This window comes from Meles meles, chromosome 1 (assembly GCF_922984935.1).
Source record: "Meles meles chromosome 1, mMelMel3.1 paternal haplotype, whole genome shotgun sequence".
NCBI lineage: Eukaryota > Metazoa > Chordata > Mammalia > Carnivora > Mustelidae > Meles > Meles meles.
The window spans coordinates 172728171-173002142 of NC_060066.1; the positions used below are offsets into that span (position 1 = coordinate 172728171).

Consider the following 273972-nt stretch of genomic DNA (forward strand, 5'->3'; position numbering starts at 1 on the left):
TAACTTGCGCTGGTCAGTCTAGTGAGGTGTAGGGTCCCACGGCAGATATGGGACTCATCACTGGGCTTGGGAGCTCCCCGGCTGCCAGATGTTCCACCCACCCAGGCTGAGGACCAGCTGTTATGTCAGCGGAGTCAGGTCAAGATTCTCGGGGTTCAGGCCTCCATGATGGTGCTGTCGTCGCTGCCTTCAGTCTTCATCCCCTCCGTCTCTAGCCCACGCTCTGTACATTTCAGCCATATGGGTGCCCTGAGTCACCTCTTGCTCCGCAAACCTCTGGCCTTTCCCTGTCCCTGCTTGCCTCTGAAATTCACCTGCAACCTACACTTGCCATCCAGCTCCTACTCACCTTCTCAGAGGCAGATCGGAAGTCCAACCCATCCTGAGGAGGGCCATTACAAAACACAACACGAAACAGAAAATAACAGGTGTTGTCAAAGATGCAGAGACTTGCGACCTTTGTGCACTATTTGGCGGGAGTGTCAAATGATGTAGCTCTTATGGAAAACAGTAACAGTTTGCCAAAAAAAAAAAAAAAAAAAAGGTAAGCATAGGATTGATCTGAGCAAGCAATTCCACTTCTGGGTGTATCTTCAAAAAGAACTGAAAGCAGGGACACAAAGAGATACATGTATCCCCTTTGTCCGTGCCAGCATTGTTCCCTAGAGCCAAGGTGCAAACAACCTGAATGTCTCCTGAATGCATACACATACATACAATGAACTATTACTCCCCCTTAAAAACGAAGGACGTTCTGACACAGGCTACAACATGATGAACCTTGAGGACATTCGGCTAAGTGAAGTAAGCCAGGCACAAACGGACAAATACTATATTATTCTATTTATGTGAGGTCATCAAAGTATTCAAATTCAGAGAGAAATTCAAATTCAGAAAGTGGAACGGTGGTTGCCAGTGGCTTGGGGAAGGAAGGAATGGGAGGTTACTGTTTAAGGGGTACAGAGTTTCACTTTGGGTTCTGGAGATGGATGGTGGTGATGGCTGCACCACATGGAAATATTCTTTTTTTTTTTTTAAGATTTTATTAATTTGAGACAGAGAAAGCACGCAAGCAGGAAGGAGGGGCAGAGGGAGAGAGAGAAGTAGGTTCCCTGTTGAGCGGGGAGCCTGATATGGGGCTCGATCCCAGAACCCCAGGATCATGACCTGAGCCAAAGGCAGAGGCTTAACCAAATGAGCCACCCAGGGGCCCCAACAATGGGAATATTCTTAATGCAACTGACTGTACACTTAAATATGGTTCAAATGGTCAGTTTTGTGTTAAGTATATGTTGTCGCAATAAAAAGAAGGGGGGAAAGGCCAAGCACTCTGGGAATCTGTCCCTGATGCCCCCAAGAAGGTCAGAGCCCAAGCATCACCTCACAATCACCAGGAATTTATAACAATAATTTTTTATTAAAAAGTATTAAATTTTGTATTGTAAAATTACATGTAACACCAGAGTGATAGTTTTAATTTACCTTTTTATTGCTCGAGTCCTTTTTTTCCTCAGGTTTACTAATTGGCTCTATTTCCACTTTTGAAAACGCTGGCCTATTTGTCAGGAAGATGGAGGGACAGGGTGTCTGGAGCCCTGCCCAGGTGGAATGAAGGGTGGGAGGGTCTCAGAAGCTCCGACTTGCTGCACAGCCCAAGCCCTGGAGAAAGAGCAGCCTTGCAGCAGGGAGCACAGCCTGGACTTCTAGAGGGAGGGAACCAGTGTCGGTCCTCAGAGACAGGCAGGACCACAGGTACATATACAGGATGGAGTGGGAACCAAGGCGGAGGAGCGGGAGCTGATAGTTACACAGAGTGACATTTACCAGGTTTACCCCCAATAACTACCCTATCCCTAGGGGAGAGAATGTGACCCTCATGTCACGGATGAGGAAAGCATGAAGTGTGAAATTATGAAGTGATGCACAATTATGAACGTCACAGGTTATTAGGGATGAAGAACAAGGATTAGAACAAGCACATGGAGCCCCAGAGTCTTTTCCCACAGTGGCCAGCTGCAGAGCAAAGAGGAGTCAGGGCAATCCTAAGTGGGGCAGCCTGATAAATCATGGCCTAAGGAGCCTAAGGAGAAGTGGCAGGCTCCCTTCGGAGGAAGGAGAGCCCAGGAACTTCGGAGAGGACGGGAGAAGCAGCAAGAGTGAGGGGGTTTCCTCAGGCAGTTGGAAGGGCCAGTCCCCACCCTCCTAGTCACTAGCGAGCACACGCAGAGATCGTGGAGAAGCGCCCACGGATGAAAGGCCCGGCCTGGGGTTCAGCCAGCTGGGTTCCGGGCTGCTTGGGCACAGCCCGCGTTCTGTGACCTGAGCAAGTCCTTTCCTCCTAAGCCTGATTCCGCATCAGCGGAGCAGAGAGAGTAAAAACAGGCCTTTCGCCATGCACCGCGGTTTGAGCGCCCTGCACTTGACAACGCACCTGTATTTCGGGCACACCTGGTTGTGCAATGCAGGTGTCTAAGAGCCGCTGAGCAGCGAAAGCCCGACACGCCCACAGGGCGCTCCCAGGGCCGGACGCTCAAACCCTCCCACCAGAGGGAGGCGCCCCGGGACCTGGAGGCGGCAGGACCCTGGGCCTTCGCGCGCTCGCGCTGCCCCTCGCCTTCCGCTCGGGGCTCCCCCGGGGGAGCCTCAGCCACTGCACCCCCGCAGCCTCCCGGGCAGGGGCGAAGCCCGGAGAGCGGTGGGACTGCCATGGCGGAGCCGGAGGCCACGGCCGAGGACCTGGACGCCCTCATCAACGACCTGGACTACCTGCCCGGCCACTTCCACCTGGAGATGCAGCTGAACTTCGAGCCGCGCTCGCCGGCCTCGCTCCGCGCCCGGGACCTGAAGCTGCAGCGCGACGGCTTGCAGCAAGAGCTGGAGCTGGCGGCAGCCCCGCAGCGCCCCGCCGTGCGCCACCTCCTAGGCGCCATCGCCTTCTACCTCGACGAACTGGGCGAGGCCCGCGAGCGCTTCCTCGAGGTGGCCCGCGAGGACCCGGGCAACCTCAACGCCTGGGCCAACCTGGCGCACGTGTACGGGCGGCTGGGCCAGGAGGAAGAGGAGGAGGCGTGCGCTGGGCGTCTGGCTGGCCTCATGGGCCTGGCGGCTGAGCGCGAGGCGGCGAGGGACCCCCAGCTCCGTGCTGCGCGCTGCCTGGCAGAGCAGGGCTATGCGCATGGCTTCGACGTGGGATGCACCAGCCCGGAGGAGCGAGCGCAGGTGCTGGCAGCCGGCATCGCGCTGTACGACAAGGCGCTGGGCTACGCGCAGCAGGTGGGTGACCCGTCCCCAGGTCGGGAGGGCTGGCGTCATGGCCCCCAGTGTCTGCAGGGACGTGCCCGCACCCCAGACTGTCCCCAAACCCTGGCCCTTTGGCTTCCGGGATACCCTGCCAGGGCGCCTCTTCCAGACGGGCCTGTAGCTTTTCTCTGCCAGGGCGGAGACCTGCTTCCTAGTGGGACAGCCTGCCTAAGTTTCTTTTCTGGCAACGCTGCAAAATCTGAGTTGGCCAACTCATCCTTCTCGTCTTGATTCTCCCAGCAAGCACATGCCCATGCGCCTGCGCACATCGCCCAAGCAAATGACACACCCAACCCCACAACACAACTTGGGTAGCATTCTTAGCTCCTCTCTCTTCCCCTTACCCCACATTCCCCCATCTGCTTGGGGAAATCCCTGCTTGTCAAATCCCTGTCCATTGGGCCTGCTCATATCTCTAAGATCTAGCCACTCCTCCCCAGCCTCCCTCTGCCAGCCCAGCCTCATTGTTTCCTGCCTGACTGGTGTAGTTGCCATCATCCTGCCTGGGTCCTTGCCCTCCTGCCTGACCCTTCTGCCTTGTCCTCACCTTGCTCAGTCTTATCGGCCATGCTAGCTGCTTACATCCCTGGTAACTCCCCACTGCCTGGCAGATAAGTCCGAGGTTCTCCAGTGGGCACCTGAGACCCTCCATGCTCTTCTGCTCTGCTTTCTCTCTCCATGTACTCCTTTCCAGCCATGCTTCGCCACAGCCTGCTTCCCTGTGTCCCCCCAGTGGGCAAGTCTCCTTACAGCTCACCTTGCCACTCCCTTGGCCTCTTTCTATGATGCCCTTCTGCTCTATCTTTGACCGGAAGGTTCTCCCCAGTCTTGGGTTTGTCTCAGGCATCCCCTCCTCCAGGATCCCCTAACTTCTGCAGGGTGGGTCAGGTGCCTGCCCTGGACTCCCACAGCACCGCTCACCCTGCCCGTTCACAAATCTGTCTCCTTAGTTCAGCCTTGAGGTCTTTGAGAGCGGGGATAACATCTGTCTGGTTTATCACTACAAACCCTATACCAGGCACAGTGCCTGGCACACAGTGGTGCTCAATAAATGTATCTTGAATATTTGTATGGGCAGAATAGGGCCTGGCACTGAGTAGAAAAACTCCAGGTGTATTGGTTACCTATAGCTGCATAACAGATACCCTCCGAAACTTACTGGCTTAAAACAGGAAACATTTATTGCCTTGTCGTTTTTGTGGACCAAGAATCCAAGCATGGCTGAGCTGGGTGCCTCTGGGCTGTGTTCTCATCTGAAGGCTTGCTCAGTTGGTGGGGAGCACCTGCTTCCAACTTCCCTCATGTGGCTGTTGGCAGGATTTCAGTTCCTCACTGGCTGTTGGCCAGAAGCCCCCCTGAGGTCCTTGCCCCGTGGACATCCTGTCCCTTTGACTATGGTCTGTTCCCTAGAAGGGAGTCAGTCACTAGTTCTAGCTCACACTCAAAGAGATGCACTGCACAAGGACACGAACACGAGATGGGGATCCCTGGGAGCCATCCCAAAGGTTAACTGCATTGGATGACAGAGGGGGTTTTCCTCCTGTTACAGAAAAGGAAACCACAGTTCAGAGAAATACCATGACTTGTCCGTGAAGGCAGGGTTTAGCTGATAACCATGATGTTTTATAATGGCTTAGATTGGTGATAATTAGATAACAACAAGCCTTCACACAGGACTCCATTCACAGACCTGCTGCACACTCTCTTGGAGACTTTTCCACCCAAAACCCCTCCCAGCTTCAGAGAGGAAGTGTGGAGTGCAGGCCTCAGGGAATGCCGTCTGGAGGGCACAGACTTGAGTTCAAGAGAGTAGCACAGGGTAGAGGTTAAAACGGGAGACTCCGGGTCAGACGCTCCAGATCAAATCCCAACTCCCCCAAGCTCTCTGCCCTCCAGCCCATCCTCAGCACCATGGAGCTTCTATTTCCCTCCCTGTAAAATTGGGATAATAATGGTCCCCATGTCCTGGGCTCCCTCCGCCATCAGAGGAGGGCATTCTTAGTTGGTAGGTTTCATAATAGAGAGCTGACATCTGGAAAGCACTAGGAAAAGAGTGTGCACAGAGCCAGCAAATAGGACACGACGCCTGCCTCTCCTGGGCAGGCCCAGGGAGTCTTCTCTGCCTCGGGGGGGGGGGGGGCAGTGTAGCTATGACCATCCCGTGGAGCCCATAGGGACACAGGTTTTTGTTTACAAGCCTGAGCCTGAGGCCCTGAATGCCTGCCGCCATCAGCAGGAGGCATGGACAGTGTAGTGTGTACTGACTGTGGTCCCAGCAGCAGAGCAGGGCATAAAGGGCCCTAAGCTAAGAGCCAGGAGGCCTCCTGGGCCTTCCCTTCTGGGCTGTGGTTTACCCCTATGTGAAATGGAGGCAGAGAGAGGGGGAACTGGATGGTCCACAAAGCCCCTTCCTGCTCTCAGGAAGGAGTTCACTGGGGGAAGGCTTCCTGGAGGAGGTGAGCATGGAGGCAGAGGTTTAGGCTTAGGGATCAGACAGGGTCCAGCATCTCTCTCCCTGACACTGGTCAGCCTAGCCATGGTGGGGGCCACCCCCCACCCCGACCTCCGCACCCGCTTACCCTCACCATGACAACCCCCAGAGGATGGAATGTCAAGCAGAGTGCTGCTCAGGGCTTCAGGGAGGGAACTGACTGCTTCAGGTGGGCAGTGGCCCGGCACCGAACTCCATGCTCTGTCTCTGGTCAACACGACCTTGGTCAGTGCCTGCGTCACAGGAGAAAGTTGGGGATTTGGAGCTCCCATTTTTCATCTGAGACTTGGAAGAGATCATGGCTGCAAAGCACCTGGCACAGAGTAGATGCTCAAGAAATGGCCACATTGGGGTAACGATGATTCCATTGTCGTTAGAGCAGGAGGCTTGGGCTCAATCACCCAGCTCTCTTATGCTTTTGCGGTGTGGCTTTGGACAAGTCACTTTTCATCTCTGGTCTTGGCATCTTCTTCATGAACGTTAACCATAGTGATCTCTGCCTCCGATCAAATCACGGGATGAAAGTGCCCATAAGCTGGCAAATCCTGGGCATGTCTGAGAGGCAGGTGCCTGGCACCTTAACATTTATGGGACACCTACTGTATGCCAGGCCCTGTCATTAAGAAGCTCATGGACAAAGGGAGGAGCAAACATTTGTTCTTTCATTTACCCTTGCCTGAGCTCTCTAGATATTGGAGTTTGCAGTCCAAGTTCTGGAGGTAGAATGGCAATAACTGAGTTTCAGAGAAGGAACACTTCCTTTCAGCATAACTGAGTGACAGAGGCTTCCGGAAGAAGCCAGAGTGTACTGGCAGGAACCAAGTGAGGGCACTCCCAGCAGGGGCGTGGTGTGTGTAAAGGTCCTGGGGTGAGGACCTGCAGAGCCTGCCGGTGTTAGTAATGGCTGAATGGCTTAGAAAGAGGGCAGCCAGAAGCTTCCCACGGAAGAGCCCAAGCTGGCCCAGGAACTGCTGACTCAGTCTCTGAAATCTGCTTCCCGCCCTCCTCTTCAGCTGCTTCTGACCTCCCAGCAACCAGAAACCACCTCTACTCCTCCCAACATGCTGTGCTCTCTCATACCTCCCTGCCTGGAAAGTAGACTCCATCCCTCAAAACCCCGCTCAGATGTCACCTCCGCCTTGAAGCCTTCCTTCATGCAACACGCACCTTCACACACCATAATACCTGTGAAAGTCTTCTGTGCATGTCTTCCAGACTCAATCTCAGTCCCCACAAGAACCTTCTGATCCCGTGTCACAGAAGCGGGAACTGAGGCATAGTCGGGCTCAATAACTAGCCCAGGGTCACAGAGCTAGTAAGTGGCAGTGGAATCCACCACACCCTGTCTGACAACCAAGCCTTTGCTGTTTCTGTGGCGGTCAGAGAACCGGGGGGGTGGGGGGAGGGCACTAAGTGCAGACAGATGGTGGATGGTGAGGGATTTTGTGCACGGACTAGACCGTGTCCTGGAGATTTAGGGCAGAGGAAGCTTCCGTCAACAGGAGGTGGGTTGCTATGTGTGGGAGGGAGAAGTTGGGAAGGAAGGGAGCAGAGACCAGGTCAGAGTCAGGGCCAGGGAAGGAGGTGGTAGGACTCCTGCTGAAAGGGTCTGACCCATGGGGGGACAGCCAGGGGTGGGCAGCTCGTGGTCTGGCCCCACCCTGCGCTGTCGCTAGGAGAGATTTTTCCATCTGCCCGGGGCTGGGACTGTCTCAGGCAGGGAGGAGCCCAGGTGGTCAAAGGCTGAAGAGGGACTAGAGAACCAGGCTCGTCTGCTAACTGAGATGACCAGAGAAAACCTTATACAGTTGATTATTCCGCCCGTAACCCAAAAATAAGCTCAGTGTGTATGCACGCACGCGTGAGTGTGTAAGGGGGTGTTTGTTACTCCTGTTCTCAGCTCTTCTCTCCCTCCTGTTTTTCTTCAAGTCACAACAATGTGAGGAGGCAGGTTGCTCTTACCTGTCATTTCTGTCGTCCTGCCATCACCCCTTTCACGCAGGTGCAGGCTTGCACACGCAAAGAGTCATGGGATTTCCCGGTGACAAATCTCAAAGTGGTGGGGGGGGGGTGTTAGGAGTTTTGGAGGTAGACAGACTGGGTTAAAATTCTTTCTCCATCACGGTAGTACAGGTAAGTCATTTTACTTCCCAGAGCCTCAGTTTCCTCATCTGCAAAATGGGATTCTAACGCCCATCTCACTGGGTGGCCACGAGGACTGAGAGAACATGGAAGGCTATGTCAAGGCCCAGCCTTCTCCCTGTGCCCTGGGCCTCTCTCTAGCCCCCCACCATCCAGTGTCCAGCATAGGGTGGGACACCCAAGAGGTCTTTGTAACTGTTACTAAATTTCATTTCACTGAGTCACTGGACTTTGAGTCTTCAAATCCCCATTTTTTTTTTTAATAAGGTAATTTGAATCTCTGTTTCTCTAAAAAAGACCCCTGTCCCAAGCTAGCTCTGGTATGTTTGATTGTCTCTCCTTTGCCCCGATACTGGTGACTTGACACACACATGCCCACGCACGCGTGCAGTCCCGCAGGCCTTTCCCCCTGCTCACGGTGCAGGGGGATAGCACGAGGGATGCCAGGCCCGGAGTTCAGAATTTTATATTCATCAGTGCATTTGATCATTGTTCAGACTCACGGACACACTGCCCGTTGAGAAGTGTGATTTGCCATCACACCAAGGACATGACAGGCTCAGAGAGGGCAGTGAGGGTACCATTGGTCGGAAGCCCCAGGGGCCCCTGCGCACACGTGGGCATGCATGCACACGCACGCGCATACACACACACACACACACACACACAAACACACACCCTATACCGCTGCAGTCACGGGTAAGGCCAGCTCCAGAGCCGGGAATAAAGAACTACCCTCTTTACAGAGTTTCGGCCTCCCACGTGGCCCCCTCTCCCTCAGCCTTCCTTCCCTGCCTCTCCTCGTCTCCTCCAGCACCACAGCTGCCGTGAGACCCCCAGGGCCCTGGGTGGGGGTTGCGGTGTGCACGGTGCAGGGCAGATGCACTGGTGTGAGTGTGGTCAGGGGGTCCGCGTGGGAGTCCACAACCTGGAGAGGATCCCTGCTCTGCTGACGATGTCCAGGGTGCCCTGGGCCAGCTGCCTAGCCTCTCTGCGTGAAATGTCTGTGTCTGTGAAATGGGGACAGTGGTGCCTGCCTGACAGGCTTGGGGGAGGTGTAACTGTGCTCACAGACAGAAGGCACAGCCCCAGGAATATTGATGGTCACGGGCCTCCCATCCTCATCCCCCGATGGGGCTGCCAGGAGCCAGGATGCAAGGGAGCCCCAGGTCTCTCCTTCCCAGAAAGACCCCACCCTCCTCTCTGTTTCCTCCAGCCCTTCCTGCGGTCTCCCTCGCCTAGCCCCCAGCCAGTCTTGGGAAGGGAACAATGGCATTGGGGAGGACCCCACTCCCAAGTCAGGGGCCAGGATGGGGTTCCTGCCTCAGCCCTGCCCCAACTCACTGTGGGTTAGTGGGCAAGTCCCCTCCCCTCCCTGGGTCTCTGTTTCCTCCCTCTCAAGTGAGAGCAATGGACTAAGGTGGTGGCCAGAGTGACTCAGGGACAGGAAGGACTTTAAGAAGCAGAGAAGTGGGGGAAGAAATGAACCTCCTGGGAAACCACAGCTTGGGGAACATGGGGGACAGTATCTTGAGGACTGAAGGGTTGGAGATCGTGGCAGGGTTTCACCTCCCATAGTGCTTGCAAAGAGCCATACGCACGGGGATCCACAAATCTGAATGATTTTATTGTTCAGTGAGAAAAAAGAGATGGATAACCCTGGACAGTGAGCTAGGTACTGTGCACTCATGTACTTTTCATAGATGATCTCATTGGGTCCTCTCAGAAATGCTGGGAAACCAGAACCGGTATTAGCCCATTCTACCGATGAGCAAACTGAGGCTAGAGAGGAGTAGTGACTTGCCCAAGGGCACACAGCCAGGAGTGACTGGCGGGAACTGAACTCAGGTCTCTTGGACTTAAAGCCCAGGCTGGGGGACAGTTTTCCTGGGCTCTGGCTCCAGCCTTCTGAGCACTTGGAACCACTCACATTTCTGAGTTTGAGGCTGGCTTCTCTCCCTGTGTACCTAGCAACTTTGAGAACTGGGTTTCCCCTCCTCATTGATGTAGGATCCCAGAGTCCAGCCTGCCTTTAGCCTCACCTGGCCCAGCCACCTCTTTCATAGGAGGAAAGAATGTTAAGGGTACACACAGCACAGCCGCATGGGAGGAACTGAGAACATTTGGGCATCGCCGTTATTACTGCAAAAGGCAAGAGACTTCTTCAGACCCACCCATCTCTACTGGTTCCAGGGCTGGGTTTGGACCCAGGACTAGAAAGGGTCCCTCTTCCCTAAGGACAGTGGGATAAAGAAGTGGCTCCATATAGTCCTGCAAGTCTAGGCAACCAGAGCAAGGGAAAGATGACTCGCCTCGGTGACATGACAGACCCAGGACAAGAAGGGCAGTGAGAATGGGAAGCTGTGGGCAGTCTGCTCAAATCTTAAATTCCATGAAGACCATCCAGAGAAGCCAGGACAGGGAGGCATAGTGGCTTACTACCATGGCACAGCGCCGCCCCTTCAAACCCCTCCCACCGGTCACCTTGACTGCCCCCATCAACCTGCCTGTGACACAGGAGGGCCAAGTGGCATCATCCCATTTGTGGATGCAGAAACTGAGGCCCAGACTGGGCTGGGGGCCTTTCCAGGAGCCCCGGGGGAGGCAGAGGCAGGAATGGGCAATCCCATCCCTGTTTATCTCTGCAACCCCTGTGACAGGAACTGGGTGAGGGGAGGGAAAACCCTGCCCTTTCTGGTGCACGGCCCACAGGTGGGGTGAGGGCGGTGTGCAGAGCAGGGAGGCTGCTGCGTGTCATCACAGAGGACATTCCAGTTGTGCAGGAAGAACGTACTCCCGAGGCCTGCCACCTCGTGACTTTGATTTCTGCAGCATCAGCCCTCACAGGGTCAGCGTGATGAGGTGGAAAGAACAGGAGCGTTGGAGGGAAGCAGATGTGAACTTGAATCCTGGCACTCCCACCCAGGGCTATGAGGTGGGGTGGTGGCTTTTTTTTTTTTTTTTTTTTTTTTTTTATTGGGCTGTTTCCTCACCCAGGAAAGGAGGCAGGTACATTTCACCTTCTCAGGCCGCTGGGAGGATCCATTCCCCGGAGGTGCTGAAACGCCCAATGAAGAGTTCATGTTCTTTGCTCCTTCAAATCCTCCCTCTCCCGAAGGAGAACTGTTCCGCTCTCAGGAATCAGAAATGGAGGGTACAACATCATCAGGAGCAACATTCAAATTGCAAGGCAATTATTTTCCAGCAAGGTCTCTCTATAGCCTGTACAGATGCATAAAAATTCATCGCTCATTGGTATACTAAAAGATCTTCTCCTGAAATTCTTGAAAAGAGCCAAGCCCTACAGCATTTCCTTCTTCAGGGGACACCTTTTGAAGTAAGTGGATGAGTCAAGATCCACCCCTGTACCCACCAGGTTAACACAAGCCTACCCTGTAAGGGCTCATCCTGACCCTCGTCTTTGCCTGTTCTGCCAGACCACCTACGTTTGTCGCTTACCCACACATCTGTAGGAACCTGGGTCTTCAGGCTTTTCTGAGGATCACAGTTCTGATCCTTTGGCTCATGTGAAAAGGAAATCCACCCACCGGCTCCCCACAGTGTCCTACACTGAGGATCTGGTGCTGGTGGCCAGGGGCCACACGTGGAGAACCACTAGTCAAGTCATTAGGGCCAGGGGCTCTGGGGTGGGGCTGTTGGGGTCCCCGCTCTGCTGCCTTCCAGCTATGCCACTCTGGGACACACTCGTCTCTTCTGTAAAACCAGGAAAATCAGAGTCATGACCTCATAGCTAACCTGGGGGGTTGAATGGGTTCACACATGTAAACTATGAGCCTGATGCATAGTACGTGCTCAGTAAAATTTGCTACTATCAGTATAGCGACAAAAGCACCATTTCCAGGTTTCAGTCTGGGCTTACACTGGCCCGGACATGGTCTCATCTCCGTTTTCCCATCTGTGCTAAGAGAGTAACTTTACATTCTACACAGGATGGTCTGGGGACCAAATGGCATCTGTGTGCATCCACTCTGTAAAGGGTAAACGCTGTGCAAATCCTTGCAGCTGGATGTTGTGGGAAGAACACAAACTTGAAGTCAGAGAAACCTGGCCTGAAATGTCAGATTAAGTGGGCAAGCCTCTGCCTCTTCAAGCCTTCCCGCTCTCTCAAATGAGAGAGATAACAGCGCGGGCCCCGGGGAGCAGAGAAATGTCCTGAGAACCCCTTGCCTGAGGGCTGTGCCTTACTTAGTGAGTCCCAGGGTCTGAGGACTTCACTTGAAGGTCAGCGCTGGTGCCTGGGCCTTGCCCAGCTCCCTCCCCCTGATCTGCCATGGAGTGGTGACCTAATGTGAGACCCCTTCCAGCCTGCAGCCTGGGCAGGCTCCCTCTCCAGACCCCGGAATCCCCAGTTCGAAGGGTTATGAAGGACCCAACAAGAGAAAGGGTGGTGTGCTGCCGAGAGCCCACACCCAGCAGCCCCTTGGGAAACACTCCTTCACTGTTAGAAGCCCTCTCCAGGCCTCCCAGGCTGCCTCCACCACCTTGCCTCTGGAAGCTATCAACTCTGAAAGTGAGAGCCTTGCAGCTCTAAGAGGTTTCAGGGCAATTTTATTCTCTAGGAGAGAGGTGGAACAGCCCCTCCCTTCTCTAGGAGGGAAGAAGGGAACCAGAGGCCTGTTTAATTTAATTTAACGCACTGTAGCTTGCCAGGTTGCCCCTGGTAACAGCCTCAGCTGCTTATTTAGTTACAACCGGAAGGATTTTTAAAGAGACAGCCCATTTTCCAGCCAGGAGCGTATGGCAGAGGGCATGGCGCCCACCAGCTTCATCATGGGGTTAGAGATTAAAGCTCATGGCAGGAGAGGCCTCAGGCTAGAGTGTTTGGGCCACTCACTCCAGTCCGAATCTGCAACCCTATAAGCCCTCCTGCAAATGTCACTCTTTGGCAGAATCTGAGGAGGGACTACGTTTGGGATTTGTCACAGAGAGGTCACTCAGCTAGCTACTTTTCTGAAAATCTGTCTTAGCTTTCAAGTTGAAGGGAACCAGGAGACTGGAGTTACCCCTGCAATTCAGGCATATCGCCACCAGGTGGTAGTATTGCCTTCGTAGTGCAAACCACAACCAGGCTCTTGAATTACTGAAGGATACCAATGGGTTCTTAGCCCTGATACTAACTAGCATGTTACTGGGTAAGTTGCTTCACCTCTGTGGTCTTGGTGTCCTCAGAGGGAGAATGAGAGTGATCAAGGAAACAGTGCTGAGGACAAGGCTTGGGGCTAGGATGATGAAAGCATGATTGGGGTGTCAGCATTGTCTGGTACTAGCTGTGATTTGGGCACATAACTTACTTTCTTGTGGCTTAAATGCCAAATGAGAGGAACAGGGAGAGCCCTGAGGATACCACGTGACTCTCCAACACTGGGGTCTGTGAAGGGGAGAAAGGTGCATGGGACCCCCACAGGGAATCCGAGGCCCTAGTAGCACAGTGGACGGGTGGTGGGTGCAGTGGTGAGTAGGGTGAGCCAGGACCCCTCTGGGATCCTGAGAGATCATTGCCCCAGAGGGATCTGAAATGAGCCCAATGGACAGCGCAGCCTCCTGGACTCCCCCAAGCCTGCTCAGCTCTAACCCAAGCCAGGAGAAAGGGGTCCAACACTTAAGGAGCATGTACTCTGGGCTGGACACTGCCCTCACAATGCCTGCGAGCTCCATATTATTATACCCCTTTGCAGACAAGGACACAGCCTCCTAGAGGTAACTCATCTGTCCGGGGTCACCCGCCTCACATGGCCAGGACTGTTGGCCGCCTGAGTCTCTGCTCGCACTCATGGCCATACCTCCTTATCAGAAGGCTGAACAAGGCAGCAGGTTCCGTTTCTCCCCACCAGGACTCAGTTTGGCCAACCTCAAATTGGGCATGTGGCCAGAGGTCACGAGATCATCCCTCTAGACAGCCAGGAAGCCTGAGGCACTTGGGCTTCAGTCTTTCACAGGATCACACACTGACATTACGTCCCGGCCTTTGGCCAGTGTGGCCCACGGTAGTGGCCTCATGACTCTGAGTCCCCCTTCCTATGTCCCAGGTGCCGTGTAGGTAGAACAGGCACCGTTATCCAGCAGCCCCTCCTCGGCTTTTGCTTTAGCAAATGTTCCCCACTGAACCCTTGAGGATGCCATTGGCAACTGCCGCCCTCCACTCGGGACAGCCCTGTCCCCAGCCAAAGCCCCATGCGCATCTTCCCACCTATGTGACAGGAGGACTGTCCAAGGTGGTGTGAATGTAAAACACACTGGATCTGGGAACTGCCCTTTCTATGGCTTCCCAGTGCCTGCACAAGAATCCCCAGGCCTGAGCCAGGCACTCAGGGGCCCCTCCTGATGTCCCCCGCTGGCTCATTCTCCCACCCCTTACAACACCCATGCTCCCTCACCTCCAAATGAGCTTAGGCACACGATGTTCCTCCATCTGCTCTCTTCTCTCATGGTGTCCACCTGGATGGTTCCTCCTTGTCCCGGAGAAGCCTGCTCCAGCAAGCCCTCCTCTAGAAGCTCTGTGGGCACTCCTGTATCGTGCAGGGTACTTCCTCCCATAACCCCTGGCTTTCCTTCTGCTCACACTGTGATATGATCAGGCTTTCACCCCAGACTGGGAGCTCCTAAAGGTGGGACCGGCCTTTCCTTTCCTGTCCCCATTGGTGCCCAGGCCAAATAGAGATGGTACTGGGTGAATAGTGGCTAAGAAATGTGATTAGTGGGGACTCCTTTGGGGGCTCTGGCCTGAGACCTGGGTCAAGACCCTGCCTCGATGGCCAGTCACACCTCTCAGTAGGACTGGACTCACAGGACCCCCTTTCTCTCTTCTCCCTCCAAGCTCATCCACAGTCTCCCCAGACTACCTGCAGTATAACTTGCGGACATTTGCTCCCCGCCACGCCCCACTCACACATTCCATGCTCAATGCTCACCAGGTGCGCCCCATGTCTCCACACTAAGCCCTCCATCTGGAATGCCCTTGGCCCCCACCCCACCCTCTGAAATACCACTGCTCTTCAAGACTCACCTGACAGCAGGACCTTCCTCTGCAAGACCTTCTTAGAGTCTTTTGGCTGCGAGTGGCCTCCCCATCCTAGTGCATCTTTCCACATCTCTCTCATGGCCTTATTCAGACTTGGCCTCTTACTAGTATTACAGGAAACCTGGTGTAGTAAGCAGAGCATTGGGCTTTGGACCCTTACAAAGGGAGTTCAAGTTCCAGCTCTGACACTTATGTGCTGTATGACCTTGGGCAAGTCCCTTAACCTCTCTGAGCTTCAATATGTTCATCTGTAAAAGGCAGATGATACCTACCCAATAAGTTGTTGAGAGATTGAGAGGGTGGGTGTCGGAATCCTCGCACATGATGGTCACCCAGTCAAGCTCTATTATTTATGCCTGGACCTGTTTTTATATTGCGATCCCATTTGGACCAGGGTGCAGGTCCAATTCAGTGCCGCGTCCCTACAGCACTCAGCACAGGGCCTCACACCACAGATGCCCAGGAATGCTGGCTGGAATGCATTCACCCAGGTGCTGGGAGTAGGGGTGGAGGAATGATGAGGTCCTGAGCTAAGGAGGCTGTGGTGGGCGGGGGGCGATGAGTGCAGAATCCAGCCTGGAGATCCATGCCAGGAGATGAATGTGGAGGGAGGGACCAGAGCCCGAAACAGAGCTGCCGATATGCACTAGGGGTTTTATTGGTTTTCATTAAAATTCCTTCCTGAGGCAGCAGCAGCTACTCCCATAAATAACAGCATAAATATTTTATCTGGTGCCCAAGTCAGTCTAAATGCCTGGCGAGGTTGGCAAGAATAACAGTGGGAAAACCGTTCAGGGGGGTCCTGGGCTGCGGCTGAACTCCATCAATTAGCCCAAAAGGGCTTTCTCGGGAAGGAAGGAAGCTGAGGGGTGGCGCCAAAGGGGGGAGAAGTCAGTGGACAGTGAGGGAGAGAGAAGGTGACCAGTGACAGGCGGGCACTAGAATGGGGGGGGATCCCAGGGCACAGGATGGGGACCCAGGGAGAGGGGAGCTTAGCTTGGAAAACAAGATGGAGGGCAGAAGTGTATTCCCCTCCTGCCCCGTGATGGACACTTTACGGAGGGCATTCACACGGTTTATCTCGTTGAACCCTGTGCAGTCAGAGAAGTGAGGTGATTGGCCCCAGGTTACCCGGCCATCAGTGGCAGATCCGGGACCACAACAGAGGTGTACTTGCTGCTTCTTGGGGTTCGGGGCAAGTGTGGGAATCTGTGGACAATGGCCTGCGGGCCTCAGTAACAGCACCACGGGCCATCCTCTGCTTTCCTAGATCCCCACGGAGGAGAAAAGGGGCTGGTACTTCACCATGACAACGCTCTTCATCAGGTCAGGCTGGGGAGCCTGGGACTGGACAGCGGGAGGGTGAGGTGTGGCCTGGGATCCGGGGAAGAGGTGGCTGAGTCCATTTCCATGGCAAGGGCTCCCCAAGTTCCCCTCCATGCCACTGGCCTGGGGAATGCTCACAGCACCCTAGGGACAGCTGGGATGGGTGCCAGCCACCCACATCCCCTTCTTGGCCACAGGCTAGATGGCATTTTCCTGGAACTGGGCAGCGAGGAGCAGAAGAGGCTGCCCTCCTTCAACCGCACCCTGACCCTGCTCCGGCAAGTGCTCAAGTCCTCGGACCCCCACCACCAAGGTAGGGCTTCCTGGCTCCCCCTTTACCTGTCATCTGCCTTGCCTGTCACTGTCATTGTCCCCATCTCTAGCATCGTCTTCCTTTTTGGGACATCCTGTCTCTCTCTCTCTCACCCTCTGTCCCATATACTCATTCATCTCACAGAATGCAGGCACCTTCCCACTGAACTCAGGCACCTTGCACCTTGCTCAGTGATTTCATGCCACGGACCCTTCCTCTTCGTAGGCCCCCTCCCTTTCTCCACCCCGCTGCTTCCTAGACACCCTCTCCCACACTTCACCCCCAGCTCTAGCCTGGTGCTACCTCGGGATGCTGCTGGAGAGGAAGGACACCTTCTCCACCACCCCCATGGGTGTCCACGACTGCGGGTACTCGGGAACGGACCCCCTGGACTGCTTTGGCAAGGTATGTCCCCTGGCCACACCCACTCTCCAAACTCTCCAAACTGGGATGGAGCGTGATTCCCCAGCCTCTGCTCCTGGAACCCGCTGCTTCTCTGGGTGGTGTCCCACCTCCATGCCCCAAGTGTGTGACCTGGCTCTCCCTCCTCTCTTCATTTAAAACAACAGTGATATTTGTCATCGTTCCTCTTTGCTAAAGAATCAGACACTCTCCACACCCAGTCCCCAAGCCTGCTTCTCCAGCCGTCTTCTAAACTCTTCACCATGTCTCATATACCCAGACTTCTCCCTTTCAGGCCATGGTTCTCACTGTCCCTCCCCACCCCCAGTGACATAGTGGAAAGTAGATGGGCTTAGCTGGGCTCTCATGCCAGCACTGCCCATGTGCCATGGGACCCTATGCAAGTCACTTCCATCTCTGAACCACATTATGTGTTAATGATGTCGTCTACCTTCTAGGTCACTGAGAGACTCAGAGGAAGTAGTGCTTGAAAGAGTTCACTGTAAACTGTAAAGTGCTGTTCAAGCCTTGTTCTTGGGCACCTTGCTTATGTGGTAGTTCCCACACTTAGCTCAGTTTTGAAGTCTTTTCTGAAGGCCAGGCACCCTGTCATATCCACTGACCTGTGCACTCAGCACAGTGCCCTGTGTGGGGCCCATCCCTCATGTTTGCTGGTGGGTAGATTAATGAGCAGGTCCTTGATGAGAGATTTTTTTTTTTAAAGATTTTATTTATTTATTTGACAGACAGAGATCACAAGTAGGCAGAGAGGCAGGCAGAGAGAGAGAGGAGGAAGCAGGCTCCCTGCAGAGCAGAGAGCCGGATGTGGGACTCGATCCCAGGACCCTGAGATCATGACCTGAGCGGAAGGCAGAGGCTTAACCCACTGAGCCACCCAGGCGCCCCTTGATGAGAGATCTTAAAACAGAATAGAAGCGCTGGTTCATGAGGATTCTGAGAGTTGTGTCTAATTTAACAAACACGATGCCTTCACCCTTCCTTGAGATCCTATCCCATGCTCTGGCACAGAGATGAGTCCCTGCAGGAGTTCACTATCCCAGAGGCAGAAACACACAGGACAGGCAGCGGTCAGTAACAGTAGAGAGAGGAGGTGCTACGGCCCTGATAGAAACACTGCTATAGAAGTAAGGGGGAGGTAAAAGGCTGATTCTGACCCTCCTTCCAACAGCCCTGGGAAACTGGGGGAGCATACACTGGATGTGTCTGAGGAAGAGACGTTTACCTGGGATATGGAGGGATTCACTGGACAGGACACATGAACATGACAGAGCATGGAAGTTGGGCTCCTGGGAGTTGAGTGCCAGTGAGTTGTACCCTGAAGTGTTGGGTTCCATGGTATGTCCAACCTTACTGGCAGGTGGATTTAGGGAATCAGAACACTGCAGTGACATGGCCCTATCCAGAGATGGAGACCTACAGGTCAGGCAAATAACCCAAATAGTTTGCTCTTACCCTTTCTCCCTTCCCTAGGCCATTGAGATAGCCAAGGACCACCCCACCATCCTGAATCGCCTGGCCAAAATCTTCCACTTCCTAGGAAAGCAGGATATGGCCATTGGAACCTGCAACATGGCTCTGGATAGCCTACGAGATCCGGAGCTCAACTGGCAGGCATACTGCACTAGGGCCAAGGTGAGTCAGCCTGCAGGCTCCGCCTTGCCCTGCCACCAGGAATCAGAGAACAAGGGCCAGGGGTTAAGACTGTGTTGCCAGAGCCCAAATGTCACAGAGCGAGCCTTCCCGGCGGAAGGGAGCTTAGGAGTCAAGACACAAGGTTTGTGTTCTGTAAGGTTGTTGAGTGAAAGAATGAAGGAGACTCCCACCTGCCACAGGAACCCCACTACAACCACCTAGTCAATGACCTCCAGCCTCTACTCGGTCAGCACTCTGTACAGGCTGACTGACCTTGGTTGAGATCTGGCCCCTCAAGCTATAACTCTGGGACTGGGGACAAGTCACTTCTCTAAAACTCCATTCCCTGAACTGTAAGGTATGGGTCATGACTTCTGGCTGGAATGCTCTTCTCCCTGATGGGCTTCCTTCCTCGATTCCTGGAGGTCTTGAAGAAAGGAAGCTTCTAGCACCATCTTACCAAAAATGTCAACCTCTCACCAACATTTTATGTCCTCTTTTCTTGGTTTACTTTTTCTTCTTAGTGCTTATTACTCCCCAACATACTATTCATTTACCATGCATATTGTCTTTCTCTCTCCCACACTAAAATATATACTCCATGGGGGCAGGGGATGTTGTCAATTTGCTCTCTATTGCATCCTGGGTGCCTGGAACAGTGCTAGCACATAACGGGCTCTCGATCAGTATTTGTGGAATGAACGAGTGCATGAACTGAGCACCTACCATAGGCTAGACCTTGGCTAGAGTATGTTCTCTCAATCATCATGGGCACTCTCCAAGGAAGAGAGCAGCGTACTAATTTTTCAAATGTGGAAAATAAGGCTCACAGAGGTTGAACAGCATCCTCCCAGATCACATGCTATTAAGGGGAGCAGAGAGGGGCTGAATTCCCCCAAGTCCAACTGGCTCCAAAGCCAGAGCTCCCTCCTCCCCCACCTTATGATGCTCTCTTGGAACCAGAGCCCACCCAGTTGGCTATAGAGCATTAAGACCTTCGGCAACAATGACCCCTTTTACCTATTTCCTCCTTCTCATGCCTCCCCTTCTGAACCTCTGATTTTTTTTAATGCTCCAAGTATGGGGAGAAAGGAGGGGTGGGGATGAAGTTAAGAGTCTGGAATCATTTGTAATTTGATGCTTGTATGTTAGGGCCACCTTCCATTCCTTCCAAATTGCTTATGTGGACTCTCACAAAATCGGTGCTGCCATCCTATCTAGAATAGCCCCCTCCCTCAGTCCCCTCTAGCCCACCACCCTGTTTATTTTTTTCATAGCCACTTGTCACCACTACATGCCCAGTATCTAGCACCGGGCCTGGCATGTGTCAGGCACTCAATACATATTTGCTAAATGAATGAGGGGCTCTTAACTTCATCCAACCCCCTCATTATACAGACAGGAAAACTAAGGCCCAGAAAAGGTGTCATTAGCACAGCTGGTACAGATCTAGGACCTAGGACTCTGAGGTCCCAGGCTCAGGGGCCTTCTGCACCACAGAACTTCCCTGAGTTGCTGCGGAGAAAAAGACCGGCGTCATTTAGGGTAGAAGGGAGGGCAGAAGGCCTTGCTTGGAGCATCAACCCTGAACTAACTCTCTACGGCAGATCCACCTCAGAGCCTACCTTCACGACCTGGAGCGAGCCAAGATGGGGCTTGGGGGCATGCCTGACAGGCACCACCTGTCCTGTGCCAAGGCCGACCTGGAGGAAGTGGTCAAGGTGTGCCCAAGCCTCAACACCTACCTGGACATCGGCCAGGTAAGGCAGCCTCTTGGCTTGAGTACCCAATGGCTTACTAAAAACCCATTTACTCTCTACCAAGGCAGGCGTGGGCACTGAGGACACAGAGAGAAATACAGCTGTCCGCCCCCCACCACCTGATACCCTGCCCACCCCCTATAGCCATGGCGAGGATTATAGGAGAAAATGCACATACAGCATTTAAAACAGGGCCAGGCTCTTTCTAAAGCACTCAGGAAGTGAGGGCTATTAGTCTTTGTTCAAAAGGGCCTTCTGAGCACAAGGAATGATTACCAGGAGGTGACAATATCATAATTTTACCTGCGATAAGACTGAGGCCCAGAGAGTACCTAGCTCAAGATTATATGGCCAAGATTGTTAAGGCTGGCACTGGAACCGCTATGTCTTCTCCTTTTCCCATGGCAGGACCAACATTTGCCGAGAACTGTCGGAGGGAGGGTGGGAATTGTTTTGGAAAGTACAAGTGGAATTTTTTTTTGAAATTAAGTATGAAAGGCTCACGGCTCCCCGCCCAACTCCCCGCCCAGGTCTACTACTACATGGGTGTGGACGCCATGCAGGAGCTGCTGGCGGTGGACGAGGCGGCGCTGAACCAGGCGCTGGTCTTCCTGGCCAAGGCCGGCGAGTCAGAGCTGGGCGCCACGCTGCCCGAGCTGCAGCTGCTGCGCGGCAAGTGCCTGCGCATCAAAGGCGAGGAGGCCAACGCGGCGGCCTGCTTCAAGCGCGCCGTGGAGCTGGACGACGCGGGCTCCTGCCACACCGAGGGCTTCGGCTGCCTGCTCGAGGCGCTGCTGGCGCAGTGGACGCAGGCGCAGCTGAGCGACGCCGAGCTGGGCCGCGACGTGGATGCGTGGCTGCGCCGCGCCCAGGGCAAGTACCCCGCGGCGCGCTTGCGCCTGGAGCTGCAGCGCGTGTGGCGCGGCCACACGGAAGAGGTGCTGGGGCTGGCCCGGGCCTTGGTGGCCCAGGGACGGCCGGCGCTGGTGCGGCTGCTCTTCGAGACCATGGAGCAGGACGGCGACGTCGGGAGTGGACCCCGGGGCCGCCGCGCCTTCTCCCTCTAAAGGGCGGCGAAGCCCCGCCCCACCTACAGCTGACTGGGCGCTCAAAACGGACCTGCCCTGCTATAGGCTGGGTGTTGCGCAGAGCCAATTAGATCCTCTTCCGGGAATTGGGATGTTGGGATCGGGCGAGGGCCGGCTGGCAGGCCCACGGAGCTACAAAGGCATGATTAAGGCGACCAGGGAAGGTTGGGGCAGACGCGAGAGGCCACTGGGAAGCTGCCATATGAAGCACTGAATTGTACAAATACACAGAAAAAGTAAGATGGATGCAAGATACAGAAGGTAACTGTCTCCGTTTTGGCGGCTTTTTAGTCCAGGTGCGCAATCCTTGAGGCCTGAGATCCTGTCTTGGGATTGCCATGAGCCACATTCTACGCTTATAAAAAGCCGCCTTTACATGAATTGATTGGAGTGGGTCTCCAGGTCCCACAGCTAGAAAAGCCATTCCAGAGCAGAGGGGAAAAGCTGAACGGTGAGCAGGTAGGGCAAGACAGCCTACACGTGGCTGCGCACGCCTTTTGCCTACCTGCCTAGCGGTCTTCCAGCAGCCCTCATCTTTGGCTGGCTTGGTCTGAAAGGCCCCCAAAGTCCCTGACCTAAAGCCCATCCAGTAGAATTTTTGCTTCATTTCTCCGTTCTTAGGAGAACCCAGGGTCCCACTCCCCACCCATCAGCAAGTGCTACCTGCACCCGGTCGTGAACCGTCCACAAAAGAGTGAAGAAAGTCTTGGAATTTTATACTCGTGAAGTCGTAGTCATAGAGTCTTAGATGTGGAACTTTATTGTCAAAGACTTAGGCTCTAATCGCCAATAAATCTTAGAAACACCAAGCTGGATTCTTGCAGCCGTACCTACAAGAGCCAATTTAACCTAAGATTCCAGATGAAGATCTTGCCAGACTCTGGGAATGCTGGTTTTTCATACCTGTGATGGCAGGACCCCCATAATGGTTTATGACTTTTCATTTTTTTTCCCTTTGGAGAGTTAATACCCATTGCTTTCCTCCTATCCCTGACCCTCAAACTTTACCAGGGAAAGGCCAGCACCCCTGCATTGCTTCTCATGTCTCCAGTGACAGATGGAGAACAGACTGAGAAGTGCAGTCCTTAGAGATCATGCACTCCAGTCCTGTTAGATGAGAACCATGAGACTTCCTAGAAGGGGATGGCTTGTCCAAAGTCCCACCACCCAGCCTCCCACCCCTATACTTCAGACTTACTGTCAGCATTTCGCAGGTTTGGAAAAATATTAATAAACTGATTAATGCTAAAGCATTAAGGTTTATATGTTAAGGGTTTTTGTGTCACCCAACATGTGGGACACACTGATATCCATCAGGATAATGCTCTAACAAAAAAAGTGAAATCTGTGAAGTCTGGGCAGTGAGACCACCCCAAAGCCCCCAAATTCCATCTCATGGCTCACCATGGCTCACTGCTGTGGGTGGTGACCTCTCCCTCCTTCCTTCCTCTTACCCCCACTGCAGCAGAGTGCAGCAGCTGACTTCACAGCCCTATCCGCTCCTCCCCCACATCCTTCAGACCCCACAACTGTGACCTGTACCCTTTCCTAGGCCAGAAAAGCAACTCTTTCTCCTCCTGCTTCCCCACACAAACTGGATTCAAGGCAGTTTGCTGGCAAAATTGGGAAGCTGGTGAAGTTTGTCTATGTCCCCAGGCTCCCCAGTGTGCTGCTTTGCCTTACTTTACCTGTCCGCCAGTTTGTGTATTTCTCCTTCCATTGCCTCCTACTCCTGTTGAACCTTTCCGGTAAACTCTTTCTGACAATCTCATCCATAACTAATTGTATAATTAACCAACATACACACACTAGAGTTTCTTTCAGGGGTCTCTGCATACCCGGTCATGCCAAAAGACAAAGAGAGAAAGAAAACCCCATTTTCAGGACATCTCCTATGTGCAAGCCAGTTCATACATGTAAGCTCACTAAATTCTTCACGAGCCCTGAAGACTAGGCACTATAATCCTCACTTTCCGGATGAGGACACTGAGCCACTGAACAAGGTCACAGATAAATATGGGAAGGGCCAGGATTTGGACCAGACTTGCAGTTGTTGTGTTCTGTCTCCTGGGACAAAGCCCTTCCTCGAAGATCTGTCATCTGTGGTCTAGAGGTAGGCCTGTGATCAAATCATCCCATCACTTTACCCCTGCTCCCTCCCCGCCGGGTACTGGTCTCCCTGTCCAAAGGGCCTTACCTCTGTGCTTTTGTATGTGTTATTCCTCTGCTGGCTCTTTTTCCTGTAATTTCTGTTCCAAGTGCTTGCCTCAAAAGTGTCTCCGCTAGGGAATCTTGTCAAATCCTTCCAACTGTCATTATTCACTCTCTTCTATGCATGGAGTGCTCTCAGGGCACTGCGACCCACTGTGTTACATTTATTCCCCTCTCCCTGGGTCATAAGTCAGCTCTGGAATTTTTACAGCAGGAACCACATCTGACTCAGCCCTGTGGCCCTGCTCTGAGCTTGGCAGACAAGATATGCTCAGGTTTGTTGTTGAGCTGAGTAAACTCACAGCAGTGATATGACTACCTCAGTCCCAAATGGGTGACTCCATCACCACCAGGGGCACAAGGGCTGAGGTTGGGGCCAGGTCTGCAGCTCAAAGACCTGGGAGGCTTAGAGCTCAACCAGAAAGCTTCTGCTCTCCATCTCCTCTCCACCTCCTCCCAATCCCCAGTTCTGCGACTGGGAAACCGAGGCAAGAGAGCAGGACTTGGGCATGGTCGAGCAACAAACTGATGACAGATACACACTTGAACCCCACCCCCAGACTCGTCGGCCAGTGCTCTCTTTCCTTTCAGCGCTGTATCCTCTGCCAAGTTTACTTGCAGTAAATCCAGGAAGACTACAGGCTTTCTGCTCATTCACTCAGCAAATACTTACCAGGCACTGGCCAAATGCCAAAAATAGTGCCAAGCTCTGGGGCCACAGTGGAGACCAAAATAGGCCCTTGCTTTCAGGGAGCTCGGCTCAGGCCAAGACTTCAGCCAGGCAGAGCAGGTGGTCTTGTGGGCCACACTGGGGACGTTGGAAGACAAATGGAAAGCTATCAAAGGTTTTAGCTGGCAGTGCTGGCTGCCCATCCCCCACCACCCCAGTGATACCCATCCTGTGTTAGTGGTCTTTCCCCACCTCCCTGGCTGTTGGATTCCCTGGCCCTTGGCTCCACCTGTTCAGCAAGTCACTACCAGGTGTGGAAGCCCCAAGGAGGAAGCTAACGGGAGGCTGATCTTGATTTAATTACAGCTTTGAGCCCTGCAGAACACCTCCATCCACTAGGTGGCCATGAGGACAACTGTCTGTCATATCGCTGAAGCGGTGGGAGCTCCTTAGCAGGGATTGTTGGAGACTAAGAGCCTTAATGATCCCATCATCGGAGTAATGAAGATGAATCCCACTGGTGCTGCTTGCCTACTCCTTCCTCTGGGTCCAGCAGCCAACATCAGGCAGCTGGAAACTCCCGCTTAGCCTGTGTGAGGAAAGCACATTAAAGATCGTGAAAACAGATAACATTTTTCAATGACGGGTTTCTAGAATCTCAGTGTTGGAAAGAACATTAGGTATCACTTCTTCCAGCCTCTCCTTCTAGATCAGAACTCCTCTCATCAGTGAGCATTCTGGAAAGAGTGTTTGAACCGTGTGCATGCCCCTGGAAGACAGGCAACTCACTGCCTATTGAGGGAATCATTCCATTTTTCAGCAGATCTTTAGTCTGCGGAATATGTCCTGCTATTGAGTTGAGATGTTCTTTTCTGGGGCACCTGGGCGGCTCAGCCAGTTAAGCATCTGCCTTCAGCTCAGGTCATGATCCCGGGGTCCAGGGATCGAGTCCCATATCAGGCTCCCTGCTCAGCCGGAGTCTGCTTCTCCCTCTGCCTCTCTCTACCTTGCCCCCTGACCAATCGTGCTCTCTCTTGCTGTCTCTTGTCTGTCTCTCTCAGATAAACAAAATCTTTAGAAAGAAAAAGGAAGGAAGGAAGGAAGGAAAAAAACTTTTATTACTACTGCCACTATCAAGTTCATCTTCAGGGCCACAAGGAACATACCCTAATAAGGAAGGTGAACTTGAACAACTCACTTTGGTCTGGCTACTCTGCCAGTGGGCGGGCTGAGCTGTGACCCAGCCCTCAGCTGCTGGCCCCCATCTGAGAGCCTGCACAGAGTAGGTGCTGGCAGCTGAAAGCTGAGCAGAACTGGGCTCCTCCTCATCCCTAATCAGGCCCCAAGGGAGCACCCTGTGCGGATGGTGGTGGCTAGATGCCAAATGAAGTGAAATATCTCCTTTTCTCAGGCTGTTAACTTTTTTTTCTTGTTTAAGGAAGGGGAGGATAATGACATTTAGCACTTTACAACTCAGCAGTAAAATGAGCAGATGGAAACAGATCCCCAGCATTGCGGGCGTGCTTCCAGGGAGAAACCCTCCCCACTCTAGCTGGGGTTGGGCTCCGTGGGGCCAGTTCAGCGGCAAGGCTTGCTGATGGACCAAGCGTGTACTCTAACAGCCAGTCCTTCCTGCCCCAGCTTCTCCCTACTCCAGGCTGCACATGGGTGAGCCATGGCAGGCTCACTCTGTTCTCCCATCTCTCCAGTGTTGCGAGGAGGAGGAGGGGGGGGGACAGAGGTGAGCAAAAACTCCTCTGGAGAGGTGGAAGTGCTCCACCTGGCCTCTAGGTGGCCACAGAAGAACAATTTGACCGAGCAGGGGAAGTTCCACCTGCCAGGTCAAAGAAAGTCATTGTCATCATCGCCATCGAAACGACTTAATGAGAACTTGTCATGGGCCATTCTGGCACACATCTCACACATCTCGCCCCATTTAATCCTCACAAGACCATTAGCTGTGTATCAGCACTGTCTCCATTTTAGAGATGAGGAAACTGAGGCTCCGGGAGGCGAGATGACTTTCCGGAGGTCCCTCCACACTCCTTGGAATGTAGGAAGGGTGAAGAGTACTAACAAATGTCTCTTTAACTATTTGGGGTCTAGATTACTCTCTCCTCTATCACATATGTTGTTCTATAAACTGAACACTTAAAAAATCTGAACGTGTTTTTCATGTTTGTGTTTCCAAAAATAGTCAATAGCATTGTGATGGGGCTTGTTCTATTTTGGTGTGTAAATTGTGTCATTAAACTGCAGCTCCTCTGTGAGTTTTATTTGTCATCCAGGAAGTAAAAGAAACAAACAGAACCACCCCTACTGTGGTGGAGATCTATTGTTTCGTCTGCCCAGTGCCCTGCCCTGCTGGGGACCTCTCTCCTCCCCTTCCTGGGCTCCTAAGGGGTCCTCCCCCACACAGAGAGGTGCAGAGGGCTGCCAATCATCATATCCCGCCCTCCCCCCAAGTTGGGCCGATCAGAGTCCTTCCCACGGAGTTTTCCATCTGGGTGCAATGGGACAGAAGACACTCTCTGTCTGCTGGAACAGCTATTAGCAAGTGTCCCCGTTAGGATTAGGCTTAGCCATGGTCATCAAAGACGTGAAAGTGGTATCCTTTTACCAGCTGGCGTGGATTTATTTTGCAAGGCCAGCTCGAGCAACACGGCAGTGCCTGCCCATGTTCCCTGCTCCCCTCACCCACTAGGTACCCACCCACTAAGACCATCCGACAGCATGCACCCGCCACTCTCCACCCGGCTAGAAGCTCGGGGCTAAAAGCCTCAGGGAGAAAGCTTGACTTTCTGTTGGGGTGGGAGGACAGGATAAATCTGAAGCATATTCCGCAGTCTCCCTGTGGTCCTGTTGGGACTGATGCCCCACTGCCCACAGCAGGAAACTGCTAGTCTGTTGCCATACCCTGGATTCACATCCGGTGCCCTCTGCTCTCACTCCCTGCCTCCCACCAGTGCTTCCTGGGATCACCTCCCAAATAATCTATTTGACCTAGCATCCTTGCCTCGAGTCATCTTCCGGGGGAGTCCGGCTTTAGACACCTTCAAAGTCCTCCCTCGTGCCAAGAGGAAGACTTTACCACCGCAATATTCCCAGGGCACTTTCTTCACACCTCTGCTGCAGCACATCATGGCCCATCTTGTTGTATTTATTGAGTATGAAATAGAAAGGAATGTGCACTTATTGAGTACCAGATGTGTACCAGGCACTGCACCAGATGTTTTGTGCTCCTCCATTCATTCATTTATTCACTAATTAATTCATTCGACAAATATTTCTTAAGCATTTGCAATATGTCAGGCAATTATCTAGGCCAAAGGCTTGCAAACTATGGCCCACAGGCCAGATTCAGTCAACGGCCTGTTTTTATAAATAAAGTTTTATTGGAACACTGCCATGCTCATTGTTCCCAAGTCTCTATGGCTGCTTTCATGTTATAACAACAGAGCTGAGTAGTTGTGACAGAGACCATAGGGCCTTCAAAGCATAAAATATTTACTGCCTGGGCCTTTACAGAAAATGTTTGGTGCCCATTGGTCTAGGCAAATAAAAAAACTAGGTAAGGCATTTACTGTGTAAAATGGTGATCAATGCTGTGAAAGAAAAGCAGGGAGAAAGAGAGGGGGCAGGGGTGGGGATTGCGATGTAAATGAGGGTGTCAGAACACCCTGGCTGTGAGGCTGTGAGGGTGACATTGGACCAAAGACCTGGAGGAGGGGGAGGAGGGAGCTGCATGGACGTGGAGGGAAAGCGCTGCTAGCTGGAGGAGCTCACAGCAGCTTCGAGGGCCACACTGAGCTATTAACAATAGCTAATCCCACACTGAGTGCTGTGTAGGATACACAGCACTTGCAGCACTTCACATACATAATCTCATTTAATTACGTAAAAGTCATCATCTCATTACACATTTAATCTTGCAAAAGAATGATCTGAATATATTTCTTTTTTTAAGATTTTATTTATTTGAGAGAGAGGGAGAGTGTGAGTGTCAGTAGGGAGTGGAGGCGGTGTTTCGGGGGGAGGCAGAGGGAGAAGCAGGCTCCCAGCTGAGCAGGGAGCCCAACGTGGGGTTCAGGGCTCAATTCCAGGACCCTGGGGCCATGACCTGAGCCGAAGGCAGATACTCAACGGACTGAGCCACCCCAGCGCCCCTGAATATATTTTTGTTACTAGTGTTCATATGGGACTTTCAGCTTACAAAGTTGTTTTGTAATGTTGTTAGCTTGCTTTTCACAACATTTCAAAGTGTTTACTGACCCCATTGTATTATACTCAAAGACCAGAAAGGTCAAGTCCTTTGATCCAGATCACACAGCCAGTAAGTTCCAGAACTGGAAAACAAACGTGCGTCTTTAGATCCAGACGCCGTCTCCCTCGCTCTGAGCCAGCGGCTTCAGAAGGCACAAATTCCAACTCATCCCACTCACCCCTAACCCAAACAGTGCACCAAAGAGAAGGGGGGGGGTGCTGTTGGAAGGAACTCAGTTCCCTCACCCTCCCAGATGACAGTGACCAGAGAGCCTGCTAGAATCACAGCCACACTCACAGACATGTGATGGTTCACGCTGTCCCAGGACAACTACACTGTGCCACAGTCTTGAGGCCGTGTGCCCGTGCTCTGCGGAGCTCACTGCAAGCAGGTACTCGAGAGGGACTTACTGGGTGACAGATTAACAATTGCTGGGATTTTGTTTTGTTGCATGTTTAACAAGGCATTTCTATGAATTGAGGGAATTATTTAGAAAGACATTAATTTGGCAAATAGGTATCGAGAGTTACTGTGTGCAGGAAAGAGCAAAACCTTTCAACATAGTAAGCAGGTTTACTGCAGCAGGGCTAGAAATGGACATGACATGTCCCTCCACCCCTTGGAAGCTCACGGGCTAGTTGCGGGTGTGTGGAGGGAAGAGATGCATTTTTTGTATGTGCTACTGACCTAGTGTGTGTCTGGCACTGTGCCAGCGAGGGCACCTTCCTCGTCAATAATAAGAAAAATAATAGCAAGCCCTCCTAAACCCTGACTCTGCACCGGACACTGGGCTGAGTCCTTAACATCTTCATCAGACTTCCAGGGAAAGCTGTCACTGCTCTTTGAAGACTGTGGCATGTGAGCCTCAGGAAGGTTGAGTATCCTCCACAGGTACATGTTAAAAAGGCAGCAAAGTGAGGATTGGAACTCAGGTCTGTTTGCCCCACTGCGTGTGCACACTCAGCAGTAACCCCAGAGAGGGAACAGACACAATTTTGAGGGGTCTCAAGAGAGGGAGAGTCCCGGCCAGTGGGGCCTTCAAGGAAACGTCCCTAATGTTAGGTTACGTCCCTAACATCACATCCCTTGAGCCAGGCCCTGAAGAGCAGGTGTGCAGACAGAGGGGCCCCAGCCGAACAGAAACAGTCTGTTTGGGTGATCGCTCCTACAAATCTGGGTAGGAGTCGAGGCATGTCTGATACAAGTAAGTTGACAAGGAGGCTGTGAGTGTGGAAATCAGGGTTTACGCCAAACAGACCTGGAAATGATCCTTTCTCCCCCTTTTACTAGTTGTGTTGAACGTGGACAAGCTAACCAATCTTTCCAAGCCTTGGTTGCCTCATCTGTGACATGGACATAACAGTGGTACTTACACGTCTGGGTCTGTCATGAGATTTAATCCGACGGTGTAAAGCATTTAATATTGCCCCTGGCTCAGAGCAAATGGTGCATAAATGTGAACAATGATGATTGGTAGTCACACTCTTCAATTCTGAGGATTCTGGATAAAAAAGGGGTCCACTAGAGCACCTGGGTGGTTCAGTGGGTTAAGCATCCAACTCCTGATTTCAGCTCAGGTCATGATCTCAGGGTTGTGAGATCAAGCCTCACATCAGGCTTCACACTCAGTGAGGAGTCTGCTTGAGATTTTCTCTCTCCCTCTCCCTCTGCCCCCCCCCCCACTTGCCTGCACACTCTCTCTCTTTTAAAATAAATAAAATCTTTTTTTAAAAGGGGGGGGCTACCTTCCCAGCCTCCTTCTGGTCTCCTCTAATGACCCTAGACTTGGGCACGAAACAAGTGAAGGAGTGATACACTCTGGGCCCAAGAAGAAGAGGCCGCTGGAAAAAAAAGGGATCAGTGTGGTACGCGGTGGCAGGAGTAGGGAGTCTGAAGGAAATGGGCAGCAGCAGAATGGTGGTTCTCTCTTTATAATAGGTGAGGGGAGCTGCAGGGTCTTCTGAATTGGAATGGATTGAAGGATGAGCCAGACGCTTTCCATGACATCTCCCATTGAACCTTCACAATGGCCCTATGTGTGCCTCATGATTCCTGTGTTACTAATGAAGAACCAAGGAAGCAGGAGACCCCAAGTCACATCCCTAGAAGTGGCTGGCAGGATTCCTAGTCAAGGCTGCCCTTCCCCCTACCATCCAGTCTGTCTGGGCTAACACACTGGGCTAACACGCTGGGGGTGGGCTCAGGAGTCCACCCGGTTGTGTGTCCCAGGGCCCTGGAGTCTGTCCCCTCTTCTCCCACCTCTGCCCGGGTCTGGGCCATTGTAGGAGTCACCCATCCCGCCTCTCTCACCATCCTCTTCGTCCCATCGGAGTTCACACCTCACTCAGGCAAAGAAACATGGCGGCCCATGTCCTTCCCTGGTGTAAAACCCTTCCATTTCAGCCTTCTTCCTTGCAGCTAGTAGTCGCCTGCTTTCCCTCTGACTACATTGTCTTTCTATCTCCCCTGTCATCCCGGGAAGCTCCTAGTTATCTTTTAAGGTCCATTTTTATGTCCCCTCCTCCAAGAAGCCCTCCCTGATTCCATTCTCTCTCTCCCCCATGTAGTACAGCTCTTGTTCTCCTCTCTTCACAACTTCTTACCACGGGATTCTGGGACCATCACTTTGAGAGGCAAACTCTCCAGGAGATTATAAGCAACTTGAGGTCAGGAAGTTCACCATGAACTCTGACTTCACTTGTTCATTCAACATGTACTTAGAGGCACTCTGTGCCAGGCCATGGGCTCTGGATGAGGGAATGATTTAGTGTGTCCTTGGAGGGGGTTTGCCTGAGGAAGAAACTATCTATCTATCTATCTATCTATCTATCTATCTATCTATCTATCTATCATCTATTCATTCATTCATTCATACATTAAAACAACAATCAAAAAACAAAATGCTTTGCTAAACCCCAATCAGGCCAGGCCCTCTGGTCAAGATTAAGGATACAGAAAAGAGCAAAACCTGTACCTACCGCCAGGGAGCTCCCAGTCTGACCAAGAACCGGTGGAAGCAAACTACTAAGTGTGCGGTGTGTCCCCAGGGCTGTGGGGCACCAAGGCCAGGTGTGGCACGTGGCGTCCTTTTGCTTTGTTTTTGTTTTTAATGACACTGAATGAATGAATGGATTTTTTCTGTGTTTTTTTTTTCTCTGTTTTACAGGTTGTGGGGTTCTAATCACGAATGAACTCTATGAATCAAATACCTAATAGATAACTGATCAAGTAATTGATTGAAATGTCACATCAGAAGTTGCTGTGGCAAAAGGGCTAGATTCTGGGTCTCCACCACCCCTGGACTTTCTCAGTGGGGAGCAAATCTACTCTGACCACGGCTGGCTCCAGGCTACAAAACCTCCTGCAAAGGCACGGTAAAATGCAGCAGTTCTCGGCCTGCCTCCCAAGGGGGTCGTAAGCATTAATTAGTTACCATTGGTAAAGTGCTCTGAAGATGTGGGGGTGTATAAACACCGCAAGTCATTAGGCCTCTCCACACCACTATGCTCTACAGCCTGGGAACTGCTAATTGAGAAATAATTAACACCTCAGGGTGCAGAGGATGGATGCCTGGCACTTCCAGGATTGGGAGGGATGTAATAACGTGCATGGGAGCAGGGAGAAACAAGGTTGCCCTGTGGGTCCTGATACTGAAGATTATACACCTCCTGCCCCCGGAGAGGAGGCATGGGGAGTCTTGTCTCAGTAAAACCTTTAGGATTGCACTCTTTAGGGAAAATCTGGACCGCAATGCTGAGCTGCAGAGGCCAAGTGACATTCTTAGAGTAAAAAAGCTCAAGTCCAGCCCAGCTGTGCCTGGCCTCCTAGCTGGGGGGAGGCAAATGCCTGTCGTGGGGTCTACCCAAGCTGTATTTTCTTCCACTCTAGGACCAGGGTGATGACACCTGTCAACACTGCCCCCTACAACCCAGTGCCCCACCAGGCCATCCAGTGCCTTTCGTGTAGACCCACTGAACTAGCCCAGATTGCACTTTAGATCATCTGGGGGACCGCTGACACTAAGGCCCGCCCCAGACTGATATCCAGCATCTCAGAGCAAGGGGACTGAGGCACAGGGTGGGTCAGTGCAGCTCAGGTTGAGAAGCACTACTTTGGCTTGTCAAGCACTTTGTGAGGAGCAGTGGGAGATAAAGATGTAAACCCTCTGACACCCCATGATTCCCTCATACCAGCTCATTTCCCGATTCCCTGTCCAAGTGTCCTGGTCCCTCAGCCTGGCCATTCCACTCCATTCCCACCACCATTCTTGTCCGGGGAAACTCGACTCATCCTTCAGGCTCAGCTTAAAGATCACCTCCTCAGTGAAGTCCTCCTTCCCTACCCTCCCACAGACCCTATTACACTGATCATATGATGTTGCTCCTGGCAGATCTCGGGGTCTGAGAGCTTTTTGGGGCCGGGGTCTTGTATTGGGTCTGTTACATTTTAGGCAGTCAATAGACTACAGCAGTTCTTAGTTAACTGAAGTTACATGATATAGGCTCCCTCTTCAGGACATGTGTGCTTGTTCCCTGTGTCTAGAACATTCTTCCCCCAGATAGCTGCAAGGCTCTCTCTCACCTAAAGGTCTTTGCCAAAACGTCACTTTTTAGATGAGGCTTTCCCTGATTATCCTTAATTGCAACCACTCTACCTCCAACCCATTCCTTTTTCATAGTTAATTTTTTTCTCTATGGATGCATACTGATGGATTCTGTCTTTTTTCAAAACTTTGGTATTTTGTTTACCATGGATTATTTTCTTTTTTTAAAGATTTTATTTATTTATTTGACAGACAGAAATAACAAGCAGGCAGAGAGGCAGGCAGAGAGAGAGGAGGAAGCAGGCTCCCTGCAGAGCAGAGAGCCCAATGTGGGGCTCGATTCCAGGACCCTGAGACCGAAGGCAGAGGCCTCAACCCACTGAGCCACCCAGGCGCCCCTACCACAGATTATTTTCTTACAGTAAACTTAATTAATTGCATAAAAATACTACTTATTTTGGTTACCGAGTTCCTGTTCCCCTCCTAAATTTCACTATATTGATTTATTGACTCTTTTCCCTAGAATAAAAGTCACCTTGAATGCAGGGAATGATTTATTGACTCTTTTCCCTAGAATAAAAGCCACCTTGAATGCAGGGAATTTTGTTTGTTTTGTTCACTATTCCCAATTTCTCCAAGTGGTTGGTACATGGTAGCTGCTCGAAAAAAAATTTTTTTTTTAATTTTTAATTTATTTCTTATTTTTTTAGAAAAAAATATTTTTTGAATGAAAGTTTGATTTAATGTCTTGAAAACTGTCTTGGGCTTTGTAATGAAGGTACTTTTATCTGCTTAAAAATTTTTAATGTATTTAAATTGAAAACCTGTAAAATCCTAGGGCAGATTCCGAACGGAAAGGCCCTACTGTTGCCTTGGTTACACCGCCGCCAGCCTTTCCATTCCGAGAGTGGAGAGGCCCCCCGCCGCGGGAGGCAACGCCAGGCTTTTATCATAGAGTTACACCTCCCTAAATCCTAGAGGGCACTTCCGGAACAATAATTTGCTCTTCGCTGTCCAAGCCAATCTATGGTCGTGAAGGAGAGCGGAGTTCTTTCTCCTTAGCTAAACTTCCGGAAAACCTCTCACAGGCTTCCGGAGTCGGGTGGGGCTAGTCTCCGTGAGAACGGCTTTGTGATTGGCAAGAAAGGCAGGAGGCGGGGCTTGGGGGCGATCAATGCCCCTTAGCGCAGGCGCGTTGGGCCGGCGTGGCAGGCGCGCGGACGGCGTTGACTGGCACTTTGGTTGGTGAGCGTGGGTGACAGCGAGGGTTGGGCGGAGGTGGCGGGGGAAAGAGAGGACTTGGGCTTGGTGTCCGTTTTAGCCGCGGAGACCTAGGACCTTTGTAGCTGTGCTTGCACGTGCGTCCCTCCTTGTTTTGGGGCGGGGTCGCAGACTCCTGAACTCTGGGATAGTGTGTTTCGTCTGTTGTAACATGAGCGCAGACCTTTCTCCCCTAGGGACCTCGGGTCTCCTGAGCGTCACGGTGTTCCCGGAAGTGCCAGCCCTGGAGAGACCCTCTGGGACCGCCTGGTGGCCCGGCCAACCTTCCCATTTTATGTATGGGGAAACTGAGGCCTGGAGACTGAAGTCACTTTACCAGGGTCACGTAGCCAGTGAAGGCTGAGCCTGTTCGTAGAACCAGGTCTGGAGTCCCATTGCTTTGATGCAACATGGTCCCAGACGGAAACGGTGAAACTTGGAGGCGAGGACCTAGCCTTACAGGTGTGCCCCTGTGCTCACCTGCAGTGTCGCTGGTCAGGTGACCTCACATCCTTGAGCTTACCTCGTCTGTGAGTTGGGCGTGATAGCAAACACTGTAGCGCTCACTATATACCGGGCACTGTTGGAAGTGCTTTACGCACAGCTTTCCTGATTGGGTTGCAGGGCCATTGTGAGTTAACCTTAAAAGAGGCCTGTGCCCCAAGGACCTGAGTAGCTGCTCTGTTAAAATATGTTGAATGAATGAATTACTCAGACGCTCTTTGCCAGAGTTTGAGGTGCAGGACAAGTTAATTCCTATACTGCTTTCGAGGTATTGTTTGTAGATAACCTTGAAAATTTTGAAATCATAGTACTTATTCTCCCGCCTATGTAAGCTGAGGGATCTGAGGATGGGGACAGATTGTGGGTGAGGGCAGAGGGCTATGGCTCTTATTTAAACTATCCAGATAATTGTTGCACTGCACCCCTTTGCTTTGCTTTTCGTTCACTAATACATTTGATCTGCAAACGATAAGCCTAAATATTAGGCATTGTGCTAGGCCCTGAAATCTGACAATGTAGAGAACATCACGAACTCTTCGTTTAATGGAGGAATAGGACATGAAGCATTGCTCACTCCCAGTACCTGGCACACAGAAGTTTCTCAGAGATATTTTTGAAAATTATTCCAGAACAGTAAACAAAGAAGAAGTGTGTGCAATGGGGGCCCAGAGAAGGAAGTGATTCTCTCCTTTTGGAGGGGTTGGAGACACTTCTTGCAATAAGGAGCTTGAATGTTGCTGTTGCTGGGGTGAAGCTGGCCTCTTCCAGGAATGATGAGCAGTTTGGGACATGTTAGGGGAGTGATGGGATAAAAAGCTGGAAGAGGTGTGTTAGGATCAAAATATGAAGAGGCTTTCTATAGAAGTACCATCTCGGGAAAATTATGATGGGGAGCCATTGATGGGTTATAAGCAGGGGAGTGATTGGATCAACTGTCTTTTTAGCTGTAATCTGGAGACAGGACAGACAGGGTTCAAGAGTCATTCAGTCCAGTCATTGATGGACATTTATTGAGTATCCCCTGTGGGCAGGCACCATGTGTAATGCTACAGATGCAACTTGGAATAATACAGACACAGTTACTGCTCATGTGGAGTTTATAATGCTTTTCCCAGTGTGGTCCCTAGACCAACAGTATCAGCATCACCTGGAAACTTGTTAGAACTACAGTTTCCCTGCCCATTCCCCAGGCCTACTGAATCAGAAACTCTGGGCCTGAAGCCCCCAAATCAGTGTTTTAATAAGACATCCAGGTGATTCTGATGCTCACTTAAGTTTCACAACCACTGGGCTACTGCATTGGACCAAGCATTTTTGAGGAGCTAACCCAGAATAGAGGCAGTAAACCAGAAAGGAGAGGGTAGACTTGAGAGGAAGGTCAAACGGAGACAGACCTGTCTGCTTTAGGAGGAGTCAAGGGGGAAAGAGTTTGTGGTGTGGGCCACTGGCCTGAGGTGGGACCTGAAATAAGTGAGGAGGTCAGATGTGAACCAAGTGTACTTACCTCCGGGGCCCACACTTTTTCAGTCAGTCACATTAGGGCTCTGTGGTAGTGCATCCCAACCTGTCTCAGGCCACAGGCCATGTAGGAGATGGTAATATTTGTACCACGCATGGGGGAAACGGATGAGGCTGCCTGAGGTGGCAGGGGACCAGCTGGAAGACTTGAGGCCCCTGGGAGCTGGAGGGGGCCGCGCAAGGGTTTCAGGCTCCAGAGCTGAGAGGATAACCAGTTGTCCGCATACGGCAGGGCAGCTCTTTGTAATGGGAGATGCTGAAAGGTAGAGGCTCTCACTGAACTTGGCAGTGTAAATCAGGAACCTTAAAAGAGTTCATATGTGTTGACCAGTAATTCCACTCCTGAGAATCTCTCTCAAATGTACCACAAACAAAAGCCTTCTGTTCACTGTAGATTGAATGTAACAGAGAAAATGACAACTCTCTATAGTAGAATCATTTCTGATATGCTTAACGAAATGCTGTATTGCCATCAGGAATGTGTTTTGTGAAATCCTAGAGAAACACATGTGCTCATTCAGCAGACAGTGTCTAGTAAAACCCTGCTCCGTGCCGAGTGGCAAGCACACTATATAGGATCCTTGGCTGCACAGAGCTGCATGCCCAGGAGAGCACAGGCCGCGTGCTACCTGAGCAGTCAGTCTGAGAGCGATGGGTGACCAGTAGGGGCTGCTGTGGCAGAAGCTGGCCTTCTGGGCAGGGGTGTGCGACAAGGAAGGCATCCTAGAGGACAGGATGGGGATCTCGAGGCCGGGAGGATAAGCGGTATTGGTATGCAAGGGGCACAGGGTGTTTAAGAGTGAGCGTGGCACAGCTGGAACAGGGAAAGGGCTATTGATAAAGCCAGCAGTAAGCTCGCATGTGCGCTGGAAGGGTCAGAAGCTGAGACCTGATTCTGAGGGCAGCAGGAAGTCGTTGTACTAGACTTTAGGAAAGCACTGTTACCGTCCATGAGGGATGCGTCCCTTGTGGCTGCAGCATGGAGAATGCATTGGAGGAAGGCGGGATGGAAGCCAGGGGGAGGCTGTTGCAGTGGCTCACGGGGGAAGATGGCAGTGGCCTGGATGGAGGCTGTGGAGGTGGGGAGGAGGGACAGATTGAACAGCAAGTGAAGAGGCAGGAATGATGGGGCCAAGAGGGCTGCTGCGTGTGGGCCATGAGGAGCCAGAGTGGATGGACCCAGGCTTCTGGTTTGGGCAAAGGGTGGCTTTTGGTGCCATGGAGAGTGATAGGCTGCACTGGTGGGAGTGGGTTTGGGGGGAAGATGCTGAGCTCCTTCCTGGTGCTGCATTTAGAATATCTGTGCAGTGTATTCTCTCGGGAGACAGTTGGCTAGGTAGGTCTGAAGCTTGAGAGACACGTAGGGAGTGCAGATGTTGACTCCGAGTCATGAGCGTGAGGCCTGACGGGGAATGCTAGGAGGAGGGAAGGAGGCACAAGACACTTAAGGAGGAAACGGGCTGGGGGTGTGGGCAGAAGAGACAAGGACTCGTCAGCAGCAGTTATGACCAGGCTGAGGGACTGGAGTTGATTTCCTTTTCTTTTTTATTTGTTTCTGGTTTTTTCCCCAGTTTTCTATAGTAACAATAGCATGGATTGTACTCATAGAATGTGCCAGATACTATTCTATTAACTTTGTGTAACTCTTCTAAGTCCCCACAATAAGTCCCCACCTGCAAGGTGGGTCTTGTTGTATTACCATTCAACAGATGAGGAAACTGAGCACAGAGGGGTTAGGTCACACGTCCTGAGCTACACAGGGTGCAGTCAGCAAGAAGCACGCCAGGAACCCAGGCTGCCTGATTCCAGAGCCCGTGTGATCCCCTGCTGTGGTGTCCCTCCACAGTATGCTGTTAAATTTTTATAAATGTGAGAATATTGATTTTTTTTTTTTAAACAAGAAGTAGGACCTGAATCTGCTAGAAAATTAGAAATGAAAGGGTTTGCATCTGCAAAGTCGGTGGCTGTCTCAGAAGTGTGTTGGAGACCAGAACCAGCTGGCTGCGTCTCGTCTGGGTGTCAGGACATGGTTAACACTTGTCTCTGCATGGCTCATTTCTCTCCAGGCACAAGTACTTCTCTGGGCCGGGTGTCATGAAAGGGCTGCTGTCAAGATGCAGAGCACTGCCCGTCCTGGCCACCTGCAGCCACCAGCTCTCTGAGTGTGGTCCTCACAGGTTTTACCACCCTGACCCCGAGAGAGGGAAGCGCTTGGTGCTGTCTCGCATGTTCCAGCCCCAGAACCTTCGGGAAGACCAGGTGTTGTCTCTTGAGGGCAGGTCTGGCGACCTGACGTGTAAGAGCCAGCGGCTGATGCTGCAGGTGGGCCTGATCCACCCAGCAGGCCCTGGCAGTTACCACCTCCTGCCGTATACCGTGCGCGCCCTGGAGAAGCTCGAGCGGCTGATAGACCAGGAGATGCAGGCCATCGGGGGGCAGAAGGTCAACATGCCGAGCCTCAGCCCAGCGGAGCTCTGGCGAGCCACCAGCCGCTGGGACCTCATGGGCAAGGAGCTGCTAAGACTCAGAGACAGACACGGCAAGGAATACTGCTTAGGACCCACTCATGAGGAAGCCGTCACCGCCCTGGTCGCCTCCCAGAAGACAGTGTCCTACAAGCAGCTCCCGTTCCTACTGTACCAGGTGACAAGGAAGTTTCGGGACGAGCCCAGGCCCCGCTTCGGTCTTCTCCGCGGCCGGGAGTTTTACATGAAGGACATGTACAGCTTCGACTCCTCCCCAGAGGCCGCCCGGCACACCTATGGCCTAGTGGGCGAGGCCTATGGCAGCCTGTTCCGTAGGCTGGGGCTGCAGTGCGTCAGGGTGCAGGCGGACGTGGGCAGCATCGGGGGCACTGCGTCTCACGAGTTCCAGCTGCCGGCCGACATCGGGGAGGACCGGTTTGCCGTCTGTCCCGGCTGCGGTTTCGCGGCCAACATGGAGACGCTGCGCATGTCGCAGACTGACTGCCCGGCCTGCCGGGGCCCGCTGACTGAGGCCAGAGGCATCGAGGTGGGGCACACGTTTCACCTGGGCACCAGGTACTCCTCCATTTTCAACGCCCAGTTCACCGACGCCCAGGGCAAGCCGTGCCTGGCCGAGATGGGCTGCTACGGCCTGGGCGTGACGCGGATCCTGGCCGCCGCCATCGAAGTGCTGTCCACAGAGGACTGCGTTCGCTGGCCGGAGCTCCTGGCACCCTACCAGGTGTGCCTCATTCCCCCAAAGAAGGGCAGTAAGGAGGAGGCGGCCGCCGAGCTCACGGGTCACCTGTACGACCGTATCATGGAGACGCTGCCGCAGCTCCGCGGAGAAGTCCTGCTTGACGATAGGACCCATCGGACCATTGGAAACAGACTGAAAGATGCCAACAAGTTTGGCTACCCCTTTGTGATCATCGCAGGCAAGAGGGCCCTGGAGAACCCAGCACATTTTGAAGTTTGGAGCCAGAACACCGGTGAGGTGGTCTTCCTCACCAGAGAGGGTGTCACAGAATTTCTGAGCCAAGTGCGGGTTGTCTGAAAGCCCCAGCCACCCCCACCCCTTCCTGCAGCCTCCGTGTTCACTCTCTTCACTCTCGGGCTGCCTTTTCCTACACTCCCTGCCAGGGCGGGTCGCTCCAGAAATGAGACAGCTCATGGAAGGAGGGAGCGTGCTAGGGAAGCTGTGAATCACTTCCCTTCCCTTCTCTTGGCCAAGTTTCCCATGCAGAGGGTGAGGGTGGCCAGCGGCCAAGCCCCTCCCAGCTCCGGCAGTCTGACCTCTGGCCTCTTGATGCATTTTGGTCTGAAGAGCAGGCCCATCAGCCCTCCTCCACTGGGACATGTCTCTTCCCCTGCCGGGGCCTCAGATTCCCCATCTGTGACATGAGAAAATGGAACTAGATCTGTAAAGTCCTTACAGCTGTCACCAGCGGGTTCACAAGAGGTTCACCAGGTCTCTGATCTTCCATATCTCAGCTACATGGAAAGTTGATAGAATTAGTTACTGGCCCAAAAAACCACCTCCAGAGACCTGCCCTATTGAGGCGGCATAGCACAGAGATCAGGTTCTGTTGATTGAATAAAATTAGACCACTGGGATGAGCCTTGCCTGTCAATGAATGGTGGTAATGCCTGCCATTTTAACTGTGCAGTGGCTTCCTTCCTGAGACTCTTCTGTCCTTTGTTCTACTCTTTCTACACGCTGCTCAAAAACAAAAAGAAGCCTACCTTTGGTGGCTGGGAATATGTTTGAAGCCATTTCTTCTCCCATGTGTGAGGGATAGCAGGCTTCAGGTGTCACAGTGAGCTTGTCCTAGGAGCAGAGCTTGGTCCTCAAGCCACACCAGGGGGCATATATCAAGGTCTCTGCCTGAATTCTCTGGGAAACTAGGATCAGACTTGAGCCATCCCAGCTTACTGCACTTCTTGTCTTAGCCAGTTATCCCACCTGCCGGACAGCTTCCCAGCAGTGTATTACTGGTACTGCTGTTACTGCTCGACTAATCCACGCCCAAGCACACACCCTCAGGTTTCCTTGTTAATGTACATGCCAAGTGCTGACGGCCCCCAGGCCTACCAGTGGTGTTCTGGGCTGGCATTTGGGCCAGGAGATGTGCATTCTGCGAGCAAACCTAGAAAGGCTGAATTATAAATCAGGGACCTTCCCCTCGGCTGCACTTCAGTCCCACCCAGTTCGGGTTAGGGTCTGGGTGTGGCGTGGGCGTTGTGCATCTTAAAGCTCCGTAGATGATTCTGAAGCGCATGCGCGCAGATTCCCGGTTCCCAGCGTCCTTCCAGGCCCGGGCCGGCCCTGAGCGGCTTTGTAGCTGAGTGTTTTGAGTCATTTGCTCTGTACATTATCGGACTGATGGGAGCTCTCTGCTTTTAATGGTCTGCTCATTTATTTGTTCAGGACCTGCCTCATACCACTGTGCTGTGAGGCACTGTCGTGTATCATTTTAATACTCTAAACTGTGCAAGGTGGGTGCTGTTCTTTTACGGAAGAGGAACCTGAAGCTCCGTTCAGCACCTTACTAGGGGGTGCACAGCTCCGAAGTATCAGAGCCAACATCCAAAGACTGAGCAATACTGATGCCATTCCCATTACAACTATATGGCCTCCACCGAGACAAAAGTGCTTTCAGTAAATAAAACTGAATTATTTATGTCTATCTAATCAAGTTAGCCTCAAATAGACGAGCACTTAGATTGTGCAAATTGGCGTTTTAATATTTTTAAAAAATATTTAATTCTTACTGATGTTTGGTTGATACACGGAGTTACATTCATTTAGGTATATAACATAGTGATTCAGTAACTCTGTACTTTAAGCGATGCTCACAGTATAGCTCCCATCTGTCACCATACACTATTATAATACCATTGACTATATTCCCTGTGCTGTACCTTTTATCCCTGTGTCCTGTTCCTTCCATAACAGGAAGCCTCTACCTCCCACTCCCCCTTTTTTAATTGTAGATTTGTGCTCCATCAGCTGATTTATGGAAGCTGGAAGGCTAGCCTAATGTAAGCACTTTTAAAAATCAGATCTCAGGAATAGAGAACCAATTAACTTTAAACTCTTCATAAATGTGCAAGTTACAGAATAATTTGAAGACGATACAGAATCATGGAAGTTTAGAACAGGAGGACTTGGAGCCCCGCCTGTCCACAGATGGGAAGCAGGCCTGGAGTGGGAATTAACCTACCACACACCATCTGACTGGCAGAACACCTGATTACAGGCCAAGAGCTGTGTCCCTAAATCAGGCTACCTCTGGTTGATCTTGTTGCAAGAGACGTCTGACTAGATCGGCCTCTGAACTGCAAAAGCCTTGGACATGTGTAATAGGTACCATCCTTTATTTTCCAAGGGAGAAAAATACAGGGAGTACAGTGACTGGCCAAAGGGCAAGCTGAACAGAAATCCACGTGTCCTGATGACTAAGCCAGCGTGTATTTTAAGAAGCCGGGGCAATACGCTATGGTGGGAAGATCAGAACCTGGAAGAGACATAATCCTAGATCCACCGCCACTTGCCAGGGATATGACCTTAGACAAATTACTTGCCCTTTACGCGTCTCAGCTTCATCTGTAAGATGCGTTCATGGCAGTGCACTTCCCGGGGGGTTTCCTGCATTCACTTAAGTGAAATGCTTAACCCTGTGCACTCAGGAAACACATCCTTCACAAACCAGATGACTTAGGAAAGGCCACCATGGGGAGCTCGGGATCTGCTGGTAACGGATCTCAAGACCTGCATCTAGTTTTCTTGATGTGATGCTTTATAACCTTCCTGGGGAGGGCCACGGGCAAGAACTAAGTGACGCCTATGGAATGGCTCCATCTCCTTAGAGGAAAGACATATTCAGACCGTGTACCTTACTTGCTCTCTCCTATTTGCCAATGTTACCTCTTGCCATAAATTGATGAAATGGGAATGCTGGCAAAATAACAGGCATAGGATGTATTATCATTGCTCATTCCTTAGGGAGATCTAGAAGCAACTGGCCGGGAAATATTTAGCAGAATTAACACTTGGGGACAAAAGCTGGTGCATAACAAAACCACTGCGTAAATCAAGCCTAGAATGTAAATCAAGGACTCCATTAATATTCTGTGTTTTAATGGAAGAAACACCTGCTGGGCTATCAATAAAGGCATTTTGCAGAAATCTGTTGAAATTGTCGTTTAACTACTTGAGTGCCAGGGAACTTCACAGAGTTCCCACCATCATTTCTACACCAAGATGCCAGAATCCTTTTTAGACTGGATTACTATGCATCCAAGGGCATGTAAGCTTTTGTTTTAGAGTTAGGAAAAGTTTTATACTGTGGAAAATGGGAAATTTTTTTAGGTTGTTATTGCAAACTCAGGATATACTTGAAAAAAATCAAGATGCTGCACTTAATGACTTACATCGTAATGACCCACCTTAGACGCTGGAGTCAGACTGCCTAGGCCACTTCATAGCCACATGACCTTGTGTGAGATGCTTCCTCAGTAAAACAGGGACAATGGTGTCAGGCTCACAGCAGAGTAAGTGGCAGCTGCCCCTATACTAGGCCAATTAGCCCTTTGTATGTAGTCGGGAGGTGTGCATGGGCCAGCAGAATGGGGTGGTTATCTTTAGGGTCCCCGTTCAAGTACCACTTTGGTGCAGGGATGCTGTCCACTCCTATTAAGTCAACCCCTGAGGCTGCTAATGAGCTTCCAGGGTTAAAGCCTGGTTGCTCTTGGTGAAATAAAACTGTAGGCCAGGAGAGTGAGGATGAAGGAAAGTGAGGATGAAGGTGGCCTTTCCTTGCCATTTGCAAGGGAAGAACTTGTCACCCAGCCTCAGCCAGAAAGCTCGTGGGCTGACCAGAGCCCTACTGGCAAGGTGTCAAGTGCTGTGGGGAGTCATCTGTGGGCTCTGGCAGACTGGACTCTCTGCCCAGGCTAAGTTTGGGGATATTGCAGGACACTGAATGTCAAGACTGTACCACAGCACTGGAGTGCACAGGCAAGGGCCACTGGGTCTCACCCCAACTCTTCAAAGACAGAGACCCAGTCGTTACAGAGATCTCCTGAAGGGCTGAGGGGAGTCATGAATTCAAATCCTGGCTCTACTTTTCACTAGCTAGCTAACTTTGGACAAGTTACTTACCCTCTGTACCACTTTCCTTGTCAGTAAAATGGTACTGTAAACTACTTTCCTGCTCCCAGGCAGGGTAAGCCAGTCCACATAAAGCACCCTAGAATGCTGGCACGCCCTCAGTGCCCAGTAGATGGCCAGTGTTGTTAGTGAGCCAGGCCGCTATGCTTGCCCCCTGGAATGTGCTCCTTGCCTTTGCTTGGGGGTCCTTCCAGCCCATACTCACCACCCTTTCCCCGTCCCTCTCCCAACTTCTTGGCCCATCTCCATCATGTGTGGTGGCTTCCACCCTTAATCCACTTAGAACTCACACTCCTTCCTTTGGGCCTTCAGTAATTACTTGTGTGTACCTGCTACGTGCTGGCAGTATAGAAGTGCACAGTTCAGGGTCCCTGACTCAGTTTACAAAGAAGGGGGAGGAACCATCCAGTGAGCAATTAAAATGCAGTGTGGCAAGTATGGTAATGGTTGTCATGGGACATGTGGGACGGGGCCAGGAAGGCTTCCTGGAGAAGGCATCAGGCCTGGTTAAGGACTGGATGTTAAACAGGAAAGGGAGGAAGACCTGGGGGTGGAGGCAAGGGTACAAGTGAAAGTAAGAATGCTCCAGGCAGAGGGAGCAGTGTCCACAGCCAAGAGCATGGCAGGATTGGAGAATAAAAAATGTGTCCTATATTGAGAGCTTAGTTTGAGGCAAGCTATTCCATGGATGTCACATGGATTAATTCATACAATTCTCACAGCACCTGCATGAGGGAGGTGCTATTATGCTGTTTGTGTTGCACATAAGGAAACTGAGGCACGGGGCCTGAGGCCATCAGCTAATGTGTTACAGGGCTGGAATCGGACAGCAGATATCTTGGTTCTAGAGGTGTGCTTAGGCCTCTGCACCCTCCTGCCCCACAGCTGAATGGAATGTGTCTGGGATGGCTGGGATAAGGTTGGAGAGAGGATGCCATAGGGGCAGTTAGGGGGCAGGCCCTGAGTGCCACACCAAGAATGTTGAAGGAAGGGAGAGCCACCAAGGGCTCCAAGCAGGGGTGAGGACTTGCTTGTTGTGGCCCTATTTCTCTTTTTTGGAGCAGTTTCCAGTTCAGGGTGAGATTTCTGACATCTACTCAACAGTGACCTTGAGGGCAGAGGCCTTGGAGGCCCTGCTGTTGGTTGGTGCCAGTTGCGTTAAATATTTGTAAAGTAAATGGAATAAAAACACAGAAGAGGCAGATGCCCTCTGGAGGGAGCTACTTTGGTTCAAATTCTGGCTCTGACACTCACTAGTGGTGAGACCACGTGGCCCCATCTCCTTTATAAAATTGGGATCGTAGACCTGAGCCGCATGGCCATTGTGATGAAGTGAAAGAACCAGGGTACATGGTTTGTCCAGCACCCTAACTCTGTGGTGAGAGCCACTGTAATTTCTCTCCATTCCCTGCCTGCCCTTGTATACCTACCAGCAGTATTTCAGGGGTAGCTTAAAGGGACCTTGCCCCCCACCCACCCTAGGTCTCCAGCTGCCACCCCAAATCCACAGAGGTAACCACACAGAAGTTTGATGGTCCCACCTGTGTTCCTGACCCCTGGCCCCCAGAAAGCTACATGCCAGCCCGGTGAGGAGAATGTATCCCCAGTTCATTGGAAAGACTCTGCCTCAAATCCAGGATGTGGAGAATGCTAATGCCCAGGTCTTGCCCCTCCTTCCCTCTGGTCCTGTTTCCTCATCTATAAAATGAGGTGGCAGACGGCTGAGTCTTTGTGAGAGCTCTGACTCAGTTCTGCTCGTGTCCCAGGTAGGGGCAGGCAGTTGGAGAGGCAGCGGGCAAGGGCCAGGCCACCTGCCGCTGCTTGGGATCCCCCTGCCTGCAGGGGGGAGAGGGAGCAGTTATTAACTGGGCCAGCCGGACACTTGCTCCTAACCTCAACCAGGCTCTAGTCCTAGCCTCCGTGGCCAGCTCCTTAGTTTGTGCTCTCCCACTCCCTTAGAGACCAGAGAGGATGTCACAGGTCAGAAAAGGCAGGGCCCATGGGCCAGGGAGGCCAGAAGCCACCTTGGGGAGGGTGCAAGGCAGGCACATGGCTTTGAGCCCAGGAATATTGTTGCTGATGCTTGTGTGTGTGCAGATGCGTCCTTGGAACAGAACTCTGGTTTGTTTTTTTCATTCATTCATCCATCCACTCATCAGCACACACACAGCTCCCTCTGTGTCACACTGACTGTGTGTCAGGACTAGACACTAAGACAAATCCCCATCTGGCCTCTGCCAACTGAGAGCTTGCCTTCTGGAAGTTTTTGTGCAATGTTTCTCAAACAGCATTATTGGCGGTTTGGCAGATGATGCTTCATTGTGGGGGCTGTCCTGTGCACTCTAGACTACTTAGCAACATCCCTGGCCTCTACCCATACATGCCACTAGCATTCCACCAAGTTGTGACGACTAAAAATGTCTCCAGATACTGGCAGGTGTGCCCTGGGGTGCAAGTCTGAGAATTGCTGGTCTGACGCTGCTGATCTGCACAGAGGTGCCGTGGACAAGCCTGTCAGGTGGGTGCCGTGACTCCTTTAGAGGGAGGCTCCGAGCAGTCTGTCCTCACGGACATAGAAGGCCAGCAGCCGCCAGGGTCTGCCATGGTAATTCGCTCCTCCCCTTTCTGCTTCTGCCCACCCTAGCCAGACAGAGGGGCAGGGCTTGAAGCTTATTGGTAACTGGGCCAGCCAGAAGGCTAAAGAAAGGACTGGGTGGTGGGGATGAAGTCCCAGAACTTGGTTTCTCAGGGGTGTCCAGGAAAGAGCTGAGTAAGCTGTCTGCTTCCCAGATGAGTGAGGTGGCACACTGGGACCCACTGCCCCAGGTCAGTGAGGGTGTTGCTCCATGGAACCCTGCAATGGCCGCCAGGGTTGCTGGTAGCAAACTGGCTTCGTACAGAGGGCCAGGTTCTTACAAAGACAACCAAGCAGCAAGTCTCTAGCTGGGAGAGCGAATGGCCTTGATACGGCCTAAGCCAGGCGAGGGTGGGGGCGGGACTTCAGCTTCCCGGGCCACAAGCCACATACAGACACCGCACCTGGAAGGAAAGCTGCGTGGCTCTTTAGTCAATATACCACAGCAAGCTGCCCTCCAAAGACAGTGAAGCACATGCACAAAACCTCAAATTAGTCCATCTGAAGGACAGCAGCTGGTTTCGGTTTAATGATGTATTACTTAGATTTGCCACAGTTAATAACCCCCAAATCTCATTTATTTCTCATTCTTGTTACAATCAACGGCTGCAGGTCAGCTCCTTCAGACCTGCTCAACGTGTCTTACCATTCTGGCATCCAGGTTGATGGGACAGCTGCCAGCTGGGAAATGTGTTCTCATGGCAAAAGGAAAAGCATAAACTCACCACGCAATGCTCCCCAAACTCCCGTCTAGATGTGTCCACTCACGTCCCTTTGCCTCCCCGGTGGGATGGGGTGGATACTGCAAGCAGGCCAGTGGCTACAGGTAAGGATACAAACTATCCTCTAGGAAGGAGTGAACAGCTGCACACAAAAATACAAACTGTGACAATGACTCAACTGCCAAAAATCCTAAAATGTGAAAACTAGAGAGGAACTCAAGAGTCTACCATCCAAGTCTGTCAATTTTCCCTATTACACAGGATCAAGAGAACTGGTAAACTTGTTAGGGGTTTTGCAAGATCCCGGTTTATAGGTCTTTACGGTTGCAGGAACAGAAGCCAGCTTTCCTGACCTCATCTCACTCCAAGGATCTCTAGTATCCCCATAGAGCAAGCCTCTCTGTTCATAAGACACCTGGAGGTTTGAGTCCCTCAGTCTGAATATCTTAAAATTATTTGTATGGTTTGTGTATACATGTGGTTTGAGGGGTAGCTTTTCTGAAGCCTCTAATACCACAAAGGTCCAGCCAGAACCGTGGACCTAGATTCCCGAGTCCGTGGCCAAAGGCCAGGACTTCCTCAGGTCAGGTGCTGTAACAGGTGTTAACTGTACGATGGTCCCTTCAGAGATAGAGGCTGGTGGTAACACAGCTCACAATGAGTCCAGGCATGTCATGACAGAGGTACAGAGTCTTGTATCAACAGAAGAGAGTGGAGACCAGCTGGAGCTTGGCACTTTGGAGAGAATGCAGTTCAGGGAAGTCAGCAGCTCTCTCCCCACCACTGTCCCCACGGTGGCAGACAAAAAGGCCTGAGCTGATTCCAGAATGCTGGATTCCAGGCAGAGGCGAATGAGGGAGGAGATCCAGGGGGCCTGGCTCTGCCTGGCTTGGTTACTTTACCTGGTGCACCTTTTTCCCCTGGACGTAATTCCTACAAAAATCAGAGGTTCCTACACAGACCAGAAATGCTGGTGTCAGGGCTTTTACAAAGTACCTGCAGTGAACACAACAGAAGAAGGGGTTAACTGAACTGCGGTCTTCATCATCCATGCACCCTCCCAGCCACATTCAAGGCGAACCTTTGGATGTAAGTCAACATTAAAATGTCAGTTTAGCACATTTATTTGTTCGGTTGTTTACATATCTGGCAAACGCATTTGGACCTGTCCTGTAGCATCATGTCTGTGGCTAAACATGACATCAAACTTTAAGAACATCCATTCATTCATTCATCCCTCCCTTTATCCTTTCATTCATTCAACAGTGCGTGCCAAGGGTAACTTGGGCCCCATGCTAAAAAACAAAAAAAACCTTCATCCCTGCTTTCAAGTCCTGCGGGAAGGGCGATAAATAATCAATTAGTGATAGCAAAAACAATTGTAGAAGCATTTGTGAGGTACAGCCTTAGGGCAGGATTCCCTCTACGGGAAAGGGGAATCAAGAAAAGCTTCCTGGCAGATGCCTTATCCATCTTGACTTTCATTTAGAACAGGAGTAGTGATGAGGCACGGGGGAGCAAAAGCAAGGAGGTATGGGGCACCAGAGCATATGCTGTAGTTGGGGCATAAAGCAGGTGTAGTGGGGCAGGTTGGAGAGGTGGCCAAGGCCTTGGCTTCCCAGACTGAGGAGTGTTAGCATGACCTAATGTGCCTGGACTAGGGCAGGGAGGGGGCTGTCTATATCTTAGCTCCACTCAGTTAAGTCTGAAGTTGCCAGAATCCTGTCCTGAGCAGCCTCTTACCTATGTCAGTTATTTAAAAAGTAAACATTTCCGACAGTGTTTACATTTTCTGAGAAGCATGAAACTGGCTTTCCTCCACAGATCTACTTTTTTAGATTTCTCCCCCATTTTCTGGAGATGGGGAGAGTGGACCTCAGGTCTTTAAAGAACTGTGGTAATAATCTGCTAATAATGGAAAAAAATGAATAGCTAAAAATTTGTCTGGAGACAAAGAGATTTAGTGCCCAAAAAAAACACTAAGAAAAGTCATCAATCATATCTGAAGAAACCTACCCCTCCTGCCTGATAAGCCAAAGCAGAAGCATCATGACCAGCTGGACCACCTACCAAGTCAGTTCCCACATCACCAATTCCTATCCAATCTGCCTCTGAAATCTCTCGCCATTCTGCCCCTTACCTCATGCCTCATCATCAACTCGTACATGTAAAATCTGTATACTACTCTGTAAATTTTACCTACACATCCTCTGGGGCTCCACATACCACTATCAGGATGAAGTATGCTCCTGAGCAGGGCGTTCAAGTTTTCATAAATGGCCCTAGCCCAGCTCTCCAACCTCTTTCCCACCATGCCCAACCACCCTCATGCCCAACAAATCGGACTCCTTTAACCTAAATGCAAGAGCATTTGCTTTGCTCAAAGCTCAGGGAAAAAGAGTCGAAGAGTCAACTTATAAATCTACTGAGGAGATTCCTTTATGGTCCAGGAATACCCCAAAGCTGAACAAAGAGACAAAAGCCAAATCCAGCTGGGCTGCCACAGCTACTAACAAAGATGCACTCTTATAACAAGACTGGCCTTTACAGTTTACAAAAGCACTTTGACTCCTACTCTCTCCTGGCTCTCAAACACCTGAGAAAAATGCAGGCAAGAATTCGTATTCCTATCCGAAAGATGAGGAAACCTCCCCAGGGAGGCAGTATGTGCTTACAGTCACACAGCCAGTAAATGATGGCATCTGACCTCACAAACCAATGTTCTTTCCATATAACAGTATCAGAGGACACGCGCACAATGAGGAACAGGAGTGCCAGTTTTTAGGTCCAACAGCCAGAGAGCCTGTCCCGTCTCAGACCAGCCCCATTCACGTCTCCCAATCTGAGGGTGTCCTGGCTGCATCGCAACATGCTGAGTCATACTGAAGGCTGTTTGGCCAATGACCTGGGCCAGACTCCATGGTTGCCATCTCACAGTTTTGTGTCCAGGGCGAAAGGGAGGGGCATACAAGGCAACCCATCAGCAGTGGAATGAGACCCTGGCTATACCCCTGGGATGGAGCCTGAGCATCTTCCCTGGTCTGCTCAGCCTCGTGAAGGTGGCTCACCTGGGGTGCTGCAGCACGTGCAGCAGCGTGCTCTTGGGAGGCACCCGGTAGAGTTCTGTCCCCACTTTATCCTCAAAGTAGATCTGCAAGAGTAACAGAGGAACAGGAATCGGACACAAATACAGGGCCTCAGCAGCACTAGGCATGTTGAGGCCAAGTCTAGGGAAAAGCTAAAGAGATGGCAATGAGTCCTTTATAGAGTTGTGGAATACAAAGCACTCAGTCCTCACCCCCCATACTAAGAAAGGTATTATGGGCTCCATTTCCAAAGATAGAATGAAGGCTCAGAGAAGGGGAATAACTCACCAGTAACACCCAGCTAGCAAACAGAGGAGCCAAGATTCAAGTCCAGGCCTGTGAGCCTTCCCTTCCCTAGCGATTCAGTCCTAGACCCCTTATATGTAGAGGAACCAAGCTACGGTGGTCCAAAGCAGGGGAAGAGCCTGAGGATGAGAAGGATGATGGCCCTGTGCAGGTGTCAAAGCCCATGCAGGGTGAGGAAGATGTCCATACAGAAGGGCTGGCAGGGAGTGATGGTTTCAGAGCCTGGTCACTGGAGGGCAGCCTTGCTGGGAGCTGGCCAGCATAAGCCAGGTGATAAGGGTTACCTGGTAGAACGGCTGTCCATGATGAGATGTCAGAGCCCATGTGGTTGAGACAAGTGTCCTTGTGAGGGGACAGCTGATACAGGGTCTGAGAATTAGACGGTACTAGTGTATCAAAGCGAATTTCCTAATTTTGATAGTTGGGACTATGAAGGAAAATATCCTTGTTTGTAGGAAACTGACACTGAAGTATTCAGGGGCAATTGGCATCAGCTGGCATCTTACTCTCAAATGGTTAGTAAAAGAGAAAGTCTTTGTACTGTAAGCTGTGATTTAAAAAAAAAAAAAAAAAAAGTCCCAACAATGAATAATGGAATACTATTCAGTCTTAAAAAGGAAATTCTGACACAGGCTACAATACGAATGAACTTTTAGACATCAAGCGAAGTGAAATAAGCCAGATAAAAAAAGACACAGTATATGGTTCCACTTAAATGAGGTTCCTAGAGTAGTCTCATTCATGGAGACAGCAAGTAGAATGGTGGCTGCCAAGGGCTGCAGGGAGGACAGAATGGAGTTACTGTTTCATGGGTGCAGAGTTTCAGTTTGGGATGATGAAGTGGAGATGAAGAGTGGGAATGGTTGTACAACCACATGAGTGTACTTAATCCTACAGATGCAATGGTTCAAGTAGTAAATTTTATGTTCTGTATCATTTGACACTATTTTTTTTTAAAGATTTTATTTATTTATTTGAGAGAGAGGGAGAGTATGTGCAAGCATAAGCAAGGGGAGAGGGAGGTGGAGAAGCAGGCTTCCTACCAAGCAGAGAAACCAACATGGGGCTCGATCCCAGAACACTGGGATCATGACCTGAGCGAAAGGCAGATGCTTAACCCACTAAGCCACCCAGACACAATTTTTTTTTAAAGTAGTAAAAACTTGCCCCCCCCACACCCCACCCCTGCAAAAAATATCCCATCTAGGAAAAAGGTAAAACATCTCTTACCTCTAAATTATCAGGGCAGTATTTCCGCTCTAAATCCCAAGAGGGTATTTCACCAAACATCACCATTAGATGATCAATAAACCTAAGGATATAACATGTACTTTCTGAGTATCAATAATTCATGATCTGTTTTCCAACATCACAGTCCCTGGACACCCATTCATATTGCTATCAAAAATGTACAAAACATGAAATGCAGGCCTAAGCCATTTCGAGCCAAAACCATCTGGTTTAAGCCAAAATGTAATGTGTATTACTTGTCCTATTATGACAATAATTTTCTTTAAACTGACTCAGGCTTAATATTGCTTACATTGAGTCACATTCTAAGCATTAACCCTATGGAATCATACATTAAAATTGCTAGTTATATTTTTTTCTAATAAATAGACACTTCAGTTACTATGCATATACTACCTAGAATGACTTTGTATCTCACTAGAGATATGTGTCAGTGCTTGACAAACAGGACTGTGGTGTCTACTTACTATCCCAGTCAGGATGATGGTGAGACTTGTGTCTGTCATTTTAAAGGTAGTTATAGTTAGTAAAAGGAGAAATCAGCTCCAGGATAGAGAGATTATGCCAAAACAGACTGTTAACCCTCTATTCTCTTCCCTCCTCAACCAAAAATCCACTTGTCCCTCTCCCGAGGGACAGCAAGGAAAGAGCATGCCAGCAAGAACAGAGGGCTCTTGGGCAAATAAGTACCTGGAGTCCTCGTGAAAAGCAGCGATGAAGTCCGACTGGGCATGCTCCGGGTACAGAAAGAGCACGGGCCAGCTTAACCTGCCCTGCTCATCCACATTCAGCCTGGCTCCGTAAAGGTTCACCGAGCTGAGGCCATACAGGAAAACCTCATCTAGACCTTCTGAGTCTGAATCTTCATCCTGACCAGCAACTTCAGAGATTAGACTGATGTTCCTAGCCTGGATTAAAAACAGAAATATACAAACCTTATTGTGTGGAAGGATGCAAGCCCATTTCAACAGCAGGGAAACCACTATACTGTGAGCTCCCCGAAGCCAGCTCTAGACAACTCGTCTTCATTACCCCAGAGGCCCAGCACAGCAGGGATAACACACCATCGCCAGGATTCCACCACATACTGGACCTTGTGTTACAGTAAAAAGCTAGACATAGTTCTTGCCCTTAAGGCCCCACTCATGGTCTAGTGGGCAAACAGCTATGGAAATAAATAGAATATAAGGTAAGAGGAAGTGGAGTGCAGAAGTGCAGACCATCAATAATTAATTCTGCCTGGGGGCTGGAGAAGACTGGAGAATGCTGGGCCTTGAGCAATAACTATGAAAGGCAGAGAAGTTGGAGGGGTGGGGAGAGGATGGAAAGGCATACCATCTCCAAGGAATAGCATATGCAAAGGCAAAGAAAAGATCAAGAGTGTAGCGTATACAAAAATGGCAAGCATGTTGGTTTAGCTAGGACATGGAATACTAAAAATAATACATATTGACCTAATGTTGACTGTCTCATGGAAATAAAGATAAACGTGTGAAGAGAAGAGTTGTCTCTTTATGTATGTGTGTGAAGGCCAGCACAAGAGGGGAAAGTTACATGCAATCTAAAATTATTTTTGATGGGGTTTCATCAAACCCCCAAAATCTCTCACTGTGAATGAGGATTAGCAGGAGAATCTGTGGAGTATTCCATCCTGCTTAATCTTAACAGGAGTTAACAGATTAACTCCTTAAGCTTAACTCCTTAAGCTTAACAGGAGTTAACAGATTGTTAAGGAGAGGCAATAGTGGAGTCCATCTTGGTAGTGTGAAGTTTTCAAAGTACACAAGTAACTTAAATGGTGCATAATTTGACACAACAAAGAATGAAACCAAGAACCAACTCTCCAAACTCATGGCAGGTGTCATCTCCTTTGTGAAGACCAAGCCAGCCAGACCTCCACAAGTGACTTGCTGGGTATCCAGTATCCAGGTAAAAACAAGATCTGGCTCAAACTACATCCATTTAAAATGCAGAGAAGAAATGAGTGGGTCGAATTTTTATTGTTGTTAAAGGAGCAACATCCTAAAAATTCAGATTTTTTCAGGATGCAGTAGCTAAGAGGAAGGACCTGGCTCTGATACACATTAGCTGTGTGAGGTTTCTTCACCTCCCTGAGACCACATCACCACCTAGCAAATCAGGAGCCAGAAGATCTACCTCAGAAGGCCACTGTGAAGATTAAATAATGCTTAGCCCATAGCAACTATCCAGTAAGTACAGCTTACCTGAGATCAACATATGTACACAAGCAGGAAGGCTGACTGAACTCAGGGGATCTGATTCCAGAGCCCCTTCAACACACTGCTTCACCAAACCAAAGAGAAAAATGAACGGACTCATTCAGGTAAAGCATCCCAAGACAGGTTCCTAACAAGTTTGAGGATCAGCAAAACCATATGGGCCTGAGGTTTGAGAACTCACCTTGATGGCCTGAAGTAAAGCCTCACTCCGATTCTGCTCCTTCTTTTCTTTCAGCTTTGCTTTCCTGATATCCCTCTGCTCAGTTCTCTAAAAATGAAATTCAGACCCATCAGTGCCAGGAGCTTGTTACCCCTTCTGTCACCCCAGCCTGCTTCTTAGTCTCCAATCTGTCCAACCCAGGTTCCCATGTCAAGCAATACCAACAGCCTGAGTCAGTTCAATTAACATTCTAAGAGCATACACCTGGTGCCAGGACTCATGGCAGCAGAAATTTAAAAATGTATAGTTCCCATACACACGTTGCTCAGTCTACTGAGGGGACAAATAATGAAATATCTGTTATGTATTACCCTGCTGATGTGAATCCAGTACTATAAAATAAGAGTGGAGTGATGGATTCTGCCCCACTGAGGAGGTGGGTTTAGATGGACACAGAACATTCCACCAGATGGAGAAAGGTCATTCTCGGTAGAGGGACTGACATCAGGGTCTATGGGGTATTTCAACTTCTCTGGAATGGCTGGAGTATAGGAAATACTGGGAAAACCCAGGCTAAGAACTTATCAGAGGCTCTGCCCTTTGCCAATTACAACCATGAGAGAAAAACATTATCACTCTACTTAATCTGGCAGAAATATAACTTAGATTTCCTTTTCCTGCAAATCTGCCCCAAACCAGCTGATTCTGCTCTTACCCTCAGGATTGTAGATTAACAGAGGTCAGCAAACTTTTTCTAGAGAATTTTTTTTTCAGAGACTTTTTCTAGAGATTATTTTTAGGCTTTCCAGACCATGTATGCTCTCTGTTGCATATTATCTACCTTCTTTAGTTGTTTATAACTCTTTAACAATGTGAAAAACATCTTTAGTTCACAGAATGTATAAAAACAAGCCAGAGGCTGGATTTGGCCTTGGTCAGTTTGCTGACGCCTGATCTAAACTACAGTACCAACCATCCCTCATCCTTCCCACAAAAGTCTCACAAAGGCTAACACAGATCTCCTATTTCTCGTGAACAAAGTCTACCTTTTTAGGGAGACAATGGCTGATAACTCTTGTCCATTCCTCCTCCAATCCAGTCTGCCAACAGAGCTACAAAACTCCCTTCTGCTGTTGGGAAGTCCGATTACGCTATCCAGAGTACTCCACCCCATGGATACCACTAAAAACCATGTCCAATTCTACCTTCACAGTTGAGCTACATCCAACCGCAGTGTCTGGTCCACATTAGAGAATGATTAAGAATGATACAGACTCTGTCCCTGTTGTTTTACTCTGATTTACACTATACATGTGAGTGATGTGGCTTACGAAGTCTCATATGAAGTCTGGAGTCTTGGCAGCCACATAAAGTAGAATGACCACCAGGTCAGAGGAGCCCTGAACTGCAGAGTCTGTTGCCCTTTAAAAAAAAAAATCAACTTTGTTGAGGTATAATTTACAGATTTTAAGTGTATAGTTCAAAGAGTTTAGACAAGGGTACACCTTGAGTACCCAACATTTCAATAAAGATGGAGATTTCTGGGCGCCTGGGTGGCTCAGTGGTTTAAGCCGCTGCCTTCGGCTCAGGTCATGATCTCAGAGTCCTGGGATCGAGTCCCACATCGGGCTCTCTGCTCGGCAGGCAGCCTGCTTCCCTCTCACTCTCTCTGCCTGCCTCTCTGCCTACTTGTGATCTCTGTCAAATAAATAAATAAAAATCTAAACAAAAAAAAAAAGATGGAGATTTCTATCCCCTAGAAAGTTCCCTCATGCTCCCTCCTATCCCATCACTGGTAGGTCTTTTTATTACCAACTAATGTACCACTGTATGAATATCACACTTTGCTTATCTCCTTCCTGTTGTTGGATGGACACAAGAGCTGTTTCTGGATCACTCTGAATAAAACAGGTTGTGACTGTTCTTATACAAGTCTTTTTATGAGCATCCATTTCTCTTAGCTAAACACCTCCGCACTTCCTGCCGTCCCCAACCCCTGGCAACCACTAACCTGCTCTCTATCACTACAGATTTGCCTATTTTGGATATTTGATACACATAGTCATACAATATGTGATCTTTTATATCTGGCTTCTTTCACTTAACGTAAGTGTTTTTGAGGTTCATCTACACTGCTGTGTGTATCATACTTCTTTCTCCTTTATGGCTGAATAATATTCCACTGTATGAACATACCACAATTTATTTATCATCAATTGATGGACATTTAGATCATTTCTACTTTTCAGCCACTATGAACAGTGCTGCTATGAAAACTCGTGTAGGGGTCTGCTTCTCCCTCTGACTTCTCCCCTATCATGCTCTCTCTCATTCTCTCTCAAATAAACAAGTAAAATCTTAAAAAAAAAAAAAAAAAAAAGAAAGAAAGAAAGAAAACTCCTGTGCAAGTATTATTTTAATACTTTGTTCCAATTTCTTTGGGTATAAACCTAAGAGTAGAAGTGCTGGTTCATATGTTAATTTTGTGGTTAATTTTTTGAGGAACTGTCAAAAGAAATTTTTTTTTTAAGATTAATTTATTGAGAGAGAGGAAGAGAAAGTATGAGCAGGAGGAGGGGCAGAGGTAGAAGCAGACTCCCCACTGAGCAGGGAGCCTGACATGGGGTTCAATCCCAGGCCCCTGGGATCATGTCCTGAGCAGAAAGCAGACGCTTAACTGACTGAGACACTCAGGTGCCCGTCAAAACTGTTCTTTATAATGGCTGTCATTTTACATTCTCACCAGCAACATGTGAAGGTTTCCATTTCTCCACATCCTTTTCAATGTTTGTTTTCCTTTGAAAAAAATTTATAACCATCTTAGTGTGAGATAGTATCTCACTGTAGTTTTGGTTTACATGTCCCTAATAACTAAGAATGTTAAGTATCTTTCATGTGCCTTTTGGCCATTTATGTATCCTCTGGAGAAACATTTGTTCACATCCTTTGACCATCTAAAAAATGGCATTGTCTTGGGGCACCTGGGTGGCTCAGTGGGTTAAGCCTCTGCCTTCAGCTCAGTTCATGATCTCAGGATCCTGGGATCGAGCCCCGCATCACGCTCTCTGCTCAGCAGGGAGCCTGCTTCCCCCTCTCTCTGCCTGCCTCTCTGCCTACTTGTGATTTCTCTGTCAAATAAATAAAAATAAAATCTTTAAAAAAAAAATAAAAAACGGTGTTGTCTTTTAATTATTGAGATGTTAAGAGTTCTTTATGCATTCTAGATAAAGCTCCCTGAACAGATTTATGATGTATAAATACTCTCTCACCCTGTGGGCTGTCTTTCATTTACTCAATGATAGCCTTTGAAGCAGAAGTTTTTACTTTTGATGAAGTCCAGTTTACCTTTTTTGTTTCTTGTGCTTTTTGTGTCATATCGAAGAAACCATGCCTAATCCAAGGCCATGAAGATTAATGCCAACATTTTCTTTGAAGAGTTTTATCATAGCTTTGCTCTTCCATTTAGGTCTTTGATCTATTTTGTAAATAGTATGGGGTAGGGGTCCAAATGCATGCTTTTGGTGCTGATATGGAAGACTATTCCTTCCCCACTGGTGTAGGTACCCTTGCTGAAAATCAACTGTCTATAAATATGAGGGTTTATTTCTGAGCTCTCAATTCTATTGCACTGATCTCTAAGTCTATCCCCTTCTGCCAGTACCACAATGTCTTGATTACTATAGCTCTACAGTAAGATTTGAAATTAGGAAGTGTGAGTCCTCTATTTTTTTTTTTTAGGATTGTTTTGGCTATCCTGGGTCCCTTGAATTTACATATGAATATTACAATCAGTTGGTCAATATTCTGCAAAGCAGCCAATTGGAAATTTGATGCAGATTGAGTTGAATCTGTATACCAATTTGGGGAGCATTTTCATCTTAACCATTATTAGGATCTGATCCATGATGTCTTCCCATATTTTTAGATTTAATTTCTTTCAGCAATGTTTTGTACTTTCAGATTATAAGTTTTATGCTACTTCTGTTAAATTTATGCCTAAATATGTTATTCTTTTAGATGCTATTATAAATGGAATTATTTTCATATTTGAAATGTTCACCAAAAGTCTATAGAATACAACTGGGTCTTGTATATTAATCTATCATACCAGTTTACTAATCTATTAATTCTGATAGGTGTTTTTAGTGGATTTCTTAGGATTTTCTATATATATAAGATCATATCATTTGCACCTAAAGTTTTACTTTTCCTGTACATTTTTGGAGGATAGGTTTGCTGAATATAGACTCCCTAGTTGACAGTCTTTTCTTCAGCACTCCTAATGTCAACCCATGGCCCTTTGGCTCCCATGGCTTCTGATGAGAAATCAGCTACTACTTTTGGGGAGCAGAGGGAGAAGGTCAGAGAGAATCTTAAACGGGCTCCACGCCCAATACAGTGCCCTACACAGGGCTTGATCTCACAACCTTGAGATCACATCCTGAGCCAAAATCAAGAGTTGGGTGCTCAACCTACTAAGCCACCCAGGCATCCCTCAGATGTTACTTTTATTGAGGCTCTCTTGTATGTGAAGAGTCTCTTCTCTCTTGATGCTTTTAACTTCTTCATGTTTGACTTTCAACAGTTTATAATGCATCTGAATGTAGATTTCTTCAAGTATCTCCTACTTAGAGTTTGTTAAGTTTCTTTGAAGGGTAGGTAATTATTTTTTTTAAATCAAATCTGGGAAGTTTTCAGCTATTATCTCTTCATATATTCTCTTGTCCCTTTTTCTTTCCCTCTCCTGGGACTCCCATATCTATGCTGATACTTGATGGCATCCCACAGGTTCCTCAGTCTCTCTTCATGTTTTTCTTTTTTAAAAAGATTGATTTATTTATTTACTTTTAAAGAAAGAGAGAGGGAGAGAACATGGGTATGTGGGGAGGGTCAGACAGAGAGAAAGAGGAAGAGAATCTCAAGTAGACTCCCCTCCCAGTGTAGAATCTGATACAGGGCTCAATCCCACAACCCTAAGATCATAACCTGAGCTGAAATCAAGTCAGATGCCCAACTGACTGAGCCACCCAGAGACCCCTCTCCTAATGTTTCTTTATTCTTCTTTCTCTCTTCCTCACACTGGGTAATCACAATTGATCTATCTTCACAGTTCTGCTCTTGAACCCTTACATGAACTTTTCAGTTACTACACTTTTCAACTACAAAACTTCTATTTGATTCTTTTTCAGTTTACTGACAGTCTCTATTCAGTAAGTCACTGTTCTCATATTTTTTTAGTCCTTTATACATTGCTTTCTTTCTTCCTAGAACATATTTCAAAGTGTGGTTCAAAGTCTTTGTTTTGTAAGTCTCATGTCTGGGCTTCCTCAGGGACATTTTCTATTGATTTTTTTTTTTTTCCTGGGTATGGGTCATACTTTCTTACTTCTTTGCATGTCTTGTAACTTTGTATTGAAAACCAGACATTTAAAATAATACAATGTGGCAACTCTAGAAACTGGATTCTTCCTCTTTCTTCTCCAGTGTTAGATATTGCTGTTGTCACTGTTTAGTTACTTTCCTAAACTAATTCTGTTAAGCCTGTATTTGGTTTTATGTGACCAATAAAGTCCTTAAACACTTAGCTTAGTGGTCAGCTAATGATTGTACAGATTTCCCTAAATGCCTGAAGCCAAAGTCTCCCACTCTTAGCTGAGGGGCTCTCTTGTACATCTTGTGACACACCTTCAACACTCACCTTTACAGTTCAGCCTCAGCCTTCACTTACTGCTTCCACAGAGCCTCTAAGTCAGCCAAAGGTCAGAGCTTAGGGCCTTCTTAGATCCTTCCTGAGCACATGCATAGCCCTGGATGCACATGTGACGTTACTCCAGGAATATACTGGAGCTTTTCAAAGTCCCTGAAGAATCTCATTCCCCTCAGCTTTTCCTTTTAAATATTCTGCTAAGCCTACTGTTTGCCCAGGCATCCACTATCTCAGGCAGCTGCAATCTTTTTTTTTTTTTTTTTTTTTAAGATTTTATTTATTTATTTGACAGAGATCACAAGTAGGCAGAGAGGCAAGCAGAGAGAGTGAGAGGGAAGCAGGCTCCCTGCCGAGCAGAGAGCCCGATGCGGGACTCGATCCCAGGATCGACCCATGACCCTGAGATCATGACCTGAGCCGAAGGCAGTGGCCTAAACCACTGAGTCACCCAGGCGCCCCAAGCAGCTGCAATCTTAAATAACTGCTTCTGTTTTTGACACATCCCTCCTTCCCAGCAAACCCCCCCCCCCCCAAAAAAAGCTTTTCATACTGGGATAGCTCCAGGATGAGTTAACTAAAATCTGCCTTGTGAGTGAGGTCTTCTAGGAGACCACTCAGATGGTCCAATAATGGCAATTCTCTGGGACTGGGGCTTTGGACAAGCTCTAATCCAGTCTGCCTCTTCTGGTGGCTGCTGGCTACTCATTCTCACCATGATTCTTTCAAGGCTACTGTGGTACCAGGGAGGGAGGAGAAGGGGACAGGGCAAGTTAAAATGTCACAAAACTTGCTGTACTTATAAAGGTTCAACTATTTTTCTAGGATAAACACTCCCCAGATTGCTGTAAGCCTTTGGCTCATTTCAGAGCTCTGAAAAAAGTTACTGACTCTGAACATTTTTGTCAGTTTTCCATAGACTTTATGAAATAAAGAATTTTAGATTCTTATTTGGCCATTTTTGCTGATGTCACTTCTCTTTGCCGATTTATCTACTTGTTCTATCAATTACTGAAAGAAAGGGATGTTGACATCCACACCTATTTGTAGATTTGTCTCCCTCAATTTTTTTGCTTATTACATTTTGAAGTTCCGTTATTAGGTAATACATATTTAGAACTGTTAAGTCTTCTTGATAGGCTAACCCTTTTATCATTTAATAAAGCCAGGCTTTGTTTCTGGTAATGTTCACTGCCTTCATGGCTGTTTTGTCAGATTTTAATATAGCCACATGAGATCCATTGCTCACACAAGCCAAGCATATAGGAATCCAGCGTCAATTTATACTCAGATATAGAATAAAACAACACTCAGCCAGCAATGTCACCCATGCCCAGCATCAGGCTTCTGGGCCCTGACATCTTTCTTTAACTGTGTGCCTGTATCATGGAATATAGATCAAAACCACAATGAGATATCACCTCAAACCAGTTAGAATGGCTAAAATTAACGAGTCATGAAACAACAGATGTTGGCAAGGATGCAGAGAAAGGGGAATCCTCTTACACTGTTGGTGGGAATGCAAGCTGGTGCAGCCACTCTGAAAAACAGTACAGAGGTTCTTCAGAAAGTTGAAAATAGAGCTACCCTATGACCCAGCAGTTGCACTACTGGGTATTTACCCCAAAGATAGAAATGTCATGATCCAAAGGGGCACCTATACCCCAATATTTATAGCAGCAATGTCCACAATAGCCAAACTATAGAATAAGCCCAGATGCTCAGTTGGTGAAGTGTCTGCCTTTGGCTCAGGTCATGATCCCAGGGTTCTGAGACTGAGTCCTGGGGAGCCTACTTCTCCCTGTGCCTGCTACTCCCCCTGCTTATGCTCTCATGTGCACACACGCTTGCCTGCTCACTCTCTTTGACAAATCAATAAATCTTTAAAAAAAGAGGGGGTGCTCCTCGGTGGCTCTGTTATTGGGCATCTGCCTTTGGCTCAGGTCATGATCCTGGGGTCCTGGGACTGAGCCCCACAACAGGCTCCCTGCTTGGCAGGAAGCCTGCTTCTCCCTCTCCCACTCCCCCTGCTTGTGTTCCCCTCTCTCGCTATGTCTCTTTCTGTCAAATAAATGAAATCTTAAAAAAAAAAAAAAGAAGAAGAAGATGCAGTATATATGCAATGGAATACTACTCAGCCATCAAAAAAAAGAAATTGTGCTGTTTGCAATGATGTGGATGGGACTAGGGGGTATAATGCTAAGCGAAGTAAGTCAATCAGAGAAAGATAATTATCATGAGTTCATTCATATGTGGAATTTAAGAAACAAAACAGAGGATCATAAGGAAAGAGAGGAAAAAAGTAAAACAAGACAAAATCAGAGAGGGAAACAAACCATAAGAGACTGTTCATCGCAGTAAACAACTGAGTGAGGGTTGCTGGTGGAATGGGGTAACTGGGTGATGGGACATTAAGGAGGGCTTGTGATGTAATGAGCACTGGGTATCATATAAGACCGCTGAATCACTGACATCTACCTCTGAAATCAATAATACATTATATGTTATTAACTGAATTTAAGTTTTAAAAAAGATCTATAGAAACAACAACAAAAAAACTACACCTGTGCTACAGGACCTGCAAGCTTTCGTTTAGGTCCACTAAGGGTTCTTCTGTGGATTAACTTGGCTTTGTCCTTCTTCAGTAGCCCTCTAGACATTCTCTCCTATATACACCACTTTTAGAAATTCTGGCCCACCAGTTATCTAGGCTCAGAATTCTGTTACCGAGCCACATGAGTCAACAAATTACCTACTCTTTCTACTATTTTATATGACCAGAGTGACTTCTGACTAAAACCTACCCCTTTGCAGGGAGAGCTGCAGGCTCCCACAGCACTGAAAATTCCCCTTCCATAGTATAAGCAATGAAGACAGACCTAGACCAGGAATCAGATCTGAAGTCTAGTTCTGGCTTTCTGAATAGACACGTAAGACAGCATTGCATAGGGACTAAACACACGGATTCCAGAGCCAGATTGCCTGTTCTGACACCCAGCTTAACCACAGCTATGTGACTCAGGCAGCTGCCTGATCTCTCTGTGTTTAGCTTCCTCACTTCTACAAGATGAATTAGAATAGTTCCTACCTTACAGGGTTGTTGTATGGTTTAAATGAATTCATAAAAGTGAAGATTTTTTTTTTTTTTACTATTTTATTTATTTATTTGAGAGAGAGACAGTGAGAGAGAGCATGAGAGGGGAGAAGGTCAGAGGGAGCAGACTCCCCATGGAGCAGGGAGCCTGATGTGGGACTAGATCCCAGGACTCTGGGATCACAACCTGAGCTGAAGGCAGTGGCTTAACTAACTGAGCCACCCAGGTGCCCACAAGTGTAGATTTTTAAATAGCACCTTGAAGATACACATAGTGAATGCTATCTAAATGCTGGATGTTAGTTTTGGTACTGCTGGTATTCTCTTATTATTGTATTATCATCACTGTTGCTACTATGTGCATTTCATCACAAGTTATGCAAGTCTTAAAGCTGGGAATTACACAATACTGTAGAAGCTTCGGGGTTTAATTTTTTTTCTTTTTAAAGATTTATTTATTTGAGAGAGAGAGAGTGTGTGTGTGTGTGTGTGTGTGCGTGTGTGCGTGCACATATGAGCAGGGGCAGAGGGAGGAGACTAGCAGACTCCCCACTGAGTGGGAAGCCCGACACAGGGCTCAATCCCAGTACCCTGAGATCACTGCCCAAGCCAAAATCAAGAGTCAGACCCTTAACTGACTGAGCCACCTGGGTGCCCCTGTTAAAATGTTTCTGTCAATTCCTCTCCCCTCTTTCGAGAGATTTACACAGTGTGCAGACTGTATTATTGCAGCCTTATGCTCTTTCTCATTTATTCAAATCACAATAGCAACAAATTTATCAACTTCTTACTGTAAGTCAAGAAATGTGCTAACATACACACACACATTCTCATTTAATCTTCCTAAAAACCTTTGAGGCATATATTACATTCACTATTTTTGAAGAGGGGTTTGAGTTTCAGAAATATCAAGGACTTGCTGATGGTTATGCTTTCTCCTGTCTGGAATGTTCTCCAATCCTTACTTCACCCTCCAGTGGAGTATACTCTTGCTCAGTCTTCAAGAGATTAGACACAGACATCACCTCTTTCAGCAAACCTTCTCTGCTATCAGGATCTCTGCCCTGCCCTTGTCCAGGACAAAGTTAGATACTATTACTATATATATTATATATTCTTGCTTGCTTCTGTCACATTTTAACTATTTATTTATGTCTTTGTCTGTGTCCTCCAGAGTTCTAAAGGTAGGGAATAGTTTTGGGTTTTGTTTTTAACAAAGAAAAAACTGACAATGACCCACAAGACACAATCTGGGAAATACTAATAAATTAATGCTAAATAACAAATGCCAACTGGCTAATGATTTTACCACCAACCTTCAGCTTGTCTGCTTTAGCCCTCATTTCCAGAAGCTTCTTCTCTCTGGCATCTATCTGCAGCCCTTCATCACACCAGTTAACAGCCTCAGCAAAGTTTTTCAGTTCCAGATGGCATAAAGCACCTGTAGAACCCAGAATCTTTAGAATATGTGGACAATATGCATGGAAAGAACTCCCCTTGAGCAGGAACCAGCCCCCATCCCCAAACTCCACCAGCTACCAGCCAGCATTCTGAAGAGAAACAGATGTTTAAAGCCCCTTCTACTGCATTCCCCAGACAAGAATATTTTACTTATCTTAGATCAGAAAGATCTCTAGGGCCCATTCAGCTTAAAACTCCTGTAAGCCTCCCTGACATTAAGGACTTTTAAAGTAGGGAAGGCTACAACTTAATGACAAAGTGCACAGGGTTTAGAGTCAGATTTGAGCTGGAAATCTAGCTCTACTCTTCACCAACTAGACATTACATAAAATACTGAGCAACTCTGAGCTTCAGGTTCCTCATCTGCAAATGAGAACAAAGTTCATCTCAGATGATATTTAAATAGAGACAGAAGGGGGGCGCCTGAGTGGCTCAGTGGGTTAAAGTCTCTGCCTTCGGCTCAGATCATGATCTCAGGGTCCTGGGATCAAGCCCCACATCGGGCTCTCTGCTCAGCAGGGAACTTGCTTCCTCCTCTCTCTCTGCCTGCCTCTCTGCCTACTTGTAATCTCTGTCAAATAAATAAATAAAATCTTTAAAAATAAATAAATAAATAAATAAATAAATAGAGACAGAAAGCAGAATTGACCTCAGCCATTCATCGAAGCAATGGCAAGACCAAAGACATTAGGTTTCTCCTAAAATTGTTCCTAATGGCTTCCAGGTTAACCTGCCTCTCCTCTCACCACTTCTGTTGTTCTCCAGTAAGCCTCTTTAGACTTCCCACAGAATTTCCAAATATCAGAACTGAAAGGGCTTAGATGTCAATAGAATCCAACCTCATCTTCCAGACACCCTCTGACACTCTGAGTGGGTGTCTTGCCAAGGTCACATGCTGAGGTAAAACTAACAATTCAAGATTTATAGACTCCAGCGTGTCCCAATTCCACAGAACTACACTGACTTTAGTTGCCAATCTTTGAAGATCTTATTTATTTGACAGAGAGATAGCACAAATAGGCAGAGAGGCAGGCAGAGGGAAAAGGAAAAGCAGGCTCTCCGCTGAGCAGGAAGCCGGATGTGGGGCTCGATCCCAGGGCCCTGGGATCATGACCTGAGCCAAAGGCAGAGGCTTAACCCACTGAGCCACCCAGACGCCCCAGCTGCCAATCTTTGAACAGTACCTTCTTTCCCTATAGCTGAGGGACATGGATCTACCTATACCAACCCCTAACTATACATACCTAAAAATGCATTAACTTTGGTAAAGCATTTGGCTTATGATGAAACAGTCGATCATGGAAGTATAAGGAAGATTAATATGTGATAAATAAAGTTTACAAAGCACCTCTGAGCTTCTCAAAGAAAAGGTAAAGTATAAAAGTAATATAAGCACTATTATTACATAGAAAGGTCAGACCACAAAAGAAAATAAAATCTGGGAACAGCTCAGCATCAGAGTTATCAGCAAAGGTCCCATAACTTATCTTTTAATTAACATGGCATCTGAAGATCTCACCTTTCAAAGAGCTAATTTGGAAAAAAAAAAATAAGAATGTGGCTTTTGGAATTACTCTATTTTAATTAATTTCATTACTAGTTTAAAATGAGGAGTTTCAATTTCTCCACAAATTCTTAAAATATAAAGGGTTTTATTATTCCCTGGGAAATTCTTTTTAAAACAGTATGTTATCATTGATAAGGACCAAGAACTTAACATCAAGACTGCAAAAATGTGACTTCATTAGTATCTTAGCACCTTAATATCAAAGCTTAAAATGCCTCAACTTTCGGTGCAGTGAGTGGAAACTTTTCCGTAAAGACAATCATACTGTGGTTCTACAATACTTACCTCTTACTATTGCTTTGAGGTGGCAGGGTTTTAGCTTTCTGGCAGCTGTCACATCATTGAGAGCAGAACGAAAATTGCCTAACAGGCACCATTTAGTAAAAGAGAAAACAAGACTGCGATCAGAATATTTGCAAAGTTTTATGTGTAGAGACACAGACATTTTTGTATAGTCTTAGAGAAATATAAATCAGAGCGCAACAGTTTTTAAAAAAAAATATAGTTGTGCTCATCAAGTCTTAGAAATACTTCTAACACTGGAAGTCCATGGAACTGTAAATGGCTAGCAAGACCACGAAAAGATGGTCAACATCACCAGTGACTGAAGAAATTAAAATTAACATGGAACTGGTAAAAATTAAAAACAGATAATATCCAGGATGGGTGAAAACATGGGAAAGGACACTCTTACGGGTAAATAAAAGAGCAAATTAGCATGCATTTGTGCGTATACTCCAACCCAAATATATTCTTCTAACAATTTATCCTTAAAAATACTTGGATAAATATGCAAGAATAAATGTAAAAGCATGTCAACTGCAGCATTAGTTTTATTTGTGAATTATGAAACACTGGTCATACCCTAAATATCCTCAATGTAGTAACAATTAAAGAACTCTGGTAAATCCACACTACTAAGTACTATGCAACCATTAAAAAGGGTGAGATATACGTGCACATAAAAGGCATGATAGGATGCCTGTGCAATACTGTTTTAACTGGTTGCTCTACTGTAAAATATCAGTATTTTTTGTAAAACAAACCCATCTAAATATACCAACATATGTACATACACATATATATTTGTAAATGCATTAAAAAAAAAAAAAAGATGTGTAGGGTCACCTGGGTGGCTCAGTCAGTTAAGTGTCTGCCTTCTGCTCAGGGTCCTGGGATGGAACCCCAAGTCAGGCTCCCTGCTTAATGGGGAGTCTGATTCTCCTTCTCCCTCTGCCCCTCCCCCACTTTGTACTCACTCTCTCTTAAATAAATAAAATCTTTAAAAAAAAAAAAAGTGTGCTATCATACATACTGTTATCCAAACTGGAAGGGCATAAAGGAGATTTTCACTTTCAAATATTTGGTATTTTCCTATTATTTTCACTTCTATAAATCTAGTGCAGAGGTCAGCAAAATTTTTCTGTAAAGGACCATACAGTAGATATTTTAGGCTTTACAGGCCACATACCATCTGTTACACATTCTTCTTTGTTTTATAATCCTTTAAAAATATAAGACATTTTTAGTTCACAGGAGGCCAAGGATCCAGATGTGGCCTGGGAGCCACAGTTTGCCAAATCTGGCTTCAGCCTTAAGAATAATCAGGATTCATGGGAAAACTTAATCACCAACTGTGTTCATTACTGCATTATTTTAAAAAACCTAAAAGCAGCTATATACTCAATACCACCTGTGTAAACACTGGTATGTCCAAATGATGCAACTTTATGTAGCTTTTAAAACAGTATTCACAAATATTCTTTTTTTTTTTTTAAAGATTTTATTTATTTGACAGAGATCACAAGTAGGCAGAAAGGCAGGCAGAGAGAGAGGGGGAAGCAGGGGCTCGATCCGAGGACCCTGAGATCATGACCTGAGCCGAAGGCAGAGGGTTTAACCCAATGAGCCACCCAGGCGCCCCACTATTCACAAATATTCTTAGTTATACAGGTGAAACTGTTCACATTATAAAATTAAAAGAACTGAACACAAAATTGGAAGGACAGCATGATATTAACTATGGAAAAAAATGTATATAAAAGAGATCCACAGACCTCTGGTTGAGGGTGGTAGATCAAACATAAAGATTTAACTAAACCTCCACTATTCTCCCCCTTTCCCTCAAAATGCCATAAACCCACTGAGACAAGAGTAAGAACACAGAACACATTTTATTTTATTTTAAAGATTTTATTTATTTGACAGACAGAGATCACAAGTAGGCAGAGAGGCAGGCAGAGAGAGAGAGAGGAGGAAGCAGGCTCCCTGCTGAGCAGAGAGCCCGATGCGGGGCTCCATCCCAGGACCCTGAGATCATGACTGGAGCCGAAGTCAGAGGCTTAACACACTGAGCCACCCAGGCGCCCCCCACCTTTTTTTTCACAGAACACATTTTAAAGCTCAAGAACAAAAGGACAATGATTAAATGACAAATCAGGCCCAGAAAAACTGAATTCTAAGCCAGCAGAGGGAAAGCCCCAAAGCTGACAAGCTGTACAGCAGAAACTCAAAGGACTAAGGAACTGACAGCACTGGGTACTTCTTGAAGTGTGGGTAAAGGTGACTTCCATAGTGCACTTCAAATCAGACCTGATTCTACACTAATCCTAGCACTGTGCAGCCTTACACAGTTCATTTTACTAAACTGACTGTAGTACTCTGCTACAGTTGCATGTTCTACTACCTGGGGATAAAGCTGTTAACCTCACCTACCTTACATAGTTGCTATGAGGTCAAGAGGAATAACAAACGTGAAAGTGCTCTATAAGCTGTACCAGTGAGATCACATTTAAAGATGACTGTGATGATTATGCCTCTGCTCCTCTGACATCACCCATACATGGTTTTCTTCTTGCCAGGTGCTTCTTCTGGTCTGATTAGCCCTACACATGACAGTCTTTAAGTTCCCCAAAGAAAGGAACTATGCAGCTGTTGCTCACAGTGCAATGCCTAGCACATAGTAAATGTTTTATATATATTTACTGACTGAATAAGGAAATGAATGAAACTTCTTCCGGAAAAGGCCAGATCTTACTCCTCTCTTCGACACCACTGCCTAGCACAGAACAAGAACTCAAGTTCATCTGCTGAAGAAAATGTATTCCTCCAGAAGTTAGAAGAACGGTTTTTTAGTCCATGTTCTCGTACTCATCAGAGGGTCCCTCTCTGGGCATATGTAAAATGAGGGGGCTGGTTGGCCCGAATAATATCTAAAGTTCTATACCACTCTTAGTATTTGGAATTTTATAATGAAACACGCTAAAGGAGACAACAGTTGGAGCAGACTATGGTTGTGGAGAAACACTGCTCAAAAGGTGATGAGGCCCAGCAGACTCATCCCAGCTAGACTGCAAGGCTTATTCTCTACCAGCCCCTCCCATCTGCAGAAGAATCCTGCATGTTAGTGTTACTTGAAAAGAGGGCTTACAAAACTTAAGAATGAAAGGGTAAAGTTCTTTGCTGCAGGTCATCTCGCATCTTTAACACATTGTGCACTGCAATCTCCAACAAAGCAGCAGCACTGTCCAAAGAATATTTTTCACTTCAGGTCCCACAGAATACTCTTTGAAAATTCTCCCTTTAATGGGGTGCCGGAGTGGCTCAGTGGGTTAAAGCCTCTGCCTACGGCTCAGGTCATGATCCCAAGGTCCTGGGATCGAGCCCCATGTCGGGCTCTCTGCTCTGCCAGGAGCCTGCTTCTTCCTCTCTCTCTCTGCCTGCCTCTCTGCCTACTTGTGGTCTCTGTCAAATAAATAAATAAATAATCTTAAAAAAAAAAAAAAGAAAAAGAAAAAGAAAATTCTCCCTTTAAGATAGTTTCTCTCACACAAAAACCTCTTTGCTTGAATCCTTCTAGCATCCTTCAGAAGAGGGTAAATGGCCGAAAACAAAAACACATTTTTTTAGAGAGAAGCATTTGGGCTAAAAAAAATCTCAGATCATACCAATTCATATATTAAGTACGTCACTCTTTTGGTTCAGATAGCAAGAATTACACAATCTCTCTAGTTTCCCTTTTCACCCAGTCTACCTGGAAGATCAGTGTTCAATTAGAGTAATCTAGCTTACCTTTCTGGATTAAGCAGCTCTTCCTCTGACATTCTCAAACTCTGCACTGGCCATCATAATGGCTTTTACCATACGTTAATTCTTTAGAAAGCACCAAATAATAGAATAAATTACCTAGATAGTACTGTGCTGCTGCCCGGTTGGTATAAAGGACAGCATTCAAATCAGGGTCTGTGCATTTCTTCTTTAATCCTTCAGTATACGAAATCACAGCTTTTTTATAGTCTTTTTCTTTAAAGTACTCATTGCCCTCATCCTTATAAGTCTTGGCCTGTTCTGCAAAGAAGAGAATAAATAATCATTTTCCTATTTTTTTAAAGTCTCATTAAAAATATATCCTAAATCATACAATAATGTTACATATGATAAACCAAATTTTAAAAAAATAAAGAAAACTCAAAAATTAATCCTATAAAACTCGGTACCAACATGGAGAAGCAAAGTCATGTGTATTTAATGCTACAATCAATTCCAAGTATCTTACAAGGTAGATTATTAGATACTTACCAAAAATATAAATAAATAAAAAGATGCATAAAGAAAAAAAGTGTATTTATCCTACCGTTTGAAGGACTTTTTTTTAATAACTGAAGAAATGGAGGAAAATTACACTTTTGTTTTTGCTTATATTTTATTCCCTGGAATGCAAATTCCCCTCTCCTCACCTTAGTAAGAGCCTATAAAATTGTTAAGGATCAGTTCAAATTTCTAATCCATTGTTAGCCCACTGGTACCTCCCCCTCCTCAGTGTTCCCTGGGCCCCTAGTCCATAGCCACACTTGGGCACTTATCACATAAACACAGAACAATATGGCTATCCACTGCAGCATGAGACCTTTGAGGGCAATCTTATCCTTTTATCCCCAAAGCTTAGCATTTAGTTGGGGGGGGGGGGGGGAGTGTATGTGGAATAATGCCAAGTTAGCCCAGGCTAACTACGACTTGTTAGCAGAAACTTTCTGACTCGCTCTTTATCTCAATTTAGTGGACACACAAAAAAAATATTAGACTCATGTAAGATACCTTCTGGAGATCGCTCTTCGTCAAAAATAATGGACTGGAGGCAAGCCAAGTCAGGGTTTTCTTTGGGATCAATTTCAGGTGGCGCCTTCTTCATAAACAGGGGGACCTTCTCAAATTCCTGGAGTTGAAGAGAAGAAAGAACTAACTATAGGAATAAGATTTTGCACAGGGCAGATCCAATTCCATATCTATCAGTTTTCTGACTCATCATGCTTTGCTAGTCATCATCAGCTCGCTCGCTCCCTCTCCAGGCCTCAGTTTCCCACGTGTAAGGGGCGAGCGCAGGTAAGGATCTCTAATCATTCTTCTGAGGCTCACAATGTTATGAGGGCGGTGGGAGTCACCACTAACTGAGCGCTCTTTAGGTTCCCGGCTCTTCACCCGCCATATCCCTTCATCCGCCATATCCCTTCACTCCCGCCGCGATCCGACGTGACATTTTCCAGTTAGGGAAATGTTACAAATGAGGACACGGGCTCAGAGAAGTTAAGTAACTGGGCCAGCAAGTGCTGGAGGCACAAGTCTGACTCCAAAACCCGCACTCCTAAAGGTACTGGCCGCTAAGGCGGCCCCCCAAACCCCGGGTTCTAGTTTCCAACACTCCCAGGTGGAAACCACCTATCCCGGCGCAGGCCCGCGGTGGGGGTCGCGGGCGCGGGAGGCGCCTGCCAGCCACCCCCGGGGGTCGGGATGACGCCGCCACACACGTGCGGGGCCCCGGGCCGCCCACCTCCTCCCACTGGTCCTCGTGGAAGCCGCCATGGTAAGGCTGGCTCTGGAACTTTTCCAGGAACGAGTCCATGGCATCGTCGCCGGCAGCGTCCGGCTTGGGCACCTCCATGACGACCCCTCCTCAGCCCTTCCGCCACGATTCCGGCGGCGAGAACTGCGCGTCCACTTCCGGCTGCGCGGGTGCCGTTCCCTCAATCCTCCCGGCCGCGCCAGCCCGCGCGCCTCGGGTTCCGCCCCTTCTGGGGCCCGGCCGAGCGGCTCCGCCCCGCCCCGCCCAGCACCTCCCCGGCCCCCGCCCTCCCCTCAGACGGAGGCCGCCCCGCCCCCGAGGTTTTGGGGTGGTGGGTTAACCCAGCGTCCCACAATACCCCACTATCACTTCGTTCACTCATTTGTTCAGCCAGTCAATACATGTTTCCCAAGCTCCCTGTGTGTTCAGGCCTATGGTGGTCGCCAAAGCAGATCAAACTTCACTCTCCAGGAGTTGATAAGATAGTGGAAGAGACAGTAAACACAGAAGATATAAGAGGCTGTCAGGTGCTAGCAAAAGCTTTCGGGGAAAAGTTTTTATTTTTTAAGATTTATTTTGAGATGGAGGGAAAGAGCATGCGCGCACCGGTATGCAGCGGGGAGGGGCAGAAGGAGAGGGAGAGTCCCAAGCCCACTCCAGGCTAAGCAGGGAGCCAGGTGAGGGGCTCAACTCGGGATCCTGAGGTCATGACCTGAACTGAAATCAAGAGTTAGAGACCCGGGCGCCTGGGTGGCTCAGTTGGTTGAGTGACTGCCTTCTGCTCGGGTCATGATCCTGGAGTCCTGGGATTGAGTCCCTCATCAGGCTCCCAGCTCCATGGGGAGTCTGCTTCTCCCTCTTGACCTCCCCTCTCATACTCTCTCTGTCTCTCTCAAATAAATAAATAAATAATCTTAAAAAAAAAAAAGAGTTAGAGACCCAACTGACTGAACCAGGTTTAAACGGGGTGTACATGCTCTCGAGCAAAGGAGGAGTCCCAGAGTGGCCAGGGCCTATCTGGGGAAAAGCCTTCTCTAGGGAGGGGACTGGCAGTGCGCAGCCCCAGGGAGGGGAACTGAGGGTGGGGGGTGGGAGATGGGGGGTGGCTGGAGCAGAATGAGAAAGAGGGTGAGTAGGTTGGGTGGGAGGAATGGTGGGTAGTGATTCTGAGGACTCGAGTCTTCCTGAGATTGCAGCGGTGCCTTTTGAAGAATTTCAAGGAAAGGGACTATGAGATCAGACATGGCTGTTTCTGAGGTTAACCACCTTCCTATCCACCCCAGCCAAGATGGAAACAAGAGAGATGGAAACAAGAGCTCCCCGCCAGGTGCGTCCTCCTGCGGCCATGAACGCTATAGCCTCAGGAAGCCCACAGCCTGGTCTGGAAGGCAGACAAGCAGCAGACCAATCCAAAGCAGGGCCTTTCACAAGTCTGCACAGTGGAGGCACAGAAGGGTGGGTGTTACCTCCCGGAGTCAGTGAGATTTCACAGACCCGCGTTCTCTGCGGAGCTGAGAGCAGAGATGAGGAAGGTCTTCCCGGATGGATGGGACCTGGAGGAGAGTTCAGCTTTTTAGGCAGCTGTGGGAGCCCCTATCAGAGAGGTATGGTGGTGTGCAAGAGCCTGGCATGCTGGGTACCACAAGCGTCAAGAGGAAAGGCCAGCAAGATCAATGGCAGCCAGAGGGCAGTCAAGCCTTTATCTTGTAGCCTTATCTTGCAGAGGATGGTGAGCCAGTGATGGACCTAGGAGCACATTTGTTTTAGGAAGGCCTGGGTTGCCCATGAAGGATTGATGGGAAGAGGCCAGATTAAGAGATTGACCAGGCTGCTGGTGAGAGACCAGGGGAGAGGAGACATGGGAGGCCCAGTAGTGGAGCCGGCAGGCTTGATCATGATCGGATCCCAGGGTGAGACAGACAGCAGGGCTAAGTCCGGATGATTCCCAGACAGCCGTAGGCCTTCCAGGGCACCTGTGTCCTGCCCCTTCTAGCCCACCCATGCCCAGCAGAACACCTGGTCCAAGGGTCTCCTCTCATCCAGATCTGAGCCTCCTTTTCCACACTTCGTCCTCCAGTCTGCTCCCTAATGGTTCCCATTCTCATTCTCCTCTTCACTCTCTTTTCCCTTCTTGGGTACAGAGCCTACAAATCCTTTGGCTTCCATGTTTTGATTCCATAAAACCCTGAGAGGCAAGAATTCATTTTACAGGTGGTGTTGGGGGAGGCTTAGGAAGTGAGGAAGTGACTTGCTGAGTGCTCTTGGAGCCTTCCCACTCAACACTACTTGGGGGCCTTGGCCAGTTACTGACACTGTCAGCCTCTGTTGTGCTTGGAAGCCACCCAGACCCAGAATATGGCAGCTGTCGATTGTCAAAGCCAGCCCAGACCTAGGTTCTGGCCAATGAAAGCAGCAGTGTCTTTGGGTGGAAAGAGCTCCGACATGGGAGCTGGGAGAACTTTGGGACCCACACTTCTATTCTCTTGTATGAACTTGGACAAGGCCCACTCATCTTCAAGCTCTGTCCTCACCTATAGAATGTGGCACTAAAGCCAGCCTGCCTTCTCCATAACTCCGTATGGCTACTGTGAGATTCCAAGCAGGCCGTGCTTATGAACATTCTTGGCAATGGAAAAGGTGATGCACAAGCACCACCCCCATTTCCTGCTCTCTCTTAGGCCCAGAATCCCGATGGTCTCGGCCTACGATTTATTGGCAGATGATTGTGTGGTCAACTTCATGGGTTCCTCATCCGAGCAAGAGCTTAAATGTACTCTACGCCCTCGCCCAGGGAATCTCACCTCAGCCTTGTCTGCGAGGAATCCCAAACCTGTTTGCACCCTGATTCCCTCTACCCAGCCTCCCACTGTGCCGCCAGAGACACCCAGAGACACTGGGTGTCTCTACTACCATGAGATGCCAAGCCTCTCATACTGACCACATCCAGCCTTAACTCCTCTCTCCCTGAACCTGTTTCTGGTCCAGAGGGACCACCCAGTGGGGGGGGGGGGGACACCCTTGACCCAGTCATCCACCCAGAAATGCAGATAGCACCCCCAGCACCTCACTGTCCCTCCCCCTTCCGCCATCCTATCAACCACCAGGTTCTGAAAATTGCTCTTCTCCATCTCCCAAAGGTCTGGTCCCCCTTTCCATCCAACCCTGCAGTCCAGACTTCCATTCCTCCCGAAAGCCTCCAACCAAGTTATCCTGTCTGTGCTCTTGTTCACTGCCCCACCTACTTTCCTTCTACCACAGAGTAAGCTTTCTTCCCCTCCCTTTTATCATTTATTCCCTTTCAGAGCCCTCCTCCTGACTCCTTCCCACCACTCTGGTTTTTTTAAAATATTTTATTTATTTATTTGACAGAGAGCACAAGTAGGCAGAGAGGCAGGCAGAGAGAGAGAGAGGGAAGCAGGCCCCCTGCTGAGCAGAGAGCCCGATGTGGGACTCGATCCCAGGATCCTGAGATCATGACCTGAGCCGAAGGCAGCGGCTTAACCCACTGAGCCACCCAGGTGCCCCCCACCACTCTGTGTTTTAATGTGTATTTTCAGTTTGTAAGTGTTCTCGCAAAATGTTGACTTCTTTCATGCACGCATTTTTTATGTACTTTTCTCCTCAGCACTAGGTTTTAGGTCCTGTCCGTGGTGCAACACGTCCCCCTCGGCCTCGAACTGCTGCACGGGCTCCACAGTGCCCTTCGCTCCCTGACCATGGATACCCAGGCCACCTCCTCTCCCAGGCACCGCAAATAACACTGCGGGAGACTTCCTCATATGTCTCTTTGTATGAGACATAGGTATGGACCCGTGGGAAGAGCACACATCCAAGATGTGTACTCATAAGTGGAATCGCCAGGTCGTGGCGTGCCTAAACTTGGTATGACTGAATAATGACAGGATTTGTCCAGAGGGCTGCACCCCTCCACATTCCCACCAGCTGTGTCTGCGGGATTCCTGATCCTCTAGAGGAAGGAGCTTTCTAAAGCTGGTGTTTGCCCACCTCTCTCCCCAGCTTCACACCACACCATGCCTTCCCGCTGCTCCCTGAGGTCTCCCTCCTTCACACAGCCTCCAAGGCCTTAGGGACTTAGTCCTGGTCCCGATCTCCTCCCCCCAAAAACACACATTCTAGGATCCTCCGAACCTACGTATCAGCAGTTGGTCCTTGGTCCCGTGCACCTTCCTGTCCTCCATATACCCCCACTACGCGGTCATCTTTCCAAGCCCCCTAGTGTGGGGGGGTGTCTTATCTCTGGGAAGCCTTCCCTGACAACCCCACTCCCTGCTAGCCTATGTACCTCTTTGGACTTCACAGCTCCCAGGAGTCCCTTCGTCACAGCACTGGGCTATTGGTGTCTTTCCTGTCTCTGATACTTCCATTAGACCAAAGTGTCTCAATCTGAGCATTTTTGACAACTCGGGATGGATAATTCTTCACTGTGGGTGCTGACCCGTGCCCTGTGGGATGTTTAGCAGCGTCTCTGAGCTCCAGCCAACAGCCAAAACTGTCTCCAGATATTGCCAAATATTCTCTGAAGGTCAAAATCACCTCTTTTGTGAAACACTGCCTCAAGAGTATGAACTACCAGGACCTGGGACTCGTCTTGTTCTCCTCCAGCACCCAGAGCAGGCCTGGTTCAGGTTAGGTGATCAGTGAATGTGACCCATATAAGGAACATTAAATCTCTGAGCAGAGCCCCAAGAGTGGGACTCAGAGGTCAGGGGTCCAGGATGTGCCGATGTCATGGGGTGGAAGAGTCCCTCTTTTCCTTCCCCTAAAGCCATCCCAATCATGTGGGGGAGGGGGGCAGTGAGGCAGGCAGGAGACTTGCTCTGTGGCCTTGAGGAAGCCCCTTCACCTCTTGGAGCCTTGGCTTCCCCACCTATAAAATGTAGACAAAACAGCCTGCGCGAGTCTGTAGATGTTGACCAAGTTAACAGTGAAGGCCACACTCACCTTGCAGAAGCGTCGCACAGACATGGCGTCTCCTATGAGGGAACACTCACGGGGAGAGGTAAGCCACGTGGCATTTATAGGGGGAATGACTGTGGCCGTGGCCACCCCTGAGGAGGGTTGGAGGCTCGGGGACATCACTGCTTCAAGGACAACTTCCAGGAGCCCAGGGTCTGCATGATCCAGGAGCGCCGCTGGTGGGAAGTAGGCAGGTTCTCACAGCTGGGGCTCCAGCGGTGTGTGGCGGCCGGGTCGCACACCCATGAATCCCCGTGTGGCAGCGGCCAGGAGTTTCGCCAGCAGCTGGCCAAGATGTGGTCCTGGGCCTGCGCCGCATAGATGCACACTGATGCTTCCGGGTCGTGTCTCAGGTTTTCCAGAGCTGGGGTATGGGGAGGGGAAAGGCTGCTTGTTAAGACCGCGTCCCCACATCGGTCTCACAGCTCATCCTTCCTTCTCCCTTCCGTGCCTTGGCTCAGGCACTCTGCTCAGCGTCCCCTCATCTCACCTTCCTCCCAGCTCTTCAAACTGTTCCTGCCTTTTGAAGCCTGAATCAAAACCTGCCTCCTCCAGGAAGCCTTCTGGGACTGCCCCACCCTCAGGCTCCCATTAGTTTTCCCAGTTACAAAATTAATCTGCCTCAGTAAGAGTCTGAACTACTTGCCCTGCACTTAATGGTTTGGGGCTTATTTCCTATTCTAGTTTCCTAGATTGTAAACTCTCCTAGGGTGGAGCTGTGTATTCTGTGTCTTGGTGACCCCTTAGCATTGCTCGCCATGGACAAAGATGAGCACAGCTGGGCTGAGTTGAAGCCACTTGCTTTGAGACCTATCCCTTCTGTTTCCTGTCACCCACTGTGAGCCCACTCATTCTCTCACTGCCCCCCCCCGAGCTCTCAAAGACTCAGGGTATGACTTACCCGCTTTAACTTCATTCAGACGGTCTTCTGTCATTATGCTCTCCATGCAGGGGACCAGGGACCCTTCAGTGTAATCCAAGACATGAGTGCCTCCACCTCCTGACTCTGACCCCCCCCCCAGACCAGACCTCCCAAGAGAAACTCTCCCACCCTTCTCAGGTCCCACGAATGAGGACATAAAAGGAGAACTTCATTTTGACCCTGGCACAGAGTCTCTAAGAGGGGTCCTGGGAGAGGTGGCAGGTCCAGAGGGCAGGGGTGGCACCAGGACAGGGACAGGGTCTGGGCTGCTGCTGACTCTGACAGTGTGGCCCAAGGTGGTCCCTTACCCAGGCTGGCCCTCAGTGTCCTCATCTGAGACTCGGGGAGGTGCTGCCTCAGCTGCCTCCTTCTACAGTGAGTTTGGGCAGTATCTGTGTGAGAGACACTGAGTACCTCATGTTCCTTTCAGGCAGGTGCTTGGTGGGGCCCTGGAGGGCCTGAGACTCTGCTCTTCGGCCACATTGTCCTGCCCTCGCTTGATCCCTGCCCACATGCCTTTCCCAAAGGTCCTTGAATGGGACCAGGCCAGACCTCTGCCTGCTGTGAGGCCCTTCCCACATTTCTCTGCCTGGCTCATTGCTATTTATTCCTTGATCATTCAGCTTAACATAATTACTTCTGCAGGAAAGCCTTCCTGACCCTGAGCCCAAACTAAGTTAGGTAGCTCTCTGGGTTCTCAGAACATCGTAGTTTCCCTCACCTGTATATACTGTGAGGCATTTTGTGACTTATGAACCTCTCCCACCAGACCTGGGGTCTCAAGCCTAGATACACTTGAGGTAGGGGAGTGGGCAGGGCAGTCCCTGAGGATCTTAAATCACACACACAATTATATGCATGTACGCATTCTTCTAGGGAAAGTGTTCATAACTTTCTTCAGGGTTTCACCAACTCCCAGGAGGTTAGGAATCACAGCACTGGGCAGGGGGTTGGGGGGTGAGGAGATGTGTGTGGGAGGACACAGCCTCTCCCCTACTTGGTTTTCCCCAGCACAGGCCTCTGACTCAGAGAACACACTGAAGTGTTAAACACTAACGCTTTTACATATGATTAATGTGGAGCAAGATTTAGAGAAGTCAGCATCTAGGAAATAATGTCACTCCGTGTGAGAAGCTGCCTCTGAGCAGGCCCCACATTCTGAGGGATGCCCCCAGTCCTGGGCATTGCTCCTCTGTCTCTGCTTGGATCATGTTAACACCACAGTCCCCCTCACCGCCCACCCCTGCCATCCACATCACCTCTGGAAATGTTCTCTGTTTCTCTAGACAAGGCATGGTGCCTGACACAGAGGGGAGTATCAAGCAATGTTTGCTTGCTGAACCAGGGAATGGTTGCATCGGTGAGTGGACCCATGAAAATCACAAGTGAACTGGAGAAAGGAACCAAAAGAAGCATGGCTTTTCAAAGTGGGGGTGGGAAGGTCATCCTCTCTCCAAGCTCCTGGGCAGCAGGGTCTCTTGGTCCTGGGGAAGAGTGTGTGGTTCTCTGGGGGAGGGGAGGGGAGTCGCTCGGAGGATATATGCCTGCAAGCCATCAGAAGGGTCTGGGCTGGAGTGGGGGGTTCTGAGTGAGGGGAATCTAGTTGTTTTCTCCCCAGAAAGACAGAGGTTGGGATTATGGGAAATGTGGAGTGAGCTGATGCGGAGGGAGCACCTTGACTAGCCAGGCTTCACATTTTTAAAAAATCATCTCATCTAATCTGTGAAACTGGAGTCAATCCCCATTTTACAGGGGAGGAAACTGAGGCTCAGTGGCAGTAAATGACTCAGTTAGGGTCACACAGAAAGGGGACCATGGAGCTGAGATTCTACTTCACTCTACCGCACAGCTTGGCCCCTCCTGACACAGTCAATGGTAGGCTCCTGTTGGGCCTGGACCCATGCTGTACTGGCGGGAAGGGCAGGAAGCAGCAGTTCCCTTGTGTACAGTTGCCAAAGTTGTGACCTGCACAAGGACTCCAGGCAGGATCCACCCTGTGGTCCACTTCCTAAGCAGGGATTTTGGAGGAGGGAAGACCTTTCCAATTTGCACCATGACTGTCTGCTGGCCAAACCTTGAACCCAAGGGAGGCATTTCCCAGGTGCCAGGAGGACTGGCAGCTTCCTTCCAAGTGGAGGAAGCAAAATGGAGGGCAGGCAGAGTCCTAGCAGCAAAACTAGCTCTACCAGGTTACCTATGAACATGACTGAGTACTTCCGGAGGGAGGCCCGGGAATTCTTGGCATACTCCAGGCTCTGGCTGAGGAATGTGAAGGCGCTGTCTTGGTGGGTAGTCACCTGGGACAAAGAGAAAGCCCAAGAGTGCTGGGTCCTCAGAGGGACCGATTGCCCATCCACTCTTCCCAAACCTAGGAATGGTGACCCTGTCAGGCAGCCAAGCCTCAGCTCCTTGCCTCCTAAACTTCTCTGCCACCTATCCTGGCCTCTGCCTGAGGCCCCCAGAGGCCAGGCCTCCTTTTCTCTCAGTGGATTGCAACAATCCTTTCTATGGTCTTCCTGCCTTGGGTGTATCCTCTTCCAGTTCACCCCCCGCTGCAGCTCAGAGGAAAGTTCTAAAATAAAAAGTCCAGCCAAGCAGGAATGGACATGGCACTCAAGGGACATGATAGATAAGGAGACAGCTCTGATCAGGGTAAAGAATTCAAGTTACAGAGCAGTGAAGAATAAACTAGAGAGGTCTTAAAAGTCCTTAAAAGCCAGATAGGAATAAGACTTACTTAGGCATTAGAAAATAGGAAGCCAGCATCCATTCTCGATAGAGCAATGACAAAGCAATGTTTTGGGGCAAAACATTCAGGATGAGTTTGATCAAGGAGAAATTCGGGGGCAGGCATCCTGCTAAGAGGTCATTGAGGGAGATGAGGAAGAATCTGGTTCAATTACTCTCCTATTGACAATCTGCATGTCAGGGAATAAACTATGGGCCTGGCATCAAACCCTTCATGATCGTGCTTCTCAGCCTGTTTCCACCAATGCCTCTACCTGCTATGCACACTCTGCTCCAATACCAGGATGATGTGGCCCCAGCTCTCCCCAGCTCCATGCCCGGTATGAATGATTGCTCCTGATTGGAGTACCCTTCCCTCTCTTCTTCATCTTTGATAGATCTCTCTCATCCCCTGAGGTTCATCTCAGAAGCCACCTCCTCCCTGAAGCCTTTCACAATTTTCAGAGCAGATCTCACCACTCTTCATGTTTCTACACCACCTTGCACAGACCTTGTCATGTCACCTATGGCATTGTGCTGCGATTATTTATACCTATCTCCCCTACCAGATCCAGAGCTCCCATGCGAGAAGGGGCCAGCTCACTCAGCTCCGAGTTCTCAGCATCCTAGACGAAGCCTTGTGTGGCAAAGATTCCCAGAAAGCATTGGATGGATGGGTGAATGGATGGATGGTGGATGGATGAATGAATGGGTTACTGCTCCCTCCTTAAAGCTAAGGCTAGTAGTTGACCCTCTCACGAGCAAACCTGTTGATGCTGAAAAGCCAAAACAGAGGCTCTAGAAGGGCCTAGCACAGAGGTCATAAGCCGGCAGCCCACAAACCACGAGGAGTTGGCAGAGCCATGACCAGCACAGTGTTTTCAACAAGCTAAATTGATTGCTAATTAATGTCTTATAAAAATCTGGGTCTCTGGCTTTTCCTGTGAAAGCAGAGGAGCTGGCAAGAGTGGCCTACACCATGAGCAGGAGCACGCACTCTTGCTTTCAACGGGGCCTGGCCCTCCAGGCTGACACAGGCCCCACCACTTCTGTGTCACCCACAATCACTCTCCACCCGCTCCCTGGTCACTGGGGGTATCTGAATTAGCGCCCTGGCCGAACACCTCCTCTAGGCCTCTTTTTCCCTTGTGAAAGGATGGTAATTACAACAGACCCTAATTGCACGGGTTTTGAGCATTACTGACAGTGGTGGTTTCCAGCCCTTTTCTTAATCCTAGGAACCATCTGTTACTCTGCATATTTTCATTAGACTGCTGTGAGGGGTGCTGGCATGCCCCACCCAGATCTCCCTTTGGGGTGAAGTGTTTCTCCCCCAACACTGGGGACTGCCTCCGCGGAAGAGAACTGCTGGCCCAAGGTCACGTCCCTTCCCAGGGTGGCTGGCATCCAGTAACGGACACGAGTGTGTAAAGACCTGACCCCAGCCCCAAATGTGGGGAATCTCACTGCAGGGGTGCCTGAGACTTCTCTCCCTGCCCCCGCCCTCCCATCCATAGGTATCAATCCCAAGGCCATGCTCAAATAACCCTCCTGCATGCTAATCTCTGTCTGCGAGTCTGCGTCCTGGGGTGCCTTGACAGCAGGGGACGTAGATAGGACATATAGCAAAACTTCCCAAATGGTGCGCAGAGGGACCGGGCTGCCTCCTGCAGCGTGCATTCCATGGCGTATGGGTGGCCTGACCACAGATTCAACAACCACGGAACATCTTAGCACAGACCACCTCAGAGCCTTCAATGAGCTGAAGGCATTGCAAACCCCCGAGAGGAAGATGACAAGGCAGTGTTTCCCAAACTTATTCATCTTAGAACCTCTTTTCTCCCCTGTGGAGCATTTCCTGTGGGGTGTGTGTCACAGAGAATATACCCTGGGAATTGCAGATGCAGAAAAGGGAACTTTTTGAAGGGAACTCTTGAAATAGAGACAGAACACAGACAGACTCGTGTTTGAAGCAGATTGCTGTGGTGGCCCAAGGGGGGATGGAATTGGAAGAGGTGATGTTCAAGGTGGAGAGAGCTAGGGATCGACGGCCCTGCTGGGAGACATCCATGCCCTAAACTAAGGGCAAGGAGCGTGGGGACAGGGAGTGAAGAAATAGATGAAGAGACGTTGAGGATATTTAAGATTGATTGAATGTGGAGAGTGAGGGAGACGGAGTCTGGGATAATTCTAGGCTTCTGCTTTGGGGATCTAGAGGGACAGAGCAGAATTGAAATGGGGGGGGGAGGGAATCAGCTCAGAAGAGGCATGCTGAGCTTCAAGTGCGTGTGGGTCAGTGGGGAGGTGTCCGGTAAGCCACTGGAGAGGGACACCAGAAGTGACAAGCCAGAAATGCAGGTGAACATCCGGGAGCCAATTACGTGTGGGTAAGAGTGGAACTGCCAGTCAGGATGCTCATGCAAAAGGAAGGAAGAGAGAAGGGGAAAGCTTTGCCCACTTCTAGCACACTCATTGGGAACAACTGTAGTCTGGAAAGCACTCACAAGGTACTTGCATATTTTGGCCACCGTCTGCTGCTGGTTGTCCCAGGACTTCCGGCTATAGGCTCTTTTTGGCAATTCCCATGCCATGAGGCAAGAACAGCGGAACAGGGTCTTTATACATTTCTGGGGACCAACAGGAAGACAATACCAGAGCTGGGGAATTCCAGGACAGCCAGAACATCTTCCAGAAGAAAAAAAAAGTGTCGTGAAACTGCATTCTGGAGAAACCTATTCCAATTTGAAATGCACAAGTGAAGTCCATCTTGAGAAGGAAACACAGGCTTGTCCGTAACAGAGTGTTAGTGACTCTGGCTTGGTTTCCATAGAGGGAGGCTTGGCCACAGGGCCCAGTGCCTATGCACACTCACCTGGCTCACCTTGGTGTTGCCCTCTTGCATGAGCAGCAGCAGGGGCACCAAGGTCCTGATGAGCTGCTGCTCCACAGCTGGGGTGCGGGGCGACCGCAGCTTCTGGACCACCTTGCCATACAGGTTGATGCAGGAAGAGCGCACGTCCTCTCGAGACTGGGGCAGACCCCGAGGCTCAGGCAGGCTCCCTCCTCCAAGAGGCTGCCTGGGCCTCTGAGCCTCACATGGAGACAGGCGGCTGTCCTCCCACTCATTCCGGGGGGGTCCTCCGGGCACAAGATGCACAGAGATGGGACAGGGCGGAGGCTGCCGGGTGGGGCTGATCCGGGGCCAGTGCCCCCCTCACTGGAGCCTAGGTCTGGAGTTCTGCACGCTCTCCTTGACCAGGACCCCCTAAGAGGTGCCTTATTGCCAAGTGGGAAAATGCCCCCCTCTGCTGGAAAACACGTGCCGCCTTGAGGTGGGCCAACTGCAATGAGGCAAGGGTCTGGGGACACTTGACTTCAAGAGTCCCCTCGGTGAGAACTGATTGGAGAAGGATCTTTCTCAATGCAATCTACTTACAAAAAGACATGGGCCCACTGGATCGAGGTACCCCCCACCCCCGCCACCCTGGGCTGATACCGCTGTGCCCTGCCTCAGTGGGCCACGGGAGCTATTGCAGTCCCCAGCACAGTAAAGGCCACACCCTCCAGAGGCTGCCCCCCAGCCCCCTCAACCCCCCCCCCATGGGTTCCCTTACATCGCTGAAGTGGCGCAGCAGGATCTGCAGCATCTCCACATAGACCGAGCTGTCCGTCAGCTTCCGGTCCTGCCCCTTGAGGATGGTCTTGAGGTTGTGGGCCGCCTCCACCACCAACAGCCCATCCATCTTCTTCAGGCCCTTCACCATGGAGGGCAGGAGGGCCTGCACCTTGGCAGCCTGAGGGGCAGGACCGTTTGGGATGCGGGCTCCTACCGGGCAGCAGGGGCCGCCAGGTGGGAGACCCAGCCTCTGATTCACTGAGATGAACTAGGTAGGACAGGTGCTCCACCTCCAGCGTTTTGATTATGCCATCCCAGCTGCCTGGAATGCCCTCCCTCAGCCTCTTGCTGTCTCCAAAGTCCTCTTTGGCTTCACTGACTCCTTCCGGGTCTGGGCAGCTGAGGGTCTCTGTTGCCACCCCCTTGCTGGCACCAGGAAGAGGACCTGCATTGTTAGTTAGCTTTCTGAGCCTACATCCTGTCCCTGCGTCCCTCTATGCCATGAGCTGCCACAGTGCCTGGGAGAGGAAAACAAAGCACTTTTTTTTTTTTTTACAATGTTAAGATGCACCAACAATCTGGGCCTCGGTTTCCTAATCTGTAAAATAGGAAAAACTACTACGATCCCCAACCCCTCCTAGACGTACAGTCTTCAGGGTTATGGTGAGAACAACTGGATTAGAAACTACTTCAATGAGAGTAAAGTGTATGGGGAATTATTAAAGGCTATCTTCTTTATAGGCAGGGACAGAAATGGAGTCAGCATCTGAGAGTCAGTGATGGCCAGGCTCCCTCCTTCTTCCGGCTCAGGGCCTGGCTGGGCCGGGCTCTCCCCTACCCTCTGCTCACCTTCTCAGTCCTGCGGGCTAAGATAACCAGGCCTCGGATGGACAGCACCTTCATGATGGGGTCCTGGTGGTTCAGGCCTTCTGCCATCCGCCCCAGCGAGTACTCCTCGGGGATCCGCCGCACCTGTTCCATCTGTAGGAGCTGCGGGAGTAACGGGAAGGACTCCCTGAGCCAAGGGGCAGGGTAGTCCCCCACCCCGCTTCCCCAGGGGAGTTGCACTGGATGCCCAGAGTCTGAGCGTAGGGCGTGGATGATGGCTAGCTGGCTAGTGCTGTCCAAGACAAGCCATGTGCGTCAGTTTAAATTTCCTAGTAGCCACATTTAAAGAGCAAGAAAGAAATAGTTGAAGTTAATGGTAGCAATGCTGGACCCAATATATCCAAGTCCATTTCGACTTGTAATCAGTATAAACATTATTGATATATTTTATGCTCTAAAAAAAAATTTTTTTGAACCAAGTCTGAAATGTGGTGGGAATATTAAACTTACAACAAATTTCAATTCAGACACGTTTCGGGGGCTGATAGGCCCCATTGTGGCTAGCACCTATCATATTGGACGGCCCTGGTCTGGCTAGGACAGTCACTCGTTCCTGCCCCTACCCAGCCGTCTGTGTTGGTGACACTGAGCTCTGTCCTCTCTGCCTGGCTTCCCTCTGCCCACTGTCCTCCATGAGCTCCTCTGCTCAGGATTTTAACTGGTGTCCCTGGGCACATAATGCCCAAGTCACCGTCTCTAGTCTGTGCTGTGGTCCAGAGCTTCCAACTTGGAAAACCAACGGTTTGCCAGACACCTCCACCCGATGTCCATCAGCACCTCACGGCGAGGCGGCACATGTCACTCTCCAGCTCCAAGGCCCCGTGCCCCCCGCTGCCTTTCACCATTGGGCCCTGCCTGCCCTGGGGCCTCATCCACTCCATGCCACTCTACAGCCCACACTCTTATCACCAACCAGCTTCTAACCAGGCTGTGCATTTTTGTGGAACGATCCAGGCTGTTCTGTCCTCTCTGTGCTGGCAGGATGCCCTTCTGCGAGGGCGGCACCTCCACCAGAGCCCCAGCTCACCTTGCATGGCTCCATCCAAACCCGGGCCCCCCTGAAGCCTTGTTTGACGATGCCCCCAGACCTCACCACACAGGGCTGGACTGCCCCTTCTCTGGGCCCCTGGGAGCCCTGAACGTGGAAACCTGAGGGCCCCTGTCTGCCTATGCATCTGCTCCTGCATCGCCCTGGGGCTTCCTTGGGTTCCTTGAGCGTTACTCCCTGGGTTCCTGTTACCCAACACAAGCTCTGGGGAAAGCATGTGCTTTGGGGAACACTTTGGTGCAAGAGTTCAGGTCCAACATAAAACTTGGTTCCTTTCCTCTTTAGAATTGCCTTTCCTCCTGTGTTCCCATTGCTGGGTCTAGCACCACCACTCCCCCTGCTGTCCTAGCCTAAATCCGGGGTCACCTGCATCTCCTTCCTCTCCCCGCCACCCTCCCACCCACAACAGCCAAGTCTTCAGTTCCTGCCTGGTCATCCTCATAAACACTTCTCCCATCTGTTCCCTGGCCTTAGCTCTACTGTGACTACTGAGACCCTGAGTCGCTATGATGAGAAGAGAGAGCTGAGGAGAGGGGCAGGGCCAGGGCCCAGAGGGACAGGAACTGTACAGGCTCCACCCACTGCCCTCCCTCTGCCCATCCACACAACTCAAAGTTAGGCCTGCTCTGCACCAGGTTCTGGGCTGCACACTAGAGATGCAGAGAATGGTACTGATGACAATAAATAATAATAATAATAATAGCAAAATAGCCAACTCACAGACAATACTTCCTAGATGCAGGTACTACCCTAAGAGCTTTACGTGAACTCATTGAAGCCTCATCAAAACCCAGGTGGCTCAGTCAGTTAAGCATCCAGCCTCTGATTTCAGCTCTGGTCATGATCTCAGGGTTGTGGGATCGAGCCCTGAGTCGGGCTCCAAACTCAGCTGGGAGTCTGCTGAAGGTTCTCTCCCTCTCTCCCCCCCTCTGCCCCTCCCCCTCTCACTTGAGCTCTCTAGCACTCTCTCTCTCTACAATAAATAAAATCTTTTTTTAAAAAAACTCTATGAGGTGGGCGATTCACCGTCCCCATATTGCAAATGAGGAAACTGAGGCACGGGCAGGTTCCGGGACTTGCCAAGCTCACACAGCTCCCTTGAGTTGCCCAGCTGCTGGGAGCAGCAAGCACACACATAGAGGATCGCAGCATAAGTGGTTGGGGGGGCCGGGGCGGGAGATGTGAGCTGCATCAAGGTGCCACAGTGAATGTGGTAGGCCCAGCTCTGGCCGACCGCAGCCCACCTCTCTGGGGAGCCGGAGAAGGACTGAACCTGGCTGAGGATACCTGCTCCAGGGTGGAGGGCCACTACTCAGGGTTCCAGGGGAGTGTTAGGGAAAGGTTAAGCCTAGTGCCCCTGACCTTGTGCGACATGGGAGCATCCTCTGAGGTTCGCAAAGTGCCACCACCACCATCTCCCCCAAGAACCACAAGTGGTAGCCACTCACAGACTTAGAGAGAAGTGGCCGACTAGTTGGGCAGAACTAGTCAGAATCTCTCTTGATTCCTTGAGCTGTGTGACCTTGAAGCATGCCCTCATCTGTCCTCCTGGAGGTGTCACATTCTCCTGGTGCCTGCGCTCATCTGGGCACTCACTCACCCACGTGATCCCCACTTCTTGAGGAACTTTCGGGGTTGGGGATGCAATGCCAGCATGACATAGTCCCTCCTCCCCAGACTCTCACTCCAGTTGGAGAAGCAGAAGAGATGCAGGAGATGCCTGGAAGAAAATGCTGCCTCCTGTCCATCTGGCAGCTCAGAGGGCACCTCCTCCAGGAAGCCTTCCTTAGCCTTCTACTCTCCGAGCAGAAAGTGAGCCTCCTACTCTGACCCAACTGCAGACCCTGATGACAGCACAGACTCCAGCATGACCTTGCCCAGAAGGTCACAGGAGACAGCAAGAGTGGCAGTTAGGAGAGTGGGCTTTACAAATGTCTACCGACAGATGAGTGGATAAACAAAATGTGGTAGATACATACAAGGGACTATTATTCAGCTTGAAAAGAAAGAATGAAATTCTGAGCCTTGTTAACAACATGCATGAACTTCAAAGACTAATTATGTTGAGTGAAATAAGCCAGACACAAAGGGACATATTGTATGATTCTGTTTCCTTGAAACCTACAACAGCAAGCTCAGAGCCACAAAGTGGGATGCTGGTTGCCAGGGGCTGGGGAGGCTGAATGGGGAGGCAGTATTTCATGGATACAGTTTCAGTTTGAGACAGAGGCTGCACTTGGGAAGGAAGATGAACAGTTCTGTGGATGGTGCTGATGGCGGCACGGTGGTGAAAACATGGTGAAAATGATCACTTTTATGTTATGCGTATTTTACCACAATTTTTTTCTAAATTAAAGAGAGAGGTGCCTGGGTAGCTCAGTGGTTAAGTGTTTGCCTTTGGCTCAGGTCATGATCTCAGGATCCTGGGATTCAGCCTCGCATCAGGCTTCCTACTTGGTGGAAAGCCTGCTTCTCCTTCTCCCACTCCCCCTGCTTCTGTTTCCTTTCTTGCTGTCTTGCTGCCAATTAAATAAATAAATAAAATCTTTTAAAAAATAAAATAAAATAGAGAGACAGGGGAGGAAAGAGTGGGTTTGAGAACCCAAGAGTCTGGGTTTGAATCCTGAGTCTGCCACTTACAAGCTGTGTGGTCTTGCAAAATTGACTTAAATCGGTCCCTCAGTTTCCTCCTCTAAAATGGGGGTTGAAATGGCATCTGCATCATAGGATTATCATGAGGATTAAGTGAATCAATATGGGTAAAACTCTAAGAACGTGCCTGGAAGAGAGTAAATGCTCAATAAATGTTAGCTATTATTGCTGGTGGGTCTCCTCTTCTGGATCTGACCCTAACTAACCTGCTGATTCATCCCTCCCAGAACCCCCAGTACCCTCCGCACACTCAACTCAGTTTAGATGTCACTTCCTGGATCCAGGAAGCCCTCCCTGATGCTCCCACGACCACCATTACCACCTCAAGTCTCCTATTCTCCCACCACAGCCTGGACTGCCCCCATCAGAGCACAAGTCACTTCATGGCACCCCATTTTATAACTGGGGCATCCTCTGGCTTCTCTGCAACACTGAGAATTCCCTGAGGCCTGGGAAGAGTCAATTTCATATTAGTACCTCCAACCTTGCACCTCTAGTCTGGTGCTCAGCACATGGCAGTGCCCACCAAAGATTTGGGGTTGCCTGGGCACGGGGAATCTGGAAAGAGTAGAATGGGGTGAAGGAGTGGAGAGAGGAGGAGCAAAGGGAGATCCTGCAAGGTCTTTATATCCTAGAGCAATCGTGCTTGTGAAATTCTCCATTGCTAAGTACTGTTTGCGCAGCAGAAACGACTGATAATGTGAACTGAGGCCTGGGCTCCAGGCAGCAGGGGAGGAGCCTTTGCCCAGTGCTCGCCGCCCACTTGGTACCTCCACGTAGAAGGCGGTGGCGGTGATCTTGTGCTTTTCGTCGCCTCGCTCCAAGAGCGGGATGAGCAGGTAGAGGATACGGCACAGCTCCTGGCAGGAGTAGTACACCATGGCCCTGGGGGTGAGGCAGGGTGAGCAGTCCTCAGGCTCTCCAGCCCCAGGGAACCTGCTGGGGGGCTGGGAGGGTCTGGCCTGACACTCTAAACTCTGAGCAAGTCAGGAGCACCTGGGTTCCTGGGTTCCCAGGATTTCCCACCTGCACAGAATATCGGAGGCTGACTAGTTTAACTGCTTTGTTTTACAGATGGAGAACCTAAGGCTCAGAGTGGGAAAGCTTGCCCAAGCGCACAGAGCACCCAGCTCTTTGCATGATGCCTAGAGCATAGTAGGTGCTCAATAAATGCAATTGTATCCTGAGACCCCTGGGGGCGGCAGCATCCTGGGCACTTGGGGTGCAAGGTTAAGGAACAGACTGTTCCTGCAAGAGTCACATTGTCAGAATCAAGGTGCCTCTTCCCAGCCCCAGGGGAGGCTGTGTATGGGGGCCAGGGAAGACCCCAGTCTGGGTCAGCCGATCATCTCCTAGCATTGCCACTTCCTGGCTGTGTGACCTTTGCTACATAACTGTCCCTCTCTGGGACCTTGGCATCCTGCTGTGCAAAATGTAGGCTGATGATTCCTGTCCCACCAGTCAGCATAATGACCGTGAAAGCTAACCTGTGCTGCTCTTCCCATATACCAGGGGCTGCACAGATTACTTTAACCTTCATCCTAAGCTCTGGCGATAGGTCCTATAATTATTTCCACATGACTGAGGGTAAAGCTTAGAGAGAGGCGAGAACTTGCCCTGGGACACACAGTTGAGAGGTGGTGGGCTGGGATCTGGACACAGGCAGACCAGCCCCAAGGCCACACTCTGAAGCCCTTGGCTATACCGCCATGCCTGTATGAGCGTAGGAACTAAGGTCCCCATACAGTGAGAAAAGGGGCTTCGTAAGTAAGCAAAGGGCTGTGCGGTTGCCAGGCACTCTCCCGGCCACAGTCAGTGTCCACGGAGGGTGTGGCCGCCCACTGAGGTCGACCATACCCTGCCACTTAGAGGTGCGGGACTGAGGGAAGGGTCTTGCCCAGAGAAAGATGCAAACCCAAATCTCTCCCTCCCCCAGCCCCTGTGCCGGGCCATCCTAGCCTCACCTGGCCAGCAGGGACACTCCCCGGTGGTGGTTCTCTGCCTGCTCCATGAGCTCCCAGCCGCCCTGGTCCTCCAGAAAGGTGGCCTCATATGAGCAGCCCATCCTCAGCAGCAAGGTTTTCACCACTTTGACCACCCAGCTGCCGAGACAAGGGGGCTGGGACCTCATGCCCCCCGCTCCCTTCCCCCCCCCCACACACAGGGGCCAGACCTCCCTCCAGCCAGCCTCCTCCCACACCCCCGCCTGTCAGCTCCCATCTGGCCAGACAAGCTTCTCTTAGCCCTGCTGATGCTGAGGTAGCAGTCATCGGTGTACCCACCAAAAGCGGCTTTTAAAAAATTATTAGCTTTGAGAGAGAGAGTCAACAGAAGCAAAATTCCCCCCAAATGGTGTTTTATCCTCCCTTTTCTCCTGAGCTTCTTCCTCTGGAGGGGAAGGTTGGAATCAGGCCTCCCCAGCCCTCTGGGGTCTGCCTCTTTCTCCCCGCTCCTCTCCCCCTCATGCCCACGCCTGGGCAGCTCTCTGGGGGAGCCGTCGTCCCTGCTCACTTGTGCACAGTCTCCTGTTGGCCTGAGGCCTTCACCCTCTCTGGGCGGTATGGGTGGGAGGCTGGGGGAGTTTTATAACCTGTGGATGGAGGAGGCTGGAACCCAGGCATCTGTGCTTTTTTTTTTTTTTTTTAAGATTTTATTTATTCATTTGACAGACAGAGATTACAAGTAGGCAGAGAGGCAGGCAGGGAGAGAGAGGAGGAAGCAGACTCCCTGCTGAGCAGAGAGCCCCATGTGGAGCTTGATCCCAGGACCCTGGGAGCATGACCTGAGCTGAAGGCAGAGGCTTTAACCCACTGAGTCACCCAGGTGCCCCAGGCATCTGTGCTTTTGAAGCCCCAGGATGGTGCTGGGAAGGAGCAGGAGGGGGTGCAGCCCCGTGCGGACGCCCCACTATGTCCTGGGCACTGGGTGTCCGCAGATGCGTATGTGTACCTATAGATAAACCTTTAATAAAATGGAAACAGACAGTGTGTGGAATGAAGTTTACATTTAGACAAAGTTTTCTAGAAATGTCAGCCCTCGTGTTTAAAGAGTTTATCACATATGGACATACGTCAGGAGATACTGAGAGTGGGTGGTCCTCATGATTCAAGACAAAGTAGCAAAGCATTCTGGAAACCGCGTAATGTTCAGGAATTTGCTTTTAGTTTTCATGTTTTGGGTTTTGTAATGACTATTGATCCAGTGTGAAAAGTCAAGCTTCTACGGAGACCCGGGCTTTCAGAACCATGCAAGCTTTCTGCTGATTCTTTGAGACACGTGCTGTCAGTTACAGTCCTGGACCAGCAAAGTCACACACACACACACACACACACACACACACACACACACACACACACACGGAGAGAGAAGGAGGCAGGCTCCAGGTGCTGCCCACCCTGAGAGCCTGGGGCTTGCCCTCCCAATTCTCCCTTCCCCCACCTATTCCCTTGCCCCCAGAACACTGGCTGAATAGCTAAGCTGAGATTTGCACGTTTTCATTAGAAGGAAGGTTCTACCTTTCATGCCAAGCAACAGCACCTTGAACTAAGACCGAGTGAGCCAGCTGTGTAATGTTCTGCTCCGTGACTTGACCACTCAGTGTCCCCATCTCCAGGAGCAGCGGTCACTTTCTACCTGGCTTCAGACAGTCACAGCTCTTACCCAGACCCCACCTACCCAGTGTCGGTGTGTGCAGCCGAGGAACTCGGAATTCGGCTAAAGCTTTTGGACACAGTGCCAAAGGATTCCTAGGTAGGTGACTCCACTCTTCCACCACGCCCTTGATCAGGCTCCAAGTTTTACCAAAAATGACCCTACCCATCGTCCTTCCTCCCCACCCCACTCCCAAAGATGCACCTCCGGGAGCCCCAGCTGAGGTCTGTGCTGCTTTGCAAAAAGGCAGAGGTGACCGCGTGGGGAGGAAGGCTATGGGTAGTGGTGCAGGTACTTTGGCTCCCTGAAACGCCCACTCTATAAGCTTCAGCTTCCCAGAAGGTTCTCAGATTTTCCCAGTGAAGTGGAGCCAGCATTGCCCTGTCCCTGCAGTGGGATGGGGAGGGGGGAGGCAAGGACCCAACAGGGAGCTGTGTTGAAGTCCGAGGCTGCCACAGGGCACAGCAGCTGGACCTTATGGAGGGGGACACTGGGGCTCTCTCTCTAGCTCCCCTGCCTAGGCCTTGCTCAGGGAGGCCCTCCAAGTGGAGAGATCACAGCCTTTATCACCTGATGGTCGAGAACTTTCCACCGTGTGTTTCTTTCTTCCTCCTCCTCCAGCGCCTCCTCTGCTTTCCCCTGGTTTGGTTTTCCCCGGAGCTCATCAACTTTCTGAGTCAGGGCTGCCACCCTCACGAGCACCAGATGGCCCTGGCACGGGGTGTCCCGCTGGGACACGGGGTCCTATTTGGTCCTTACAACACACCTGCGGGGCAGGAATCTCTTACTCCATTTCATGGGCAAGCACACCAGGCTGCCAAGAGGTTAAAGTGGTTTACCCAAGGGACAAAACCTAAATGATGGAACCAGCACTCAAATCCGAGATGTCTGGACTTCAAGCCCAGCCTCTCAATGGCTTGCCCTCAGCCCCTCAAAGTGTGCCTCTCTAAGCATCCCACACAATAGAAGCCGAAGAAGAAAAGACTGAGAAACTCGACTGCATACAAACTTAAACCCTCTGTATGGCAAAGACCATAAATAGTTACCAGTTAAGTGGAATACATGTGACAAAGAGTTACCATCCTTAATATACAAAAAGCTCTTACAAATTAACAACAACAACAAAATTCTCAACAGTCCTATATAAAATTGGGCAAACGTTGCTCAAAGAAAAGGAAACACAAGGGCACTGGGTGGCTCAGATGGTTAAGCATCCGACTCTTGGTTTTGGCTCAGGTCGTGACCTCAGAGTTGTGAGACAGAGTCCCATTGAGATCCTCTCTCTCCCTCCCCTTCTGCTCCTCCCCCGCTCACACGCGCACTCACTCTCTCCCTCTCAAATAAATAAAATCTTTAAAAAAACACAAATGACACTTCAACCTCAGCCTCAAGCATAATAAAAGAAAATGACAGCATTTTGTTTTCAACTTTCAGATCAGCAAAGACATAAATATCTTCTGTTCCACTGTGCTGGCCGAGGTTTGGGAGACGGCCATTCTCACGCCCTTCTGGATGCAGCAACCCCTGGCAGAGGCCATGTGGCAAACTGGGTGCTTGAGAGGGCACTCCATCTTCCCTTTCATCACTCACTGGTCAAGAACATTCTCCACCCCATATCCCTGTCCAAGCTCACGATTAAAATGTAGAAGCCCTTCAACGTGCCCAGTCTCCTTTCAGGAATTTGTCCTACATTGTACGATCACATTGTGCATAAAGACATATAAACGAACTAATTGCAGCTTTGTCTGTTTAAGTGCAAAGTACCTAAACCAAGAGGATCCTGGTTAAGTAAATTATGGTACATTCTGCTCAGAGGTATATTATGCAGCTGTTTAAAAAAAATGACACAGATCTCTATGTCTGTTCTCCTAGGACAGAGTATATGCTAAAAGCAAAACTGTAACTGTAAAGGACGTTACTGTTGGTATAAAAACAGAACAGACACGTGTGCTTATCTCCGCATCAACCACCTGTGGAAGGGTATGAAAGAACCTGGTTCTTCTGGGGAGGTTCACTGGGTAAGGAGAGGAAAGGAAACTCACTTTTAATGCCTTTTGAGATCTTTACCCATATGCATATATTACCTATATCGGTTAATAATGAAAAATAAGATGGTGAGGGGAGCCTGGGTGGCTCAGTAGCTAAGCATTCAGCTCTTGATCTCAGCTCAGATCATGATCTCAGGGTCGTGTGTTCAAGGCCTGCATGGAGTCCACGTAAAAAATAAAATAAAATAAAAAGGTGGAACTTGGATACAAATCTAATACAAATGATATATCTAGGGAGGGAGGACGAAACATGAAATTGTGAGCTCCTTGGGGGAAGGCTGATTCTTTACTGTCATCCAGCACCGGGCAGGTCTGAAACACAGCACCGGGCAGGTGCTCCCAAACAGTTATCATGCAAATGACTGGCACTCCTAAAAATATGCTTCTGTTTTCTCTTTTAGTCCCAAAGCTAATTCTACCAACTGGCTGCCCTCAAGATTTTAGGAAGGGCCCTTGCTAGTGGCCTCCCCTAGCCAGGGAGAGCAAGACATACATACCGCACGGGTACGAAGATGGAAGGTGGAGTGTCCTTCCTGGCATCCTTGCAGAAAGCCATGTGGCTGGGAAAGTGGAGCCCGATGTGGTAATGGACCTGAATGAGCAGGGCCAGGAGCAGCTGGGGGTAGATACGCCTCACACGGCCCACGCAGCTGTTGACCGACAGGAGCTCACACAGGCCGCTGGCTGCCTGGGGGCAGAGGAGAAGCTAGCTGGAGACTCCTGGCAGGGGCCTGGACTGCTTCTCTAGCAGCTTGGACCTGGATCTTTGCTATTCTCTCACTCCAATGGTAGAGCGCAGATCTCTCCACCCACCCCGCCTCGCCACACCCTCCAACTCCTGGCTCTCTGGGTGAGCCCTAGACCATGCCTGCCTCTTTGGTGGTGACACAACCGTGGAAGAACTGGGTGGACGGCTCCTCTCTCACCAGGGGTGAGGTGCAGTCTTGATCCCGTTGTGCGGGCGAGGAGACACCTCCGAGGGGTGAAGGCACTTACCCGTGGTCGCCCGGCCCTTGGGACAGAGCTGGGACTGGAGCCCAGGCTTTCAGACACCAGCTGCACATGCCCTTCCTCTTCCTCATTCATAACATGGGCACAGGGACCATGATGGGGCTCCCGTTGTCCCTTCACTTCGGGCCATTAAACCTGGCTGCCCTCACTGCCTCCCCTGCTGCCCAGCAAACCGGAAGAAACAAATCCCAGCTTGAGTGGGAGCCAGGGAGGCTCAGTCCTCAATTCTGTTACTCCATGCCGACTGGTCACACCCTGCCTTTTCTATCCACGACTGCCCACACCAGCCCCCAGAAGTCCTGGAAACTTGGCGTTATTAGCATTTGGTCCATGACATTCTCTGGGACCAGAATGGTGCTCACCGCCCAACCTCTCCACCTGCCATTCATCTCTGGTCTTGGCCTGGGCCCGCCTCCTGCTCTGCCCACCAAGGCCTCTCTCACTGGCAGGAAGACAATGCAAGGGCAGGGGTGGTGGTGCTGGGGTCACAGATTGGATGGCTCCTTCCCGCCCCACAGTTCCCTGGCCCTCTCTGAGCTTCAGATCCATTCATCCTCTGTCAAGGGGTGGGGATCACCAGTCCTCTTCCCCCCAGCCCCACAGGTGTGGTGGACAGTGAATGAGGGGAAAGGTCAGAGTGCTTTACGAAGAAGTGACCAAGATCATGCTAGCTGGCCCAAGGGAAGAGAATTTGTCAAGTGCCAGAGCCCGCGGCATGTTCCCAGGGAGATAAGAGACACAATGCAGGCTGGATGAGAACCACGAGTGGCACTTATTTGTACTTTACAGCCTAGGAAGCCCTTTCTTTTTTTTTTTTTTTTTAAGATTTTATTTATTTATTTGACAGACAGAGATCACAAGTAGGCAGAGAGGCAGGCAGAGAGAGGGGTGGGGGAAGCAGACTCCCTGCTGAGCAGAGCTCGATCCCAGGACCCTGAGATCATGACCCGAGCTGAAAGCAGAGGCTTAACCCACTGAGCCACCCAGGCGCCCCTAGGAAGCTCTTTCACACACAGTATTTCACTCTTCTGAAAAGGGAAGCTAGACAGGGCGGGAATTATTACCGCCCATTTTACAGATCAATATACCAAGGCTAGAGCGGGGGAAGTGACTGACCGAGATTATATAGTGAAGCTGCAGCAGAGCTAAGATAAGCTTCTTGGACTCAAAGCCTTTATGTTTTTCAGCAGACCAAAGATAATGATTGTATCCAAAGAACATGGTCATGCTGTAGAGAAAAGTCTCCAGTGATGGGCCATAGGGCTCTGCTCTTAGCTCAATCTTGGTCACTGTTTATCAGTACTATGAGATAAAAATCTGTCCAGGCTGTATCTGTGCTCAAACTATGCTTGAGCAAAATGCACAGATGAGTGACTCACGAATACAGCAAGACACATTCCTTGAGGGAGGAGAGGATAAAAGACCAAATCAGGGAAGGAATGGAGGCTAATGCCTTATTCGTAGACCTCAGCGCTGGGGGAGAGAGGCAGAGACCCCCAGCGGTGAAACACAGGATTCAGAGGTAGGAGATCTGGGCTTGACTGCTGGCCCTACCAAGCTCTGTGACCTTAGCTAAGCCCTGGGATGTGACTGACCCACAGTGTCCCCCTCCATAAAGGGGTTACCATCCATGCCTCCACCGGCCGTGTCTTTATTTGCTTCCCTCCACTAGAATGTCTTGCTCTCTGCTGAATCCCCAGAATTCCTGAGTGTGCCTGGCACATAGTAGGTGCTCAATTAATGTTGTTGAATAAATAAATCAGTCCAACGAAACTTTTTTTGAGCATCTACTATGCGCCAGGTATATGTCAGACATTGGGGATTTTACGGTGAGCAAAAGAGGCTCAGGCACTGAATTCATGCATCTCACAGATTACTCAAAGGACCCCACACATTAGTGTCAAATCAAATCACAACTGGGGTAAACTCCTCCAAGATAAAGCACATGAAGCAAAGTGTAATATGCACAGATTTGATCAGGTCAGGGAGATAAGGGAGGGCTTCCCTGAGGAGGTGATGCTGGAATTGAGAGCTGAGGGATGAGTAGAAGTTAGGTTAGCAGAGAGCAGTTCAGGAGAGGCAGCAGCATGTGCAAAGGCCCTGTGACAGAGATAGCATGGTGTGTAAGAATTTCTGACAAAGGGGCGCCTGGGTGGCTCAGTGGTTTAAGCCACTGCCTTCGGCTCAGTTCATGATCTCAGGGTCCTGGGATCGAGTCCCGCATCAGGCTCTCTGCTCGGCGGGGAGCCTGCTTCCCTCTCACTCTCTCTGCCTGCCTCTCTGCCTACTTGTGATCTCTCTCTGTCAAATAAATAAATAAAATCTTTAAAAAAAGAATTTCTGACAAAGAACAAGGCTGGAGCCATGCAAGTAAGAGGGACCATGGAGTGTGGTAAGGCCCAAGAGGGGTGCGGGGCCTTGCAACATCAGTAGAAATACTGTGTTATTCTCAAGGACAATGGGAAGCCACTGACAGGATTGAGAAGAGCAGAGGTGCATTCTCAAAGATTTTTTGGCTGCGGTACAGATTGGAGGGGCTGAAGTGGAAGCAGCAAGATGAGCAGGGGTGCTGTCCAGAGGGCTAGGGCCAGGGTGACAGTGACAGAGGCAGAGAGAAATCTGTCTCTCTACCCAGTCACCTCCCTGCAGTCAGAGCTGCCTTTCCCTCTGTGTTCTCAGGGATGAGCTCGGAGCCCCGCAGCAAGCATGTAAACATGTTACGTCACTAAATCAATAAATGAGTTACCTCATTTTATCTTCACCACCACCACATGAGGCAGATTCCCTCATCAGCATCCCATTTACAGACGCAGGGGCTGAGCCTCAAGGGGAGAAGTGACTTGCTTGGGTCACAGAGTAGTACGGGAATCCAAGCTAGCTCTTAGACCTGGGTCTGCAAGTCCCCCTTCCCCGGCTGCTGCCCTCCCTGTAAGCAGCAGCAAGACGTCCAGGAGGTCACAAATAGCAGGCTGGAGACAGACCTACCTGAGCCATACAACTAGCTCCTGGCAGAACAGGGTGTGCTGAGCTCGGCAGGAGGGTAGGAGCAGGGAGCGCAGCATGGGGGCACTCATGGGGTAGGCAAGGCAGGGGCTCACCGCAAGGGGCACGATGGAGGTCCGGCCCTTCTTGGTGAAGGGCTTCTCCTTCAGGCTGGTCAGGAGCAGGTCCAGGAGGTCTCGGACGTCACAGCTGGGCTTGCGCAGTATCAACTGCCTCCACATCTCTGCACCATTGCTGGGGAGTCGGTGGGTAGGGATGGTTAGTGAGGACCAGGGCACTGGGCCCACCCTGCCTCCCAGTGGTTTGGGGATGGAGAAGGGGAGATGCCATCAAAGTGGTATCCATGGGTGTCCCAGTGAGGAATGGTTCAGAAGACACTGTCTAAGAGGCAGGGGGCTCACAATTCTTCAAAACCCTATTTCCACGTATTATACCAAGTGCTTTATACTCAATTTATCCGGCAAACATGGAGCATCTGCTGGACCCCAGGCACTAGGCAAATCCCTGGGCGTATAGATGTGAAGAAGGTATTCAAGACACTCAAATTCACTGAATTCTCAAAGGACGCTCAAGCTGGGCTGTTATTCCCATTTTACAGATGCGGAGTTGAGGCTCAGAGAGGTGACATCATTAGTCTGAGATATCACAGCTAATGAGCTGCAGCGTCAGGAAATGACCAGGTCTGGCGCCTTCAAAGCCAGTAGTCAGTCATTCCTCTATGCCAGGGGGCCCCCTTAGGGCCTGGACCTTGCATTTGTCACATAATATCAAGGAGTGCCTGCACCAGTCTCCTTACAAGGCAGAACTCCAGGCAGAGGAAAGCCTCTGGACCTGCCAACAGCAGACTGCGGGCATTCCTATCAATTGTGGGGAGCCGAAAGCATGGACAGGCCAGTGGTGCACGAAAGGGTTAACAGAACCCCTTTCCCCTCTGCATGAGCATTTGAACATTCCATTAACTTTCCAGCTCTATTCCCCTGGAAACCTGATAAAGATAGTATGTCAACCACGTTGCTAGGCAACATTGCTTATGGTGAAAATGACCCAGTTGGTAAATTGCATCTGGGCTGGGAGGGACTATAAATGAACTATAAGAACCGAAGAGGACGCTGTTGCATTGAACCTCCCAGGGAGCAGTGACTCTTGGGGCTACGCTTGTCCCCATGGGGATCCCAAAAGCGAAGTCTCCAGATCTTTGATAAAAGAGCAATTCTAGGGGCACCTGGGTCGATCAGTGGGTTAAAGCCTCTGCCTTCAACTCAGGTCATGCATAATCTCAGGGTCCTGGGATCAAGCCCCACATAGGGCTCTCTGCTCAGCGGGGAGCCTGCTCCCCCCCGCCACCGCCTGCTTCTCTGCCTACTTGTGATCAACCTCTCTGTCAAATAAATAAATAAAATCTTAAAAAAAAAAAAAGGAGAGAGAGCAATTCTTAGGAGCCATTTCAGCCAGGGCAGCTCCTACAACTTTCACTGGGAGGCCCAAGAGTCCAGCTCTCAAGCCCAGAGGGAAGACTAGGGTGAGGCACGTGAGGCATGGAAGATGGAAGGAGGCCATCTCTCGGGCTCTCACAAGCGCCAGCGTGGCACCTGAGAGCCCAGCCTCCTTCCATCTTGTACTGGCTCTGTCTGGCTGGCCCACTGCACGGGCTGCCACAAGGACTTCTGGGAGCAGAAGCCCTTGCCGCTGCTCTGTCCTACATCCTGAGTGACTCTGATGTCAGGTGTGGACCTGCCAGTCTTGAGTTTGAAGGGTTGGTGATTCCAAGAAAACCTCTGGGGGCTAGTGTGGGCAGAAAGGGTGAAATTCTTCCAGGTGGGAGCACGGGGACCTGACACCCTGGCTCTCACCTTCCCAGCCAGTCTCCCTGGCCTCTATGAATGACATGAGCTGTCCCCACTAGAAGCACAGCTCATCACACACCTTGGCGCAATTCTGCGTGAGCGTCCGTACAACTATCTTAAGGTGTGGGCCACACTCTGGCTGCCCTGTTCTATTCATTCAAAGGTGTGGGAGTGTTTCCTGGGCTGGGAGGCTGCAGCAGTCAGTCTGGTCTCTCAGGCCACAGTCCCCTCTGCCCATCAGACCACAAGATCCTGAAGGCTGAGAGCAGGAAGCTGGGTCTTGCAGAGTCCAGCCCTGGGCAGGCCCTCAGCTCAGCTGGCTACGTTGCTTGTCACAACCAGCCATCTGGAGTGGGAATCATGCAGGGAGTATTTCTCTCTGTTGTCTCTGGGGGGAAATGAAGCCTAGAGAGGACAAGTGAAACATCCAAGACTACAGAGTAGCCAGAGGCAGAGTCAGGGCCAACACTCAGACCTCCTTTCTGGGCCTCCTTAGAGATCTGGCTCAGAGCTGGTCAAATCTGAGTTTAGGTCCTCATCCTGTTGCTTGCTCCCTGGGTGCCAAGGACAAGGAACTTCACCTCAGTCTCCCCATCTGCAGAGTGGGGTTGTTATACTCAGGACAGAAGGGATTAATGCTCCACATGGACACCTGGCAGGGCTTCGGAAGTGCTTAATGGCTGTCATAAGTATCCCAGATCATACGGAAAAGGGGCCGGTTGGGAGGGCCAGGTCCTGCTCTGGGTGAGGACAGGTTCCCAGCCCAGGGTGGGGGCTGCTCCAACCCTCGGAGGTGTGATGGCGGAAGCCCCTCTGTGGGTACCTGTCCAGCGGGAGGGGGCACGTGAGCAGGGCCACAACCACCTCGGTCATGAAGGAGCTGGCCAGGAGGGAGACGGGGAGCAGGGCCACCTCGCGAGCCCGTGGTTCCTGGATGTAGTTTAGCTGTGCGTAGATGCCTTGCATGATTTCTGGGATCTGGGGCACAGCCAGAGCAGACGTGAGCAGCCAGGAGGCCAGTTGGAGAAGCCAAGGCAGGCGTGGGGAGAGTAGGGAGAGGGGAGGAGGAAAGAAGTAGGGGTGACAGGATAGAGGGGCAGGGGAGAGGAGAGAGAGAGAGGGCAACAGGAGAGAGATGGGGAATGGAGTGGGGGGGAACAGTGCACCTGCTCCTTCCCTAGGAGACAGCCAGCTGTCCTCAGTGCCTTCCCCACTGTCCCCAGATCACTGAGTGAGTTCTTTCTTACCCACAAGTAGGAGGCGCCTAGAACTCAGCCACTACCACCCCTACCCTGCTCCGGGGCTTAGGGGTTTCCACACTCCCCACCCTGCCACTTCCAGACGGCGGGTCCCAAGGGATGAGCAGCCCTACAGGGTTTCCCAGCTCAGCCCCTGCCCTCAGGGAGCCTTACCACCTCCAGCACCCTGTGGCGGTACCATTCCAGCACCGAGCTGAGCGTGACCTCCGAGGCCAGCTGCATCATCTCCCCAGAGTCCTTCCCCCGGGCCTCTGAGCTGCCTTTCAAGCCTTCTAGGGCTGCTAGCAACAGGTCCTTCACCTGCTGGGGTCCCAGGAAGTCTCCAAACTCCTGAAACAGAGGCACAGAGATACAGACCCCACGGACGGTTGGCCAACCCTTTGGGGAGGAGCTACAAGAGAGGGGAGACATGGCCCCTGCCCCCAGAATGAACTAACATCCCTCCGGCAGGGCCCTGAACTGAGGAGGAGGGGGCACTCAGGGCCCGTGTGGTTGGGGAAGGCTTCCTTAAAGGGACTCGAGCCTGGAGAGGTGGAAACGTGGGAAGAAGACACTGGAGTAGGCTGGCACTGCCCCTCCGCCACTCCCAGGAAGGCCCAGAGCTGGTGGGCAGCGGGCGGTCACCGCAATCACACGCAGAATATTCTGGCATGGGCTGACAGGGTTGTAGGGCCCCAGGAATCGCTTGTTGCTCTCATATAGCTCCTCCTTATTGGTTTCTTCCTTATCTCTGGATCCTGCAAGAAGAAAGCCTCAGTGAGGCCCAACCATCCTATTCTTTTTTCTTAAACTTTCTGCCAAACGCAGATGTAGGAAGTACACGAATCAGATAAGCAGCGAGGTACGTTTTTCCGGAACCAGCACCGGGTTCCAGAACCCAGGTAACCAGCACTCGGGTTGAGCCAGCACTCAGGTTGAGAAACACTACATCATCAGCACCCCAGAGGCCCCCTCTTGGTGCTCCTTCCAGTCCCCTGCCCCCTCTCCCACCCAGGGGACCCCACTATTCTGACTCCTAAAGCCACAGGTTAGATTTCTTGCTATTGGACCTGTGTGCTGGCTTTCCCCCAACATCATGGAGGTGACAGTCATCCCTGCGGTCCCAAGTAGCACGAGCTCATTGGTCATGAAGTTGCATCATTTCCCGTGGTGTGAGTACACTGCGGTCTATGTCTCTCTTCTGCCTCTGAGGGACATTGGGGTCACGTCCAGCTATTGGTGCTGCTTGGAACATTCTGGTAAGCCTAGCCCATGCCTTTCAGTGAATGGAGGGACACGTTTGTTGGTATGGAGACGGAAGTGTGTTTGCTGGGTGCCAGGGTAGGCATGGGTTCAGCCTCAGGGGATGCTGCCAAATGGTCTTCCAGTCGGGCCGACTATGCACCCCCCGCCCCCAGCAACGCACGAGCGCTGGGCCCACAGTCCCACCAGTGAGCTGTCATGTGGATTTCTGCTGGTCTGGTAGGTGTGTGGTGATCCCTCTTTAAATTGTGGTCCCTCTCCCCTGGCCTTCCCAAACCCCCTTTTCTGACATGTTTTCTTTAGTGTTCGTTATCTGACTTCACTATACGTATCACTTGTTTGTTTTGTTTATCGTCTCCTGACAACGAGAAGGGCAGCTGAACAGGAAGGATTATTTAACTTCATGGTTGTTTTCAGTGCCTAGACTAGACCTGGCACAAGGCGGCTTCATATTTTCTGTGGAAGGAAACACATTTCAGGCTTATTTCCTCAGGCCTTTCTGCAGCCTGGCCCTGGTCCCACCTGAATGCCCCAGGGTGTGCAAGCCATAAACATAAGGAAGGGCCATCGAGGCAGAAGGACCCTATGGACCAACTGTGTGAGTTATTTGTAAAGAAAAGAAGCATGAAGGGCGCCTGGGTGGCTCAGGGGGTTAAGCCTCTGCCTTCGGCTCAGGTCATGATCTTAAGGTCCTGGGATTGAGCCCTGCATCGGGCTCTCTGCTTGACAGGGAGCCTGCTTCCTTCCCTCTCTCTCTCTGCCTGCCCCTGTGCCTACTTGTGATCTCTCTCTGTCAAATAAATAAATAAATAAAATCTTAAAAAAAAAAAAAAAGAAAAGAAGCGTGAGACCTGGAATCAGAGACACCCAAGTTCAAAGCCAAGCTTTACTGCTCCCTACACTCAGGGGGCCCAGACAAAGCACTTCACCCTTGAAAGTCTGACAGTGTATGTCTGGGGGTTCCCAGTCAAAATACAGGATAGCCAGTTAACTGCGATTTCAGATGGCCAGGTCACTCGGCCTCTGGAGCCAGAGAAGTTTAAATAACATGCCAAAGGCCTGTGGGCGGGGTTGGGACCATGGAGAAAGGATGGAGGCAGTTAGCCGCTGAGACTGCACACCTCTAGGCACAGTGCCAGCCCGGAACCTGGGTCAGCCCATTTCACGTCCCCAGCTCCCTAATGCGAGGTCTATAGGCTGCAGCCACTCCAGACCCTAACGTGGGACTTGGTCTTTGTTCGTTCACTCAGTAAACATTCACTGAACACCCACCATGTGCCCAAGCCCAGGGCTAGACCGTGGGAATGGAGTGGAGATGAAGACACAGCCTTCCCTGCTCTTGGCACATCATAGGAATGTGACAACGAGAGTCACAGATTATACTTGAGAGGAGGAGGAGGGGCTCCGATGGAAGGATGGCTTAAATCAAAATATATTTGTTTGTAGCCCCTGTCCTCTGGGTCTGTGGGGGCTGAGGCATCGCGCCAGCCCATCGGACCCCGTGCTGGGTTCCTCCATCTTCCACCTGTGCCCTTACTGCCAGGGCTCCCGTCCATTCCCAGGCTGAGCCCCTGCTCAGAAGCTTGCTGCAGACGTGCTGCAAAGGACTTACGTTTTTGGAGCTCCAGGATGGTGTAGAGGATGATAATGCCGTCCAGGGCCTCCCGGCCGATCTCCTCATCAGGATCCCCGATGCGAAGGACAAGTCTCCCCAGCAGAAGCCCCAGCGCCGGGAACCCCGAGGACATCTGTTTGCGTCATAATTTCAAGGACTGAGTCTTATAGGTTCAATAGCACTATACAGTGATTAGTGAACAGAGCCGGATGGTCTGGCCCTGATAGGAGAGCCCTCTGAAGATGACAAGGGCCACCTGGGAACCTTGGGACAGAGGCACCAGATCCCTTAGAGCCAAGAAGTTTCTCCCTAAGAGTGTCCTCCCCTCCCAGGGGCCACTCACAAAGAAAGGCAGGGTCAGAAGCGTGTGGTTCAACACAGAGACATTGCTGTTCACAGCCCGTGCTCGCTCATGGGCCTTCCCAGAGTTCATCCAGGGCCCCAGGGGCTGTGAGGACAAGGACAAGACTCAGAGCTGCAGGCTGGACACCAGCCTTCTGCTGCCTGGGTGGGCAGGTCGGCCTTCACCAGTCAGCAGGAAGCTTCCAGGAGGGCATAAATGCAACTGTCCACAGCCCCCATCCTCCTCCAGGAGCATAGGGAGACATGGGGTCCAGAAGTTGAGGCTAGGTCTAGAAAACCAGAGGGAGAAGGAAGGTCAGAAAGGAGAGAGATGGTAGGTGGAGAGTCATGAGGATAGAAGAGAAGGTTGGATGAGAATAGAAAAGGCACGCTAAGCGGGCAGCTAGAGCAAGAGCATGGAGGATAGGGAGAGCGTGAAGGGGCAGGAGTTTGGAATAGGGCCTGTAAGAGGGAACAGTGGGGCAGAACACTAGCACAAGGTGACATCCAGAAGTCCAACCACTCCTGGGCATAGCCTCCCCAGGCTCTGGAGCCCATTCTCCTTTCCCCTCTGCCCTTGTGCTGCTCCCTGTCCCCACACCTCCAAGATGCTCTTCAGCCCGGCAGGAGTGGGGTCCTCCACAAAGAGGGCGTTGAGCAGTGTCTGCAGAGCATCCAGGGTCTGACGGTAAAGTGTCTGTGGACAGAAGGAGGACCAAGTCACTAGGAGGCTCCTGGAGCAAACCCAACCTGTAACCCCTGCTATGGGTCAGGGGAGGAGGGGCATCCAGACCCATGAGAGCTGCTTTCTGGTCCCATCTCAGACACTAACTTGAGGTGTGATATTGCACAAATTACTATCCCCGCCATGGGTTACAGTTTCCTTATCAACAAATCAGTGGGGTGCCTGGGTGGGGGAGTCAGTTAAGTGTCGGATCTAGGTTTTGGCTCAGGTCGTGATCTCAGGATCCTGGGATTGACCTCTGTTATCAGGTTCTGTGCTCCGCATGGAGTCTGCTTGGGATTCTCTCCCTTCCTTTGCCCCTCCCAGGCTCCTTCTCTCTCTCGAATAAATAAAATCTTAAAAAATAACAACAAATTGGTGATTATTATCCCTGCACTCCTGCCTCAAAGGAGGAGGAAGAGGAGCCCCAGCATTGACTGAGAATCTATCATGGGCCAGGTCACTGTGGAGATTCACACAACCATATCACTGTGCCCTCGAAGTGTTTTTCTCGTTTTGCAAATGAGGATGCACTTCTCCAAGCTCACGTGACAAACAGGTTTCCAGTGGTGAGGAATTAATGAGAGGATGGGTGGGGAAATAGCACTAGAGCCGTACGACCAGGGTACACGGGAGGGTCAGCCTTTTATTCTTGTTCTCGAGTGTTTTTACTTGCTAATCCTAGACCCAAATAGACTTTCTAAGTTGCCCCTGCAGGGAATCATGTCTCCCCTGCCCCCAGTTCCCTTTCCCTCAGCCACACCCCAGTCCCAGGATTGTCTTAGGAAGGTGCGGGCATTACTCATACACAAGGCTACAGAGTGGGTCTGGGCCACTCTCAGAAGACCCTCTGTGCCCTGCATCCTTTCCTTCTGCCAGCTCATCACGTCTGTTTGTCTCCCAGGGTGTCCTCGTCCAGGCTTCCCCAGTCTGTGCACACCAGGGGTGCCCCACAACCACCAAGCCAGGCCCTGCTTGTCCGCTACCTCCTCCTTCCCTCCCATCCACCGACCCATTACTGTGCAGCACTGACCTCTGGTGTCTAGGCCTGGTACTGCAAGAGGGCTTCCTGCTCTCCTGCCAGGCAGCGAGGATTCCCCCACTTTGTCTCAGTGCACCACCTACCTCCCAGGACGCAGCATCCTCATGCTGCCAGTGTGGTCTGGCCCCTACTGCTCTCTAGACTTGCTTCCCAGCCCTCCTGCCTCAACCTCTGGCCCCAGCCACATTGCCCCCTTGTCATCTTTGCAGTCACCCTGTTCTCACAGTCTTCAGGCCACTGTACAGGCGGTTCCCTCTGCCTGGCATGCCCTTCCTTCTGCCCACCCCTCCGCCCCAGCTAACCAGCTCTTCTGTAACCTCTTGGCTGCAGCACCATGACCCTTGACCCCACCTAGGCCAGGATACCCATCCTAAGCTTGCTTGCAACATTTACCATGAATAAATGTGCATTTATTTGTATGATTCTTTGACAGTGTCCATCTCCCCCCCTCCCCTCCCTCTTCTGTAACCCCAGCCCCTGGTAGTTTGGAGTGGGCACTGTTTATATTTGCTGAATGAAAGGATGAATGAATGTAACTCCCTCTGGACTGAAACTCTTCTCCCTAAACCTCTCCCCTGGACCCTACATCCTACACTAAGGGTCACCTCTACCCACTTCTGGGACCACCCTTCCCAGACTGGAAGACACTCACAGGAGCCCCTTGACGTTCTACCCTCATCCCAGCTAGGCATCACCCCAGCTCAGCCTGTCCTCAGCCCTCCTCCTCCCACTCCCAGCCACCTCCACTGGCCACGCCAACACAGGCTCACATCCCTCCCTTAGGGCAGGACCCACAAGTGGACAGAGCATCCCAAACGAGCAATTCCTTATTCTGAAGATTCACTCATTCACCGAATATTTATTAAGAGTCTGCTCAGGCCAGGAGAGGTGAGGTCGTGCAGCTTGAGTAGGGGTGTGAAGATTCACATCTACCTTCTGGAATGCTCCTTCTCTCCCTGCTGGGAGGTCAGAAATGCACCTTTGTCTAAGGACACGGACAGCCCTGAGGACTCGCCTGTATGGCCTCAGCCTTGGCCTCGTCTTTCTCCTGCATGGCCTGCACGGAGGGGAGGGAGAACACACTCTTCACGCACGTGCTCACCAGCTCTGCTCTTTCTTGCCAGCCCAGGACTGGCTGCGAGTGACTGGCGGAGACAGAAAGCAAGGGTGGGGGGCAGTGAGGGAGGGGCTCTGTGTCCGGAAGCAGGAAGCTAAGGATGCGGGGCAGGGAGGAGGGCACCTAGCTGGAGGCTTGAGCATGGCTTGAGCAAGATAAAGTGGGGAGGAGGGAAGTGGGTGTGCAGGACGGGGCCTGAGGAGAGGAAAAGGCCAGGAGTGGGTGGGGCACTGAGGACAGGCCCCAGAGGAGACAGGTGGAGCCCAGGGAAGAAGGGAAAGGGCTGGGGGTCGGGGAGGGGGCTGTGGACACCTCAGCTGGGTCAGGGTCTCCATGGCCTGCCAGCGGACAGTGCTTGAGAGGGAATCCAGTGGCTCCTCCTGGATCTGCCTCTGGACAGGGGACAACAGAGGGGCCAATGAGGGGGCAAGTCCACTGCAGACCACCAGGACCGAGGCCACTGTTCCGCACAGGGCGCGGGGCTGTGCCAGCGCCTCAGCCTGGACAGAGCTCCCCACCTCCACACCATGCGGGGCCTCCTGTGGGGAGAGCTGGATCATGGCTCCGACCCGGTCCTGGGCTCAGTTCAAGGCCACCAAACACACACCACACCTTAACCAGCTGCACCCCACACACAGGGCCCAGCAAGAACTGCTTCAGCAGCCCCGTGGTAAGGAGGTATATTTAAGCCATGGGCTGGCCCAAAGCAAAAAAAAACGCCATGAATGGGTCTGGAAGGGGGTCCACTTGAATTCCTTTAAAACTGTCCTGAGGGCACCTGAATGGATCAGTCAACTAACCGTCTGCCTTCAGCTCAGGTCATGATCTCAGGGTGCTGGGATCAAGCCCCCTGTCAGGTTCTCTGCTTGGTGCTGAGTCTGCTTGCCTCTCCCTCTGCCCCTCCCTCAGCTTGTGCGTGCACTCTCTCTTTCTCTCAAATAAACAAATAAAATCTTTAAAAATAAAATAAAGGGCACCTGGGTGGCTCAGTGGGTTGAACCTCTGCCTTCGGCTCAGGCCCTGATCCCAGAGTCCTGGGATTGAGCCCTCACATTGGGCTCCTTGCTCAGGGGGGAGCCTGCTTCTCCCTCTGCCTCTGCCTGCTGCTCCCCCGACCCGGCCCCGCTCATGCTTGCGCACTCTCTCTCTCAAATAAATAAAATCTTAAAAATAAATAAAGGGGTGCTTGGGAGGCTGAATGGGTTGGGCCTCTGCCTTCAGCTCAGGTCATGATCTCAGGGTCCTGGGATACAGTTCCACATTGGGGTCTCTGCTCAGCGGGGAGCCTGATCCCCACCCCCCACCCTACCGCTGCCTGACTCTATGCCTACTTGTGATCTCTGTCAAGTAAATAAATAAAATCTTTTAAATAAATAAATAATAAAATAAAAAGGTCCTAATAATTACTTCTCACTTTTGATCTCCCATCTACACACAATAGGGGCTCAATTAATTTGGCTGAATGAAGTTCTCAAAGGCAAGGATTTGCTCTCTTTAACGGACATAAAGCTGAATATAATTTTGGGGACTTCACTGGCCCAAACCATTCCAGTGGATAACTAGGAAGTGAATGTATTTTGCCAAATAATAAGGAAACTCTTGGAAGTTTCCCACCAGGAGGAGTTTCTGGAACAAGAATGTATTAAGCAGTGACAACTGTTCACAGGGGCTTGGGCTCTACAGTGATCTAACCACTGGGTTACATCCTCCCAAGAATAGAGCCCGCGCACAGGAATTATTACCATGGGAGGAGATGAGATGAGAAGAGCCAGGCCCACAGAAGGAAAAGGGCTTGAGCTCCCTCAGTGGGGTGGAGGGCAGTTAGAGGTGGACCGTGGTTCACATCCAAGTGTCCTGCCCCCATCTCTGTCCTTCTCTCACCTCAAGTCTTGTCTTGTCTGTTGGGAAGACCAGGACTCCCACCTCCTCCCCACCCAATGCCACAGGCCCGCACAGGGTTCCCACACCATCATCTTCTTCATCATGGTCTTCTTCTCGCCTTCCCCTTCCTGGCACTTCTGGAGGGCAATGACATTCTCCACCTGGGAGGCAGCAGAGGGCAAAACCACAGGGTGAGAGTCACAAGGACCCCTGCCCTCAGGGCTGGCCCACACATCCCCAGCCGGTCCCCAGCTGCCAGCCCCCAGCATGGGCTCCAGAGAAATGAGAAACCACTGTGACACTTGGGGTGGGGTACAGATTCGGGAAGGCTGTAGTGGCAGTGAGGGAGGGGTTGGATAATCCCTGAAGGGTGGCATTTGGAGGAGGACCAGATTTCAGGCCCTGCAAAGCACTCCCCCTCTCCAGTCTCCCTCTCTTGGGGGAGAGAAGGCAGGAGCTGAGGGGACAGAGGAGGTACTGCCGCCTCCCACCGAAATCCCACCATGAGTGATGCTTTTCAAGGGCTTTCTGGTACCTACTCTTAAGGGCACATCCTAGTCAGGTCAAGGTGTCCTGCCACTTGAGAGAGGGAATACCTTCACTAATGTCCAGTTAATCTACACATTCTCATCATCTTAGGGCAGAAGAACAAAACTCATGAAACAGATAAACTAACTTCATGCAGGGAAGAAAGCAAAGCCAGTGAACCTGATGGGCAGTGTGGTGGGTGTGAGAGGCCACACGTTCTTGGCCATCACAATCAAGAGGACAGAGAGCCCCTGAATCGGGGCTCATCTTAGCCCTTGCTTAGATCAACAGAAGGCCATGAAGTGATGATGTGCCAATTCCTGGCCTATCCCTTCAGGGAACTGGCCGCCTTTTCCTTCTGGAACCCAGCCACCATGCCACAAGGAAGCCAGGCTAGATATGGGATGATGACGTCATGTTGAAGGCAAGGGTCATCTTGGGACTTTCCAGCCCCTGCTCCCGGCTAACCTCAGGCTACAGCACAGAGAGCAGAAGAGCCACCTCACTGAGCCCAGACGTTTCAGAATTGTCACACAATCCAGCAAGTCCATTTAGCTGAAGAAAACAAAAGCGCTCATTCTAAAAGGTGTGGGCTCTACCGTTGACTGCAGCATTATTCACACCAGTCAAGATACAGAAGCAACCTGAGTATCCACCGATAGATGAGAGGATAGAGAAGGTGTGTGAGACCTGCATACACACACACACACACACACACACACACAATGGACTGTAACTCGGCCATGAAAAAGAATGAGATCTTGCCACTTGCAACCACATGGATAGGCCTAGAGGATATAACGCTAAGTGAAATCAGTCAGACAGAGAAAGACCAACACCATACAATTTCACTTATATGTGGGACGTGAAAACGAACAAACAAAACAGATTCATAGATACAGAAAACATTCTCGTGGTTGCCAGAGAGAACGGGAGGTGGGGCAGGGCTGGGCAAAACAGGAGAAGGGGATTAAAAGGTACAAACGTCCCATTATAAAACAATTAGGACACAGGGATGCAATGTACAGCCTAGGGAATAGAGTTAATAATATTTTAACAGCTTTGTATGGTGACAGATGGTAGCTAGATTTATGCTGGTGATCTCTCGGTCTTCTATTTAAATGTTGAATCACTATGTGGTACACTTTAAACGAACATAATACTGTATTCACTTATAATATTGTATACGCTTCAGTTAAAAATAAATAAAAATTAAAACTTTTCAAAAATTTCAGGATCAGGAGAAACTGGGCCCCTCAGTCCTTATTCTCCCAGCGGAGTGAACTTTTAGACCACTAAGTTTTGGGGTAGTTTGCTAAATAACAACTGATAACTTAAACTGCCAAAGTGATGATAGAGGGATAGCAAATAGACTGAATGGTCATAGGAGAACTCTCAGAAGAGCCGATGTTTGGGTTGAGTCCTGAATGACAAGAAAGAGGTAAGCATTAAAAAAAAAAAAAAAAAGGGAGGTAACCATGTAAAGAACTAGAGGAAATTCTGCCTATTTCCCTGATCGAGAATGTTACTTCACTGTTATATCTCTAGTATCTGAAACAATGCCTTGCACATAGTAGAGACTCAACAAAATGTGTTGAATAACCATAGTAATAAACCCTTTTTGTTGCAGGCACTGTGCTCCGTGTTGCCCATACGTTAACACAGGCCTCCACTTCAACTTTATTATGCCTGTTTTGTAGCTGCGAAGAAACTTCCTGGCAGAAAAGACAAGTGCAAAGGCCCTAGGGCAGGAATGAGTAAGGCAAGTGTGAGAAACCGAGAAAGGCCAGTGTGGCAAGAACAAGGTAGACAACCAAAGGAAAGCCATGGGATGAGGATGGATATTCCTAAAATGCCAGACCTCTTATATTAGTCCTGGTGCCCTCTTCCCATGCCCCACCCCGGGGTGCTCCAGGGACTGGAGTTTGCCTCTGAAGCAGCCTGAGGGCAGAGCCTCCCTCCTGCATGGCCTGGCCTGGGTGGATCCCACCTCTGGGCTCCATCCACCAGCCAGTCTCCCTGACTATGGGTGTGTTCACACTCACACCCACCAGCCTGTCCAGTCTGCCCCCACTGGCCTTCATCAAGTCCTATGGGTGCTGGCTTTCTCTGGCCTCCTGACCCAAGACCTGGACTGGGACTGTGTCCTGAAAAGGGGCATTTCTAACCTTTCTTCCCCTTTGAGAGACCCTCTCAAATTGATTCAGTTGCTTAAAAAACCTTTGTTGAGCACCTATGATGTTCCAGGCACCATTCTAGATGCTGGGAGTAAGACAGACCAAAATTCCTGATTCAGGGGGCACCTGGGTGGCTCAGTTGGTTAAGTGTCTGCCTTTGGCTCAGGTTAGGATCTCGGCATCCTGGGATCGAGGCCACCTCAGGCTCCCTGCTCAGAGGGGAGTCTTCTTCTCCCTCTCCTCCTGTCTGCTCCTCTCCACCCACATGTGTGTGTTCCCCTCTCTCTAAAAAAACCCTTGATTTATGGAGGATACATTCCAGTGTGAGAGGCTAACAAAAACCAAGGTGAACTAGTAAAGCACAGTGTATACCAGATGGTGACGAATTCCATGGAGAAAAGAAGAGCGGGGCAGAGAAACAGGAAGCACTGGGGCTGCAGGGTGGAGGAGGAGGAGGGGGAAGGGGTTCCCCAGGGAAGTCCACTGGCATTTGGACAGGAAGCCTACCAGAGCCATCTTGCTGTCATCATCTCTCTTCCCTGGCACCTTCACCAGGCATGAGGTCACTTCATCGAAGATTCCTGAATGTCACAGTTTCAATGAGGAGACAAGAGGGAAGGTAAAGATCTGGCGCCACAGCCCTGTCTCCCCTCCCCCACCAGCCCCCTCCAATCCTTATGCCCCTAGCTGCCAGACAGAGCTGCCTTCCTCAAAAGCCTTCAGTGGTACCTCATTCCACTGAGCATAAAGCTACCGTCCTTGTCAGCGCCCTCAAGCCCCTGCCTGATCTGGGTCCTCTGCCCACCTCCCCAGCCTGTCTCCTGCTGCTCTCCTCTCGCTCGCCATGCTCTGGCCTTAGCCCTCCTTCCAGGCCAGGACAACCTTCTCCCTCAGGGCCTTTGCACAGGTGGTCTCCTCTACCTGGGCGCTTCCACTACCACACGCTGTTGCCCAGCTAGGGCTCCCCACCTTCAAATTTCTGCCTGTCTGCCTCTGCTTGGTAAGGCCTCCCTGACCTTCAGGGTGAAAGAGCTGTTACCACAACATATAACTAAACTCTGATTTGTAATAGTAGATATCTGTTTTGTCAGCCCTGAATTTCCTCATCTTTCTTTCTGGTGAAAGAGGCCCTTCTTCTCTGTGGGCTACCCTTTCCCTAGATCTAGAGAAGCTGGATTGTGCAAGCACACCCATCACCCCCTCTTCAGGTAGGGGTGGACCTGGAACCCAAGCTTCACCAATAAAAGCATCCCGTGCCCTCTGCCACACTGAACAGGGCTGATAGAGCCCCTTATTAAAGAGACTGAGGGGAACCCAAAGGAAAATAGGTCCCTTTCCTTCTGAGGGCCTATGAGTGCCTAGACTTGTTTCAGGGCCATGTCGGCCACCGGGGGGCTTCATGGAGCCAATAGGGAGAAGCAGAGACACCAATAGTCATGAGCATGGCTTGATTCAAGATCTCCTCTCCTAGGTTCCCTTTTCCACTAAAAGGTACAGGCCTCCTCGGAGAAATGCCTGAGTCTGGGATTTGGGCAAGATCGTACAGAATGAGCCCGAAACGTCTGGTAGCAGAAAACAAGAGAGCTGTAAGAATGATGGAGACATGTCAACGGGACGTGAAAGCTCGCTTAAAGGGGATCCCACTGGCCAAACTGGGGACAATTTGAGGATCACGATAAACAGCAGTAGCGACATTCCTTGAATGACCTAAGGAATCATGAGTCTCTACTAATATGAACAAGTACACGAATAGCTGAAAGTTTGATGGGAAATGGGATGTTTACATAGTTTCCACGTACCTTTCCACACAAATCTACTACAAACAGAGGATAGTGCGACTGGCATCCACTGCAGACAGTCCGGCATCCATCCTACGAAGCACAGACCAGCCCCTCCACACCCACATCCGTACAGCCAAGAATTATCTGACACAAAACATCAGGAGCACCAAGGTTGAGAAAGCCTAGCCCCAGGAGACCGGGTATTGAACGGGAAAGGTCACAGGGGACGCTTCTGGGCTGCTGGGAAAGATCTCTGTCTTGTTCTCCGCTGTGGTTACCAGCTTGCATACGTATGTAAATACTCATGGAGCTGTATTTGAGATTCTTAGTACACTTTACATATTCTACTGATACAGGGTCTGTTTCCTGAAACTATTGTCTTTACAAATGCAAATGGACAAGGGATGCCTGGGTGGCTCAGCTGGTTGGGCGTTGACTCTTGGTTTCTCCTCTCCTCCCATAATGACCTCAGGGTTGTGGGATGACCTTCCACTCGGGCTCCACGCTTAGGGGTGGAGTCTGCTTGTCCCTCTCGTTCTGCTACTTCCCCTGCTTACTCTCTCTCTCTCTCAAATAAATAAAATCCTTAAAAAATGCCAGTGGACAGGATGTTCCTATTAAAAAGTAAAGATTGGGGGCACCTGGCTGCAATCAGAAGAGCAGATGACTCTTGATCTCAGGGTCAAATCGAGCCCCACATGGAGTGTAGAGATTACTTAACTAAATAAAACAATTTTTAAAAAGCTTTTATTTACTTATTTGACACACAGAGAGTGAGAGAGAAAGCAGAAGTGGGGGGAGGGTCAGAAAGAGAAACAGACTCCCTGCTGAGCAGGAATCCTGATGTGGGACTTGAACCTGGGACTCTGAGATCATGGCCTGAGCGAGAGGCAGATGCTTAACTGACTGAGCCACCCAGGCACCCAGCAAATAAAGATTAAAAAAAAAAATTGACCCTAAATAGCCAAAATAATCTTTTTTTTTAAAAGATTTTATTGATTTATTTGACAGACAGAGATCACAAGTAGGCAGAGAGGCAGGCAGAAAGAGAGCAGGAAGCAGGCTCCCCGTGGAGCAGAGAGCCTGATGTGGGGCTCGATCCCAGGACGCTGGGATCATGACCTGAGCCAAAGGCAGAGGCTTTAACCCACTGAGCCACCCAGGCACCCCCAAAATAATCTTTTTTAAAAGGTTTTTATTTATTTCTTTGTCAGAAATCACAAGTAGTCAGAGAGGCAGGCAGAGAGAGAGGGGAAAGCAGGCTCCCCGCTGAGCAGAGAGCCGGATGTGGGGCTCAATCCCAGGACCCTGAGACCATGACCTAAGCCGAAGGCAGAGGCTTAACCCACTGAGCCACCCAGACACTCCTAGCCAAAATAATCTTGAAAAAACAAATAAACAAAGTTAGGGGACTCACATCATACTTCCTGATTTCAAAACTTACTGCAAAGCTATGGTAATCAAGACAGTGTGGTCTTGGCATAAGGGCAGACATATAGACCAATGGAATAAGATAGAAAGCCCAGAAATGAATGTAGTCAATTGATTTTGCCACGGGTGCCAAGATCATTCAGTGGGGAAAGGATGGCCTTTTCAACAAATGGTTCTGGGAAGACTGGATTTCCACATGTAAAAGAATGAAGTTGGATCCCTACCTTACACTATATATGAAAACTGCCTCAAAGACAAAGATTAAAGGCTAAAACTGTAAAACCTTTCAAAGCAAGCATAGAAGGAAACCTTCATGACTTTGGATATGACAATAATTTCATGAATATAACACCAAAAGACAGACAATAAAGGAAAAAATAAAGCAAACTTCATCAAAATTGCAAATTTTTGTGCATCAAACAACACTACCAGGGTACCTGGGTGGCTCAGTCAGTTAAGCATCAGACTCTTGATTTCAGCTTGGGTCATGATTACAGGGTTATGAGTGGCTCAGAACTCAGGGCAGGGTCTGCTTATCCCTCTCCCTCCTCTTCTGCCCCTGTATCCTGCTCATGGACACATGCATGCACTCACTCGCAAATAAATAAATAAATAGATCTTTAAAAAAAAAAAGAACACTATCCAAGGGAGTGAAAAGACAACTCACAGAATAGGAAAGAATATTTGCAAATCTATACCTGATAAAAAATTAGTAGCCAGAATATATAAAGAACTTCTAAAACTCAACAACAACCAACCAACCAAATTTGAAAAGGGGTAAAAGACTTAAACACCCATTTCTCCAAAGATATACAAGCAGTCAATAAGCATATGAAAAGATGCTCAACATCAGTCAACATTAGGGAAATGCAAATCAAAGCCTCGATTTGATACCACTTTACAGTCTTTAGAATGTCTATTATAAAAGTATTTTCAAAAAAAGGAGAATAACAAGTGCTGACAAGGAGAGATTAATAGTGTAGACACTGGAACCCTTGTACATTGCTAGTGGAAATGCAAAATAGTACAGCTGCTCTGGGAAGTGGCTTAGCAATTCCTCAAAAAGCTAAAGATAGAATGACCAGATGATCCAGCAAATCCACTCCTAGGTGTCTATCTAAAGGACTTGAAAAGGATTCAAACAGGTACTTGCACACTGATGTTTATAATTGCAGCATTAGTCACAATAGCCAACAAGTGGAAACAACCCAAGCGTCCATCCAAGGGGAAATGGACAAATAAAATGTGGTACAGATCTTGGAATTTTATTCAACCATAAAAAGAAAGTAGTGATACACGGTACAGGATAGATGAACGTAGGGCAAGTGAAATAAACCAGACGCAAAAGGTCAAATAGTATATGATTTTACTTCCATGATATCTCTAGAGTAGGCAAATTCACAGAGAAAGAAAGAATATTAGAGTTTAGCAGAGCCTGGAGAGGGAGGGCTGGGGGTTGTTGCTTTATGATATGAGCTTCCATTTTGGGGTTGTGAGTCCAAGCTCTACGTGGGGTGGAGAGATTACTTAAAAATAAAATCTCTAAAAATTTTTTTGTTTTTAAATAAAATGTTTATGGAAAAATGAGGGTCTACTAATAGCCTCCAGGGCAGAGTGCGGATGCTATTGTCCTCAGAATAATTCTGAGAAGAACTTCAAAGAGGAATTCTCACCCTACAGATACCTATTGTACCTTTGCAAATACAGATTTACAAAGCCATAGTATATTTTTTAAAATCACAATATGGTATTGATGCATGAACAAACAAAAATATTTGGAGATATAAATAACTGAGAAAAGATCTTTACAACATCAAAAGTCGGTAAGGGATTAATTTACAGAACTCCTGTGTATCCCAGCTGAGTGAGGGGCAGGCTCCAGACAGGACTTAAGGCTTCGCTTAAGTGAGGACAGGAGACACTCAACAGAGGTGAGCCTGCCTGCTCCGTTGGTTAAACTTGAACCTGAGAAGCCAGGTCTGAAATTTAACTGGAAAGAAAGAGGCATACATTTTGAAAGAAATGTGTAGTTAGTTATGTGCCTCATATTTTGAACATAATAAATTTATTATGATATGGAGATATTTCAGTTAGGGAAATTGAAGCTCGGAGAGATTAAGTAGCTTGTCCCAAGTCACACAGCAAGCAGGGACTGAGCGCTGGATTTCTTGTGTTTAATTAATGCATCGCATGCTGTTCACTGCATGCTGTTCCTTCCCCCACTGTATGCTGTTCCTTCCCCACTATATGCTGTTCCTTCCTCTTCCCACTCCTCTTCTCTAGCCTCCTTGCCCCATAAGCCTGAATACAAAATTCTTCCCAGGTAGTGCCCTCTCTGGGGCTGTCACCCCTGCTGTACTCACCCTCGGGGATGCTTTGGAAGGCTTTGGTGTCCTCATCTGTGGTGGTACAGGTGGGGAATCCCAGCGGGAACTGACCTGTCTCAGTGGAGACCATCTCGTCCCAGCTCCCCAGATTCTCATCCAAGGGTATGGTGTGGATGCTGTTGCCCTCAGAGTAATCCTGCTGGCTGCTCAGTGTCAGGGTAGAGGTGTCACTGAAGATGAGGCTGGAGCCTAGGCTGACAGTCTCATTGGAGCCCAGGAGCAGGGTCATGCACGAGGGTGGAGAAAGGGTGGGGTTGGGTCCATGGGTGCTGGAGTGCAGGCTGATACCGTCACTGGGGCCAGGAATCAGGGTCAAGCATGAGGCCTGAGTGATGGTCATATTCAAGTCAGACCTGGGATTGCCATTGGAAGCCACGTTGATGGTTCCCTTGGAGCTCGTGTTCCAGGCTGCACCAAAGGTTCCCTTTGCCACAGACCCGGAGATCTTATGTGACACCACAGTGATGGTCTCATTGACATCTGGGATCAGGGTTCCACCGGAACCTCGAGTTGCATGCAGGTCTGGATTGGAGGTGTTTCTTGAGCCTACACCAAGTATCGGGTTGGTGTCTGGGTCCAGAGGAGAGTTTGAGGCTGGAAGAAGGAGTGCTTTCGAGCCTGGCCTGGAGACGCACTGGCCCACAACCAGGGATTCTCTTGAATAGGGCCTTATAAATGGGTCTGCTTCAGGCCTGGAAGGGTTGGAGTTACTCTGACCCAAATCAAAAATCTGGCTTGGGTGGTAGTTGAAGGCCTCCTTAGAACTGGGCCCTGTGTGGCTCTCTGAGCTCAGACCCTGGGTCTCAGTAGAGCTGGGGCTGAGAACGAGGTTTGAAGCTAGACTTGGGGCCCTCTGGGAGTTAGGCCTAGAGACATGTTTTGAACTCGGGCCCAGGACTTCACCTGAGTGGGAAGTGGTGATCTGGAGGGAGGCAGGGCCCACAGCCCAGCTATCAACAGGCCTGGGGGTGTTACCAGTCACCAGGCCAGGGGTCTCCTCTGACACGGGACTCAGACTTGGATTAAGGTCTGGAACAAGGGCTGAGCCAGGGTTCGGAGGTAGGCTCATAACAGGAACGAGGCCCGTGTCTGAATGGGGCCCAGAGATGGGTCCAGAGCCTACATCCGTGACCTCGGTGACGCTGAGACTAGGTGTCATCTCTGGGCTTTCACGGAGGACCGCACTAGCCCCTGGGCTCAGGGCCATGCCCGGTCTGGCAGTCTCTCAATGCAGCTGTTCCCTTCTCTCCAATAGTCAAATGTTGAGCCCCCTGCAATGTTCCTGGGAGGGAAAAAGGCAAATTCAGTGTGCTTCACCTTCTAAGTCATGCTTAAAACCTTTCCATGGCTCCCCACTATCCTTAGGATGAAAGCCCTTGCAGGACTTCCCAGGTCTGTCGTGACCACACCCAGCCCACCTTACCAGCTCCATCACCCACACTGAGCCCACTCCTCCCAGCAAAATATTCATCCTACTTTATTCCAGTGACCCATTCCATGATCTAGCCTCTGATAGAGGTAGCAAGAACCAAGCTCATCTTAGGTCCCTGGGACATCCCCAGCCTCTAGCACCCAGTGGGAAGTCCATAAATACTAAACCAAGGTAGAAAAGGGCAGGGAGGAGCCTCCTTAGGGGTTACCCAACTTCCAGCCTAAATTTCTAGAATTACTCTGCAGACAGCTGTGGCACTATATTTTCAAAGCAGCCCCTGGCAGAGCTACCCACTGGCCTTGACAGTTTGCTTGTTCTGGGGGAGGCAGGCTACCTGGAGGAGAACCGGGGGGCAGGCCACAAGACCAGAGCCCATCTCACACCAGAAATCCAGCTGCTGGGTGAACTCCCCAACCCTCCCCACACCCTACCCCACTTCCACACTTAGGCTCCTCTCCCCACTGGAACCACTGGGACAGCTCACCTGCATTCATGGTGTTCTTAAGCAGGACTGGGCCCCTGGGAGGAGACAGAAGAAGACCAAGATAGCTGAAGTGTGTTTTCTCAGTGATTGCTGAGCAAAGTGTACAGGCCAGGCATGCACATCTGCTAAGCAAATCTGCCCTACACACACACACACACACACACACACACACACACACACACACACACACAAAGTCCTCAAGTTAGATATTAATGCCCCATTACATACTTAAGGAAGTAGAGGTCAAGGAAAGGAATGTCACCCACCCCACCAGCACTCAGGGAAGCCAATACCCTCTCTTTATGCCTCATATCCACCTAACTCCTCCCCGGCTTTTTCCACTGTCTTTAGGACAGTGTCCCTAACTCTCAGCAGGACCTAAAATGGCCTTCTGTGTCTGGCCTTATTGCCCCTTTCACTTCTCTTACCCCTTCATACTCCCTTCCCCGCTCCATGCCACCACCGCCCAACGCTTTTGTGTTTCTCCAAAGAGCCAGGCTCCCGGGTTTGGTCTAGGTCTTCCAGAAGTTGGACATACCCTTCTCCTGACTCCGTCCCTGGTTAGCACCTATGGCTTCTCCCTTCAAATTTTGACTTAAGAGCCTTCCAGTTCCCCTGGAAAGGTGAGGTCCACTTGTAAGTTCCTAGGGTATCTTGTCCACTTCTCCCTTGTTGGCGCATAATAATAGCTGGTCTCTCCACTAGGCAGCAAGATCTCCAAGAGTCTAGCACAGCACCTGGCACACAGGAACTGTTCGGTAAATAAGCTGCTTGCTTCTTCTTTTTATGTCTTCTTCATTCACTCATTTATTCATTCGCTAGCTCGTTGCATCACTCATTCATTTATTATTCATTCACACACTAACTCATTCACTAACTCATTTACTCATTCTGTAAATTTTGCTCTGCGTCCTTATGGCTTGGCTTTGGAAAGACCATAGATTTGGAGTCATATGGCTCTGGATTCCATCCCAGTTCAACTTCTTACTAGTCTGAGTGAGCCTGGGCAGGAGACTTTCCCCATCTGGCCCTCATCCTGCTCATCTCTAACACAGGAAGAATCAAGCCTGCCACCCATGGTGGTGGAGGTTTCAGTGCCCAACAGAAAACACGCGGACTACCGAGGGTCCTCTCTAAATGGAAGCTACCTTTCCATTACTCTTTGCTGGGCACTGTGGGCAGAGAGGACTAAGGTGCTCAGAGCCCATTGAGAGCTGCCTTCATTCCAAGCAAGCAGATCATGAATAGTTTCATATCCTGCCTCAGCCCCAGAGCTGATTGAACCCTGAAGCTAATGGAATTTAAGAATTCTGGATTCCTGGCCTACACACCTCCTTTCCAAGTGCACTATACTTAATTTGTGTTCACAGTTTTGTCTTCTTTGACTTAAAGAAGAGCTAAAAAAAATCTTCCATCTCCAAAAAACCCTGGATCTTCCCTTCATCACCCCTCCCACCTGTGGGTATGCGTGTGCATGCACGTGCATACACACACACACACACACACACACACACACGCACACACCATAGTTATCAAAGAGAGGCGTTTTCAACCGGGAAAAATATGCACCAGGTGCAGCCTCTGAGGCCATGTGTCGGATTTCCGAAGACCTCCATGGTTTGGGCTGTGGAAGAGAACAATCCCCATCCTTCTAACACTCCATCCCTCTAACAGAGCAGGTGTGTAGTACAGGCTCCCTGGGCAGAAAGCTACAGCTCTCAACCCTGGCTGACCCTCCCTCTTCCATGAGAAATGAACAGATTTTCCCCCACTTTTCCCCTCTTCTTTCCCTCATCCTCTTCTTTCATCTTGCAACAGACAGGCAAGGCTTCAGGGCTGCCTGCCAGTGACTAGGGCAGCCCAAGTCTCACCCTCCACCAAAGGGACATCGTGCATCGGGAAGAGTGGTGGTTGTTGCCGGGCTTCGGTGGGACACTGCAGAGCCAAAGGAGCTCAGTGCTGACTCGGCAGCCACAAGCTACCTACTGGCCTTGGCTTCCCAAGCCCTGGGGTCCTAAAGAGGGAGGGCAGAGGAAAGGTATAAAACAACTATCCAATCCTATCTAAGACTGAGAGAATCACTGATGGATTCCCATCTTCTCTCCTCCGTGAACGCTTCCAGGCCTTGAGAAAGGGTTGCTGGCGCTCTCCAGGGGTGTAACTATCAGTGGATCTTCTAGCTCCTCACGGAGAACACATTTATCAGCTATATGGGCCTGGAACGTGTTAAGTACTTGTAAGTATGCACCCACACACCTGTGTGTGCCCACACACATCTGACATCGGGGCACCTGACACCTGGAGAATCCAAAACAGAACTTGCCATCTTTCCCCCATATCAGACCTTCCTATTCTCTTCCATTTCTAGAAAATGGCACTACTATACAAGCCATGAATGATACCATCCTTGACTACTCTCTTTCTCACCAGCTGCATCCAATTTTGGCCAAGTTCGGCCAACTCTGGTTTCAGAAAAGCTCCCAAATATCTCCCCCTGTCTCCATCACCCTTTCCAGACCCTAGAGCAGATCCCATTGCCTAAGTAGGAACTGTATGTAGGGACTGCTCCCAACACACCATTTTCCAAACTGAGCTGCACATAGCCTCCTTTAAAATTGCATTCAGCCGTGTGGTGCTGATGTAAGGCTAGACATACAGATGAATGGAATAGAACCAAGAGTCCAGAAATAAACCTATGCATCCACAGTCAATTAATTTTTGACAAGGATGCCAATTCCATTCATTGAAAGTAGAATAGTCTCTTCAACAAATGGTGGTAGGACTACCAGGTTTCAATAGGCAAAAAAATGACATTGTACCCCTACCTCACACTATATACAAAAATTAACTTGAAAAGGAATGAAGACCTAAATGTCAAAGCTAAAATTATAAAACTCTCAGAAGAAAACATATGGGTAAATCTTCACAACCTTAGATCTGGTTTCCTAGATGTGACACCAAAATCACAAGCAACAAAAGAAAAAAAGTAAATTAGGCATCATCAAAATTAAAAAAACTTGTGCATCAAAAGATACCATCAAGAGGTAAAAAGACAGCCTACAGAATGAGAGAAAATATTTATAAGTCATATATCTGATGAGCCCAGTATCCAGAATATATAAAGAACTTTTTTTTTTTTTTTAATTTTAAAGAGGCTCCATGCCCAGCGTGGAGCCCAGCATGGGGCTTGAAATCACAACCCTGAGATCAAGATCTGAGCTGAGATCAAGAGTCTGCCACTTAACCAAGTGAGCCACCCAGACTCCCCCAGAATATATAAAGAACTCTTAAAACTTGACAACCAAAAGGCAAGCAATTCATTTTTTAAAATGGGTAAATGAGACTTGAGTAGAACACTTTTCCAAAGAAGATATACAAATATTTATCAAGCACACAATAATATACTGAACATCATTAGTCCTTAGGAAGATGCAAATCAAATCCATGACGGGATATTATTTTACAGCCACTATAATTTTTAAAATGGATAATAACAAGGGGCACCTGCTGGCTCAGTCAGCAGAGCATACGACTCTTGATCTCGGCATCATGAGTTTGAGCCCATTGGTCACAGAGATTACTTTTAAAACAAACAAAAAGTTAAAAACTTTTTAAAAGTTTAAAAATTAAAAATTTTTAATTTAAAATTGAATTTTTTTAAATTAAAAATTAAGTTTAAAAATTTTTAAAAAGAAAATAACAAGTGTTGACAAGGATACAGAAAATTGAAACCCTCAAACAGTGCTGATAGGAAGGTAAAATGGTGTAGCCTCTGTAAAAACCAGCCTGGTGCTTCCTCAAGAAGTTAAGATCCAGCAATTCCACCCCCATCTACGCACTCAAAAGAACTGGAAATGGATGTTCCAACAAAAACGTGTACCAAAATGTCCACAGTAGCACATTCCCAAGAGCCAAAGCGGGGAAACAACCCAAGTGTCCGTGAGCTGGCAAATGGATAAACAAGATGCTTATCCATGCAATGTAATATTATTTAGCCATAAGAAAGAATCACATGCTGATACTTGCCAAGTAAGGACAAACTGAAAATACCGTGTGAAGTGAAAGAAGTCAGACACAAAGGCTACATATTGTATGATTCCATTTGTGTGAAATATCCAGAATAATCAAATCTAGAGAGACTAAAAGCAGATTCAGGCAGACAGAAAGAGGTTGCCAGGGACGGAGAAAAGAGAATGGGAAGTGACTGTTTGCTGGGTACAGGCTTACTTTTTGGAGTGACAAAAATGTTTGGGTACTAGATAATGACGGTGGTTGCACACACTACGAAGGAACTAAATGTCACTAATGGTGAATTTTATGCTACATACACTGTGCCACAATTTTTTTAATGCATGTACCAGGCAACAGGGTACAGACTCACTTCTCCCTGCTCCTCTTTTCCAAATACAACTAGATATCCTGGAAATGATTCAACTGACAACCATAAAAGGACTCTGAAAGCTAGGAAGAAGGCAGTGGACTAGCTAGGAACCTCAGGACTGGACAGGTGACACTGGGTGCATTCCTTGGAGGTTTCTTTTCATCTCCCATATATCCCAGACTGAGCACCGGGGAGGCCCACAGACACAGATCTGCCAAGAGTATGTGTGTGCATGCACACATACAAAGGGGAAAAAAGCCTGTTCCCTGTGGCCAAAGGACCAGGGTAGGGGAAGCCCAACAGAGACAGGCCCCCAATGGGGAGCTCTAATCCCCATTCTATATCCGGGGCAGCAGCAGACCAATCTACCTGCAGGACCAGTGTCAGCAGAGCCCAGCCTCTCGGGGCTCTCCACCCAGTGGCAAAGAATTTACCAGGTCCCATAGCTCCTGGCCTCCCAGTGACAACAGGTGGCCAAGGGAAGCACCATCTTGCCCCTGCAGGCAGTACCACTGGGAATGAACAAGGACCCCATCAGAGCCAGAAGAACAAAGCATACTAAGCCTCTTAAAACAACCGTTGGAACTATAGTCCATAAAGGCAGGCCAGGACCTACACTCTAAACTTTAACAGGTTGATTTCCAGCTAAAATAGATTTAAGTAGGATCAAAAGTCTCTTAACATAATGTCCAAGATATCAAGGATACAATCAAAAATTACCCACCATACCAAAAACTAGGAAAAAGATCTCATTTCGAGAAAAAATACCTAATGCCAACACTGAGATGAATCAGATGTTGGAGTCTGCAAGAACGATTTAAAAGCTGTCATTATAAAAATGCTTCACCAGGCAACTACCAATCCTCCTGAAACAAATGAAAGACTAGAAAATCTCAGCAAAGAAATAGAAGTTAGGAAAAATGCAATAATTGAAATTAAAATAGAAGTTATTTTAAAGACACAAAAATTTTAAATTACTAGGCGAGCTCAGTAACAGAGTGGAGGGGGCAGAGGACAGAATCAGTGAAATTGAAGAGGGAGCAATAGGATTTACTTAATCTGAACGATAGAGAGAATGGACTAAAAAATACGAACAGAGCCTCAGGGACCTGTGGTACAAAACCAAATATGTAACACTTTTAGGGCTCCAGGGGAAGAGAGAGTACTGAAAACATTCAAAGAAGTCATAGCAGAGGGGCGCCTGGGTGGCTCAGTCAGTTAAGCACCTGCCTTTGGCTCAGGTCATGATCCCAGGGTCCCAGAATCGAACCCCACATTGGGACCCCTGGTCAGTGGGGAGTCTGCTTCTCTCTCTCTCTGCCTTTCTCTCCCTCTGCTTGTGCGCTCTCTCTCTCTCTCTCAAATAAATAAAATCTTTTAAAAAAATTAATAGCTGAAAATGTCCCAAATTTAGTGAAATACATAAACATACAGATCTAGGGAGCTGAGGAAACCGCAAACAGGTTAAACCCAAAGAAGTCCATGCCAAAATGCATCAGGATTAAACTCCCCAAAACTAAAAACAATGAAAAAAATCTTAAAAGCAACCAGAGAGCATTACATATCAGAGAACACCAACTGGAATGAGAGAGGATTTCTCATCTGAAAACAGGAAGGCCAGAGAGAGGATGCACACATGCTTCCAGTGCTGAAACAAAAAAAACCTGTCGACCACAAATTCTAGATCAGGCAAAACCATCCCTCAGGAATGAAGGGGAAATAAAGATATTCCAGGACAAAAGAAAAATGCATGCCAACCCAACCATGCCATTCCCCTGCAGAACCCCTCTGTGACAACTCATGGGTTTTCAGATGATGGGGTGTAGGTAAGCTTTTATTTTTTATAAGACAGATTTCTGGGCCTCCATTTGGCACCTCTGAAGGGGCTGAGGAATCAGACTTTTATCAAGCTCTCCCCCTTATGCCCTTCCCCAAAGTGATTGGCACATTGCTGGTGGGTAGGTCGTTGGTGGAGATATCCCTGTCTACAGTGTGATTACTGTGTTTCTCTTACCAGGATCCTCAGCCCACAGGCCTGCCCCGCCCCCTCCTGCTCCCACCATTCCCTTCCCCAACCCCATATTTGAATCCCTCTCAACTTCTCCTAGTGCCCTCAAATGTGTTGGTCTCCTTCTTGACTTGGGGCCTTTGTAAAATGCTTTTCTCTTCCTGTAAAATTCCCCAAGATTAGCCATCTAAACCTCCATCACTTCCCCTGGCTAACATCTAACACTTTAGATGCCACTTTAGGAGTCCCTTCCTCCAGGAAGTCTTCCTGAGACCCTCAAATGTAGGTGGGATCACTCTGTTCTAGAGGATCACTCTGTTTACTTGTATGTCTTCACTCTAAAAAAATGAGCTTGTCTATGTCTGGCTATCTTTTTACCCTTGTTTTCCCAGCACATGGCACAGAGCCTAACACACAGGGGAGGTTCAGAAACATTCATGGAGTAAGGGAATGGATGGATGGATGGATGGATGGATGGATGGATGGATGGGAGGATGGGGGATGGATGGGTGGATGGATGGGTGGGTAGGGGATGGATGGGTGGATGGATGGGTGGGTAGGGGATGGATGGGTGGGGGGGTGGCTGTCTGACAACTCTTTAAGATAGGTATCATTATCCTCACTTACTGGCATGTTAATTCAGACTATTCAGGAATCTAATGTTTGCAAAGTCCCAGAAAATGGCAGTCAGAATTCAAAACCAGGTCCTCTCAACTGACAGCTTTTCTACAACACCCCAGAGATTTCTGAGCCATGAATCACTCAGTGAAGCCACATCTCCCTGTTTCTCACTCCCCATTCCCGTTGCCACTTAGGCCCTACCCTAGCGGAAAAGTCCAATGAAAACAATGCAACTCTCCTGATGCCCAGTTAAAATGCACCAGTGCAGGGCTTTGGGGTCAGCTAGACTGGAATTTGTAACCTACTCAGTCTCTCACCAGTGGTGTGAGTGTGGGCAGGTGGCCTCACCATGCTGAGCATCAGTCTTAATACTCAATCCGTAAGATTAGCATAGGGAATAAAATGGGTAATGTACATAGTGAGGATCACAACACCTGACCCCCAGTAGTCCCCCAGTAAATGCTCCTCCCCATCATCCCTCCCTTCCCACCCCCACCCTGCCCCCACCCCGCCCCCCCATCGGTGAGGATAGGGTGGAGGAACTTGAGATAAAGATCAAGTGTGGCTTCCAGGGTCTCTGCCTTCTTGCCCCCCGCCACCACCACACCCAGTCTACAGCGTTCCTTCCTGGGTCTTCTCACCTCCCCCAACTCTTACCCACCATACTCTCAAAACAAGCCTAAACTTTCTCCACAGCCTTGAGTTGCTGCTGTAAAGTTCAGTGTGTTACCTCCACCTGGGGCATCCACATGGTTACAGAAAATTCAGCTTTAAGCCAAAGGTATGAAGTTCTAACTGTGGAATTACAGCCAGGGGAAGACTTTTACCCAGGAGGGGTGGGGTCAAGGTGGTAAATGCCTTGTGGAGGCTGTGGAGGCTGCCCCCACCCCTGGGGCTTTCCCAGAGCCACCCCTCAGCTTACCTAGTCTCCCCCTAGCCCAGGCTGGTGTTACGGTCTTTGTGAGGTCACCATAGCTCAGGAGTTCCCAGCCAATGAGGTCCCTCCTTTTGCCTATACCGTAGCTAGAAGCTGGGAGGTTTCCTTTCAAAGAAGAACCCTTCACCACTACTGAGAAATAACCTTACTCAAACAAAGACCAGATTCCTTGCCCAGCATTCAAGTCTCCCCATCAAAGCCCCTCACCATATGACCTTACGTATCTGTTTATCCTGGGGTGACTGGTTCTGAGAAACATTGCAGGTTTGGGGTACAGCATATCTGAGAGGGAGGCGTGGGTAGCAGGCTGTGTGCAAAGGGCTTTGGAATCATGCAGTCCCTGGGGAGGAAACAGGAGACCCACAGAGGGAAAACCCTGGCCCAAGGTCAGGACAGTCCCTTATCTCTTCCCTACTCCACCCTGCCTCCTCGCCCCAGGCACAGATACAGTGAGGAGCTGGGCGGGAATGAGGGCCGGGCCGGAAGACCCAGACCCCGAAACCTCGATTCCAGGAGAAGGCAATAAAGACACTACTACTAGGCTGAGTAAGATTACCAACGATTATACTGACAAATGTCGCTGGGCACCGTTTAAAAAGCTGTAGTGAAACTAACCACTAAACTGTATTCCGGGTTACCCAGGTCGGTCTGGAAATCTGCCACACACACACACACACACACACACACACACACACACACACACCCTGAATTCCCTCCTGCCAAGTCAGATCTCCCTTCTCTGCCCCCCCTTCTGCCTTCTGTGCCCCTGCCCTGCCTGCTCCTGGCTCTGCCCCTCCCCCCACCCCTCCACCTGCTGCCTCAGGGGCCCAGGCCATCTAGAGCTCCCACCCCCTTGCTGCTTCCACGTGGCCTACCAAGTAGTATGAGCAAATTTTCTTTCTCCACAAAATCCTCCTGGGGCAGGAACTCTTGTCTTGTCCCAGTAGCCCCTCCTCGTCCATCCCCTGCAGTGACACGCCTCTCCCAAAAACCCCCTCTGACTCCCCCCTCCTCTCCCCTGACTTCATGCACTCAATTAACCAAAAGTCCTTCCAATTTTGTCCTGTCCCTCCAACCCCACACCCTCCACTCTGGCTCAGGTCCTCATCCCTGGAAGCCCAGATTTTGGTCAGTCTTCTAAATACTGTCCACAGGGCCAGCTCTCCCCGGGCTAGCCGCCACCGTGGCGCAGCAGGGGAGCTTCCCTGACAACTCATTCCCACACCTTCCATGTCTCCCATTGCCCACAGGGCACGTCCAAGCTCTTTGGTCTGGTGTCGAGTCCCCTCACAGTCTGTTCCTGCCTGCCCAATTCTGCTCCCTTTGGATTTTGTTAATTCATACTGGAACACCATATGCATACAGGAAACTGAACGTATCACGCCAATTCTGGTGAATTCTTACCGAGCGCACCATATAACCAGCACCCAGACCTAGAAATGGGACATCACCCGGACCCCAGAGAGCTCTCACTATCCCCCCACCAAGGGTATCCACTATTCTGACTTCTAATACCATCGTTTAGATTTGCCTGTTTCTGTACTTCGTTAAGTGGAATTATACAGCCCACCCTCTTGTTTCTGGCTTCCTTGGTTAATACTGTTTGTGAGATTTCATATATTTTTTCATGTGGTAGCTGCTCCTTCCAAATGTTAGCCCCCCTCTGATCTCTTTCGCTTTTTATCTCTTTCCAGAACCTTCAAGTAGTTGTTTTTCAGTTTTCTTTTCAAGTTTTTTCTTTTTCTTTCTTTCTTTTTTTTTTTTTGTTAAGTAAACTCTACGCCCAATACGGGGCTTAAACCCACGACTCCAAGAGTCATGTGCTCCACCAAGTGAGCCAGCCAGGTGTCCCCAGGAGGGTGTTTTTTATATTCCGTCCAGAATTTACAGCTGTTATCTCTAGGAGGGTTGTTTGAAAGGACCTGCTTTGCCATTACTAGAAGTAGAATCTCGCCTTTTAACTTTTTTTTCTTACTTTTCTTTCCCTTACTCACTTTAGGATTTCTGAATTGGTCCGCCTTCTCTTACTCTGCTTTTCTCTCTTCTGCTTGGTGAAAGTTACATATTTCATGTCTATTACCCTAGCCATTTGAACGTACACACTTACTGGCAAAGTCTGAAATTAAGTAATAGTGTCATCCACCTCCGGAAAGCCAACCAATAAAAACCGAAAGGACCTTGCAAGAGTTGTAGTCAGCCACCTGCCAACTCTGATGTTATCACCCTTTATTTTAGCCCAGTTCTGCTTTCTAAACCCTGCCAATGAGACCCTATCATTTTATGTGATCCATGGTTGCTTAGGTTTAACCAATACCTTGGTTAATATCTAACATTTTTTAAACTGAATCTTGGACCCACCACCTGAAGAACAGCCTTCATTGGGACATCTGGGTGGCTCAGTCATTAAGTGTCTGACTCCTGATGGTGGCTCAGGTTGTGATCTCAGGGTTGTGTGGTCAAGCGCCACGTGGGGCTCTGTGCTCAGCAAAGAGTTGGCTTGAGAGTCTCTCCCTCTGTCCCTCCCCCCACGCACCAGCTTGCTCTCTCTAAAACAAATAAATTTAAAAAAAAAAATAGCCTTGGGGCACCTGGGTGGTTCAGTCGGTTCCAACCTGCCTTCAGCTCAGGTCATCATCCCAGGGTCCTGGGATCAGCCCCACATCAGGCTCCCTGCGCAGTGGGGGATCTGCTTCTCCCTCTGCCTGCTGCCCCCGCCTTGTGGGTGTGTTCTCTCTCTCTCTCTCTCTCTCTCTCTCTCAATCACTCGCTCTCTGACAAATAAATAAATAAAATCTTTTAAAAAAAGAATAGCCTTGGGGCATCTGGGTGGCTCAGTGGATTAAAGCCTCTGCCTTTGGTTCAGGTCATGATCCCAGTGTCCTGGGATCTAGACCCACATCGGGCTCTCTGTTCAGTGGGGAGCCTGCTTTCCCCTCTCTCTCCCTCTGCCTGCTTTTCTGCCTACTTGTGATCTCTGTCTGTCAAATAAAATCTTAAAAAAAAAAAAAAAAAAAAAAAAAGAATAGCCTTGGGGTGCCTGGGTAGCTCAGTTGCTGGGCATCTGGCTTCAGCTCGGGTCATGATCCCAGGTTCCTGGTATCCAGCCCTGCACTGGGTTCCCTGCTTTACAGAAAGCCTGCTTCTCCCTCTCCCGCTCCCTGTGCTTGTGGGAGACCTCTCTAGTGGTCTCGCTCTCTCTCTCTCTCTCTCTCTCGCTTTCTCTCTGTCGAATGGATAAAATCTTAAAAAAAAAAAAAAAGAATAGCCTTTATCATTTCTTTAGTAAGAGTTTGTTAGTGGTGAGTTTTTCTAGTTTTTGTTGGAAAAAAACACTTCATTTTATCCTCTTTCTTGTTTTTGCTGTATGCAGAATTCTAGGGTGTCTTATTTTATTCGAGTGCAGCAATGGTAATATCAATATTCTATGGCCGCCTGGCTCCATCAATGCTTTGAGAAGTCACATTGCCAGCTTCGGGGTGATCAACCTATTATTTCCAGCTGCTTCTGAGATCTTTGACTTGAGTTCTGCAGTCTTTCTGTGACATACGTAGTTATACATTACTTTTATTTTATTTTTTCCTAGGTGGGATCCGTGGTGATTGGGATCCGTGGTGATTCCTCAAGCTGGAGGTTGGTGCTCAGTCATTTGGAAGTTTTTCCACAAATATAAGAAAATAATTGCCTTTCCCTCTTTCTCTCTCGGTTCCTCTCCTGCTCTGACTACCCGCATGCCAGCCCTTCTCCCTGTCTTCACCGCTCCCACTTCCCATCTCTTGGCTTTCTGGAGAGATCTTACGTAATTCGCTAATCGGCTGTGTCTATGCTATGTTAAATCTTCCCATTAACTTTTTTATTTTAGGGGTGCCTGGGTGGCTCAGTGGGTTAAGCCTCTGCCTTCGGCTCAGGTCGTGATCTCAGGGTCCTGGAATCAAGGCCCACGTTGGGCTCCCTGCTCAGCAGGGAGCCTGCCCCCCCCCCCCCCCCGCCTGCCTACTTGTGATCTCTCGCTCTCTGTCATATAAATAAATAAAAAGATTTAAAAATAAATAAATTTTTTATTTTAATTGTATTTTTCATTTCTGGAAGTTCTCTTTTGTTCCCTCTCAAATTCACTTGGTCATTCTGCATAATCTACTGCTGTTTGTTCGTATTTTCAAGGTAGTTTTTATTTCTTTAAACATATTGCTTTATTCCGTGTCTGGTTGTTTTGACTTCTAAATACCTCCAAGGTCTGAGTCTGCTGTTTGCCTTTCTGTCGGTTTTCACTCTTGGAGCCTTGTTTTCTTACGAGTTTTGGGGCTGCAGACTATGAGCTGTTCATTTTCCTTGACCCTTTGCCTGGGAATTCCGTGAAGTCCTGGCTGAAGATACGTTCCTCTTGAAACGATTTGGTTTTGCTCCTGGTGGTCACCTTGGGGCACCCCCGACTACCTTAAACTAAATTCTACCATTTAGAGTTTTTGGACCACTTAGGGGGCATGAATTTGGACCAAGGACCAGTGTGAGGGACAACCTGTGGTTAATCATTTTCAGCGGAATTTATTTTTTTTAAGTAGATTCCGCACCTAATGTGGGACTTGAACTCATGACCCCAAGACCAAGACTAACGTGCTCTACCAACTGAGTCAGCCAGGCACCCCCAAGGGAATCTTTTTTTAAACTCATCAAGTGCCAATATCAAAACCAGCAAGTGGGTTTATTTCTCTTTAACCCTTACAAAGGGTACAGCCTTTGGATTCCATTTTCATGAAGGTATATCCTACGAGAATCCCCACTTTGGAGGGGAGTCCTAGGCTTTGTCCCTTGTCACCTCAATCTGTACAAGCACCAGAGTGGAAGTTCAGGGTCACCAGGGCTTGATAAAATTCCTCAGGACCAAAGTCAGCCTTGACAGTTGCTTACCCCTCAGACAGCTACATGTCATCTTGCAGAATTTCCTAACCCATCAGCTGAGAGATGCCCTTTCAAAGATTATTATATTTTATCCAGCATTTACACTTGTTTTCCCTGGGAGGCTTATTCAGTGTGTGTAGCTCATTACACCGCTGGAACTGTGCCCCCATCTCCTCTCCTCCCATCCCCTCTTACACAACTTCTGCTGCAGCAACACAACTCCAGACTCACGGGAATGGTCCTGGCCCCTCTGCCTTTTTCTCATGATGGGCCCTCTACCTAGAATCTTCTTTCCCTCCCATTCTGTTGCCCCAAACTGGGTTCATCTCTTGGTGGTGAGCCAAAAGACACAGCCAAGCCCAAGGATAGGAAAAGGAAGGGTTTTACCAGCAACAAGAAAAGGAGCATCCCAGGGGGCTTTTAAGCCAAGGCTGCACGCGTAGTCACCAAGGCGTGTGTGCAGTGGGGAATGAGCATGGACTTGGGGCCAAAGTCATGTGATGGTGACTGAGCCGAGAGCAGAACCTCGAGGCCTGTACGGGTCAGCATCACCAAGTCTCTGGCTCTCCAGTGGGTCTGCTATCTCAGTGTTCAGAGGGGCTGAGATCCTGTGGAGATAAGTCAGAATGTGGGTCAGCTCCATCTTCACTTCTGAATATGCTGGGGCTGTGTCCTGACCTTATGGTGGCTGTTTGTTCTTCTGTTCTTTCACAAGACGGCTGAGGGCCTACCATGACTCTTCTTAATGTCAAGAAAGCTGTGTTTGTCTTTCTTTTCCTAGGGATCCCCTAACTCTTTCTGCTTACAGTTCCCCTCCCACTTCACCTGTCTAACTCCCACCCATCTGTCAAAAGCCAATAGGTGTCATCTCCAGGAAGTCCTCCGTGATGCCCTCCCCACAGCTGGGTTGGGATGTTTCTCCTCTGCTCTTGCAGCAGAGCTCAGAATACTTCTGACAGCATGCTGTAAATTTCTGCTCGTTGGTTTATTTCCCTCATCATCTGAGAATGTTTTAAGGACAGAGACGATGTCTTTTCGTCTTTGCTTGCCTGGTACCCAAAGCCTGCCCCAGAGATGGTACCTAACATCAAGACGTATTTGGGGAAGAAATGAGTCTTATTCTTACTCTGTGCCTCTCCTCCCCAGGCCTCATTCCCGGCCCCACGCTGTTACAGCAGCAACAGCAAACTGGCACACTCACTGAAAAGGCAAAACAAAGCAAAAATACTGATAATAAATGTGCACTGAAATGACTGAAAAGATCTTCAATAAAATGAAAACAAATTATAACTGGTTAGTGGAGCTCATTGTTCATTGTAAGATAATGATAATTTCCTTTCTCCACGTTTCTGAATTGCCAGTATCTTTCTTATACCACTTTTCTAAGGGGAAAAATAATCAGCTTTTATCTTCTCCCTAAGAGATCCTACCCATCCTTCAAGGTCCAGATCAAACACTGCCTCCCCCAGGAAGATTCCCATCGATGAATCCCACCCCATCCAGGTTGGGGCCAAGCTTTTCACCAGGGTGACCCAGGCCTCTCGGCTCCCTAGACCCATCTCCCCAAGCTCCCCTATGCCTCCTGGTGATCCAGTCACATGGCACGGCCTATGTCCCCCAGCAAGCCCTCTCCCACACGCCTTTGCTCGCTCCCACAAGCGTCACTCCCTTGAGCTGGAAGATCTTTCCCTACTCCCCGCCCCCATGGTTCTCCAAGTGAACTCAGGCCATGCCTCTTCTGAAGAACTTCTAGTCCCCCTAGGAGCTTGGGGCTCCTCCCCTGTGCTCCTAATCCCCTTGTGTCTCCCCGATCCACTGTGCTCCCCTCGGGGGTCCTGCTGTGGGTGCCAGGTCTGACATCCTTACGGGCTTGGACTCTCCTCCTTCAATACCGGCTCTAGAATGGAGGCTCAACGTAGGAGACGCTAAAGCGTCTGACAGCCCTGGCTGCTTCTCTCCTATAGTATGTCATGGGGGGCGGGGCTCCCCAGAGCCTAGCACAGGGCTGCATGCCAAGTGGGGCTCAGCAACAATTAGTTATCTGTCTCGTGAGAAGTGTCACAGGCAGTGGAGTCTTTAGAGGCCTGGTGCCCATTTCACAGCCGCTCCACCTGACAAAAGCCAGAGCTGGATAAGGTCCCTCTTCTCCAAGATGTAGCCTCTAGAACCCTCAGAACCAAGAGAGGCAGGCAAGCTCAGACCTCACGGGCATCTTTCCCAAGGATAATGAGACCCTTCTTCTCTTTGCCTTTGGGCAGGAGATGATGCTCTCACCCTTGTCTTTGGTTCCACGCCCCAGATCTCTATATCCTGAGTCCTTCTGGGTAGCTCTGTAGGGATGACTCCCAACCCCGACTCCACGAGACCCGAACCAAATTTCCTCCTGACCTGCTCCCCATCCCCCAGATTCCCTCCCTCTGCCCATGTGGGCATCATTCATCATTCTACATATTCTTACAACACACACACACACACACACACACACACACACACACACACTTGAATCAGTCCACCAGTCACCCTGATAGATTTCTCTGTGAACATCAATAAACCAAAGTCCCTGTGTACAGTACAGGTGATTCTTGGACTCATTTAAACTCCAGGGTCCCCCACCTGGGTGGCTCATTTGGTTAAGCATCTGCCTTCAGCTCAGGGCATGATGTCAGGGTCCTGGGATCAAGCCCCACATCAGGCTCCCTGCTCAGTGGGGAGTCTGCTTCTCCCTCTGGCTGCCGCTCCCCCTACTTATGCTCTCTCTCCCCTCTCTCTCTGACAAATAAGTAAATAAAATCTTGTAAAAAAAATAAGATAAAATTAACTCCAGGGTCCCTGAAGTAGAGATAATCTCTAACTTACTTCCCACACCAGAGCACCCAGGACACCCTCAGCACAAACCAGTGACTCAGCCCCTTCCTTGTGGACTTGCTGTCCCAGGAGTGGCCTGTGTACCCTAGGCCAGCATGCCAAGCCTATCAGCTCCAATCTCAGGTAGATAATCTATCAACCACAATCTGGGATGGAAGGAAAATTCATAGCCTCTGGCACATCTACTGTGTCCTTGTCACTAACACTTGCCTGACCTTGGTGACTTCCTGGGACAAGGCAACACAGGGAAAGAATGATCCAGCAGCCACCAGGCTCAGGGAGGAGAAGACTCCTCGTCCAGGTCTCAGGAAGACAAGGTCAAGCTGGGTCTAGGTCCCTGGTCTTGGAACTCCCAGGCAGGAGCAGAGACAGGCAGCAGATAGACGCTTGGTCCAACATTTTCTGGCCTCTCGGTGTGCTCAAAGGTCATTTTGGAGGTGGTAGAACTTCTTGCCTGATTTGTTAAGATCAGGTGGTGGATCTTAAGATCAGAGGGTGTGGAAGGAGGAGGAGGAGCCTCAGAAGCTATCTCCACCGGAGACATTTCTGACCCGAGGGAGCTGGCGGGCCTTGGTGGAGAAGTAGATGCTGCACAGGGTTCCCACGTCCCAGTGGGTCCCAGCTACAGGGAGCCTTGGGGACCTCTGGGCCACGGGGACTTGGGAGGCGCTCTGCAGAGAGACTCATCATGGCCTGCAAGAAGATGTGCTCGAACAGTCGGACCAAGTGGGCCCTTCTGGGCAGTGCCAGCGTGGCTCTGGTGATCACCATTGGATTGGTCCTGAGCTTTGTCCTGCAGCGGCATAGCCAGCCAGGTAGGGGTCCCTGTCGTGCCACCTGGCTGGCTTCCCCATCCACTGCTCTGACTCCTCCTCTCCCACCCCACATACCCGCTAAGACTCTCCCCATCAACTTTCCCCTCCCCCTCCACCAAGCTTGTTGCCTTCAGCCCAAACCTCCCTCCTGTGCCCCCGAATGGACCTTCCTTTGGCAGGGGGGGGGGGGTCCTAGAATCTCAGCTCAATTTATCTTTCCCCCACACCCAGTTCTCCATGGACCCTCTCTGGGTGAAGGGCCTCTCCCTTCCCACAGAAACCTGGGGGCAGACTTCATTCCCTCTCCTGCCTCATGTCTGTACCCTCAGGCCTGATATCTTGAGGTTTCTGCCTCCCCACCCTCTGCCCTCCCTGCCCCCCCCGCCCCCCAAGTTCCCAGGCCTCAGGTGTCCTTAACTCCTGCTACAGCTTTCCTGCCCACAGTCTTAGTCTGCAACCTGCACTCCCAGCCACACTAGCTCTGCAGCCCATGAGATCTTGCTAAATACAAACCCCCTTGCTGCCCTCAGCACACAGCTAACCCCTTTGCCGGCATTCATGGGCATTTTCAGCCTGATCACAAGGCCCCTTTCCAGGCCTGCCCTCTCCTTGTCTCCACTCCCATCTGTACCCGGCCAGTAGCTGTTCGTCCAGGTGACCACACTCTGTCCTTCCTCCCAGCCTTCGCTGATACCGTTCGCTCTGTCCCCCTTTCCTTTCAGCATTACACCCTTCCTCAAAGCCCCCTTAAATGTTCCCTCCTCTTACTGTAAACTACAGACCACCCAGGCTGGTTTGGGGTTTCCTTGGGCCCAGGAGCCCACATGTTTCTCTCTCTCATAGCACTGGTATCTCTGGGTCCCCCATCCCTCTGCTAGATGGAGAGCTGGACATGCTCTGGGACCCCGGGGGGGGGGGGTCAGTGGGATGAACAGAGAGGAGTTTTGGGCAGAGGCAAGAACTGAGGCCAACATCTCCCTTGGCTTCCATTCCAGACTGTGAGCCTGAGGCGGTCTGCCGCCCCGACGCGGACATGCTGGACTACCTGCATAGCCTGGGCCAGATCAGTGAGCGGGACGGCCTGCTGGTCACCTGGTACCATGCTGCCAACAGCCGGGAGGCGATGGAAGCTGCCCTGAGAGGTAAGTCTGGCTGCCAGGGCTGGGACAGGCCAGGATAGGGGTGGAGACAGGAGAGAGCAGAGGTGGGGATGAGACAGATTCCAAAGTCATGGTGTCCTGCTTTCTGTCTCAGCTACCCCTCTCATGACCTGCCAGCTGCCAGCTGTCCCGGCTCGGAGGTCCCTTGCCCTCAAAGCCAGTGGAAGCCAGAAGATGTGAATTTGAGGCTCAGTGCTATCAAAAATGAGCTGCGAAAAGCTGAGCAAATTGTAAAATGCCTCCGAGCCTCTGATTCAGAGCGATTATGGTGGCCCCTGGGGTGGCAGACCAGTGACCTGGCCCCACATCGGCAGGACCTTGGCGAAGAAGGTGACCGAGGGCCCCAACCAGGCAGTGCCCAAGAGCAGGGAGCATGGACAGGCACCCCTTAGCCTAGCTCAGGGACCCAGAAGCCCAGTTTGCTCCCTGAGGGTTCTACCAGGTCCGTGCAGTATAAGGCTGGGGATAAGGCTGGCCCACAGTGGGTGTGGGGACCCTGGGTGAGACTCAGGGTTGGGGCCAGGCTGGTGAAGGCGTCTTGGATGTGAATGAGCCTCCATGAGGAGAGGAGGGGCCAGAGCCCAGATCTGGGAGGCAGACAGAACTGGGTTCAAATCTTACCTTGGTCCTTTACTGGCACAGTGATTTGGGACAGGTGACTTTTCCCCTGTCCGCAGTTCGGTTTTTCCCTCTGCACGATGTGGATTGGTAGAATTCCTGTATCACTTATCATCCAAACCAGATCACGCTGAGCCTGCAGAAATATACCAGACTCTCCCAAGCAAAGGGGGTATAAGGCCGCTTTAGTTAAGTGAGCCTACTTCCTGTGAATAATGATTAACACTTAGTGAATGCCTAACCAGGGCTATCCTATTATTTTAATTCTTGTAAGTGAGAAAGAGGAGACACAGAGAAGACAAGTATCCTGCCAGCGTGACACAGATCACCTGTTTGTCGCAGGGGTCATGCCTGCAGTCTGGGTTCCCAGAGGAGGGGTTGGGGGAGGGTGGGAGGAGAGCTCTGTAACTTCCTGTCTGTTGGCGGGATTGGGCTGCCCTCCTCCTCCCCTTATGGGGCCACAGGAAATGGATCCTTCCCTCCTCACTTGTTCTTTCCTCACACCCCACCCCAAACCCATCAACCTCCAGATTCAGCATCTGGAAGGCGAGTAACAACGTTTCATAGTAAGAGAAGACTCTTCCTGAAAGAAGCTGGGCCTAGGTGGCAAGCGCAGGGAGGCAGGTTAGGGCCAAAAGGTACTTTCCGCTGGTCTGCAGTTCGATTCACTGAGCATTCCCTGGGTCCCTGCTCCAGGTCGATCTCAGGAGAAGGGTTTAAAAATGAGTGAGCTGTGACCTTGGCTCCAAGGGGTTCACGGTGTCTCCTGGGAGGCGGTTAGTGCAAGTTCAGCAAGGCAGCAGCGTTGGGGTCACCAGGACTCAACAGGGCTCTCCATGCACCCCTGTCCCCTGAGACTGGAACTGCCCCCCCCCCCCCTTGTATGGGAACCATTCTCAGGAGCTACCATCTGCACCTGCAACCCGGTTCCAGCCCGGCTTCACTGGGTCCCCGAGCCTTTTGGACCCCTCTCTCTGCATTCTGAAGTAACCATAAGTTAAGATGAGAAAAAGCTTTGCGCTCAAGTCAGAAAATGAAGATTGCCTTCATAAAGCCCTTCATGGTTTAACAACGTGTGTTTGTGTTTCCATCCTATTTCCATGGCCCCGGGGGGCTCATCATCACCTTGCCAGTAAGGAAACCTGGGAGTCCCCTGTTGGAGAAGCAGGATCCATAACATTTGGAGGAAATGGGATGATGTGAAATGCTTGGCTCACTGCCAGGGACATCCCGGCCCTCCGCTTCCTTCCCCTCCTGGAAATCCGGGCACCTAGATTTTAGGGAAATCTGCAGAAATTCTCTGTGACTTCGGCTGAGCTCGCCCTTACCTTTCCAGACTGAGGCTTTACGGAGCTTGACTTTTCCTGTCATTCAGTCAATCAAGTGTTCATCATTCAACAAACATTTTTGAAGCTCCTTTTTTAGGCCTGACAGCGTCTGGGTCCGGAAATTCAAGTGATGGTCACTTCAGACCCAGACACCGCACCCTGATGCCTACACTCAGGAGCAGTTCCATGGGGCCAGGCCCTCAGAAGGGTAGCCCCGAAGCGGATGACTACATCAGACTGGACATGGGGTTCAGGCGTGGCCTCCCTGAGGAAGTGGTATTTTAAGCCCACACTAACAGATGAGCGGGACGTAGCCTAGTAAAGCCGCAGAGGGAAGAGTGTTGCCAAGGCAACAACCAGGAGTAAGAGCCCAGAGATGGGGGGACAGAAAATATTCAAGCCTCACTACTCAAAGTGCAGTCCAAGGCCTGGCAGCTTGGGCCAGGCTGGGGAGCTGGGAGATTAATGTAGAACCTTGGGCCCGCCCCTGACCCGCTGATGAGAGCTTGAATTTTTAACAGTTCCTGGGTGATGGGTAGTAATGTTGCAGAAGCTGGAAGGGCTGGAACCTAGAGACTGAGGGAGAGGGGACTCCAGGTGAGATTAGAAATTTTGTCAGGGCCTGGTCATGTGGGACCGCAAAGGCTGTGGTAAGGAATTGGGGTTTAAGTCCAAAGGCAATGGGTGGGACCATTTTGTTTTGTTTTTCAGCAGAAAGTAACATGAGCAAATGCATGTTTAGAACAGTCCTGTAGTTGCTATGTAGAGAATGGACTTCGGGGGGCAGGGCTAGAGGTGAGAGGTCAGGAGGTGGTGAGTGTGAACCAGGACAAGAGGCCCCTTCTGATGTCAGTGTTGCAGAGCTGAAATTTAAAAAATTAAAATAACAAGGCTCAGTGCTACAAAGGTGCAGGGAGATAGGCAAGCTTGTGTACTTCAGGCGGAACATGAATCAGAGCAATTTTTCTAGACAGTAATTTGATAATGTGGGCCTTAAAACTGTGACCCCCACATGGCCCTAACTCTGATTCCACAAGTAGGCCCTAGAAATAATTCAAAAACCAGAAAAGACTGTGCATCATTAGTAGCAAAGAATTGGAAACTGCCAAACTGCCTCAAGAATAAGAGGTGGCTCACAAAATCGTGGGAGCACTCTAACCAGAGCTTTTGTAGCCTTTACAAAAAAGAGACACAGATGGTGAAAATGCCGTAACATTGGAAGATTAAAAATTATAAATGCAGTGTGGTCTCCGCTGCGTAAAAAGCGTGCATAGGCAAAAATGGAAGAAAATACATCAAAATGTGAACTGTGGTGGAAATGTGGGTTGAGTATTTTTTTCCTGCTTTTCTGTATTTTCCAAATGTTCTTCAATAAATGGGTAAGACTTGGATGATGAGAAAAAAAGAAAAAAATCTCTTTCAAAGGAACTGATCCAGTTCTGCCTCTTGCCCAGGCAATACCATGGTCCTGGAGGCAGATGTCACGGTAGAAGGACTCGACACAGTCAACGAGACAGGGGTCCCCATCATGGCGCACCCCCCAGCCATCTACAGCGACAACACCCTGCAGCAGTGGCTGGAGGATGTGTTGGCTTCTTCCCAGAAAGGTAAGGACTCTGTCAGCCCCTCCCCAGCCCTCCAGGCCAGCCCCAGACTCACTGCTCATTGCCTGGGCCCCACCCCCCCACACACCCACTGCCCCCACCCCCTGCCCCTGAATTCTAGGTGAGGTGGGGGATGGGAAAGGGCAGGGTGCACCACGAAGTGCAAACATGTTCAGATTGTTGCCTCCGGAACCCCCTGGAACTAGGTACAAACTGTTCAAAGCCCAACTCCACCCTTCCCTCCCAGGTCCCTTTGCCAATTTTGGTCAGAATCCAGGCCTCACCCTTCCACCTCCCATTTGTCATTCACTATGTCCCGCCCCCGGACTTGGCTGCTCTGTCTTCCCTCCATCACCACCACCACATACATCTGAGTGAGCTTTCCCAACGCCAATTTTGTCACTCCCCTCTTTAGCTCTGCTTGGCTCCCCATTGCCCTGGGACGTGTCCTCTCTTTGGTCTGGCTTTCAGCAGCCTTTTCTAACCTCACAGCCTCATCCCTCTGTGGTTCCCCTCATCTTCATTCATCCCCAGCCCCTCACTGCCTGAGTAGGACAGGCCTTTGTTCACAGGGGCCTTGCCCTCCTCTACTCACACGCTCCTTCCTGCAGGTTGAGTGACCTCCACACAGGCTAAGTTGGCTAAAGACACTCTAAGCCTGCCCTGTCCAAGAACCATGGTCTTCTCTCCTCTGATGCTTGACAACCCCTGTGTCTGCCCAAATCTGAGCCCTGGGCTGGCCTTTGCTTTCTCCCTACAGGGACAGGGCAGGTCCCTCCTCTGTGGGTAGCTCGGCCTGTTTGAAAGCCCTCTTTACACCCAGCTGGAATCTGGGCCCTGTCTGCCCACCTCATCACCCACCCCCACCCCAAACACTGCTCTCTGCTCCAGGAAGTCATGTCTGCTGGTTCCTTCTGCCCTGAGCATGAGGGGCCATTTCCCCAAGCCCTTCGGCCCCTCCCCACAGGCATCAAACTGGACTTCAAGAGCATCAAGGCTGTGGGCCTCTCACTGGACCTCCTGCGGCGGCTGACAGAGGACGGGAGAGTCCGGAGGCCCGTGTGGATCAATGCTGACATCCTGAGGGGCCCCAATGTGCCCATCTCAGTGGAGGTTAATGCCTCACGGTGAGTGTCCCCTTCTCTCCCCCAGCTGTGGCCAGCGCTCTTCCTTCACCGTCCGGCACAGCAAGTGCTCAGGGCCCCTTCACAGAGTTACCTCCAGCCACACCATGGAACCAGACCTCAGAGCCTTTTCACGTGCTGTTCCCTTCACTTCCAATGCCTTTCCCCTGTTCCCTGGTGAATCTTTGCCCAGTGGTTACCTCCTGCCACATCTACCCTGACATCCCAGGCTGCTGAGAGCCTTCGTCCAATCCAATCCGCACGTCCTCCTAACACAGCCCTGAATTCGGGGGGCTGTCACAGCCAGATGACTGGTTTATAACCCCTACTCCACAGTGGACCCCTAGAGGGCAGACAGGGCCCAGTCCTTATCCCCAGGGACCAAGGCAGGGCTTGGCTTGCTGGAGAAAAGCTTAAAAGTGCTAAATCCTTCCCCAGCCCCACTGAAATCCTAGCACTGCCACCAACACCCTCCCCCCCCCCATACACCAGCTCATGGTACTCCACAGTTTATAATGAAGGGCCACACAGAAGGAGGAAATGTGTCCAATTTGACCCTTACATAGCAGTGCAGGGTTGAGAGCATCTCCCACCATGTTGCAGAAGGGAAGGCTGACAGTAATTGAGACTCAGTTTGTTGAATGTTTATTATGTGCCCAGGCACTGTTTCTAAAAAGTACTTTAGTTATCAAGAGAATGAGGTAGGCACTATTTTCATTTTATTAACAAAGGAACTATCGCATCGAAGTTAAAAGAATGGCCTAGGTCTAAAAATGGAGAGCAAGGATTCTGAGCCAGGCCTTTCTGATTCCAGTCATCCATCTCTCCATCTGTCCATCTGTCCAGAAAGCCAGCCAAGCATCCATCCATCCATCCATCCAGTACTTATGATTCTCAAACTGAGGTGCATTTGGAAAGCAGCAGTTGGAAAAATGTAGTCACTGGCCCAGGATAAATATGGCTCATCATCTTGGAGTGTTGATTTTACTCGATAGTTTGGGGAGAAGGAGAGGGTAACATTATTGTTCCATTAAAATTTCTACCAGGGGAAAATTTACATGGGATTTAAAAATAAAACCTGAAGCTTCAGAGACAAGTAGCAGAGTCTAGATCCCCACATCTGGGGATCTGGCTTGTCTCCCCTTGTCCAGCTGGGGATGCTGAAGGGACCCTGCCCTACCAGAAGGGGTAACATCTTTGAGACTAAAAGAGGTTGAATGAGCTGCCCAAGGTTATAGAGTCAGAACCTGAACCCAGAACCCCCTGACTCCAAAGTCCATGATAGGACCTTAATAAGTCACTTCTGTTCTTTAGGACTCTGTTTCTGTCCTTATACTCTACATTCCGTAGGACTTCCACTTCTAGCCCAGTGATGGGAACCCAGGAGATGAGGAAGGGGCCAACAAGGCTCTCAAAGACCAGTGTCTCTGATTTTCTGCAGGTTCTTGGCCTTGGTCCAGGAGAAGTATCCTGAGGTCACTCTGTCACCGGGCTGGACCACCTTCTATGTGCCCCTGTTCCCGAACATGACATACACCCGAGCCATGGTGGAGAGGATGCAGGGGCTGGTGGGCGCACTGCCACAGAGGGTCACTTTCCCCGTGCGGGCTGTCATGGTACGGGCTGCCTGGCCCCACTTCAGCTGGCTGCTGGGCCAATCCAAGAGGTGAAAACTCCCAGGCCCCTGCCACACCCCTGATCTGCCAAACCTGCCCCTGGGCACCAATGCCACCTAGGGAGATCCCACCTGCTTAACCACATCTGTCCAACACCCACTGGTGTTCACATCCTCTGCAGCATCCCTGCTCTCTGCTTGTATACCTCTGGTGATGGGCTTCTCACTATCATCCGAAGCAGCCAGTCCACTGGTGGATAGCTTGACCTAGTGGCAAGTCTTCCTCCCTGGGAGCCGGCTGTGCCTAGGATCATCTTCTAGGGATTGAGGGACTCCCATATGTACTCCTGCGGTCTGCACCCAGCTGCCTAGTCCCACCTTCCTGGGCCACCTCCCACAGGAGTTCCAGAGCTGTCTCCTTCCCCCTCCACACCTGTTCTCCCCCACAGCCTGTACCCATCCCTATCTATCCTTGTCCCGATCCTAAGACAGGACCAGAAATACATTCCCAGGGAGGAGGGAGGATGGGGCAGTCCCTCCCACTCAGTCTTCTCCCTTCCTGAAGCCCCTGTGATGACTTCTGCCCCTGGGAAGGCAGGAGCAATTCTCGGGGAGGAGCGGCTGGTGGGAAGCTACTCTTACCCTGCGCAGCTAGGGTCCTGCTGTGGGATGAGGACCTTGCTAGGCCCACGCAGGAGCTGAGCTGGCTCTCTGGGCCCCAGGTACAGCCTGACGCTGTGGCAGGGTGCCTCGGACCCCGTGTCAGTGGATGATCTCCTCTACATCCGAGACAACACCGCCCCCCACCAAGTCTACTATGACCTCTTTGAGCCTGTCCTGTCGCAGTTCAAGCAGCTGGCCGGTAGGGAGGGGCATGGGGCAGCCAGGGAGGGTGGGGGGCATGAATTTTGCACAGGGCAGCATTTGGTGGAGAGTAGAGCAGAGCTAGAGAAGGGAAAATTCTGGGTCGACTCTAAGCAGGTATTGTAGGCCAAACGTGGGTATGGTGTGCTGTGTCAGCCTCAGATATCCAGGAAGCAGTAATTCCATTCTAAAGAGAGAAACTGACCTTCAGACCAGTTAAGTAATCTTCATCAAGTCATTTGCTGTACACAGCACAGCTTAGATTGGAACCCAGCAAGTCCCAAACCCCATGTACTTTTCCCTTCCAGCATAGTTTCAGAGCCTGCCCCCTTTGCACCAATGTACCTACTAATCAGTGACCCAGATGCTACCTGTTAACTTGTCCAAATCCCTTATTCCCTTGACCCTGGACCTAGGAGAGCTTCCAGTTAAGCTATCTCCCAGGGAACCCACGAGACTCAACATTCCTGCCATGGGACCCGTGTTGGTGCAGGGACGGGGAGTTCTATCTTTGGGGCTGGGCAGACTTGGCTCCGTCAGGCTCCAACCCCAGCAACTCTGTTGTTTGGCTGTGGGACCTTGGGCCAGCCCCTTCTTGTAATCTCTGATGGGAGGACATGTGCCTGCTGGGGTGCCTTGAGGCAGGGAGAGAATGTGTGTAGACATAGGGTGCAGAGAAGGTGCTCTGGGAACGGTGGCCCTTTTCATCTTGACAATTTGGGGCCCCGCAGCGAATGCCACACGGAAGCGAATTTACTACACGGGAGGCAGCCTGATCCCTCTCCTCCAGCCCCCTGGGGGGGACGGTCTGAGTGTGGAGTGGCTGGTTCCTGATGTCCAGGGCAACGGGAGAACAGCAGCAGTCAACCTCCCAGGTAAGGCCTGCCTTCAGCCCCTGAGCCCCTGTGCTCCTAGCTAAATTAGGCAGCTGGGGTGGGCGGGGGAGGTGGGCAGGGCGGTGTCCTTTGTTTCGGAGGAATCTAGGGCCTCTTACTGTGGCAGTGTGTTAGATGCCATGGAGGAGAGCCGGGGGCCCTAACCTTCAGTGCCCTTGAGTCCTGAGCCCTATCTGCTGTGGAAGAGGCAGGCCCCCGCCTCAGGACTGAGTCCCAGTCAAAGGCCCAGAGCCAAGCTAGCTGCGGATCATGTCATTCTGATGAGTCCCGGGCACGTTTATAAAGCAGCCTTCCACTTGGAGCTCAGACCATCATCGACAGATCTCAGCAGACAGGCCACCAGCTTCTCCTTGGCTACCCCCGTTACCACCCCCTCATCACCCCAACTCCTGATACCGTTGCCTCTACCACCCCTTTCAGACAGAGAAGGCATGATCCTGCTAAACGTTGGCCTCCAGGGGCCTGCAGCCAAGGACACCGTGGCCATGGTGCATGTCCCGGGAGGTCCCGTCCTGACGCTGGAGTCCTACCTGCTGCAACTCGCTGGGCGGCCGGGACGCTGGGGTATCTACCTGAGCATAGCCGAGCCCTCGGCCCTCCGGCCAGCCCTGGCCACACTGGCCCACCTTTCTGCCGGTGGCCACCTGCTGCGGCCTGTGTGGATCGGGGCCACAGTCTCCCACGGCAGCTTTGTGGTCCCTGGCCACGTGACCGGCAGGGAGCTGCTGACAGCCGTGGCAGAGGTGTTCCCCCACGTGACAGTGGCACCAGGCTGGCCTGAGGAGGCGCTGGGCAGTGGCTACGGGGAACAGCTGCTGGCAGATATGCTGGGTCTGTGCCGGGGTCTCTGGCAGCCTGTGTCCTTCCAGCTGCAGGCTGGGCTACTGGGCGGGGACACGGCTGGGGTGGTGGCCAGGCTGCTGGCAGCCTCGCCCCAGGCCACTGTCACAGTGGAGCACAGCCCTGAGGGGGGCGGCTATGCACCAGTGCGGGCGGTGCTGCTGGCTGCCAGGGCTGTGGACAGGACCCGAGTCTACTACAGGCTGCCTCAGAGGGACCGCGAAGACTTGCTGGCAGACGCCGGCAGGAACTGAGCGTCTGCGGGGGCTGGGCCGGCAGACCCCTGGGTCCAGGCTTCCCACAGCGGAGGCAGCAAGGAATAAATGCTCCTGCCTTCCTCGATGCACTGCATGTGTGTCCCTAGGGGCAGCAGGATGGAGGGGAAGTGGGCATGCGGTGGCCATTAGTGGGGCTAGAGGGTCTGGAGGCTGGGGGCCAGATCATTCCGGTTGTCCAACAGGAACTGCTCACAGGCCTTGAAGGTGGTGTAGAACTCCGAGGAGAGACCAGCCACGTTGGTGGTCACATAGTTGAGAAAGCCTGGGGTAGCCTGGTTGTAGTAGGATACCTGCCAGGTAGGAAGGAAGCCACATTCAGGGAGGGGGTTGGGGATGGGGGAGGGGGTGGGGAGGGCAGCAAATCCAGGCCAGCACTTCGGGGGCTCTAGGGGATGACGTGGTGTGACCCTGGTGGCTGAGAACCCTGCTTCTTTCAGTCACAATACACAGTACTGCCAACCTGTGCCTCCCTTGTCAGGTGGGGGAGGTTCTGGAGGACAGGGAAAGGGGTCTCCCAAGCCCTGCACAGGGAAATGGTGCTCTAGGGTCATGGAAGAAAGTTAGAAATAAGCCCAGGGATGGTGCTGAGAAGCCCCTCAAGTTACATGTATATAGGTAGCAAACGCCAGCATCCCCACCTGGGTGCTGCCCCCCCCACACACACACACACTGGCCCTCAGCTGCCTCCCCCACATTTTCAATTAGTGCTAACTGCCTTGCTGAGTTTTATGGGCCCTGAGAGCCATATAAAGCCTTCCTAGACAAGAGGTATACAAGTAAGTAAATAATGAGATGAATTTTAGATCAGAATCCAGGCCTCTGCCCTCAGCATCCAGAGCTTTTTCGGAGACCCTACTGTCTTCCTCCTCACAGATTAGATGCAGCCCCTGACACACTCTGGCTCCCCCAAGCTAGAACAGAGCCTGCAGGTGGGGCCCAGGTATGCAATTGACTGAGCCCACAGCACCAAGCTCTGGACATGCATGTGGCCTTGGGAAGGGTTCTGGCGGGTACGGACAACGGCCTCACCTTGGTCAGCTGGTCCCCCTCTCGCCAGAGGCAGAAACCTGAGCAGAGGGTCTCCCCACGCCTGTATGCTGGTGTCTCAGGGTGTGTGGGCAGTGTAACTGACCTCAGCGCGATGACGTAGGGGTCCCTGGAGCAGAACAAGGACAGAGGTGAGGGCCTGTTCCACCAGCTCAGGCGCCAGAGCCCCCTCCCCACAGATAACTCCACCAGAGGCTGAGGCATGCAAACTCTTAAAAGGCATGACAGGGGCTCTGGGCCAGGCTAGAGAGGAGGGGCCTGTATGTTAGCATCCCTCAATTTGCCAGGAGCCAGCATGGCTTCATCACAGATTTTTCTGGAAAAGCTGCTCCACTACAGATGCTTAAAGGAGTCCCACACTTGGGGATTTTGTGCTTCGCTTTTCTGTGCTTGTCCCCAACAGAAGCGATGGCTGTGCGTCCTGGCCTCACCCCTCTTCAGTCAACATGGGGCCTTCAGAGGGTGGAGGCCAAGGAGGTGGCCACATGAGCAAGGGCCTGCCACATCTGGGGGAAGGCAGCCTCGCCCTCCCTCTCCCCCAGGGACAGAGACCACTCTGCCTTAGAGCACATGTAACCAGAAGGGAGCTGCAACCCCTCATTTTACCCATAGCAAGACCCCAGCAGCTCCAACAAGCCAAGCAGTGCCTGGAGTCCCACAGCAAACAGGAAGAGCCCTGAGTTTAAGCTGCTGTCCCCTCCCAGGGAGGGAGACAAGCCCTGCCTGCCTCTGGCCTCGGCAGCCCGGCACCCACCCGTTGTCCCAAGGCTTCCGCCGAGAGGCCAGGATCACAAAGTCCTGGGGCTTGGCATCGCCGCCGAGGACAGGGCTGATGACATGGTAGATGGCGTCGTCCTCGTCCACCTGCTGCACAAGCTCCACGCTCCTATAGGGAGGTCCGGAGTCACACTGGCTGCTCCTGGGACAGCCAGTCCAGCCCAGGCCCTCCCATGCTTCAGCCTTCTTGAGCAGAGTGGGGGGGGGGGGGGACACTTGGCCACCTACACTGCTCAGCAGGGGCCATGGAGGGCAGGAAGGCCAGGCCAAGCACGTGTGAACACACACAGGTACACAGGCAAATGCACACAGACATGGGAACAAAGATACACACAGATAAAGGCACGCCTGCAAGCATACACAAGACACACACACAGCAGCTGACGCAATAGGTCCTCTTGGTGTCCCCATCGTATAGACAAAGGCCTGAGACTCGGGCAAATAGCCTGCCCACAGCCACAGCCCCTCAGGCCCAGGCATACTGCACGTGGGTCCAGGTACACACACATAGGGTTACACCAATATGCACACACAGAAACATACATGACCTTGTCTGAGCCTACCACCTCCTCCCCTGCTCTCCCACCCTCCCTCAGAGGCTGCCTCACGAACAGGGTGCTATGGGCGGGATGGGGGGAAGCAGCTAAGGGCTCCCTTTCCCCTTGGGACACTCTCCTGCCCCAATCCCATCAAGTATCGAGATCTGATTTTGCCTTCAAGGCCAACATCAGCCTGCCTCCTCCAAGAAGCCTTCCTAACATAGGCCCAATGCCCCCAACATCCACCACCAAATCACCTCCCAGCTTTGTAGAATGTCACTACTAACAGGCTTGGGGTCACCTAGACCAAGGCTTTTTACTTTTTTGTTTTTTTAAGATTTTATTCATTTATTTGAGAGAAAGCATGCATACGCATGCGCACACATAGGCACACACGAACAAGCCCGGGAGGGGCAGAGGAAGAGGGAGAAGCAGGCTCCTTGCTGAGCAGAAAGCCTGATGGTGGGGGAGGGCTCGGTCCCAGGACCCTGGGATCATGACCTGAGCCAAAGGCAGCCACTTAACGGACCAAACCACCCAGGCGCCCCTGACTTAGGCTTTTTAAAGCAATGGTCTTTTGTGCACCAAAACCTTTGATTAAACAGAAAGCCTGTGTGGAAACAGCCACAAGTAGGCCTGCTCCAGTAAGAGAGATGGAGGTAGGAAGGGGAAGGCAATTTGTCAAAACTCAACTCGCCAGACAACCTGCTCACTGAATTCCCACATGCATGAATCCTCCTCCTGGACAGACTTGGGAACATAGGCGCCTTGTTGAGCAGCCACAGGAGAAATGACCAAAGTAAGGTGTTGGCACAATAGAAATGACTTTAAGGGAACTGGGAAGAAATACCAGTTTCAACTTTAACATTCTCATATAAAATACTGAAATTTTGGCTGTTTTCCTAAGAACAGCTTTATCTTCCTTAGCTAAATTCAGGAAGAAAATATTCACATGGAGAATCAGTAAATTCGGGGAACAAATGTATTCATAGGAGTAACATTTATATTCAGTAACTCACTACATTCAAAAATAACATATACGTGCACATTTCCCTAAGAAGAGCTGGCAGACTGGGTGAATTCATCAAACTGGCCGTTTCATGCGTTCCCCTGAAGCTGGGAGGAGCCCACCAGCCCCCTCAGCGTTCTAACCCCCACCAAGTGGTCCCTGAGCCTCCGGTGGGGATACAGAATGCCACAGAACATGGTCTGAAAATCACTGATCTAGGAGCACTTGGGTGGCTCAGCTGGTTGAGCGTCTGCCTTCAGCTCAGGTCATGATCTCAGGGTCCTGGGATCGAACCCCATGGTGGGCTCCCTGCTTCTCCCTCTGCTTTGTCCCTCCGCCCTCCTGTGTGTGCACGGGTGCACTTGCGCACGCGCTCTCTCTCTCTCTTTCAAATAAATAAATAAAATAAAAAGAAAGAAAGAAAAACCAAACACAGAAATTTAAAAGACAAAAAAAGAAAAAGGGGAAATTTTAAAAAAAGTAAAATCACTGATCTATCCCAGAGTGCAAATACATGACCCACACCTCAAGTACCCATGTTAAGAGGAGGAAAACGGAGGCCTAGAAAGGAAGGGATTGCCCAAGATCACAGAGCCAGTTGGTCCAGAAACATGACTTAAACCCAGGCCTCCAACTCCAGTTCAGGCTCAGTCCCTCCCCTGAGGGCTCAGAATGCCCTCAACTCTGACACCTGCGCAACACTAACTGCACTTCCCCTCACACTGCCATCCTCCTGCCCCGCTAAAGGCCAGCAGGGGCTGAGAGGGAGGAGGGCTCAGCAAGGGACCCCCGAGGGCCCCTCTTCCCCATCAGGCCTGAGCGAGCACCCTGCCCCGCCCACACCTCAGCCCTCACCTGTAGTGCTTGTCCCACTTGGGCCTCCGAAGCAGGTCCGAGAGCAGCAGGAAGGCCTGGGTGGCCTCCACGTGCACCAACATCTCCATGTGGAAGGACAGGAACTTGTCTTCCTCCAGAGTGTACAGGCGGACCTGCATGGGACAGAGGGCAGCCTCGGTCCCGCACCTCCTGCTCGGGCTATGCTGGGCCACGGGGTGAGCTGACTCTATGCTGGAGGCCGGGGCTGGAAGCTCAGGGCTGCCATTGACTTGCTGTGTGACTGTGAGAAAGCGATTCAACCTCTCTGAGCCTCAGGCTCATCCCCATGGAAATGGGCCCCTGGGAGAATCTAGGACAGGCGGACAGGGTGTTTTAGGAAGCAGTGACTAAGGCAACAACAGAAAGGGTCCTCAGAGCCAGGCACCTGGTGAAGCCCCTAATGTCACAGGTGGGGGGAAGTGACTCTCCTCAGGGCACAGGCAGAGCTCATGTCTTCCTTCAACCCAGGCTTGTCCACTGGCCCTATCTGTGCAGGGAGGAAGGAGCAGAGAGAGGGAGGAAGCAGCAGGGCAGAGAATAGCAGAGATGAGGGGTTGGGGGCTAGATGGTGGGTGGGCAGGAGAGAAAGATTTAGGGGTTCTCCACTCCAGGTCCTGTGAGAGCAGCTGTGTTTCTCTAACTGGGCTGGTTTCATGGGAGAAACCAATTCCTCTTAAGAAGGTCAGTTGAGGGGTGCCTAAGTGGCTCGGTTGGTTGAGGGACTGCCTTCGGCTCAGGTCATGATCCTGGAGTCCCTGGATCGAGTTCTGCATTTGGGCTCCCTGCTCAGTGGGGAGTCTGCTTCTCCCTCTGACCCTTCCCCTCTCGTGCTCTCTCTCTCTTTTTCTCTCCCTCTCAAATAAATAAATAAAATCTTCAAAAAAAAAAAAAAAAAGGTCAGTTGAGCATCTGCCTTCAGGTCAGGTCATGGTCTCAGGGTCCTGGGATTGAGCCCTGCATTGGGCTCCCTGCTCAGCAGAGAGTCTGCTTCTCTCTTACCTCTCCCTCTGCCCCCTCCCCTGCTTGTGGGCTCTCTCTTGCCCTCTCTCTCTCTCCCTCAAATAAATAAAGTAAATATTTTTTTAAAAAAGGAAAGAAAGAAATCCCCTTTGGATATGAGCAGTTTGAGAGAACTTCTGTTGCTTGAGGTCAGCCATCTCTGCTGGTGGGTGGGGCCAGCTACCTGGTTGATCTCAGAAGACAGCACCCAGTTGTCCTTGGCCACCAGCATCTTCAGGGAGGAGACATTGTTGTAGCTCAGGTAGACCTGGACAGAGCACATAGAGAAGCCTCACCTTCTCCCCTTCCTTGGGGGCTCTGAGCCAGGAGAGGACATTGGGCCGTGAAGGGGTGAGAAGGGTGGGTGGCTGCCAGGCCCTGGGCCTCACGATAGGAGGCCCAGCCTTGGGCAGACTCACAGTGTCTGAGACCCTCTTCTCAGGGCCTCAGCTCCCTCCTGCCAAATGGGGACAGAGGAAAGCCCTTTGCTAACTGTACCAATCTTGAATCATAACACAGTATCCTGTCCCCCTCAGGCCTACTTTCAAACCCATTCTGACAAGAACAGAGTCAGGGTCCCCCCACCCCCAACACGGGCCTGTGGACTGTCCCCTCAGAGCAGAGGCCTTACCTGGTTGCTAGGGTCCCAGGGGACAGAGAGGGGCATTTCTGCCTGTTTACAGGATACGATGTACTTCCTGGGAGAGGGAAGAGAACCACCATGGTCCCTGGGGAGCCCATGTCTTTCAGAAGACTCCACTCCTAGTGCTCAGCCCTACAGCACAGGAGGGACTCCTGTCCAGCCAGGCAGACAGGCTGGGCACCTAAAAAATGGGAGCTGAGAGCGTACGAACTCATCCAGAAGCAGAGTGAGGCCAGGGGCAGGGTGCTGGGGGAAGGCCCGCTCCCCGTGCCCTCGCGGAGCAGATGGCTCTGGCTGAAGCAGCTTTGCCCTCGTGCCTCAGTGGGCTCCTCTGTACAGTGAGGCTGGGCGTCGCACCTGCCTCATGGGGTCATCATGGTGGGGAGGGTCAGCCTATGGTAAGTGCTCTGTAGATTCACAATTCTCCTGTCCACACAGATGGCAAACCCCAGTATATTTCCAGCACTTTCCAGTGTGGAAAGTGCTTCAGCAGCCGTGTGCCACACCAGGCTGTGCGTCTTGAGCAACTGCCTATGCTCTTGGGACCTACCGAACTCATCACGGTCAAGGGAAGGAACCCAGGATTCAGAAGTGGCCAGATCCTGCCATGTTCAAAGTCTCACTCCGCCCACCACTCCCATCTGTGTACCCATGTCCGCCTAATCCCTCTGTGCTCAGTGTCCTCGCCGACATAGGATCAGGAAGACCACTGGGTAGTAAGGCTGTGTGGACGTAAAGGCCCCAGCCCAGTGCCCAGGACAGGGGCGGCACTGAAGAAATGCCAGTCCCTGGGGCCCGCAGAGCAGGCGGACAGCCCTAAACCCGTGTCCCCTCCCACCACCCGCACTCACCTGTCCAGCCGGATCTTCTTCCTGGCACTAGCCTCTCGATAGCGCCGCTCGCCATCCTGGGCAGAGATGCAGGGACAGACTGTGCTGCGGACTGGACCAGTGGCTTGTGCCCTCCTCCCAGCTCCTGTGCCCACATTACTGTTGCCCCCCACCACCACCAAGGCCCGAGGAGGCCCTGCAGCCCTGACGTGGAGCTCAGGTCTCACAGGGGCAGCCCGAGGCAAAGCAACCTGGACAGGAAAGGGCCTAGTCTCTGAGCTGCAGCCCCTGCTTCCCCCAGACTCTCTGAGTGACTCTGGGAGCACCACCTGCAACTCGATGGGCCTCAACATCCTCCTCTCCATGAGGGGATCGCAAAGGGCACAGACAGTGCTAATAAGAACCCACGCTTCCTGGGTACCTGCTGCTGCCCAGCACGCTTCTGAAGTGCCTTCCGTGCAGAATGTCAAGCCACAGCCCTCTCACGTTGGTACTCATCTTACCCTCATTTTACAGAGGAGGAAACTGAGGCACAGAAAGGTGGGTGGCTTACCCAAGGTTGCAGATGTAAGGAGTGGGGCCAGGAACGGAACCCTGACAGCCTGACCTGGAGTCCAGCCTCTTAACCACTGCTTCTGGTGTCTCCCCACTCATGAGAGTTACCCGGCCCAGGCTGAGAGCACCTGTGAACTATTTGCCACCCCTCCCTCACCCCATCCCCGCAGAAGCCCAGCTGCGGAGTGGGGGTCTTCACAGCCAATGCTTGGCCCTGTGAGGTAGGCAGGGTGGAGGACCATGCTGGAGGGAGGGAATGCCTCTCCAAAGTCACCCCTCAGCATCCCTGGAAGGAAGCCCCAGGAGATCCAAGATGGCATTTTTTAAGAGACCGGCTTTGAACCCAAGCCCCTGACTCTGGTCTCTATGCTTCTTGCTCTCCTGTCACCTCCTCATAATGGTCACCATTTACCATCCCCAGGAGGCAGGAGTGCAGACACACCTGCTGTATGGGCGGAGACTGGAAACTGACAGAGGGTGCCTGCCAGAACGCGGCAGAGGGGGCTTCCAACCTACATCTGACCCCAAAGCCAGCGTTCCTCTGACTCTGCAGGCTCGCTGAATGCCTGCTAACACCTAACTGAGCTAGGCCCATCCATGGCGCCCTGTTCTTACAGGCAGACCAGGGTGCCTGCCTTGCACAAGGGGCATCTCTGCGGGTCACGGGGCACCGCAAGCTGGCTGTGCCCCCCACAGAGGGGCAGGGCTGAGGCCATCGCTCCCTGGCTGCATCAGGGGCTAGCAGGCCCCACCACCCCTGGGCAGAGAGGGAGGGGAGGGGAACTGGTGGTGGGGCAGGGTGCCACTCACCCCCGGCTGGGGCCGAATCCAGGGCAGTGTCCGAGGCTGGTCATCCGCGTCCAGGACCACGAAGGTCATGAAGGCACTGTTGATGTGCCGCCGATGGCTCTCAGCCTCCTGGCGGTAAGCCTCCACGCACACGCCCACCTCCATGCTGAAGGGGAAGGACAGCCGCTTCCATGCTGGACCCACCTTCCTGAGCCCATGCCTCTCCCCAACACACATGCACACGTGTGCACATGTGCACACACACACACTCCTGTGGCTCTCCCAGCAGCCCAGATCAGAATCCCTCTGGTAGGAAACCCAGAACTGTTCCCTTCCATCACTGTTTACAGAGCACCTACTATAGGCCTGGTCCTAGGCTAGTCGCTGGGGCCCCAGAAAGGAATACACTGGTTTGGTCCATGTGCTCATGCACTAACAGCTGGGGAACAGGGCACTAAGCAACTATACACACATATATGTACATGTCTAGGTATATATAGTATGTAACGGAATATATGTAAATAACATGTACACACACATACATAGATACGTACATATCATGTATATAAAACACGCCATGTAAACTGCAAAGGATTCTGGAAGGACGTGAGTATTTTTTCCTACTTGGAAATAATATGCCCTACACACACCTTCACAAGGACCGTAACAGCCGTGCTCCTGACAGCTCACTCACTGCTGTTTCATGGATTATAAAAAGCAGCCAGCCCCATGCCCCCCTCTCAGGAAGCTTGATGATCCCAGCATGTGGATGTTATGCAGAGGGCGAACCAGGACCTAGGACAGGACAGTCACTGGGCCAACGTCCCACAGCAGCCAGGAAGGGAAACTGGGCTGGAAGGGGTGCCTTGCAGTTGCTAGTTCAGGGCTCCCCACTGCCCCCACCACCACCACCCTCCCCCGCCACAGCTGCAGACCGTGAGGTGGCCAGAACAGTAATAATAATGCTGCCCAGCATGGTCCCTCTGTCAATGTGCCAGTAAGACCGTACTGAACCCTCACAACCGCGATGTCATCGTGCTGAGCCCCATGTCACAGGCCAAAGAACTGAAGCTCAAGTGGGGCGCCCGGGTGGCTCAGACGGGTGAGCGTCTGACTCTTGATTTCGGCTCAGGTTATGATCTCAGGATCGTGGGGTGGTTTCCCGTGTGGGACTGAACACTGAGCACAGAGCCTGCTTGTGATTCTTTCTCTGTCTGCCTCTGGTCCTCCCCAGACCCCACCCCCAACCCACCCCCTCCAACCCTGCTCTACAGGCTCTCTCTCCCTAAAATAAATGAATAAACAAACAAAGAAACAGTATAATTGTTAAAAAGAAAAAAAAATAACTGAAACTCAGAGATGTTGAGTAACTTGCCTAAAGTCACACAGCCAATAAAAGGTAAGCCAAACTTAAACCCAGGGAGCCTGGCTCCCTCACTTTTTTTTTTAAAGACTTTATTTATTTATTTATTTATTTATTTGAGGGACAGAGAGCGAGAATGCAGAAGGGCAGAGGGAAAGGGAGAAGCAGACTCTCCCCTGAGCAGGGAGCCTGATGTGGGGCTCAATCCCAGGACCCTGGATCATGACCTGACCTGAAGACAGATGCTTAGTGGACTGAGCCACCCAGGTGCCCCACGGTTCCCTCACTTTTAACAACTCCATTATGATCTTTGAAATCAACAAAGATACATATTTAAAGTACACTTTCTCAGAAGTATCTGATTCATTCCAAATTAAGGACTCTGGGAAGGAATTATTGTTTTAGGAGAAAGGTAGGGAAGGACTTGATAAATGACGAACACTGGCAAGAGGGGGCCCTATGATGTGAGCACGGCCCAGAGGCAGGAGCCAGGAAGAGAGACAGAGGCACACTGAGCATAGGGTATATGATTGAAGACCCCAGGAGCCACAGGGCTGGAGAGCCCAGAGCAGGGAATAGCAGAGCTGCATCTCGGTCATGGTGAAGGTGCTCTGCTGCTGGGCAGGCTTTAGACTTCATGGGCCTTTTATCTGCAGCGTTGGCAGCTTTGCGACAAGGTCCAAAAGAGCTCTCAATCCCAGGGGGCCCTGGTCCCACTCCTTACCTATGCTTGAAGGCGTTGTTCACGATGGCCTTGAGCACCAGGCGGTCCCCAACCTGGGAGGGGCCCCGGAAGTGGAACATCTCAATGGCCTTCAGTGTAGGGTGGGCACGGCACAGCCGGCTAGAGGAGGCCAGGGTTGGGGAGACAGGACAAACGTCCCAGGGCTTCAGCCACGGGCCTGGGCCAGCCTTTCCCCCTGCCCCCAGCCACAGACCCAGCCCACATGCACTGCCCTCTGGTCTACTCACTCCCACCCAACCCAGGATGCTTCTGCCCAGGGGAATAGAACTAAAGTCCCATTTCGCAGCTTAGAACACTCAGGTCTATGCACCACTAGCAAGCAGCTGAGCTTGAGGCTAATTCCTTCTCCATTGTTCCCCAACCTTTACACCCCAGCACCAGCTGCTTATATTATCTAGAAGCCCTCCCCTTACCCAAAGCTACTTGTCATTCAAGGCCCAACTGAAGAGCTTTCTCCAGGAAGGGTTCCCTGACTATCTGGGCTGTGACCCTCCTCTGAGATCTTATCGTACATGCAGGTGGGTCTGCCCAAAATGGCATTGTTTGTACACTGGGTCCCAGGGGGTCAACACAGGGGAGGGGCCGTGTGGGCCAGGCTCTTTAGAGGTGAGGAATAATTCCTCTGGCTCAGGAAGATGTGGGTTGAGGAGGGCACTCCTGGCAGAGGACAGGTAGGGTGAGACAGGACTGGTAGGACAGTCACAGGAAGCAATGAGATCTTGGCTTAAGTGGAGCCGAGGGCAAGTAAAAGGTCAGCACCAGGTCAAGCTGAATGGCCAGCCCAGGGCCCGGATGCCACACTAAGGCATCTGGACTAACCCTGGGGTAGAGGGCACTCCTGGCAGAGGGAAGAGAAACACAAAGCCCTAGAGGTAGGAGGGTCAGGCAGTGAGTGTCAGTTATCATAGCTATAAAAAAAATGCCCCCATATTTAGAGAATAAACCCCGGACAAGTGCAGAGATTCTAAAAGGAAGGAATTGTTTTCACCTCTAGGGAGAAGGGAACAGTTAAAGAGGCTTCATGGATTTTAGCAGATCAAAAGGAGAGGAAGTGGCCAGGAGCAAAGGCAGAGGATGGGAACATGGAGAATGGGAACAGGGAAGGGCAGATGGCTTCAGGTGCAGCGAGCATAAAATACTGGAAGAAAGCAGGCAGGACCCAGCCAAGAGGAGGCCCTAGCGCTGGGCCAGGGGCGTGGCATTTCCCACACAGGTGATAAGGACTGTGTGGAGGAGGGGACGGCCAGCTCACAGAAAAATCTCTCCTCTCTGGCTCTCTGGCTCGCAAAGCCCTCGGTTTCCCCTAACAGAACAGCCAAGCTCCCAAAGCCTTGAATGCCAACTCCAAGCTGGGGTTTCTCCCCCCAGAGGGAGCCAGTCAAGGGAAGGAGGGAGAGAAAGGAGGGGAGGCAGAGGCAGGGCGCTCTCTCCTCACCTGGCTGCGATGGTGGCCACGTTCTCCATCCAGGCCATGATCTGGCCCCCAAAGGTATTGCCTTGGTGATTGGCATGGGGGGGCAGGACCAACTCCACGCTCTCCACGCGGGTTTTCTCGGCCGGTACCATGCAGCTACAGTCTCTGCTCTCCAGATCTGACCCGGGAAGGGCAGAGGGAGGGAATGGAAGGGGAGAGGTTCTCAAGGGCAGACCCTCCCACAGGGCAAACCCTGGGACCCCTGCCACCAGAACTCCCAGTCACCCAGAGTCTTATATCGACTAAGCACCGAGAGTGCCGGCCTCCGCTGAGGAACAGGAGGGCTCAGGATGAGGGAGGTGAGGTCGTCGTGGAGCAGGGGGCGGGACACCCACTTGTAGAGAAGACACACCTGGACACAACTCGGACAAGTCAGGGAACCTCTCTGACCCTCAGTTTCCTCATTGGTGAAGGGGTATGTCAGACCCAACCCACGAGGTTTGTGAAGATGAAGTGAGATCGTGATTCCAGAGAGCTTGGCACCAAACTCAGGAGACAGACTCTCAGAAGGAAAGTTCTTCCCTCCCTCTGCCCTGACAAGCCCTGTCCCTCAGGGGCAATGGCATCAGGAGATCCTCAGTAGGGGAGGCCCAAGAGTGGGCAGGGCCTTGTGGGTCAGAGGAGCAGATGCTGATATGACCTCCCCCAACTCCAACCCAAGGGGGAGCCATGCATCTCCCATCAACCAGGAAGAAAGACTCATCAGGGACAGCCCATCAAACAGGTGGCTGTTCATTGGCAGGCTGCTGGAAGATGCCACAGACAGGCACGAGGGGAGGTGGAAGGGGGCCTGAGCTGAGATCTGGAGACAGGACAGGTAGGATAGTCACAGGAAGCAATGAAGCCTTGGCTTAGATGGAGCCAAGGGCAAGTAAAATATCAGCACCAGGTCAAGCTGAATGGCCAGCCCAGGGCCCGGATGCCACACTAAGGCATCTGGACTAACCCTGGGGTAGAGGGACTGTCAGGACAAGAGGGGTTTGGGAGGGTTGCAGTGGATGGATGGCTCTAGGGGGTCTCAAAGACAGTAGGAAGAACCAGGCCTCCCCAGCCACAGCTCCCAGACCCCGCATACATAAGGCACATGGACCTGGGAGCCCCTCTCGCTGCTTTATGGGGCCAGCTGCTCCCACCTGCTCTCTCCCACTCTGGGCCACTGAACTACATTTGAATTGTCCTACAGTTGCCTCCTCTAGGGTTCAAGGAAGACTCCACATCCTACCGCTCTGGAGATCGGTGAGTGAATCCAAGGTTACCCCTCTGGGCCTTTGCCCAGCCTGTGTTCTCTGTCAGGAAAACCTTTCCTTGTCTCTCCATCTGTCAAAGTCCTACCACTCCGCAGGAGATCTTTGTGTGCTGCTGTAGAACAATCTCCAAGATGTACTCTTAAGGGGAAAGAAGTAAGACACCGAACAGTATGTACTGTCTGTTCCCTTTTGGGTAAAAAGAGAGGACTAAATAATACATAGTATGCTTAAATATGCAGGGAATTTTCTGGAAAGGTGCCCCAAAATAAGTAACTAGAGGGAGCCCAGGTTCTGGGTAGGAGAGAGTCTCGCTTTTTATTCTATATGTATATCTACATCTGTATTATTTATGTATGTGTGTGTATATCTATCTATATGTATATATATATGCGTGCATATATATATTCATATATATATATATAAAGTAGATAGATAGATATGCTTTTTTAAAAAAATCCTACAGGGTGCCTGGGTGGCTCAGTGGGTTAAGCCGCTGCCTTCGGCTCAGGTCATGATCTCAGGGTCCTGGGATCGAGTCCCACATCGGGCTCTCTGCTCGGCAGGGAGCCTGCTTCCCTCTCTCTTTCTGTCTGCCTGCCTCTTTGCCTGCCTCTCTGCCTACTTGTGATCTCTCTCTCTCGCTGTCAAATAAATAAATAAAATCTTTAAAAAAAATTAAAAAAAAAAATCCTACAATCTTCAGGCCATGCTCAGTAGTACCTTCCCAAGCACCCCGAAACCTAGAGATCCAAATATAGTCCATGGACAACAAAGTGTTCCTCATATCCTAATGCCATCCTCACGGCTCCTGGGAGCTGAACAAGATGCCCAAACACGCCCTTACCTGAAGGAGACCTTGAGGCAAGAGGGCCATCAGGCCAGTGAGTGGACGTCCTAAGGATCCTCCCTTCCTCCCGTTGCCCAGTGGGGGCTGAGTACAAAGGGGCATGCAGGACACCGCGGGTGGGGGGCATGCAGGATGCCAGCGGCGCTCTGCTCCCCTGGCTGCTCACCATCCTGAATGGCGCAGTTGGCGAGAAGGTCCTTCATCGTGTCTGCATATAGCAGCCGCATGCGCCGGCGCTCGGCAGCCACACTGTGCTCTGTTTTCTCCTCCTCCGTGCGCGGCGTGGTCTGCTTCAGCTTCACCTGCAGGCGGGGGGCGGCGTGGGCGATGCTCAGGACAGGTCTCCTGAAGCAGCAGGAGGGGCTGTGCCCCATCGCACACCTGGGCTGCTGCTGGATTAGTCTAAGTCTTCATTCCCTCTCTGTCCCCGTCCTCCTGTCTCCACGCTGACTGATTTATCACTTTCATCCTGCAAATGTCCCCAGTCCCCTTTCTTGGGCAAAGGCACAAAGGATGCGGGGGGTGGGGAGATCCTACAGGACAAGTAAGGGAATGGTGAGATCTGAAGCCTCCCACGTGAGACGCACAGGGAGAGGTGGGGAAGAGGAGCAAGGGAAGGTGCCTTGAGAATTCCCCCTCCTCCGCCTCTCCGCCAACCCCCAGCCTTATGCGGCCCCACTCCTGGCCTGCCATGACAAGCACCCAGGTGTAGCGGCCTACCTTGGAGAGCTCCCGGTGGGCCACAAAGGTGGCCAAGGCCTTGCACACGGTCCACTGCTTCTCAGAGCACAGGTCCTCAGAGGCCACCTGGATGCCCACCTGGAGGGGAAGAAAAGGTGGGAGGAGTGAGGAGGGGGGAAATGGAGCTCCCACCCTGAGGCTCCACAACTCGATGGCCCAGGCCCAGTCTCGTACTTCTGTATCACCTATCGAGTCTCGGAAGCCAGAAAACTGAGATAGGTTCTGATTCTAGCCCCAGATCCCTGGAAAGCCTTGGGCAAGTCACTTCTGTCCTCTGGTCCTTGGTTTCCTCATCTATAAAATGGTAGTGAGCACAAGGTGCCTGGCTGGCTCAGTTAACAGAGCATGAGACTCTTAATCTCAGGGTCATAAGTTCAAGCCCCATGATGGGCAGGGAGCCTACTTAAAATATGAATGAATGAATGAATGACAGAAATGGGAGTGAGCATACCTAGGAGAGAATGAAAATGAGACTTATCTAGGAAAGCACTTAAAGTGGGAAAATCTTGGCTACAATGAAAAGACTGGCATCTGAGGGGGGTGTCTGGGGGTACCCAGAGGCATTCAGGACTCTGTCCTCATTGGCCCCTCAGTAACCAGTGGCCTGGCTAGGGGAAGATGCCCAGACCTGCCGTCCACAGGTGGGAAAGACAGTCTCTCCCCCAGAGCTCACAGAGCTCACTTAAGAACCCCGAAGCACAGGAATCATGCTCCCATTTCACAGATGGGAAGACAGAGGCTGTGGGAGGTAAGCTAATGCAACGAAGTCCAGGGCTTTCCCTGCCCCAGCCCTGCTGCCTCCAGGGTCAGGCCTGGTGGCTATCTTCCCCACTTTCCCATGACCATCTGGGTGCTGAACAGGGTCTGAGGGGAGGTGTGAAGACCCAGAAGGCTGAAAGTCAAGTCTCGGGTTGGAATTTATGTGACCTGGTGACCCAAGACAAGTCTCTTCCCCTCCGTGGACCTCAGTTTTCCCTTCTGTGTTACTGGATATCGGACTGGATATCCAGGACTGGATATCGGACAGGATCCTCCCAGCCCTGCCAGCTGTTTCAGAACCCTCCTGCCTCCACCAGGGCCCCACGAGTGTGCGTGTGCCCAGGGGGGCTGAGAAGGGAGAGGAGGTAGAAACCCCAGCCACCCACCTACCCACCGCCAGGCAGCAACCACCCCACACACCTCCATGCTGGAGTTGAAGGCCCGGTTCACCTTGGCCTTGATATTCACCACTTGTCCGACACTGGGGAGAGAAAAGCAGGAGGTGGGCCTTCCAGAGGGGAGAGAGGGAAGGAAGAGGAGTCCCGGATACTTGCAGGGCCTCTGCTGAGCGGACCCGGCAAGGCAATGTAATGGCTTACTGACCATGGTCACATCGGCAATGTCACTGAGTCCTCAAAGCAAGCTGGCAAGATAGTGTCGGCCTCTCACTATACAGGTGGGAAGGTGGAGGCTGAGAGAAGTGGCATGACTTCATTCATCTCCCCTTGTCCCGTGAATGCTCGAGCTTCTCTTGGCTTGTGGCTCAACAGTCCCCTCCTTGAGGGCCCCTGCCCCACCCCTCTGTCACTCAAGAAGTTTCACCCTCCCGACACTCCTTCCAACAGCTGGGCCTCTGTCTCCCTGACAATCCTTAAGTTCCACCGGGGCCAGGATCACATCTGTCTTGCTTCCCCTTGACCCTTCGAATCCTAGCACATGGCACAGGGTAGGTCCTCCAAAAATAGTGGCCTACTGATTTAATGCATTCCACATCTATTGAATGCCTACTAAGTCCAAGGGACTATAAACAAGAGGGTGAGAAGGAAAATGGGAACATTTAAAAGATGCCTACTCTGTGCCCAGCACTGTGCCTTGCCTCATTAGAGCCTCCAAATAAATTTGACAGGTAGGTTTAGGGGGATTGAACATCAGAGAGGGCAAGCTATCTGCCCAAGATCACCCAGCTAAAATGTAGCAGAGCCAGGGTTCTGTGGACTACAGGGGCCCCACTCTTTCCAGCTGCAGCCTGTGCCTCTAGAATAATTCCCATGTCCAGATAAACAGTCAGAATCCCTACAGGAGCCACCTCACCCACTGGAGGCAGCTGAGGGTGCCGCTCTGAGAGACAAGGAGGAAGAGCCAGACAGGGGCTGGGGGGACCTTGAGCAAGTCCTTTCATCTCTCTGTGCCTTGGCTCACAAACAGAGAGCACAGTGCGAATATCTTCCTCAAATGCACAGCCTCCTCCCCAAAGCTAGGCAGGGTCCCTTCCAACAGGCCTGCCTTTCAAGGGGCGGCAGTGGCCACCGTGAGAAGAGTCACAGGTGCCTGGGTTCCAGCCCAGCTCTGGCATGACTGTCACACTACTGAGCTGTGTGACCTCGGATGAGTCGCTCTGCATCTCTGAGCCTAGCTCCTTGTCTGTCAAGTACCAAGATGCACGACCACTGAGGGTCAAGTGAGAGGGGGTGTGACAGAGCCAGTACCAGGCCTAGCCCCACAGCACGAGCTCCAGAAATAATAGACGCTCACGTTTGCCAAGGACTTGTCCATTTCTGTTTATTTTGCCCTCAGTCCTAACAGGCATGGAAGGACTGTCGCTTCTAGGAGATGCGTGCTGATACATGGAGGGATGAGGTGTCATGATGTCTGTAACTTGCTTTCAAACACTTGAGAAAAGAGAGAGAGAAGTATGTGTATCTATTTATTATATAGATAAAGCATATTGAGCAAAAAAAAAAAAAAAGTTAATTCTTGAATCTCACTAGTGGTGATCATTGCACTATTCAAGTTTTCTAGAGTCTTGGAAGTTTTCATGATAAGAAATTAAGAAAAAATTTCCGTGATCCCTAAAATAAAATAACAGTCTACTTTCTGTGGTGCTAAAGAGATATTTGTGTCTCTTCTCTTCCTCCGTCTTCCTCCTCCTCCTCTTCCCCCTCCTCCTCTCCCTCCCATTCCACTCCTTGCTCCTCCCGCTGCCCTCCTCCTCACCAGCTTTCCCCAAAGCCAGGCAGACACCTGCTTGATCTCCTGAGCTCCTCTTCCCTCCTGACACTCTTCCATCCCACAGCTCAGGCCAAACCGGCTCCTTCCCCGGCGTCACTGCCCAGCCTCCTGAGGGGCCCCCTCCAGCCTCTAGCTCCCCAACACTGCCTCTGGGTGTACCTCACATCCCACAGAGGCAGCTCCCACAGTCTGAGCCCTGTGCAAGCCCTTCCCTAGGACCAATTTACTGGCAGGGGACAGAAGAACATATTAAATGACACCACAGTGGGGTGCCTGGGTGGCTCAGTGGGTTAAAGCCTCTGCCTTCAGCTCAGGTCATGATCCCGGGGTCCTGGGATCGAGCCCCGCATCGGGCTCTCTGCTCAGCAGGGAGCCTGCTTCCTCCTCTCTCTCTGCCTGCCTCTCTGCCTACTTGAGATCTCTGTCTGTCAAATAAATAAATAAAATCTTTAAAAAAAAAAAGAGTTTTGAAACTAGTACAGACATTTTAGAAAGCAACCACAAAACAAAAAACTGTGAGGTAATGAACTCCTCGTTCCTGGGGGTATGTAAGCAGAGGCTATATGGCCCAAGCTTCTGACTCAGGCTTTGCAGAGGGACCTTGCCTAGAAACCTTTCTACAGTCCGGTGACCAATGGCCTACAGACAATGTCCAAGTTCCAAAGGACATGCACCGATTAAGTCTAATCCCTTCCATTTGGCAGATAAGAAAACTGAAGCCCAGAGAAAGAGACTGACTTCCCCAGAGTCACACCGCACCCCATAATGCTGCCTCAGCAACATCCAACTGCAAACCTGGCCGCAGGAACCCACCCCACGGCACCCAGCAGCAGGCCAGCTCAAGTCCATGGGTCTCCCAGAGCCCCCGCAGACAGGTCTGTACCTGCTCCGCAGAGGCCCTCGGTCAGTCAAGTTGGGTTCCAGGGTTCCAGGCAGCTCACAGGCCGACCAGGTGGGGAGATGGGGGAGGAGCCCTAGCTTCGTGGTGGGCAGACAAAGGGGACCAAGAAGCAGGTGGGGCCACTTACCTAATGGTGTGCTCAAAATAGATATCGTCCATGGAAGCAGTGACACACGGGCAGCCTGCATGCCTCTCGGCTGGCATCGGAAGAAAGCCATGCATTAGCAGCGTCCCCATGTCACTAGGCCTCTGAGCAAATGTCAGATGGCCTGAGCTGAGGCTGTGCCTCCTGGTCCACACCCCCACCCTCCTCTACTTTCTCCACCTCACTCACTACCCCCAACCCTGTTTGTTGATCGTCTGTCTGGCATCTCTCCCTGCTGTGAGACTGAAACTTGAGGGTGAGGAGTTCTGCCCCTCTCGTTCACTGCTGGGCCCCGGTCCAGGAACGGTGCCTGGCCCGCAGGTGGCCCACGGGAGACCCCCAGTGAACAGCTGTTGAATGACTGAGCCATTAGCCTGGGCTATTCCACTTCCCAGCTCTCCCAGGAGCCACGCCTCTGCCGTGGGCATCACCCGCGTTTCCTTGCCTGAGTCACTCTTACCCTCGGGACTATGCTCGTGGCCACGTTAGTCCCCCCAGAATCCCTCCCCTGCCACCAGGGCGGGGTCAGGGCCCAACTCTGCCTTGCCCAGCCCCCATCAAGCCGTGCTACAGGGCAGGGAGCTCATGGTACCCTCAGGCCAGTCTGGGGCAGCCCCACTGGAGGTGGCCCTCTGTTGGAGCAGGGATCCAAGGGTGCAGGCCAACTCTCAGAGCTGCATGCACATGGTGGGGAGAGGGTGGGCCCAGGCTGAGCATCGAGAACTGGGAAGGGGCATTGCAGGCAGGTGGAACAGCATGAGCAAAGAACAGGATGAGGAACGAGGGCGGTGCCCGGAGGGGACGGTGACCATCTCTGATCATGAGGGCCTCTCGTCCGGGTGGTGGGGCTGCCTGCGGGAGGACACCTGTGCCCCACAGAACCTCACCGGACAGGCAGGCGGTGGTGTCGATCCATTTGAGCAGCTGCCCGACACTCAGCTCGCCACGCTGGTTGGTGTGGCAAGGCAGCACCAGCTGGCTCATCTGCACCTCTGTGGGGTTCCGGTACCCCCCGCCGTCCCCCATGGCCCCAGCGGCGGTCTCCACGCGAGAGGAGGACTTCCGGGATGTGCGGTTGGAGAACACAGAGGCGATGCCCTGGGAAACAGTGGGACAGAAAAGTCAGCTTGCTGCAGGCTCTCCCGGGCCCACCGTCCCGAGACTTGAGTGCCACAGGGGGAGCAGAGACACCCCAGGGGCCACCTCCCACCAACCCCCCAACTCCAGCAGTGGCCACCCCCCTCCAGCCTAGGCTCTCGGAGCCCAGGGCGCTCACTGGATGCCATTTCTGCCCAGTTTCCCTCTGGCCACCAACTCCGTGTTAGCAGGACCCTGGTTGAACCTGAGGGAGGAGGAGGGAAGTTCAGTCCACCCTTCTGCTGAAGGGCCAGTTGGCTAAAGTTCTGCCTCAGACTGATCTTCATTCTTGAAAAGTACCCCCCTCTCCACGCAGGGAGGCCTCTGTTCCCAATAAAGTGTTCCCAGAAGCAGCTTCTTCGTCCCCCACCCAGTGAGCCCTTCCTCGGGCTCCGTCGTTCTCCAGATGACATCAGAGGCAGCACCTTCGCTGGGTGTTCGTCTGTCCTTAGCCCTTGGCTTTCCTGACCGGGAGGGCTCCAGGCCACCACCGACCAGCTGTCCGATCCAAGCCAAGGCTACCGCAGCTGCCAGCTGGAGGAGCCACCGAGGAAGGCCTCAGACTCATGAATTGGAGGTGGAGTTTCTCCCCAGGGCCTCGCTTTCCTGTCCCCAGGCAGAAGGGATGGGGCATACAGGGCAGTGCCTTGGATGGGCTGGGATGAGGAAGGGGGCCTCCTAGCTCTCTGGCCCGCTCTCCCTAACAGGCTGTGAGCAAGAGCTGAGCACCCCTGCCTGTGTGAGAAAAATGACGCAAGTTCCAGCTCTCGTGGCCGGCGTAACAGTCGCAGCGAACATTTCTATCACACTTACTAGGCATCAAATACTCTGCTAAGCACTTGGCGTGTACAAATTCCATTGGAGCCACACGATAAACCCCTGAGGTGGGTTCATCGCTACCCTCAGTCTGCAGGTGGGGCTCCAGGAAGTGGGGAGCACAGCTGCGACCCAAGGTCTGGCAACAGAGCCTGAGGTCCTACCACCACACTGCACTGGCTGCTCCTGGGGCTGAGATGGCCCAGTGCCATGCCCCAACACTGACCCTGCCACAGCCCCAGACAGGGGCAAGGACACCTCTCTGTGCTGGGGTCTGTCCTCCTTGGATAATTTCCCCCACGAGGCTCCCATAGCCATTCCATAAATTCAAAACACACCAAGGTGACTCATTCAAGGTCATGGACCCCCAAGCTGCAGAACTGGGATTCGAACCAGGCCTTTCTGACCTAGAACAGCTTCTGGGTCCCTGGAGAGGCAGCTCATTCCAGAGAGCCCCCAGGTTTGAGGTACCATGCTCCATGTCAAGGAGAGAGTGAGGGCAGCCCTAGGAGCACTCAGCCTGGGAAGAGGTCCGCAGGGTGCCAGGCTGCCAGGATTGCGGGCTCCTACCGGCATCTGGCAGGCCACTATGGCGGCCAAGCAGCAGGACCCATCACCATGGTAACCACTGCCAAGGCACTTCCGGCCTGTTGTGCACCGGAGGCCTGCATAGATGCGGCTGCGCAGCTGCCTTTCTGGGTGCGGGAGATGGCAGAGGGAGGAGGCAGGCAGACTCCAGTCCCCTGTACTCTTCCCAAACCCATCCCATGGCCAGGGGTTCTGGGCAGAACATTCCAGAAAGAAGCCACAGAGCATGCTAGGGAAATGGGGAAGGCAAGATGTAAAGGGTAAGTGGTCAGAAGAAAGGGAGCAGACCAGGTGAGATTTCTGGGCAGTTCCAGGCATGCACACAGAAAGCCCGACACACAATGTCCCTGCTTCACAAACCGATTTTCCCATGACCACCCCACTGGGTCCTCGAGAGGAAGGCAGAGGGTGAGAACTATTGACCCCATTTTACAGATGTGGAAAGTGAGGATGGAAACAGCAGTAGACCAGCAAGTGGGACACCTGAGTTCCAGTCCTCCCTCTGCTTCTCACCTGGTCAGTTTCCACTCCCATCAGCCTCCTATTTCCTGTTCCATGAAAAGGAGACACTACCCTCCCATTGGATTCTGCAGGCCCAGAGGAGGCAGAATCTTTGCCTTATTTGTTCATTCATTCATTCACCAAGCACTTCCCCTGTGCCCTGGACCACACGTTGAGAGAACAAAGATAAACTGGTCTGTTCCCTCTGAAAAGCCCCTACTCTACTTGCTTCGAAGGGCCTGGCACACGGTAGGACCTCATCAAAGGTTTGTGGGGAGACGAGCAGAGACAGACTTGAGTTCAAATCCTTAGCCCTGGCCCTCCAGTGCTAGGTGATTCTGAGCACGTCCCCGCCCCTCCTGAACTTCATCGGTCACTCACTGGTCAGGCAGGGGCAGGGGAAGATTGTCAATTCCTAAGGCAGCCCCAGTTCTGGTTCCAGGACTGGACTCCACCCCTGCAGGGCTCTCGCAGGCCCAGCTGACATTTCTGTTGAGAAAGCTGTGAGGTCCCGTCACTCTGTCAGACAGGCAACCTCGTGCTCCCCAGAGCAGGGCTGAGCTCTCAGGCAAACTGAGGGACAAGACCCATGGTGGCCATCCCCTGCTTTTGTGCAGGAGAAGGGCACAGAGCCCCCGGGCTGGAGCATGAGTGGAAGGGACAGAGCAGTGCCACTGCCCCCAGGCATGGCCTCTCAGACTCCAACTCCTTCCTTGGCTCAAGGCAGTCTTGCCCACGTCATGGCAGGCCAGGCTGGCCTGCCTCCTACCCCAAGGTGGGCAGGCAGCCAGCCTGGAAGGCAGGGGCGTGTACAGCCCAGACAAGGTTTGGCCAATGGGGCCCCAGAGCCAGGCCACCCCTCCCAGAGCCAGTCACGGGGAGAGCAGAGGCCCCAGATGGAGTCAGGGCCTGGAGCAGCCAGGCCAGGCTGAGCCAAGACAGCTGACAGGGAGGGCAGAACCCACTGTGAAGGTGGGAAGGGCATCTGGGGTTCAGAGACATGCCCTCTCAGATGGCAAATGTGCCTACACTGGCCCCAGACCACAGCAGACCTGGCCAGATTTGGTCATCCCAGACTGGCTACACCATGGGCTCTGTGTCCTTCTTCCTGGGCCATAGCCATGTCACAGACCTGCTGGGTCAGGTCAGGAGGGGCCGTTTCACCCAGTCCCCTCAGAGCTAAGGAGACTGACGCACACAGAGAGAAAGGCTGGCCCTGGGTCACACCAGGGAGCCAGGATGAGCCCTCCTGTTACAGCAACCCCACACCAACAGACTTAACCTTGACTTCCTCTCTCTTCCAAGTCCCAAGTCCCAGGGACCCACCTCCCTAAACTCTCAGCCGCCCCCCCTTACCATGACAACTCGGGCCCCCATTGGCACTGCTAGCTCACTAGACTGTTCCTGTCCACAGGTCTCCGTTCTCTCCACATTCTTCTAGCTTCTAGCACCAGGTGCACCTTTCCCAACAGCAAATCCACCAAAACAACAACCATGACTTTCCATACCCTGCCTTGCAGGGACACTAGACCCAGTCTTTGTAACTCCCTCCACTGTGGGACTTCATTCTGTCCCTTAAGACCATGCAGACCTTTCTGAAGAGCAAACCTGACCAGATACCTCCCCTGCTCAAGACTCCTCAATGGCTCCCTACTACTCAGAATCGAGGCCCCACTCTGTAGCTCCTTCAGCTGCTATCATAAATAGGCCACATGCCATTCCTCAGAGCACCACTCTCACCCAGCTCCATCCCCCCACCATGTGGGTGCTCCTCCTGCCTAGGATTCCTTTATCTGCCCTATGTGCTAGGTGAGCCCTTCCTCTATACCCTTCAAGCTCCCACCACTGCTTCCCCAGAGAGAGTAAGGGCCTCCCTGGCCCCACACCCTCAGCTGCCTCTATCACAGCCCTAACCAAGCCGTGTGGTCACTGTTTTGTGAGCCACCTCCCCCATCAGACAGGCATTCGCACAGGACAGGGACAGACTCAGGACTGCCATGGAGCAGGTGCCGAATAAACACCTATGGAAAAGGAAAAGGAAGGACAATGTGAGAGATGGTGTGGCCCTAGAGCTGAAGTTTGAAGATGAGGCAAAAAGGACATAAGAACTGCGGAAAGGGGGAGTGAAATGACAGCGGCTTGGGTGCTGCGACCCATGGGGCCAAAGGAAGCAGGTGGGAAAGCACTAGGTGGAGTCAGATGAAGAAGGGCCAAGGAGTCTCCAGGAACCACAAAAGACTCCTGGAGAAGGATGGGGCTCACAGTGATGAGCCAGGAAAGGAGACTAGCCAGCAGAGAGATCTCAGTGCCTTCAAGAATCATCTGGAACAACAGGCCTACAGCAGAGGAGACCCACCTGTCCTGGCAGGAAGGAGCAGCCTTGCGTGACCTCTCAGCCGACCCATCATGACATGAGGCTGTCTGTACACAGGCCTTAGGGGTCAGCCTGCCATGGGTTCGAGAGTCCAGTTCCACAACTCACTCGTGTGATTTTGGGCAAGCTGTTCAACCTCTGTGGGCCTCAGTTTCCCCATCTGTAAGAATGGGATTATAAGACCTACCTCTAAGTGTCATTGTAGAGATGAAATTAAACAAGAGTGAGTGTTTGAGGCTCTTAGAACACACCCACCCTAGGGTGAACATTGATCAAGCACTTAATGTTAGCAATTTAAAGCTGAGTTTGGGCTTTCTATAGACATAGAGCCAGGAGAGACCCAAACATAGTTCACACTGAGTGTTTATATGATACTTTCTGACCTGGGTTCACCAGAACTTCAGGGCAACCCAGTGAGGGGGCAAGGTTGTGAGCCCCTTTGAGAGGCTCTGTGAGAATTCAAGCTAGTGACAGTGGAACAGAAATTCCAGCCTGGATAAGAGACTGCAAAGCCCCTGTTCCTTCCTCCCCACTTCCTGAGGGGGTGGGGATAAGAAGGCGGAGCTGGGGGTGGGCGGTCAGGCAGGGAGAAGCACCTTTGGACCACTCTAGGAGCCACTGGCCAGGCCCCATGAAAGACCTGATTGTCTGAACCAGGCCACTCCGAGCAGTGAAAGGAAGCTGTCCAAACCAGATGGCCTGTCCCCACAAAGGGGGAATCCAGCCTCTCAGAGAAACCAGGGTGTCCTCCTGGCAGTTTCCCCACCAGCAAAGCCAGAGCATGTGTCAACCTCCCAAATTTCCCTTCAAGCCTACTCCCTACCTCCCTCCCAAAAAAGGCTCTGAGGCAGCCTGCACTGCCACAGCACACAGACCCCACAGGCACCCAGAGCCAAAATGCAAACAAAGCCAAGGAACCAAATAAGGGAAGAGAGGATTATGTTAGGAACTCAGTTGCTCAAAAGCCTGCGGTGGAGAACTGCAAATTTGTCTTGAGGTTCCCAGCAGACGAAACAAGGCGGGAAAGGGTAGCAGTAGGTACCAAACTCAGAGATTAAAAAAAAAAAAGAGCTCTCCTCCAGGAAGCCAGCCTAAGGGCTAGGAGAAGGACACCGGTGGGCTGTTCTGCAAGTTTCTGATTATCGTGTTACATCAGATCACACCTGCATTCTATAGGATAAATAACGGTCCCTGGTGGCCTCTGTAAACATCCTCGTTTTACTTCTGGCTACAGGCCGTGTTGGCACTTGACATTTGTCAAGATTCTGGGGTGGGAAAGGTAGAAAATTAAGCCAGTATTTTGTAGTAAGCACCTCCTATGTGCCATTCACTTGGTTCGACCTTTATGGAACACCTGCTATGTATGGAGTTCTATGCAAGGACATTTCCTACGGATTGTCTCAGTAACTTTTACATCTGCCCTGTGAGGCATTGTTATTCTACCCATTTTACGGCTGAGCCCACTCAGATACCTTGCTTCTGAGCAGACCCTGGGAAGTGGAAGACTTCATGGCAATCCTGGACCCATAGCCAAAGCCCACATTTACATCTCTACGGAACTTTCACAGGGCCTTGGGGCTGGGGAAGATGCAGGAAGCAAATGACTCCAAGTCACACAGCCGGTCAGTGACCAAGGAGAACAGAGGCCACAGCCTTGAGTCTCTGTCCAGGGCTCACAGTCTGGCATGGGCTGACCAGGCACTTCTGAAAGAGGAGGGAGGGAGGGCCTCCGGCCTTCTCGTCCTGCCCTATGAGGAAGGGAGAAGGGATACAGGGCATAATACAAACTCTGAGGTAAGGACAAGCTTTCCTCAGGGTAACCCCATCCGTCCTTCAGAAGCAGAGCCTCACGGGAATTTTCAGTTTAGTTGTCTTGTGTGAACATAAATGGAACTTTTACCAGCTCATCCTTCCCAGAAGATCTCGGAAAAAGTTATTTTACCTCTCCATGACTCAGTTTCCTCACCTGTCTAAAAGATACATAAAAGAACCTGAGCTCACAGTGAGGATTCTAGAAGACAGCGAACCCACGAGAATGCCTAAAGCAAAATCATGGACAATAACGAGTGTCAGCAAGGGTCTGGAGAACATGGTATGCTGCTGAGGGGGGACAGAAGATGTTGGAGCCACTATGGAAAAACAGTTTGGCAGGTCCTCAGAAAGCTGAACACAGAAACGCTGTATGACTTTGCAACTCCATTCCTAGGTAGAGACCCAAAGGAACGGAAAACAAAGACTCAAACAAATTAAGCTGCACCCATGTTCACGGCAGCACTACTCACCATAGCCAAAAGATGGAAACGGTCCAAACATCCATTGGTGAATAAATGGATAAGCCCACTGTGGTCTTACATACAATGGAACGTTAGTCAGACATGAGAAGGAATGAAGCAGCCATGCGTAAAACATGACTGAATTTTAGAAACATCATCCTGAGTGAAACAAGCCCGACACAAAAGGTCACCCATTGCATGGTTCCATTTATGTGAAGTCTCCAGTACAGGCAAAGCAGACTGGGCTTGCCAGGGGCTGGGGAGGGAAGGACAGGGGACAGACTTCTTAAAGGGTAGGGGGCTTTACTTTGTAGTGATGGAAATATTTTGGATCTTGACAGAGGCGGTGGTGGCCCATTGTGAATGTCCCAAGTTCCACTGCTCCGTGTACTTGAAAATGGTGAATTATACATTATGTGTATTTCACCTTGATAAATTACTTTTTTTTTTAATTCTTAAGAGAAACCATTTTGGATGAGTATCAGGTAGGTCTGCTAGTTTAACATAAATTAAATGTAAAATGCCAAATACGTTTTTTAAAAAAAAGATACTGGAAGCAGGCATGTTTGGCATAGTAAAAATGATAGGTTTCGTTCTTAGATGGGTAGGCCTGTTTCTTCATCTTTCCAGTGGGATGTTAACTAGACAGTCTTCAAGACTCTTTCCAACCCTGAAGGGCGTGACTTCCAGGAAGAACTCCTTACCAAGGTCCAGGCAGCCCCCCAGAGTGTGCTGCCCCACCTCCCGCCACAGGCCCTTTGCCCATGCTGTTCCCTGTGCTGGAGCACTCTTCATCTCTGCAAAGCCTACTCACCCCTCAAATCCATTACCTCTGCCCCACTCTCATGCTTCTGGCACCACGTACCTCCCCTCTCTAATGCTGTCCACCAACAATGTTCAACAAACTGTGTGAGTATTTGGGTGGCCTGGATCTGAAGACCCACCAGGAAGGAGCCCTGTCTCTCCATTCCTGGTGTCCGCAGGACCCAGCAAAGTCCCTGGCTTGCTGTGGACCAAATGAATGTTTGTTCAGTGGGTCCCCAATCTCCACTAGTCACCCCATGTAGGCTGGGGAGAATGCCAGCCACGAGGTCAGGTGAGGTTCCCCATCAGAGGCCCAACTCCTACCCCTGCCCCCTCACCCCATTCTAGAAAAGAGCCTAAACATCACCTGCCTCCCTCCACCCCCAAGGGTAAAAATAACTTCGCCCGAAATCTGACACCAACCCACAGCCGGGTCATCTTGAAAACTCCCCCTATCCCACTGAGAAGGCTGCCAGGAGCCAAACAGGGTAAGGAGGGCATTTTCTGAATGCTTTCCCATTTGCACCTCATCTGTCCCATGGACAAATATTGGAGGCATTGTCCCTGGCAAGGTACACAGACGACCCCAGCCCAGAGTAGTTCCAAGTCCTGTCCACGGCCCCCCAGCTCCGAACCACAGAGCACTCCCCTCCATCTACACAATAGACCCTTCTTCCACCACGAGAGTGGGAAGGGCTTTGAGATTAATCACAGTTGCCTGCTTGTGTGGATGGGGAAACTGAGGCACAGGTAGATCTCTGTCCAAAGTTCTTTAGAGTCAGGCAGACCTTGCGTAAGTTACTGAGAAGTTGTTTCCTCCTGGGGGGGGGGGGGGCGCGGCGGAGACAAATACCTCCACCCCACCTCCATCCAAGAATACAGTGAGGATTAAGGGAGGTTCCCAAACCAAGGCACCTGGCTAACTGTGAAGTGCTGTGTCTTTGTGAGGGAGCAGTTGGCTGGACAGGGACTTGTCTTTCCTAAACCACCAGCAATGCCAGCAGCCTTTCTTCCTCACTTTGGGGAAACAGAAACGTGGGGCGTGGAGGCGGTGTGGGCCAGTGGGTTCTGGAGGCAGGCAGATGGCAGGTGAGTCCCGGACCTACCCTCAGATACACAGGGGCCCCGGAACTCGCTTCCTCCCCCTGCCCCCATTACTCAGGTGTTCAAAAAGCACACCACCCCACCCCTCCCAACCCGCTCCCTCATCAGATGAGATTAATGAGATGAATGAGTGTTGGGGAAGCTGAGGACCAAGGACTAGCTCTGTACGGCCCTTCAGCCCGCACCCCCACCCCATTCCCGCCCCTCCCTACTGACCGGGCGCGGTCCATGTGGTTTGCCCCAGACCGAAGACCTATGGGAGGGGAGCATGTGTTTTCATCTGGCTGGCCCCAGTTTCCTCATTTTTAAAGCTACAGGGGTAGGCGTGCAGGGGTAGGTGTGCCAAGGAGATTGAGAACAATCGCCAACCCCTTCTTTAAGTATTTACTATACGCCAAGTACTGCGCTGAGTAGTCGTGGGCATTATCGTGTTATCCCTTTTCATCTTTACACGGCTCCAGTCAGCAGCTTTGCTATTACCTGCAGCCTATAGACGGGAAAATAGAGGCTTGGAAAGGGTCAGGGAACTTGTACACAAACACACACATTCAGGCACGTAGGCGCGAAACTGCCCAGCCAGTAAGGGCAGAGTTGGTACAGGAACTCAAGTCTGTTTCCCCCAAAGGCTGGGGCTGCTTGGCAGCTTGGCTGTAATGGCCTCTCTCGTCTGCCAGCCACAGGCCCTTCCAGAATCCATATGCACGAGCTCCCCTCCCCTGACTCCCTCTGCAGGAAACAGCAAGGGTATCTGTGCCCCTTCCCCCTGACCGCCCCTGGTCAGAGCACTGGTCCCACAGGACCAGCAGCCTGGGAGGGAGGGAGGGGGGTGGCAGCCCCTAGTGAGGGAACAGCAAGCTCTCAGAGCTGAACACTGTCCTTTGTAAATCCTCAGATCTCCCGAGTGCAAGGAAACCTCAGGTCAGCAAGATTTCCAGGTCCATGATCTCGGCTACCCCCCCCCTCAGTGGCCGTCCAGCAGGAGCTTGCTCAGTCCCAGAGACAGGGGCTCACTCCTTTCTGACAGGGACCCTTCGGGTGAGGAGCCGGGCTGCCTGTCAGAGTCCCCTCCCCGCCCCCCACCAAACACATTGGGAGCTGCCCCTCCCTGTAGCTCCCTGCCTCAGGGCAGCTTACCGCCTCCCTCCCTGGCCTCCAGCAAACCCCAGGAAGAGGCAGAAGGGACAGGAACACAGGCAATCCAACCCGCAGTGTGATGGCCCCGTTACTAGGTAGCTCTTCAGGGAACATGCTCAGACAGCACCCAGCCAGAGACCCACATTCATGGGCCACAGCCCCATGCTGGAGCCCCTGGCAGTGAGGTGGGCCCTTCAGGGACTGGGGAGAACAAGCCCAGTCTCTCCCCTCAGCATGGCACCCCCCACCCTCCCTGCCAGACTTCCAAAAGCACCTCCCACCTGCCTCTGGGTCACCATGGCAACAAGCACCCACCATCCTGCGAGCAAGCCCGCTCACCTTGGAGCTGGGCCCAGCGGCCGCCAGCGGCCGCAAGTACCCCAAAGCCCCTCCTGGACAGCAAGGGGGAGAGGGAGAAAGAGCCAGAAGAGGGACGTGGGGAGAAGAAGAGAGAGGTTACACAGAGGCTGGTAGGGAACAGAAGAAGAGAGGAAGAGGGAGAAGTAAAAGGGCAGGAAGGGGATCCCTCCTACCTCCGCTGCTGCACCCATTCCTCAGGCTTGAGCTGCTCTCAGCCCCGCAGGAGGGATTCTGGCCACACAGCCGGGACTTCCTGCCCCAGGAAGCTGGCAGCCCACAGTCCCTCTGAGGCCTCAGCTGCTTCTCCAGCCCCTGCAGGCCCCTCGTGCTGAGGGATGGGGTGCTATCCTCCAGGGCAGGCGTGGCCCCTTCTCCCACACTTAGGCGGGAGGCCCCAGATACCCCCCATTCTCCTGCCCTCCCTGGGGTCTGCAATCCTCTCGTCCCTTCTCTCCCACCTCTCCCAGCTGCCCCTCACATAGCATACCAACTTTTCCTCCCCAGAAGTGTTCAAGAAACCATTCCAAAGCAAAGGAGTGCCCTTTATATAGATAAAGCTGTGACTTTATCCACGGATGCATTCCTTACACTGGCAAGGAGTGAACCAGGCCCCAGAATGGGCCTCGCAAAGGACCGCCAACTTCAACAGGCTGCTTCGAAGGCCTGAGTGGCCAGGTGGGAAGGTCAGAGCCACGTTGCTGGGCCTGGGCTCTGGCAGAGGCTCCTGCCCTGAGCAGGTGCACGGATGGCCAGGAGTGCACAGGGGCACCCCACCCTCCACGGCCTTCCCTGAGCCCCAAGTTCTCCAGCTGCAAGGAGACCTTCTCAGAGGAATTCAAGAAAGGTGTGTTGAGGAGAGGGTGAGCAGGGCAGAGAAAGAAGGAAGAAAACAGGAAGTCCAGGCAACTGACAGGAGGGCTGCAGAGGGGCCCAGCAGACAGAAGCTGTGTTGGAATCCTGGCCCCTGGATAACCCAAAGCCCTTTATTACTTCAGCCACCATAAATCTCACTTTCCACATCTATAAGATGGGCGTGATGATGTCACAGACAGGATTCAGTGATATTTTACGTGCAAGGTGCTTAGCACAGACTCCGACCCAGAGAAAGTAATTAAAAAGTGTCAGCCCTTCATGTTATTGCAAATCCAGGCCCTGATGAGCGACCCAGGAAATCGTCCTGGCCAGGAGACTGTGCAGTCCCTGGGAGTAAGAGATGCCTGCAGGACTGGCTAGGTGGCCTTCGCCGAGTGCACACAGAGCGTGAGGATGAGGACCCAGGCTTTGGCAGGAGAAGAGAGGGGCAGGAAAGCTGCATCAGCAGGGACATCGGATGGGCCTCTCGGCCCCGCTCTGTGACAATCCCTGCCAGTTGATGCCGCCAACTGTCTACCAACTCCCAGAGCTTCACGTCAGCCACGAGCCAAGATGCTGAACGGGCAAAGCCTGTGACCCTCCACAGAGGCCTCCCACGGATGTCTACACGCAGCCAAAGCAGATACAACGGTGGCCAGGAGACTTCCTTTCCCAGGCCTTTGAAAGTCTCGAGACCCCTCCCAAAAGGACAGAAGGCAGCGATCCCTGGAAACCAGCTCAGGTTCACTGGGAACACAGCATCCCAGGCACGAGGGAAGAGATCATGAGGCAGGAATGGGCATGTTCTGTCTGCATTTGCACAGACCCAGAACTTTGTAAACCCTCAGTAAAAACGTGAAAACGTGTTCGATTGAAACTGGAGGGGTCTCCACTGGGGTACCACATCTGTCTGTTCGGTTCAGCATGTGATCAAACGGCTGGGATGAAGACAAGCCTGGCTGCAGATGCCCACCTGAAAGGCGGTAACATATGAACACAAGACCAGGCAGGTGAAATGGACAAGATTCATGGTATCCGCCTGCGTTTTTGTCTTTCTGTCACCCTCACTTTGAAGGGATAAGGCTGCTGGGGAGGCTCTGGCTTAATGGCTGGATCTGCAGAAGCGGCCTCATGATCTGCCGATGCCTGCTGAGTCGGCTGTGCTGCGGGTGGGGACATGTTTAGGGCAGGAACTACGCAGTGATAGGGAGGAGCCGCCTGCCGCTGGGGTGTGGGGGGCAGCACAAGCCCCAGCCCTGTGAGGGGCAGCTGAGGGGAGGGGTAGCATGGGAAGACAACCAGGCAGGAGGGGGACAGTGAGGGAGTAGGGCTATGTGTGACCCGGTGACAGGTCTCCGGGCTGGCTGGGTCAGAGGACAAGAGGGTTCAGTACAAGATAAAACCAAGACAACGGGCATTTAGCTGGCTTAGTCAGGAGAGCATGTGACCCTTGATCTCAGGGTTCTGAGTCTGAGGTACACGTTGGGGGTAAAGATCACTTAAAAAATAAATAAAATAAATTTAAAAAAAAATAAAATCTTAAAAAAAAAAAGAAACAAGACCAAACAGGGGTGCCCAAGGCTAGAACGAAGCCTGTGATTCCTGGGGATCCACATCAATCTTTTTAAAACTCCCATTCATTCCTTCCAGACGCTGGGAATACAACATTATATGTGTTCTCTGATGGATAGACAATAAACAAGCAAAGGAACATGATCATTTTAGAGACTAAAAAGTTTCTAAAAAGAAACAGCGGGTAGGGTGAAGAGAGAAGGTGGTGGCGTGGGAGATACTAATTCAGCCCAGGTAATAAGAAATCTTCAAAGCCCAGACCCGCAGGAGCGGGTCACAAAAAGCTCTGGAGGTACAGGGTTCAGGCAGGGGAACAGAGGGTGCAAAGAGCCCAAGGAGGATCTGGGATAAGCTTGGCTGCCGGAGGAGCAGCAGGGCGGCCAGGCCCAGCTAGGCCCAGCCCCCTAGCCATTCCCGCCAGCGGACCAGATACCAGGGACGCCATCTTGGATTCCCTAGGCCAGCCCATCCACCAGCTGAATACCACCAAGTCAACTCCACACCACACCAGGGAGAGCAGACCAGTCACCCCACCAAGCCCTACCCTAATTCCCCACAAAAATCTCAAGATACAGTAAAATGGTTTAGGTATGGGGGTAGTTTTTCTGCAGAGCCACAGTAGACAGAAGAGACATTGTCCAAAGAGAGAGCAAGGACAGAGCTATTTTAGAAGGCGGTGGGAGGGAGCAGCCTACCGAGGAAGAAGAGGGAGCCAGGTGAGGCGGAAGGATTCTAAGGTGGGGCAGGTCTCCAGGAGGGCACTGGCTGGTCAGGTTGCTGAGCAGTCCCAGCAGATGGGCAGAGAAGCTCTAAGGGGGTGGAGGGAGGGCAGGGAGAGAAGTGGATTAGGGACAAGGTGAGAGGTAAAGAAGTGGAAGCAGGGACCACAGAAAACTCTTGTAGAGATTTTTCTGAAAGGAGAGCGAAGAAACCAGGAAGTAGTTGGAAGGGGACCTGGGCATAGGGAAGGGGTCTTGTCTGCCTTAGAGGCTGGGAGATAACGGAGGTCTCACTTGGCTGCTGATGGACTCAGCCAGTAGGAAAGGGATCTCCCCAAGCCAGAGAGCTGCCTGCAGACAGGGGCCACCCAAGAATTGGCCCAGCAGAAGCTTGAAGATGCTGGTTTAGAAATCTACAGCTACTGTCTATTGTGCATCTACTGTGTGCCAGGCCTAGTCCTTGGGGGTCCTTGAATTCTCTAATCCACTATGAAGCAGGAGTCCTCATGTACAGCTGAGGAAAAGGAAATTCAGACATGGAACATGGAAAGATCCACGGGACAATATGCAGCCAGTAAAAGGCAGAGGGGTGGTGCACCTGGCTGGCTCTGTGGGAAGAACATGTGACTCAAGATCTCTGAGTCAGGAGTTCGAGCCCCACATTGGGCATAGAGCTTATTAAAAAAAAAAAAAAAGAGGCTGAGGGGAGAGTGGACTTGGGTTTCCCCGACCCTGGCCATGGGGCTGCGACACCAGCCCTGAGGCAGATTAGATCATTTGGCCCCTGGGACTTCTGAGGCCGAGCCTAACACCTTGGAGACCCTCCATGGATTGTCTTCCAGGTGATGGAGAGAAAGAGCTAGAAGTGCGGTGGTCTCTGACAGTCCAGCCCACCTGCACCATAGGGATCTCAGCATCCCAACCAGTATCATCACCTCCACAATGGCCTATCCAGAGGTCCGAGTGGGCTCAGAAGTCCGTCCCCGTCTCCTGCCTGCCTTGCTGAGAACCAGTTTGCGTGGTTGAGACACACCTTCTCTCAGTCTTAAGCAAGGGGATGGGATCAGGGAAACTCAGAGTCCAGGGAGGCCCTGACGGGGGGTGGAGGTTGCTGGGAGTAATGCCGGGCTCGCCCCTTCCCTTGCCCCAAAGTCATTTAGTGCTTGGGTCCCTTCCTCTCTCCTGCCCCCTCCTCCATGTACCCCACCACCCTCAAAGCCTGTAGGCACACCACTCAGTCTGAAAACTCATCTTCTCTGTGGAAGGGCCGGCTGGGCACTAACCTGCTTGCCAAAGGCAGTCTCAAGGCCCATTACTACCCCCCACCCCCGCCCTCGTTACAGACAAGGAAACTATGGCTGAGAAAAGAGTAGCCAGCCACTGACTAGCCAGGAGCCCAGAGCCAGCCAGACTCAGTTCTGACTCCAGACTACGCTACCCCCATCCCCTCCCCTCTGTCCCTGCCACGGCTCACACCGGGTAGTATCCCCAGAGAAGCGCAGGCGCTGGGTCTCACCACGCCCTCCCTAAGGAATCAAACGGAAATTGAGACCCACCTGGTTCAGCTCAGCCCTGGAGAATGCTGGAAACCTGAGGTTGCTTTAGGACGGGTTTAGAGCCACTCCCCTTCTCGACCTCTGACCGCTTTCCAGGCTTGGGAATGGGCCACACCTGGCAGGGCCGCACCCCCGGGGGCAGATCGCAGCCTGTTCTGGAGGTCACAAATAGGACACCGGCAAGGAGTGGAGAGGCTGGGGCTCGGCTCTGTCACGGGGCAGTGAGCATCCTTCCCAGGGGACGGGCCTCTCGGGGCCACAGCACGGGTAGCAGTGGTGGCAGCCTGCCGACTTTGTAGAGCGCTTCCCAGACTGTAAAGCGGGTGTAGACATGAGGAACTGGGAGACTCCTTGAGCGAGGGACCAGGTCCCAGGGCTCCTAGAGTCCCGGTGATTGACAAATAAAAGTTGAATATACTTAGATCACACAAAATGATGTTTTGGTATACATATGCATTGTGGAATGATGACCACAATCAAGCTTATGAACACCCCCATCACCTTGCAGTTACCCTGTTTTGGGCAGAGGGAGAGGGGGAATGAGAACACCTGAGATTTACTCTCTTAGCAAATTTCAAGTTGGTAATACATCACTGTTAACAGTGCTCCCCACGCTGTACACCAGGTCTCCAGAACTTACTCATCTTCTAACTGAAAGGTGGTACCCTTTGACCCACATCTCCACTTCCCCCCCCCACCTCCTCGACATAATTTTTTCAGGACCTACCATGTTCAAGGCCTTTACATACATTTTACAATGGCTTTGTATCCATAATATCGTGTAATCCTCACCAAAACCCTACGAGGGATAATGATCCCTCTTGCACAAGAAAGGAAACTGAGATCCGGCCTATCTGAAGGACTTGCCTAAGGGCGCTGGGCCCCAGGGGTGGCGCTGGGATTTTGCTTTCCTCACTATGAAAGCTGTATCTTCAAAACAGATGCTTAATGTCTGCTGACATTCATTAATTAAGGCCCGATTTGCTGAGGGCCAATTATTACCGTGGAAGAAGCCCCAGGCAGGACATACATATTACATGGACAAGAGGGCCGGAGAGGGCCTCCTCCAGGAGTCACTACCACACTCTCTCCCCACTGCTAGCGGAACAAGTCCCACCTCTCATGCACAGAGGCCCCCGCCTGGACCAGGCTTACCGACCTGAAAACACTTCCAAGGCCATGCTAACCCATCACTTCCCCCAGGAAGCCTGCCCTGCCCCCTAGGCTGGTGAAGGGCCTCCTCTGGGCTTCCCTCTGTCACATCCTGGCCGCACTCCACTGTCACCAGTGTTCTGTACCTCTCTCCCTGCCTCCACAGCAGTCTGGGGGCACCTGAGGACAGGTCCAGTCTGACTCATTCCAGTGTCCCCAAAGTGCCAGACTTTCCCTCGCCACCCTGATGCCAGCTCCTCCCAGCTCCTCCACATGGGGAGGCTGCTCCTGGATAGTGGCCCACAGCCAGGGAGCTGGCAGGGCACCATCTGTCCCTGGAGGCAGAGGACAGAGCAGACACAAGGCAGAGGGGTCACTCCGTCCACTTAGCCAGGTCAGCCCAGGACAAGGAGAAGAGCCATGGCACCAGGGCCCCTGCCCCACTGTAGCTTGGGCCCAGATGAGACTAAATTCTCTAACCAGCTCAAAGTGGCTCGGGGCTATAGCCTCAGTTTTCTGATAGGTAAAGCCAGATGAATCCAGATAAAACAAAGAAAAGGACCCATATCTACCATGGTCAGTGGTATGCCAAGCTCTGCACTCCTCCAAAGTCATTAACCTTGCCAATGACCCAGCAAGATCTAGAGGAACAGCCAAGATTCACAGAGGAGGAAACGAAGGGTCAAGGGAGTTAGTATCTCTAACACAGGTCTCCAGACTCCTGAACAGCTGTGCGGAGGTGCTGAGGAGGCCGGCTTGCCCTGGCCTGGACCAAACACAGGTGGAAGGCAGGGGTGCAGCCTCCCCTCAACCCCGGTATGTGTGAGGCAGGGGAGAAGCAGCTAGGTTTCTGCTCAGTAGTCACCGGCTCAGAGGGCCTTCCCCCGACCTTCCTCATTATTCTCTCACAGTCCCTGGTTCTCCAGCAATCTGAGTTCAACGTCAGCTGTGCCACTTAACAGCTGTGTAACCTTGAGCAAGTTACTTAACCTCTCTCAGGTTCATCTTCAACAGGGGCATAGTAACGTTATCTCCTACACAGAGTTGTTACAAAGGCTAAATGAGTTCATGCATGCTTGGCACACGGGGAGCGCTTCGACGGCGTCTACGCTCATTGTCATTACTGTTCGTGGCACTTAGCAAAGGTTTTGGTCCTGTATTTACTTGACTTCTTTCTCGCTGTGTCTCCTTCATTAGCCAGCAGCTCCGCATGGCAGCCTGGGTTCATCATAGGCTACTTAGCACCTGCCACAGGTTAATTCCTGTGCAGAGAAGAATTGAAATCAGTATTCTATCCTGAGGTGAAGTCATTCATTCCGGGGGCAGGCAAGATGCAGAAGGGACGGGGGGATGATGACTGAGCTAGGTTTTGAAGGATGAAGGCGAGTCCTCCCAACAGACTACAAACACTAAGGGTGTCTGTCCATGGCTGAGACCAGGGTTCATATAGGGTTCCTGAACAGGTTGAGGCTATGTATCTAAGTCTTGCCTCTTCCTCCAGGAAGAGGGACCACTTCCGGGACCACTTCAGCACCCTTCTGAGCTCCCATAGTCACTCATTCATCCAGTAGTTTTTGCACTCATACTATATGATAGGTGTGTCATTTTAATCCTGTTGGTCTCCCCTCCTCTACCACACAGTGGGGTTCTCAAGGCAGATAGGCCCTGTCCTTCATGGTCAGGACCAACCTCAAATGGTGCACAAATGCTTCCCAAAAGTCCAGACCCGCAGGATGTCAAGGCTGGTGGGGACCTCAAAGAACACTCAAAGAGGGGGAGCACCTGGCCCAAGGTTATATATGAGCAATGGAGTGAAGATAAGATGTTAATCCAAAGAGGGGCCAAACACTGTGCCTGAAACCTCCTCACACTCTGAACTAAGCCATTCATGAGGCTGGGTGGCCAGGCTGGGGAGAACCTCCAGCTCTCCCCAGGTTCAAGGTGAAGCAGCAGGATCACTGCCAGCAGTCGGGAGAAGCATGTCTGTCCATAGATGCGTGAGCATGTGCACAGATGCCTGTGGCTGTTCCTGACCTTCCAGCCCTCTGTCGGCCACACTGCCAGGGTGCAGGGCTTCTCAGGAGACCTGGGATCGACAGCCCCATTACCTTTCCCAGAGTAAATAAAGTACTCCAGAGGTTCCCTTGACCTGGCTAACACCAAGGCTGAGCAGAAGTTCCCAGTCTCCCGCTAGGGACCAGCGGGCCCCTTCTAGCCCAGGAGTACGGGACTCAGGATCCAGTACAGACTGACACCTTGAGCACTGAGAGAGGCAAGGACTGAGACAGGACAGCAGGCCCTTTCCAGCACCAGCAGACAGGCAGTCGGTGCCCCCCGCCCCACACACACACCTTGCTCCCTCAGCTTGGCAGGCTGACCACCTCACTCTCATTCACATGTTCTGAGCCTTGCTGGGTGAAGGGAAGAGCCAGAACCTTCTTCCATGCCACGGGATACTGACGAGGGCCCCCAAACCCTGGGATGCAGGGCTGTGGGTTCTCTGAGGGCCCCCTTCTGTTCCCAGTTAACCTGGCTTTCTGTGTCCCCAGTGAAGAGTGTTTGGTCAGGGTTTTTTTTTATTTTCTTGCTTTTTCTTAAAAACAGCTTTGGTAACAACTCAGAAAACCATCCCAAACTGTCTTATATTATTGGGGGATGGAGGGAATTCAGGAGGAAACGGGGGAGTCCAAGGAGATCTACCATGCAGGCAATGGTCCACAGGTGGCAATCCAGAGCAGAGTGTTCTCAGCCGGCATGAGGTCACCCATGTCACCTCATGGGCCCAATTCCACCCCCACACCTACCTCTGCTCCCAGACTTGGGAACGGGGGCTGGAGAACAGGGAAGTAAAATGCTGCCTGGGCTCAGACTCGGATCCTGTGGGCTGGAGTCTCACTCAGCTGTTGCACTTTTCACAGGGCTGAGCCTCAGTTTCCCTAAGAGCTCAGACTCTCAGCCAGATTGCCTGCATTCAAATTCCAGCTCTGCCACTTCCTACCAGTGTGATTCTGAGCCTGGGCAAGTCCTCAACCCCTCTGAGCCTCAGTTTCCTCATCTGGGATATGGGGATAATAACTGTACCCACTTCATAGAGAACTGAATGAATTAATATATACAAAGCATTTGATGCGGTGTGTAGCGTGGTCAGTGTTATCTACGGATTTGCCACAATTCTATTGTTATCTCTGCAAAATGATGATAAGGACACATCCTTCCCCTACTGCCTTCTCCCCCAATTATCGATAGGAACCAATGGGGGGAAAATGGTGAAAGGCACAAGAGAAGACACAGCCCCACCTAGAAAAAGCTCTCTGCCCCAAGTTCAGGAGCTGGGGAGCAAGAGGCCCATGCATTCATTAGACAGTGTCTGGGGCTCTGACCATGCCCAGCCCTCTCATGGGCACACCAAGAGCAGCCTCATGGAACTCATTGGCTGGTGGCAAAGATAGATGTGCAAGTCTACCACACAGTCCAGTGTGAGAAGGAACTAACACAGAGGCACTCTGTGCCCTAAGAAATCTAGGAAGGCTTCCTGGAGGAGTTGGCAACTGAGCTGAGATCTGAGGGCTCAGAAGTAACTTTCCAGGGGGGCGTGGGAGAGGCTAGGGGCCACCCAAGCAAAAAGCACAGTAGGGATCACAGCACAGAGGAGAAAACAAAGGTGGTATACTGAGGCAGTAGCAAGCGGTTCAGCATGGCAGAATCTATCGGCGTGGGGAAGGTGGGACGAGGAGGGAGAAGCAGGCAGAAGCAGATTACCAGGAGCCTCTTGTATCAGGTGAGGAACATGAACACTGTACTGAAGGCAGCTGGCTAAGCAGGTGCGGGATAACCCCGTTTACCTATTAGAAGCATCCCTCCAGGTGAGGGGAATGGGAAGGGCAGGGTGTGGAATGGGGGAAGCAAGGAGAAGGTGCCCTAGATGTGGGAGGTTGCTGAGGTCTAAATTGAGTGGCAGTCATGCAGATGGAGGGATGGGATCGGTAAGAGATTTACTTGTCCCTGTCCCCTTTTAAAAGGCTTTTCCTGAGAATGTCCTCAGAGGACACCCACTCTGTGCCCAGCACAACCTCCACCAGCCCGTCCTGCACCCTCCTCCAGTTCACCAGATCAAAGGCCCCCGCCAGGCGGTGATGAGCACTTGGCTCCATCCCATGTCTCAGCATCTAATCTCAGCTCCAAAGTCCCTGGTAAGACACTCCAGGGAAACGTGAGCTGTAAGGCCACCCTGCAGGACACCTGTCCAACAGCCTATGCCTGGTCCGGAGCTTGCTCTCTGGAAGAGGTTATTGGCCCCGAGAATCCCGGGCTGCCACACCCTCACTCACCCACTCACAGCCCCCACCCCCAGCCCTGTAACTTCCATCGGGGTCTGAGCCCTGAACTCCAGCAGGAGCCTTGAACTCCAACACGCCGCAGAGGCACCGAGCTTTGATGTCCAGCAGAAGCACTCGCCGGACTCGGCGGGGAGAAACACGCACCCCCAAAATAGAACTCCAGACACAGAAAACTTCCCCTCAACATGGCCCCTGGGGCTTGCTTCAGGATTGCTCCCTCTAATAACCCAGCTTAGGAGTTCTGCAATTCCTCCTTCCAAGGAGAGCTAGGAAATGGCCCGTGGAAAATGAAAGAGAAGACGGAGAACTTCTGGCTTAAAATGGAAACTTCAATTCTCTTTCGGGATCCCCAGCCTCCAGCCCCCTCCCCTTGACCTCCAACCAGCCTCCTCACACCCACCCTGCATACCCTTCGCAGGTGATTTCCGACATTCTGGATCATCGCGGCCAGGTCCGTTGGCAGCACCCTCTGAGAGAGACACTGGTCACCTGAGCAACAGCCAGGCTCCAGCTCCAAATGAAGCCTGTCAGCCTCTCATCTGCTCCTCCTCCCGAGCTCCCGCCCCTCCTGAGCCCAGCTGTTATCACGGAGTCCTGCCTCTCCTGGCACCGCTCTCTGTCCCCCTTCTCCCAGAACACCCCCCTCCAAGGCTCCTGGGCCCGCCTGGCAGACAGGAAGGAGAGAGGCTGCCAACTGGACCCCGGCCACGTCAGGGGGCCCTGTGCCCGCCCGCTGGGCACCTCTCGGGACACTCACTGTACTTTCAGCCGCAGCCGAACTTAGTCACCCCCACTGCCAGCCCCTGACGTCCTGCTCACGGGGTCTCTTGGCTCTGGGGTCCCTCCCAGGGGCCGGGAGTCCCCACCTCACCGGCCCCAGACAGTTAGACTGGCAAAAGGGTCACCAGGCTTCCATCCATCCACAAGGGGTCAGGCCGGAGGTGGCAGGAAGCCAGGGAGCAGCCAGCGGCCTCCCAGAGAGACACCAGACCCACCTGCTAGGACTCTTCACCCTTGGGAGTGCTGCCCCCAAGTGCAGCCCAATGCCAGCTGCTGGCCAGGGACAGGGCGCACCCCCTCCTTCCTGAAAATAAGCGATGTGACTTCTTAAAGTGACACCTGCCAAATCCCACCCCAGGCCCTCCGTAGCCACCACCGACTAAGAGAACACCCAGATTTTCCCTTGCTTCTGCAAGAGGCTTCACAAGGGGGCCCGACACTGACACTTGGGCTTTTCATGATGGGCCGACAAAATAAAGTCCTTGGTGGTTAAGAGAAGAAGGCAGGGCAGAGCCAGGCAGGGGAGTCGGGGTGGGCAAACGGATCAGGAGTCATAATGATCTCCTCACAACAACTGAACACCTGCTGTGTCCAAGGCCTAGTGCTGTCCTCACGCCAGCCCACCACCGGAAGGTCCCTTGGGGCGGGAGGGGGAAGGCGACATGGCCCAGGTGGCACGGCTGCTGAGTGCAGAGCCATGCTGGAACACAGGTCGGCCCGATCTGCCTTTCACTGCCTCCAGCTCACTCCCCACATACCTAATGATGTCTCCCCCTGAGCCTAAGTCACCTGGGTTCTGGGCCTGGTTCTCTCACTAACGTTCCGTGTGCCTCTGAAAGGACTCTCATGTCTATCCCTGTGAGCTCAAGCCTTTCCCTGAAAGAGCTCAGGGGTCTGCCAGCAGTTCTGTGTCAACGAATGAGAAATTAAAGTCAAGTCTTAAAGACAGCAAGATGGTCCAAGGATGGCCCTGAGGGGTGGGGCAATCGAGGAGGCTTCCTGGAGGAGGCGGTGCTTTCTGGCCTGAAGACTGAATGGGTCTGGATAGTTTGAGAAGAGGAGTGAGATGGATGCTTATCTTGCAGTAAAAAGCTGGGAATCTGTTGAGGAGGGCTTCAAATGCCAGGCCACCGGGCTGAGGCAGCAAGAAGCTTCGAAGAATGAAGCACATGCCTCACGTGACAAAAGCCGTGTGAAGTGAACAGGACAGGGATCATGAATCCTCCCCTGACTGGTAAGAAAACTAGCCCAGAGAAGGCACAGCTCAGCGCACAGCATCCCGGCAGACAGGAAGGCCAATTTCAGGGTTCCACGGTGCAGAGACCCAGAGAGCTTCTGGTCCCCAGCCTACCCTCTTACCAGTGGCTCACAATGTCTCAGACACACTAGACTCAGTCTAGTCCCCCTATCTTACACAGGGGTACCCTGAAGCCCAGGGATGAGAGGCAAGCCACCCAAAGTCCATGAGGAAGTTGTCTAGAACCACTACTCCTAACTGCAAGCCTAGATCCCTGTCCACCTCACCCCACAGCAAGGCACAAAACAAGAGAGGCTTCAGTAAGACTTAGGAGAGTACTCCCAGCAAGGCTGAATCAGCATCCTGTCAGGAACAGGCCACAGAGGGGGTGCCTGGGTGGCTCAGTGGGTTAAGCCTCTGCTTTCAGCTCAGGTTATGATCTCAGGGTCCTGAGATCAAGACCTGCATCGGGCTCTCTTCTCAGTAGGGAGCCTGTTTCCCCTTCTCTCTCTGCCTGCCTCTCTGCCTACTTGTGATCTCTCTCTCTCTCTCTCTCTGTCAAATAAATAAAATCTTAAAAAAAAAAAAAAAAAAAGAACAGGCCACAGAGATCCAGATCTTTCTGCAGAGGGCTCTGCAGCCCACAAAGTTCTCTCTCCTCTCTGCTCTTCTTTGGCAGCTCGGTCCCGTCTGTGACTCCAGTGAAGATCTCCATGGGTATCTGCCTCCCCTTCCCGACTCTCCCACAAGTTCCCTGAGGGCTGACACCACATCTTATCATCTCTGGCCCCTCTCCCCATCAGCCTGCAGACCAGGGCCCTAAACCTACGAAACAGCCCTGGGTGAATCACAGTCCTGGAAAGGTGGTTAGAGAGACCCGGTCTTAAGTGAGAGTGAGGCCGGTGGTCCCTAAATTTCAGCCTGCATCAGAATCACACAAAGGGTGGTTTAAAATGCGGACTGCTGAGAGCAAAGTCTCCCAGGGAGCCCAAGAGTTTGCATTTCTAATAAGATCCCGGGGGATGCTGATGCTGCTGGTCCAAGGACCATACGGTGAGAGCCAGTGAGCTGGGGACACAGGTGGGGAGAATGAGACCCAGAGACAGTTGAAGTGGCTTGTGACTGTCCCTCACTCTCATAGCCACCGTACTGTCATTACAGCTTTTCACATACATGCCCAGCCTTGTGCCAGCCCCTCGGGTACGGTACCACTTCTGGGCCTCACCCTTGGAGGAAGGCAGTAGCATTATCACTCTCCTCCAGAGGAAAACTGACGGCAAAGAGTCATGTGTCCAAAGTCATGCAGCTGATAAGACTTAGCGTAAGGATTTGAACCCTGATCGGAGTCCAGAGCCCACAGGTGTAACCAGCACTCTGTGTAGCCTCTCACAGCTCATGAGAACCAAGGACTTCTCTAGGGGTGCCCAAAACCCACAGGCTCATTGCTGACATGGGATGAGCTTGTGGTGCCCGTAGTCCAAAGGTCTGGTCCCCAAGTGCACCTCTGGGGAGCCCCACAAATCAAGAAAGCCTGCCTCTTAAGCCCCGGACCCTGAGTATTTTCTCCCGCAAGCACTTCGTTTCCCATATAATATCCTTCAGCTAGAAGACATACGTCTGCATTAATTCTTCAAGCCCATGTCCCAACTCTGTCACCCCACTCAGTGACAAAACACAGCAAAGTGACCTCCATTTATATGCCACAGTGATACTGGGTTGTCACTGTCTGGCAGGGGTCTGTCTCCCCCATCACCCTGGGAATTGGCACAGACAGGGAGTTCATCTGAGTCATCTGAGTCCTCAGCATGGGGTCTGCCCAGAACAAGGGTATAGTGAGTGAGTGAGAGGAAGGAGGGAAGGAAAGAAGGAAGGGAGGGAGGAAGGGGTAGAGGATCAAATGAGGGAATGAGTAAGTGAATAAATAACCAAACTCCCAGGAATTCCCTCTGCTGGGCCTTTTAGCCTTTCCAGATAGGACCACAAACTCAGGCTAGCAGGGGACCTCCGATGTCATCCACTCCAACTCCCACTTTCAGAACGGCCCTAGCTGTACCCCTCCATGAGTCAGAACCTGCAACTCTCCCCCACTAGACACACACACACTATCCCAGCCTCCACTTACATACCTCCGAGATTGAAGGGCTCAGTCCCATCTAAGGCTGACTAAACAATTAAAGCACTCTAACAGTCACAAAGGTCTTGCCATTAGCCCATGACCATGGCTCTGGGTCACCCAGAACAGGGCTGCTCCCCCGGCCTCTAACAGAAGGCAGGGAGATAGGAGCGCATGTCTGTCCTCTTCCCCATCCAGACTCATTTCTTCTCATTGTCTCAAACCATAAACAGAGCTTCCAACTGTTTCCTCACACACCTGGGGTTTCCTTTGTTCCCGCTGTTCCCTCTGTCCTGATGCCTTCTGGTAGCTCTACATCCCAATCCTGTCCCCGTTCAAGGCCTGGCTCAAAGGGCACCACCTCCAGGAAGTCTTCTGTGCCCTTCCTAAGTGCCCCTTCCATCCTCCACCTCAGTCCCCTCTGCCCCCACCCCCCGCCTCCCCCCCCCCCCACACTTCACAGCCCTTCATCTCTCTCTCATACGCTTCTTCTCTTAAATTGGACTGATTTGTGCTCATTTCCCCTTCTTGACCTTGAACGGTGGGCAGCAGGGATGGGGCAGATTCATCAGAGTATCCTGCCGCCATTCCCACCTAACACTCAGGGTCTTGAACATAGTAGATGCTCATTAAGTGTCCCAAGAAAGAAGGAAGGAGTAACTGAATGGGAAAAGAGTGAGTGAATGGGAGTAAATATGTGTGTACCGGAATGATCAAACAAATGAATGAATTATCCTCTCCTGTTCCCCAAGCTGAAGACTCCAGTTCCTTCTGGGGGCCCCTTGGGAATAAAGGAATAAAGGCATGGCAGAATAAAAGAAGTTGTGGGATAAATGGAAAGGGGGACAGGAGGGAGGAACAAAGGAAGCAAGACAGGAAGTAGAGGTGACATCAACATTGCCCCAGGGCCAGGCCCCCTTCAGAGAAGTTGCCCTTTACAGACAAGCTAGACAAGGAAAGCAGTGGGAAGCCTGCTCCCGGGTGCAGAAGAAGTAAGACACAAGTGGTGGTGTTGCGGGGTGGGGGGGTGCCGACAAGCCCCGAAGTTCCCGACGCGGGAAGCATGAGCGGAGTACTGGACCTGCCCAGCCAATCCTAAACTCCATCCCACCTGGCAGGTTCAGACATGACCTGTTTGCCCCTCTCTCACCACCTGCATCTCCCAGGGCTGGAACCAACTCCTGGGCCCAGCTGTTGCGGGTCTGAGCCCAGCTGCTGGGGGTTAGGACCCAGCCTCACCTCCTAGACCAGACCCTTGCCAGCACAACAAGGGCTAGTGCTCCCCCACCCACCCCATGTCCCAGTGAGTCACACTGGCTGCACCCTCTGGACTCTTGAGTCTTGTGTCCATAGGTCCTTACCCTGAACCAGGGCCAGCTTCCCCCATCCTACTGAGAGGCCAGGCCCATCTCTGCTCAAAACCCAGGATGCTTCAAGCCTCAGCCTGCCCAAGCAAGAGGGCACCCAGACACCAGGCAGCTTGTCCTGCGCCCCTTTGGCGGGGGGCGGGTAAAGGCAGCTCCTCCTAAAGAAAGTGCTGGGACAGACCAGGAGGCAGGAGCACAAGGATCCTAGAGAGTGTGGTCCTTTGCAAGATGGGAAGCAGGGGAAGGACTGCAGGAGGCAGCGGTCTTACCCAAGAGGTAGGCCCTCTAGACCCCACAGCTTGCAGGGCAGAGGCCCCGGGGGGAGCCTGCTGGGAACGTCGGAGAAGGAGCTCTGCAGAACCGGGCGTCTGAGCAGTCTCAGGTCCCAGACCAGAGTCTGATGGGGGAGGCTGCGGGGAGGCTGCGGCAGGCGCCCTCAGCAGCCTCGCAAAGGCACCGGCGGCGGCGTTGGTTGGTGGCGGTGGGAGCAGCCTGGGCGAGTTCCTGATGACTCTGGTCCCCCCCCTCCCCTCCCCTTCTCTCCTCTCCTCTGCCCTCCCCTCCCCAGCACGGGTGGGACGGTCCGGACTGCCCGCGCCGCTAGGCGACCGCAAAGGGCCAGGGCACCCGGCCGGCGCCAGACACCCCGCCCCGCCAGGCGTCTGTCCCGTGGCGGCGGGCAGAGCCGGAAACGCGGGCGCCGGGCCTGGCAGGGTCCACGTGGAGCAGGACAAGCGCCAGAACGCAAAAGCCGCCCTCTGGCCCTTGCTGAACCCGCTCCTCGGGGTCTTCGTTCACACCTCTAGGGAGCACCTGCTGCGTGCCCAGCACTGAGCGGGACGCTGAGACGAGCATCCGGGCCCGCACACACTATCTGGCCCGCGTGCGTATGCAGAGAAAAATATGACGATGGACAGTTTGGAACAGAACAAAGAAAAGTGAATACCGTCCACCGTCTTCCCTCGGAGAAAATCACTGTTCATAGTTTAAGGTATGTGCTTCTAACTAGACTAGAGATGAAAGATGTAGACATGCCCCACTCCACCCCCGGAGATGGAGGCACCCCTCCTCCTCCACCGTGTGTGCCTACATATGTTCTGTGATATAAAGTAATATGATGTGATATGAAATATAGAATATGATCATGGGCATATGGAGCTGCCCAGAAAAATCTCCATCCGTATTCATGTTGGGAAGAAACGTCCCCCTGAACCTCCGCGAGAGGAGGGTGGTCCCTGAAAGACACCAGATCTTGGGATGAGACTGATTGGCAAAGAGGAGTGCATTCTGCACCAGGATGGGCGAGGTCGGGGGTCAACCATCACGGACACCTCCCAGGGGCTGGTACTTGAACTCCTGCTGCAGAAGGACGGTCTCTAGACATAGAGATGCCATGCCACCACTCCTGGGGCCCAAGCCAGCCTCGCATGGGGACCTCTGACTGTGTAACAAGATGGGGTACTTCCCCTTGTCACTTGGCCTCAACTGTGCTCTCAGAGCACCCTAAGGGTACAAGAGGGTCAGGGCTGGAATGACGGGCACCCCATGCCTGGGGCTTGGCAGCAGCACAGACAAGGGAGCCCATCTCTGGCGCAACTGGCAACAGTACAGGAGCCTCAGCTCAGCAGAGGCCCCCCGCTGTCAGCAACGCAAATGACACCTGAGATTGCTTTCTGAGAGCAGTGAGACCCATTTGGGGATTCCCAGAAACAGGCAGGACAGTGGACTTGGCTGGGAAGGGGAATTCCCAGATGGCTCTGGGCAGGATGGCTCTGGGATGGCATAAAGCACGATTTGATTTTAGTGTGGTACTCTTTATAATCAAATGGTGAGTGCTAGGGATAATCAACTTATCTGAAAACAACTGGCCAGGGACACCTGGCTGGCTCAGTCGGTAGAGCACTCAACTCTTGGTCTCAGGATTGTGAGTTTAAGCCCCATGTTGGGTATAGAGATTACTTAAAAATAACGTCTTTTAAAAAGTAATAATAAAGGGGCGCCTGGGTAGCTCAGTCGTAAGCCTCTGCCTTCGGCTCATGTCATGAGCCCAGGGTCCTGGGATAAAGCCCCACATCAGGCCCCCTGCTCAGAGGGAAGCCTGCTTCTCCCTCTCTCACTCCCCCTGCTTGTGTTCCCTCTCTCGCTGTCTCACTCTCTGTCAAATAAATAAATCAATCTTTTTAAAATAATAATAATAATAAAGATAAATTAAAAATAAAAACAAGTGACCAGATTGGATATACCGATTCGTAATCTGCTTTTTTTTTTCTCTCAACAATTACCATAAATATCTTTTCATAGTTTTCATTGCTATATAGTATTTCTCTTTATGGGTCTACTTGAATTTACTTATTTTTGCCTTATAGCTTTATTGAGATATTATTACATGCAATGAACTTCACATATTTAAAGTATATAATTTGTGGGGTACCTGGGTGACTCAGTGGGTTAAGTCTCTGCTTTCGGTTCAGGTCATGATCTCAGGGTCCCGGGATCAAGCCACACTTCGGGCTCTCTGCTCAGGGGGGAGCCTGCTTCCCCCCCACCCCGCCTGCCTCTCTGCCTAGTTGTGATCTCTTTCTCTGTCAAATAAATAAAATCTTTTTTTTAAGTATATAATTTGTTAAGTTTTGACATACATATTATACATAAATAGGTATATGCATATATATTCATGAAAGCATCATAGTCGAGGCAATGAAGATATGATTACCCCCAAAACTTCCCATGGCCCTTCGTCATCTCTCCCTTCTGCCCCACACTGCCCCTACCCCCTCCTCCCCAGGCCAACGATAGTCCGCCTCTGTCACTCTTGATTAGTTTGCATTTGTAGAATGCTGCATAAGTGGAATCACGCAGTGTGCATTCTTCTTCCTCTGGCTCCATTCACTCACCAAAACTATTTTGCAATTCATATGTACGTTGCACACACCAATAATTTGTCCCTTTCTATCTCTGAGTAGAACGCCATTTTTATGGTTATAGCACGATTTGGTTACTCATTCACTGACAGACTTGGAATTGTTTCTAGTTGCTGGCTAGTATGCAAATAAAGCTGGTGTGAACATTCATGTTCAAATCCGTGTAGGACATACACTGTCCATTCTCTAGGAGATACCTAGGAGTGGAATGGCTAAGTCATATGATAGAGCATACATTTAACGTTTTGTAAAGTGCCAAAATTTTTCCAGGGAGGTATTAGTCCACATTCCCACCAGCAGCCCGTGAGAGTTCCAGTTCCTTCACGTCCTCACAGCACTCAGTCAGTCAGTTTAATCTAAATCATTTTAGTGGATTCAGAGGGCTTTATCAATTAGGTTTCGTGTATATTTTCCTGTCCATTAATGTTGTGAAGCATCTTTTTGTATGCGGACTTACCATGATCTTTGTTTCTTCTTTGGTAAAATGTCTAGTCAAATCTTTTCCAATTAAAAAAAAGAGACTGGATTGATTGTCTTATTATTGAATTATAAGAGTTCTTTATATATCCAAAAGAACTGAAAACAGGCTCTCTGGAAGATATCTGTACAACCTATGTTCACAGCAACACTGGTCACAATAGGCAAAAGGTAGAAACAACCCAAATTGCCATCAACTGATAAATGAATAAGCAAATTGTGGTCCATGCATACAGTGGAATCTGTTCAACCTTAAAAAGGAAGGCAATTCTGACACATGCTAGAACATGGAAGAACCTCGAGGACATTATGATAAGTGCAATAAGTCAGTCACGCAAAGACAATACTATATGATTCCACTATATGAGGTAACTAGAGTAGTCAAATTCATAGAAACAGAACGCAGAACGTTGGCTGCCAGGGGCTAGGGAGGAAGGAAATTAACAGCTGTTTAATGGATGTAGTTAGTTTTGCAAGAAAAAAAAAACTGGAGATTGGTTGAACAGCAACTGTACACTTAAAATCAGTTAAGATGACAAATTTTATGTTATGTATATCTTATCACAATTTAAAATATTTTAGGGGTGCCTGGGTGGCTCAGTCAGTTAAATGCTGACTCTTAGTTTCCGCTCACGCCATGATCTCAGGGTCGTGAGATCCTGAACCCCATGCTCAGCACGGAGTCTGCTTGAGATTCTCTCTCTCCCTCTCCTTCCCCCTCTGTCCTTCCCCCTGCACGTGTGCACACCTGCACTCTCTCTAAAATAAATAAATAAAATATTTTTTTAAAAATTTTAAATACAGGGGCGCCTGGGTGGCTCAGTGGGTTAAAGCCTCTGCCTTCGGCTCATGTCATGATCCCAGGGTCCTGGGATCGAGCCCCACATCCGGCTCTCCGCTCTGTGGGGAGCCTGCTTCCTCCTCTTTCTCTGCCTGCCTCTCTGCCTACTTGTGATCTCTATCTGTCAAATAAATAAATAAAATCTTTTAAAAAAATTTTTAAATACAAGTTTATACATATCTAGATACAAATTCTCTGTTGCATGTATGTTTTGCAGATGTTTTCTCCAAATCTGTGGCTCATCTTTTCATTTTCATAACAGTGTTAAGAACACAATTTTTAAATCATGATGAAGTCTAATTTATCAATTTTTTATTTTGTTCCATAGACTTTTTGTGTCCTGCTTAAGAAACCCTTGCCAACACCATGGTCACTAAGATTTTCTTTTATGTTTTCTTCTAGAATTTTTATAGTTTTAGCTTTTACATTTAGACTATAATCTATTGCAAGTTAATTTTCTTTTCTAGTCTTCTTTGTAAGAGATTTTATTTATTTATTTATTTATTTATTTATTTGACACACAGAGAGAGAGAAAGTACATGCAGGGGGAGCAGCTCGCAGAGTGGGAGGCAGACTTCTGCTGAAAAAGGAGCCTGATGTGGGGATCGATCCCAGGACGCTGGGATCGTGACCTGAGCCAAAGGCAGTTGCTTAAACAACTGAGTCCCCCAGGCGCCCCTCAAGTTAATTTTCATATTTGGCATGAGGTAAAGATAGAGGTTCTTTTTTTTTTAACGTGTGGCTATGCAGTTGTTCCAACAACATTTGTTTTTTGTTTTGTTTTTTTTTTGTGTTTGTTTTAAGATTTTATTTATTTATTTGACAGAGAGAAACACAGCAAGAGAGGGAACAAAGAAGGGGGAGTGGGAGAGAGAGAAGAAGGCTTCTCACCAAGCAGGGAGTCCAGTGTGGGGCTGGATCCCAGGACCCTGGGCTCATGACCTGAGCCGAAGGCAGACCTGACTGAGCTACCCAAGAGCCCCTCCAACACGACTTGTTAAAAAGATTATCATTCCCCCGTTGAACTGCCTTGCTGCCTTCCATCAAAAATCAGTTGACGATATGTGTGTGGATCTGGTTTTGGACTCCACTTGGTTCTGCTGATTTACATGTCTATCTTTAGGTCAATACTACATTTTCCTGACTAATCTCACATATAGTAAGTCTTGAAACCAAATTGCATAAATCCTACTGGTTTGTTCTTTTTCAGATGGTTTGGCTATTCGGAGTCCTTTGCATCTCCATTTAAATTTTAGAATCAGGGGTCCCTGGGTGGCTCTGTCAGTGAAGTGTCTCCCTTAAAGCTCAGGTCATGATCCCAGCTGCTGCTCAGTGGGGGGCCTGCTTCTCCCTCTGCCTCTGCCTGCTGCTCCCCTTGCTGTGTGCTTGCTCTCTCTCTGTCAAATAAGTAAAATCTTTAAAAAAAAAAAAAAAAAAAAGAATTACCTTAATAAATAAATAAATTTTAGAATCAGCTTATCCATTTCTAAAAATGAAATAAAATAAAATAAAGCTTGCTTGGATTTTGATAGGGATGGTGTCAGGTCCATCAATTTGGAAAGAACTGACATGAATAATACTGAGATTTTTGATCCATGAACATGGTGTCTCTCTCCATCTGTTTGGGTTTTCGTTAACTTCTCTCTGCAGTATTTCATAGTTTGCAGCTATAAGCCTTGCTCATCTTCTGTCAAATTTGTTACTAAGTATTTCATGTATTTATACCATTATAAATATACTTTAAGGGGCGCCTGGGTGGTTCAGTGGGTTAAAGCCTCTGTCTTCGGCTCAGGTCACAATCTCAGGGTCCTGGGATGGAGACCCTGCAGGGAGCCTGCTTCCCCCTCTCTCTCTCTGCCTGCCTCTCTGCCTACTTGTGATCTCTCTCTGTCAGATAAATAAAATCTTTAAAAATATATACATATAGGGATGCCTGGGTGGCTCAGTTGGTTAAGCCACTGCCTTCAGCTCAGGTCATGATCTCAGGCTCCTGGGATCAAATCCCATATAGGGCTCCTTGCTTGGCAGGGAGCCTGCTGCTCCAGTCGCCTCTGCCTGCCACTCTCCTGCTTGTGTATACTCTGTCTCTGACAAATAAATGAATAAATGAAATTTAAAAAAAAAAAAAAGATTGATAAAATATATATACATATACTTTAAAAATTTCAATTTCAGGGACAGCTGGCTGGCTCAGTTGGTGGAGAATGGGACTCTAATCTCAGGGGGTAATTTAGACTTCAAGGCCCACGTTAAATGTAGAGATTACTTAAAAATAAATAAATAACTTTAAAAAAATAAAAATTTCCGTTTCAATCAGAATGTTGCTAGGATGTAAAAATACAATTGCTTTTTGTGTATTACTGTATTTGTATCTATTTTGAAACCTTAAAATCATTTTAAGTGTCACTTTACAGATTTTTTTTTAAATTTTCTGGGGCACATGTCTGGCTCAGTCAGTAAAGCATGCAACTCTTGATCTCGGGGTTGAGAGTTCAAGCCCCACACTGGGCATAGAGAGTGTTTAAAATAAAATCTTTAAAAAAAATTTTTCATAGATGATCATGTTGTCTGCAAGTAGGGACAGTTTTACCTTACTATTTCCAATCTCTATGCCTTTCATTTCTTGTCTTGCCTAGTTGTCCTGACTAGAAACTCCCACAACGTTAAATGCAAATGGAAAGATCCTGACATCCTGTCCTTGTTCTTGACCTTAGGGAGAGGGCACCCAATCTTTCACATTAAGTAAGACATTAGGGCATTAGATTTTCTGTGAAGGCCCTTTATCAGACTGAAGAAGTGCTCTTCCCTCTATTTCTAGTTTGCTGCAAGTTTTTATCAGGAATGGATGTTGGATTTTGTCAAATGCTTTTCTGCATCTATTCAGATAATCATATGGTTTGTCCTTTTAAATTTGTTAATATGACGAATTACACTGATTACTTTTCAAATGTTAAAGCAACTTTTCATTCCTAGGATATGTATTGCATAATGATAGATTTTACTTTTTATAAATCGTGTGTTTTGATTTGTTAAAATTTTGTTAAGAATTTTTATATCTCTGGGGCACCTGGGTAACTCAGTCCTTAAGCGTCTGCCTTTGGCTCAGGTCATGATCCCAGGGTCCTGGGATCAAGCCCCACATTGGACTCCCTGCTCAGCTCAGCAGGAGGCCTGCTTCTCCCTCTCCACTCCCCCTGCTTGTGTTCCCTCTCTCAATGTCTCTCTCTGTCAAATAAATAAATAAAATCTTTTTTTTTAAGTTTATTTTTATAGTCCTATAAATAGTATAAAATTACTTGGGTTTTGCTTTTTTGAATCCAATCTTACAATTTCTTCCCTTTAATTATAGTATTTAGGCTACTTACACATAATGTGATTATTAACGTGACCTTGATTATTGGTGTGATTAGGTTGAGTCACTAGCTCGCTGGGGTTTCTTTGTCTCATCTGCCCTTTGTTCCCCTTTTCCTCTTTTTCTGCCATTTGAGTTATTCAAGGATTTGTTGTTCTTTCATCCCTCACTGGCATGGCTAGCACCCACCTAACTATACATAGAAATGACTGAGAACCACATACATATATTCTACTGAATAGATTTCCAACTCAACTTTTCCATTAGTCACCTTACAGAAGCCCACAGCCATCCCAGCAGCACCTGACCTAAGTGTAAGTATTACAGTGAGGAAGTCCAAGCCGAAAGAGGCAGCAATGTCAACTGAATGTGGTTAAGATAACTTACGTTTTCAAGTCTTGCACACACGATCGTGTAACCACATTGCACTGTAAGGATTGGTTGAAGCGTCTGCCCTCCCGCTGTGTAGACTGTGTGCAGCCTCTGAACAATACAGTCCTTCCGGGTCTTGGCCCTTACACCTGACATCATATCCCACGGAAGTGCTCAATAAATGTTTGTCAAATAGCTTGTGTAAGCAAGCGAAAGGAACCCCAGCCTGAAAATCAAAGAACCCATATTTGAATCCAACTCTGCCACCAAGCTCCGTGACCTTGAGCATGTTAATTAATTTCCTTGATCTTCAGTTTCATTTGTCTGCAAAGCCCTTTTAAAAACATAATCGTATTTTAATAATTTTTTTACCTAAGAAATACATCCATCCATAGGGTTTGAAAATTAAACAATCCTGAACGATTTACAATGAAAGGCATTTGTACTCTGCCCCTTTCCTCCTAACCACCAGTTCGTTTCCCAAGAGGCAACCGCTTTTTAATTCTTTGAGCTATTTCTTCTAGTTGTTATCTACAATTTTATAAATAAGGTGCTTATACAGCAATTTCTCGTTTTATCAGTTTTAAACATTATCTGTGAGTGTCCTGCCATGACAGGTGATGAATTAACATATACCATGGCCATAATTCTTCTCCACTCCCACCCCAACAGTATTTTATCTATGGTGACCTTTGTAAGGTCAAGTAATACTCATACACTCTTTCTGTTGTTCCATAGTCTACAGACAGGAGCGCTTGGTGCCCCACTTTGTCAAGTGAGGCTATTAGGGCCCTTCCTTTCCCATGCAGCTTTCCTCTCCCTCTTCTTCCTCTTGGCTTCCCTGTCTGAATTTTTAATCGCCAAGGTTATTAACATTAAATTCTGTCCTGCAACCATCATTAAATCCTCTAAGCTTTGACCACAGGTTGACTCTAATATACAGTGTTCACATTATTATCAGCTAGGGGAATATTAGTTTTTCAGAGCCAAGTGGCTACTAGTACATTTCCTTTCTTACAGAGCTGTTTGTTTTTCCTAGGGTTTCTAATTGTTTTTGTTTTCTAATTACTTCTTGTACTGTTTGCCTTAATTTATTCTCACTCATTAGATCTGGACAGGTTCACCTCTCTGTGCTCTCCACACACTCGTGGTGATGTCTGTCGGTATCTCTATCACTGCTCTATCATCTCAAACGGCTTATCACATTCGCTCTTTTCCTTCTCAGAGCCCTCCATTCTCCCATCCAACTTGGTCTGGTTTTTCTGGGGGTTACCGGGTGAGTACTGTTCTCCACCTAGATGTGTAGATGAATTGCACGTGCCTGACCCCTCCAAAGTGAGGCCATGTGACTTGCTTTGGCCAAGTTGCGTGTTTTCTTTTCGTTGGAAGTTCTAAGAGTCAGTGCATGTTTCCCTCTTCCTCTTATCTCCCCCATGGTAAGCTGCAGCATTCAAAACAGTCCTGGGGGTCACCTGTGTGGCTCATTGGTTAAGCCTCTGCCTTCAGCTCGGGTCATGATCCCAGGGTCCTGGGATCGAGCCCCACATCGGGCTCTCTGCTCAACAGGGAGCCTGCTTCCTCCTCTCTCTCTGCCTGCCTCTCTGCCTACTTGTGATCTCTCTGTCAAATAAATAATCTTTAAAAAGAAAGAAAAAAAGAAAGAAAATTGGTATCAGAGATGGAACATGGCTGTAATCCAAATATATGACAGTGACTTAGCATTGGGGCAGGGAGGAGCAAAGAAATTGTTGCTGGAGGCAGTGAAACGTTTAGTGAAGCTATGCTGTGCAGTAAGTGGGAGGGCAGATCAGGGATCTAATAAACTTGTAGCTCAATGAAAGAGGTTGGGAAATAGAACATTGCTAGTGTGTGTTGGTTGCTGTTAGCTACATTTGGCAAGGTGCTCTAAGAAAGGAATACCTGGGTGGTTCAGTCAGTTCAGCTTCTGCCTTGGGCTCAGGTCATGATCCTGCAGTCCCTGGATGGAGCCCCACAGAGAACGCTCCGTGTTACATCATTGACATAAAGTTTATAACACATCAAGCAATACTCTACATTTTTGAGGAATGTCATAAAAGTAGAAAGATATAAATAAGAATGGCAAATATCTGAACTAGTTTATTAAAAAATAAAGTTCTTCCTTCTTCTGGGACTTACTATCTTCTAGTAGGGCGATGGACAGGAGGACAAGTCATGTTTGTATATTTACAGAAATAACTATAATTTTTACATTCATATACATTATATATAACATAGAACATTGATATCAGTCCTTCTCTCTACCTTGAACGTACCATATGCTCCACCTCACCTTCAAAGCTTCTAACCTGAGAGTGTCTGCTTCTCCCTCTCTCTCTGCTCCTGACCCCACTCATGCTCGCTTTCTCTCTCTCTCTCAAATAAATAAATAAATAGAAAATTTTTTAAAGTACTCCAAGAAAGACATGCTTTAAGAAAAATTCAGTGGGGCAGCTAGCTGGCTGTCTCAGTCTGTAGAGCATGTGATTCTTGATCTCGGGATCATGAGTTCAAGCCCCATGTGTGGCATGGAGTTTACTTAAATTTTTAAAAAATGTAAAAGAAGGTGCGGGAAGAACTGGGTGGCTCAGTTGTTAAGTGTCTACCTTCGGCTCAGGTCATGATCCCAGCATCCTGCTATCAAGCCCCACATCACATCCCCCTGCTCAGCAGGAAGCCTGCTTCTCCCTCTCCCGCTCCCCCTGCTTTGTTCCCTCTCTCGCTGTGTCTCTCTCTGTCAAATAAATAAATAAAATATTTTTTTAAAAAATGTAAAAGAAAAGGAAAAGAACTGACTGGTTTGCAAGTAAGAATGAAATGGACCAGAAAGAGTCAAGACACTCAGGGACTTTCAAGATTGCTTCTTAATCCCAATCTATAAAAGGTGAAACTGAGAAGAATTTTGAGTGGAAAGTCTAAGTGAAAACACCGGTATTGCCATCACCCCGCTGTGAAAATCCCTAACTGCGTTATGGGGTCAGTACCACAGTAAAGGTCCAGCTAAGGGCACAGCACCCACCAAATCTTTCCACTGGACAAAATAGCTCAGGAAAAGGGATCTGGTGATGTGACTCTCCCGCTGTATCTGGTGTAGTTAGAAAAACAGAAGCTACACCAGGAGTCCCAAGGAGATGTAATTCAGGGAGTTGGGGTTCCATGGTGTTGGAAGTCTGAAAGAACAAAAGGAGGATGTTGATATAACCCAGATATTAGTAACTCCAAGCAGCAGCTACCACCCCTAGGGCTGAGGTAATACTAGTAATTGCCCAAAGAGGTTAGTCTTTAGGATGGGGAACCAAAAGGAAGTGGGGTAGTTACTAGAACTAAGGTTTGGGGAACCCCACTTGGCTGCAGACCTGGCAGGGGTACCACTAGCTGGTGTGTGGAAATCTGAGGGAGGACACCAAGCCTCTGGTGATGGGACCTCTGGGGGACCGGACTTCATACCACCGAGGTGTAGCTGGCTGAAAATTTTGAGGGGACATGATGTGCCCGGGGCTGAAAGGGCCAAAGGAAGCTGAAAGCTGACGTCACTGCTGTGCTTTGCTCCCAGAGGGATGCAAGTCAGTGCTGAAATGAAGAAAAAAGTCCCGCTTCCCCTTCGGTCACCTTCTCACGTCCTGCCAATTCTGCCACTGGAAGATCCTAACAGGACACCATCAGGCTTTCCCACCTGGGAAGTGGTGGTTTGCTCAGTTCCAGTCAACGCGCACCAAAATATACACTGTGAACGCGGAGCTGAGAGACAACAGGAAAACAACCAGCACCCCCAACAAAGCATGCTGGCCCCGGATACCCACGCTTGAACCCAGGACTTAATGAGGGTGAGAAAACAAAGAAGCATAGCAAATCTAAGAATCTCTCGAAGAGAACTCTGGGTGTAGCTTAGTGGCATATGCAACTGACCAGAAACAAACAGATGAGAAGCCAACTAAGTTTTCAAGAGGGTTCTAGTCGCAAAAGAACTACTAGCTTGGGCTAAGAGACTGTAAAAATTAAATAATAAAATGGTCTTTGGGTCCCTAGCCATCTGTGGGTAGAAAGTTGACTGAAATCCCCAGTTTGGGTACACGCCCCAACATCATCTTCAACTGTGGTCAAGGAGGGTCATGGGAAAATCCTCATACACAGTGCCTAATGGAATTTGAGAATTGCCAGGAGTCACTGTCTCCTGTTGGTGTCTTCCATTCTTTCCCTTTCTGAGTAAGAGTGTTTATTATAATTACCATGTCCCGGTTCCACAATTTGTATTGGGGACAGGGGATTAGCAGGTAACATGTCTTCATTCCCTGGTTCATTTCTCTGCGTTGGGGTGAGCCACATCTGGACCTGACTTAGAGACCTCTGTGCACCATTCAGAAACCCTGGGCTTCCCCTTCATGCTGCAGTTGTAAGGGGTTTACAGGCTATCTGCCTCCAGGATAGGAGAGAGAGGAGAGGCTGTTGCTCCACAATCTCGCCAACATTTGCTATTGTCAGTATTTGGATTTGGGCCATTCTAAAAGATGTGTCATGATATCTCGTTGTTTTAATTCGCGTTTACCTTATGACATATGCTGTGGAGTATCTTTTCATATGCTTATCTGCTATCTGTATATCTTCTTTGGTAAGCTGTCTATTAAGGTCTTTGTCCCATTTTTTAATCAGGTTATTTGTTTTCTTTTTGTTGAAACTTAAGTGTTCTTTGTATATTTTGACTAACTGTCCTTTATCTGATGTGTCTTTTGCAAATATTTTCTCCCAGTCTGTGGCTTGTCTTCTAATGCTCACTGACTTGTTTTTTTTAAGATTTTATTTATTTGACAGAGAGATCGAGAGAGAGAGAGAGACACAGAAGCAGGCAGAGCTGCTGGCAAAGGGAGGGGGAGAAGCCAGCCGCCCGCCGAGCAGGATCCTGGGATCATGACCTGAGCTGAAGGCAGACCCTTAACCATCTGAGCCACCCAGGTGCCCTCATTGATTTTATTTTTAATGATATAACGAAGATCTGTGAGCCCACCACTCAAATTTTAGAGCATTAGTAATAACTTCCATTTACCTATATTGTCCTCCCCATCCCGTGTCATTACTATCCCGAATTCTGTATTTATCATTCCCTTGCGTGGAGGATGAAGGAGATTTGTTCTTGTTTTACTACTGCAAATTGGTTTACGAAGATTCTTGTACATAACCCTTAGGTGTATACCTAGTAGAATTGCCGAAGTAAAGCCTGGGATAATGACCAATGCTCCAAAACAACAACTTGTTTTCAAAGTGCTTGCATCTGTTTGTGGTCCCACCAGCAGTGAGTAAGCAGTCCCCCTGAGCCACACCTGCTGTAATTGTCAGACTTCTAATTCTGGCCAATCAAATGTAAAATGATATTTTATTGTTGTCTTGACTTTTGTTTCCCTGAGTACTAGTTAAGTTGAGCATCTCTTCAGATGTTTATTAGCCATACATGTTTCATCCTCCAAGAAATGCTTGGTCAGGGCACCTGGGTGGCTCAGTTGGTTAAATGTCTGCCTTCAGCTCAAGTCATGATCCTGGAGTCGTGGGATCATGTCGTGGGATCAGTCGAGCCCTCATCAGGCTCCCTGCTTAGTGGGAGTCTGCTTCTCCCGCTGACACTCCCGTTTCTTCTGCTCGGTCTCTCTCACACTCTCTTTCTCAAATAAATGAATAAAAATCTTAAAAAAAAAAAAAAAGAGCTTGGTCATTTTTTCCCCATTTTTTGACTGGGCTAGTTTTCTTACCAATTTTGCATGTTCTTGATACTCATCTTTTATCAACTACACGCATTTAAAATATGTTCTTGCATTTGTAGTATTTTACTTTCTTGAAGATTTCTTTTGAAAAAAAAAAGAGGTTCTACATTTTAACATACTCAAATATATTAATGTTTTATGGTTAGTGCTTTTGAGGTCTTCTTAAAATTTTTTGCAAGATTTATTTATTTTAGAGAGTGGAAGCAAGCAGTGGGGGAGGGAGAGGGAGAGGAAGAGACAGTCTTAGGCAGACTCTGCGCTGAGCCCCCACGAGGGCCTCAGTTCCAAAACCGTGAGATCACGACTTCAGCCAAAACCAAAAGTCAGACACTCAACCAACTGTGCCATCCAGGTGCCCCAAGGTCTTTTTAAATTACCCCAAGTTTCAATAATATTCACTTAAATTTTCTACTCAAAGTTTCAATGTGTTGCTTTTGATATTTAAGTACCTAACTGATTTGAAATTGAATTTCTGGTTAAAAAGTTGGGTTCAGGGCGCCTGGGTGCCTCAGTGGGTTAAAGCCTCTGCTTTCGGCTCAGGTCATGATCCCAGGGTCCTGGGATCAAGCCCCGCATCGGGCTCTCTGCTCCGTGGAGGGCCTGCTTCCTCCTCTCTCTCTGCCTGCCTCTCTGCCTAGTTGTGATTTCTCTCTGTCAAATAAATAAAAATATTAAAAAAAAAAAGTTGGGTTCAAATTCAATCTCATTTTTCATATCTGTAACTAAGTCACCCACTTCACACTGGGGAAACTGAGGCCAGAGAGATTCAGCAACTTGCCCAAGATCACCCAGCTACTAAGTGTCAAAGCCAGGATTCAAAGCCAGGCCATCGGGTTCCAGAATCTGCCATAGTTTCATCCATGTTGCTATACTGCCTTCCGCTTCCACCGTGCAAATTACATGCAGAGGTCTGTGTCCTGCTGTCAGTTCTATTTCACTGGTCAATTTGTCTATTCCTGTGCCAACCCCACACTGTTTTAACTATTAGAGCTTTATAAAAAATACTGATATCTGGCAGGGCAAGTCTACCCACCTTATTCTTCTTCAGAAATGGCTTGGCTAGGGGCACCTGGATGGCACAGTCATTAAGCATCTGCTTTCGTCTCGGGTCATGATCCCAGGGTCCTGGGATCAAGCCCGCATCAGGCTCCCTGCTCCACAGTAAGCCTGCTTCTTCTTCTCCCACTCCCCCTACTTGTGTTCCCTCCCTCGCTGTATCTCTCTCTGTCAAATAAATATTTAAATCTTAAAAAAAGAAAGAAAGAAAGAAATGGCTTGGCTAGTTTTTGGATCTTTATTCTTATACATACATTTCAGAATCAATATGTCAAATTCCATAGAAATCCCTATTGGAATATCAGATTGGAGTTGCATTAAATATGTTTATATATTAATAGATTAATTTTGGGTGGGGCCTTGGTGGCTCAGTCAGTTGAGCCTCTGGCTCTTGGTTTCCGCTCAGGTCCTGACCTCAGGGTGGTGGGCTCAAGCTCTGAGTTGGGCGGGGGCTCTGGGCTCAGTGAGGAATCTGCTAGAGATTATCTCACTCCTCCCTTCCCCTCTGCCCTTCCTCCACTCGTGCGCGAGAGTGCGCTCTCTCTCTTTCTCTTTCTCTCTTTCTCTCTCTCAAATAAATAAAATCTTTTTTTTTTTGAAGTAAATTTGGGGAGAATTGCACCTTCATCAATGTTAAGTCTTTCCTTCTATTTAAGCCTTCTTGAGTGTCCCCTTGGTTAAGTGTTAAAATTTTTTTCCGTACTGGTTTTGCACATTTTGCTATTCCTTAAGTACTTTATTCCTGGGATTCAACTTTTGCTGTTAGGGCCTTCCTTATTATTTTCTTCCCCTGGGGTTCATGACTACCAAGGCATCCACGGCTGGGTGCCAGAAGCTCTGTGAACCTTCTGAAGGTATGTGCATTTTGTGGAAGTACAGAATTTCCATTAAATTCCCAGATAACTATTGCTAACAGCACTAAACACTTCTCATGTGCCAGGCACTCTGCTAAGCACTTTTCAAGCCCCACAATCACTCTGGGAAATAGATGTGGTTATCCCCACCATTTTAGGGGTGAGAACACTAATGCTCAGAGAGGTTATATACTTTGCCTGAAGTCACACAGCTAAGAAGATAACAGCTGGCGTTCAAATCCAGGCTGTCTGACCCAAAGCTATAGAGGAAACCTCTATCATCTGTAATCTCCTTTTTGAGGAGAGGTAACTCCTTTTTGAGTCCTCAGAGAGAGACTCCTGCTCCCAGGCAAGGCACTTGGCCTCTCTGGGTTCCTGTTTGTTCATCCGTAAAATGGGTAGAGGCAGATTACTGCTCCACCTACAGTCAGGACTGTTGAGAGGGTCAGGATGGGGCAGAGGCTCTAAGCTGCAAAGTGAGGCAGCAGGGGGAGCAGGGAGGCAGGGGCCGGGGCACCTCTCCCACCCCCACTACCAGCTTCCCAGGGCAGCCTCTTCCCAGAAGATGAAGGACACAGGATCAGACATGGCCCGGTGGGGAAATGCCCACATCTGATGGGTTCCACTATAACAGGCAATGAATGACCGGAGGTGAAAATGCTGTGACAGTGTTGGGCCTGGGAGTGGAATAATCACAGAAAGATGCCTGATCCATTTTGGGGAGCCAGGGAACGCTTCCAGGTGAGGTACCCCTGGGCGCTCCTTGCTTACACCACCCTGGCCGGGCCCCTCTCCTAGGCGACCATCTCTGGATTCCCGTAAGGCCTCCTCCACTTTAGCTCCGGAAGGTGTGCATTCAGGCTGCTGGAGCCCTTCAGTGCCCCATGGATCTTGCCTCAGTCCACAGTCCTCCCCACAGACCTCTGTGGCAGCCCCTGCCCCTCACTTCCTGTCCCCTCCCCGACACCCCTTATAGCCCAACCCCGCTGACTGCTGCAAACTCACCAACTCTTGCGTGATCCTGGTTGGGTATTATGGAGGGCACGTATTGCATGGAGCACTGGGTGTGGTGCATAAACAATGAATTCTGGAACACTGAGAAGAAATAAACAAAAACAAAAACAAAAACTCACCAACTCTGTTGCCTGCCTACCTCCGGACCTGTTGCACCTTCCCCCCTTCTCCTGGGAGGGCTCCTTCTCATCCCTTGGGTCCCAGCTTAAGGGACACCTCCTCAGAGACACATTTACTTTTTCTTTTTTTTAAGATTATTTATTTATTTGAAAGACAGAGACAGCGAGAGAGGGACACAGGCAGGTCGAGTGGGAGAGGGAAAAGCCGGCTTCCCTCGGAGTACAGAGCCCAATGTGGGGCTCGATCCCAGGACCCTGGGATCATGACCCGGAGCCAAAGGCAGACAATTAACGACTAAGCCACCCAGGAACCGCAGGGAGACATTTTCTGACTCCCCCATGTAACGGAGGTCTCCCCTAAGCTTTCTATTCTGTCTCAGTCCCTAGTTGATTTTCTCCATAGTTCTTATTATAATTTCCAACCATTTTGTCTGTTCCTTTCTCTCTCTCCTCTCGCTCCTATCTCCTCCCATTAGAAATGGGTCAGGAGGGTAGGGATCATGCCATGCTCTTCTCAACAGCCTCCACAGGGCTGGCCACAGCAGGCACTCAACAAGTATTTGTTGGAAGAATGAATGAATTCAAATGAATAAATGAATGAACTGGATCTTAAAGGATTTAGAACTGGGCTGTCTGATGGAATAACCACGAGCCACATGTGACTATTGAAACTTAAATAAAAGTAAGTAAATTTAAAAGGCCGTTCCTTGGAGCACCTTGGAGCACCTGAGTGGCTCAGTTGGTGAGCCTTGGCTGAGCCTTGCTGAGCCTTTGGCTCAGGTCACGATCCTGGAGTCCCAGAGCCCGCTCAGCAGGGAGTCTGCTTCTCCCTCTGAGCCTCTCCTCCTCTCATACTCTCTCTCAAGTAAATAAATAAAATCCTTTTTTTAACATTTTATTTATTTATTTGACAGACAGAGGTCACAATTAGGCAGAGAGGCAGGCAGAGAGAGAGGAAGGGAAGCAGGCTCCCTGCTGAGCAGAGAACCTGATGCAGGGCTCGGGGCTTGATCCCAGGACTCTGGGATCATGACCTGAGCCGAAGGCAGAGGCTTTAACCCACTGAGGCACCCAGGTGCCCCAATAAAATCTTAAAAAAAAAAAAAGGGCAGTTCCTTGGTTGCACTAGTCACACTTCAAGTGTTCAGTATCTGCACGTGGCTAATGGCCACCCTACAGGACAACACAGATATAGGACATTTCCATCATTTCAGAAAGTTCTATTGGACCATGCTGTTCTGGAGGACCTTAAAGGCAGAGAAGGTAGACAAACACATTTGGAACAGAGGGCAAGTATGTACCACATCCTGCCGCTGTGAGAGAGCCTGGTGAGGTTGTGCTCTGGAATAAAAAAGTGGTGCACCTCACCCCATCTTTATACAGCCCTGTTTGTTATTAGAGAGTTCGGTTTAAGGTAGGAAGAATGTCAGAGATGGGAGAATCCAAGAGACAAGCTGGCCCCATCCATCCCTCTTAGAAGTAGGGACTGCTGTCCAGAGGGGGAAAGAGACTTGCCCAAGGTCACAGAGAAGGCCGCATGAATGAGACCAGAACACAGACCTCCTGACTTCCAGTGCCCCAGTGGTTTCACCCTGTCAGGTTCATGGGCACCTCTTCCCTCCTTCCTGGGGTTCCCCCAGAGGCTCCCCCATAGCCAGGCTCTGGGGCATGCCATGTCCCTAGGTCCTGGCCACTCTTATTTAATCCCTAAAGCACCCCCCCCAGCATCTGACCCCTAGAAATTTTAGACATCCCAAGGAGAATAGCTGCTTATAACCATTTGCTAATTACACGTATGGATGTCAATTAATTCATTTAGCTAATTAGCCACTCGATGAGCACCACGCACCAAAGAACTGTAAAAGAGAGGCATATGGAGAGAGAGGGGGGTGGCCGGGCTCTCAGGCAGCATGCAGGGGTGGAGGAGGGAGGGCGCAGTGGCTATAGCTCCTCCCCACCCCAGAGGAGTGGAGGAGGCCGCTTAATGACTAGGGAAAGGGTGCTGCTGCTGCCTGCCATAAAGCATAATTATGCTTGCCACCAACAGCGCTGGGAAACCACATGTGCACACACCAGCGCACATACGTATGTGTACATTTCTGTTAACACACACAAGCTCATGTGCTCACAAACAGCGTGCATGTACCTGTAAGCACAGTGCATGTTCACATTCACACACGTGGACACACAAACATGTAGACACGTGGGATCAGGTGGAATCCATCCACAGAAAGGTTTTTTTTGTTGTTGTTGTTTTTTTTTTTTGAGATTTATTTGTTTATTTGGGGCGCCTGGGTGGCTCAGTGGGTTAAAGCCTCTGCCTTCAGCTCAGGTCATGATCTCAGGGTCCTGGGATCGATCCCCGCATCGGGCTCTCTGCTCAGTAGGGAGCCTGCTTCCCTTCCTCTCTCTGGCTGCCTCTCTGCCTACCTGTGATCTCTGTCTGTCAAATAAATAAATAAAATTTTTTTAAAAACTTAAAAAAAAGATTTATTTGTTTATTTGAGAGAGAACATGAGCAAGTGTGAGTGGCAGAGGGGCAGAGGGAGAGAATCTTGGAGCAGACTCCCCGGTGAGCAGAGAGTGCAACCCTGAGATCGTGACCTGAACCCAAACCAAGAGTCAGACACCCAACTGCCTGAGACACCCATGCATCCCTCCACAGGGGAGATTTTCTTAATGAAGTCCTGCCTTTGGTGGAGACTGGAGGAAGGAAATTCTCTTGTATTGTTTCCAACATTATTGGTGCCAGACATCGTGCTTAGTTCTTACATGTACATTATTTAATTCGATCTTCAAATAAGCCCACAAAAATGCACTATCTTCACTTTACAAATGAAGAAACTGAGGCTCAGAGACGCCAAGACATTTTCCCAAGACCACACAGCTGGCAAATGGCAGAGCTGGGCTAATCCCCACACCCCCATGACCATATGTTTCAAGCGGCAGGAGAAGGGAAAGAGGGTTTTTCATCTGCTTGCTGTTGGTGGGCTTCGGGGGAAACAACCTCCTTTCGGGGAACCGACAGCTTACGGAATGAAAATGGACTGCTCACAGGCTTTGAGCCACAGAGGTGAGAAGAAAATCGAACACTGATGAGAAAGAAGATTGATGGGAAGACCGGGACACACACTTGGGACTCTGTCACCAATGTCATTGTTGCTGGTCTTCGTCCCATGAGTCCACCCTGGTGCTACCTCTGTGCCAGGCAGGCACTCGGGACACAAGGTGAATTAGATCCACGATGACAGCTGGGTAAGGCAGGCCCAGTGACACTGGCTGTCACCAGAGGAGAAAGCATTTGAATTGGCTGTCTGGATAGAGAGCCCAGACGTCCCCCAAGTTCCAAACCACTGGAACTCCCTGCCAGGGCCTCTGCCTTCCTCTCTCAGGCCTTCTCCTCGGGATCCTGCCTGGACCCTCGCACCCTTCCTCATCCCCATAATGACTGCTGGCTTTGGCCTACCCCACAGAACAAGCCTGAAAGTTTCTTCAGTTTTAGGGGGAAAAAAGAAAATTCTCCAAGATCCCTCTTCCAGCCTCCCTTCCTGCCATTCCCCGAAGTGGTAACGGGGGACAACAGTTGGTAATTCATGTATTCACCTATTCAACAAGTACTCCAGAGCATTCCTGTGATCTAGGACTGGGTGATCTCAAACACTCCTTTAAACCACCACAACGGCACCAAAACTTGCAACTCGCTTCCCCACCCGCGGCTCACATCAACTGATGTCCAGTACTTCTGTTACGTCTGTCGCGGGGCGCATGGCTGGCTCTGTCTGTGGGCCATGCGACTCTTGATCTCAGGGCTGTGAGTTGAGACCCACGTTGGGCATGGAGCTTACTTTAAAAAAATAAATAAAGGGGCGCCTGGGTGGCTCAGTGGTTTGGGCCGCTGCCTTCGGCTCTGGTCATGATCTCGGGGTCCTGGGATCGAGTTCCACATCGGGCTCTCTGCTCGGCAGGGAGCCTGCTTCCCTCTCACTCTCTCTGCTTGCCTCTCCGCCTACTTGTGATCTCTCTCTGTCAAATAAATAAATAAAATCTTTAAAAAATAAATAAATAAATAAACAAACACGTTTCTGTTGCAAGTGACAGAAAGTCCAACACAGTTAAACTGCAGCCAGGGAATGGATTGATTCATATTACTGAGGAGTCGAGGGGTCCTGCCTACCTTTAAGAACAGCTGAATTCAGGACTCCTGGGTGACTCAGTTGGTTAAGCTGCTGCCTTTGGCTCAGGCCCTGATCCCAGGATCATGGAATCGAGTCCCGCATTGGGCTCCTTGCTCAGCGGGGAGCCTGCTTCTCTCTTTGCCTCTGCCTGCCACTCTGCCTGCGTTTGTGTGCTCTCTCTCGCTCTCTCTCTGATAAATAAATAAATAAAAAAATAATTTAAAAAAAAAAAGAGCCCAATTCGGGGGCTCAAGCTAAGTCATGAGGACCTGCCTTTCTCTATCTCATGTTCTTACTTTTGCCCATGTGCTGGCTTCATTCTTTTTTTTTTTTTTAAGATTTTATTTATTTAGTCGACAGACAGAGATCACAAGTAGGCAGAGAGGCAGGCAGAGAGAGAGAGAGGAAGGGAAGCAGGCTCCCTGCTGAGGGAGAGCCCGATGTGGGGCTCGATCCCAGGACCCTGAGATCATGACCTGAGCCGAAGGCAAAGGCTTTAACCCACTGAGCCACCCAAGCACTCCAAGATAACGCTTTTCTAAGAACACCCGCAGAAGCTCTGGGATTCGTGCTGATTGGGTGGGCTCAGGGCACATGCCCACCTCTGACCCAGTGACCGTGGCTGGGGGAATGTCATGTTCAGACGGGCTGGATACACGGTGTCCCATCCAAGACCTACCCAAACCACGTGGACTGAGAGCAGGGGCAGATGAGATCCTTAATGATCAGAATAGGGGGATTCAAGGCAATAGGGAGGCTTCAAGGCAAGCTACCGATACCCACTACAATGTTCTAAGCATTCAGGTTAGGCGGGGTGGGAAATACTCATTTTACAGCTAAGGACATTGTGGATGGACAAAGAGATAAGCCTAATAAAGATCACATAGACAGTAAGGGATCGAGTCAGGATTTGAACCAATTCCTCTTCACTTCCATCTTGAACCCATTCCCCAGTAAGCATCCAGCAACACTCTCCAGGCCTCTAGTCTGGAGCTAACCATCTTCCTTGGGGTCCACTGGCCGCCAATTGAGGGTCTGGGCCCAAAGGGCCTCCTGACTGCACAGGAGAGATCTCCAAGGCTGCGGACTCCGTGAGAGCCCCCTCCTCTATCTACATAGAAACCAGGGCCCAGCCACATGCCTTCGTGCTCACTCCAAAACAAAGTGAAAGCCTGCCGCCAACTCTTCCCAGGCTCCTTTCTGCCCAGGGGTGGTGGGGGACAGGCCCCGAGAGCCCAGGGCCAACCCTAGTCACTGACCCAGGGGAGCTGAGGATAAGGGCCAGCTTCCTGGCCCCGTGGGTGGCATGACACGGTGGGGCCTGTTCTACCCAGTTGCCCACAGTAGTGACTGGCCTGATAACACACCATGATTCCCCCCCTTCCTTTCCCTGCTTCCTGGGATCACCCCTCCAACAGGCTTGCATTCAAATCCTTGTCTTGGGATCTGCTTGTGGGAAAATGCAACTTAAGTTACCCCCCCCAATTCTTCTACAAATGAGGGTACAGGAGGCCTGAGGGAATTCAACTAGGTGGATGATTGTCAAATATTTCTCTAGTAGGATGAGTTTTTTCAAATGCTCTTCTTCTCTGGCTTCCAAACCCTGCCTCCCTCCTGAAACCCAGGCCTCTGCCCTTCCTCTCCTAAGCCCCATTGAGTCCCAGGTGCCCCACAACCCCTTTGTGTCCTGTGAATTCCTCAGTTCCTGGCCTCCTCTAAATCAAAGGCATTTTTCTTCCCATCCAGGTTGTGTGCTAAGTGGGGGTGGGGATGGGGGCAGGAACTTTGGGTCCCTCAGTGAGGGAGGCCAGTCATGGAAATGGTGGCGGTTTGCACCCTCCCCGTGCAGCTAAAAAATCAGACACATTCCACACCTCAAAAAACGAATTTCCTGTTGAAAACCCTCATCATGTCTACGTATTCTTCATGATAATGTAACTTTGGCCCAATTATGCTAGAACTGCTACACCCCCCAACCATGGAAACCCTTACAAAAACTTCTTGCATTAACCCAACATTGGAGACCACCATGTTGGGGGGCTCCAGACCCACCAGGTCCTGGGTTTCTCCCCAGTCTCAGGAGCAGATGCAAGAGCTCTATCTTTCTCCTTTTACCGGCCTCCCACCATCTCCCTCGCAAGGACCACCCTCCCGTCTTCCTCTGGAGTATCTGGAGATGGGTGTTATCAGTTTTCAAATGCTATGTCACACGTCAAACCAAAACTTAGTGACACAACACAGTATCTCGTTATGCTCACAAGTTCCATGGGTCGAGATTTCAGGAAGCTGGGCACTTCTCATTTCGGGTCTCCTATGTGGTTGCGGTCAAATGTGGGCCAGGGCTGGAGTCCCCTGAGAGCTTGACCAGGCCCAAAGACCCGCTTCTAAGGTGACCCATTCATATGGCTGGCAGGTGGTGCTAGGGGTTGACTGAAGGCCTTGGCTCCTCCCCACGTGGGCTTCTCCGCCCAGGGCCACCCCAGACTTTTCAAGGCATGGCAGCTGGCTTCCCTTAAAGCAACACAGCCAAGGGGCACCTGGGTGGTTCAGTGGGTTAAAGCCTCTGCCTTCGGCTCAGGTCATGATCCCAGGGTCCTGGGATCAAGCCCCATATCGGGCTCTCTGCTCAGCGATCCACCCTTGAGAGTCACCTTATCTCTTTCGCCAATTCAGATTCTCCAGCAGGCAGCGCGGGTCACTGGGGCCATTTTGAGGGCCGGCTACCACAGGAAGTTAAATGAGAGCCCTGCCCACCCCAGCTAGCCCACTCTGCCTGATCCTCCCAGCCCTACCCTGGCACACCCCTCTTCCTTCATGGCTACCACCACCACCACCTCCAAGAATGCACAGCAGCACAGGCCCGGGACCCAGGGCAAGAAATGTCTGTAAAGCCCTTACCAGCCATCCCTGTTGGGAAGCTCCTCGGCCATTCCCCTCAGGGTACATCTCTCAAGCCATGCTCCTCTTACAAACTCACAGGACCCCAGAGGTCGAGGGGGGGCCCCCATCATTACCTGCTGCACCGTGGGGACAGAAGCCCCAGGAGAGTCAAAGGGAAGAATCAGGGAAGAATATTGCTGCTGGGGTGAGATCGAGGAGTGGGGGCGGGGGGCGGTCTTCTACCTACCCCACTGCAGACACTGGTTGTAGGATGACAGTCCCCCCCACCTCATCCCACCGCTCCCACAGTAACCACCCAAAGAAAGAGAATCCACTCCAGAGGCTGCTTGTACTCCCCCACAGGAGACCGCAGGCAAGAAATACCCAGCTGAAGTTCCCAGAAGCTGTGATTCAGTCTGTGAGCAGAAAGTAGGGTGGTTTTCTACCACTTGGCGTGGGGATCATTTGATATGCGGCACTAGATAACCCACACAGCCTCATTCCAAATACACCACATTTTAAAGCTGTGATTCTGCCCCAGGCTAACCTAGCCCCAGGGTGTCAGGCTCCGTGCAGTTCTATCAATCAGATGGGTCACGCCCCCTCTTCCCGTGGGGAGCAGGCTGGAAAAGTGGAGAGGGGCCAAGAGTGTTCACTGCAACAGTTGCCAACTACAGCAGGCAGGCAAGGGGGAGGAGGCCAGGACCTTCTCGCAGCCCACATCCGCATGCTGGGCCTGCTTTTCCCCTCCCCTCTGCCCCACACCCTGGGTGCAACCCTCAGTTCCTGTGGCTATTTCAAGCAGGACAGCAATTCCTCCCCTCCCTGCCACCCCAGCCCCATCCCACCCCAGCCCCAGGCCTGCAAGTCACCCCATGTCAAAGCATAGCACCCAATTAAACACAGGCCAGTCTCTGGCTCCTGCACAGAGAAAACAGCCGAAGCTGAGACATCACAGCTTGTCCCTGGGCTTACTGAATGAAAGTGGCCGCCTACCCTAGGAACGGGCTCTGGGCGGCTGGTCTAGGTAGGGATGGGCAGGCTGGGAGGTGGGCAGGAACTTCTTCCTTTTTTTTTTTTTTTTAAGATTTTATTTATTTATTTGACAGAGAGAGGGAGATCACAAGTAGGCAGAGAGGCGGGCAGAGAGAGAGGGGGAAGCAGACTCCCCACTGAGCAGAGAGCCCGATGTAGGGCTAGATCCCAAGACCCTGGGATCATGACCTGAGCTGAAGGCAGAGGCTTAACCCACTGAGCTACCCAGGCACCCCAGGAACTTCTTCATATTCCTTGAGTTTGACCACACCTGGGAGGAAAATCATCAAACACTATTTAAGCAAACTGGAGGGTTTCTTGGGAGGTCACTGGGATAGCCCACAGAATGGCAGGGATCTTGGCAGGAAGCCAGGTGGTGGCTCCAGGGACCTTGGGAACTGGAACATAAACCACATTTTAACAATGATTATGTGTTGCGAACAGGACCGTGAAATACTGCTTCCTCCATACCGCATGGATTTCTTTCTCCATACTCATGTATAATCAACAATAAGAAAATTTCCATTTAGAAAGAGAAAAGAGAGTTTGGAGCCAGGAGGAGATGCCTGGAGCCTCACACCTATGCCCCAGTCGGGACCCTCTCACTCTCCCACTGCCGGCCAGGGCTCCTGAGCACCCCCACTAGGTGATTCTCAAGATCTTCCTGCTCAGACCTGTCACCAAACACTGGAGCAGCCCAGGGTCGAAGCCCAGGCTCACCTGCCCTGCCCTTGCGCAGGATGGCAGCCAGCACCCCACACATCAAGACCTGGGCCCCCTGATCTGCCGCCTGCTGACAAATGATCCTGCCTTTCCCATGAGCTGTGACTCCCAGGCCCATCCATCAGCCGCCCAGCCGGCGCGATCGTAGTTTAATGATGTCATGACAGGAGTGATTACAATTGTTAATTACCTCCCGGCCTTCGGTGGTTTCTGCAGGCCCTCAGCGGTGCAGCAGCTGCCGCGGACACCCCAAGCCTATGCACACCTCTCTTGGCCCTGTGGACCATCTAAGGCCCTAGGACATGGGGATAGGCGTTTCAGTGTGGCATTTCAAGGCACCTGTACGTGCCCCAGGCCCCCGCTCTCTGAAGGCCGGAGAACTTTCTCTCCACTGGCTTAATTTATAGGACCTGTGCTGTCAGAATCCGGAAGGGAAACACTGGCCACACTGCTATCTGCTCATAGTCAATGGCTCCCTGCTACCAAGGCATACGTTTAAACACCTCAGATTGGGATTTTAAATGTTCCATGAAGGAACGCCCCTAGAGGAAGTTTCCCACCTTCCTGGAGCTATATCTCCCGCTACTCTGCTCTGCACACCCTGCTGACAGAACAGCCTGCCCGCCCAGCCATGCTTCATAATTTTCCTGACTCCTGCCCTTGTCCATGCTGGCCCTCCTCCGGAGAGCCCTTCACCCATAGTTCCTGGCCTTCAGTTCCTACCTGTTCTTCCAGAGGATGGAGGGTAGAGAGGATGACCCAGATTCTCTCTCCCACCCCACACACCCCACACCAAGTAATTTTGGCCTTCTGGGATCTCCCAGGGCATGTCCTCTATGCCCACCCCTCTCACACATCAGTTCCCTCGTATAACTGAGGCCTGTGTCCATGTCCCATCTCTCCCACAGCAGAACACTCAGGACAGGGCCTCGGTGCTCAGCACAGACCTGGCATCAGTAGATGCTCAGAAACAATGGATGAGGCTTCCCGATGGCCCAGCAAGGAGGACGTAAACATGGCCCAGAGAAGAAGACAGTTCCTGTCTGCTGCCTCGTCCTCAGGGGATCTTGTGCCCCCGGCCAGGCCCTTGCCACCTTCCACAGCAGTAACGTTCTCCTCACTGGTCTCCCTGTGGCTCCCCTCTACCCTCCGGCAGCTAACGCGAGCTTTCAAAACTGTAGCTCGAATTCTGCCACTCCTTGGCTTAGAGCCTTCATCACCTGAAGGAGAAGATCCTTCGTGTCATATTCGAGGCTCTTCGTGACCACGGTGGGCACTCTCCGTGCTGGCCTCATAGCTCACTGCCACCCTTCCTTTGAAGACTGCGGCCAAGGCCGTAGGAGCCATGTTTGCACCTCACAGCGTCTCCCCCGGTCACAGGTGACTGGGCTTCAGCTGGACCCACCTGGTCCAAGCTCAGCCACTTAGATGCTCTCTCTTCCCGTGGGAACTGGGCTTCCCAGCTGTGGACTGGAGGGGTACATAAGTGCTCAGGAGCCATGGGGGAGCCCCGTCCACTTGGAGATCAGAGAGGACATGGGAAGCAGGGGGGCATGAAGAAGGGAAAGGAGAGGAGCACAGAGAGAGAAAAGACTCTGGACCCAGTTCCAGTGGGTTCTAAGACAGGCTCTGCCTCCTTCAAATATTGTTCTTCCCTCATACTCTGGTTTCTTTTAAATGTGTAAAAGACAGAGGAAACTTTGCTCACCCAAGCATGTACAGTTGGGAACAAACATTACATTGCGTTGTAAAGATGCTCTCTGACAAACCATTTGGGGTACAGTAGGGACTTGGGGGTGTAAGTTCCAAGGGCTTGTGCAGATTCCACAGGTGGTGGGGGGCTGACCTCTGAAAAGCAGGTAAGAACATCATGCTGCTTCTAGAAGCAGTCTAGAGTAGGGATTCCAGAGAACCACCATCCGGATTTCAGTCCTCACCCCCCAGTTCGGCCACCTGCTGACTGTGTAAGTAAGACAGGACCAGTGGACTGTGGCTTTAGTTTGCTCATCTGTAAAATGGGCACACTGAGGGGAACGGGACCTACCTCAGGGGTTGTGGCGAGGTCTCAGTGAGTTAGTTTATGGCAAGCACTCCACAGTGCCTGTTAACAGCAAGACCAACAAGTGTTAGCAATGGCGAGGGAAGTGGCTGCCGTTGACATCAAGTCCCTGGGGTCCTGAGATCACTTGAGTGTGCAAGGTGCTGGGGCACAGGTGAATTTGAGAAGAAAAGAACATAAATGGGTTATTCACCGACTGCGTTCCCAGAAGGTATTCTGGACACATGGCACCCGGAGCTTCAATCCCTCAGGGGAACTGGCAACTAACCAGGTCCTTTCAGATGGCGACCCCAACACAGCAGAAGCTGGGAAGACAATGGGGCTGACTGGAAGGCTTCTCTGGAGCCCGTGGTCAGGGAAGGAAGTGGTAGAGGACAGAATGTTCAAAGGCGCCAGCCCTAAGGAGGGAAGCCATCGAAGAGGGGACAGCACAGGCTGGTTAACTTGCTGTAAGGAGGAAGCTGAGAGAACTCACCTTTGTCCTGAGGACTTGCTGAAGGCCAACAGGCTCCCTCAGGGACCTCTAGTTAGGAGAGGAAGGAGCACTGGTTTGGAAGTCCAGCAGACTGGGTTCCAAGTCCTGCTCTACCACTTACATACTAGGTGCCTGGGCAAAGTCACCAGAGCACCCCACTCTCTAACACAAGGCAATAGTTCCTGGGGAAGGCCAGCGGGCCTTGCACACCATGTCAGGGAGTACTGATCTCAAGAGACTCCAGCTAGTCATCCCATCTCCCCAGCAGGTTCGTCCCACTGTCAGTAGGCCAGGTGGCCAAGGCTGGGTTTAAGACCCTATTCAAAGTTCTACCTGCATTCTCGCTGATCCTCACATGAACCCCACAAGATACGGCTTCTCATCCTAATTCTAAAATGGGAAATGGAGGCCCAGGGAGGTCAGGGATCCCCCTGCCCTCTGTCCCCAGGTCACAGAGCTAGGAGGTGGCTGGGCTGGAACTTGAACCTAGATCTGTCTGACTGTCACATCAAGCCATAGGAATGCCTGCTCTGGGCGGTTAACAAGCAGGCAGTAGGCAGGCTGAGCTCAGAACGCTCAGAAGTTTGTGGAGGGAGGCCCTGGGGAGCCAGGCCAGAATGCTGGGGCCAGTGTTCCTTCCCAGACTCCTGGGGTTGGTGGGAAGCTGAGCCAGGATGGCACAGGGAGAAATGTAGGATCTCTTCCAAGCAGCAGGGGCAGGACTAGCCTCCAGCCTCCCTTTAACATCCCCCCCACCGCCACCACCACCACCAGGAGGTGATTTTTTTCAACCCAGACTTTCCAACTTCACCCCTCCCCTCCCTGGGCGTCCAGACACCCCGACCCCCCTCCCCACTCCAGACCGCCTGCCAGCCAGCCCTGCCTCCCTCCTGGAGCAGCCGGAAGCCCGCGGTTGCTCTGCAGACACCCCCTGGTGGAAACAGCTCATTACGGGATGGGGAAAATGTGCTAGAACATTAGCTTAATAAATCAAGCGCTCCTGGAGCCCATAGCCGCCATGGCTCCGTGAGGCAGGGCCTCGAGGCGCCCACCCCCACTAGGTCTGGGGGGCAGGGGGGAGCCCAGAACACCCGCCAGTCCACCCGCGGGGCCAGGCTGGCATTCCCAACCCTCTTGTACCCTCTCCCCAACAGGGAGGGCTTGCACCCCCCCTCCACCTGTGGCCACCTCTCCCACAGAGCCCAGAAGCCTGTGTGGGGAGAGGGCTTGGAAGTCCAGGCCACCCAGGGTGTGAATTCTCCTGCTGCCCCTTGCCACGTGGGCCTCCTGGAACTTCAGTGTCTTCATTTCTACAATGAGGCAATACAAGACGCTATGGATTGAGGGCCAGCTAAGAGCCAGTAACTTCCATAACTCTCACGGCTCTGTGAGGTCCCTGAGACCACCCCATTTTTCAGAATGGAGAGACGTACAGCATGTAGCCGGGTTATTTCAGTCCTGTGAACCCTCTACCCAAGGTCAGTACCAACCCAGGAGCCCCCAGCCCCGCTCCTCAAGGCGACTCTATGTGAAGACAGCCCTGCAGGATAGCCAGGTCCTGAGGAGCACAGGTGGACCTCCCAACCAACTCCACAGCCTCCCTGCCAAGGAAATCCCAACCAGTGGTAAAGGGGCTGTCTCCTGTGAGGGACCCAGGAGCTCCAGGCTTCTTGCTACGGGCTGTCCCTACTGTATCTCACACCAAACCCTTCCCAGTCCCTGTTCCCCACGTTCCTGGGACGGTGCAAGGGTTGCCTCCAGGTGGCCTTTCCCTTCTAGCCCTGGCTCAGGCAGCCACCCACTTAGTGCCTACAGAGAATCCCTCCCCTCCCAGCGCTTCAGTTTCCTCCTCTGTACACTGCTTAGTCCCAGAGAATCCTAAGAAGGCTCCTGCTAACCTCCCTCTCTTCCCACTGGTCTAGGCTGGGAAGGGGATGCAACACCAGAGCTCCTTAGCAGGGAAAACCGCTGTCTAGAGAACTAATTCCTCCTGCTCTCTGGGGGGTGGAGAGAGGGCTAGAGGGAAAAAAAAAAATTCAATTATCAGACCGACTATTTGTCAACTCCTCCCTCCCCATTGACTTAATTTTCTCCAACCAGACCCAGAATCAGAGGAGTGAGCCTGCAGGCCCAGAGAGGGAAGGAGAAAAGAGAGCAAGAGCAGGGTTAGGGAAGGAGAACCCCCTACACGGACACAGGGATGGGCCTACTGGACACACACCAAGCCAGGAAGCCACACGTGGGTGGCCAAACACAAGCAAGCAGCACCCAGAGAAGAGGAGCAGATATTCTTTGTGCCCAGCCCTGCCCAGAAGCTCAGAGCAGCATCACTTCCTCCAGGAAGCCTTCCCAGCTCTCCCAGGCCGGATTAGGAGTCTCCCCTGGGCTCCCACAAACTCTTCGGTTCCCCCAACACCATGCTGCTACGGACTGTCAACATTCATCCATTTATCCAAAAAATATCTGAAAAGCATAACAGCTTCCAAGCTCAGAGCTGAGAACAGAACTGAAAACAAAAACTAGAGTCTGCCTGAGAAGACTGACAATAAAATAAGGATAAACCTGTCTGGATTATCTACTGCCGTGTAACAAATCATGTCAAACCTCCGCGGCTTAAAACAACAATCACGTGCTTTCCTCTCGGGATTTCTGTGGGTGAGACACGAGGGAAGGGCACGGCTGGGCAGTTCCGGCTAAGGGACCCCCAGGGGCTGTGGTCAGACAGCGCCTGGAGACAGCCCAGCAGAGGGCCCAGCAGCTGGGCCAGGGCCGAGCACCCCTGTGTTCATTTAGTCTCAGGACCCCTCTGTGGCACCGCTCCGTGTGAGCGAGTTTGGGCCTCCTCACAGCATGGCGGTTTCAAGCCAGCCGTGGCCGCCAGCCTCCACCACGATGAATCTCCCAAGGAAACACAGCAGATGGGGCATGGCATTTTTATGGCCTGGACTTCATCATAGAAATCGTGGCCTTCCACCATGCATTGTTGGTCAAGGAGCCATAAAGGTCTACCCAGGTTCAAAGAGCGGACATATTAACCCTTGATTTGAGGGGAGGAATGTCAAAGTCAAATTGAAGAGGAGCATATGGGACAGAAGATATTATGGAGGCTGTTTTGGTAAAATACAATCTGCTACAAAACCCACTTAGATTTAAATAAGATCACCTGAAACCCTCCATTCCCCCCTTGGAAGCTAACTCCTCCACATTTCACTTTTTTTTTTTTTTAAGATTTTTTTTGTTTGTTTATTTGACAGACAGAGACCACAAGTAGGCAGAGAGGCAGGCAGAGAGAGAATGGGGGAAGCAGGCTCCCCGCTGAGCAGGGAGCCCAATGCAGGGCTCGATCCCAGGACCCTGGGATCATGACCTGAGATTTAACCCACTGAGCCACCCATGCGCCCCTAAGCTAAGCCCTTCTGCAGGACCCCTTGCCCTCGTCTCAGCCGCAGCCACCCTTCAGGAGGCTCGAACAAAAGCCCTTCCAAGTTTGGAGCTGCCCCCCTTAGAAGTTTTGGGGTGGATTCATTGATTCGGCAATGGATGTTTTCCTCCAGGACCCAAGCCAGGACCATCCAGTGGGACGGACGCTCTAATGTGGAAGCCACTTCCTCATCTGTACCGCCTGGCTTACTTCGTCTTTGGAATGACTCTTCTGCCCAGTCTGCCTCTCTCACGGCACTGTGAGTTCTCAGACGTAAGAACACCCGAGTCATTGGGTCCTTAGAGCCCACACACAGGACCCAGCCCTGGGAAAGCACTCGGAAAAGGTTTACAAAATGACAGCATATCAAACGGCTGTGACACCGGTGAGCCGGAGCTCAGACCCTTCAAGCCAACCTGATTACTCCATCCCCAGAGGACAGAGCCACTCTGAGGCAGTTGCTATAAGCTGTCCTTGATGCTGACCTTAGAGCCCCCAACAGGAAGACAGATCAGGAAACCCAACAGGAGAACGTGCGAAGGGCATAACAAGTGATTCACAGAAGGAGAAGGCGGGTGGCTAACAGGTGCATGAAGGCCTACTTAGCCTCACAAATTCACGTGCTGCACTTGACATCCATCGCATTGGCAAATCTTAGGGTGCTGGGTAATACCAAGTGCTGGCAGGCAGGTGGGGAGGCAGGAACTCTGGGGTGCCGCTGGTGGGGTACCAAGTGGTTCGGTCATTCTAGAAACCTAACGATATTTAGTAAAATGAAGTAGATGTGTGTCCCATAACACAGCAGTTGTCCCCCTGGATATTCCAGGGAAATTATCACACAGATCCACAAGGCAACACATCTGTGTCTGGGAACACATTTTTTTTTAATTTAAGATTTTTATTTATTTGTTTGTTTATTTATTTAGAGAGAATGCAAGCAGGCATGTGGGGGAAGGAGCTGAGGAAAAGGGAGAGAGAACTCAGGCAGACTCCCCGCTGAGCACAGAGCCTGACCCGGGGCTCCATCCCGTGACCCTGAGATCATGACCTGAGCTGGTATCAGGAGTGGGACGTTCAATCAACTAAGCCACCCCAGCGTCCTCAGGGACACACTGACAAGGGGGTTTCTACAAGGAATTATTTGTGAGAAGAAGACCTCGGGAAGGACACAGATGTCTTCACCAGAAGAATGGATGTGAAAACATGGTGGGTGTCCGCTGAGGAAACAATCCAGCAACGGGAAAATCTTCAGACACGTAGTGGTGAGTAGGGGGATGAAATGAAAGATTCAGAGTGTTTGGGGCACCTGGGTGGCTCAGTGGGTTAAAGCCTCTGCTTTCGGCTCAGGTCATGATCCCAGAGACACCTGGGTGGCTCAGTTAGTTAAGCTGCTGCCATCAGTTCAGGTCATGATCCCAGAGTCCTGAGATCCAGTCCCACATGGGATACCTTGCTCAGCGGGGAGCCTGCTTCTCTCTCTGCCTCTGCCTGCCACTCTGCCTGCTTGTGCACTCTCTCGCTCTCTCTTTCTCTGACAAATAAATAAATAAATAAAATTAAAAAAAAAAAAAGAAAGATCATATTCCTTCAACAATTATTATATCTAACATGACCATGCTGGTTGTGTTTGCTGTGGTCCGTGAGCTTTCTGCTGGAGAGGGTGGTCTTCCCGTTCACTTCAGTATCCCCAAGGCCTGGAAGGACCCAGGGTCACAACTTGTGTGAGGCCAGGAAGCAAGACAGGTTCCTGAAGGCACATGCAGTGTCACTAGGAACCAAAAGATACACTGGACCTAGAGGCCCAGAATGAGGCTGGAGAGGCAGGCAGGCCGGGGTCACAGAGGATCTATCTACCAATGTCGGGTTGATCCTCGTGCAATGGAAAACAGAGCCGGGACTGAAGCAGAAAAGGATGCACTTTGTGGTTCAGAAAGCTAGACACAGGGGACAATGTGGATGAAGGCTCAGGGGGGGCCAATTCGGAGCCCCCTGGAGACCAGCAGTCTGACAGACTAGGGTGGTGGCTGAGGGATGGGGAGAAGAGGACTGGAGAGATATTTAAGGGGAGAAAGGACCAGACTTGGTGCCTGATTGTTCGTGGGCAGTTAGAGAGAGGGAGGAGTAGAAATGACTCCCAGCACCGCTCCCTGCTTCTCTAGGGAGAGAGGAAGGAGACTGGCAGCCAACTCGGACACCAGTTACCTTGGACACAAATAACCCCCAGGGACCCTGGTCCGCCATCGCCTAGCTGCAGCCTCTGACAGCAGCGCCCCCCCAACGCTGTTTTCCCAAGGGGTTGACTTGACGCTCTACTGGCTCCTTGCCCATCGCTCCCTCCCACAGTCAGCTCCGTGACAGCCCAGAGAGGAGGGGAGGGGCGGGGCAGCCGCAGAAGCTCTGCCGCGGCAGAGCGGTGAGGGGGTGGGAGGGTAGTGCTGGCGGAAGCAGCCAGCCCAGCCGACCCCTAACAGAACAGAAGAGCCAGGGAGAGAGAGCAGGAGAAGAGAGGCTGCGACAAACAAAAGAGTAGGAGCAGCCTAGTGTTATCAAACACTAAGGGTGCAAGATGCCTTCCAGATCCTCTTGCCTATGTCCCATTTTAGAGATGGGGAAAGTGAGGCCCTGACAAGGCGCCTAGAATCCGGGTTTCAGCAGACCCACACCCCCTCAGCTGGAGCCAGCACCGCTGCCCTGGTCTGGCAGCGAGGGTATAAAGCACCACAGGGACCCCCCAATGGAAGACTGGCCAGCTAGCTGAGCCTATGCTTTATGTCCCCCCAAAGTCCCCATGGCATAGACAGCTGGGCTGAAAGGCAGGGGTTCTGTGTTCTGATTCAACTGTGTGACTGAGCAAGTCAAGACATCTCCGATTTCTCATTTGAAAATGCCTGATAATGCCTCTTTTGACAAGCCACTGAGATCAGAGATGAAAGAGGGCAAAGCCACAGGACCCCAGGAAGATTGGGTGCAAACCCCACGCCCCTAAGCCGGTTATAACCCTTTCCGGGTCTCAGTTTCCCCAACTGCACAGTCAGGGGACTGGATCCACTGCTCTTAAAGATCCAGTCCATCACGGAAAGTCTGCAAGATGCACCCTACTATCTGTCCGTTTTAAACTCTACAGCCCAGCCGACAAACCCTTATCCCCAGGCCCCTAGAACTGGCGCTCGGAAGCTGTCCTCTAGCTCGTCACCAGTCACTGGGGGTGGTTCCTGCGACCGCTGCCCAAGTACACCCAGCTGGGCCCAAAACTAACCTCAAGGCCCCCGGCCGCCCCGGCTGCGAACCTCCAGCGGCGGCCCCTAGGGGGCAGTGTTGCTCCGAACTTGGGCATCCTCGGCCGCTGCCCCCGCCCCAACGGGCGCCGGGAGAATACTTGAGTTCTGGGAATGTTTGACGCCCCCAACACACACACCGCCCCCCGCTGCCGGCCCCAGCCCCGGGGGCTCCCGCGCCGCGCGCAGCCTGCCCGGTGCGGACTTGCCGCTGGCTCCCCCACCTCTCCCAACAGAATGCACTTCGCAGGGATAGGGCTTTTGTGTTTTTATTTTTTTGCAAGAGCTGGGGGCAGGTATTGGGCTCAGGCTGCATCGCGCGGAATAGGATGTCTGTGCACAGAGAGATCCGAAGCAGAAATCTGAGGGGCCATGGGGCTTGTTTTCCCAAGAACCTGTCAGCTGCTTCCCCCGTCGTCCCCTTATCCCTTGGAGCCCCCCTACGTTTGGCGGGCATCCACCCCATACCTCCTCCCCCATATCCATTTCCAGGGATCCCCCAACCCCGCCAGGAAGAACCCTCCCCTGGGACTTGGGAGGTGCGGGGGGGGGGTACAGAATCCGACGTTTCCGACCCCACCACCAGCCTTGTTTTCCCCAGCTCAAACCCAGGCCCAGGGACCAGACCACAGTCCTGATTTGAGGGGGTCCTGGGTTTTGGGGTGGTGACCCCTGCAGTGAAGCCTACCCCACCCCAGCTGTGAGCAGCAAAGTGTGGGTTTGGAGCGCAGGCGGTAGAGGGGAAACGGAGGGAAAACCCCATTCAAGTTTGGTCCAACGGTTTAACGGGAGAGAGGGGTGTGGGAAGAATTTAAAAGCCCCGAACCCACAAAGCAGACTTTTTAAAAAATTATAATTGAAAACATCTCGAAGTAAGGGCCGCCAGAAGTGGGCCAGCTCCCCCCGCCCCATCCCCCTCCCCTGCTCCCCGGAGTCCGATGAAGTCATGATAAGTAGGCTGCAAAAAAAAAAAAAAAAAAAGTGGGGGGGTTGGGGGCACAGGGGTCCCAGGCTGGGGCCCCGCGTGGACACAGTTTGGATACTATGGTTACGCGATCCGACCCAAACAGCGAAGGCGGACAACAATAGCGGCCGCCAGAGGAGGAAATTCCTTCCGGGGTGGACGGCGCGGGGGGAGGGGCGCCTGGCTGGAACGCCGAGGCGGCGGTTCGGCCAATCAGCGCACGGCCGCCGGCGGTTTCAAGGTGCCCCGCGCCGCGCGCCCCCCCTCAATCCCCCGCGCGCTCCGCTCGGGCGCTGGAATTGCTGAGACGTTTCCCTGCACGCGCCCGGGTAACCCTGCGGGGGCTGCTGCCCAGGCCGAACCCCTCCCCAGCCCTTCTCCTCGCCCCCTTCCGAAGCCCACCGCCTCAGGAAGGCTGAGCGTTCCGCTGCTTGAGTTGCTTGCACTTGGAGGGGGGGGATCCCTCCAAACCACCCGTTTCTATGGGGTTGGTTCCTGTACAAGCCTGTTTTCTATTTTAAAGCATGTCTCAAAAAAAAATGAGAGAGAGGAGAGCGAAGGTCCACCCCAACTCAAGAAGCCTGGGAGGCTCTGACCCCTGCCTGCCTGCCTGGCCACAGGGTCTGTTATATAATAAGCAGGGTTACTGATATTGGCGGTCCTGGCTGGGCATCTGGCAGGAAGAAGTCCAAGGGCAGAGCTGGCGCTTTAGACCCCCCTAGTGTCGTTCCCCCATCCACCCCGTTAATGTTACCTGCCTTGTAATGGGCCCGAGAAACCAGGGGCTCCCGCAGCCAGCCTCCGGGTTATATATGCAGCGAATGCCCACTTCTCCCCCATCTACCAGGGATTCTGTGCCCCAGTCCCCTCCTTTAGAAGCCCCAGACTGGTTCCCAAGCCTCCTCCCCAGCCGCCAGGCCCTCCACCGTGCCTCTTGCTCTCTTGCCAACTACCCAAAGCCAAAGCCGCGTGCTGGGCACTGCCAGCACCGAGTTGGTCTTGTTCCTTTTTTAAGCTCCCTGAACCAGGTTTCTGCTTTCCGATGCCTCCTGGGCACGGAGCACCACTTCCGTGGAGAGTAGATGTCTTTTAATTCATTGCATACTAAGGGATTCACTTCTGTGGAAGGATCTAACGTTCAAAAAGTATTTGCCTCTCTCTCCTGCTCTTTTTCTCCCTCTTCATATATAGTGGGGATAGCCCTAATTCTCCAGTTCCTCGTGTGTCTCTTTATAAATAAATAATGAGATTTTATTAATTATGCACATACAGTATCTGCAAGCAGATTGCTACATCTCTTGATGCTTAATAAAAAAAGCCGGGGGGGGGGGGCGTCCACACCGAAGCTGGGTTTCCCCCCCTGCAAGCAAACAAAAACTTCAAGAGGCCATATGCCCTCACAAGGAGGGAGAGGAAGACAGAAGTTGGGGAGTGCATGGAGTAGAAAGGGAAGGATTAAAGGGGGTTCCTCTGCAGATTTTCAAGGCAGCTGAAGGCAAATTTTGAGTTGCCTGCTTAACGTTTGTAACTGAGCTGCCTGTCGGAAAACATACCAAGGTACGCTGGGACGTTTGTGCATTGGGCAGGATGGGCAGCTGTTAATAGTAAACAGGAAACCAGTGAGAAGAGAGCTGGCCCCAGCCCAGTCCCTCTCTCAATTCTGTGCCCCTCCTCCGAACCCCAAAACCCCAGCTCTCAAAACACACTTTCTGGACACTTGTGCCATCACCTGTCTCCTGAGGGCCCAGCACAATTCCTGGCACATAGCGAAAGCTCCAGGGGCACCTGGGTGGCTCAGTGGATTAAGCCGCTGCCTTCGGCTCAGGTCATGATCTCAGGGTCCTGGGATCGAGCCCCGCATCGGGCTCTCTGCTCTGCAGGGAGCCTGCTTCCTCCTCTCTCTGTCTGCCTCTCTGCCTACTTGTGATCTCTGTCTGTCAAATAAATAAATAAAATCTTTAAAAAAAAAAAAAGGCTCCACAAATACCGGCACATGGAAGGAATGGCACATGGAACACACATACAGGGGGTGGGGGAGTGGTCTTGGGGCTCCATGCCTCAGAGTTGTGAGAGTTGGGGCTTCAGCCTTCAGACAAGGGGGGGAGGGGCTTGCCTTTCAAGTTTTCTGGTTCAGGAAATGACAGAGCAGACCCGAGCATTGAAAAACGAATCTGGGGGGCGCCTGGGTGGCTCAGTGGGTTAAGCCTCCGCCTTCAGCTCAGGTCATGATCTCAGGGTCCTAGGATCAAACCCCTGCATGGGGGGGGTCCTCTGCTCAGTGGGGAGCCTGCTCCCCCCTCTCTCTCTGCCTATCTCTCTGCCTACTTGTGATCTCTCTCTCTCTGTCAAGTGAATGAATAAAATCTTAAAAAAAAAAAAAAATCTGGATGAGGGAGACCAAAGAGGGTGCAATGATATGGGTGACATGAGGCAGAGTCGGTGTGGCTAGAGAGGAAAGGATATGGAATATGGGGGATGTGCCACCTTGGTACCTTGAGCACAGGAGGGAGTAAAGGGAGGTTAGGGTGAGCTGTGATTCAAAACCTTCTGGTTCCGGTTCTGAACAGCAAGTCTGTATAGAAATAGAGGTTTGAAGCAAGTGTGCCCAGATGAGATGCGGGGACGCCTCTAGAACAGGCACCTTAGACTGAAATTTGAAAAGCAGGAAAAAGCAGACTCCGGAGGAGGCACATACGATTGCCCACAGGGCTGTTTGTCCAGGGAGTTGCTGGGGTCCCAGAGGCCCCAAGAGGAGCAAGGACACGTTGTGGTGGCGGGGGGGCGGGGGGCATGCCTCCTTCTCAAGTACTGTGTGCTACACCCGCATGGCAGGAGAGCTTTCTTCATCCAGCCCAGGGCAAACCAAGTGGCCTGACCAAAGGGTTAATTAAATTGGGCTCGTGTTGCACAAGTTCAAAGATAAGTTGTTGTTGGGTTTTGGGGTTTTTTGTTTTTTTTTTTTAAGGGAGAAGTTCTGTATGCCATTTCTCCTGCCTGTGAGAGGTCTATATATCACCAAGGAGTTAAAACATAAAAATAAAATTGTGCTGGCTGAGGTTACCACAAAGCTATCAAGCTGGGTCTTGTTGCTGGAGCCTTGGCATCTGCTGTGTAATTTGGGGAGCACTTAGTCTTCCAACCGTGGGTGGGGGCGGCCGTCTGACTTCTCTCTTTGTATCCTCCTAATTAAAAAGGACCGGGATCCCTTTCCACATGTGTTAAAGAACATTTTTTTGTGCCCAGGAAGGGCAAGGAGATGCAGATGCTCTAGGCATTTGGGATTTGGGGAGGTGGTGCCAAGACGCAGCACGAACCCCCAAACCTCATCTCGTAGAATACGTGACCTGCTGTGTGAATGTGGGCAAGGCCCTCAGTTTCCCCACAAATCAAACTGTGGGGAGGAAGGGAGGCTGGTTGAAGATCAAGGATCCTTTTCACTCTCTGGTTCTAAGATACAGGTCCAATTGGACCTCACCGCTCTTTTGCTTCTGTCCGCATGGAGCCTGTCCCCATGCAGCCATCATGCCTATTAGATCCCACCCCCAGTTTCAATTGTGGGTCAAAGTCCAAAAACATGAATTACCTTTAGACCACAAAGGTCCCCAAATTACAGACATGCCTAAGTTGCAGTAACAGTGTCTTACACACATGTGGCAAAATCCTGGGGTCAGACGGGGTCCAGGCTGAGAGGCCACCAAGCCTGGAACACTTGGGATGCGCATAGACCCTCTGCAAAATCCCAGGCTAGTGTTTGTCCACCTCCTGTCTGAACGCCATGCGTTACCAGCAGCCCACACACCACATGTGAACTCTAGCACACTATATCCTGACCACTTACCACTCCTGTCCATCAAGACCTTCCGCTAATTTCTCAAAGCCAGCAGGCACCAGCATTGAACTCGATGTTGTCTTCGACAGACCTGCTCCTCCTTCCCCTTCTTCCTATGTGTCCTGGATCAGAAAACTGGCACCACCAGTTAAAAACCTGGGACTTATTCCTGATTGCCCACATCCCCCCCACCACCACCACCCATCAAGCTCCGAGTCCTGACCTTCCATCTCTGTCTCTCCGATCGGCCCCTGCCCCTCATCACTCACCTATGTGATGACACCAGCTTCCTGGCTTGGTCTCCCTGCCTCCTGACTGGTCCCATCGAAATCACCCTCCATGTTACGTAGCAGAGGGATCTTTCTTTAAAGCTTTCTTCCTGAACACAACACCCCTCTACTCATAAATAAATGAGGACCTGAGTTGCCCCCATAACCAAAATCCAAATTCCTTAGCACATCATTCGAGGCCTTTCTTGACCTGGCTGCAGATACCCAGGCAGTTCCGCTGACCACTCGCCCCCGCTGATTTGCCCTACAGGCAGCCGGACCAAATGGCATGCTATTCCCTGAACATACTTTGTTCTCTCACTCTGGTGTTCTCCTCTCCACTGTGCCCTCTCCGGCGGACACCCTTCTCGACACTGAAGACACGAGAAGTAAAGGTTCCTGCCCTAGAGAAGCCCACGTTCTAGAGCCAACCTGTCCACTATGGTAACCACTCACCACCGGACGGACAGAGTGCCTGAGGTATGGCTGATCCCAACTGAGACGCGCTGTTCAGTGCACAACACACACCAGATTTCAAAAAAGAAGGAGAAGAATATCCATTAGCTTGTTAACAATTTGTTAATATCGATTACGTGTTTATAATATTTTGGATATATTGGGTTTAACACAGTATATTAGTCAAAGTAATTCCTGTTTCGTTTTGTTTCGTTTTTAGTAAGCTCTGCTCCCAACGTGGGCTTGAACTCACGACCTGGAGATCAAGTCACACGCTCTACTGACTGAGCCAGCCAAGTGCCCCTATTTTTACTTTTTTAAAACATTTGTTACCGGCATGACACATGGACGGGCCAGTCGCCTCAAAGAGCACACACATGAAAATAAGTGGCTCTAAGGATAATGTGCGTGGAAACTCTGGGCGCCCGAGGCGCAGGGCAGGTGGTCCGCTCCGGCTTCCCAGCACAGCCGCCCCATGGGCAGCACCTGCCACCAGCAGGCCCGTGGGTATTGCTGGCAGAAGGGGAGGCCACCATTCACCTCTCAGCTCTCCCCTGCTTTCCCTGGGAAGCCATCCCTGACCACCCTGTCCCCTGCCCCAGCCTGGGTTAGTTCCCCCTGGGGGCTCCCTCAGCCCCCTCTGCTTTCCTGTCACCGATCAGTCTGCATTGTCATCGCCTTTAACTGCTGTGACGGCTGCCCACCCCTCCCCCCAGCGTGCGCTGAGGGCAGGGCCTCACTTCCCTTGCAGTGCGTCCCAGGGCTTGGAGCAGGGGGGTGCCCAGTGAATGTTTGTTGAAAGTTGAATGAATTCCTTCGTTCAACAAACAGTCACTGACCCTGAGTAACCTTTCCAGCTACATCCTTCTCCAGTCCCACACATCGTCAGACGTGCCTGCCAGCAAAGGCTGTGTGCCCATGTTACCACAGACAGCAGGCTAGGCCTCGCTGAGCCCCAACCACCCGCTACAGGGTACTTAGGGTAATCTTGTCGCACACCAGCCATAATCCAGTGAGATGGGCCCCATATACGCCGGTTTGTGAACAGATGAGGAACTCAAAGCTTGGAGAAGGGAAGTACTTGCCCAAGGCCCAAGGGCACACAGTAGGTCTGGACAGAGCTGACTTTCACAAATCTGCCCTCCAGCTCCCAGGCCTTTGGCCTAAGACAGGACCCGCCCAGGGTGTTCCTGGGACTGTCCAAGTGGACCGCTCTCCATTCTCTCCTCTTCCCTTACCTCCTTGTCCCTCTCCTTCTATGTCTCCAGCCTGTGCAAGAGCGGAGTTTCACTCAGACCCCCAGCGGCAGGAAGGGCCCCCCCCCACACTCTGTGCAGGGGAAGCCCCCCCCCCCCCCCGCAAGTGCTGCCTAGGGCTGAGCACCCCACCCCCAGCTGGGGAAGGGAGGAGGCCAGGGAAAGAGAAACCCACCGGGGCCTCTGGGGCACAGCCCTGGAGGAGCCCCGGTGTTTGGTTTCAATTAGGAGGACAAATTCCAGGAAGCCAGGCCAGTGGTGAGGGGGATGGGGGTGTGCAGTGCAGGGCCTAGAATGAGAAGGCTCCTGGAATCTGGCCTCGGGAAGAGGCTCCCGGAGGGCTGAGGGGCCCACGGGGGAAGAAGCCTGGCCCACAGGGTCCAGCCTGAGTCCCAGGTCCCAGTCACCGACTTGACAGCGTGCTCTCCGTGGGTTAGGTGCCTGGCACACAGTAGGCTCTCCATCCCTCCGTCCATGGCCATGGTGTACAGCGTCACTTCTGTTGATGCTCACATTGTTCTACGAATTCCAGCTCTGGGGGTGGGGAGTGGGGCCTGGTGCATGCCTAGCGGAGAGGGCTGGGCTCTGGGGCCCCCGGGTGACCAAACAGGAGAGCTCACTCACAGTCCAGGAGCCACAGGTACAAATAACAGCAAGGCTTCTGGGAGGCCAGCGTGAGAGCAGCAGCACCAGCCCTGGGGGACTCAGAAAAGGGGAAGATCAGGAGGGGAGGACCCTCCTCTGTCTCTTTCCTGCTGGTCTCCCCCTGCCCCTGGCCCCATCCCTGGCACACAGGAAGCACTAATAGTCATCTGTTGAACTAATGGGTAATGAACTCTTCTGGGAAATTTCAGGGAGAGCTTCTTAGGGAAGGGGGTGCGTCTAAGCAGGGTTTTAGCAAATGAATCCAAGCTGAGAGACCAAGAAAGGAAGAAAGGGCATTCCAAGCAAAGGGACCAGCAGATGCATAGATGAGGCAGCGAAGTATTCACTGATTCATTCCTTCAACAAATATCGATGGCGTGTGCCTACGATAGTCCAGGGACTGTGCTCAGCAGATGGCTGTGGCTGGACGGGAAGGGGAGGAGCTGGAGCAGGGGAGCAGGGGTCAGACCGCAGGGCGGGGGGGGGGGGGGGGGGGGGGGGGGGAGTGGGCCTGTCAGCTATGGGGAAGTCCTGAGGGGTTTCTGTCTTCTGGGAAGGAATCGCAAAGCTCTAGGACTTGTATGAGGGGGTAGAGATCTCCCACACAGATGGGAGACCTGAGGTTCAGAGCCATGTTAGCCCATGCTCAGGGACATCTAGATGGACAATAGTGACACTAAGCCTCAGGTGTCACAACCCAGGGTTTGCTCTCCTAGGCCAGCCTTGCCCCCGCCCCCCACCTCCTCTTCAAGCAGCCCCACCCTGGGTCAAAATCCTGGGTCCTTGGCTCTGGTTGGCTACTTCCTTACTGAATGACCAAAGGGCTTCCACTGACACCAAGTCTCTCAAAGTTTAGGTCAGGGTCAGGCACACTGACCCGGATGGTGCCCAGACCCAGCCGTGCAGCACACGGGACCTCAAGCTCATCTCAGGGAAGTTACTGCTTCTGCTGAAGTCAGAGAAGGAGACAGGGCCAGCGTGAAGCTGGTATGTGTTTAACACCTCTCTAATAGTCGCCCATCTCCCCTAATGGCAAAGGGGGGGGGGGGCTCCTAGCAAGCAAGAGTATCTAAGCTAGAATTGCTTTGTTTTCATTGAATTTACTTTTATAGTTACCTTCTATTTTTTGGAAAGCCAACACATTTAGAGTACAGGCACAGTTTCCTTTGTTACAGTTTTGTAAAAGTGAGTTAATTCAAAGAAAACCACTAAGCAGATGAGGTCAGGAGATACAGCAGAAAGTGTGGAGGGGTACCAATGACTGGACATTAGGGAAGTCCTGGGTGGGGCACCTCAGACTCGTGAGTCTAACATCAACCATTCTTCTAGGAAAGTGACCTAAGGTCTCAGTGCTGTTGTTCATCTTTTTATTTTTTTATTTTTATTATTATTTTTGTTGTTGTTCGTCTTTTTATTTAAAAGCGGGGAAGGTAAGAATTTCACCAGTCATTTCATGTTGGAATCAATGCTACTGGGCAAGGAATTTTCCTCATTGAACTTCAATACCAAATGTAGTGCCTTGGCAACCTCCCCCTGCCCCCATCATGAAGGTGGGGATAGGAAGGAAACCCAGGCTGAGGTGACCCGATTTGAGCCATTGTCAACCTCTTTCTCCTGATGCTGGGGGAGCTCTTAGAGGGGACCCTGGGACTCCCACACCCCCAGAGTCCAGACCAGCTGTTAGGAGGGTCCTCAGCAGAATGTCTGACCTCACAGCCATTGGTGGTGTGGGGCCAGTGAAGCCAAAGACCTATGGAGGAAGGTGAGCCTCCTTGTGTGGCATCGGACAACTGAGCCACCCAGGCACCCCAAGATTTTATTTATTGATTGTGTGGCACTCAAGACTCTTTTGTGGCATCCCCAATCTGTCTTTCCACGTGCCCTGTCTACCCGGCTGGTTCCTGCCCTGGCTTCAAGCCCCCTTGTCACCATTTCTGGGGAGCCCCTTCTCAACCTCTCCAGTCTGAGCCAGGGCCTCCTGTGGGATCCCAGCCTCCTTATCATCCCAGCCCCAACCACCCTAGGTCATCACAGCCTGTTTGTGTGCCTGTTGTCCCCAAGGATGGAAGAAGACAGTGCCCATTTTGTCTCTCTACCCCAGCACCCAACACAGGGTCTGCAGCAAGGAGATGCCTGGGAAAGCTTTGCTGCATTGAAAAGGGTACATTTTAGTGTCCCTGTGGTGACATCAGTTCCTTTCGCAGACCTGCTCTTCCTCTGTTGAGTCCCCTGCAGGGCAGGGTGCCAGTGAAGAATAGTGAGCAACAGGGGGAAAGGCCAACAGCCAACACCCAGCAGATGTGGATTCAAATCCTGTCCATCTTTCAACTGATGTAGCTGAACTGGAGTACTGACACCTGTTAAAGGGGGATCCTAATCCCCAGCACAGAGGCAGATGGGGGTGATGAATAAATGAGAAAAAGTGAGAAAAGCACCATCCACAGCTCAGGTACACACTTGCCTGTTAAATCATGGAAGTGTTAGAACTGTAGAAAGTGTAGAAAGCCTAGGTGCCCAGGGCTTAATGGGAACTCATTCTGCCCGGAATGACACAGGGAGAGCCCTCTAATTGAGAGAACTTTGAGTTGGGCTTTGAAGGATGACTAGGAGCTCCCCACAAATAGTCGGAGGACATTGAGATGAGAGGCTGAGAGTCACTTGGGCAGAGAACTCCCAGCCTCAACGTGGAGCTACAGCAAGCAACATTTTAAGATTTTTAAGATTTTTAAAAAAGGACTTCTCTTCCCAAGCTTTGGTAAGAATTCTAATCCAGGATTTGACTAAAGGTGTAACATGACCTGAAAAGGGTCAAGGGCCCCTTTACTGTAAATCACCTGGTTAAAAAGTCAGATGGTTCATACCTCTGTGGCTAAGCCACCCACATAACTTTGTCCCTAAACCTGCTTCTTTTGTGTTAGAAGTGAGTTTACTTTGAGTGAGTAGGGGAAGGAGAGGCCCCCCTGTTTCCTGGGTTCCTAGCCAATAGTCTGGGCCCATGGCCAAGCAGCCCCCTTCCCTCCTTCTCCAAGAGGCTGACTCTCATCCTGCCTGGGTTCTTCATTTCTCTCTGTAACCTTGACCCAGGGCAATGATACCAAATTGAGAAATAAGCCCCCTTTCCTGGGCTGGGGAGGGAGAGGAGGCAGGGCCCATTTTCTAGGTCAGAACTCCTTGCCCTTGCCCTTCCTCCCCAAACCCATGTTTTTTAAAACTAGACCTTGGGGAGAGAGGCGGGAGGGAAGGCAGAGAGTGTGGATGCTTCTGTGTGTGTGTGACCGAGTGCGGATGCCTGTGTGGAGAGAGGGAGAGGGAGGGAGAGAGAACAGAGCCTGGGAGTGTGCGTGTGCCTGTGGAGAGAGAGGGTGATGGGGGTGGGGGGAACAGAGCCTGAAGTGTGTGTGTGGGGCTGTGTGACTGCGTGACTGTGTGCTAGGGAGACTGTGGGGTGTGTGTGTGTGTGTGGCACTCCAGCAGCAAGCTGTACCTTAAAGGCACAGACCCTGCCTCTGCCCAGCTCCCCTCCCCACCCCCACCCCCAGCCAGAGCCACCTTCCACCACCCAGCTGGGAACCAGAACAGCAACTCCCGCCTGAAGGGAGAGAAGCAAGCCCAGCCCTTTGCGACAACCCCCCTCCCTGGCTGAGGCTATGAGTGCTCAGAAAGGGTGGAGAAGGAAGGGGCTTTATTCCTGAGGAAAGCAGGGCCTTCCCGAGAGAGGACTGGGGCCTGGGGAGGTTTGGAGGCCCAGCTCTGGGGCCACACTGCTGGCTGGGGTCCCAGCTCAACATTTACCATGGGTGGGGTCGGTGGAGGGAGGCCACAACCTCCACACCTTCTTTGCAGGGCTGGGACTGCGGCACAGTGGTTTGGTGCAGACCGTGAGGGCGTGAGTGGTGGCGGGACCACCATGGGGGTCTCTGCGGCACACAAGGAGCCCGCACTTCAGTTCTGCACTCGCAGGCAGCCTTCCCCCCATGTTGGCAGCTGGCGCTGGCAGAGCAGAGTGGGGACCTTTGTTTCCCCCCACCACAGCACCTTGCCCCTCGCCCCTCCCCCCACCCGGACAAAGGTTTGGGCTCCAAGGCAGCAGGTGATGGGTGGAGCACTGGGAAGCTAAGACCTAGTTTCTCACAGCCCTGCCTCTGCCTGCGAGCTGTGTAACCCTAACAGGTTCCTCACCCTCTCTGGGCTTCCGTTGCCTGCTCTGTATAATGGGGACGGTTGGGGTGGGGGGGGCAGAGAGGGGGTGGGGGGTTTGGGGATGGAGGGGTGGGGAAGGGGGATGGAGCTCCGCCAGCTCTTCTATTTCCGACATTCCCCTCATCTGGGTCCTAGGAAGGGCGTCATTTGATGCGAACTTACCTCACCTACATCTAAGAAGAGGATGAGAAATTACCCAACCCTGAATCCTCCCGGGCCTATCCCAGAGCCATAAAAACTATGTGCGCTGAAGCGTGCATGAAAATCTCCCGGCCTGGGGTCCCTGGGTGGTTCAGTGGGTTAAAGCCTCTGTCTTCCGCTGGGGTCATGGTCCTAGGGTTCGGGGATCCAGCCCCCCATCCGGCTCTCTGCTCAGCGGGGAGCCTGCTTCCCCCCCCAATCTTGCCTGCCTGTCTGCCTACTTGTGATCTCTGTCTGTCAAATAAATAAAATCTTTTAAAAAAAAGAAAGAAAGAAAGAAAAGAAAAGAAAAGAAAAGAAAAGAAAAGAAAAGAAAAGAAAAGAAAAAAGAAAATCTCCTAGCCCAGCTCATCCTTTCCACAGTCGGATAAACTGAGGCTAGAAGCGAGAGAGCAGAGGAAGTAATATGCCCCAGATGTACAGGGATGGGAAGCCGAGGCCAGGACGGGGCCCTAACTTGAAGCTCTGAAGCAGAGCATGAATCGCCAAGGGAGCAGCGGGAGCGGGGAGGTAGGGAGGAGGAGAAGCCCGGGGCGCGCCCCTCCAGCCGCGGCCCCCGTGGGCCCCTTCCGGCCCCTCCCCCAGCCGGCGCACCCTCCCACCACCTGCTCCCCCGCCCACCGGGGCGGGACTGCCGCCCCCAGTCCCCATGGCAACGCACGGCCCCGGCCGGCCGCCCTGGCCTCCCTGCCGCCTTACAGCCCATCTGGCCCCAAGCCTGCCCCAGCTGGGCCGCCCGACGTCCCGGTCGCCGGGGGCCCTCACAGACCCGCAGAGGTCTGAGACTAGGGCAGGAGCGCCAGGCGTCAGGAGTCTACCCATGTCAGCACCTGGGCTAGCCGCTGGGTTCATCCTGATGGGGCAGAAACCCTAGAAGGACCATCCAGGATGTGCCACACAAACCCCATCCCTGCCCCTGCCGCCCCCCGCAGGTGCACCCAATACAGCAGCAGGCGGCATCTCAGGATTAGAGGCCAGCTTTCTGGAGCCAGCCACTGTGGTTGCAGATCCCCAGGTAGTGTGGGGCAATTTACTTAACCTTTTACCCACCTGAAATTGGAGATGATCATAGAACCTGTCTCATAGGGTGCTTGTGAAGGTTAAGTGGGTCAATATAGAAAAATACATGGAGTCAACACTCAATAAATATCAGCTGTTATTATGAGTGCAGGTGGCAGGTGCTGCAAGAGAGCCTCGGCCGCCCCAGCAGGGGTCCTGACCCAGCCTGGGTGCAGCAGGGGTGGCTTCTGCAGGAGGCGGTGTTGCTGGAATCTGAGGAAGTAGGTGTTAGCCAGGAAACCCAAGGGAAGAGGGAACAGCAGCAGTGAAGACATAGACATAGACGTGAAAAAATAATGCAGGGGAGGGGAGGGTTCGGTATAAGGGAGACTTTCAAAGCCCCTCAGTGTTCCTGGAGAGTAGAGAAAAACTTGGCTTTTAGTCAAAGGGCACTGAGACAGGAGCCGCTATAGAGCTGTGAACAGAGGCATGACCTGTCCCTTGTTTTTCTAGAGATCATTCTAGATGCCATATATTCAGTGGCTTGGAGGAGCCCATGGTCCTTTTGGAAGTTGCTGAAGCCTGAACCCGAATGAGGGGAGATGCAAGGTCAATGGGAGATGGGGACAGATTCATGGCTATTAAGGAAGTAGACCTGGCAGAAAGGTGACCTATGGGCTGGAAGTAGCTGGAGGGGGTGCTGAGGATAGGCAGAGACTCGGGCTTAAGCACTGAGAGTGTGGCAGGGCCAGAAGAGGAGCAGGTCTGGGGATGGGAGGTGCTCCTCAGCTTGAGAACACTTGAGTTTGGAGCCAAGAGACCTGGAGACCTGGGCTGGAGAGATCGCCCTGGGGACATGGATGCCTGGAGGCTAACAGATCTGGCCAGGGTCTGAGAGCGGCCCTGGTGTCAGCAGAGGGTGGGGCCTCACCAGACCAGAGAAGAGGATTTATGCTTCACAATTGGATTCTAAGCTTTGTTTTCCTGGAACCAAGTAGAATATGTCCAAATGACTTCTGACCCAAATTGTCTATGTGCCTTTATCACTGAGGTTTTAGAGTTTGGGGATGAGGGACAGGCAGGAGAGTGCAAGTGCTGACCAGTCCTAGCTCTGTCCATTGCCAACTGGGAGGGCTTAGGCAAGTCTTCCGTTTTGGGGTTTTTTTTAAAGATTTTATTTATTTAATTTGACAAAGAGAGAGACACAGCAAGAAAGGAACTTCAGCAGAGAGGGAAGGGAGAAGGAGAAGCAGGCTTCCTGCGGAGCAGGGAGCCCAATGCAGGGCTCGATCCCAGGGCCCTGGGACCATGACCTGAGCCAAAGGCAAATGCTTAACCACTGAGCCACCCAGGCGCCCCTTCGGCAAGTCTTCTCACCATGCCTCAGTTTCCTCCCAGCTACCTACCTTGTAGGATTATTATAAGAATTAAATGGGGGTCACCTAGCTGGCTCAGTCAGTGGAGCATGCAAATCTTGATCTCGGGGCTATATGTTCAAGCCCCACGTTGCATGAGGAGATTACTTAAAAACAGAATCTTAAGGGGCACCTGGGTGGCTCATTCAATTAAGCGTCTGCCTTCTGCTCCGGTCACAATCCTGGGGTCCTGAGATCAAGTCCTGAGTTGGGTTCCCTGCTCAGCAGGGAGTCTGCTGCTCCTTCTACTCCTCCCACTGTTCATGCTCTCTCTCTCACTCTTTCTCTCAAATAAATAAATAAAATCTTTAAAAAAAATAAAAATCTTAAACAATAAGAATTAAATTAAAAGTAAAAGGTATTTAATGGGGAATGGGGTGCTGGGCATAAAACTCCCTACATGGTCTCTGGCCATCCTTATTAAATATGCAAATTCTAGAATCTTCTCCAAAGCCCAAGAATATGAATTTCCATGGGTGGGTCTGAGAATCTGCAGGTAAAATTGGCCCATCATTGAACTAAAGCCTCCTGCTACTGTGCTGAGACTCCTCTGACCCTGGTCCTTCCATGGAGTGGCCCACCCCTCATATTTGCACCCTGGGACAAGAGTTCAAATGGCAATGCCCTTGCCAGGTTCTTCCTTCTCTCCAAAAGTCCTTGTGTGCAGGCCCCATGTCCAAGCTCCTTCCTTGTCCATCCCGCAGGTCTAAGGTTGCAGCAGAGAGGGCCCCCGGAGAATAGACCCAGGTCTTGGGAGTGGTCTCAGAGCCCTTTGGGCAGGGAATTCCAGATACCAGGCTCTTGGAGTACAATCTAGAATGATAAACTTGGGCTCCAGCTGGCTGTCCCCCTGGCCCCATGTATCCCACACCTGGGAGGAGGGGTGGAGCTGGAGGCAGGCATAGGGGAACCTGAGACAACAGAGCCAGAGCAGAGGTCTGGCTACCCAGGTCTGTGGGCTCCCCTGCCTCTGTTTTTAGCCTTTGCCACCAGGCCCTCTGGCCAGCCTATCACTTCCCGGCAGCCACACCATGGAACCTGCAGCCTCCATCTGCCTGCTCCCTGCCTGACCCTGGCCAAGGTCACCTCAGACTTTGTTTCCAGCCTCTGCTGGACCTGAGAAGTATGGGGTTCTGGGGCCTCCCATACAGCTACCTTGTGGGCCATCACAGTCCATCCATGCCCGTCCCTGGCTTGACATGACAGGTTACATCATTCTTTTTCTTTTTTAAAGATTTTATTTATTTATTTGAGAGAGAGAGAGAGCATGAGCAGGGGGAAGGGCAGAAGGAGGAGCAGACTCCCTCTGAGCAGGGAGCCCAACCTGGGCCTTGCAAGGGCCTTGATCCCAGGATCCTGAGATCATAACCAGAGCCAAAGGCAGATGCTTAACCCACTGAGCCATCCAGGCTCCCCTACATTATTCTTTAAAACGAGGACACTGAGGCTCAAGGCAAAGGAGGAGTCAGTATTAAGAGCACTGCTGAAAGCCAAGGGCTGAGGTGATGCGTTAAAAGACATGACCAGGGCACCTGGGTGCCTCAGTCCTTGGGCGTCTGCCTTCCGTTCAGGTCATGATCCCGGGGTCCTGGGATGGAGCCCCACATCAGGCTGCCTGCTCCGCGGGAAGCCTGCTTCTCCCTCTCCCACTCCCCCTACTTGGGTTCCCTCTCTCGCTGTTTCACTCTCTGTCAAATAAATAAATAAAACCTTTAAAAAATGAAAATAAAAATATAAAGACATGATCACCTAACACTCCTGTCAGAATGATCCCCCATTTACGAGTGAGGACAGGGACCGGGTGGCTCAAGAAGGAGAGGTCAGGGGCGCCTGGGTGGCTCAGTGGTTTAAGCCTCTGCCTTCGGCTCAGGTCATGATCTCAGGGTCCTGGGATCGAGCCCCGGATCGGGCTCTCTGCTCCGCAGGGAGCCTGCTTCCTTCTCTCTCTGTCTCTGCCTGCCTCTCTGCCTACTTGTGATCTCTCTCTCTGTCAAATAAATAAAATAAAATAAATAAAAAAAAAAAAAAAAAGAAGAAGGAGAGGTCACTGGCCCCAGGATCGCCCAGCTGGTGGGAGGCAAAGTCAGAATTCAAACATAGGCTGGTCAGACCCCCAAGCCCAGACCCCAGGGATGCTTAGTAGGCCTTCAGTAAGGCCTGCCAAGAGGAGCTGAGGATGGTTGGAAACCTGGACAAGCCACCTCCTGGGAGGGAATGTGAGGAATGTCGTCCCCACCTCCCCCAGGGCAGGGCTGTGGGCAAGGTGACCTTTGGGAAGATAAAGTCAAATTCCAGTCCTCCGAGCCTAGCAGAGCCAGACCTGGGGTGGTACTGCCAGGGACCAGAACCAGTTGCGTCGGGTTCCCCCCCCCCCCACTCCCTTCCTGAGCCCTGAGTCACAGCTGAGCCCTGTGGTGGGGGTACGCGAGGGGAGCCACTGGTCCATGTCAGCCCCTTCTCTTCTCTCCACTGGAATCTGCCAGTGGCACCTTAGCCATGATGCTGCCTAGATATTTCCATTAGGAGGGCCCTGAGAGTCTCAGCCATAACTGTCAGTAACTAAACTCACCGTGCTCCCTGTCTCCCACCATCCTCCCTGGGGATGCCACCCCCATGCCCCGACTTGATTGCTCAGATGGCAGGAGGTTAGCCTTGCCTCTTCCTTCCTCCTCTTAACTCCATCCAGACTCAATCTCCTGAGTCTCCACCTTCTCGCCCTGGTGCCCCGCCCCCTCCAGCCTCAGACCCTCCCACCCCATCTCCCCAGGGCACAGCCAGGTTAAGTTGCCAGATGTGGCAAATAAAAAATACGGGACTCTCCGTTGAATTTGAATTTCAGATAAGCAATGGATTATTTTTTAAAAAGATTTTATTTATTTGGGGCGCCTGGGTGGCTCAGTGGGTTAAAGCCTCTGCCTTCAGCTCAGGTCATGATCCCAGGGTCCTGGGATCGAGCCCTGCATCAGTCTCTCTGCTCTGCGGGGATCCTGTTTCCTCCTCTCTCTCTGCCTGCCTCTCTGCCTACTTGTGATCTCTGTCTGTCAAATAAATAAATAAAATCTTTAAAAAAAAAAGATTTTATTTATTTATCTAAGAGAGAGAGAGCACAAGCAGGGGGAGCAGCAGGCAGACGGAGAGGGAGAAGCAGCTCCCCGCTGAGCAGGGAGCCCCATGAGATGCAGGGCTGGATCCCAGAACCCCAGGATCATGACTGGAGCCAAAGGCAGACGCTTACCAGACTGAGCCAACCAGATGCCCCAACAATGAATCATTTTTTAGTACAAGTATATCCTAAATGTTGCATGGGACATACTGATGCTAAATAATTTTTTTTGTTGTTTATCTGAAACTTAGATTTACTGGACATCTTGTATTTTACCTGGTAACTCTAAGCCGGTAAATCCCTCCAGTGGTTCCGTGAGGGGGGGAGAATGGAGAACACTCCAGCTCTTGGAGCACTCCTTCTCTGCCTGTTACCAGTGACCATTCCATTCTCAGAAACCACCTAGTCCAGGAAGCCTTCTGGGTGAGGGGCTGCTCTGTGTCATGAGAGACCACCATACTTCCCTTATGGGAACCCCAAAGGTCCTGCTGGGCTCCATCAGTAAGAGCTCCATGAGACCAGCATCTTGTCATTTTTGTGCTCTGTGTCCCCTAGCGCCTAGCACCTTGCATGGCACCTGGAATGACTTGCTGTGGAACCCTGAGCGAGCCCATTGCCTCCTCCAGGTCACAGACTCCAACTGTACTAGAAAGGGCCATATGAAATGGTCTCTGAGTCTGCTTCCGGCTCTAATGTCTGCCCATTTCAGCCTGACACTGCCCAGATGCTGGAGATCCTGGGCAGGGTGGCACAGGTGAGAACTTGGAGCTCCACTTGGAAGACTGAGGAAATGTCCTGAGCTCTGCCCCTATGCAGCCCCGGACAAGTTCCCTACACTCCCTCAGCCCAGCCTTTCTCTTCCACGAGGTTCTGGACAAGTGGGGATGACAGGGCCTGCTGTTAAGGACCTGAGCAGGTTGGGAAGGCTTTGATGAGGTAAGTCAGGAAGGTAAGGGACACAGCACAGCACATAGGAGGCCCTCCAAAACACAAGATTCCTGCCTGCTCTTCCCACTCAACTGGAAGGCTACATGGCCCTGGGGGGTGGGGGTGGGGGCTCAGGCAGTGGGGGCTATAAGAGCTCCAGGGGGAGGAGGGAGGGAGAAGCCAGGCTGGGAGCATTCAGGCAAGACTTTAAATCTGGTCTTGGATTTATTTATTTATTTCTTTTTAAAGGGCCTGAGCATAGTCTGCAAGGAAACCATTCAGCCCGAGAGAGAGGGACAACCTGAAGTCAGCCCCCACCCCACTCCATCAAGGGGGTTAAGGGTTCTGCCTGAGTGCAAGGTGGGGAGCGTATAGGCGTAGGTGGAGCAGACCCCGGAGACCCAGGTCCAAGAGACCCCACTATGGGGGACTCTCCAGCCTGAGAGCTCCCATAATCTCCTCCAGACCCCTAGGGCTTCCCCAAGTAAACATGCAGCTTTCGGGGCGGGGCGGGGGGGGGGGGCACCGAGTGCTCCTTGGCTTCAAAACAAGTTCTTCCACCACCCCTGGTTTGGTTCCAACCCCCTTTCAACCAGTGGGCCCACAAGATGGGGAAATTCCAGCAGGCTCTCCTGGTGCCAGGACACGGCCTTCCCAAGGCCCCACTGTGGTCTCATCTGAACAATTTGGAGTAAAGAGCAGGGGATGGTTCCTTCCTTCTAAGACTGGTAGCCCAGGGTCCTCAAGGGTAAGACAACACTCAAGTGCTATGAGCCCCCAGAAATGAATTCCTGCCTCTAAACAGAAAGCTGAAGACCAGCTCTCTCACTCCACTTCTGTCTCCTCCTTAGGCTCTGCCCTGTCCCCTCTCCTGCCTCCTCCTACATTCTCATACTCCTTGCCTGTGTCTTTGGGGCCCTGCTGAACTAGCTTCCCCGCCATTAATCAGGCCTCATCTGACCTCAAGGCCAAAGAGCTAAGGGGAGGGAGGCAGGGAGGAGGAAAAGAGGAGGAAAGAAGGGAATTCGCCTGTGCAGAGACCCCGGTCAGTACTGCTCACCTTTGGCTCCCTTGTCTCCTAGAGTTCCCCCCCAGTCACCCCACAAGGCAGAACCTATTTATAGGGGAGCAGACTCACTCTCCAAGAGCAGAGCTCTTCTGACAGGCAGCACAAGACTGATAAGGAGCCAGCTCCCCTACTCCTCCTTACTCTAGGGCTCCCAGGTGAAATCTGGGAGCTTAAACTGACCCTGGAGGAAGAAGAGCGTCTCCCCTGTCCGGAGGCTCTGGGCCCTAGAGAAGGTCATTCAGGGCTGAAGCCAGTTAGAGCACGCAGGAGAGCTGGCCTGGCCAGTCCCTGTCCCAAACAGGCTGGGTGGCCCGAGGCAAGTTGCCTCACCTTTCTGAAGAGCCCTTTGTCCAATTAAAATCTGGCCAGAGTAACCTCTGCCCTCAAGGGAAAAGTGGTAAGTGCCCTGGCTTAGAGCTGGGCTTGATTTCAGATTCTGGTTCTGCTTTTCCCGAGTGGACTAGCCAGAGCCCAGTCATTCCCCATGCCTGTGAAATGGGGGTGATCAGGCCATCTCCCTGGGGTTTTGCTGAAGATTGGGAGGTCTCCATTGCTGGTGCCGTGTGGTGGGGAGAAACACGCTGAGAAAGCCTAATGACAGTGTAGGGACCTAGGGACCCTGGCATACAAGGTTCCCACCACCTTGCTATGGGACCAGGAAGGTGGCTCCCCTCACCCCCACCCCTCCCCCACAACGAGGCCAAAACACTAGAGACTCATGTCTGACCTTTCACCATTTTGGACCCCTGAGAGCACACCCTCACCCCATCTTACCATCCTTGCCCATACATACCCATCCTGCTCCATTCTTCCCCATGCTGGCCCAGGGCTCTGTTCCCACCCCATCTCCCAAACAAAAGGGACATTGGACATTCTTTGTCCTATGCAGACTCATTCTCCCAGTGTGGGACCCACCAGGCCTTGCAGCTGGGACCAGCCACCTTCCCCCAAGGCCTGGCCCAGCTCTTTGAGCGTGGCTCTGGAGGAGACAAAGCGCGGGTGGGAGGGGCCTCAAAGGAGAGTCCCAACCCCCACCACCAGAATTGGCCGGAAGGAAACCTGGTGGGGGAGGGGAACGGGGAGGGTGCCAGAGAGGCGAAGAGAGGACAGCATTCAGAGGACTTGTTTGAGTTTGGGGTAGGGACTAAGTTAGGGCTCAAACCTACTCTTCTCCTGGCTCCCAGCCAGGGGCTCTTTAAAACTAACTAGGTTTTTAGTAAATGTTCGAGAAACTGGTCCCAACTCTGCCCTAATTTCTTGTATGACCTTGGGTGAGTTCCTTTCCCTCTCTGGGCCTTGGTCTCCTCTGTATAAGATGAAGGGAAAGAACCTGGGGAGTCTCTCCTCTGAGAGATTTCCTGAGCCGGTCCCTAGGCGGGCGCTGGGATACCACAGACAAGCCAGGCTCCCAGAATCAGGCTTTAGGATCCCATTAAGAAGGAACACAAAATGACTCTCACGGTAAAATATGTTTCTGTGAGAGTAGGATCCCCCCCAAATGAATCTAGCCTCCCTACCCTTGAACTGATACAGTCCTAGACAACCTCCAAAGCCCTTTACTCCCCTTGGTCTATCAGTAAGCTTGTAAGACAAACAAGACCAAATAGTGTTCTCCTTTCACGGAAAATAAGGCTGCAGGCATACAGAGGACAGGCCCTGACCTGCCCTGGGAGAGATGCCTGAGCCAAGGGGGAAAGATGGACAGCAGATACTCTGGGCAGGGAGGGGGGTGGTGCACGTGAGCAAGGGAGAGAGCAGCAACACAGGTGCCATGATTCCTTAGGCTGGGGCCAGAGTGTGGGCTATCCCTGAGGGGAGCAGAAAGAGGAGGCTGAAGGCTGATGGCTCTCTGGCTAAGGAGCTGATCCTGTGGGTGCTGAGGAAACAGGGGTTTCTGCCAGGCCTGTTTATCCACTACTGTCATGGGAAGGGGAGTGAAGGGTGGGCCCGGACAGAGACAGGGAGGGAGCCTGGACAGCTGTGCACACAGGTAGCTTCTGACAAAGGGGCCAGGGAGCCTCCCTGCACCATGGGGGCGGGGGAGCAGAGCAATTCCTCTCTCGGGAAAGAGGGGAAGTGAGCGGGGAGATGAAGCAGGGGAGAGGAAATGAAAGATTAAGTGCATCAAGGCCATAAAGCTCAGAAATGTCCAGCCAGATGGATTCCCAGCTTATAGATACATTTGTGTGCAAGGACCCTCAGCCAGGCCTGGGACCCCACCAAGAGCCGCCACCCAAGGAGGCAGAGGCCATCCTGGAGGCTGGAAGGGACTCCGCAGGCCCCTGGCCTCCTCTCTGGCCCACGCCTCCCCCCCACCCCACCACCATTCCGAACCTACCCCCAACTCCCCCGGCTGGCTGACAGCCCAGCTGCAAGCAATTGTGGGAGCCTCCAGCCTGGAGAGCTTCATCCCACAAAGGGCCCTGGTAAATAGCAGCCCACACCCCAGACGGCCTGCACACCCCCCTCCTTTGCAGCCCCCTGCCCGGAAATTTAAAACAACTGCTCAACATAGTCTTAAATACTCCAGGAAGGAGCTCCGGTAAGAAGGCCAGGCAGGAAGCCTGAGATGGGCCAAGGCCCTGCCTGGAGCTCCCTCCCTCCACAGCTCCCACACTGAACTCCCCTGAACTATCACCCCCTAAAGTCTCACCCTGGGCTTCCCATGCTGGGGTTCACTGCAGCTCCAGCTTCTCCGAATTGCCAAGGACACTGCGAGCACCCCGCGCACAGGATGGTTTTGCCCCCAGCTTGCACCCCACCCGGGGCCTGCCACAGAGCCCACGTGCAGTATATGTGTGAAGGGTGAAGGAAGGAAGCCACCAGGGGACCCTGACCCATCATTCTGTTCTTGGGGCCTCAGTTTCTTCGTCTATCAAATGGACCTGATGAATTTTACCCTGTCTACTTCCCAGAGTTGTGAGAGTTAAATAAGAACCTTTGTGCAAGCATTTTAGGAGCTGCAAAGCTGGCCTGCCTTCCTGACCTTGGTGTGCTCATCTGTAAAATGGGGGTCCCTTCCAGCTTTGCTATTCTGAGACTTGGGATGTTCCTTAAATACTTGCTGGGCATTCAGGGGAGGGCAGAGGATGCAGTGTCTGGAAATAGAGTCGGTTCAGGGCTCGGAAGGCCCCTACTTTAGTTACAGAATCGCCCGAGACTCACTGTATGAGCTTCTCTGGGCCTCAATTTTCTTCTCTCTACAATGGGCATGAGTGGACACAGAATGCCTGACCTCTTGCATTTAAGCTCTGTGATGACAGGACCCTAGCCAGAGGGCAGTGGGGAACCACTGATGACTTTGAGCAGGAGAGTCACATGATCCTTGTCATGTTTCAGAGCCCTTGCTCTCGTACTGCGGTGGTTTCTGGGCAGAAGGGCAGGGAGGCCAGAGTCTGGAGGCCTGGAGGACGGCAGTCTGAGTGCCTTCTTCATGCTGTGCCCAGGCTTGGACTACTCTGCCTCTTTCCCATGCCCCTGCTTTTTCAAAATCATCCATCTGAGACATGGTTCAGAGAGCACTTCCTCCCGAGGGTCTTCCCAGCATGTCTCTGATGCAGTCACTTCCTCTGCCTTGTGGTTTCCCAGCTCTGCATGCCCTCATCACCGGACCAGTGTGGATTACTGTTGTGTGTGTGTGTACACATGAGTGCATGCATGTTCTTTCCCCGGCTGTGAGCTCCAGAGGTCAGGGTGGGTCCCCGCCTCCCCCATATTATCTCTGACACCCATCACCTGGCCTCGCCCACAGGAGGTGCTCAGTACCTGCATGCAGAGTGCTGGGGATCCAGGGCACCCTGCTCTCTGAGTCCACCTGCCAAATGGGAGACTGGGCTCCAGCCCCAGCTTAACTGCTGATAGCCCTGTGACCTTGGGCCGGTTGCTTCTCCTTTCTGGACCAAGGACCTTTTGTGGCCGAATAGGAATTACCCCGATTATTCATTCTTTTTTTTTTTTTTTTTTTTTTTTAGATTTATTTACTTATTTGACACAGAGAGAGAGAACACAAGCAGGGGGAGCAACAGAGGGAGAGGAAGAAGCAGGCTCCCCTGAGGAGCAGGGAGCCCAACACAGGGCTCGATCCCAGGACCCCAGATCATGACCTGAGCCAAAGGCAGACACTTAACCAACTGAGCCACCTAAGTGCCCCATGATTATTAGTTCTTGAGTGAGGCCTCTGAAGGAAGGGAGCATTCTTAGGCTCCCCCTCTATTTCCTTGGCTGTGCCCTGGATCACGGTGAGCTGTGACCAGTGTGATTCCCACCAGACCACTGAGAACCTCATCCCTGGGTCCTGCAAGGTGCTGCGCACAGAGGGGCACAAGACAGGCCTGTATAGAGCCGCTTGTCCAGTCCATGGCCCCAGGAGACGGAGTCTGGTAGGATGTCCATAAACAGTGGTGTGCATCAAAAGCAGGGCTTAGCAAGAGGCTGGGAGCATCCAGTGTCCAAGCCCCAGCCCAGCCTCAGTCCCCACACCCTCCTGCCCAGCCATCCTCCTAGAGCTAGCTGGTCTGGCCTCCCTGAGAGGTGTGGGGAAGGGGTGCTGTCAGCCCCCAAAGCAGATGGATCTTTAGCCAGCACCAGGCTGCCCCAGGCAAGCCCTGCATGAATCTCAGCCAGAATCCCCCTCCCACTCCCCCGCCCCCACGGGCTGGGACAGACCTCAGCCAGCAGGCCTCCCAGCTTTGATCAATACAGGGCAGGCAGCCAAGGCGGCTGCAGGCTCCATCCTCCCAGGAGGCCCCAGCTCAGCCGGGGTCACATGGGGGAGGGGCCCCGCAGCCTGACTAGGGGGCTCTGGGGGTAGGGCGGGGCTGGGGAGAGCAGGAAAGGCAGGCAACGCTCCTGCCATGCTTCACCCCTTCACCTGCTCACTACTTCACCCACATCGGTGGGGTCTGCAAATATTTGCTGGGCATCAGCTTTGCACCAGGCCCTGGCATTGGCCCTGGGGCACAGGGAAGACAAGGCAGCAGCTTTTGTGAAACTGATGGTAACTCTCATCTGGGAGAGAGACAGCAGGTGAATGAAACAAAGAAAAATAAGAGGTAGTTTCAAAAGGTGATACATACAGAAAAGGATACAGGGACAGAAAGATGGGGCGACATGACCCACGGTGAGCCAGGACGAGGCCGAGGAGGCTAACGTCTGAGCAGAGACTCAGATGAAGACGAGATACCCACTAGGCTGCCTCAGTCCGCCTCCCAGAAGCAGATGCGAAGACAGAGAGCCGCAGGCAGGAAGAGGTGAGTGAGTGAGAGAAGCAGGGCAGAGTAAAGGAGGGAGGACTGTGCACTCAAGTCACAACAAAAGCCTCTGCTGACCCCCAGGGATCTAGGAGCAAGGAGAGCCTCTCCAAGCTGTCCCAGTTCCAGGCAACAAGCCCGACCTTTGTGCCTTCACACTGAGCCACCACTGGGTAGCTAGCTGCTCGCTGGAAGGGGCAAGACTTTGGGCAGGCTGGCTCTCTTTAGGGGAGGCATTCCAACAGAGTCTCAACTGAGAGCAGACAGGGGAGTGAGCACCCCTGCCCCAAAGGGGAGCCTAGGTGGCACTCCTCAGCACTGAGGAGGTGTGGTATGATTTGCAGGAAGAACATTCCAGACAGAGCAACAGCAAGTGAAAATCCCTGAGGCAGAAATGAGCTTAGCTTGTCTAAGACACAGAAAGAAGGCCAGCATCGTGTCCTGGAGTGAAGGAGAGTCCCAGGACAGTGGTCAGAGAGCAGGCAAAGGCCAGCCCAGAAGGGCCTGTGAACCAAGGGACTTTATTCTCCACGTAAAGGGCCACCCCAGAGGGCCTTAAGGGGAGCGTGATCTGGTAATTCCCCATTACCGCTACCCTGGTGTCTGGGTGGTGCAGGGGAGGGGATGGGGAGAGCAGTGGGAGGCCCCAGGAGGGGCCCAGGTGGGAGGGCTCCAGATAAATCTTGGCTGTCAACGGGGTGTTGTAGAGATGCTTCCAGCGCCCTGTGGGGGACATTAAACCAGATGAATTTGACTTTTTCCAACCTTAAGATCCTGAAATCTTTTGGCTTGGGGAAAAAACCTCAGAGAGTCCTCGTTCCTCTCCCTAACCTGGACACAAAGTCCCTTTCCAAAAGCATGCAGCCCTTGCTGTGCCCCCCCACAGGGACTGAGGAGCTCACTCCCGCCATAGATCACTCTGCTGGACAGTTCTGGGAGCTCACTCCTTGTAGCTATTCCCAGAGGCCCCTGCTCTGCTCTGGGCCACACTAACCACATCTGTTCTCTGTCCCAGTAGTCCCCAGAAGGTGAGGGCATGCTCCTCTCTCCACCCCCACCCCAGATCTTGTCTGGTGAGGATCTCACATGAGGCCCCCTCCCTACCTCGAGCCAGGATCCTTGCCAGCCCACTGACTTATTGCTGTGATGTGCATCTGATTCTGCAAAGGTATGAAGAGAAGTCATTTTGTAGAATTTGTAAGAGGAAAACATCTTCTTTTCTTATTTGTTATTTTTTTTTTAAGAGATTTATTTATTTGAAAAAGAGAGAGAGCGAGTGAGCAGAGGAGGGTGAGGTGGAGGGAGAGGGAGAGAATCTCAGGCAGCCTCCCTGCTGACTGTAGAGCCCCCCACAGGGCTGGATCTCACCACCCTGAGATCATGACTGGAGCCAAAATCAGGAGTTGGACACTTAACCAACTGAACCACACAGATGCCCCATTTTCTCCTTTAAGAAAAATTTTTTCTTCTGAGCCCTGATGCATGTAGAGGCCTAAGCAGGCTGGGAGTTAGGACCACGGGTCTCTGGCCTGTCCATGTGACTTTGGACTAGTGTCTTCCCCTCTCTGGGCTTCATTTGCTTCTCTGTAAATGAGGCTGGCCAACTGGGTGGTTTTTAAAAGCTGAACCAAAATATTGTGAGTCCATGTGTAGATCTGCCCTGTGTAGATCTTCTTCCAAACCTAAGCCAAAGGATTTTCTTTTTCTTTTTTTAAAAAAGATGTATTTATTTATTTATTTATTTATTTATTTATTTATTTATTTATCTATTTGACAGACGGAGATCACAAGTAGGCAGAGAGGCAGGCAGAGAGAGAGGGGGAAGCAGGCTCCCACTGATCAGAGAGCCCGATGTGGGGCTCGATCCCAGGACCCTGAGATCACCACCTGAGCCGAAGGCAGAGGCTTCACCCCACTGAGCCACCCAGACACCCCCAAAGGATTTTCTATTTTCTCTTACTATGACTCCTAGGGTCAGAGAACTGCAGACTCTTGGAGCCGGAAAGGTCTCAGAAAGTTTAACAAACTCCCCCTGCTCCATGCCACTGCTTTGCTGCACTTTGTTTCAACACCATCAGTTGATTTTCTCTACCTCCAGAGCTTGCACACCTCCAAACTTGGGGGGCTCACTACCTCAAGAAAGTTCTTCAGCTAAACACGAAGAGTCTATAAGTAACATAGTGACTCTTGTCTTGCTCTGTGTCACTGCTCATTCATTCATTCATTCATTCATTCATTTTCTTTCACTCAGCAATATTTATTGGGCCTCCATCAAATGAAGCAGGATACTCACAGCCCAGCATTGGAGCAAAATCATAATTATAAAGGTAGTTTATGTTCTTTGAGCACTCATGCAAAGGCTAGCATTTTACTAAGCACTGCATACACACAACCTCATTCAATCGTCACAGTTGCCTCCTTGTTTACAAATGAACAAATTGAGGGTTAGGGAAATGTGACACTGGGTCCCGGTAGGAAACAGATGGCAACTGAAGGCTTTCTTGCAGAGTCGCATAAAAGAACTACTTACAGAAGTGGAAAGGGTGAGGGAAACCTACAAGGGATGGTGGGGTGCCCCAACAGTTAGCAACAGTGGGGAGCCGTTACCACCTATGGGTCTGAAGGGAGAAGAAGTGAGAAGGGCTGTCACTAGCAACTAGTGAAGCTGAGGTTGTGAAAGTGGGGGTACCTGATGGGAGCCATGGCTGTGGAAAATGGGGTTAGGAGGAGAAGAATGAGTTCCCTTTTCTCTCGCTCCTGCTGGGACTTCCCATTGTTTGAATCCATAGGGAAACAGAAGGCAAGGTTTTTCAGTGATATCGTCCATAGAGGTCAGGCTTCTGGGCACAAGGGAAAAGAATAAGTCTTGGTGGGAGTGTCCACACTGAATCACCAACACAGAGCGTTAGATGACTTGTCTAAGTTCTCAAAATCAGGGAGTCGTGGAGCCGGAGAAATAAAGACATGGAGATTTGTGTGCTGTATTTTAAGTTTTTAAGATCATGAAGGAGGGAGTTGTTGATGGGCTTAGAAGGGTTTGGAGCAGCAGTTTGTGGGACAAGAAAGGGGAAAGGATATTCCAGAAAGGCTGAAGGTGATGCAGGAATACCACCTGTTGGGCAAGAGTGAGCCACTCTGCAGAGCTGGAGAGAGCTGGGAAGTTTCCAGAAACCTCTTGGGGGAGGCTGGAGAGGGAGCTTAGAAGTGTTAGTACTGGAACAAGATAAAGCCACTACTCATCCACTAATTTACTTAAAATATGTATTGATTGAGCTTCTGCTGTTTGCCAGGGACTGTGCTAGGAGTTGGGGTTACGGCCACAAAAAGTGCAGTTCGGTCCTGTGCAGTCATGGTCCTGACCTTGTGGAGCTATGGTCTAGTAGGGGGATGGTGGAAGCCATGCCATGGGTTAATGACAGTGGGAATCAGCGGTCTAAAAAAGAATCTGGATTTTCTCTTGTAAGCAATGGGACACACTGATGGACATTGACATTTTAAACTTTTTAAGGCTTTTAAAAATTGAGGTATAGCTTACAAACAGTAAATTACCCAAATCTCAAATGTACAGCTTGGTGAATTATAACCATCACTCAGATCAAGACTCAGAACATTTCTGGTGCCTGGAAAGTTCTCTCATGCCTCTACCCAGCCATACCGCCAAGAAGTAACCACTATTTTGATTTTTACCACCATATATTTATTTTGGCTTGTTTTTGAGCTCCATATAAATAGAATCCTATAGCATGCACTTGTTTGTGCCTGGATTCTTTTGCCCTACATTTTGCTCAAAAGATTCATCTGTGTTGCAGCAAGTGACAATTGTCTGTTTCTACCCAGGGCTGTGTAATCTAGTGTGTGCGTGTGTGTGTGTGCGTGTGCTTGCATGTGTGTGTGTGAATACATATATTTTTTATTTATCCATTCAACTGTTAATGGACATGTCAGTGCTTTCAATTTTTGGCTCTTATAAATAATGCTGCTGTAAATATTCTTGTATCTTGCTTGCTTTTGGTGTGCATAGACACCCTAATTTCTGTTGGGTGTGTATCCAGTAGTGGAATTCCTGAGACATATACATTGAACCTCAGTAAATACTGCCAGTTTTCAAAAGTATTGTATCAGTGTATTTTCCTACTAACAATGTATGGGAGTTCTGGTTGCTCTACATCCTTGCAAACAATTGAAAATATTGGTCCATTTCATTTTAGCTGCTCTGATAAGTGTGTATAATAGGATCTCATTGTCATTTAAATTTGCATTTCACTGAGGCACCTGGCTGGCTCAGTCAGTGTCTCAGAGTCATGAGCTCAAGCCCCACGTTGGGTGTAGAGATTACTAAAGAAAATAAAAATTTTTTTAAAGTTCTTATTTATTTGCACAGAGAGAGAGTGACCATGAGCAGGGGGAAGGATGGGCGGGGGGGGGGGGGGAAGCAGACTCCCTGCTGAGCAGGGAGCCAGACAGACATGGGATCATGACCTGAGCCAAAGGCAGATGCTTAACCAACTGAGCCACCCAGGTTCCCCAAGAAAATAAATTTTTAGACAAACCATGAGAGACTATGGACTCCAGAAAACAAACTGAGGGTTTTTGCGGGGAGGGTCTGGGGGATGGGTGAGCCCAGGATGGGTATTAAGGAGGGCACGTATTTCCTGGAGTACTGGGTATTATACACAAACAATGAATTGTGGAACACTCCATCAATAACTAATGATGTACTGTATGGTGACTAATATAACATAACAATAAAAAGAAATAAAGAAATTTTTAAAAATCTTTAAAAAAATAAATTTACATTTCACTGATAACTAATGATGTGAAGTACCCTTCATATGCTTATTGGTAATTTGTTAAGATTCTGTTTAAGTCTATTATTTAGGTTAGTTTCTTGTTTGTTTGTTTTAAAGATTTTATTTATTTATTTATTTGACAGACAGAGGTCACAAGTAGACAAGAGAGGCAGGCAGAGAGAGAGAGGAGGAAGCAGGCTCCCCACCGAGCAGAGAACCCGATTCTGGGCATGATCCCAGGACCCTGGGATTATGACCTGAGTGGAAGGCAGAAGCTTAACCCACTGAGCCACCCAGGCAACCGTGTTTGTTTGTTTGTTTTAAAGATTTTATTTATTTATTTGACAGAGAGAGATCACAAGTAGGCAGAGAGGCAGGCAGAGAGAGAGGGAAGCAGGCTCCCCGCTGAACAGAGAGCCTGATGTGGGACTCGATCCCAGGACCCTGAGATCATGACCTGAGCCAAAGGCAGACACTTAAAGACTGAACCACCTAGGTACCCCCAAAAGTTCTTAATTTTAATGACATTCATTTCCTTTATCTTGAATCTTTTCAACTTTTTCCTTTATAGTTGACTTTTTGGTGAGTACGTGATATGATTAAAAAAAAAACCTTTGCTTACCTCTAGGTCATAAAAGATTCTCCCATGTACTCTTCTAGAAGTTTTATTGTTTTATCTTTCATACTTAGGACTCTGATCCATGTTGAATTAAGAATTGTGTATAGTGGGGGTGCCTGGGTAACTCAGCTGATTAAGCGACTGCCTTCAGCTCTGGTCATGATCCCGGAGTTCCAGGATCAAGTGCCGCATCCGGCTCCCAGCTCCATGGGGAGTCTTCTTCTCCTTCTGACCTTCTCCCTTTTCATGCTCTCTCTCACTGTCTCTCTCAAATAAATAAAATCTTTAAAAAAAAAAATCTTGTGTGTAGTGGGGCACATGGCTGGCTTAGTTGGTAGAGCATGTGACTCTTGATTCTGGGGTTGTGAGTTCAAGCCCCACACTGAGCATGGAGCCTACTAAAAGAAAAAGTTGTATATGGCATAAGGTAGGAGTTAAGATTTCTCCCCCTCAAATTTCCAGCACCATTTAAAAAAAATACCCTTTTCCTTTTTTTAAAAAAAAGATATTGTTTATTTATTTGACAGAGAGAGATCACAAGTAGGCAGAGAGGCAGGCAGAGAGAGAGAGAGGAGGAAGCAGGCTCCCTGCTGGGCAGAGAGCCTGATGTGGGGCTTGATCCCAGGATCCTGGGATCATGACCTGAGGCGAAGGCAGAGGTCTAACCCACTGAGCCACCCAGGCTCCCCTACCGTTTTCCTTCCAGTGAATTGTAGTGGCCTTTTTTTCATATATCAAGTAATAATACATGTGTGAGTCTATTTCTGGGTTCTCTATTCTGCATCATTGGTCTGCGTGTCTACTCTATGCCAATGCTATATTGTCTTAATTGTTAAAATTTTATAGTAAGTTTTTATATATAGTAGTATAACTCCTCAGGCTTTTCTTCTCCAACAATGCACTATCAGTTTAGTTTCTTCACATTTTCATATCAATTTAAAATCAGAGTGTTAACTTAAAAAATCTATTGGAATCTTTATTGAAATTGCATTGAGTCTATACGGCCAGTTTGAGAAGAATTCATATCTTTACAACATTGAATCTTCCAATTCATGAACATGGTATATCCTTTCTCTTTCCATTTATTTAAGTCTTTTTTTACTTCTTGCAGCAATATTTACAGTATACAGAGTAAGGGTCTTGTGCATATTACATTTATTCCTGATGTTTTTGGATGCCATTGTAAATAGTATTATTCTCAAATTTAATTTTTAAAAAAATATATACTTTCCATGCCCAGCATAGAGTCTAATGTGGGGCTTGAACTCATGACCCTGAGATCAAGACTTGAGCTGATATCAAGAGTTGGACACTTAACTGATGGAGTCATCTAGGCACCCCTCAAATTTTATTTTCTAATTGTTTGCTGCTAATCTATAAAAATGTAATTATTTTTGGGGTGCCTCAGTGGCCCAGTTGGTTGAGTGTCTGACTTTGGCTGAGGTCATTCATGATCTTGGAGTCCTGGGATCAAGCCCTGCATCGGGCTCCCTGCTCAGTGAGGGGTCAGCTTCTTCCTCTGCTTCTTCCTTGTCCCCTTCCCCCGCTTGTGTTCTCTTTCTCTCAAATAAATAAATAAAACTTTAAAATATATATATAATTATTTTTGCATATTGTCCTATATTTAGGAACTTTTTGAATTCATTCTAATACTTTATTTAGAAATATTTGAGGGTGGCACCTGGGTGACTCAGTGGGTTAAGCCTCTGCCTTCGGCTCAGGTCTTGATCTCGGAGTCCTGGGATCAAGGCCCACATCGGGCTCTCTGCTCAGCAGGGAGCCTGCTTCCCCCTTTCTCTCTGCCTGTCTCCCTGCCTACTTGTGATTTCTTTCAAATAAATAAGTAAAATTTAATGGGGCGCCTGGGTGGCTCAGTGGTTAAGCCTCTGCCTTCAGCTCGGGTCGTGATCTCAGGGACCTGGGATCGAGCCCCACATTGGGCTCTCTGCTCAGCAGGGAGCCTGCTTCCCCCCTTTCTCTCTGCCTACTTGTGATCTCTCTCTGTCAAATAAATAAAATCTTTAAAAAAAAATAAATAAAATTTAAAAAGAAAGAAATGTATTTTTAAAGATTTTATTTTTTTAAAGATTTATTTGTTTATTTTACAGAAAGAGAGAGAGAAGCCAGTGGGGGGAGGGACAGTGGGAAAGAATCTAAAGCAGACTCCCTGCTGAGCACAGAGCCCAATGTGGGGCTTGATCTCAGAACTCTGAGATCATGACCTGAACTGAAATTACAAGTCAGATGCTTAGCCCACTGAACCACCCAAGTGCCCCTAAATATTTTTTAAAAGATTTTATTTATTTATTTGTCAGAGACAGTGAGAGCACAAGCAGGTGGAGTGACAGGCAGAGGGAGAAGCAGGCTCCCTGCCAAGCAAGGAGCCTGAAGTGGGACTTGATCCCAGGATCCCAGGATCATGACCCAAGCTGAAGGCAGACGCTTAACTGACAGAACCACAGAGGCATACCAAAGATTTTATTCTTAAGTAACCTCTATACCCAATGTGGGGCTCAAACTCACAATTCCGAGATCAATTATTATATGCTCTATCAACCAAACCAGATAGGTACCCCTTCTATTGCTTTTTCTTGCCTTATCGCCCTTGGTAGGACCACTAGTATAATGGCTGAACAAAAATGGTGTGCTAGAACATTCTTGCTTTGTTCCTGACATCAGGAAGAAAATGTTTGATACTTTCCATTAAATATAATCTTAGCACAGGATGTTGTGGATATCCTTTCTCAGATTGAAGAAGTTCCCTTCTATTGCTAGTTTGTTGAGTTTTATTGTAACTGGTATTGAATGTTATTAAATGTCCTTTTTTCCTCTATTTATTGAAATGATCCTATTTATCTTGTTCTGTAAGTATAATAAATTATATTGATTTATTTTAGGATATTAAACTAAACTTGAATTTCTAGAATAAGGCCCTCTTGATCACACCTATAAACCATCCATATAACATGGAGCAGAGAAAGCAGGCCTAGAAGCCAGTGAGAAGGCTGGTGCAACCGTCCTGGTGAGAGGAGGAGGGCTTGGACTAGGGTAGAGGCTGTGATAAGTAAACAAGATACTCTGAGAGGGTGGAGTGGGCAGGATTTAGTAACAAATAAGATTTGAGGTCCATAGAGAACAGGGCTTCTGGTCTGGCATCTAAGTGGGTGATAGTGGTGTCATCTTCTAGGAAGGGGACTGTAAGCCTGGTCTGATAGTGAATGATAAATTCTCTTTGATGTATTACATATATCTAGTGGAGCTGTCCAGGAAACAGAGAGCAATGCAGGGCCAGAACCTTCAAGGAGGTGATAGAAGCCTTGAGAACAGAGGACCTGGCCTGGGGATAGAGTGAAAACTGAAGAGTGGAGAGGCCCAGGAGGAGCCCTAGGAAAGCTCTGCCCATAGTTAAGAAGTAGAAGATGAAAAGCCAGGAAGAAGATGTAGAAAAGAGCAGCCAGAAAGGATGAAAGGAGGAAGCGTATTGTTCAATGTCACACATTACAGCTGTGGCAAAACAAGGACCAGAAACGTGTCACTCTAAGTCCCATACTAAGTCCTAGCCTTTTCAGTATTGCTCCCAATAATGATAGCTAACGTTTACAAAGTATTTACTAAATGCCAGGCACTGTTCTAAGCATTTCATAATATTAACTAATTTAATCCTTTTTAAAAAAAGATTTTATGGGGTATCTGGGTGGCTCAGTAGTTAAATGTCTGCCTTCGGCTCGGGTCATGGTCCCAAGGTCCTGGGATCAAGCCCTGCATTGGGCTTCCCACTCAGCAGGAAGCCTGCTTCTCCATCACCCACTCCCCCTGCCTGTGTTTCCTCCCTCACTGTCTCTTTCTCTGTCAAATAAAGAAATAAAATCTTAAATAAATAAGTAATAAAATAAATTTTAAAAGGTTTTATTTTGGGGGTGCCTGGGTATCTCTGTTAGTTAATTGTCTGACTCTTGGTTTCTGCTCAGGTCATGATTGTGTGGTCATGGGTTGGAACCCTACATCTGACTCCACATCCAGTCCGGAGTCGACTTCAGATTCTCTCTCCTTCTCCTTTACCCCATTCCCCCACCCCTTCCCTGGCTGTGCTCTCGCTCTCTAAAATAAATAAATAAATTTAAATTAAAAAAAAAAGATTTTATTTTTAAGTAATCTCTACCCCCAATGTGAGGGCTCAGACTCACAACCCTGAGATCAAAAGTTGTGTGCTCTAGGGGCACCTGCGTGGTTCAGTCATTAGGTGACTGCCTTTGGCTCAGGTCTTGATCTTCCAAGGTCCTGGGATCAAGCTCAGCATCACACTCCCTACTCAGCAGGAAGCCTGCTTCTCCCTCTCCCACTCCCCTTGCTTGTGTTCCTTCCCTCACTGTCTCTCTCTCTGTCAAATAAATAAAATCTTTAAAAAAAAAAAAAGAGTTGAGTGTTCTACTGACTGAGCCAGCTAGGCACCCCTAACTAATTTAATCCTCAAAACATGAGATAGGTACACTTATTTCCCATTTTATAGATGAAGAAACTGAGGCACAGAGCATGGACAGAGTCCATTTTCTTAACCATTTCTCTATAATCCCTCTTTCAAACTTTAAAAACTAACCCTCCATGGATTTGAAAATAAGGATCCTATCCTCCAACCTTGTGATTTCTAAGTCTGTATCCATGTTCCCCGTGGCCTCCACAAAGTGGTGCCCAGGCCTTGCCCCTCCTCTGCAGCATCCTTTGGGAGCTCCCCGCTGCCGGCAGCCTAACCCCTGAGCGGGTTCTGGTCCTCCATGATCTGGCCCCGCTACACGTCATTGTAGCCCCCCACGACATTGCCTCCCTCTGCTCTTCATGGTGCACTTTTGGTTTTCAGCAACGGAATCCAGCCAGGCATGCAAAAGCAGAATTGGGGTGCAATGCAGGTTGTGAGGGAGTTCAGAGAGTCATCAGGAGCGAGAGGAACAGACTTGGTAATGCACCTCACTCCTCGAGACACACTGCAGAACCGGCCATTGGAGAACATGCTGTCACCGCCACTACCATGGCCAAACACCGAAGCTAGCACCCCAACTTCAGTGGCAGCTGGTGTGGCTGTGTCACAAGCACCTATGCCACATGTGTGTCAGGGACTCAGTCCTGCTACACCAGCTGTCCCCCATACCACCTGCTCCAGTAAGGTGCTATGCCCTCATGTTGCTCTGTCCTGGATCGAAGTTCTGGACAAGTGTGTGTGCAGAGCCTGTGTCACACGTCTGCCTTCAACGTGCAAGAGAAGTTCAGATTTGGTGTTCCATCTTCTATCTTGGGAAGGCTGGACTCATTAGGGAGAATCACTCCAAATACAAGGAGGAGGAGGAGGGGGAGGAGAAGGAGGGGAAAGAGGGGGAGGGGAGGGGAAGGAGGAGGAGGAGGAGGAGATTATTTGAAAATGATATGCATGAATATGACATTCTGTCCCAGCATCCTCAGGGCACCTGGGTGGCTTAGTCGGCTGGATGTATGACTCTTGATTTCGGCTCCGGTCCTGATCCCAGTGTTGTGGGATGGAGCCCCACAGCAGGCTCCACACTTGGTTGGGGGGGTGGTCTGCTTGGGATTCTTTTCCTCTGCCCCTCCCCCTGCGCACGCTTGCTCTCTCTCTTGCTCCCTCGATCGCTCTCCCTCTAACTCTCAAATCAATAGATAAATCTTAAAAAATAATAATAATAATAATAAAGGCATCCGCAAGTGTTACCTCTTCCAGAAAGCTTTCCTGGCTCCCAGCCCATCACAGCTTGCCTGGGTTGAGTTAGGTGCCCCACAGACCTCATGGCACTGATAACAACTTGCTAACATGCTGTGATCGGCCTCCCCTACCACCACTAGATGACAAATTCCCCTGAGGGCAGGAGCTGTCTCACTGAGCTCTCAACACAAGCCTGACAGCAATATAAGCTTACTGAGCGTTTGTTGAATGAATAAATAGTCAAATGAATGGATTAATAAAGAGGGTGAGTTCTCTTCTACCTGCACTGTAGCAGCAATAGAGTTCTTCCCTGGGAAACTGAGGCACAGAAGAAGGGATGTAGTTGCAGAGGTGGTAGGTGGCAAACAGAAGTGAGTAAGGGAGAGAGGAGGCTGCTAATATAGCGGACCAATATAACAAACAGGGTGTTAACATTGCTTGGAGAGTTCAGCCTCCTGGTTAGCTCTACCTGTTGTGGGAAGAAATATTTGGAGAGGGCTGGAACTAGGGATAGAATTTTGGGTTCCATTTGAAATCTGAAAGAGTCTCTATGAGTTCCTCAGCCAGTAAAATAGAGCAGGAAAAAAAGAAGGCAGATGGACCTGTGCTTGAGTCCCCCGCCCTTTTTTTTTTTTTTTTTGGCTACTGTTTCCTGAGTGGTTTGACAAGTGTTTTTCCTTCCTTGTGCCTCAGTTCCCTCATCTATAAAATGGGGATACTAATATCACGTCCCTCTTGGGTGGGTGTGAAGAGTACATCTGTACATTTGTGGAAGTGTCTGGCTTAGGGTTGTCCCTCAGAAAATAGGTCCCTTCTTGCCCTGAGCCAAGAGCTAAAGTTTCCTGACTCTCGCTCTGTCCTCCCCCACAGCCTCTCTCCCCACCCAGTCCTGTTCTCCTACCCTTTTATGATACATAGCAAACTTTGCTCTCTTTTTAAACTGTTCACTTGATTCATGAAACCCAAAAGTAAGTTAAGAAACTCACCAGCTCACCAGTGTGAAGCTACGTGAGTGTCAGCCGCTGGGACCAGGACTGAGCAACACTCAAGCCTTCCAGGGATGTTCACACCATCCACATGCAGAGCCCCTGGCAGGGACGCAGGCACCCCAATTTAATGTGGAGTCCTGAAAAGGAGAGCGTTCCTCAGTCAGTAAACATGTATTCTTCTAGAAGCACTAAGGCAGGGTGGTGGCCCCCTATATTATTTTGCCTGTTCAGCATTCATTCCCCTTCTTTGGTGACAATGCTTGCTTTTTCCCTTTCAGGAACTCACTCTGTCTTACTCTTGGCTCCAGGTGAGGTGGAAACCTCAGGCTCCCTGGCCAATCAGAGCATTCTTTATGGCCTAGAGCACAGTGATTGGCCCTTAGGCAGTCACATGATCCACATCAGGCCAAGGAGAGGAAGACCTGGGATTCTTGGCAGAGTTACCAGGAGAGAAATGCTGCTTTTCCATGGGGATTACCAAGCAGTAGAAGGTAAGGCTGGAACCACTGTGGCCATCTTTGAGGCTTTCTGCGGGAAGATCCTGTCTGCAAATGAAGCCCACGCCAAAGAAAGCAGAGCCAAAAAGTTAGAAACACACAGGTAAGGGTAATATTGGAGGCCCTGGACCCAGCCAGATCCAAAGCTAGCACTAGTCCTGAGCTTTTCAGCTACATGAGCCAAAAAATGTCCTGTTTTGCGTAAGCCACTTTTTAAAAAAAATATTTTATTTATTTGACAGAGAGAAATCACAACTAGGCAGAGAGGCAGGCAGAGAGAGACGAGGAAGCAGGCTCCCCACAGAGCAGAGAGCCCAATATGGGGCTCGATCCCAGGACTCTGGGATCATGACCTGAGCCGAAGGCAGAGGCTTTAACCCACTGAGCCACCCAGGTGCCCCGCCACTTTGAATTAGGTTTCTGTCAGATCCAAATTAAGTCACCAGGTGTGGAACCTTTTTCTATCACCAAAATCACATTAGGAAAAAGGAATGTAACAAAATGGTGACAGTGATACCCACAGATGGGCCCTGCGGGTTGCTGTGGGACAGGGCTGGGCAGTGGATAACTCTCTTCTCGTGTATACAGATACTTTAAACATTTTTTGACTATTAGAATGTATTTTCAGTTTTTTTTTTTAAGATTTTATTTATTTGTCAGGAAGAAGGAGAGAGGACACAAGCAGGCAGAGGCAGAGAGAGAAGCTGGCTCCCTGCCGAGCAAGGAGCCTGATGCGGGACTCTATCCCAGGACCCTGGGATCATGACCTGAGCCGGAGGCAGCAGCTTCACCAACTGAGCCACCCAGGCATCCCTGTATTTTCAAATTTTTAATATTTCATATAAAATTCCATTATTTACATTCAAGCCATGTAACTTGTTATTTAAAGAACAATAGAAACAATTTGCTCACTTACCTAAACACATTCTCTTATTTCTTAATTATAGTACTACTTTAGAAAACTTGAAAAGTACCAAAATATTGTAAAGAAGAAAATCCAAACATCTGCAACCCCATCATGTTGGCATTTTTTTTTTTTTGGTCTTTAATTCCTTTTCATGTTTGTGTTGCTGTCATTGTTCAATATTATTCAATTCCACAACAACCCTATGAGGTAAGTACCCCAGTGCCCCATTTGACAGAAGAAAAAATCTACTTATAGAGAGGAAATGTGACTCACTCAAATTCAGAGCTCCTAACTGATATGTATATCACACACAGACACACATCATGCGATACAAATTAGGGGGAGAATGTCTCATACTATGTAAGCACCTTATATTCTTATGTTTTTCACCTAAATTTATATAATAAACATTTTCTATAACATTGACTATTTTTTAAAAGATTTTATTTATTTATTTGAGAGAGAGAGTGGGTGAGAGATGAGAGGGGACAAGGCCCAAGGGAGAAGCAGACTCCCTGCAGAGCTGGGAGCCCGATGTGGGACTCGATTCCGGGTCTCCAGGATCACAACCTGAGCTGAAGGCAGTGGCCTAACCAACTGAGCCACTCAGGCACCCTAACACTGACTATTTCTTTAAAACATGATTATTAATGGCCATAAAATATTCTGTAATTTAACTGAAGCATTACTAATTTATCTAATCATAACGTATGGCTGTTATAACTGTTTTAATGTTTCTTTCTTATTAATTTTGTTGGGATGAACTCCCTAGTATGTACATGTCCACTTCTCTGATGATTTATTCAGGTTAAGCCCCAGAAGGAGACTTGGGGTCAAAGCACATGAATCCTCTTGGCACAGGTTGCCACTCTCCCCTCCAAAAGGGCTGGATGCAGGTAGAGTCCCAGCAGCACCCATGAGCATGCCCAGGCCCCCACATCTTCACTAGCACAGTTTTTTGTTGTTGTTGTTGTTTTTTAAGATTTTCTTTCTTTATTTATTTGACACAGAGAGAGACACAGGGAGAGAGGGAACACAAGCAGGGGGAGTGGGAGAGGGAGAAGCAGGCTTCCCGCTGAGCAGGGAGCCTGATGCGGGGGTCGATCCCAGGACCCTGGGATCATGACCTGAGCTGAAGGCAGATGCCCAATGACAGAGCCACCCAGGTGCCCCAGAATCAAGATTTCAACATAAATGATGAAATCATAAAGTGCTGGAGGAGGGGCGCCTGGCTGGTTCAGTCAGTGGAGCATGGTAGTCCTGATCTCACAGTCGTGAGTTTGAGCCCCATGCAGGGGGTGAAGATGGCATAAAAAAATAAAAAAGTAAAACTTTTCTTAAAAAAGTGCTGGAGGGGGGCGCCTGGGTGGCTCAGTGGGTTAAAGCCTCTGCCTTCGGCTCAGGTCATGATCCCAGGGTCCTGGGATTGAGCCCCACATTGGGTTCTCTGCTCAGTAGGGAGCCTGCCTCTCCCTCTCTCTCTGCCTGCCTCTCTGCCTACTTGTTATCTCTTATAAATATCATCAAATAAATAAATAAAATCTTTATAAAAATATATAATTTTAAAAAGATTTTAAATAATTATAATATATAATTTATTGTGTATGTATATACAGTGTATATTTATATATTATATAAGAATATATAAAATATGTATTTTAATATAAAACATATGATTTTTTAAAAAGATCTTCTTTATTTGTTTTAGAGAGAGAGAGAGAATAGAGTGGGGAGAGGGACAGAGAGAGAAGAGAGGGAGACCCCAAGCAGACTCCCCACTGAGCATGGAGCCTAATGAGTGGCTTGATCCCAGGACCCCCAGATCACAACCCGAGTAGAAATCAAAAGTCAGCCTGAGCTACCCAGGTGTCCCAAAATAGAAATAATTTTTATTTTATAAGTTGATATGACTAACAGACGTAAAAGCAGATAAAGGATACAAATAAGCTGTTTGCTGAAAAAACAAATGGTCAATAAACACAGTAAAAAGATGAGCAACCTCGCTTATAAATAAATTAATTAATGTGAATTAAAACAGAGATACCAGATTGTCAAAACTGTCGATGAGATATCAGACCGTCGAGATGAAAAGGACTGCAAGAATGTTGACAGGGAGGAAAGCTAACCGCAACGTTGGCTTGTGCTTCAGGACTATGGAAATGGGCACCATGATTTTGGAGGGTGATTTGTTTCCCTGTGCTACACAGTGCGATGAAGCTGTTACAAAGAAGGAGATGTCCCCTTATGTAACGTGAGAAGAGGTCTAGGATATATTGTTAAGATAAAAGAGCAAGGTACACGGCACAGTACATAGAACATAAACTCATTTGTTAGAAGTAAAAAGGATGGGACGCCTGGGTGGCTCAGTTCGTTAAGCAGCTGCCTTCGGCTCAGGTCATGATCCCAGCGTCCTGGGATCGAGTCCCACATCAGGCTCCTTGCTCAGCCGGGAGCCTGCTTCTCCCTCTGACTCTGTCTGCCACTCTGTCTGCCTGTGATCCCTCTCTCCCTCTCTCTCTCTCTGACAAATAAAAAAATAAAATAAAATCTTTAAAAAAAAAGAAGTAAAAGGGATATATCTGTGAATGTGTGTAGAGGCGTCTAGGAAGCGTTTGGGAGGATGTGCAGGAAATAGCTAACTGTAAGCTAGTTAGCTACTAAGGCTGCCTAAGGTTTAGGTGGGAGGAGAAGACAGCAAGGGCTTGCACTTTCCACTTTTTCTGTACTACTTGAACTTTAAAAAAAAAAAATTTATACCACACACCTTTTCTTTAAAATATATAAAAATCTGCATACAATAGTCTTATTCCCCAAATGATATTCTCAAAGGCTCCCCTTTTCCTATAGGATCAAATACGAAATCCCTCGCTACCTCCCACCATTTCCTCCCTATGGGTCCCCTAAGGCACCGTGTTGTTTTCCACTGCGGGATTTTACCCTGCTGATTCTTGGTTTGCCATTCCCTACTCCCTGTTTTCTGCCTGGACACTCCTCCCCATCCTTCAAGATCCGGCCAGGTACTTCCTCCTTTAGACAGTCTTTCTGGATTTCCCATGATAAAATACTCCATTGTGTGTCCTTCTATCTTAGCTCTTATGATTTCCTATTCAACTTGATATTTGTATCTGTCAGCTTTATTAGAATTGGAGCTCCTGTGAGGGCGCAGGTACCTAATATCGAAGCTTACTGCCCTTAGAACAGGAAAAAAAAAAAAAAATGAACACACGGCTTGGTATGCCTGTATTCCACCAATTTGTCTTTATTTGCCAAGGTGTCTTCTCTCCAGCCTTTTCTTCATGGTTTCCCAAAAGTGACATCTGGTTGGTGACCACTGGCCCTATCTCCGCTGTGGAAGCTGGTGCACACGTGCACACACGCACACACATGCGTGCACACACACAGAGACTCACGCTTCAGTTGCAGGGTTAATTCCATTCTGTGCCCGTAAATTCCTGGAGCCCCTTACTCAGGGTCAAGACCTTGGTCTGAGCAGACCGACTCCTAGAAGCTGTCCCATGAAGACCCTCTTTCGGCCGAGGAGTGCACCCACCCAGGGCTTTTGAGGCAACACAGGCCATCTTTGCTGTTCTCAGAAAGGAGCATGGGTGACAGAGGCAAGCATAAATGTCTGTAAGGTTCAAGTTCTTCCTCACATTCAGAGCAAGGCTATGCCCTTAGGAGACAGGCCTCAGCCCTCTGATTTTATCAACGGATCTTTGAAGAGAAACTACAGGAAAATGTTGTGTTACTTTCTCCACAAGTTTTTGTTTGCTCTCTATGAACTCAGGTACTCCATCCATTAGAATTTTTCTCCCATAAGCCACAGAAACTATGGCTAATGTGAGCCCAAAAGGAACTCGCTGGAAGATTACGGTGTGGCGTATAGAACTGAGAGAAAAGCGGGGCCGCTAGGCCTTGGAGGGAACACGGGAGGAAGATTGATGGAAACCCAGACATCAGGACCAGCTGCCTTTTGGGGCCCATGACAGTCGTCTCTTGTGCCCTGGCTCACATCCCCTCACCCACAGCCCCTGCCCCCGCTCCACCCTGCCCCACCCATGCTGCTTCTGTGGTCTTTCCTGCACTGGTTTTGACCCAGTTTGCAAGGGCAGTGTCTCATCTCCCAGTGAGATGCGCTGCAGCCTCTCACTTCTGCGCCAGCTTCTCCAGATGCTGCCACCTGAGGTCCCGGTGGGAGACTGCGGGGCATGCTTGCATGGGCAAGCCAGGGAGGCAGGGGTGTCCCCCCTTACCCAGTGGGCTCAGGGGCCAATGGATGCTGGCCTCTCCCTTCACATCTCCTCGCCCCCTCTTGCAAACTATTCTGAGACACACTTTCCTCCTCAGAAGGTTCTGGTGGGTTGGAGCATCCAATGTGATAACCTTGAATTAGATTTCTCTTCCCAGTTCCTCTCACCTGCTCCTTGGAATTACCTCCCACATACACTTCCTGCACAGAAGCCCTTGCCCAATCACTAAGTTCAAGGGAGACCAGATGGGGATGAATGGTTCAATTGTGAGATAAGTCAAGGTTTGGATTCCGGGGAGACCATTTAATTGTCCAGGCTTGATCACGGTCCACCTTTTAGACCAATCGATGGCAGACATCACCGCCCCCCAGCCCCAAAGCCTCTATCCAGTGTCTGGGGGATGGTTCTCCAAAGCCAGTCAAGGTGGCTATCAGAAGAAAGGTGACAGATGCCTCTCAGCAGCCTTCTCTACACTGCCAGCATCTTGGGCACCATGAACAGACCACATCCAAACCAAGCTTTGTTGCCTACACAACTCTTCTTGCATGGCCTTTCTCAGTGCATGGCACCTCCGTTCCCCCAGATGCCCATGCCTGAACCCTGGCAGGAGCCTCATCCCCCTCCCCTCTACCACACTCAGTTGCTCACCCAGCCTGGCAGCTCTCCCTCTTTCCCACCTCTTTGACTTTCTCCTGCTCCCACCTCCCTGCCCTCACCCGTGTGTACTCCAACTATCTCTTCGCGCTCCCTCCTGCACGTGCTCTTGCTCTCTCTCTCTTTTTGTCTCTCTCTCTCTGTCCTGCAAATTGTTCTTTGCTACCAGAGTGATTTTCCTCACGTGGATTTGAACAAATCACTTCACTGTTTATTTGGGCCGGAGGCACCTGGTTGGCTCAGTTGGGGGAGCAGACAACCCCCCCTTTTTTTTTTTAAGATTTTATTTATTTATTTGACAGAGATCACAAGCAGGCAGAGAGGCAGGCAGAGAGAGAGGAAGGGAAGCAGGCTCCCACTGAGCAAAGAGCCCGATGCAGGGCTTGATCCCAGGACCCTGAGATCATGACCTGAGCCGAAGGCAGAGGATTTAACCCACTGAGCCCCCAGGTGCCCCGAGCAGACAACCCTTGATCTTAGGGTTGTCTAAGAGTTGGAGCCCCAAGCATGGTGTAGAGTTTACTTAAAATAAAAAATGAAAGAAATAATAAAACTCTTGGCTAGCTCCCCATTGCCCTCAGGATGATGTCCTGGAAGCTTCAATGGCATAATCTTGTCATGACCTGGCCCTATTGGCCTCTCTGTTGTCAGCCCTTGGCATTCCTCCTCTCCATACATCTTCTCCTAAAGCCACATGGAATTGCAGCCCATTCTCCCTCATCTACTCCTGGTACCTGGAATGTTCTGCGATGGAGTGCTTTCAGCTGCAAGTAACAAGACATCCTTTTGCTCATTGGCTTACACAATCAGGAAAGCCATTATCTCACTTGGCATGGCGGCAAGATGAACACTGTATAGACAACAACTCAAAAACATTGAGGAAACAGCTCTTTTCGGCTCTTTTCTCTTCCACCATTGAGATGGTGAATCTGAGCAAATCCTTTCTGGGTTAAAAGGAGAGGGGCGCTTGGGTGGCTCAGTTGGTTAAGCGTCTGCCTTCGGCTCAGGTCATGATCCCAAGGCCCCGGGATCCAGCCCCACATTGGGCTCCCTGCTCAGCAGGAAGCCTGCTTCTCCCTCTCCTACTCTCCTACTTGTGTTCCCTCTCTTGCTGTGTCTCTCTCTGTCAAACAAATATATAAAATCTTAAAAAAAAATTTCTGTCATAAAAAAACTATTCTTTCATTCAGGGTGTAGCAACCCATATACTCTGTCTACAACCAACTTTTTCCATCTCACAATATAGTATAAAAATCTTTCCATCATATTGTATTATTTTTAAAAATAGCTACATAATATTTCATAGTATTGACACACTGTACCACAAATTATTTAACCAATCCCTATGGGTCATTGGGCATTTAGATTGTTTGCAATTTGTCAGCATTATACACAATGTCGTGGTAAACTTCCCTTTACATAGATCTTCGGCAAGTGTATTTGTTCCCTTGATAAATCCCTACCAGTTCTGTGTGGTTTCAAGAAACAAATGGTTGCAAATTCTTTGATACTCCTCTTATCAAAGGGTGTGGTCTACATCCCCTTCCCTGAAATCTGGGTGAACTTGTGCAGCTCTCACCAGGAGAGTACAGTAGAAGGGACAATTCATGCCTTCTGAGGCAAGGTCATACCTTGTCATGTACCTTTTCCTCGGCTTTGGGGAATGCTCTTTCTCAGGATTCTCCCTTTTGAAACCCAGATGCCAGGGAGAAAATGCCCAAGTTGCAATGTACTGAGCCCAACTTTTGAGTCATCCTAGCCTAAGTGCCAGATGTGTAAGAGAAGAAACCTCCAAAAGATTCTAGCCTCCAGCTCTTGGAGTCTTGTTAGCTGAGTTCCCCAGACAGAGCAGAGACCAGTCACCCCCACTGTACCCCGTCTAAGGTCCCAGCAATCCCTGAGCATCATAGAAGAGCCATTGTTTACATCACTAGGTTTGGGGTAGTTGGTTATGTAACAAAAGCACCTGGAAAACTGGGAATTTGTCTTATAAATAGTGTACACAGTTTAAACCATTCGACTCTCAATTAAATAATTAAAATTTTATAATTTAATGCAAGAACACTTTTGTCTCCTTTGAGAATCTGCCTCCATGACATAGGGGGAGCATGTTTATTTGCGTTGTTACCTTGAACAAGTTTGTCAACATGTCTACTTAAGATTGGGTTCCCTGTTGGTGGGGGGCACTGGGTGGCTCAGTTAAGTGTCTGACTCTTGATCTCAGCTCAGGTCTTGATCTCAGGATCATGAGTTGAAGCCCTGCACTGGGCTCTCTGCTGGGTGTGGAAACTACTAAAAAAAAAAAAAAAAAAAAAAAAAATGGGTTCCCTGGAAAGAAACCCTGACTTTGAGAGTTGCAGCCCAAGGTTTATTGTGAAGTGCTCTTGGAAGATGTGCCTGTAAGGCAGATAGGAAGGTAGGATTGGTAGGAGGCAGAAACTGACCAGCAATGTGGCTATAATTGAAGACTCAGTTGATCCTACAGAGAGCCTTGGAGCTGGGATGGTCCTTCAGAAATGTCCCAGATTAAGGCAAGGTAGCAGGTACACTGCCGCTCCATGTTAAGCCACCTTTGGGAGTTGGGGGCTAACATCGGGTGAGGACCCGCATGTCACTATCTCAAGCTGAGGAGGGGTGGGTGTGCCTTGAAGAGGAAATCTGGGTTGGGCGACCAGAATGTCCACTACAGTCCATCCCTGGCCCTGTCCTGATTCATTGGCTGCCATGAAGTTTGACCCACATGGAAATCACTTCACCGGGATTCTGGTTGGCTTTGTTTCCTGGGAAACTTAAAAGAGAAGGGTTAGTGGGATAAACCACCTCACCAGCTGCAGAAGCTTCAAGGTCATAACTGATACTGGTGATTGCCCTTATGCCATCTCACCTGGAGTGTCCTCACCTTCTCTGCCAGTGTCTCTTCTCACCTAGGGAGCTTTTGTGGTGGAGACCCGGACCTGCACCACAAAGGGTTTGAGCCCCGTGTTACCATGACCTGCTTGACTTGTCCATGTGCCATTAAAACTGGACAAATAGTGCTCGCTTCGGCAGCACATATACTAAAAAAAAAAACTGGACAAATAGCACAAAGGACACCCCTGGGGATCACCTGAGCATGACACACCTTCTCCCCTGCTCTTGTTGCTTAACCGCATGGCTGTATCTCCTCCTTTTGACCAGGGTCAATTACCTCTGCTAGCATGGGGGTTCTTTTTCTTGCGGATGATCTCTTAGCTCAAGGAGTTCAAAAATAATCAGGCAGGGGCGCCTGGGTGGCTCAGTGGTCTAAAGCCTCTGCCTTTGGCTCAGGTCGTGATCTCAAGGTCCTGGGATGGAGCCCCACATCAGGCTCTCTGCTCAAGAGGGAGCCTGCTTCCTCTTTCTCTCTGCCTACTTGTGATCTCCGTCTGTCAAATAAATAAAATCTTAAAAAAATAATAATAATCAGGCAACAGCCATGGTTTTAAGTTCATTGGAGCTCTCCCTGTGTCCCATGATGGAAACATGAGCTTGTTGAGACTTCTAGACCCTCAGAGTAGGAGTAGAAATCTCCTCTTGAAGGGCGTGTGACTTTGGATGAAGTAGTTCCCTGCAGCCAAACTCCCAGGGAGGAATATTACTGCAAGCTGGCAGCAGCCAAAGTCCCAGGAGCTGCAGGATGAGGCTGTTGGTCCAGGACAGGGAATCTCAGTGAGGCACTAGCACAGAACCCATGGCAACATCTGAGATTCATGTTCCTTCCCAGAAAATGGGACTGACCATGCTTCCTGGCATGGGTACTAGGAAGGAAATGAGAGGCTATCTGTTAAAAATCCTAGATTGTACTCAACAAATGTCAGTTTCTACCCTCTTTATGTCAAGAGTTCCTTAAGTGATCATGTTTCCCTTTTTGCCTTGGCTGGTAGGGAACTTATAGCTTCATCCAGTGCTCGGTCACAGCAGATGTGCTGCTCATTTCCGTTCTCTTCTTCTTTCCCTAGTTTTGCTTTTTCTTCTTCTTTTTCTTTTTAAAAAG

General features: G+C 50.8%; 6 protein-coding genes across 10 annotated transcripts; 3 read left to right on the plus strand and 3 right to left on the minus strand.

Moving 5' to 3' along the window:
• Positions 1-2561: 2561 nt before the first annotated feature.
• On the plus strand, positions 2562-23054 carry TTC22 (tetratricopeptide repeat domain 22). The gene is made up of 7 exons (XM_046015069.1): positions 2562-3273; positions 16243-16298; positions 16496-16611; positions 16898-17016; positions 18505-18666; positions 20274-20426; positions 20957-23054. The coding sequence occupies exons 1-7, from the start codon at positions 2707-2709 to the stop codon at positions 21491-21493; spliced, it is 1710 nt and encodes a 569-aa protein (XP_045871025.1). The 5' UTR covers positions 2562-2706; the 3' UTR covers positions 21494-23054.
• Positions 23055-34393: 11339 nt separating this feature from the next.
• On the plus strand, positions 34394-40718 carry PARS2 (prolyl-tRNA synthetase 2, mitochondrial). Of its 2 annotated transcripts, none has more exons than XM_046007854.1 (2): positions 34394-34447; positions 38551-40718. In XM_046007854.1, the coding sequence occupies exon 2, from the start codon at positions 38579-38581 to the stop codon at positions 40004-40006; it is 1428 nt and encodes a 475-aa protein (XP_045863810.1). In that variant the 5' UTR covers positions 34394-34447; positions 38551-38578; the 3' UTR covers positions 40007-40718. The 2 variants fall into 2 exon arrangements, with proteins under 2 accessions (XP_045863810.1, XP_045863814.1); XM_046007858.1 differs by having other exon boundaries at positions 34434-34443.
• A 6529-nt stretch (positions 40719-47247) lies between these two features.
• TTC4 (tetratricopeptide repeat domain 4) lies at positions 47248-72357 on the minus strand. The gene is made up of 10 exons (XM_046007859.1): positions 72176-72357; positions 71446-71563; positions 70537-70698; positions 66637-66714; positions 64640-64764; positions 54547-54633; positions 52816-53033; positions 52105-52186; positions 50551-50633; positions 47248-48478 (listed from the first exon to the last, which is right to left on the minus strand). Exons 1-10 carry the CDS (start codon positions 72284-72286, stop codon positions 48376-48378), a joined length of 1167 nt encoding a protein of 388 aa, XP_045863815.1. The 5' UTR covers positions 72287-72357; the 3' UTR covers positions 47248-48375.
• Positions 72358-77150: 4793 nt separating this feature from the next.
• Positions 77151-139542, minus strand: MROH7 (maestro heat like repeat family member 7). Its single transcript, XM_046002876.1, has 24 exons — positions 138318-139542; positions 120017-120051; positions 118077-119382; positions 113009-113082; positions 109883-109957; positions 108228-108307; positions 107814-107943; positions 105634-105729; positions 105034-105138; positions 104688-104823; positions 102458-102570; positions 101987-102163; positions 101398-101552; positions 98826-98964; positions 95214-95404; positions 90982-91119; positions 89788-89902; positions 85279-85419; positions 84428-84607; positions 83686-83841; positions 83318-83440; positions 80281-80383; positions 78066-78128; positions 77151-77528 (listed from the first exon to the last, which is right to left on the minus strand). The coding sequence occupies exons 3-24, from the start codon at positions 119305-119307 to the stop codon at positions 77284-77286; spliced, it is 3966 nt and encodes a 1321-aa protein (XP_045858832.1). The 5' UTR covers positions 119308-119382; positions 120017-120051; positions 138318-139542; the 3' UTR covers positions 77151-77283.
• On the plus strand, positions 136222-146927 carry FAM151A (family with sequence similarity 151 member A). Its single transcript, XM_046002931.1, has 8 exons — positions 136222-136536; positions 137532-137678; positions 141097-141249; positions 142214-142373; positions 143812-144036; positions 144708-144847; positions 145581-145724; positions 146166-146927. Exons 1-8 carry the CDS (start codon positions 136410-136412, stop codon positions 146837-146839), a joined length of 1770 nt encoding a protein of 589 aa, XP_045858887.1. The 5' UTR covers positions 136222-136409; the 3' UTR covers positions 146840-146927.
• A 69-nt stretch (positions 146928-146996) lies between these two features.
• ACOT11 (acyl-CoA thioesterase 11) lies at positions 146997-200190 on the minus strand. Of its 4 annotated transcripts, none has more exons than XM_046002917.1 (16): positions 200133-200190; positions 166266-166476; positions 165361-165430; positions 162524-162584; positions 161324-161422; positions 160770-160905; positions 158471-158627; positions 157015-157134; positions 154949-155093; positions 153605-153660; positions 152742-152808; positions 152295-152378; positions 151091-151224; positions 148665-148796; positions 147893-148019; positions 146997-147153 (listed from the first exon to the last, which is right to left on the minus strand). In XM_046002917.1, the coding sequence occupies exons 2-16, from the start codon at positions 166402-166404 to the stop codon at positions 146998-147000; spliced, it is 1683 nt and encodes a 560-aa protein (XP_045858873.1). In that variant the 5' UTR covers positions 166405-166476; positions 200133-200190; the 3' UTR covers position 146997. The 4 variants fall into 4 exon arrangements, with proteins under 4 accessions (XP_045858873.1, XP_045858844.1, XP_045858855.1 ...); XM_046002888.1 differs by lacking the exon at positions 200133-200190 and adding an exon at positions 187067-187150; XM_046002899.1 differs by lacking the exon at positions 200133-200190 and adding an exon at positions 181169-181462.
• Between the last annotated feature and the right edge of the window lie 73782 nt (positions 200191-273972).

Excerpts from the sequence above, each read along its gene's own strand:
- TTC22 (XM_046015069.1), top strand. The coding sequence starts at position 2,707 with ATGGCGGAGCCGGAGGCCACGGCCGAGGACCTGGACGCCCTCATCAAC. Across the intron at positions 18,667-20,273 it reads CATACTGCACTAGGGCCAAG|ATCCACCTCAGAGCCTACCT; the intron begins GTGAGTCAGCCT and ends TCTCTACGGCAG. Across the intron at positions 20,427-20,956 it reads CCTACCTGGACATCGGCCAG|GTCTACTACTACATGGGTGT; the intron begins GTAAGGCAGCCT and ends CTCCCCGCCCAG.
- TTC4 (XM_046007859.1), bottom strand. The coding sequence starts at position 72,286 with ATGGAGGTGCCCAAGCCGGACGCTGCCGGCGACGATGCCATGGACTCG. Across the intron at positions 50,634-52,104 it reads ACTGCCCTGATAATTTAGAG|ATCTACTTTGAGGATAAAGT; the intron begins GTAAGAGATGTT and ends TTACTCTTGCAG. Across the intron at positions 48,479-50,550 it reads CACGTGCTGCAGCACCCCAG|GTACTTTGTAAAAGCCCTGA; the intron begins GTGAGCCACCTT and ends TGTTCACTGCAG.
- PARS2 (XM_046007854.1), top strand. The coding sequence starts at position 38,579 with ATGAAAGGGCTGCTGTCAAGATGCAGAGCACTGCCCGTCCTGGCCACC.
- FAM151A (XM_046002931.1), top strand. The coding sequence starts at position 136,410 with ATGGCCTGCAAGAAGATGTGCTCGAACAGTCGGACCAAGTGGGCCCTT. Across the intron at positions 141,250-142,213 it reads GTTGGCTTCTTCCCAGAAAG|GCATCAAACTGGACTTCAAG; the intron begins GTAAGGACTCTG and ends CCCTCCCCACAG. Across the intron at positions 144,037-144,707 it reads CTGCTGGGCCAATCCAAGAG|GTACAGCCTGACGCTGTGGC; the intron begins GTGAAAACTCCC and ends TCTGGGCCCCAG.
- MROH7 (XM_046002876.1), bottom strand. The coding sequence starts at position 119,307 with ATGGCCCTGAGCCCAGGGGCTAGTGCGGTCCTCCGTGAAAGCCCAGAG. Across the intron at positions 83,441-83,685 it reads GCAACACCAAGGTGAGCCAG|AAATGTATAAAGACCCTGTT; the intron begins GTGAGTGTGCAT and ends GTTGGTCCCCAG. Across the intron at positions 77,529-78,065 it reads TCTGAATGAAGTTAAAGCGG|CTCTGGAAAACCTGAGACAC; the intron begins GTAAGTCATACC and ends CCCATACCCCAG.
- ACOT11 (XM_046002888.1), bottom strand. The coding sequence starts at position 187,099 with ATGATCCAGAATGTCGGAAATCACCTGCGAAGG. Across the intron at positions 166,477-187,066 it reads TCGGAAATCACCTGCGAAGG|GGCATCGCCTCTGTGTTCTC; the intron begins GTATGCAGGGTG and ends ACTGTTTCCCAG. Across the intron at positions 155,094-157,014 it reads AACAACGCCTTCAAGCATAG|CATGGAGGTGGGCGTGTGCG; the intron begins GTAAGGAGTGGG and ends CTTCCCCTTCAG.